Below are 288,358 nucleotides of genomic sequence, written 5' to 3'. Positions count from 1 at the left end.
GTAAACCCTGGTGACACGGCGGTTAAGAGTTTGGCTGCCAACCAAAAGATTGGCAGTTCGAATCCACCAGGTTCTCCTTGGAACCCCTATGGGGCAGTTCTACTCTGTTCTATAGAGTCGCTATGAGTCGGAATCGACTTGCCGGCAGTGGGTTTTGTCTCACAGCTGGAGTCCCTGGGTGGGACAAATGGTTAAGTGCTTGGGTTAGCAGTTCAAGTCCACCTGGAGGTGCTTCAGAAGAAAGGCCTGGCAATCTGCTTCCAAGAGGTCACAGTCATTGAAACCCTATGGAGCACAGCTCTGACACACAGGGGGCTGCCATGAGTCGGAATAAACTCTTCAGCAACTGGTTCAGGTTTTTTTTTTTTTTTTAAACCCAAATCTAGGAGAAGATTAAAGAGTCCCTGGGTGGCGCAAAAGATTAAGCGCTTGACTACCAGCTGAAAGGCTGGCAGTTCCAACCCAAGCAGAGGCTCCTCGGGAGACAGACCTGGCAATCTGCTTCTGAGAGGTCACGGCCTTGAAAACCCTATGGAGCAGTTCTACTCTGCACACACGGGGTCACCAAGAGCCGGCATCAACTGGACGACAACCAACAACAAAAACAGGGAAAGACTGCAACAAGATCTAAGCATTTTCCTGCTTCCCTATCACCCTCCCTCTTTCTTTGATGCCAAGGACAGAGTGTACACAATGTAGACATTGACATCTCAAGTTATCCCATCAAAGATACAGTTTCCTAGAATTTGGCAAATGGCTTTCAATCTATAATGTTGCCTGTTTGGGTCATTCGGTAACTCTTCATGAGCGATTTAACTGGAAAGCCAGGAAGGATGAATGAAGTGCTGTTAGTTTGCAACGATTTGGAAATCCCTGTACAGGTAAGCTTTGCTGGTATGCCAGGGATCAGGGGAGGACTGAGGCTTTGGCACTGCAGACGATGGACTGAGGCAGCCAGGAGAATGCATGAAGATCCTGGTGAAAGAAAAGGACTGGGTGGTGCTGGAGACAGTTTCATGACTTTGCCTACAGCCTGCCCTGACTGGCTTAGGCTTGTCAAGTGAAGCATTTTCCTATTCCTTTCTCTTGCCTAGTTTTGAATGATGACAGAAGTATTGACATGATGCATTTACAACTTTAACCACAAATGGCACCAATTAGTCATTTCAGAAAGTTCAGCATGTACCAATACAATCTCGTTGTAGCTTTGAATTGTACTTCTCTAATGGCTAATGAACACAAGCATTTCCTCCTGTGTTAGCCACCTGATTGACGTCTTTGGTGAAGTGTCTTTTCACATCCGTGGTTCATCTTTTGACAATTGGATTATTTGTCTTTTTGTTGTTGAGGTGTTGAAATATTCTATAGATTTTAGAGGTTAGACCCTTGTCAGATATGTCATAGCCAAAAATATTTCCCAGTCTGTAGGTTCTGTTTTTACTCTCTTGGTGAAATCTATTGATGAGCATAAGTGTTTAATTTTTAGGAGCTCCCAGTGTTATCTACTTTATCTTCTGGTGTCCGTGCATTGTAAGTTATGGTTTATACTGTATTTATGCAATGTATTATGGTTTTTTATTATTGTGCCTAGCATTGTCTCTGTTTTCTTTCATGATCTTTATCATTTTAGGTGTTATCTTTAGGTCTTTGATCCATTTTGAGTTAGCTTTTGTGTACGGTGTAAGGTATGAGTCCTGTTTCATTTTTTTACAAATGGAGATCCAGTTATGCCGGCATCATTTGTTAGAGACTGCCTTTTCCCCCACCTTACGGACTTTGGCCTTTCGTCAAGTATCGGCTGCTTATAGGTGGATGGTTTTATATTTGGGTTCTCAATTCTGTTCCATTGGTTTATGTGTCTGTTGTTGTACCAGTATTAGGCTGTTTTGACTACTGTGGCTGTATTGTAGTTTCTAAGATCACATAGAGTGAGGCCTCGTACTTTGATCTTCTTCTTCAATAATGCTTTACTTATCCTGGGCCTCTTTCCTGTCTGTATAAATTTGGTAATTAGTTTCTTCATTTCATTAAATGGTGCTGTTGGAATTTGGGTCAGTATTACATTATATCTGTACATCACTTTGAGTAGCGTCTTAGACATCTAGTGCTGCTACAACAGAAATACCACAAGTGGTTGGCTTTAACAAAGAGAAATTTATTCTCTTTCAGTCTAGGAGGCTAGAAGTCCAAATTCAGGGTGCCAGGGGAAAGCTCTCTGTGGGCTCTGGGGGAAGATCCTTGTCATCAATCTTCCCCTGTTGAGGAACTTCTCAGCACGGGGACCCTGGGTCCAAGGGACACACTATTCTCCTGGTTCTTGTTTCTTGGTCGTATGAGGTCCCCGTCTCTCTGCTCTCTTCTCTCTTTTATATCTTAAAGGGATTGATTTAAGTCAGAACCTAATCTTGTAGATTGAGTTCTGCCTCATTAACATAACTGCCTCTAATCCCGCCTCATTAACATCATCGAAGTAGCATTTACAACACATAGGAAAATCACATCAGATGACAAACTGGTGGACAATCACACAATACTAGGAATCATGGCCTACCCAGATTGACACACATTTTTGGGGGATACAATTCAGTTTATAACACGTGGTATTGACGTTTTCGCAATATGGAGTCTTCCTGTCCATGAGCATCATGTGGTTTCCCATTTATGTAGGTCTCTTTTGGTTTCTTGCAGCAGTGTTCTATAGTTTTCTTTGTATAGGTCTCTTACATCTCTGGTTAGATTTATTCCTAAGTATTTTATCTTTTGGGGGTGGGGGTGCTATTGTAAATGGTATTGCTTTCCTGATTTTGAAATTCTCCTTGTTGGTGTGGAGGAATCCAGCTAATTTTTTGGTATGTTTATCTTGTACCCCGATGGTTTGCTGAAACTTTCTGTTAGTTCCAGTAGCTTTCTTGTGGATTTTTAGGGGTTTTTTATGTATAGGATCATATCATCTGTGAATAGGGATAGTTTTACTTCTTCCTTACCAATTTGGGCACACTTTATTTCTTTTTCTTGCCTTATTGCTCTAGCTACGACTTCCAGCACAATGTTGAATAGGAATGGTGATAAACGGCATTGTAGTCTGGTTAACAATCCCAAACGGAATGCTTTCAGTCTCTCTCCGTTGAGAACGTTCATTTTGTATAAATTCCATTTATTATATCAAGGAATTTCCTTTCTATTCTTATTTTGCTGAGAGTTTTTATCAGTAATGTGTGCTGGACTCTGTGAAATGCTGTTTCTGCATTGATTGAGATGATCAAGTGATTCTTTTGTTTTACTTATCTGGTGGTTACCTTGGCTGATTTTCTAATGTTGAGCCATACTAGCATACTTGGTATGAATTCCATTTGGTCCTGATCTTTTTTTAATTCGCTGTTGAATTCCATTGGCTAGAATTTTTGAGTCTGTATTCATGAGGGATATTGATCTGTAATTTTTATTTTTTGTGGTGTTTTTGCCTGGCTTTGGTATCAGGGTTATGCTGGCTTCATAGGAAGAATTTGGGAATATTCCTCCTTTTCTATGTTCTGAAATAGTTTGAGTAGTGTTGGTGTGAGCTGTTCTCTGAACGTTTGGTAGAATTCTCCAGTAAAGCCCTCCAGGCCAGGGCTTTTGTTGTTGTTGTTGGGAGTTTTTTTTTTTTACCGCTTCAATGTTTTCTTTTGTTATGAGTCTGTGTAGTTTTTCTACCTCAGTTTGTGTTATTTTAGGTAGGTAGTGTGTTTCTAGAAATTTGTCCATTTCCTTTAGATTTTCAAATTTTTTGGAGTACAGTTTTTCACAGTATTGATTATGATCCTTTTTATTTCAATTGATTCTGTTGTGATATCACTCATCTCATTTCTTATTTGGATTATTTGCTTCCTCTTCTGCTTTTCTTTTGTCACTTTGGTCAATGGTTTGTCGATTTCTTAACCTTTTCAAAGAACAAACTTCTGGTCTTGTTGATTCTTCCTGTTCTTTTTCTGTTCTCTATTTCATTTATTTCTGCTCTAATCTTTAGTATTTCTTCTGGTGCTGCTTTTGCTACTCTCTATTTGTTCAAGTTGTCAAATTAATGTCTTAATTTTGGCTCTTTCTTCTTTATTGATGTGTGCATTTATTGCTATAAATTGACCTCTAAGCTCTGCTTTTGCTGTTTCTCAAAAGTTTTGGTAAGATGTATTTCCATTCTCATTTGATTCTATGAATTTTTGTATTCCATTCTTGATTTCTTTTATTCCCCAGAGGTTTTGAAGCAAGGTGTTGTTCAGTTTCCATGTATTTGATTTTTTCCCCTTGGTATTCCTGTTATTCATTTCTACTTTTATGGGATTGTGATTAGAGAAAATGTTTTATATTGTATCGATGTTTTGGATTTTGTTGGGGCTTGCTTGGTGGCCTAAAATGTCGTCTATTCTGGAGAATGTTCCATGTGCATTGGAAAAGAATGCGTACTTTGCTGCTGTTGGGTGGAGTGTTCTGTATATATCTATGAGGTCAGGTTGGTTGATTGTGGTATTTAGATCTTCTGTATCTTTACTGAATTTCTTTCTAGATGTTCTGCCCTTCACCAAAAGTGATGTGTTGAAGTCTCCTATTGTTGTGGAACTGTCTCTTTCTCTTTTCAGTGCTGTTAGAGGTTGTTTTATGTATTTTGGAGACCTGTCACTGGGTGGGTATATATTTATTATGGTTATGTCTTCCTGGTGTATTGACCCTTTAATCATTCCTTATCCTTTATGGTGGGTTTTGCTTTAAAGTCTATTTTATCAGAGATAAATATTGCCAGTCTTACTCTTCTTGGTTACTGTTTGCTTGATATATTTTTTCCATCCACTGAGTTTTAGTTTGTTTATGTCTTTATCTCTAAGGTATGTCTGTTGTAAGCAGCAAATACATTTTTTTTTTTTTTTAAATCCATTCTGCTACTCTCTCTCTCTTTACTGCTACATTTAAGTGTTATAGAAAGGTGTAAGTTTACTGCTGTCATTTTATTGTTTTCTTTTTTTTTTTGGTGTTGACAGTTCCTTTGTTCTGCTTAATTTTCTGTGTTGAGCTCTTTTTGCTGATGGATTTTCTTTTCATGTCTTTCATTATTGTTAATTTTATGTTTGTAAATATGTTTTTCTTTTGATGGGTAGGTTTGTTGGCTTCTTTTGTGGTTACCTTGAAATTTACCTTTATTTTCCTAAGTTTAAACAAGTCTTATTTCTTGATATCGCCTTGACTTTTTCTCCAAATGGAAGTTCTATAACTACACCGTTTACTCCTTTTTTGTTTTGACGTTGTCATTTATGTATTGACATCTCTCATTCCCTGTGTTCATCCTTTTAATTTTATTTTTGAGAGTTCTTCATCTGGGTTGGTATCTGTTTGATCTGTCCTGTATCTTAATCTCAGATTGTTGTCTGATGTTTTTGGTCCTTTAACTTGAGGACTCCCTTTAACATTTCTTGCAAATTTGTCTGGTTTTTGCAAATGTCCTAAATTTCTGTTTATCTGGATACATAATTCTTGGCTGGAAATTTTTTCCTCCAGGGCTTTATATATGTCATTCCATTGACTTCTTGCCTGCATGGTTTCTGCTGAGAGTCTCTTTACAATTTATCTGCTTCTTTGACCAATAATGTTCACCTAATTTTAGAGAATTGTAAGTGAGAGGATAGGAATGAAATGAGGCATTTACAGGAGGGGGGAGGGAGGTAAATTGGTACTCACAGCCTAATTACAGAAGATTTAAGTGTAATGCTTGTCAATAACTGTTAAGAGTTTGAAATTTAACCAACATTCAAGCTAACGATTTGCTTTTCACCTTTCCATGAATGCTGTTAGAAGACATGAGACTCCTGGGGTCAGAGATAAAAGACAATGTATTACTTATAGCAATAGCAGTAGCCAAAGTATCAGCAATTTTGCACTGGTTCCCCATGCCTTACTTCCCACAGGGTGACATGAAGAGGGCCAGGTGACACTTGCACACACAGTGGATTGCATTGTAGGAGGAACCCTGAGCCCAAGAAACCCAAACCTTATATAGTGAGAAGTAATCATACCTGTTCTTTGCTTTGAAGAGAGGCACGATATCTTCCAGGCTGTTCATTAAACAAAAACATAATCCAGAACAAAGGGCATTCAGTGCCTCAAATGCATGACATTTAGATGCACAAGAAAAATCAAAACCAAATCAGTTGGTTTTGAGTCAGTTCTGACTCATGAAAGCCGCATGTGTTTCAGAGTAGACCTGTGCTCCATAGGGTTTTCAAGGGTGTGACCTTTTGGAAACAGATTGCCAGGGCTTTCTTCTGAGGTGCCTGTTGGTAGGTTTGAACTGCCAACCTTTGTGTTAGCATTCCAGCTTTTAACCATTTGTAACACATAAGCACTTCAGATACACAAAAGATACATGAAAAAAATTTTCCCAACAATATTCACCTCTCATTTCAACGCCATTGTAATAGTTTTCACAGGTTGCTGTAACAAATTGTCACAAACTACATGGCTTAAAACAACATTAACTTTTTCTCTAACAATTTAGGCCAAGAGTTTAAAATAAATCTGTCAGTAGGGCTGTGCTCCTTCCAAAGGCTCTTTCAGCTTTCTTACCTCTTCCAGCTTCTGGTGGCTCCAGGCATTCCTTGCCTTGTGGCTGCATAACTCCAATATCTCTTTCTGTCTTCAAATGGCCTTCTCCTCTCTCCTGTGTTTTTCCTCTGTATGTTTCTGTTCCTTTTTTTCCTCTTCTCCTAAACATATTCATTTTGTTGTTGTTGAGAACACACGCAGCAAAACATATACCAATTCAACAGTTTATACATATACAATTTAGTGACATTGATTACACTCTTTGAGTTGTGTGACCATTCTTGTCCCTCTTTTTTAGGTTGTTCCTCCCTCATTAACATACACTTACTGTGCTCTAAGGTTCCTATCTAATCTGTTGTCAATTTGATCCTATATGGACAGTTCTTAAAAGAGCATAATGCTCAAGACAGACTTTTTTTTTTTTTTACTAGTTAAGCTAAACTAATGTCCAGTTTTAAGATGACTTCAGGGGATATTTTTGGTTTAAGGTTTAAAGATTATCTCAGGGCAATAGTTTCAGGGGTTCATTCACCCTCTCTGGCTCCAGAAATTCTGAAGTCCAAGAGAATTTGAAGTTTTGTTCTGCATTTTCCTCCTTTTGATCAGGATTCATCTACGTAATCGTTGATCAAAATGTTCAGTATTGGCAGCTGGACACCATCCAGTTCTGGTCTCACAGAAAAGGAGATAGTTGTTCGTGGAGGCAATCAGCCACACATTACATTTCCTCCTCCTATTCCTGACTCTCCTTCTTCCTCTGTTACTCCAAACCAAGGAACCAATCCCATGAGGTGTTTGGTTGTACATAAGCAGGTTCAGCAGCTACTTTTTTTGTGTGTGTGTCATTGTTGTAAGTATATCTATCACATGACTTTTGCCAATTCAACTTTTTACAAGTATACAACTTACTGACAACAATTATAATATTCGGCTGTCCAACCCTACCCTTAATGCAATTCTTCCATCACCATTAACCCCCCTTATCCCTTCCCTCCTTCCCCTGGTAAACTACCAAAACCTGTTGCTGTTGAGTCGATTCTGACTCATAGCAACCCTGTAGGACAGAGTAGAATTGGCCCATAGAGTTTCCAAGGAGTGCCTGGCAGATTCAAACTGCTGACCCTTTGATTAGCCGCCGTAGCACTTAGCCACTACGCTACCAGGGTTTCTACTAATAAACTTTTTTCTCTATACATTTGCCTTTTCTTGTCTTTTCATATAAGTGAGGTCATACAATACTTGTCTATTTGCAATTGGCCTATTTTTCTCAACATAATGTCTTCCAGCTCCATCCATTCTGTAGCATGTATCAAGGTTCTCTTTCTCCGCTGGCTGTATATATGTATACTCTACGTATGTATCACATTTTGTTTATCCAATCATCCATTGATGTGAATTTCAGTTGTTTTCACAGTTTAGCTATTGTGGATCATGCTGCAATGAACATCGGTGTACACGTTTCTTTTTGAGTCTGCTTTCAAGTTTATATGGTAGTTCTATTTTTAGTTTTTTGAGAAACTGCCACACTTTTCCACAATGGCTGTATCACTTTGCATTCTAACCAGAAAAACCAGCCATGGATAGGGATTCCAATTTCCCCACATCCTTGCCAACATTTATTTTCTTTCTTTCTTTTTTTTCTTTTTAAATCTTAGCCATGCTAGTGGGAGTGAAATGGTATCTCATTGTGTTTTGATTTCCATCTCTCTGATGGCTGATGATGCTGAGAATCTTTTCATGTGTTTGGAGGCCATTTGAATGTTCTCTTTGGTGAAATGTCTATGCAAGTATTTTGCTCATCAAAAGACTTTACCAAAAGAGTAAAAAGAGAAAAGATAGGCTGGGAAAATTTTTTGGCAACAGCATATCTGACAAAGGTCTAATCTCTAAAATATATGCATTTTTAGCTATGTTATAGTACCAGGTTTAACATTTAGGTCTTTGATCCATTTTCAGTCAGTTTTTGCATATGGTGTGAGGTGATCCTGTTTCATTTTTTCTGCAAATGGATATCCAGTTTTGCCAACACCATTTGTTAGAGACTATCTCTTCCCCATTAAATGGACTTGCACCCTTTGTCGAAGATCAGCTGTCCATAGCTGGATAGATTTACTCCTGGGTTCTCAACTCTCTTCCATTGATCTATGTGTCTGTCATTGTAGCAGCACCAGGCTGTTTTGACTACTGTGGCTGTATAGTAAGTTCTGAGATTGGGAAGTCCAAGACCTTATGATTTGTTCTTTTTTTCAACAATACTTTAGCTGTTTGGGGCCTCTTTCCTTTCCGTATAAAGTTGGAGAATAATTTTTCCATGTTGTTAAAAAATGTTGTTGGATCAGGATTGCATTATAGCTATAGATTGCTTTCAGTAGTATTGACATTTTCACAATGTTGAGTCTTTCAATCCATTTGAGCGTGGTATGTTTTTCCATTTATGTAGGTCTGTTTTGGTTTCTTGCAGTAGTGTTTTGTAGTTTTCCTTGTACAAACATTTAACAACCTGGTTAGTTTTTTTCCTAGGTAGTTTATTCTTTTGGGGGCTATTGTAAACCATATTGTTTTCTTGATTTCCTTTTTGGAGTTCTCTTTGTTGGTGTAGAGGAATCAAAATGATTTTTGAATGTTGATCTTGTACCCTGACACTTTGCTGAACCCTTCTGTTAGTTCCAGTAACTTTCTTGTGGAATGTCTTGGATTTTCTATATATACGATCATGTCATCTGCAAACAGGGATAATTTTACTTCTTCATTACAACATCGATTGTCCTTTATTTCCTTCTTGCCTTATTGCTCTGGCTGGACTTTCAATGCAATATTGAATAAGAGTGGTGATAATAGGCCTCCTTGGCTTGCGCCTGTCTACAAGGGGAATGCTTTCAATCTCTCCACGTTGAGAATAATGTTGCCTGTTGCTTTTGCACATGTGCCCTTAACTATATTGAGTAATATCCCTTCTAGTCCTATTTTACTGAGAGTTTTTATGAGGAAATGTGTTGGATTTTATCAAAGGCCTTTTCTGCTGCAGGTGAGATGGTCATGTGATTATTTTCCTTTGTTTTATTTATGTGGTGAATTATGTTGACTGATTTTCTAAAGTTGAACCACCCTTGCATCCTTGGTATGAATCTCACCTGATCATGATGTATTATTTTTTTTTTTGATATGCCGTTAAATTACGTTGGCTAGAATCTCATTGAGAACTTTTACATCTATATTCATGAAGGATATTGGTCTGTAATTTTCTTTTTCTTTTTTTTGGTGGTGTCTTTCCCTTGCTTTGGTATCAGATTATTCTGGTTTCATAGAATAAATTTGGGAGTATTTCTTCCTTTTCTATGTTCTAGAATAATGTGAGTAGAATTGGTGTCAACTCTTCTCTGGATGTTTGGTAGAACTTTCCAGTGAAGCCATCTGGGCCGGGGCTTTTTATTTTTGTTGGGAATTTTTTTTTTTTTAATGACATCTTCAACTTCTTCTTTTGTTATGGGTGTGTTTTACGTTTTCTCCCTGTTTGGAAACCCTGGTGGCGTAGTGGTTAAGTGCTACGGCTGCTAACCGAAGGGTCAGCAGTTTGAATCTGCCAGGTGCTCCTTAGAAACTCTGTGGGACAATTCTCCTCTGTCCTGTAGGGTCGCTATGAGTCAGAATCAACTCGACAGCACTGGGTTTGGTTTGGTTTGGTTTGGCCTGTTTGTGCTAGTTTAGGTTGTCGTTGGTAGGCAGTGTGTTTCTAGAAATTTGTCCATTTCTTCTAGATTTTCAAATTTGTTAGACTATTATTTTTCTTAATATCCTATTATGATCCTTTTTATCTCCATTGGTTCTGTTGTAACACCACCCATCTCATTTCTTATTTTAGTTATTTGCATCTTCACACTTTTTTCCTTCATCAATTTAGCCAGTGATTTGTGAATTTTATTGATCCTCTCAAAGAACCAACTTTAGTCTTATTGACTCTTTCTATTATTTTTCTGTTTTCTCTTTCATTTATTTCTGCTCTGATGTTTATTATTTCTTTTTTTCTGGTAACCTTGGTTTTCTTTTGCTGCTCCTTTTCCTTCACAGGGTTAAGCTAGTGATTTTGGCCCTTCTTTTCTGATGATTGCATTTATTGCTATAAATGCTCCTCTGAGTGCTGCTTTTGCTGTGTCCCAAAGGTTTTGGTATGTTGTATTTTCATATTCATTTGATTCTAAGAATTTTTTAATTTCTTTTTTAATTTCTTCTGTTACACAATAGTTTTTAAGTAAGGTGTTATTCAGTTTCCATGTCCTTAATTTTTTTCTTGTTTTTTCTGTTATTGATTTCTAATTTTATCCTGTTATGATCAGAGAAGATGCTTTGTGTTATTTCTATGTTTTTGAATTTACTGAGGCTTGCTTTGTGGCCTAAAATATGATCTATTCTGAAGAATGACCTATGAGCATTGCAGAAGAATGTGTACTGTGCTGCTGTTGGGTGATGTGTCCTTTATATGTCTGTGAGTTCAAGCTTGTTGATTATGTTGTTTAGATCTTCTGTATCTTTGCTGAGTTTTTTTTGTAATTGTTCTGTCCAGCACTGAAAGTGGTGTGCTAACATCTCCTACTATTATTGTAGAACTATTTCTTTTTTAATTCTGTTAGAGTTTGTTTCATGTATTATGGAGCTGGGTCACTGGGTGTGTAAATATTTATTATGGTTATGTCCTCTTGGTTGATTGAAACTTTAGTCATTATATATGCCCTTCTTGTCTCTTATAATGGATTTTTACTTAAAGCCTATTTTATCAGAGATTATTATTGCCACTCCTGCTCTCTTTTGATTACTATTTGCTTGGTATAATTTTTTCCATCCTTTGATTTTTAACCTATTTATGTCTTTGTGTCTATGGTGTGTCTCTTGTAGGTAACATATTAATAGGTCATTTTTTTTTTTTTAATCCATTCTACCACTCTCTGTCTCTAGACCAGTACATTTAAACCATTTACATTTAGTGTGATTATTGATGGGTATGAATTTACTGCTGCCATTTTGTTAAGTTTTTTGTGTGTGTGTGTATGGTGTTAATGGTTCTTTTGTTTCATGTAATTTTCTGTGCTGAGTTCTTTTTGTTTATGGATTTTATTTTCATATCCTTCAATGTTGTTGATTTTGTGTTTACCATGTCTATTTGATTTTGTTCTTTATTTTGGTAAGTAGATTTGTTAATTTTTGTTATGGTTACTTTGAAATTTACTTTTATCTTCCTAAGTTTAAAATAGTCTGTTAAATCTTGATATCACCTTGACTTCCTCTCCATATAGAAGTTCTATAACTACACTACATATTCCCCCTTTTGTTTTGAAGTTGTTGTCATTTATGGATTGACATCCTTGGTTTCCTAGTTTCCCAGTTTTGCAGATTTATTTTACTTTTGAAAATTTTTTATGTGGGTTTGTATCTGAGTGATGCTGTCATGTATCTTGACCTCAGGTTGTTGTGTGATATCATTTTTCTCTGTTCAAAGGACCCCCTTTAGTATTTCTTGTAAGTTTGGTCTGGTTTTTACAAATTCTTTTAATTTCTGTTTATCTGGGAATATCTAGTTTCACCTTTGTATTTGAAAGACAATTTTGTTAGATATATGATTCTTGATTGGCAAGTCTTTTCTTTCAGGGTGTTATATATGCCATCCCACTGTCTTCTCACCTGCACTGTTTCTTTCAAGAAATCAGTGCTTAGTCTTTTTGGTGTCCCTTTGAAGGTGATATTTTGTTTTCATGAACCGCTCTCAGAATTCTTTTTTTGTATTTGATTTTGGGAAATTCGATTATGATATGTCTTGGCAACTTTCTTTTGGATTCTAACCTGTATAGGGATCGTCGAGGTTCTGGGATGGAAACTTTTGCACCTTTAATGATATGAGGAAAGTTTTCTGTCAGTAAATCTTAAAAAATTGTCTCTGTGCTTTTTTTTTTCCTGTCCTCCTCTTCTGGAATTCCAATTGCACATAAATTCTTCCTCTTGATAGTGTCCCACATAACTCTTAGGTTTTCCTTATTTTTCTACATTCTTTTTTCTGATTGTTCCTCCAACAAATTGGTATCAAGGGATTTGTCCTCTATTTGCTGATTCTTTCTTCTATTGATTTAATACTACTCCTATGCCCTTCCATTGCATTATCTATCTAATATTTTATTGTTATTCTTCTGGATTTCTAATTGTTGTTTATGTATGGGTTCTAATTGTCTATTTATTTTGCCATTTTGCTCTTGTATTTTTTTTCCTGAATTCTACTAGGGTTTTATCTGTGCTTTCCTTAATCTCTTGGAAGATCCTATATATGTCTTTTGAATTCCTTATCAGGTAATTCTATTACCATTTCTTCTCAGGAAGGTTTTCTGCCCATTTATTTTGCTCACTTATTTGAGCCATCTTATCCTGTTTTTTATACGATTTGTTATTTTCTGTTGTCTCTGAGACATTAAGGTGTTATTTATTTATGTATTTATTGATAAATTGTATGTTCATTTGTTTCATCCCAATTTTTCATTTTGTTTTGTTTTTATACGTCAGGGTGTGCAGGGCAGTTATGCTCTGGTGATCTCTTGTCTGGTGACACAGGAGTGCTCACCACCTATCTGGGTGGGTGGAGCAGTGCCAGGCAAGGCAAGCATGTATTGCTGTTCACCAGGTATGCTGGTTGGCTGAGGGCGGGCTGGGCGACCATACGCTGCCACCTGTCTTTGGTCCAGTGGCATGGGAATGCTCCATGCAGCTCACTGCAGGGGCTGGGTGGTGGGAGAGAGTGTGGTGGGCAAGCGGCAGACGGAGAACTGTCTGCCACTTACTGGGTGTGTGGGTGGATGGGCAAGAGGTGTGATGAGTGACTGGGCGCACAGGGCACTCTCTACCGCATGCCAGGTGAGCAGGAGGGACAAAATAACTGGGATTGTGGGGTGCTCACTACCACTTACTGGGTGAGGAGGCAGTGGGTGGGGGATGTGGCAGGTGAACAGAAGCACAGGCACTCTCTGCTCCTCATGGGGTGGGTTGGGCAGCAGACAGGGGTGTGTGGGTGACTGATAGAGTGGGTCTCTGCTGTTCATCAGGTGGCTGGGGCAATGGGCAGGGAGTATGGCAGGTAACCAGGAGTGCAGAGTGGCACTCCTGCTGACACACTGTGTGTGCTACCCACCCTAGTTCTTAGGGACCACAGTTGGTGAGTAATCTTGTCTCTGGATCCCAGATCCCTCCCCACTCTGTGGTTGCCAAGAGCCCTTGAACTTTCTCCCTCCTTCTTGTACTTTCCCTCCTTAGATCTGGTTTATGTTCTGGTCACCTTGCTTCACTCCAGGTATGTCTGCACATTTTCTCTGTCTCCTGTTGGGGATTCCGTGAAGTTGCCTTTCTGTGCTCCTCACCCAGGATTGCTGTTGGCTTTGTCTCAAGATAGTCATGCTGTGCTGGGCCAGCTGGCAGGGCACCTCCACTCTGTATCTCTCCTCACTTGTTTTTTTCCTTCAGTTTCTTTTGCAATGGGTGTTTGATCTAATTCTCTATTCTTCCATTTAGTGCTCAGGATTTCAGGATTGTCAGCTATATCTCTTTCACTTGGCTTCTCAGTCTTTGGTATGTCTAACTAAGTTGCCATCTTGGGCCATCCCCAAAAACAACACACTATTAAGCTGTCAATGGGGCAAGGAATAAATCAAAAGAGAAGTCACAGGTTTCTTAGAGTCAAATGAAAATGAAAGCACGACATACCAAAACTTACGGGATGCAGTGAGGGCAGTACTCAGAGGGAAACTTATAGCAATAAATGCTTACATGAGAAAAAGAAGACCTCAAATTAGCAGCCTAAATTAACAACTCCAGGAACTAGAAAAAGAGCAAACTAAGCTTAAACCTACCAAAAGAAAGGAAATAACAAAAATCAGAGTATAAATAAAATAAAAAACAATAGAATCAATAAAACCAGAAGCTGGTTCTATGAAAAGATCAATAAAATTGACAGACTTTTAACTTGACTGACAAAGAAAAGAAGCGAAAAGATGCAAATCACTAAAATAAAAAATGAAAGAGGGGACATTACAACTGACCTGATAGAAATAAAGAGAATTATGACAAAATATTGTGAATGCCCTGGACATCCTTTTAACTCAGAACTGAAACCACTTCTGGAGTTCACCCTTCAGCCAAAGATTACACAGGTCTATAAAACAATAACACATGTGAATAACAGGCTTCTTATTTCAAGCATGTATGTGAGACCAAAAGGGCAACACTTGTCCAAAAGCAATGAAAAGAAGGCAGGGAGGAACAGGAATAATGGGCGGATAGAAACAGGCAATTGGAGTGTGGAAGGGGAGACTATTGACACATTATGGGGATTTCAACCAATGTCACAAAACAATTTGTGGATAAAGTATTGAATGAGAAACTAATTTGCTCTGTAAAATTTCACCTAAAGGACAAAAAAAAAAAAAAAAATTTGAACAAAAGTGTGACAACACACTGGATAACCTACATGAAATGGACAAATTCTTAGAAGCACAAAACCTACCCCAACTGACTCAAGAGGAAAAAGAAAGTCTTAACAGATCACTAAAAAAGAGAAGAGATCGAATTGGTAATCAAAAACCTCTCAACAACAACAAAAAAGTCCTGGACAAGATGGCTTCACTGGAGAATTCCACCAAACATTTAGGGAAGAATTTACATCAACATTGTTTATACCCTTTCAAAAGATGGAGAAGTAAGGCATATTCTATGAAGCAAACATAACCCTGATACCCAAACTAGACAAAGACACTATAAGAAAAGAAAACTACAGGCCACAATGTCTTATGAATACAGATGCAAAAATTCTCAAGAAAACACTATAAAACAGAATTCAACAGCATATTAAAAGAGTCAAACATCATGACCAAGTAAGATTTATTCCAGGTATTCAGGAATGGTTCAATATTAGTAAAATCAATCAACGTAATACACCACATCAATAGAACAAAGGAAAAGAACTACATGATCATCTCTATGGATGTAGAAAAAGCATTTGATAAAACCCAACATCCTTTCCTGATGAAAATCCTAAAGAAGATTGAAATAGAAGAGAAATTCCTCAATATGATTCAGGGCATATATGAAAAACCAACAGCCAACATAATACTTAAAGGAGAAAGACAGAGCTTGCCCCTGGAAATCAGAAACAAGACAAGGGTGCCCATTCTCACCACTCGTATTCAATATTGTATTAGAAGTCCTAGCCAGAGAAATAAGACAAGAAAAAGAAATAAAATGTATCAAGATTAGAAAAGAAGATGTAAAATTATCTCTATTTGTGGATGATATGATCCTATATATAGAAAATCCCAAAGAGTCCACAAGAAAACATCTAGAGCTAATAGAGGAATTTAGCAAAATTGGAGGGTACAAAGTCAACAAAAAAAAAACAGTTGGGTTTTTATACACCAGCAATAAGAAATCTGAAAGGGAAATTAGGGAAACAATTCCATTTATAATAGCATCTAAGAGAATAAAATACATAGGAATAAATCTAACCAGGGATGTTAAGGAATTATACAATGAAAACTATAAAACACTGCTAAAAGAGATTAAAGACTTAAATAAATGGAAAGATGTTCCATGTTCATGAGTTGGAAGACTTAATATTGTTAAGAAATCAGTATACCCAAAACAATCTATAGATTCAACACAATTCCAATCAAAATCCAACACCCTCCTTTACAGAAATAGAACAAGCAATCCTCAACTTTATATGGTGTGGTAAGAGGCCCCAAACAGCCGAAACAATGTTGAAAGAGAAGAACAAAATAGGAGGACTCACACTTCCTGATTTTAAAACTTACTATACAGTTACAGTAATGCAAACAGCCTGGTACTGGTATAACGATAGACACATTGATCAATGGAGAGTCCAGAAATAAACCCACACACCTATGGTCAACTGATTTTAACTTGGAGGCTAGGTCCATTCAATGGGGAGAGAAAAGTCTCTTCAATAAATGATGCTGGGAAAATTGGATTTCCGAATCCAGGAAAACGAAACAGGACCCATGACTCACACCATACACAAAAACAAATTAAAAAATGGACTAAGGACCTAAATGTGCAAACTAAAAGCACAGAATTCTTAGAACAAGTAGGGGCCATGCTGTTAGGCCTATTTTTCAACAACAGATTATCCAATATGATAACAAAAGCACAAACACCAGAAGACAAAATAAATAAATGAAACCTCATAAAAGTTTAAAATGTTTGTTCATCTAAAGACTACCGAAAACATGAAAAGACAAGGTACCAACTCGGAGAATATCTTCAGAAACCATGTATCCAACAAGAATCTAATAACCAATATATATCACCTTGAAGACTATAAGGTGCGCCTGACCCAAGCCATGGTATTTTCAATCACATCATATGCATGTGAAAGCTGGAGAATGAATAAGGAAGACGGAAGAAGAATTGATGCCTTTGAATTGTGGTGTTGGCGAAGAATGTTGAATATACCATGGACTGCCAGAAGAACAAATAAATCTGCCTTGGAAGAAGTACAACCAGAATGTTCCTTAGAAGCAATGATGGTGAGCCTGCGTCTTACATACTTTGGACGTGTTGTCAGGAGGGATCAGTCCCTGGAGAAGGACATTACACTTGGTAGAGTACAGGGTCAGCAGAAAAGAGGAAGACCCTCAACGAGGTGGATTGACACAGTGGCTGCAACAATGAGCTCAAGCATAACAAGGATTGTAAGGATGGCTCAGGACTGGACAGTATTTCATTCTGTTGTGCATAGGGTCGCTATGAGTCGGAACTGACTCGACAGCACCTAACAACAACAACAAAGTATATATATATATATATGTATGTATGTATGTATATGTATAACCTTGACAATAACAAAAAGATAAATAATCCAGTCAGCATATCTGACAAAGGTCTAATCTCTAAAATATATGAAAACTTCAAAACCTCAACAACAAAAAGGCAGACAATTCAATCAAAAAATGGGCAAAGGACATGAACAGACATTCAGGAAGCTAACAAACACATGAGGAAATGCTCAAGATCATTAGCCATTAGAAAAATGCAAATGAAAACTACAATGAGATACCATCTCACCCCTGCAAGAATGGCATTGATCAAAAACCAGAAAATAACAAATGCTGGTGAGTTTGTGGGTTGATTGAAACTCTTATACATTGCTGGTGGGATTGTAAAATGGTACAACTACTGTGGAAAACAGCATGGCACTTCCTCAAAAGGCTCAAAATAGAAATACCAATGATGCAGCAATTCTACTCCTAAGTATATATCCTAAAGAAAGAGAGCAGTGACATGAAGAGACACATACACACCCATGTTCTTTGCACCATTATTCACAATAGCAAAAAGATGGACACAACCTATCTATCAACAGATATATATTGTGCATATATATATACATATATACAAGGAAATACTATGCAACAACAAAGAATAATGATGAACAAGGATGCCCTTTATCACCACTCTTATTCAACATTGTGCTGGAGGTCCTAGCCAGAGCAATTAGGCTAGATAAAGAAATAAAGGGCACCCAGGTTAGTAAGGAGTAGAAGTATCTCTATTTGCAGATGACATGACCTTATACACACAGAACCCTAAAGAATCTTCAAGAAAACTACTCAAACTAATAGAAGAGTTCAGCAGAGTATCAGGATACAAGACAAACGTACAAAAATCAGTTGGATTCCTCTACATCAACAAAAAGAACATCAAAGAGGAAATCACAAAATCTATATCATTTACAGTAGCCCCCAAGAAGATAAAATACTTAGGAATAAATCTTATCAGAGATGTAAAAGACCTACACAAAGAAAACTACAAGACACTACTGCAAGAAACTGAAAGAGACCTATGTAAGTGGAAAAACATACTTGCTTATAGATAGGAAGACTCAACATTGCAAAAATGTCTATTCTACCAAAAGCGATCTATAGATACAATGCAATACCGATCCAAATTCCAACGGCATAGAGAAACAAATCACCAACTTCATACGGAAAGGAAGAGGCCTCGGATAAGTAAAGCATTACTGAAAAAGAAGAACAAAGTGGGAGGCCTCACACTTTTAGAACCTATTATACCGCCACAGTAGTCAAAACAGACTGGTACAGGTACAACAACAGATACACAGACCAATGGAACTGAATTGAGAATCCAGACAAATCCATCCACATTTGAGCAGCTGATTTTTGACAAAGGCCCAAAGTCAGTTAAATGGGGAAAAGACAGTCTCTTTAACGAAAAGGTGCTGGCATAACTGGATAGCCATCTGCAAAAAAATGAAACAAGACCCATACCTCAAACCATGCACAAAAAATGAAATCAAAATAGATCAAAGACCTAAATATAAAATCTAAAACGATAAAGATCATGTAAGAAAAATAGGGACAATATTAGGAGCCCTAATACATGGCATAAACAGTATACAAAACATTACTAACAATGCACAAACACCAGAAGAGAAACTAGATAACTGGGAGCTCCTAAAATCAAGCACCTATGCTCATCCAAAGACTTCACCAAAAGAGTAAAAAGATTACCTACAGACTGGGAAAAAGTTTTTAGCTGTGACATTTCCGATCAGCATCTAATCTCTAAAATCTACGTGATACTGCAAAAACTCAACAACAAAGGGACAAACAACCCGATTAGAAAATGGACAAAGTATATGAACAAGCACTTCACTAAAGATGACATTCAGGCATCATTAGCCATTAGAGAAATGCAAATCAAAACTACAATGAGATTCCATCTCACACCAACAAGGCTGGCATTAACCCAAAAAACACAGAAGAATAAATGTTGGAGAGGCTATGGAGAGACTGGAACACTTACACTGCTGGTGGGAACGTAAAATGGTAAAACCACTTTGGAAATCAATTTGGTGCTTCCTTAAAAAGCTAGAAATAGAACTACCATACAATCTAGCAATCCCACTCCTTGGACTATATCCTAGAGAAACAAGAGCCTTTACATGAACAGATACATGCACATCCATGTTCACTGTAGCACTGTTTACAATAGCAAAAAGATAGAAGCAACCAAAGTGCCTATCAACGGATGAATGGATAAATTTTGGTATATTCACACAATGAAATACTATGCATCAATAAAGAACAATGATGAATCCTTGAAACATTTCATAACATGGAGGAATCTGGAAGGTATTATACTGAATGAAATTAGTTGCAAAAGGACAAATATTGTATGAGACCACTATTATAAGAACTTAAGAGATAGTCTAAACAGAGAAGAAAATATTCTTTGATGGTTACGAGAGTGAGGAAGGAGGGAGGGAGAGGAGTATTCTCTAATTAGTAGAAAAGAACTATTTTAGGTGAAGAGAAAGACAACACACAATACAGGAGAGGTCAGTACAACTGGACTAAACCAAAAGCAAAAAAGTTTCCTGAATAAACTGAACACTTTGAAGGCCAGTGTAGCAGGGGTGGGCATTTGGGGACCATGGTTTCAGGGAACATCTAGGTCAACTGGCATAATAAAATCTATTAAGAATACATTCTGCATCCTGCTTTGGAGAGTGGTGTCTGGGGTCTTAATCGCTAGCAAGCAGCCATCTAAGATGCATCAATTGATCTCATCCCACCTGGAGCAACGGAGACTGAAGAGCACCAAAGACACAAGGTAATTATGAGCCCAAGAGACAGAGCCCAAGGGCTACATAAATCAGAGACTACATCAGCCTGACCAGAACTACATCTAGACCAAAAGAACTAGATGGTGCCTGACTATAATCAATGACTACCCTGACAGGGAACACAAGAGAGAATCCCTGAACGAGCAGGAGAGCAGTGGGATGCAGACCTCAAATTCTCCTAAAAAGACCAGGTTTAATGGTCTGAGACTAGAAGAGCCCCTTAGGTCATGGTCCCCAGACCTTCTGTTAGCCCAAGACAGGGACCATTCCCAAATCTAACTCTTCAGACAGGGATTGGACTGGACTGTAAGATAGAAAATAATACTGGTGAGGAGTGAGCTTCTTGGATCAAGTAGACACATGAAACTATGTGGGCAGCTCCTGTCTGGAGGGGAGATGAGAAGGCAGAGGGGGACAGAAGCTGGCTGAATGGACAGGGAAATACAGGGTGGAGAAGAGTGTGCTGTCTCATTAGGGAGAGAGCAACTAGGAGTATATTGCAAGGTGTATATAAATTTGTGTATGAGACACTGATTTCATTTGTAAACTTTCACTTAAAGCACAATAAAAATAAAAAATAATAATTATGAGTCCACAAAACATCTTTTAACATAGATGAATCCATAAGACATTATGCTGAGTGAAATAAGTCAATCACAAAAGAACAAATATTGTATGATACCACTTTTATTAAAAGTCAAGAATAGGTTTACATACAGAAAGCAACATTCTTTCATGGTTACCAGGGATAGGAGTAGAAGGGAGGAAAAATTACTTATTAGATAGTACCTGTTGCCTTTAAGCTGATTCTAACTCACAGCGACCCTATAGGACAGGGTAGAATTGCCCCGTGGGAATTCCAAGGAACAGCTGGTAGGTTCAGATTGCTAACATTCTGATTAGCAGCCGTAGCTCACCATAGCTCTTAACCACTGTTCCATCAGGGCTCCTACTAGATAGTAACAAAACAAAACAAAACAACTGTTGCCATTGAGTCTATTCCGACTCATAGCAACCCTATAGGACAGAGTAGAACTGTCCCATAGGGTTTCCAAGGAGCCCTGGTGGATTTGAACTGCTAACCTTTTGGTTAGCAGCCATAGCTCTTAACCACTACACCACATGTTAATTCTGATTAAGGGAAAGGCAGTACACAATATGGCGGAAGTCAGCACAACACGACCAAAGTAAATGAAGACACTGAGAGGTAAGCAAGAATAAAGGACAACTACTGGCACTGGGTCTGGGTTACTGTGGTAAATGCTATAACATATACGATTCTGCAATAATAGTAATACCCGTTGCTGTCGAGTCAATTCCAGCTCATAGTGACCCTGTAGGACAGAGGAGAACTGCCCCATATTGTTTCCAGGGAGTAGCTGGAGGATTTCAACTGCTGACCTTTTGGTTAGCAACGAATCTCTTAATCACTGTGCCATCAGGGCTCCAAAACAGTAAGAGAAACCAAAAATATGTGAGTGGTTACACAGGTGGCTATGCGTGCTCTCTAGGTGTGGGAGGGCACGTAGGAGTACATGCACGTGCGTATATAGGTATAGTTGCAGGCATTTGTAAAACCATATTTGTATGTGCTGCACATCTATTCATATATGTAATAGAGCACATGGAAACCTCATAAACATACTCAAACGTGCCTTGGGACTGTTACTGGCCTTGTAGGTTAAGGACCATAGTCTTGGTGAACATCTGGGCAAATCGACATAACATAGTTCATAAAGACAATGTTTTATATCCTAGTTTGGTGAGTAGTGTCTGGGGTCTTAACAGCTTGTGAGTGGCCATGTAAGATACAACTCTTGGTCTCTTCCCATCTGGAGCAAAGGAGAGCGAAGGAAACCAAAGACTCAAGAAAGGAATTACTTACTCCACAGGACTAATGGCCCACAAGAACCACAGCCTCCTGTAGCCTGAGATCAGAAGAACTAGGTGGTGCTTAGCTACCACAGCTGACTGCTCTCACCAGGGACACAATAGAAGGTCCCGGTTAGAATGGGAGAAAAATGTAGAACAAAAAAATTCATTAAAAAAAAAGACTGAACTGGAGTAGCCCCTGAGACTATCATTTAAAACACTCTTTTAATGTGAAACTGAAGCCACTCCTGGAGGTCACCTTACAGCCAAATAATAGATTGGTTCATAAAATAAACACTAACACCAGTGAGAAATGAGCACCTTGGAACAATCAATTATAGGAGACCATACAGGCAACATTTATCCAAAAGCAAAGATGAGAAGGCAAGGAGGGGCAGGGAAACCGGAGGGATGGAAACGGAGAAGACGGTGAAAATGGGGAAAGTGCTGACACATTGTGCAGATAGCAACCAATGTCATGGAACAAATTGTGTATAAATTGTTCAATGGGGAACTAATTTGCTGTGTAAACTTTCACCTAAAACACAGTAAAATGTTAGGAAAAACAATAGTGTGTTGTTTAATTTCCATATGTTTGTATATTTTCCAGGTTTTTTCTGTTATTGACTCCGTTGCGGTCAGAGAAAATATTTCGTATGATTTCAATCTTTTTTAAATTGATCAAGATTTGCCTAAAATGTGGCCTACCCTGGAGAAGAATCCACATATACTGGAGTAGAATGTATATTGTGCTCTTTCTGTGTGGAGTGTTCTATACATGTCTGTTAAGTCTAGTTGGTTTATAATGTCATTCAGGTCCTCTGTTCCCTTGTTGATCTTCTTTCTAGATGTTCTGTCCGGTATTGAAAGTGGTGTATTGAAGTCTCCAGCTATCATTGTAACCAGTTGCTGTCGAGTGATTCCAACTCATAGTGACCCGGTAGGACAGAGTAGAATTGCCCCAAAGGGTTTCTGAGGAGTGGCCGATGCATTCAAAGTGCTGACTTTTGGTTAGCAACTGTCTTAGTCATCTAGTGTTGCCATAACAGAAATATCACAAGTGGATGGCTTTAACAAAGAGAAATTTATTTTCTCACAGTCTAGTAGGTTTCGAATCCAAATTCAGGATGTCGGCTCCAGGGGAGGGCTTTCTCTCTCTGTTGGCTCAGGAGGAATGTCCTTGTCATCAATCTTCCCCTCGTCGAGGAGCTTCTCAGGCATGGGGAGCCTGTGTCCAAAGGACATGCTCTGCTCCTGGTACTGCTTTCTTGGTGGTACGAGGTCCCCGACTCTCTGCTTCCTTCCCTTTCCTTTATCTCTTGAGAGATAAAAGGTGGTACAGGCCACACCCAGGGAAACTCCCTTTACCTTGGCTCAGGGAGGTAACCTGAGTAATGGTGGTGTTACAATCCTACCCTAATCCTCTCAACATAAAATTACCATCACAAAGTGAAGGAAAGCCACACAATACGGGGAATCATGGCCTAACCAAGTTGACACGTATTTTGGGGGGAACACAATTCAATCCATGACAGCAGCCAAGCTCTTAATCACTGCACCACTGGGGCTCCTTTTCACTCTCATTGTAGTACTATCTATCTCTCTCTTCAATTCTAGCACCATTTGCTTTATATATTTAGGTGACCCAATGTTGGGTGCATATATAGCTATTATTGTTAAATCTTGATTAATCGACCCTTTTATCGACGGCACTGGGTACTGGGTTTATCACTATACAACGTCTATCTTTATCTCTTCTGACAGATTTTGTCTTCAAGTCTACTTCGTGTGTTATTAAGGTTGCCATCCCCAGCTCTCTTTTGGTTAATACTTGCATGGGATATTTTTTTCCAATCTTTCACTTTAAACCTATTTGTGTTCTTGGGTTTAAGGTGTGTCTTTTGTAAATACCATATAGGTGAATCATGTTTTTTTATCCATCCTGCCACTCTCTGCCTTTTGACTGAAGGATTTAGTCCATTTATATTCTCTGTAATTACTGATTAGAAGTGAGTTATCTCTGCCATTTTGTTATTTGTTTTTTGTTGCCTTAAGCCTTCTTTGTCTATGCCCTTTAGTACTCTTGTGTTTTGTTGGCGTATTGTAGTGAGCCTTTTTGGTTCCTTTCTTTTCTTTTGTGTTTTTTTTTTTTTTTTTTACATAGTGCTTTCCAAGAATACTACATTTAAGAGCTTGTATTTACAATATTCTAGGGTAAGTTGGTACCAATTTAACTTTAGTAACACACAAGACATTTTAAATCTACACCATTCCTCTCCCCTTTTATTGTTATCATTAATTATGTGTTTATATTTCATGTGCCCTATAACATAATTTTATCCTTGCCTTCTACATATTTGTTATTAAAAATATGAAGGACAAAACATTTAGAATTATCAAGCATGAACACCTTATTACTAGCCTTTATACTTGTCCATGCATTTCCTTTTATTAAGAATCTTTCTTTTTATGTATAGCTTCGAATTACTTTCCAGTGTCTTATATATTTCCATCTACAGAATTTCCATTAGTATTTTTTATAGGGCTGATCTGGTGGATATGAACTCTCTCAACTTCTGTTTGGGAATGTTTTAATTTCACCCTCATTCATGAAGGATATTTTCGCTAGGTATAGTACTCTTGGTTGACAGTTTTTTTTTTTTTTTCTTTCAGTGCTTTAAATATATCATTCCATTGCCTTCTGGCCTTCAATGTTTCTGAGGAAAAATTGGCATTTAATCTTATTGAGGATACTTTGTATGTGACTATTTGCTTCTCTCTCACTGCTTTCAGGATTCTCTCTTTAATTTTTCAGAGCCTAACTATGATGTGTCTTGGTGTAGATCTCCTCGGGTTTATCCTGCTTGGGGTTCTTTGAAATTCTTGGATTTGTAGCTATTCTTTGTTAGATTGGGGAAATTTTCTGTCATTATTTCTTCAAATATTCTTTATGTCCCTTTCTCTCTCTCATCTCCTTCTGGAATTCCCATGATGTGTATATTAGGTCTCTCGTTGTCCCATAATATCACTAAATTGTGCTCAGGCTTCTTGAGCCTCTGTTCTTGTTGTTCTTCAGCGTCTGTAGTTTTAACTGTCTTATCCTCTAATTCTTCTGCCTGATTAAATCTGTTGGTAAATCCTTCTATGGTGTTTCTCATTTCAATTATTCTTCCTTTCAGTGGCAATATCTCTTTTTTAGACCCTCATTTTGTTCTTGCATTGTTTTCCTTATTTCTCTTAGCCCTTTGTGTTTTCCCTTAATTCTTTAATTTTGTTTAATGTTGTTGTATTACATTCTTCCACTTTTTTCATTATTTGGTCATCCCTAGATTTGCTTTCACTCCTTTGTCATGTACATTTGGATGAGTCATTGTTTCTCTGTTCTTTGTGTGTCTTGTGATTTTTTTGTTGAGGCATTGGAATATTCAAGGGTGTTAACTTTCTCAGTTTTCCCCAGTATTTGGTGTTCTTGCCCATGCTACTTTCTGTAGGAAACTCTTAGGTAGGCAGAGCCTTTGGCCTTAGCTTACTGTTTCCTCTCCCTTTCTGTCATAGTTACTTCTCCCTCCCTGGTTTAATTGGGACTCGAAAGTTCCAGATCTCATTTTTCAACCTTCAATGTCGCCCAAACACACCAGAGAACACACTATGGTCTGTCCGTCCACTGGCGGGCACTGGCACTCAGGTGAGATATCATGTGCTAATCAACCTGTTCACCAGGGGGCACAGTCCCATCTCTCTGGTTATTACTCCCTTCCTTTTCTGTTTTTGCAATCACTTTTTTTGGTCAGAAAACCCATACCCAGCAACCCCTCCCCCCCATTGGGTTTGCATGTTTCCCTGCAGTTTTGCCCAAGGTTTCCTTCCCTGCTCTGTGTGGGCTCCTTATATCTGAGCTGCCATTCAGGGAAGTACAGGCAGCCTCTCTTCCATTTCAGGAGGAGGAGGGGCTGGCACTCCCCCAAAGGACCTCTGAGAGATCTGTTTTGTTGGTTTCAGAGCCCCAGTGCCCCCCGTATGATGGTTGGGGGATCAGTCTCCACTTAGGTGACCCACCTCCTGACTCCACTGTAGGAAACCATCTGTAGGAGTTTGTGTCAGCCCAGCAGCCAACAGTTACCAACTGGGCAAGGGGTAGTTACACTCCAAACAGATCCCCAGGGAGGTCTGCCCACCTCGTAGTATGTTGGCTGTGGGTGTAGCCTCCACTCAAGATGTCTGCTTCCTAGCACACAGCAGCCTCAGTCAGCAGTCTTCAGTGCCAACTGTAAGGGGGAGAAGATGACCCAAACCTACCCCCAGGGAGGCCTGCCCTGTTGGTTTCAGAGGCCTGAGCTATGGGATGTACAGGGAAGCAGGCAGAGTGCTGACTATGGGAACAGACTTCACTGCAGGGCCTTTCCGAAGCAATTCACAGCAGGCTTTCAGGCGACAGTGTCCAAGTGAGAGAGGGACTGTTATGTTCCAAACAAACTTCCAAGGAGGTCTGCCTTGTTGCTATAAGAGCTTGCCTCGTAGTATGTTGTCTGTGGGTGCAGCCTTCTCTAAAGCTGCCTGCTTCTTAGCATAGAGCAGTCTTAGTCAGCAGTCTTCACCACCAAGCCAAAAGGGGAGCAGACAGACCAGAACTGGATGCCCAGGAGGTCTTTCCTGCTGGTTTCAGAGGCCTGAGCTATGGTGTGCATAGGGAGGCCAGTAGAGTGTTTGTCATGGGAGCAGACTCCACTGCGTGGGCCTTCTGCAGCAATTTGAAGTAGGCTTGCAGCCAGCAATGTCCAGGTAGGGGAGGTGCTGGCACACTCCAAATGGGCCTCCAGGGAGGTCTGTCTTGTTGTTATCAGAGCCTCTCCTGGAGTATATTGGTTCCGGACGTGTTGTTGTCGTTGTTAGGTGCCATTGAGTTGGTTCTAACTCATAGTGACCCTATGTACAACAGAATAAAACACTGCCCAGTCCTGGCCATCTTCACAATGATTGTTATGCTTGAGATCCTTGTTGCAGACACTGTGTCAATCCATCTCGTTGAGGATCTTCCTCTTTTTCACTGATCCTCTACTTTACCAAGCATGATGTCCTTCTCCAGGGACTGATTCCTCCTGATAACATGTTCAAATTATGTGAGCCATAATCTCACTATCCTTGCTTCTAAGGAGCATTCTGGTTGACTCTTCCAATACAGATTTGTTCATTCTTTTGGCAGTCCATGGTATATTCAATATTCTTCACCAACACCACAATTCAAAGGTGTCAATTCTTCTTTGGTCTTCCTTATTCATCATCCAGTTTTTGCAAGCATATGAGGAGATTTTAAACACCATGGCTTGGGTCAGGTGACATCTTTTCTTTTTAACATTTTAAAGAGGTCTTTTGAAACAGATTTGCCCAATGCAATGTGTCTTTTGACTTCTTGACTGCTGCTTCCATGGTGTTGATTGTGGATCCAAGTAAAATGAAATCCTTGACGACTTCAACCTTTTCTCCATTTATCATGATATTGCTTATTGGTCCAGTTAATGATGATTTTTGTTTTCTTTATGTTGAGGTGTAATCTATACTGAAGGCTGTGTTCTTTGATCTTCATCTGTGAGTGCTTCAAGTCCTCTTCACTTTCAGCAAGCAAGGTTGTGTCATCTACATAACACAGGTTGAGTCTTCCTCCAATCCTGATGGCACATTCTTCTTCATATAGTCCAGCTTCTTGAATTATTTGCTTAGCATACAGATTGAATAAGTATGGTGAAAGAACACAAAAAACTATGGTGAAATGACACAAAAGGTTATGGGTGTAGCCTCCACTAAAGATGCCTGATTTGTAGCACACAGCAGCCTCAGTCAGCAGTCCTCAGCACTGACAGAAACAGGGAGCAGACAGAATAGAACTGACTCACTAGGAGATCTGTCCTGTTGGTTTCAAAGGCCTGAGCTATGGGGTGTGCAGGGAGGCAGGCAGAGTGTTGACTATGAGAACAGACTCCACTGTACAAGTCTTCTGTAGCAATTTGCAGTAGGCTTGCAACCAACAGTGTCTGGGGGGGAGGTGCTAGCATACACTAAACAGGCCTCCAGGGTGGTCTACTTTGTTGATTTTAGGACAGAACCTTGGGGTTCTGTCTCTTTTTACAGGCAGAAGGTACAGTTGTTAGGAAAGCAGGTTCTTTTTCTGGAGCCACCACCCCAGCTCACAGCAGCCAGGGGCTGGTGTGGCTGGGGGAGGGGCAGGGATGGTGAGATAAGTGATTTTCCTACTGTATGTGACTTGTTGATTTGTTGATGCTTGCCTGTCTGCAGTTTTCCACTGCTTTCCTCTGCTCTTCGATTCAGAGTCTCTCAAAGTTGAGCACAATTTTGTTGTTGTATTTCTTGTTGTATTTGTGAAGCAGGGTTGGAACAATGGTTTGTTTACACCACCATCTTCCCATAATTCCACTCTGTATGTCTTTTATAAGGACATATTTTGGGGGGACACAATTCAATCTGTAATAGTGTATACCTCAGGAACTGTTACTTGAGGGAGGGAAGAACATTTCACCCCTTTCAAGTTGAGAACAAATCTTTTTTTTTCTTTCTTTTTTTTATTGTGCTTTAAGTGAAAGTTTGCAATTCAAGTCAGTTTCTCATACAAAAACTTATACACACATTGTTATGTGACCCCAGTCACTCTCCCTATAATGTGACAGCACACTCTTCCTCTCCGCCCTGTATTTCCCATGTCCATTCAACCAGCTCCCATCCGCCTCTGCTTTCTCATCTCACCTCCAGGCAGGAGCTGCCCACATAGTCTCATATGTCTACCTGAGCCAAAAAGCACACACCTCACCAGTATCATTTTATCTCCTATTGTCCAGTCTAATCTTTGTCTGAAGAGTTGGCTTTGGGAATGGTTTTAGTTTTGGGCTAACAGAGAGTTGAAGGCCATGTCCTCTGGGGTCCCTCCAGTCTCAGTCAGACCATTAAGTCTGGTCTTTTTTTACTAGAATTTGAGTTCTGCATCACACTTTTCTGCTCCATCAGGGATTCTCTGTTGTGTTCCCTGTCAGGGCAGTCATTGGTGGTAGCTGGGCACCATCTAGTTCTTCTGGTCCTAGGCTGATGGAGTCTCTGGTTTATGTGGCCCTTTGTGTCTCTTGGGCTTATATTTTCCTTGTGTCTTTGGTGTTCTTCATTCTTCTTTGCTCCAGGTGGGTTGAGACCAATTGATTCATCTTAGATGGCTGCTTGCTAGCTTTTAAGACCCCAGACGCCACTCACCAAAGTGGGATGCAAAACATCAAGAACAAATCAGTCTAGTTGTTACAGGAGTGTGGACCTGAGGCTGATTTGGCAAGGAAGTCCTCCATTTTGTGGATAGTTAGCAACAACCAGGGCACACACTATTCCAGCAGCTGTCCTTGAGCCTACTTCCTGGTATTTAGCCTGCAACCACCTTCTCAATTTCTCCTCACAACTGGACCGATAAACTACATCAGGATAATGGAGAAAGGATTGAAGTTGTCAGGGATTTCATTTTACTTTATCCACAATCAATGCCCATGGAAGCAGCAGTCAAGAAATCAAGCTACACAATGCATTGGGCAAATCTGCTGCAAAAAGCTTCTTTAAAGTGCTGAAAAGCAAAGATGTCATTTTGAGGGCTAAGGTGTCTCTGACCCAAACCATGTTATTTTCAGTTGCCTCATATGCATGTGAAAGCTGAACATTAAATAAGGCAGACTGAAGAAGAATCAGTACCTTTGAATTATGGTGTTGGCAAAGAATATTGAATATACCATGGACTGACAGAAGAATGGACAAGTCTGTCTTGGAAGAAGTATAGCCAGAGTATTCCTTGGAAGTGAGGATACTGAGACTTCATCTCCCACACTTTGGACTTGTTATCAGTAGGGACCAGTCCCTGAGCAGGACATCATGCTTGGTAAGGTAGAGGGTCAGTGAAAAATAGGAAGACCCTCAAGGAGATGAATTGACATGGTGGCTACAACAATGGGCTCAAACATAGCAATAATTGTGAGGGTGATACAGGACCAGGCAATGTTTCATTCTGTTGTACATAGGGTCCATATGAGTCAGAACCAACTTGAAGGCACCTAACAGCAACAACAACAGGCAATAAAATGGAAGGTAATTTATTGCCCAATGACCATAAAATTTGATTAGCGTGCTTACTACTGATTCCCATGGACTTCTGTCAGATTCCATTAGCTGTGTTATAATGCCCACATCTTTCCTATTCCAGAAATCCACATCTCTGTCAGCCTCCCATCTTCATCACCAAAACTGTCATGAACTGTGAAGGGTCTGAGATTTTATCCTACTTGAAAACTAACAAGTTAGCTTGCTACCGTTCCATAGATGCTGGTAGAAAACATGAGAGTTCTGGGACAGAGACAAAGGATGATTTATTATTCACAGCAATGGCAGTAGGCAAACTATCAGCATTTTAGCACTGGTTCCCTGAGCCCCAATTCCTATAGGGTGACACAAAGAGGGCCAGATGACATCTGCACATACAGTGGGTTGGAAAGGAACCCTGAGCTTAGGAAACCTAAATATTTTATAATGGGCAATAAGCATGTCTTCTCTTTGCTCTGAAGGGTGACACTATATATTTCAAGGCTGTTTGCTAAACAAACATCCTTGAAGAGATAGTCCATGACAAGGGGCAGCCATTGCCTTGCTCTTAAGAGATGCAGGTACACAAGAAACGCATGGAGAATTGCCTAGCAATGATATGCTGTCATCTGACAAAATACTCTTCCAATCATTCACAGTTATTTTGAAGTGTATTTCTGTGACCTAAAGTATTAAAACACAATGCAATTAAAAATTTTTATCATCTAAATCATGAGACGAGAATATTAAGTATTCACCACCAGAATGACTCTGAGATGGGTAATAATGATGAAGCCTTTCTGCCAGTAACCCACGTAAGAAATAGCGAAGCAGTATTTTGGGGGTGCTTTTCTTAAATGGCACTAGTTTTTTTTTTTTTCTTAAATTGGAGCCCTAGTAGGGCAGCACTTAAGAGCTACAGCTGCTAACCAAAAGGTCAGCTGTTTGAATCCACCACCCACTCCTTGGAAACCCTATGGGGCAGTTCTACACTATCCTATAGAATTGCTACAAGTCAGAATCGACTTGATAGCAACAGTTTTTTTTTTTTTTAATTAAAATTTTTTTTATTTTGAGATAACCGCAGATTCACATGCAGTTTTAAGAGATAATGTATCCTTCATCCAGTTTCCTCCAGTGGTAACATCTTGCAAAACTAAAGAATAACCATAATAAAACCAGGATAATTGACAGAGGTACAGTCAAGACACAGAACATTTCCATCACCACCAGGACTTTTATAGCCAGCAATATCTTTTCTCAAGGTAGTGCCAATGGTTAACGTGCTCAGCTATTGACTGAAAGGTTGGTGGTTTGAGTCCAGCCAGAGGTGCCTCAGAAGAAAGGCTTGGCCATTTCCTTCCAAAAAAATCAGCCATTGAAAACCATATGGAGCACAGTTCTACTCTAACACACATAGGGTTGCCATGAGCTGGAGTCGACTCTGTGGTGACTTGTTAAATTTTATCTAAATATACTTTTTCTTACTGATTACATCCTTCATTTTATCTAGGAAGAAATAGGGTCTTAACTCATTTTCTGGGTTTTAGGTAAGTTAGCGCATTAGCTAATGAGACTGTTTGCCACAGACCAAAGGGATAAAATGATTTATACCTACAACAAGAAAATATTTTAGACTTTATTTTTGTAAATATAACGGCTGTTATAGGAAGCACAGTAACAAGTAAACAAGAAGAAAAAATTAGGTATTACGTATAATCCTACCATCCAGAGCAGCCATTATTACCAGTGTGGTGTATATCTTTTCAATATTTTTTCTTAAGAGAGGCAGATTGAGAGGGTGGAGATAAAACCATTATTATTTATAATCTATCCATAAATATTTTTTGTTACATTCTGGATATCTGTATTTGCAGTGTAAGGATCAGAAATTCTTATACCTGAGAGGCTAGAATTCTTCAGAGGGATTCTCTCACCTCTAGTAGAGAAAGACAATGGGAGGGAGAGTCTAAGGGGTTAGTAGCAGGTTTTATGAGCATTTTGTCAAATCACCAAGCCTATAGCTGATTACAATTACCCCATGTACCCACTGGTGGCACAAACGTTTAAACGCTCAGCTGTTAACCAATAGGTTGGCAGTTTGAACTACCCAGCAGTTCCCAGCGAGAAAGACCTGATGATCTGCTCCCATAAAGATTAACGCCTAGAAAACCCTATGGAGCAGTTCTATTCTGTCACATGGGGTCACTATGAGCCTGAATCAACTTGATGACGCACGACGACAACACCCACAGCCATAGGGACAGTCCCACAGCAGGCAGATAGCCAGCAGTTCCTACAGGGGCTGAAAGAACAGCAAACCCACTAGCTCTGGATTTGACCAGCAATTGAAATGATGGTGGAGAGCTGGGGAAGTGGTTGCCCCTGAAGAGTAGTGCATTTTCAATCATCATTTGGTCTATGACAAAAAGATGTTAGAAGCGGCAGCGTGGACTGTGAGACCGACTCATCAGTCACAGCATGAGTCACTGTGGATTAGGCAGTCACCGTTGGCTCTTTCCTACACATCACTACCCCCACCCCCAACCAAGGGCACTGTTCCTCTGTACTCCCCTCCTCTGTTTGATGCCAGGCTTTTCTCACAGCTCTGGTGGCAAAAGGCGAATTCTGCCAGCAGTATTCCAAATATCAGTGGGCTGAGTGGTCAATGCTAACTCAAACAGGCCTTCCTAGTGAAACCATAATTACCTCCCACTCCAGAACGGTGGTTTACAAAGACACTTATCTATGTGTAATCCTTTTACACATGATCTCATGCCTTCTAAAAACTCACGCTTATTCAGTATTTCCCATGAGATTTTATGTTCCTTATGAAATTTTACTATAAGAAAAATTCTCTTATATGAATGGCATTGTAAATAAGTTATTGATATAATAAACCTAGTTAACCACAAGTGTCCATGAGAGTAAAGGTGCTATCTCTTCAAACAGTAATATGTTTCTCTTTTTATTTTAAGAATGCTCTCTTTCATTTAATTCATAAGTGAGACTGGGAAGCAATTAAGTTTCAAGTGCTGAGATAAGGGATAATTTCTAATAACATTGCAAAATAATTTGGATGTACTTTATGAATAATTATAACAGCATTTTATTCTAAAGCTCCCATAGAACCTAATATAACTATGTGACCTTATGAAAATCTGTGTGAAAACCAATTTCATCATCCACAAAATGGGCTTAATTCATGCCAACCTCACAGAGACACTGGATCCAATAATGAGGCGTCTACGGTACGGTATGGTTGCAGAAGCCTCAGGGACAGATGGTTCGTAGTGTTCTGACCTAGTCTAAAGGAGTCATGCTGGTGGAAGTCTCAAGTTCACTCACTGGCCTTGGTCCTTAGGCTGGGAAAAGGCACTAATTGATGTTTTGAACTAAATATCGTTAACCCACTGACTGATTATGAGCAAGGCACATAAACTATACAAGTCAAGCTTTATCTACAAAATGAATGTGGAGAAGCATGAGGGAGGAGCTAGGCTAGATCAGAGGTTCTTAACCTTCACTGCATATTAGAATCATCTGGGAATAATTTTGAAGTCCTAATGCCCAGGCCACACCTCAGACCAATTAAATCAGAATCTAAGGCTTGGGGCCCAGGCATCAGCGATTTTTACAGCTTCACTATGCAGCTAAGTTTAAAACCACTAGAAGAGTTGTCTAAGTCACCATTTGACTAAAAAATTCTGTGATTTTAAATAAAATATTTGGTAATGTTCTGTAAAATAAGACATTATTAATGTTATTTTGGTCATGGATCCATAAAGTTCCAATCCAAGGACCACAGCATCTAATTCCAACTCATTATCCAACATACAACTCAGGACCACAGAGGGTAGGTCCTGAGGAGCCAGAGATGTGGACAGAGGGTCTGTGAGAGGATAGGATTCTTGAGAGGGATCATGCTTCACTAGTCCTCTACCCTACTACAACCATTATCTCTGACAAAGATTTCAAGAGGAATCTATCATAAGAATTGTGAGTAAAAATGGTTGCTATTGCTAGCAGTGTGGTCCTTGGGAAATTAATTTCATCCTATTGACCACTGCTGTCATCTGTAATAAGAGGATATTGGACTAGATTACATATCTCAAAAGTTCCCTCTAGCTTTAACACTTAGGGAATCTAGTGCAGCCTTTTGCTCATAACAGGGAATCAAATGTTTGTGACAATAATACTTTTCTAGGGCAGACATGTCACATGTCTGCTAATTCCAGTATTTTAAAAGAACATCAGAATCCTATCCTATTCAATTTTGGGGAGATGTATGTTTACTATTTTATTCTAAGTAGCCAGACACCTTGAAGATGAGTATTTTACATACACCTGTAAGTATATAAGAGCCCCGGTGGTCCAGTGGTTAAGAGCTTGGCTGCTAACCAAAAGGTTGGCAGTTTGAATCCATGAACTGCTCCTTGGAAACCCTATGCGGGCAGTTCTACTCCATCCTACAGGGTCACTATGAATCGTAATCAATTTGACGGCACGGGTATGTTTGTTTTTTAGTAAGTACATATCTTTTATATTGCAAGAGGTTATTATTTATGTAGCTAAATCACAGCTTTAATGCTGCATTTTGAACCCTTATAATCCTGGAAGTCCTGCTTATTGAAATTTTGTGTGCAAGCCATAGGCAAGACTGTATAATTAAATCATCTACAGGAATAATGAACTCATAAATCCCCAAAACACATAACATTCCATCAAGACCAAACTGCAGCTCAGAATTATGTATCTGTTGATAAATTATAACCATATTTGAAATGAACAGTTTTAAAGTTCGTTTTTATGTGTGTATACCCCTGGTGGCGCAGTGGTTCAGAGCTCAGCTGCTGACCAAAATGTCGGTGGTTCACACCCACCAGCTGCTCCTTGGAAACCCTATGGGGGCAGTTCTACTGTGTCCCATAGGGTTGCTATGAGTCGGAATCAACTTGACAGCAATGTTTTGTTTTTTTTTTTTTAATTTTAATAAGATACCAAGATTCTTATTGATCCAAATTTCTCCAACTTGCTTGGTGTGTTGTGGATAGTGAAGCTTAAATAGGTTCTAGACTAATGGGACAAGGTTGTGCCCAAACTAGAGTGAAAATGTGTGTCCGCCATAGATACTCGGCATGAAGCTGCCCGCAGTGACCGACAAGGATTTGGGTTATATCCAGTCAGGGAGAGGGGAAATGTGGTTTCCTTGTGTGTTTTGGTTAGGTAAGTAGCCATGTTTTAAAACTTAGGTTTGAATTGAAAGGAGTATGTGGATGTTAAATAGGCAAAGGAGTGAACAGAAGTAGACCCTGTCCTTGTTTTCCCTGGCCAGGATCTGAACCTTCTTTCTATGTTTGGGTGGGTAACTCTCCATCGAGTGGGTATGGAAAGGAGCAGAGTCCTCTTTCCACTCTAAAGATTGACGAGGTCAGATACTCACTTTCTCAGTCTCCCTTGCAACTAGAGAATGATCATGTGGCCTAGGCACAGTCCATGAGAGGCTCCCACCCAGGATTTTGAATCAGGAAAGAAAAGGAGGCTGTGGAGAATCCATTCTGTTGGCAGCAATGACAGCAACAAAGAGTCAGTTTCAGGGGCAGCAGGTGGAAGAGATGGGGCTAGCAGAGGTAGCCACAGTTCAGAGCGGCAGCATCCTCTTTGCCCTGGCTCTTGGGCGTGATTTAGGCTGTGGTTTTGCAACACTCCCTGACTTCATGACCTACCCCCATCCTTTAAATAAATTCCTTTTCTATTATGTGTAATTAAAAAAAAAAAACCCAGAATAGTAAAGCTGAGCAACCAATATTGATGAATATGCTTTGAGGTGGAAAATTGCACAGGACATTTTCCATTATTAGGTTTTGGCAAAGGAAATGGACAAAGTGCTTTGGGTTTTTTTTTTTTTTTTGACTTCTTTTTTCAACCTGTTTGTTTCCAGAGAAGATGAGAGATTACTCTCTCTCTCTCTCTCTTTCTTCCTGTCTCCTATTCTCTTCCGAAACCAAAAAACCAAACCTGTTGTGGTCGAGTAGATTCCAACTCATAGTGATCCTATACGACAGAGTAGAACTGCCTCATAGGATGTTCAAGGGCTGGCCAGTGAATTAGAACTGTCAACCTTTTGGTTAGCAGCCAAACACTTAAACCACTGTGCCACCAGGGCTTCTATTCTCTTCCATAAGGATTTAAAACAGCTTATAGAGAAAGAGATGAATACCATATAAATACCACCAAAACTCTGGGCATAGTGGTTAAGAGTTACAGCTGCTAAACAAAAGGTCGGCAGTTCAAATCCACCAGTCACTCCTTGGAAATTCTATGGGGCAAGGCAGTTCTACTCTGAGCTATATGGTCGCTATGAGTTGGAATTGACTCGAAAGCAACAAATTTGGTTTTTTTTTTTTTTTGGTTTATGATCACATTAACTAAATGTAGATAAAAATGTTTTGCAAACGGTCAAAATGATAGAGATATAAAATAGAACCAGCAATGACGTTAATGCAAGAACATATACCACGAAGCCTATATGCTTACAAAAGGTTAAGCAACAACTTTGATTCTAAGGTTTCTGCTGGACAACAGGAAGAGGAAAATGTGATAAATTATGCAATCCATAGTGCAAGAAAAATAAAATCTAGCTGTTTGTGAGAAACATATTTATTTCTAATATTAAGACTGGAACAAATATTTTTCCAAGGGTAATATGAGACAAAGTAATAAAATGAGCACACATCTTAACAAAAAAGGGTTGTAGGGTATTTTTAGTGCTTGAAATAGCCATGTTTGGAGTGCCTGAGTTAGGGAATAGCTTTTACTCTTCTGTTTTGTTCATGGAGCCCTGGTGGTGCAGTGGTTAAGCACTGAGCTCCTAACAAAAAGTCTGCAGTTTGAATCCACCGGCTGGTTCTTGGGAATCCTATGGGGCAGTTTTACTCTGTCCTATAGGGTCGCTATGAATTGGGAGTGAGTCGATGACCATGAGTTTGGTTTGTTTTTGGCATTTTGCTCATAAATCTGCAAAGATGTAAATTGGGGCTGTTCAAGATCAAACTTGAAAGAAAGAAAAAAAAAAATAAACTCTTAGGTATATTGGGTGCTGACTGTGGGCCTGATGCCATGCAAGACATTTTACGTTACCTCATTTAACATCAACAGTCCTTTCAGGTAGTTCCATTTAAAGACGGGCAGGCTGAGAAGTAACTTCAGCTAGGTTAACAGGCTAGAAATGACCTCTCTAGAGCAAATTCCATTACTATGTGATTTCCTCGGAGTAAATTGCTGTTTTATGTAAAATTTTGTGACTCAAAGAGGCCTCTTCTTTGTATTAACTTCCTTAAGAGTAATAATAATAAAATTTATTCAACAAATTTCAGAGGCCCCATGACGGACACCCTGGGGAAACCAAACCAAAAAAAAAACCCACTGCCATCCAGTTGATTCCAACCTATAGTGACTCTATAGGACAGAGTAGAACTGCCCCATACAGCTTCCAAGGAGCACCTGGTGGATTCAAACTGCTGATGTTTTGGTTAATAGCTGTAGCACTTAACCACTACACCACCAGGGTTTCCAGGGAAACAAAGGAAAACTAAATATAGTTCTTTCCCCTATAATGGAACTCGCAATTTCATGAGTTTTTCCTTGTGATGCTTTGATTAGGTGAGTATATATTCCAAATAAGCTTGAGAATTTGGTTACAAATTTCTAAGCCCACTAGTCTTTATTCTGTTTTATTACTTAAAGCCTATGTTGTACTTTGCAATGAGCTTTGGCTAAAATCATGAATTATTTGACTCTTTTTTAATTCTTCAAAACTAAAAGTTATGCATTGGAAATTCATTCCCAGGCAGAGGCATCAAGAAGGGACTAAGACCTAAAATGCTTATGTAATTACTTATATAATTCATGGAGTCCCTTCAAAATTAATTCTCCTTCTTTTCCGACCCCTCCCTTCTAGTCTGCCACAGGGCCTAATATGCTCACAGAGTTGCTTCCTTGATTAACTTTTATCTAAGACAACTTTAAAAAAGATTTTACATAGATATAAATAATAGATTTTAAATTGACTAGGTAAAAAAACACATCATAGTGACCCTATAGGACAGGATCACTATAGGACAGAGTAGAGCTGCCCCACAGGGTTTTCAAGGAGCAGGTGGTGGATTTGAACTGCCTACCTGTTGGCTAGCAGTCATAGCTCTTAAGCACTGTGCCACAACAGAACAAGGTCCTGACAAGTGGAAAACTAACAACCAAGATCTCTTGAGGGTGGGGTGAGGGGTTTGAGCAGACAAGGGGCAGAGTAGAGGTGTTGGCTATTTAGAGAAAAAGGAAGAGAGACACGAGGAGAGGCACCTAGAAAACAAATTTCACTTCTAAGAACCAGTAAGCAGTACATGGAAGAACAGCAGATAAAGTGTTGACAGATGAGACCCAAAGTCATCCTCCATTCAGTCCAGCCAACACCTAGCCGCATTCTAAGAGTATGAAACAAAGTTAAAAATGTGAACTTTAAAAAGAAATCAATATTTATTTAGTATAATAAAAGAGTCATATTGTGCTTTAAAGATCTGAACTTCCATTTCAGCTTTGCTGTTATTTATGTACTATTTTGTGACCTTGAAGTCACTTGATCTACCTCAGCTTTTGCTTCCTCAATCATGCCAAGCTTCCTTCATAGCACAGACAGGAAATTCAAATGAGAGAATAGGTATAAACTGATTTTGTAGTTTGAAAATAGAGTATATAATTGTCAGGGGGTTTTGCCACTGTCATTGTTAATTGTTTTATTTGATTCTCTAAACATTCTGTGGGATAGTCAAGGCAGATTCATTTATTCAAAAATAATTACTGATTACCCACAATGTTTTAGGTTCCAATCATTCAACTGTGATGAAACAGGCTCTGCCCTCCTGAAGCTCCCATTCTACTGCCATGAAATAGACGATACAGAGTTAAACCAATACTAAGTGAAGATCATTTCAGACACCTAGACATGTAATGCTAAGAATAAAAGAAAGTGATGTGTTAATGACTGTACATATAAAAATTCAGAAATTTTCCCTCTTCTGAGTAGGCATTCATTGAGATTAGAGTGATGAGTGGGAAGTGGAATGTTTTAAGAAAGGAGAAAAGGCCCTAAATGTTAATCCTTTAATGATTCACTGCATAATCTAATTATTTGTATAATAAATTCACTATTTTTCACCAAAAAAAAAAAAAAGTAAAATTGGAGAAAAAGAAACTATGACTCGGAATCGACTTGACGGCAATGGGTTTTATGGAATCCGGAGAAAAAGCCAAAAGTTGGCATCCTATCTAAGCAACTTTTTCCTGCTCTTCCGCGTATCTATAGGTCCTCTTTAAACAAATACATTCCATTAGAATTGTCCTAAGTGTCAATGTTCCGAGAAACATTTTTGTGCCATCAGGGGAAAAAAAAAAAACTCATTTTTATTTTTTAAAAAGTCATTATGATTCCACCACATGACACAGCTTGGGGCTGGGAAACAATAAGGATGACCTGCTTATGCAGCTAATTAGCTGATGAACTCTTCAAAACTGTTCGAGGAAGAGGATAGCCAGAGTCACAAAGCCTGCGTTTGGCAGTGCAAGGAGCTGTGACTGCCAAACGGTGCTATTTGCTGAAGTGTGAAATGAAACCAGGGAAAGATAAAAGAAGCTTGGTCCTTATAAAAACAGTATTGTTTTTCATTAATGAGCTCTTTTTAATCAAATGCTCTTAATCAAGAATGCTTTTCCCAGCTAACATTTTAAGTTTCCATTTTCAGGTAAGAACATTTCTGTGCCAAATGTAAAAGTTTATCTGATGAGGCTCAGTAACTTTATTGGTATGCCAGAGGGCCTTTATCATTTTAATTGCTTCTGTCTAATTAATAAAAGTATATAAACTTTATATTGAAGATAAGAGTTATTTTCTAGAATCTCCATAGGCTGCGAAGAATTTATTCATTCATTCAACAAACATCTAGTGAATACGGAGTGTAAGCCAGGCATTGCACCAGAGGCTAGAAATGTGAAGATAAATAAGACACAGTCCTTGCCCTTAGAATCTCACAAAGCCTTTAGGGAAGAAATATGTAAGAAATAATTTTTCTGCAATGTAAAAAGTATAAAAACTGGCAGTGCACATGAAGTGTTGAGGGGTTCACGAGGGAGGAGGAACTAGCACTGTCCTGGGGTAGGTAGTAGAAGAGCATGGAGAAGGTCAAAAAAGATTCAAGTGGCCAGAACCAGATAGAAACAGGTTATCAATGGGTTAACAACCAGCTCATAAAAGTCCTGAATGTCTAATAATCAGATTTCACACGACAGAATGAGCCAGGTCCAATACACCAATGAGATACCACTGATGAAAGAATTAACCTAGTAACGCTTTTTACCTTAAGAAGCCTAAAACTTGCTGCCATCAAGTCAATTCCAACACACAAAGTAGAACTTCCCCATGGGGTTTCCAAGGAGTGGCTGGTGGATTCAAACTGCTGACCTTTTGGTTAGCAGCTGAGCTCTTAATCACTGTACCACTAGGCCTCCTTTTTACCTTAAAGTTCACTAGTTTTCTTTAACTCAAGATACGCTTTTTGCCTTATAGTTCTCGAAAGAAAATTACTATATTATCATAAAAGGTTCAAATTACAAAGAGATATGTACCTCCTAAGAAGGGTTCAAAATATATAAAGCAACAATGGACAAAAATATAAGAAATGGGCAAATCCATCATCATAATAGGATATTTTAACACATCTTTCTCATAATACAGAAAGTCAATAGATTTTGACAATTGAATAACACTAAATTAAAAGCTTTACCTAATACATGTATGAACCTTGATCCCACTTCTGCAGAATGTACATTCTTTTAGGCAAAAGCATATCTCGACAAATTTTGACTAATTGGTGTCATACAGAAAAAAGATTGCAAACTATGGTGTGCCAGCCAAATACAGCCCGCCACCTAGTTTTGTAAATACAGTTGTATTGGAACACGGCTGTTATGGATTGAATTATGTCCCTGTCCCACCATCCCCTTCCCCCCCCACCAAAAATGTTGAAGTTGTAACCCCAGTTACCTGTGAACATTACCTTGCTTGGAAATAGGGTCTTTGAAGATGTTATCAGTTAACATGAGATCATACCAGAGTTGAGTGGGTCCTAATCTAATCTGAGTGACTCCTTCTAAAAGAGAAGAGACACAGAGAGACAGACAAAGACGGCCATGTGACGGCAGATGTATGCTCCAGCTACAAGCCAAGGGACACCTGGTGCTACCAGAAGCTGAGAGAAACAAGAAAGGGTCTTCCCCTGGAGGCTTCAGACAGAACATAGCCCTACTGACACCTTGAATTTTAACTGTTAGCCTCCAGAACTGTGAGACAATAAATTTCTGTTCTGGTAAAGACAAAATCTTAAATGCAGTCACAGAAAAAAAAAAGACTATTATCATAAATTTAGCAGTTTAAAACAATAACCCTTTATTATCTCATAGTTCTGTAGGTCAGTAGTCATGGCATGGCTGGGTTCTTTGTTTAGTGCTTCCCGAGATTGAAATAAAGGTGTTGACCAAGCTGGACTTCTATCTGGGGCACTGGGAATGAATTCACTTGCAAGCTCATTTGGATTTTTGGCAAAATTCAAATCTTTGTGGTTGTAAGACTGAGGTCCCTATTCCCTTGTTTGCTATTAGCTGGGGGCCACTCTCATCTTCTAGAGGCTGTCCATATTCCTCACCACCTGACTCCCACTATCTTCAAGCCAGTAACAGCACATTGATGATCCTCTTTGTACTCTGAATTTTTCTGACTTCCCATTCTGTGACCAAAGAAAACTCTGCTTTCAAAGGCTCATGTGATTAGACGCTTCTGGATAATCTCCCTTTTGCCATATACAACATAATCATGAGGGTGATATTTATTCATATTTACAGGTTCCACTCACACTCAAAAGGAAAGGGATTATACAAGGATGAGGGTTGTTGGAGTTATTCTTAGAAGTCTGCCTACCGCAGTTTGCCCTATGGCCTGAATGATTCACATCCAACCCACACAGAAAACACATTCACCCCTAAAGGAGGGTCTCCAAAAGCCTCATCCCATTATACCATTGGCTCAAATGTACAAAATCTCATCATCTAACATTGTTTTTAAACCATCTTAGTTATATGTGGGTGAAGGTCTGGGTAGAATCTAAGTACAACTCATGGGGAACAATTCTCTATCTGTGGACTTGTGAAACTAGAAACAAGTTATCTGTACCCAACGCTCCCAATATACGATGGTGTGACAGGCGTAAGATAACAGTCACAGATTTTCCAGTTCAAAAAGTGTGTGTGGAGGGGAGGGGAGGAATAAAAAGGAGTCTCCAGTCAAAACACCATTCTGAAATCCAGTTGGGAAAATTCCAGCTGGAGTACCTTGATTAGGTTTTAAGAACTGGGGATAATCATCCATATCTCTTAGCTCTGCCATCTGGGCTCTCAGCTCGTCTCTGTGCTCTTGGTTCCACTCCCTGAGTCATCTTTTTTTTTTTCCTTTTGTTCTTCCAAGTGGTTGTATCAGCCTACTTTCTGCCAGCAGACTCTTGAGGGCCTGACTGACAAATCCTTTCATTTTGTATACTGTCTGTCTCTTTCAGTCCAAGAAAGAAGTGTTTCTGCTGGTATAAAATTCTCAAGAACCATGTGGATCTTGAATAGACTCACTCCTTTAGACAAGAGCTAAACGCACAGATCTTTTTGAGGTAATCCCTCTCTGTATTTGGCTTCTACTGAGATGGCAGAGGGACAATGCTCTTAGGTTTCCTAGAGGCCCTCTAGTTTTGATTGAGATCTTTGAGGCACACTCTTAATCTCTTATGAATGAGTACTCTGACATTTTGATCTAAGGTTTCAGCAAAGGTTTGGAAAGTCAAACCTTCAGCATTTTTTTCCCCCTATGTTATGGTCTCAACAGCCATTTCTGAAGTTTTGCATCTTTGCCATCTGGGTAGGCTGAGAATTTCCCAAATCATCCTTAACAATTCTTAACGACTCTTCCCTAATTCTCTCTTTCCTCTTACTGTTTCCTACATACAGCAAGAAGAAATCAGGCAACACCTTCAGCACTTTGCTTGAAAATCTCCTTAGCTAAATATCCAAGTTCATCACTTATGAGTTCTGCTTTCTACGTAACTATAGGACACAATTTTCAAATATTCTGCCACTACGTAACAAATCTCCATTTAACACAAAAGAAGGCAGTAGTGGAGAAGTTAAGACATAAAACACGAGATGTATAAAAAAACAAATAGCAAACTGGAAGATGTAATTTATTAGTCTGCCATTATGAATTGAATTATATCCTCCCAAAATATGTATTGAAATCGTAGCCCCTATACCTGTAAATATGATCTTGTTTGGAAAGAGGGTTTTTGTTGTTATTGTTGTTATGTTCATTAGGTCATACCTGTGTAGGGAGGGATCTAAATCTAATCACTTCTGAGTTGTAAAGAGAGAAGAATGGACACAGACACACACACACAGAGGATGGAGACAGATGTATCCACAAGGACTGCTGGCAGCTACCAAAGCTGAAATAGGCAAGAAAGGACCTCCCCATAGAGCCACACCCTGAATTTGGACATCTAGGCTAACTCGAGAGAAAATAAACTTCTGTTCTTTAAAAACACACACTCATGGTATTTATGTCACAGCAGCACTAGGTGACTAAGATAGTCTGCCTTCAAGTGATATTATAGCACTTCACATAGAATATAAAATCTGACAAAAGTGTATTTACTTTCCCTTCTTCCAGACTTTGTACTATTATTGTCACGCTTTACTTTTGCTTATATTACAAATTCCACTATTCATTGAGATTATTTTTGCTTTTAAAAGTTAATTATCCTTTAAAGATATTTTAAAATAAAAAATCTTTTATAATTATCCTTATCCTCATATTTATCATTTGCAGAGATTTTCAGTCCTCTGTGTAACCAATATTTCTATCTAGTAATATTTTCTTTCTTCTTGAAAGACTTAACATTTTTCATAGTGCAGGTCTTCCAATAATAAATTCTTTCAGCTTTTGTATGTTTGAAAAATTCTTTACTTTTCATTTATGCTTAATACATGTTTTTTCTGGGCATAGATTTCTAGATGATTTTAAAAATATTGTTCCATTTTCTTCTGGCTTTTATTATTTCTGACAAGAAATCTGCCGTAATTCTTATCTTTGTTTCTCCATAGGTTTTGTGTCACAGTATGACATTACTTATACAATACTCGAACACAAGCAAAACTACACAACACATATTCTAGGTTAAATCCATATGAAGCAAAACACAAAGATGGGAAAATTCAGGAGGATGGTTATCTCTGTGGAAGAGGTAGGGAATGTGATCAGAGAGAGGCACAGTTAGTTTAATGATAATGACAACATTTTGTTTCTTATGTTGGGTATATGTGTGTTTATTTCATTATCATGCTTTATAAATTGCATATATGTATACATATACATATTTTAATACTTATTACACATATATATGTGATGTTGTGTTGTTGTTAGTTGCCATCGAGTCAACTCCAACTCATAGAGACCTTATGTATAACAGAATGAAACATTGCCTAGTCCTGTGCCATCTTCATAATCATTGGTATGTTTGAGTCCATTGTTTTGGCTATTAGGTCAATCCATCTTATTGAGGGTTTCCTTATTTTCAATAACCCTTTACCAACCATGATGTCCTTTTCTAGAGACTGGTCTTTTGTGATTACATGTTCAGAGTAAGAGAGCTGAACTCTCACCATCCTCACTTCTAAGGAGCATTTTGGTTGTATTTCTTCTAAAACTGATTTGTTAATTCTCTGAAAGTCCACAGTATATTCAGTATTCTTTGCCAACACCACAATTTGAATGCATCAATTCTTCCTCTGTCTTTGTTTTTCATTCTCCAGCTTTCTCAGGAATATCAGGTAGCTGAAAAGACCATGACTTGGGTCAGGAGTACTTTATCATCAAAGTGACCTTTTTGCTTTTTAAATATTTAATGAGATTTTTGGCCGGAGATTTGCTCAATGTAGTATGTTGATTGATCTCTCGACTGCTGCTTCCATGGACACTGATTGTTGATCCAAGTAGAATGAAATCATTTACAACTTCGATTTTTTCTTTTTTTATCATGATGTTGTTTATCTGTCCATTTGTGAAGATTTTCATTTTCTTCATGTTCAGGAGTAATACATACCAAAGGCTGTAGTCTTTGATCTTCATCAGTAAGTGCTTCAAGTTGCCTTCATTTTCAGTGAGTAAGGATGTGTCATCTGCATATTGGAGATTGTTAATGAGTCTTCTTTCAATCCTGATGCCATGCTCTTCTTCATATCATCCAGGTTCTCTGATTATTTGTTCAGCATACAGATTGGGTAAGTAAGGCGAAAAGATTCAACCCTGTCACACACCTTTTCCAATTTTAAATCATGCAGTATTCCCTTGTTCTATTTAAGTGACTGTAATATTGCTTTTTAGCTACTATTTTCCTATGTAGATGTACTTCTAGTGGCTTCCACTTGGCCTTCCTACCATAATAGCCCACACTCCACAGTCAGGAGAGCGATGAAGGGATTCTTGCAGTTTCTGGGTATGTCTATTCCAATTATACAATCTGGAATTTGGGAAATAGCCACAGGATGGGTTAGGGGATGCACTGGACCCACTGTGAGATACATCTGAGCTAAAACTCCATTGATCACCTGCCCCTGCTGTGACTGGTGGACTGCAGTGACATTTGGGGTCTCCTGGAGCCAGTGTACAGTAATCCTCCAAAAGTCTGATTATCTTCTTTTCCCCAATGTGCAGTCACCCTAGTAAAATGCTATAGGTGCCTTTGGGGGAGGCTAGGAGAAAGACTAACAGTATAAATTTTTGGCAGTGTAGCAGCATTCTTTCTTAAGGGTATCTAGCTTCCTTGTAATTAAAGGCATTTTGGTCTGTAAACTGGCTCAAGTCTGGGAAGTGATTAGGGGTTGTGACTCTCCATTTTGGTGATTAAATTTCTGACCACTTGACCTAGAAATCGTCCACTCCTACAAATTAAGAATTTAATAGACTGACCATTTGTCTCCCTTCTAGGAACATCATGATCAACTAGCCAACACCATAGGTCTCTTATTTAGAGTATTCTGATTATTATGTTGACTTTGCTGTTCATTACAGTAACGACACTCCCTTCCCTTTGGTGACTAAGTGCAGCCACTTAGCCCTGCCACTCTGGGATCCAATTATCCCCACTGATTTAAGTATCCCATTTCAGTGGCAGCAGTTCCCACTCTAATATCTGACCTAGAGAGAAGAGCAATCACAGAGTTCTTCAAGGATACTGGGGCTCCCTTCACAAATTTGTTCCTTGAAGTCTGAAAAAATATGTCTACTGGACACTCCTGGGTTGGGGGTGGAGATCTTACATGATAAATCTACTTTAACATTTCAATCTCCCTAAGTCTTTGGATATATTCATCTACAGTATACCAAGGTAGTTCTGGCATTTCAATTTCATTTGGTGTGGGCCAACTTTTGGTCCATGTTTCAGCCAACCAACCAACAAACCAAACTGTTAGAGTTCCTTCTAACCCCTTGTCTTAGGCTGGGTTCTGTAGAGAAGCAAAACCAGCCAAGTGTATCTGTATATATAGAGAGAGATAGAGAGTCACAGAGAGCAGGGAGGTTATCTCAAGGAAAAGGCTCATGCAGTTGTAGATGCTGCCAAGTCCCAAATCCTTGGGTCAGGCATTAGTCTGGAGGCTTCTCCTGAATCACGTAGCTGCAGGGGCTGGCAAACCTAAGATTGACAGGTCAGACGGCAGGCCACTGGCTCACAGGCTGCAGAGGCTGATGAATACCAAGATCAACAAGCAATACACAGGCTGCTGGCTCAAGTCTCAAGACCCAGGGGTCAGATGATGACTAGCCAGATTCAGGATCCACAGCAAGCCAGAACACTCATTTAGACATTGAATGCAGACCACACCCCTAAGAAACTCCTTTTTCAACTGATTGGCTGCCAACATCAGATTACAAAATGGGGGATGACTACATCATTACATAACTGCCAAACTACATCATAACTGCCAAATCAACTGAGAATCATGGCCCAGTCAAGATGACACATCAACCTTAACCATCACAGTCCACCCCTTGGCAACCTGGCACCTGTACACATCTCCTTAAACCATACATAATCTCTAAATAAAGACAATTATAAAGTCATACTTGCACCTAACATGATACACTAACACATGTACAACTGAAAAAATGCAAGCCCTATATAAACCTTATATTTTATAAGTGAAGAAAATAAAAATATTTGATCCACACATTCGAGGAAGAAAAACTCATAACAATTACAGTCCTCATTTCGGCAACCAGACTCATAGTCACAGCTGGTATTTAGAACTACCTTCTCCCACCACCCTTTTTGTACTCTCTTTACCCTCAGGGGGTCATGGTTCTTCGTGTGAGGAGGTTAACCCAAACCTTCATTCATTAAGGATTAGTAGTCATGTCAGAGTTGGGTTGTTGCAGTTTTCCACTGACTTTAATCACAGGGTATAGTAGTATTAGGAGATGCCTTAAGAGATCTCCTGTATTCCAAACACATTATTCTTTACCTCCATTATGTAATAGCAATCCAATTTCCCCTTGGTAATCAAGCTTAATCACACCAGCCAATTCAATAACTCCCTTCTTTGTCTGTTGTCCAGAGGCATAAGGAGCCCAAAGCAGCCAGGCATGATACCAGGACAGTGGATAAGGCATTCTTTGAGTACATGAATGCTAGGTGTCTATCCCACTAAGAATGAAACACTGCCCTTGCCATGATGGAAGCAGTCCAAAGTAATCAACCTGCCACTAGGTTGCTGGCTGACTGCCTCAAGGAATGGTGCCATATCGGGGACTCAGCGTTGGTCTCTGCTGCTGGCAGATGGGGCACTCAGCATTGGCTGTAGCCACGTCAGCCTTTGTGAGTGGAGCTCCATGTTGCTGAGCCCATGCATAACCTCCATCCCTACCACCATGGTCACTTTGTTCATGAGACCATTGGACAAAGACAGCAGTGGCTAGGGAAAGAGGATGACTGGTTTCCACAGAACGCATCATCCTATCAACTTGATTGTTAAAGTCCTCACCCTGTGGTGAGTATTCACGTGAGACACAAATATCTTCACTTCTTTGGCCCATTCAGAGAGGTCTATCCACATACCTCTTCCTCATATATCCTTGTCTCCAATTTTCCAATCATGTTCCTCCAAGTCCAGCCAAACCATTAGCCACAGTCCATGAATCAGTATACAATCACACATCTGGCCATTTCGCCTTCCAAACAAAGTGGACAACCAGGCACTACTGATTGAAGTTCTGCCCATGGAGAGGATTTCCCTTCTCCACTGTTATTCAAGGAGATCCCAAAATGTGGCTGCAGTGTTGCTGCTACTTTCGAGGAGTGCCTGCATATCACACAGAACCATCTGTAAACCAGGCACAAGTTTTCTCTTCCTCAGTTAACTGATCATAAGGAACTCCCCAGAAGGCTATAGGTGCAAACTGGGAGGGGGAAGGTAATGTGACAGTAATGGAGACTGTAGGGATTTGGGTCACTTCCTGATGCTACTTTACTGTGAGGAAACAAATTTCTCTTTGTTAAAACCATCCTCCTGTGGTATTTCTGTTATAGCAGCACTAGATGAGTAAGACAATTCTATCCAAGATGCTCATTGAACCCCACATAAGGTAGATCCCAAAATAAAGTCACCAAGACATATTATAATCAAACTTGCCAAAACCAAAGATAAAGAGAGAATTTTAAGAATTTTAAAATGAAAAGTCACTACAAAAGAAAGTCAGTAAGAATAAGCTCAGACTAGTTGGCAGAAACCATGCTGGCAAGAAGGCAATGGGATGACATATATAAAGCACTGAAGGAAAAAATTGCGAGCAAAGAATCATATATCCAGCAAAACTGTCTCTCAAATATGAAGGCAAAATTAAGACATTTCTAGATAAACAGATATTTAGGAAATTTGCAAAAACCAAGCCATAACTACGAGAAATACTAAAGGGAGTCCCCTGGTTAGAAAATCAAAAACATCAGATATCAACCCAGGACTAGAACACAGGACAGAGCAACCAGATATCAAACCAGATAGGGAAATCACAAAAATGAATCAAGATTAAAAAAACACTCAAAACAGGGAAACAGCAATGTCATTATGTAAAAAAAAAAAAATTTTTTTCTTTTTTTTGTAAAAGGTGACATTAAATCAATAAAGAGGGACTAAAAAATGTAGTCATGGATCTTTCATATAGAGAGGAAGTCAAGGTGATATAAAGAAATAAAAGTTTGGCTTAAACTTAGAAAAATAGGGATAAATATTAAAGCAACCACAACGGAGACCAACAATCCTACACCTCAAAATAAATTACAAGAAAAACATTAAAGACTCAGCAAAAAACAAAATCATTAATAAAGAAACCTCTGAACCAATTCAGGAAAGTATCTGTAAAGATTCTGTTTCTCTAGAACTACTCTCGGTACCAAAATCTTTACCAGTTAGTCATTTGGAGAGACAGACCCAACAGGATATATGTGCAGTGATCTTCATTATTCACAAATTCCATATTCGCAAATTCATCTATTTTCTAAAAATATTTGTTGCTTTTGCAGACATTCACAGGCATGCACATGCACAAAGCAATGAAAATTCCCAGCAGAGGCTGAACAAAGCTGGTTTGATAGTCACTAATTCAGTGTTCATTGGGACTTTATAGACTATAACTAGTGGGAATAGCAAGAACCAACTGTGTAGGGTGTGTGTGTGTGTGTGTGTGTGTACAGTGAGAGAGAGGCAGAGAGATTTTTTAAAGGAACTGGCCCACATATTTGTTTATGGGGCTGGCAAATCCAAAATCTGTAGGGCAAGTTGGCAGGCTGGAGAATCAGGTAGGATTTTATATTGCAGTTTTGAAGCAAAATTTCTTCTCTAGGAAACCTCGTTTTTTTCTCTTAAGGCTTCAACTGGTTGGATGAGGTCCACCCATATTATTGAGGGTAATCTCCCTCAGTTAAAGTCAACTGATTGTAAATGTTAACCACATCTACAAAACACTTTCACAAGAACTCCTAGATTCAAAACGAAAAAGCCAAACCCATTGCTGTCGAGTCGATATTGACTCATAGTGACCTTATAGGACAGACTAGAACTGCCCCATAGATTTTCCAGGGCTGTAATCTTTATAGAAGCAGACTGCCATATCTTTCTCCCACGGAGAACTTGGTGAGTTTGAACAGCCGACCGTTTGGTTGGCAGCTGAGCACTTAACCACTGTGCCACCGGGGCTCCTTACACCTAGATTAGTGTTTGGTTAAACAGTCGGGTACTACAGCTTAGCCAAGGAGCCCTGGTGGTGCAACAGGTAATTCCTCGGTTGCTAACAGAAAGGTTGGTAGTTTGAACCCAACAAGTTCTCTGCAGAAGAAAAGACCTGGCAATCTGCTCCCATAGAGATTACAGCCTAGCAAACCCTATGAGGCAGTTCTACTTTGTCATATAGGGTCACTATGAGTTGCAACTGACTTGAGGGCACACAACAACAATAGATAGTCTAGCCAAATTGACACATAAGACTAACCATCACAATCTGGTTCTGATTTCACTTTAGAAAGATGGTAACTGTGAGAAGAGGAAACGACACTTGTCGAATTCTGTGCCATTCTAAGAAAAAGATAAAAATACAATTCTGTGTAGAGACATTGTAGATTGTACAGACAGTTAAAATACTAAATAAGAGACTTAACATCTTGGAGAGGGTCCACATGTAACCTGAGGAAACAGATAGTCCATCTCAGAACTCTCCTGCTGGACATGAGGTAAGAACAACAGACGGTTTTATATTCCCAGGCTACATCTCTGGAATGTGTCATTCTGCAAGTCTAATTCACTTGAAGTTGGTGATGACTGTGCTCTGCTCTGGAGTCACAACTATCAGGTGCACCCTGCTTAGCAACAAAGTTCAATGGTTTACCTTTAAAGGAACACTGATAATGGCCATGAGATTCGAATGTGCAAAGCTATTTGGGAAATGAAAAGAATATGATCTCTCTACGACGTAAAATCAAACCAAACCAAGCCCCTTGCCTTCGAGTCTATTTCGACTCATAGCGACCCTATCGGACAGAGTAGAACTGTCCCATAGGGTGTTCAAGGAGCAGGTGGTGGATTTGAACTGCTGATCTTTTGGTTAGCAGCCATAGCTCTTAACCACTGCTCCACCAGGGCTCCCTACCAAGTAAAATATATATTGAAAGAGTCCTGTATTGCTTTAACATAGGGGAAAAAAGTGTTCCAATGCTAATTGTCAGGTATAGATAAATGCAACCCGGTAATGCTAACTCCATCCCTGGGCAATTTCAAGGCTTAGAATTTCCAGAAGTAAGGAACCAAGTGAAAAAGCAAATTTAACTTCAAAGCTAAGACAGGCCCATAAACTTCTTTTCTAGAGCCATTACTCAGCACATGAAACCAACATTTTAATGTTAACTCTCTAAAATGATTTCTTTTGAATAATTTACAAAATTATTATAATTGTCATAAAAAGCAATCCCATTAGGCTTGATTTCCCTTCTAGTTATTCGGAATTCTGTTTTAAATGCAATTCAACAATTATAATTTGCAAATCTTAATATGTAATATTAGATACAATTTTAAGAAATTATGGCTTGCATGGAAACCTTGGTGGTGTACTGGTTAAGTGCTACAGCTGCTAGCCAAAATGTTGGCAGTTCAAATCCACCAGACGCTCCTTGGAAATTCTATGGGGCAGTTCTACTCTGTCCTCTAGGGTTGCTATGAGTTGGACCCGACTCTACGGCAGCAGGTTTGGTTTGGGTTTGATGGCTTGCGTTAACTTTAATTATGTAAATAGAATCTGCAATTTTTCTCTCTAGAGACCAAATTCGTGTATTTTTAAAAACCACTCGGCATCTGCGTAGGTGCAGTTAATGCTGCAAGGAGACTGCCTTAAAGTGAGGCATCAACTCTGGATTGAAGGTTTTAGATACACCGCACTCCTCATGGTTTCTGGCAAAGAATAATGTTTCTCTAACTTCTCCAAATCTCAGCTTTATACTGAGAAAAGAAAAAAGTTGAAATGGGAACAAAACAAAGGCCGTTAGTGCATTTAAAACAATTTTTTAAAAGAGAGATAAATTTGCTAACGTTTTCAGAGAGCTACAGCTTATGAAACATCCCCACAGATATCTTCTCCTTTGATAAAACCACCCTAGGACTGGCTTTGCAGTTGAATAACAGACTGAGAGAGGTAAAATGAGTTAACCAAGTGGCAGTCAGGCCTGGGATTCAGGTCTTCTCACCACATACCCAGCTAGAAAATTAAATAAGCATATACAACTACTCATTTTGCATTTTGGTGCATTACATTCACAGGCATAAACATGCAGAGCCAAATCTGGTAGCACGAACATGACGAACACTGTTAATTAAAGCAAGTTTTCAGATGCCATCAATTCTGTAACCTTTTGTAACCCTTTGGACAAATCCAAAACCTTGGCTCACATTCAAGGCAGGCTCCCATGTATCTTACTAGCAGGATGATTTCAGCTGGCTGCCCTGAAACTAAACATCTCAAACCTTGAACTTACTGCCCTCCTTCAAAACCAGTTTGCACTCAGAATGTCTTTGTGTGCCTGGGTTATCTGTTCTCTCCCTCCTCTGCCCCAGGACAGAAACGGCCCCCTCCCATTGTCCCTGTAGATGAGGTATGATCACGTTTTTTTCCATACGATGCTGCATCTCCTCGCCAAGGTTAACTGGACCGGGGTGGATGCTTCACCCAAAGCAATAGAATAGTATGCAACATCTTATTTCCCAGCTCAAAGATGAACAAGGGCAATTAGATTCTCCCTTTTTGAGACAGAAAGCAGCAGCAGTTGTTCATGGATGTTGAGGCCGAAGATCACGTACAGTTAAGGTCTAAGGCAGCCTTTTTAGGACTTAAAAATTACAGTTGATGCCAAGGTCTCAGGAGCACCCAGGCCCATCCAGGAAAGCTTTCAGTGATCTTGGGTAGATGCTTCATGTTACCAGAAGCCAGAGCCCATAAGAAGATAACCAGATGAGACTTCGGATGCCAAACATCTGTGACTTGGCAGGTTTACTCGTCTTGTTTTTCTGACACAAGAGAATGGCTTTATCATTTCTCATGGGATATGGGTTGGTACAATGATAGGTATGTCTAAGGGGGTAATGTAGAATCTCAATGGAATGGGATTATGAAAATGCTGCAATGTGAGACGTTTTTAAACCAATATAAAATTTGGTCAATGTGTGCTTTTGAGGGTAGGACTTAAGGCATTACATTGCCCACTTGACCCCATGTGTTTCAGAGTAGAACTGCACTCTGCGGGGTTTTCAAGGCTGTGACCTTTCAGAAGCAGATCTCCAAGCCTTTCTTCCAAGGCACCTCTGGGTAGGTTCAAACTGCCAACCTCTCGGTTAGTAGTCAAGTGCTTAATTGTTTTTGCCAGCCAGGGACTTGATGATGCTTGTGGGAACCCAATCAACTTTTCAGTGTTCTGCAAAGCACACTTTTCTGTGATGCTCTGCAGATCCATAAAGAGCATGGCTTGCAAGGACTAGAATCCCTGAAGTGATAAAGAGCATTTAAGTGTACATAACTACACTAATTTGCATAGTGAGTGGCTTTTGTTAACACTCATTTAAGTATGGCATGAAATAACAGCATAAAACCTCAGAGAGTCACTGCTTAGAAAATCTGTTTTCAAGTACCCTTAAGCTCTTTAGAAATCTATTTATACTTATGCATACTAACTGCCTAGGAAGATCACCTCACAATATTTACTGGTTAACAGTACTTGCCTTCTTTGGCTTCTGGTGTGTATATATACACCATAATATAATATACATTTATATTAAAAAAAAATTGCAGTGGAATTGATTCCAACTCATAGCGACCATACAGGACAGAGTACAACTGCCCTATAGGGTTTCCAAGGCTGTAATTTTTTCAGAAGCAGACTGCCATATCTGTCTCCCTCGGGGAAGCTGGTGGGTTCTAACTGCTGACCTTTCAGTTAGCAGCCAAGCTTAACCACTGTGTTGCCAGGGCTCCTTATATAGTTGAGTGCAAAGCATTTTCAAAAATTCTCTTATGTGATTCTCCTCTTTAGTGTGAATTAGTAATAAACCAACCATTTGCTGTCAAGTTCATTCTGACTCATTCTGACCCAATGTGTTTTAGACTAGAACTGTCTTCCATAGGATTTTCAAGGGTGTGCAACCTTTCTGAAGCAGGTTGCCAGGCCTTTCTTCCACATCACCTCTGGGTGGGTTTGAACTGCCAACTTTTCAGTCAGTAGTCAAGCACTTAACTGTACCACTCAGGAACTCCAAATTAGTAATAGTATAAAATCTTTTTTAAGGTAGTAGAATTGCAACATTTTTTAATATTTCCTAAGGCTATGTTAAGGAGCCCTGGTGGTGCAGTGGTTAAGCACTGGCTGCTAACTGAAAGGTTGGCGGTTCAAGCCCACCAGGGGCACAAAGATGTGGCAATCTGTTTCTGTAAAGATTACAAGCTTGGAAATTATATGGAAACTACTTTGCCCTATAGGGTCGCTATTGAGTTGGAATTGACTCGATGGCAGTGGGTTTGGTTTTTCAAGCCTATATTACCCAAAATAGATTAAAGATTATGAATATTTTAAGGCACTTATATCCTGGCCCAAGCCATGGTTTTTTCCATCGCTTCCTGTACATGTGAAAGCTGGATGATGAATAAAGAACACTGAAGAAGAATTGATGCCTTTGAACTGTGGTATTGGAGAAGAATATCGAATATACCAGGGACTGCCAAAAGAATGAACAAATCTGTCTTGGAAGACGTATAACCAGAATGCTCCTTAGAAGCAAGGATGTGAGACTATGTCTCACATACTTTGGACATGTTGTCAGGAGGAATCGGTCCCTGGAGAAGGACATCATTCTTGGAAAAGTAGAGGGTCAGCAAAAAAGAGGAAGACCCCCAATGAGATGGATTGACACAGTGGCGGCAACAAATGGGCTTAAGCATAACTATGATTGTGAGGATGGCCAAGGACCCGCCAGTGTGTCATTCTGTTGTATATAGGGTCGCTATGAGTCAGAACCAACTCAAAGGCACCTAACAACAACAACAATGCTGACAAATGATTTTCCAGAAATATTGAAACACCTAACAGTATTATCAACAGTACACAGTGTCCTCTTTGTGAAAACCCTTGGGTCTCAATAGCAGGAAATCTATGCTTCTAACAAATAGGATTTTCATTCAACACTAGCAGAATACAAGTTTTTCTTTGCTTTGATTAGGAACCTTAGATTCAAACTTTGTCCTACTTTTAGTATTTTCTCAGGTTAATATAGTAATGGATTTTTCCGAGTGAAATATATTCCTCATTATATTGCCCCTCCAATTTTTTCATTTACCTTAATTTCCTCTTCTCTGTATTCTATAGTCTTTATATACTTTTACTAGCTGCCTCAAAAGCTTTGTGGGATGTAACAAATAAACTAATAAAAAAAAGTTGGAAAAAAAAAAGTAGAATCCCCCTTTTAAAACCATTTAATATCCAAAGTGCACGAAATACACCCGTATAGTTTATCTGATGGTTACAAAGGAAACATCTGTGCAATTACCACCTACGTCACTTGCCTAGAACAGTTCAGGCAAGCCAGGAGCTACCACCTCGCTCCTGGCCCGTGTGTCCCTTCCTGATTACATCCTCTTCTATTATAATTTACTTCCTGTCATTTCTCTATAATTTTACCCCTATGATTGCTTCCTTAAACAATACCTGTTTAAAATTCAGAATAAATGGAATACCACTGGGTGTATTCTTTGTTATCTTGCTTCTTTAAGTTAAAAAAATTTTTTTTAAAAGAAGATTCATGTTTTTGAATGTTATGTAATATTCCTTCATATGAATATACATCAAATTGTTCATTTTAATGCTGATGGACATTTGAGTTGGTTCACTTTGGGGCTCCTAAGAACAATGCTGCAATGAGCATTCTTGTGCATGAATTCTACTGGACCTGTGCACACATTTCTTGGCTGTATACCCAGGAGTGAAATTACTGGGTCATAAGAGATGCATATCTTCAACATCATCAGATAATGTCAAATTGAATTTCAAAAGGATTGTACCAATTTGTACTCCCACCACAAGATACGGAAGTTCCTATTGTCCCAATTGCTGAATTTGTCTGGCTATTTTTTGCCAATCTGATGGGTGTGTAATGGTAACACATTATGGTTTAATTTGCATTCCCTTGTTTACCAATGAGGTTGACCATCTTGTAATATGTTTATTGGCCACTTGGATTTCCTCTATTCTTAAGTGTACATTCAAGTGTTTTGTGCCCATTTTTCTACTGGAATGTGTGTTTTACTTACTGGAATGAAGGAGAGCTTTATAAATTCTGGACAGTAGCCAAAAATCTTCTACTCTGTGGCTTGTTTTTTCACTTTCATTATGGTGTCTTTTAAGGAATGAAAATTCTTAACTTTTATATACTTGAATTTATCAGTCTTTTCCTTTATGGTTAGTGTTTTTTCTAGTCTTATCCAACCAAAACCCACTGCTGTTTATATTTACATTTAAAAGCTCTAGTTTCATTTTTCATACTAACATATTGCCTGGGATTGGTCTTTGCATGGAATGTGAGGTTGGAGTTCAATTTAAAACAAAACAGAACACACATATACCCTATTCTCTAGCACCGGTTAATTGTGCTCATGAGGACTTAGACTAAGAGGCAGTTGTCTGAATACAACAAGGGGATACTGAATGATTTAAAGTCAGGAAAGGTGTGCATCAGGGTAGTATCCCTTCACCATACTTATTCAATCTGTATGCTGAGCAAATAATCCAAGAAGCTGGACTGTATGAAGAAGAACGGGGCATCAGGATTGGAGGAAGACTCACTAACAACCTGCATTATGCAGATGACACAACCTTGCCTGCTGAAAGTGAATAGTACTTGAAGCGCATACTGATGAAGATCAAAGACCACAGCCTTCAGTATGGATTACACCTCAACATAAAGAAAACAAAAATCCTCACAACTGGACCAATAAGCAACATTATGATAAATGGACAGAATATTGAAGTAGTCAAGGATTTCATTTTACTTGGATCCGCAATTAATGTCCATGGAAGCAGCAATCAAACGACGCATTGCATTAGGCAAATCTGCTGCTAAAGAACTCTTTAAAGTGTTAAAGAGCAAAGATGTCACTTTAAGGACTAGGGCTCGCCCAACCGAAGCTATGGTGTTTTCAATTGCCTCACATGCATGCAAGAGCTGGACAATGAATAAGGAAGAACTGACGCCTCTGAGTTATGGTATTGGCAGTGAATACTCAATGTACCATGGACTGCCAAAAGAACAAACAAGTCTGTCTTGGAAGAAGTACAGCTTCTAAGGAGCATTCTGGCTGTACTTCTTCCAAGAGAGATTTGTTTGTTTTCATTTACCCTCTACTTTACCAAGCATGATGTTCTTTTCCATGGACTTTTCCCTCCTGATAACATACTTCGGACATGTTATCAGGAGGGAAAAGTCCGTGGAGGACATCATGCTTGGTAAGGTAGAGGGTAAATGAAAAAGAGGACCCCGAATAAGATGGATTGACACAGTGGCTGCAACAATGGTCTTAAACATAACAATTATGAGAATGGCTCAGGACTGGGCAGTGTTTCCGTCTGTTCTACACAGGGTTGCTAACAAGTCCGAACTGACAGGAGTGCACCTAACAACAACGTGCTGCAATCCTGCTAAACTCACTTATTAGTTATAATAACAATTTTGTAGATTGTTATGTTTTATACATAGACAATCATGCTGCCTATAAATAAGGACAGTTTCGTTTCTTTTCGAATCTGGATGCATTTCATTTTCTTGCTATAGTGCACTGATTTAATCTCTAGTACAGTGTTAAACAGAAGTAGGCATCCTTGCTTTGTTCCTAATCTTAGAGGAGATGCATTGATTTCTCACCATGAAGCATGACCTCTAGTTATAGGTATCTTCACAGGGGTTCTTTATCAAGTTGAGGAAGTGCAAGACGATGGATTTTCTCAAATGTTTTTGTGCAATTATTGAGATGATCATTTAGTATTTCTTTTTAGTTTTATTTGTGTCTTTACATGTGAAGAGTCTTCTAAGTAGCAGTATTGCCTTTTTATCCAATCTGGCAATCTCTGCCTTTAAATGGTGGATATTTAGATCATTTGTATTTAATGTGATCATTAGTATGGTTAGATTTAAACATATCATCTTCGTTATTGTTTTCTATTTATCCTATGCGTTCTTCAATCACTTTTGTCCTTTTTCTAACTTCTTTTGGATTAAGTATCTTTCATGATTTCATTGGTTGGCTGATTAGCTATAAATTACTTTGTTATTTTGGTGACTGCCTTAGCATTTATACTGTATACCTTTATCAGCATCTACTTCAAATGATATTTTATCATTTCATATATAAGACTCTAACGATACTACACCCATTTCTCCCTTCCAAGCCATAGTGCTATTGTCTTTGTCCATTTTCCATTTGCATATGTTATAAACACCACACTACATTGCTGTTATTTTTGTTTAAATAGCTTGTCTTTTAAAGAAATTTAAATAAGGAAAGTGTCTTATACATTTCATGATGAATTTACCAAATCTGGCAATCTTTATTCCTTTACAATGAAATTCCTCTGGCATTTCATATAGTGTGCGTATGCTGGTGATAAATTCTTTCAGCTTTTGTATATCTGAAAATGTCTTCATTTCCCCTTTGTTTTTTGAAGATATTTTCATTAGGTAGAGAATTCTTGATTGATGGTTTTTCTTTAGGTGATTAAAAGAGGTTACTCCACTATCTTCTGGCTAAAATAATTTCTAATTTTTTTTAAAATTGTGCTTTAGATGAAGGTTTACACAGCAAATTAGTTTCTCATTAAACAAGTAATACACATATTGTTTTGTGGCATGGGTTGCGAACCCCACATCAACACTCTCCTCTTCTCAGCCTTGGGTTCCTCATTAGCAGCTTTCCTGTTCCCTTGTTACCAGCTTTCCTGTTCCCTCCTGCTTTCTCCTCCTTGCCCCTGAGCTGGTGTGCCCATTTAGTCTTTTTTGTTTTATGGGCCTGCCTAATCTTTGATTGAAGGGTGACCCTCAGGAGTGACTTCAGTACTGAGTTAAAAGGGTGTCCGGGGGCCATACTCTTGGGTTTTTTCCAGTCTCTGTTAGGCCAGTAAGGCTAGTCTTTTTTTGTGAGTTAGAATTTTGTTCTACATTTTTCTCCAGCTCTGTCCAGGACCCTCTATTGTGATCCCTGTCAGAGCAGTGGGTGGTGGTAGCTGGGCATCATCTAGTTGTGCTGGACTCAGTCTGGTGGAGGCAGAGGTAGTTTTCGTCCATTAGTCCTTTGGGCTAATTTTTCCCTTGTGTCTTTGATTTTCTTCATTTTCTCTTGCTCCATGTGGGGCAGGACCAGTGGAGTCTCTTAGATGACTGCTCACAAGCTTTTAAGACCCCAGACACTACTCATCAAAGTAGGATATAGAATATTTTCTTTGTAAACGTTACGCCAGTTGAGCTAGATGTCCCCCAAGACCATGGTCCCCAGCCTTCAAGCCAGTAATTCGGTCCCTCAGGGAGTTTGGACGTGTCTGTGAAGCTTCCATGACCTTGCCTTGGTCAGGTTGTGCTGACTTCCCCAGTATCATGTACTGTCTTGCCCTTCACCAAAGTTACCACTTATCTGTTGTCCAGTTGGTTTTTCCCTCCCCACCACTCCTCTCCCTAGTAACCATCAAGGATTGTTTCTTTCTGTGTGTAAACTTTTCCTGAGTTTTTGTAATGGTGGTCTCATACAGTATTTCTTTTTGTGATTGACTTATTTCACTCCACATAATGCCCTCCAGATTCATCCATGCTGTGAGGTGTTTCGCATTCATCACTGTTCGTTATTGTTGCATAGTATTCCATTTTGTGTATGTACCATAGTTTATCCATTCATCTCTTGATGGGCACTTAGGTTGTTTCCATCTTTGTGCTATTGTGGATAATGCTGCAATGAACACAGGTGTGCATATGTCTATTCATGTGACAGCTATTATTTCTCTAGGATATATTCTTAGAAGTGGAATTGCTGGATTGTATGGTATTTCTATTTCTAGCTTCTTAAGGAAGTGCCATATCGTTTTCCAAAATGGTTGTATCATTTTACATTCCTACCAGCAGTGCATAAGAGTTCCAAGCTCACCGCAGCCTCTCCAACATGTTATTTTCTGTTTTTTTGATTTGTGCCAGTAATGTTGAGGTGAAATGGTATCTCATTTAGTTTTGATTTGCACTTTTCTAATGGCTAGTGATCTTGAGCAATTCCTCATGTGTCTGTTAGCTGCCTGAATATCTTCTTTGGTGAAGTATCTGCTCATATTCTTTGCCATTTTTTAAGTGGATTATTTGACTTTTTGTTGTAGAGGTGTTGGATTTTCCTATAGATTTTAGAGATTAGACCTTTGTTGGATTTGTCATAGCCAAAAAAATGTTTTTCAGTCTGTAGATTCTTTTTTTACTCTTTTGGTGAAGTCTTTTGACGAGCATAAGTGTTCAATTTTTAGCAGATCCTAGTTATCTAGCTTATCTTCTGGTGTTTGTGTATTGTTAGTTATAGTTTTTATGCTATTTATGCTGCCAACAACTCTTAAGTCATTCTTATTGTTGTTCCTTTGTGTGTAGCACATCTTTTCTTCCTGACTGCTTTAAGATTTTTCTCTTGATGACTAGTTTAAGTAATTTGGTTAAGATATTCCTTGGTGTAGCATTCTTTATGTTTCTTGTGATTGTGGTTCATTGAATTTCTTGAGTCTTTGTATTCAGTTTTCATCAAACTTAGAAAAATTTTAATCATGATTTCTTCAAAAGAAATTTTTTTCCTGTACTCTCCCCATATCCTCTCCTTTGGGAACATATATTAGACATACATTAGGCAACGTGAATTTCTTCCAAAACTCACTGATGCTTTTTTCTATTGTTATTATAATTTTTTGTATGGTTTATACTCTAATGTCTTCAGATTAACTAATCTTCTCTTCTACTATGTCTAAACCAAACTTGTTGCCGTTGATTCCGACTCATAGCTACCCTATAGGATAGTGTAGAACTGCCCCATAGTGTTTACAGAAACAGATTGTCACATCTTTCTCCGATGGAGTGACTGGCAGGTTCGAACCACTGAACCTGCAGTTAGCAGCCAAGAGCTTAACTACTGTGCCACCAGGGCTCCTTCTGCAATGCCTAATCTGTTATTAATCCTATCTAGTGTATTTTTAAAAGAGTATTTTATTGTGTTTTTGGTGAAAGTTTACCCAGCAGTTTAGGTTCATATTCAACAATTTCTCCACAAACTGTTCAGTGACATTGGTTACGTTCTTTACAATGCATGAACATTCTCATTATTTCCATTCTGGTTGTTCTGTTTCCATTAACCTAGTTTCCCTGCTCCCTTACCCTTTCTTCTTTGTTTTAAAGTAATTGTGGACCATTTGCTTTCATATAGATGATTTTTTAAAGGAGCACAGTACTCACAGGTGATATTCTTTATTTTGTGAGCCAGTCTGTCGTGTGTCTAAAAAGTGACGTCAAGGGCAAGTTTCAGTTCAAAGTTTAAAAAGTATGTCAGGGCAATAGTCTCAGGGAACCCTTCAGTCTCTACCAGTTCAGTAAGTTGTTTCATTTATTTATTTAAGAATTTTAGGTTCTATTCCACATTTCTCTCCTTTTTCTCCCATTCTATCAGGATCCATTTATTGTGAAGCTGATCTGAATGGTCAGTAGTGGCAGCCAGGCACCATCTAGCTCTTCTGGTCTCAGGGTAGATGAGGCTGTGGTTCGTGTAGGCTATTAGTCCTGTAGACTAGTTTCTTCTTCGTGTAGGTTATTAGTCCTGTAGACTAGTTTCTTCTTCATGTAGGCTATTAGTCCTGTAGACTAGTTTCTGCTTTCAATTTTGCTCCAGAACAGTAGAGACTAGTAGTTATACCTTAGATGGCTGCTCACAAGCTTTTAAGACCCCAGACACTACTCACCAGACTAGGATGAAGAACATAACTTTACAAATTATATTATGCCAATTGGCTGAAATGTCCCATGAGACTATGATTCTAAACCTTCAAGCTCAGAAAAACCATCCTGCGAGGTGTTTGGTTCTGTCAGTTTGTCACACCGTGGCAGCTTCTGTATTGCTGTGATGCTGGAAGCTATGCCACTGGTACTTCAAATACCAGCAGGGTCGCCCATGGGGGACAGGTTTCAGCAGAGTTACCAGACTAAGACAGATTAGGAAGAAGGACAGGGCGATCTACTTCCAAAATAATTAGCCAGGGAAAATCTTATGGATATCAGCAGATCATTGTCTGATTAGTGCTGGAAGATGAGCTCCTTAAGTTGGAGGGCACTCAAAATATGACTGGGGAAGAGCTGCCTCCTCAAAGTGGAGTTGACCTTAAACACATGGATGGAATAAAGCTTTCAGGACCTCACTTTGCTGATTTGCCACAAATCAAAATGAAAAGAAACAGTTGCAAACATTCAATAGTAACTGGAACTTGGAATGTATGAAGTATAAGTCAAGGAAAATTGTAAGTTGTCAAATATGAAATAGAACGCCTGAAGATCAATATCCTAGGCATTAGTGGGCTGAAAAGGATGGGTACTGTCCATTTTGAAACAATCATATAGTCTTCTATGCTGGGAATGACAAATTGAAGAGGAATGGTGTCACATTCACCATCAAAAAGGACATTTCAAGATCCACACTGAAGTAAAACACTGTCAGCAATAGGAAAATATCCATATGCCTACAAGAAAGACCAGTTAACAGAACTATTATTTAAATTTATACACCAAGTACTAACACCAAAGATGAAGACATTAAAGATTTTTACCAACTTGAATGGTCTGAAATTGACCACATGCAATCAAGATGCACTGAAAATTACTGGTGATTAGAATGCAAAAGTTGGAAACAAGAAGGATCAGTAGTTGGAAAATATGGCCTTGGAGACAGAAATGACATTGGAGATCACATGATAGAATTTTGCAAGACCAATGACTCATTGAGCAGAAATACCTTTTTTCAACAACAACTATACACATGGACCTTGCCAGGCAGAATAAACAGCAATCAAATTGACTACACTTGTGGAAAGAGATGATGGAGAAGCTCAATAGCATCAGTCAGAAACAGGCCAGGCGCTGGCTGCAAGTTCAAGTTGAAGCTGAAGAAAATTTAAACAAATCCTGGTGGCACAGTAAGAGCTACAGCTGCTGACCAAAAGGTCAGTAGTTTGAATCCATGAGGCACTCCTTGGAAACCCTATGGGGCAGTTCCACTCTGTTCTACAGTGTCGCTATGAGTTGGAATCAACTTGACGGCAACGGGCTTTTGGTTTTTGGATTATGAGAACCAAGGTACAACCTTAAAAAATATCCCACCTGAATTTAGGGACCATCTCAAGAATAGATCTGAAGCACTGAGCTATAATGACTGAGGGCCAGACAAGTTGTGGGATGACATCAAGGACATCATACATTAAGAAAGTGAAAGGTCATTAAAAAGACAGGAAAGAAAGAAAAGACTAAAATGGATGTCAGAAAAGACTCTGGAACTTGCTCTTGAACGTAGAGTAGTAGCTAAAGCGAATGGAGGAAAAGATGGAGTAAAAGAGCTGAACAGAAAGATTTCAAAGGGCAGCTCAAGTAAAATATTATAATGAAATGTGTGAAGACCCGGAGCTGGAAAAACAAAAAGGAAGAACATGCTCAGGATTTCTCAAGCTGAAAGAACTAAAGAAAAAATTTAAGCCACAAGTGGCAATACTGAAGGATTCTGTGGGCAAAAAATTGAACACAGAAAGCATCAAAAGAAGATGGAAGGAATACACAGAGTCATTGTACCAAAAAGAACTGGTCAACACTGTACCAAAAAGAATTGGTCAATGATTTCAGGATGAAGCATATAATCAAGAACTGATGGTACTCAAGGAAGAAGTACAAGCTGCACCAAAGTCACTGGCAAAAAACAAGGCTCCAGGAATTGACAGAGTGCCACTTGAAATGTTTCAACAAATGGCTGCAATGCTGGAAGCACTCACTTGTCTGTCTGTGCCAAGAAATTTGTAAAAAATCTACCTGGCCAACTGATTGGAAGAGATCCATATTCGTGCCCATTCCAAAGAAAGGTGATCCAACACAATGAGGAAGTTATCAAACAGTATCATTAATATCACACACATTGAAATGTGTTGCAGCACTACATCAACAGGAAAGTGCCAGAAATTCAAGCCAGATTCATCAAAGGCTGTGGGAGGAGGGATATTATTGCTGATGTCAGATGGATCTTGGTTGAAAGCAGAGAATACCAGAAGGATGTTTACCTGTGTTTTATCAACTATACAAAGGCATTTGACTGTGTGGATCATAACAAATTATGGACAACAATGCAACAAATGGGAATTCCAGAACACTTAATTGTGCTCAAGTGGAACCTGTATATAGACTAAGAAACAGCTATTTGAACAGAACTAGGGGGTACTGCATGCTTAAAATCAGGAAAGGTGTGTGGCAGTGTTGTAATATTTCACCATATGTATTCAGTACACGTTTAACAAATAATCCAAGAAACTGGACTATGTGAAGAAGAACACAGCATCAGGATTGGAGGAAGACTCATTAACAACCTGCGATATATAGATGACACAAGCTTGCTTGCTGAAAGGGAAGAGGACTTGAAGCACTTACTGATGACGACCAAAGGCTACAGCCTTTCATGTAGATTACATCTCAACATACAGAAAATAAAAATCCCCACAACTGGACCATTAAGCACATCATGACAAACGGAGAAAAGACTAAAGTCAGGAATTTCATTTTACTTGGATCCACAATCAGTGCCCATGGAAGCAGCAGTGAAGAAACTAAACAACATATTGCACTGGGCAAATCTGCTGCAAAAGACTTTAAAGTGTTGAAAAGCAAAGATGTCACTTTGAGGACTAAGGTGTGCCTGACCAAGCCATGGTATTTTCATTCATCTCATATACATGCAAAAGCTGCACAATGAATAAGGAAGTCTGGAGAACTGCTGTCTTTGAATAATGGTGCTGGTGAAGAATATTAAATATACCACGGACTGCCACTTCTGTCATGGAAGAAGTACAGCCAGAGTACTCCTTGGAAATAAGGACGGTGAGACTCGCCTCACATACTCCGAAACTTACTCTCGAATGTTGAGCAGTAAAGCAAAAGGAAAAATTGATGAAGTAAAAGAGCTAACTAGAAGATTTCAAAGGGCATCTCGAGGAGACAAAGTATTATAATGTCATGTGCAAAGAGCTGGAGATGGAAAACCAAAAGGAAAGAACATGCTTGGCATTTCTCAAGCCGAAAGAACTGAAGAAAAAATTCAAACCTTGAGTTGCAATAGTGAAGGATTCCATGGGGAAAATATTAAACGACGCAGGAAGCATCAAAAGAAGATGGAAGGGATACACAGAGTCATTACACCAAAAAGAATTAGTCGATGTGCAACCATTTCAAGAGGTGGCATATGATCAGGAACCGATGGCACTGAAGGAAGAAGTCCAAGCTGCTCTGAAGGCATTAGTGAAAAATAAGGCTCCAGGAATTGAAGGGATATCAATTGAGATGTTTCAGCAAACAGATGCAGCGCTGGAGGTGCTCGCTTGTCTATGCCAAGAAATATGGAAGACAGCTTCCTGGCCAACCGACTGGAAGAGATCTATATTTATGCCTATTCCCAAGAAAGGTGATCCAACCGAACGCGGAAATTATAGAACAATATCATTAATACCATGAGGAAGCAAAATTTTGCCGAAGATCATTCAAAAACAGCTGCAGTAGTGTATTGATGGGGAACTGCCAGAAATTCAGGCCGGTTTCAGAAGAGGACATGGAACCAGGGATATCATTGCTGTTGTCAGATGGATCCTGGCTGAAAGCAGAGAATACCAGAAGGATGTTTACCTGTGTTTTATTGACTATGCAAAGGCATTCGACTGTGTGGATCAGAACAAATTATGGATAACATTGCGAAGAATGGGAATTCCAGAACACTTAATTGTGCTCATGAGGAACCTTTACATAGATCAAGAGGCCGTTGTTCGGACAGAACAAGGGGACACTGATTGTCTTAAAGTCAGGGAAGGTGTGCATCAGGGTTGTATTCTTTCACCATACCTATTCAATCTGTATGCTGAACAAATAATATGAGAAGCTGGACTATATGAAGAATGGGGCATCAGGATTGGAGGAAGACTCATTAACAACCTGCGTTATGCAGGTGACACAACCTTGCTTGCTGAAAGTGAAGAGGACTTGAAGCACTTACTAATGAAGATCAAAGACCACAGCCTTCAGTATGGATTACACCTCAACATAAAGAAAACAAAAATCCTCACAACTGGACCAATCAGCAACGTCATGATAAACAGAGAAAAGATTGAAGTTGTCAAGGATTTCATTTTACTTGGTTCCACAATCAACAGCCATGGAAGCAGCAGTCAAGAAATCAAAAGACGCGTTGCATTGGGTAAATCTGCTGCAAAGGACCTCTTTAAAGTGTTGAAGAGCAAAAATGTCACCTTGAAGACTAAGGTGCACCTGACCCAAGCCATGGTATTTTCAATCGCATCATATGGATGTGAGAGCTGGACAATGAATAAGGAAGACCGAAGAAGAATTGACACCTTTGAATTGCAGTGTTGGCGAAGAATATTGAATATACCTTGGACTGCCGAAAGAATGAACAAGTCTGTCTTAGAAGAAATACAGCCAGAATGCTTCTTAGAGGCAAGGATGGCAAGACTGCATCTTACATACTTTGGACATGTTACCAGGAGGGATCAGTCCCTGGAGAAGAACATCATGCTTGGCAGAGTACAGGGTCAGCAGAAAAGAGGAAGACCCTCAACGAGGTGGATTGACACAGTGGCTGCAACAATGAGCTCAAGCATAACCAGGATTGTAAGGATGGCTCAAGACTGGGCAGTGTTTCGTTCTGTTGTGTATAGGGTCGCTATGAGTCTGAATCAACTGAACAGCACGTAACAACAACATATACTCCTAATTGCTTTCTCCCCAATGAGACAGCACATTTCTTCCCTCCACTCTTGGCCATCTTCTGATCCCGTCTACCCTCTCATCTCCCCTCCAGACTGGAGATGCTCACATAGTCTCATGTGTCTACTTGATCCAAGAAGCTCATTCTTCACCAGTATCATTTTCTATCCCATAGTCCAGTCCAATCTCTGTCTGAAGAGCTGACTTTGGGAATGGTTCCTGTCTCGGGCTAACAGAAGGGCTGGGGACCATGATCTCCGGGGTCCTTCTAGTCTCAGTCAGACCATTAAGTCTGGTCTTTTTACGAGAATTTGGGGTCTGCATCCCACTGCTCTCCTGCTCCCTCAGGGGTTCTCTGTTGTGTTCCCTGTCAGGGCAGTCATCGGTTATAGCCAGGTACCATCTAGTTCTTCTAGTCTCAGGCTGATGTAGTCTCTGGTTTATGTGGCCCTTTCTGTCTCTTGGGCTCATAAAATTACCTTGTGTCTTTGCTATTCTTCATTCTTCTTTGTTCCAGGTGTGTTGAGATCCACTGATGCTTCATAGATGGCCGCTTGCTAGCGTTTAAGACCCCAGATGCCACTCTTCAAAGTGGGATGCAGAATGTTTTCTTAATAGATTTTATTATGCCAGTCGACTTAGAAGTTCCCTGAAACCATGGTCCCCAAACCCCTGCCCCTGCTACGCTGGCGTTCGAAGCGTTCAGTTTATTCAGGAAACTTCTTTGCTTTTTGGTTTAGTCCAGTTGCGCTGACCTCTCCTGTATTGTGTTGTCTTTCCCTTCACCTAATATAGTTCTTGTCTACTATCTAATTAGTGGAAACTCCTCTCCCTCTCTCCCTTGCTCCCCCCTCTCGTAACCATCAAAGAATTTTTTTTTTCTCTGTTTAAACTACTTCTCCAGTTCTTACAATAGTGGTCTTATACAATGTTTGTCCTTTTGCAAATGACTAATTTCACTCACCTTTATGCCTTCCAGATTTCTCCATGTTATGAAATGTTTCATGGATTCATTATTGTTCTTTATCTATGCATAGTATTCCATTGTGTGAATGAATATACCATAATTTATTTATCCATTCATCCGTTGATGTGCATCTTGGTTGCTTCCATCTTTTTGCTATTGTAAACAGTGCTGCAATAAACATGGGTGTGCATATATCTGTTCGTGTAAAGCCTCTTATTTCTCTAGGATATATTCTGAGGAGTGGGATTGCTGGATCGTATGGTACTTCTATTTCTAGCTTTTCAAGGAAGTGCCAAATCAATTTCCAAAGTGGCTGTACCATTTTACATTCCCACCAGCAGTGTATTAGTGTTCCAGTCTCTCCACAATCTCTCCAACATTTATTATTTTGTGTTTTTTGGATTAATGCCAGCCTTGCTGGCGTGAGATGGAATCTCATTGTAGTTTTGTTTTGCATTTCTCTAATGGCTAATGATCCTGAGCATTTCCTCATGTATCTGTTAGCTACCTGAAAGTCTTTAGTGAAGTGCCTTGTTCATATCTTTTGCCCATTTTTTAATTGGGCTGTCTTTTTGTAGTTGAGTTTTTGCAGTATCATGTAGATTTTAGAGATCAAGCGCTGATCAGAAATGTCATAGCTAAAAACTTTTTCGCTGTCTGTAGTTAATTTTTTTTTACTCTTTTGGCAAAGTCTTTGGATGAGCATAGGTGTTTGATTTTTAGGAGCTCCCAGTTATCTGGTTACTCTTCTGCATTGTTAGTAATGTTTTGTATACTGTTTATGCCATGTATTAGGGCTCCTAGGGTTGTGAGTCGAAATTGACTCGCCGGCACCGGGCACTGGGTTTAGGGTTGTTCCTATTTTTTTCCTCCATGATCTTTATTGTTTTAGATTTCATATTTAGGTCTCTGATCCACTTTGTGTTAGTTTTTGTGCATGGTGCGGGGTATAGGTCTTGTTCCATTTTTTTACAGATGGATAACCAGTTATGCCAGCACCATTTGTTAAAAAGAGTGTCTTTTCCCCATTTAACTGTTTTGGGGCCTTTGTCAAAAATTGGCTGCTCATAGGTGGATGGATTTATGTCTGGATTCTCAATTCTGTTCCATTGGTCGCTATGTGTCTGTTGTACCAGTACCAGGCTGTATTGACTACTGTGGCCGTTATAACAGGTTCTAAAAGCAGGTAGACTGAGGCCTCCCACTTTGTTCTTCTTTTTCAGTAATACTTTACTTATCTGGGGCCTCTTTTCCTTCCACATGAAGTTGGTGATTTGTTTCTCCATCTCATTAAAAAATGTCATTGGATTTTAGGTCGGAATTGCATTGTATGTATAGATGGCTTTTGGTAGAGTAGACATTTTTACAATGGTAAATCTTCCTATCCTTGAGCAAGGTATGTTTTTCCACTCATGTAGGTCTCTTTTGGTTTCTTGCAGTAGTGTCTTGTAGTTTTCTTTGTATAGGTCTTTTACATCTCTGGTAAGATTCGTCCCTATTTCATCTTTTGGGGGGGCTACTGTAAATGGTATTGATTTGGTGATATCCTCCTCGATGTTCTTTTTGTTAGTGTAGAGGAACACAACTGATTTTTGTATGTTTATCTTGTATCGCAATACTCTGCTGAACTCTTCTATTAGTTTCAGTAGTTTTGTGGAGGATTCCTTAGGGTTTTCTGTGCATAAGACTGTGTCATCTGCAAATAGAGATACTTTGACTTCTTCCTTACCAATCTGGATGCCCTTTATTTTTTTATCTAGCCTAACTGCTGTCTAGGACCTCCAGCACTATGTTGGATAAGAGTGGTGATAAATGGCATCCTTGTCTGGTTCCAGATCTCATGGGGAATGCTTTCAGACTCTCTCCATTTAGGATGATGCTGGCTGTTGGCTTTGTATAAATGCCCTTCATTATGTCGAGGAATTTTTTTTCTATTCCTATTTTGCTGAGCGTTTTTATCATGAATGGGTGTTGAACTTTGTCGAATGCCTTTTCTGCCTGCATCAATTGATAAAATCATGTGGCTCTTGTCTTTTATTTATATGGTGGATTACATTAATTGTTTTTCTAATGTTGAACCATCCCTGCATACCTGGTATGAATCCCACTTGGTCATGGTGAATTATTTTTTTTGATATGTTGTTGAATTCTACTGGCTAGAATTTTGTTGAGGATTTTTGCATCTAAGTTCATGAGGGATATAGGTCTGTAATTTTCTTTTTTTGTGGTGTCTTTAGCTGGTTTTGGTATCAGGGATATGGTGGCTTCATAGAATGAGTTTGGGAGTATTCTGTCCTTTTCTATGCTCTGAAATAGCTTTAGTAGTAGTGGTGTTAACTCTCCTCTGAAAGTCTGGTAGAACTCTGCAGTGAAGCCATTTGGGCCAGGGCTTTTTTTTTGTTGGGAGTTTCTTGATTATCTTTTCAATCTCTTCTTTTGTTATGGGTCTATTTAATTGTTCTACCTCTCTTTGTGTTAGTTTGGGTAAGTAATGTGTTTCTAGGAGTTCATCCATTTCTTCTGGTTTTCAAATTTGTTAGAGTACAATGTGTTGTAGTAGTATGATAAGATTGTTTTAATTTCAGTGGGGCCCGTTGTAATATCAGTCATCTTATTTCTCATTCAGTTTATTTGCTTCCTCTCCTGTTTTTCTTTTGTCAGTTTGGCCAGTGGTTTAACAACTTTGTTAATTTTTTCAAAGAGCCAGCTTTTGGTCTTGTTAACTCTCAATTGTTTTTCTGTTTTCCATTTCATTTAATTCTGCTCTAACTTTACTTGCTTCTGGTGCCTCAGAGTTTCTCTTGTTGCTCTCTTTCTATTTGTTCAAGTTGTAGGGATAATGCTTTGATTTTGGCCCTTTCTTCTCTTTGGGTGTGTGCATTTATTGCTATAAATTGACCTCTGAGCACTGCTTTTGCTGTGTCCCAAAGGTTCTGATAGGAACTGTTTTCATTCTCATTGAATTCTATGAATTTCTTTATTCCATCCTTAATGTTTTCTATAACCCAGTCTTTTTTGAGCAGGGTATTGTTCAGTTCTAAGTGTTTGATTTGTTTTCCTTGCTTTTTCTGTTACTGATTTCTACCTTTATGGCCTTATGGTCAGAGAAGATGCTTTGTAATATTTTAATGTTTTGGGCTCTGCTAAGGCTTGCTTTATGACCTAATATGTGGTCTATTCTAGAGAATGTTCCATGTGCACTAGAAAAGAAAGTATACTTGGCTGCTGTTGGGTGGAGTGTTCTGTATATGTCTATGAGGTCAAGTTGGTTGACTGTGACATTTAGCTGTGTCTTTATTAAGCTTCTTTCTGGATGTCCTTCCTTCACCGAAAGTGGTGTGTTGATGTCTCCTACTATATTTGTGCAGCCGTCTATCTCACTTTTCAACGCTGTTAGAGTTTGTTTTATGGGTCTTGCAGCCCTGTTACTGGGCACATATTTGGCAAGTTTGATTATAATATGTCTTGGTGACTTTCTTTTAAAATCTACCTTATGTGGAGTTTGATGAACATCTTGGGTATATCTTCTCATCTTTCACAATAATAGGGAAGTTTTCTGCCAACAAATCTTCAGCAATTCTCTCTGTATTTTCTGTTATCCCTCCCTGTTCTAGTACTCCAATTACTCATAGGTTATTTCTCTTGATAGAGTCTCACATGATGCTTAAGGCTTCTTCATTTTTTAAAAAATTCTTTTATCTGACTTTTCTTCAAATATATCAGTGCCAAGTGCTTTATCTTCAAGTTCAGAAATTCTGCCTTCCATTGCTCAATTCTGGCCCTCTGACATTCTATTGAGTTGTTTAATTCTGTAATTTTATTGTTAATCTTCTGAATTTCTGATTGCTGTCTATGGATTCTTGCAGTTAATTAAAATTTTCACTATGTTCTTGAATAACTTGAGCTGTGAACCTTTTGGTTAGCAGCTGTAGCACTTAACCACTATGCCACCAGGGTTTCCATGTTCTTGAATATTCAATGTTCCTGAATAACCTTTTTAATTTCTTCAACTGCCTTATCTGTTTCCTGGCTTGTTCTGCATATTGTCTGATCTCCTTCCTGATGTCTTGAAGAGTTCTGTATATTAACCTTTTATATTCTGCATCTGGTAATTCCAGAAAGGCACCTTCATCCAGAGGATCTCTGGATTCTTTGTTTTGAGAGCTTGTTGAGGTGATCATTGTCTGCTTCTTTACGTGGTTTGATATTGACTGTTGACTCCATGCCATCTATAAGTTATTGTATTAGTTTATGTTTGCTTACTATATCCTAGCTTCTTCTTTTGTGTTGTTTTGATATGTCCAAATAAGTTGCTTGAATGAGCTAGCTTATTTTTGCCTTTGAAGCTCTAACACCTTGTCACCAGATGGCTAGAGCTGTTACCAGGTATATGAGCCTAGGAGTTTATTTACTTGTCTTGTATGGCTTTAGCACAGGTGTCCAGGTAGTTAGTCATCAAGTGTGTCATACAGGCTCTGTCCTACAGTCTTAGAGGGGCAACGGTGATTGCTGTAGGCACAGGTATCTGGCTGCAGCAGAGGCCACTCTCTGAAGAAGGCAGGGGGCTGACAACCATCCCGAGTGCCTGTGAGGAAAGCGTGTCCCTGTTCCCTAGAGCACACAGGTGGGTGAGTTCTTCAGATGGACCTTGGGCCCCCAATGCTTTTGCTTGTAAGGACTGGGAGTTACCAGTTATCCTTGTACCCCTATTACGGGTGGGTGGGTGACCTGAGTGGAGCCACCCGTTCTTAGGCCCCTGATGTGGGAAGGTGAGGACCTTGTTTAATAGGCAAAGGAGCGTCAAACATCAAACACCCACCTCTCCAACACACAACTGAAATAGTTACAGTCTGCCAACAAGGGCCCATTCTCCTGATAATAGGCCCATACAGGTCCATGCAGAGGGGAAAGGTATTCAAAGTCCGTGGACCATTTATGCCGAGACAGGAGCCTCTTCTGTTCTGAGCTCCCCAGGTTAGTGGAGCTGGCAGATTATCTTTTCCCCAGTTGTGAATGTATTCCTTTTCCAAGGCCAGGACAATGGCTCAGGGCATGCAACCAGGCCTATCTCAGGCCCAGAGAAATCGACAGCCGCTGAAGCCGGCTTTGGGGCTGAGGGGATGGTAAAACACACGCAAGTACTTAGCTTTTGGTGAGAGCGCTGTTCTTCTCCAGTTCTGGATGTGTGAGTAGGCTGTGCAGTGGGCTGTTTCTCCCCGAGGAAACTGCAGCCGAACGCTATTACCAGCCTACCACCCCCGCTCCCGGTAATAGTGCCTGAGAGATCCTGGCGATTCAGGTCCGCTAACTCCTCTCTGCTTCTGAAGAGTCTCTCCCTCCCCCTGCTGCTCAGTCTGTTTTCTAACTTTGCCTTTGATGTTCAAGGCTTCTGGCTTGTCATAAATCTAATTGTTTCCACTTGTTTTTTCGGGTCTGTGTTGTAAGGGGGTTCGCTGGAAGCGTCTGAGTACTCTGCCATCTTGACACCACCTTCTTAACTTCTTTTATGTTTCAAAAGGGACTGACTTGAGATACACCCTAAACCAATACTGTCTCATTAACATAAGAAAACCCACTCCCAAATGGGATTATAACCACAGGTACAGAGGTTAGGATTTACAACAAATTTTGGGGGAGGGACATGACAATCTGTAACAAAACTGTAGGTGTATTTATTCCTTTTGTTGCATTACTACAATGGCTAGGACCTCCAGTTCAAAGTAACACAAGCAGTGAGAGCAGAAATCTTTGTTTCCCAATTTTAAGGTGAAGACTTTGTTTTCATCATTATGTTAGATATAGGTTTTTCCTAAATGACTTTTATCACATTGATGCAATCCCTTCTATTTCTAGTTTGCTAAATGTTTTTTCCTTGGAAAAAATTTTTCTGCATTGAGATGATTATATAGTTTCTATTTGAATAAAAAAATTAAAAAAAATTTTTTTTTTTTTTTTTTTATTGTTCAGACTGCTAATGTGGTGAATTAGGGAGCCTTGGTAGCGCAATGCTTAAGCACTCGGCCGTTAACTGAAAAGTCGGCAGTTCAAACTCATCAGCTGCTCTGTGGGAGAAAGATGTGGCAGTCTGCTTCTGTAACAGTTAAAACCTTGGGAACCCTACGGGGCAGTTCTGCCCTGTCTTATAAGGTTGCTATAAAGCAGAATCATTTCAATGATGACAGGTTTCAGGTTTTAATGTGGTGAATTAAATTTTCAAATGTTAAGACAATCTTGCATTCACGGCATATACTCTACTTTGTTAATGTTACCCTTTTTCATATTGTTGGGTTTGAATGGCTAAAATTTGTTAAGAATTTTTAATTAATATTCATAAGGTACATGAGTCTGTAGTTCACTTTCCTTAAAACCCTGTTCTTGGTTTGGGGAACAATAGTACTGTACTTACAGAATAAGTTGGAAAATGCCCCCTCCACTGTCTATTTTGGAACAGCCTGTGTAGAATTGCTATTATTTCTCCCAGAAATGTTTGGTAGAATTCATCATTAAAGCCATCTCGGCCCAAAAGTTTGTCTATGAATGGTTTTTAACTATAAGTTCAATTTCTAGACTATATATAGAGCTATTCAGATTTTTCTTTCTTCTTGAGTGAGCTTTGGTAGTTTTTGTCTCACAAGAAATTTGTCCAATTTTCCTAAGTTGTCAAATATATTGACATATTTGCTCATAATATTCCTTATTATTCATCTAATGTGCCCTAATTCATGATATTTCTAACTTATGCCTTCCCTATTTTTCAGTCTAAGGAATTCAGAGTTTTCTTGAACTTCTCAAAAAAACAGGTTTTGATTTTGGTTTTTTTTTTACTGTTTTATTGATATCTGTGCCTATTTTATCATTTCCTCTTTTCTTACTCTGGGCTTAATTTCCTCATCTTTTTTCCAGGTATTTGTAAGGCAGATGTTTAAATCATTGGATTGCTTCCTTTATAGGACTTTAATGGTATAAATTTCATTCTAAGCTCTAAGCCACATCCCACAATGTAGATATATCGTTTTCATTTTCATTCGGTTCAAAATATTTTCTAATTTTGGCTGTGATTTGTTCTTTGATCCATAAGTTATTCTGTGTCGAAGTTTCCAAATATTTGTGGATAGTCTAGAATTCCTTTTTTAAAAAAATTTTGATTTCTTATTTAACTCCATTGTGGTCAGAAAACACACTCCATATGATTTGAATCCTTTAACATTTGATATATTCCTATCATTCAAAATATGGCCTATCCTGGTAAATGAAGCATTTGTGCACCTGAAAACAATGTATTCTGTTGTTTTCACTGGGGTGTTTTATAAATGTCAACCGGCTCTCATTCACTACTGTTTTCTTCTGTGTAGCTAATCCACTGTTACAGATGTAGTTTTTCATCCTTAGAATTTCTATTATCTCTATCTATCTGGAGTCCCTGGGTAGTGCAAGCAGTTAAGTGCTCAACTACTAGCTGAAAGATTGGCAGTTTGAACCCATTCAGAGGTGCCTTGGAAGACAGTCCTGGTGATTTGCTTTGGAAAAGTCACAGCCATGAAAACCCTATGGAACAGTTCTACTCTGCACACAAGGGGTTGCCGTAAGTCACGATTGATTGGACAGCAACGTCTGCGTGTGTGTGTATAAAACTGCCATGCCTCTTCTCTTCTTCATACTCACACTTTCTTCTTCCTTTTTAAATGTATGAAGTATATTTATAATAGCTGTTTTGATATCCTTGACTACTAATTACATTATTTCTATAATTTCTGCATTGTTAATAGATTTCCTGTCAAATATAAATCACATTTCCCTGCTTCTCTGAATGCCTAGTCTTTTTGACTGGGTGCCAGGTATTGTGAATTTTACTTGGTTGAGTGCTGACATTTTGGGAATTTCTTTAAGTATTTTTGAGCTTTGTTAAGTTCTTAGAAAAGACAGTGATCCTTTCAAGGCTTGTTTTTAAGCTTTGTTAAGCAGGGTCACAATAACCTTTATCTACGGATAATTTGGCTCCACTACTTAGGCAAAGCCTTTATGTACTCTATGCCCTAGATGCTAGATCTTTCCACTCAGGCTGGTGAAAATACAAGCTATTCCTGGCCATGTGCTATATTCAGGGATTATTGCACCTGCTCTTTTCTAGTTGTTCTTTCCCCAATGCTTGGGTAGTTTTCTCACATGATGCACTGCCCATTATTTGGCTGAAGAAGACACGAGAGATCTACAGATCTCTGAAGCTGTCTTGTACAGATCTCTCCTTTCTGGTACTCTGCTCTGTGAATTCTAGCTGCTTTCACCTCCTTGTGCTATTTCTGTGCAGTAAGTTTGGACAGTTGAAACACATTTTTGGTAGGCATATAACCCTGGGATGATAGTTATTTTCTTTCTGCCCATTGAGGCTATGATTACAATGGCTTCTGGCTTCCATTACCACTGCTAAAAGCCAGCTGTTAGTCCTTCTCACATCCCCTTTGAAGATAACATGCCTTTTTATCTTTGACTCTTTTAAGATTTTTTTTTTTTTGTCTTTGATTGCCCACAGTTACACTTTGAAGAAAGTAGGTGTGCATTTCTTTTATTTTTCTTGAGGTTCATTAGGCTTCTTCAATCTTGTGTTTTCTAAAAGTTTTGAAAAATTCTCATCCTTTATCCCCTCAAGTGACTTTACCCCATTCTTTCTTTTCCTTCTGGAACTCCAATGAAACACACGTTAGACCTTCTAACTGATTCTATGCCTCTTACCTTCTCTTCAGTATTTCCCGTCTATTTCTCTCTCTGTGCTACATTATGGACGATTTCTTCAGTTCTTTAATTCTCTCTTTTACTGCATGCGATTTGCTGCCAAGCATGTCCACTGAGTTTAAAAAATTGAGTTATTGTGTTTTTCATGTATATGGATGCTACTGGTTCTTCTTCATATCTACCATATCACTTTTCAGATTTTTTCTCTCTACAAATATTTCCAAGTTTGCTGATCATTTTTTAACACAGTAAACATAATTGTTTTCTCTCTCTGAGAATTCCAGTATCTAAAGCCTGTGTGGGTCCTGTCACTGCTATCTTCTAATCATATTGTCTTGATTTCTTGTGTACTATTTATCTTTGACTCCATGTCCAGCATTTCTCTTGAAAATTTATGTATGGGTGATTTTCAAGACACAGAATAAATGTGCCCTCCTTTAGCAAGGCAGTGACATGGCTTCTGCTAAGTTCATGGAGCACTACCAGTTGAAGTTCACCTCAAATTATGTTCAGTCCTAAAGTTCCCTGGCCCACGGCGGTTACGGGTGCTCAAGGTACAAAACCACTTGAGGGTTTGTCTGTGGCCACAACTTCTCAGGGATTTGTTTTACCCTTCTTTTCAACAGTTTGAGTTGGAGCTCAGTTTTAGTTCTGGTTCTCCTTTATTGTGAGGATGTAACCTTTTGAGTTCTCACCTTAATATAGGTTTTCCTCAACTTCAATAGGCCCTTGGCCTGCACTCTAACTCCATTTGTCCTATGAGCACAAATGTGAGGTATTGGAAATGCTCTCAGGTCAAAAGTGGCTTTCTTCCTCTTCAATATTCCACTTATCTCTCTAGGCTGAGGCCTTCTCCACAGTTTTGGCATTGTAGTTAATGATCTTTTTACCTCTTCAGTGTTTTTAACATTTATGTATATATAAGTATATATATAAAACACACAGTCTTGAAAGATCCCTCATCAATGTGATAAAGGGTAGAGTATGTGTTAATTTATGAGGGGAAAATAACTTTATGCAGCATTTTTAGATTATTTTCAACTGGGAGTCTAATTAGACTAATTAGAGTTAAGCAGAATAGTCCCAGAAATAGAAAACAGGTAATTAAAATAGTCCCAGAAATAGAAAAATCTCTCTAGAATTCTTAATGCATGAATGCAAAATGTACTTTTTCCTGCTGAATCTACTCTTTCACTCTCTAGAAGAGAAAAATTCTAAAAAGTATATGTAACTAATAGCACTGTATAAATACCTGGAAACTGGTCTAACCCTGGCCCTTTACACAAGTGACTTAGTTCATGTTACAACTCACTGTTCTTGTCTGTTAAATGGGGGATAAGACTACATTATTCCGATAGCTCTTTCTAGCTCTAACTTTCTATGACTCTATAGTTGTTTCCATACTTCATCTCCAACATTTATAACAGACCTTGTTGAATGATAATAGCCCTTTCCCTCACTGGCATAGACAACTTTTCTATAACGACACTCCAGAACCACTCACTACAAATTGACTGGAAATGGCACAAATCCTATTTGTCATCCCTATTACAGTATATATGACATTTTTGGAAATACGGCTAAAATATTCTTCTACTGTGTTATACCTTTATCTGCTTTTCTAATGGCTGTAATTTTTAAAATGGAAATTAGGACTCCATTTTAATTTATAAATTAACATAAAAAAAGATCATTCCCAGCATTCAGGATTGTAGAGAGCTAAAGTGCAGAATTCAAATATTTTTCCATTAGGAAAAAAACACTAAAATAATCAGCTATAGAACAACATTGTATTAGGAGGACAGAAAGAGGGTCTTAATCAATATACTACAGAATAGGCAAAAAAAGATTTCCAGCTCTGTAAAAGCACTGAGGCAAGCATCTACTGAGAATAGTGCCAATAAATAAAAGACAATCAATAGTTATACTTCAGATAGATAATAAAAATTTTAATAGTAATATCATAAAATAAACAAATATATAAAAATCAAGTATTTAGTTTTGGTTGTTAGAAATAATATATGTAACCACTTCAACATAGTACTGATAATGCTGCAAGGTATGATTTTATTTTTTCAAATTCGAGATTGTGCCAACCTGGCTGCTTGGTGCTTGGAGGTTCAGAAATTCAGCTCTCATCACTAAAATCATCTGGACTTGAGACGTGTCTAATGAAACCACGTACTACTTGGACTACTGCGACGGAAGCTGCGTGGCCATCATCTTCACGACCTAGCTCCTCTCACCATACGTAAACGAGGCAAACATTCTCCCTTTTGGGATACTACTTACTAAAACTGTCACCGTTGTCAAAATAAAAATGATTTCTTTCTCCTTTTTAACTTCATAGTGTCCTTGAAGCACATGCATGAAATGAAGTTAAAAACCAAAGGGGCAACTTTATGCCACATGCTTGGTCAATGTTAAAATTAAAGGACTAATTTTTGGATATAATATTCCTGGTTCTGGTCCTTAAAGAGAAAGAGAAGTAATTTACCAACTTTTTAAATATCAGGATATATAGTTTTATGATTCTTTCATAAACAAATCTTTCAATGATTTCTAAGGCTGTTTCCATAGCCTGTTTGCACTGAGCTAGTTTAGGAGATACGCTGGTTTAAAAAGGACTGACTGTATAAATTTTAAGACTTAAAATTCCATCCTCAAAATTGTAAAGATTTAAATAGAGCCCTTGACAAGGTTATTTAATGCAGACTTGCTGGCCAGGATGAAAACACGGACTAGACGGAAAAAAGGTCATGGTTAAATCCTTAAATGAAAATCATTGAGGCAGGTCTTTTATGACACAGGCAACTCTTTCAACTTAAAGACATTTGCTGAAAGTCAAGATGACCTTACAGCATGATAAATCTTCTTTAAAATCATTAAGTCCATTTCTGGGTCAGCGTTTCTTAAGCTTTGGTTGGATGATTTAACAAAGCGCATATTCTATAGGAGGTAACTATAGAGCTCACTGAACAAAATAAAACATAAAATACTACATTCTTAATTGAAAAAGGCATGTTTCTCCATCTTTTTCATGCAAACAGCATGCCTGTGTTAAATCTGAATATACCTTAGATATAAATAATTGCTACATTTCCCAGTGAAGCTTGTTATTGTGGTAAGTTGAATTCGAATGCTTTCATACAGGTGAGGCTTAAGGAGTATTTTCTGAGAGAGCATTATTCATCATTATCTGCAGAAAAAAAAGGAAAAAAGTTAAATCGTTTCATTTCAAATCAAATTGTATTTTTTCATTCTTTTTCACACTAAAGGAAAAGAGTTTTAATGTAGTTGTTTTATAGTTTATTGTTGCCATTATGAATATACATAGCAAAACACACGCCAATTCAACAGTTTCTACATGTACAATTCAGTGACACTGATTACGTTCTTTGAGTTGTGTAACCATTCTCTCCCTCCTTTTCCGAGTTTGTCCTCCCCATTAACATAAAATCACTGCTTCCTAAGGTTCATGTTTAATCTGTCAAGTTGCTTTTGTCAATTTGATCCCACATAGTTCTTAAAAGAGCATAATGCTCTAGGCAGACATTCTTTAAGTTAAACTATTGTTTGGTTTTAAGAAGACTTCAGGAGATTTTTTTGGTTTCAGTTTAATGTAGTTTTAAATGTAGATTATACAACAATAATACATGATCATTGTAAAAGATTTAGACAATACAAAAATGTATAAAGAAAAATAAAAACCACCCATAAGCTAAACGCCAGTACCCAGTTGCTGTTGAGTTGAATCTGACTCATGGTGACCCGAAGTGTGTCAGAACAGAACCGTGTTCCAAAGGGTTTTCAGTGGCTGAATTTTTTGAAGTAGACTGCCAGGACTTTCTTCCGAGGCACCTCTGGGTAGACTTGAAACTCCAGCTGTAGCAGCCAAGCATATTAACCATTTGCACCACCCAGGCACTCTAAACCAAGTATAACCAATGTTGATTTTATATAAATCTTCTCAGATGGCTTTTCCATGTATACACAAATACACACATAGTCTTAAAAATCAAACCAAAATGCTGCTTTGAGACATGGGTAATTTCCCTTTAAAAAACATAATGGAAAAATGGATAGATAAGTGATAAAGCAAGATTATAAAATGTAAATGGCAGAATCCCAGTTGTGGGTATATGGGTAACTGTAAGAATTCTTTAGAATTTTATATATGATAAAAATTTTAAAACAAGTTGAAAAAAATAGATCATGGATATATTCCATGCCAGAGCTCTGGTGATGTAGCGGTTAAGAGCTCGGCTGCTAACCAAAAGGCTGGCAGTCCACATCCATCAGCTGCTCTACAGGAAACTCTATGGGGCAGTTCTACTCTGTACTATAAGGTTGCTATGAGTCGAAATCAACTTGATGACAATGGATTTGGTTTTTTGTTTTATATTCCATGCCAATTTCAATGGGTGCATAGTATTCTATTATATGGTATGGCATAATTAAATTAAATTTACCATTCTCCTGTTCATAGGCAATTTGATTATTTCTAATTTTTTTTACTCTAGAAAACACTGAATGAATTAAATAGCCTGCTTAATTTCATCTTATATAACAAGCCCTCTCTTCCATACTCTAGCAAAAGTGATCTTTCATTAAAATTCAAGTGTCACCTCAAATCACTGTACTGCTTCAACTCCTTCACTAGCTCTCCAAACGCAGGATAGAGCCCGTGCTCCTTAATATGAACTGCAGAGCCCTTTATCATCTGCCTTTAAATATTTCAGCATTATGTACTTTCATTCCCTGTCTTCCCCAACTGCCCCCATCATTTATGCTTTAGGAACACCAAACTGCTTATAGTTCCCCTACGGCAACATTTTGCTTCCCTCTATGTTTAAGTAGGGGCCCTGGTGGCGCAGTGGTTAAGAGGTTGGCTGCTAACCAAAAGGTCGGCAGTTCAAATCCACCAGCTGCTCCTTGGAAACCCTATGGGGTAGTTCTACTCTGTCCTGTAGGGTCACTATGAGTTGGAATCGACTCGACAGTGAGGTTTTTTTTTTTTTTTTTTTTTATGTGTAAGTAGATACATTGAGTTTGGGCAAATTTCCATTCATCTTTCAAAATTCAGCTCAGGTGTCCTCTCCCCTAGGAAGACTTTCACGCCCAGCTTTCCTTTTCCAATATAGCGGGATCATTACTTTATGTGATTTACATATATTTTATTGCTTCCACTGCTACACTTACCAGATTGTGCTATAATTTACCGATTTTTTACAATTACAAAATGTTTCAAATATTCAGGAAAATACAGAGAATAATATAATAAACATATATATACCTAATACCTAGAATTAATAAAAATAAAATTTTACTATATTGTTTTAAAACTACAGCTAGAAATAACTCTTCACAACCTTATTGTGCTTTCTTCATCCCTGGGGGCACTTTCAGTATCTTGAAATTGATGTGTATCCTACCCTCCCATGACTTTTTACTTTTACTATCTATATACATATATAAACAAACCTTTTGTTTTAGACATTATACAAATGGTATCACATAATACTTATTCAACTCATCATATTTGTGGGGCTGACCCATATTGAAAGTAGGAAATTTAGTTCATTCATTTGAACTGCCATACAAAGTGTATCTACATAAACACAGCACAATATTCTATCTCAGATGAATGTGGAGGGAAAAGCATGTCTTTCCTTCTAAAGACTGCAATCTTGGGCTGGCAAGGTCAGGTTCTCCATGAGGACCTGCTGGTCTCTGCCATTTGACCACTGACCACTGTTACACCCACAGCCTCCTGGTGGAGGAATCTGTTCTAAACAATATGAAAGAGGTTATAGACTTTACAGGCCCCACTTGACTTCTGACTCTGCGTAGCGCCTAGCCACGGAGTAAGCTGCATTAACTTCACCAGCAGCGGCACTTACTGATGCTTCTACCCAGCATGCACTGTAGCAGTATCAGGAGGGGGAGCAGCTGAGACAGTCTTTTGAGAACTCAAAGAGTTCGAATGAAGTAAACCAGAAATGAGTTTTAGATAACCTTCTTTTTAACTTGTACCTTACTGACTTGATACCTCTTCTAGGTGAATCAGATAGAATTGTACCCACCTTCTCCCTTTATTACACCCCGCATCCTGCCAACATGGAGAATAAAAGGATGTAACCATCATATGCAGATGACACGGTTTTATTACTACCTCCTAGATGTGAACTTAGCTCTGGGGTCTAATTACTTCCGACAAGGACTTCAAAACAGTTATTCTAAATTTAGTCATTGTCCAGCATTTAACTGTCTTATGATTAACAACTGCAAGAAAGTAAGCTAACTTATTCAGATAAGCCAATACACATTTTAAAACCAGTTTACTTAGTGGGTGTAATATTAAGTTATAAAGTTTTAGAGGCTTTACAAAAAATTTTTTTTAAAAAGGTTGCCAGGGTGGAAATTTTTTACTTGCTTTTTTTTTTTTTTACATTATTTCTAAGTTACAGGAATTAGTGCCAGGCTCTATGATACAGAACTTTGTGGCCCTCATCTCCTTTTCATTTGCATGCCAGAGAAAATTTGATATTGCTTCTTGAGGGGTATATTAGCCTAGCCTGATCCCTGGCCCTGTGGAGGGGGAATGCTTTCTATGCAGGCATGCGTCTTTTTGAAGCCACTCAGCTGTCAAAAGAGGGTATCAACTCTACCTTGTGGCTCAGCTGATTGTTATAGTTTTCCATTTAGGGGTGATACATTATAAAAGCTCTCCAGATACTTGTCAAGCAAAACTGGACCTCAAACACAGTGTTGCTTAATACTTATGAAAAGCTCAACTGAAACAATCCTAATGGAGAACTGCCTGAAGGATTAACGGTCGAACAGAATTGGTTTGATACTCTCCACAGATTTACTTCAATGCAGCCATTCTCTGGCCCCGTGCCAACAGCTTACACTGTGCTATATTATGAGAAACAGCTCCATGGAACCCAAATACTACAAAAATTACTGGGGATATTTTTCATTCCATTACATACTGCTTTGTAAAACAGTCCAAAATCTCACTGAAATCAGGAATCCATAAATTCTAGATAATGTTTAACTTTTATATTTTCATTTTGATAATAATTTAATCTTTTAATATTTATAAAAATAAAACATGGTTTACAGTAATAATTCACAACCAAGGCTTTAGTTTCTCAGTGGAGTCTATGGGCACCTGGATTGTTAGGGTCTGAAAAAAACCTCCCCCTTAAAAGGATCCATATGTTATTCAAGTGTAAGGTATATTTTATTATAGCGCCTTCTTTGTAAGGATCATGAGAAATTCTGCCCTTTGATTTCAATATCAAAATAGTTATCCTTCTGAACAACTAATATGTTTCATCTCGTGAACAGTATGATTCATGTAATTAATTAGGTTTCCTGCTTTGCTAGAAGGACCAGTGCCAAATCTGTGACCTACTTTGCGCAGTTGTAGAAACCCTTTGAACAAGAACTTTGTATTCTTACTCCATTCCTGGCTTCGTATTACGTTGCTTGTTCACATTTGCCCAATATATTGACTTCTCCCAAACACATGCTTTTAACTTACAAGGTAGAATGTAAATAAATCTCGAGAAAATTTATATTGCTAAAATTAAGCACCAGCATATTTTATAGTCTATGAATCCTACCTCTAAAGTAACAGGATTATTTGACAAATGTTCCAGAAATAAATTCTTGTTCAATATATTCAGTAGCAGTTTATAAATTCATTTAAAAAATTAGGCTTATTACTTCACTGTGAGATACTTTAAAACAAAAAGACCACATATGATTTATCCTGATTATCTGTTAAACTTGGTTTCAAGTAACTTTAAGCTATAGAAAGAAATATTACACCCCCCTAAAATTAAATGCTTTCAGAGCAAAGACCTGTATCAAAAAGGGCAAACAAAAGAGCATGTGAGGACAACTCCAAAAGAGAAGCTTCCAAATATTTTGTTTAATGGATCATTTTCATTACATTAAACCTATAGCTCTACTTTGAAGACGCTAATACCTATTTGGATATATAAGTCCTGACATTTTTTTCCCCCAATGTGGGGGTATTTTATACTCCTTAACACTTTTTCTACAGAAAAGAGTGACCTTAAGTTTCTATTAACAGTAACCACCATACGGATGAAATACTATTCTGTTTTCACCTGTTTATTTGTGATAACCTTAAGTACTAACGGGGATAAAGAAAACCACAAAGAAGAACGCAGAACTAATTAATATGAAGGAGGACTGGCTTATCATCAATCAAATCTTTACTAATGACTAACTCTTTCTTGATAGTTAGTGCTCTGCTAAGGTAAGAATAGTGATAAAAGTGCAGTGGTGTTTGAATCTATGAGACAAAAATACTTTCTATTCCTGAAGATTTATTTTTGATTTAACAATAACTATTAGATTTTTTAAACAAGACTTTTACTGTCATTAAAGCAATTCACGAAATTTTTTTTGCTGAGCTTTATGACCAATGTAATTAAGTCTATATAACGATGAAGTTACTCCCAAAACAAAAAATTTAAATGTGATTTTAGCACACTTACTTTTTCATGAGTCAAAATTATCAGACATTTTTGTAAAAAGCCTGGCTCTGAAATAGCGGCACTAAATAACAACTTTCTATTCCCGTGGACGCTAAACCCCGGTACTTGTCGTTTCGTGCCTACACGCATCTATAGTTTCACAACCAATCTTCTTATTTCCAGTCTCTCTACTCTCCGAACCCGAAAATTGCTGCCAGATTCAACTTGATAAAGCACCTCTTTCACCACATCAGTTTTTTCAGTTCAATAAAACTCTTACTGATTTTCTCTCTGCACTTCCAGCACTTTGCAGTGCCTAATCCCACAAACGAACTCACAACAAGAAGCTTCGATGTGGTCAATTTAATCCTCCTAATACACACTGGAGGAGCCCTGGTGGCGCAGTGGTTAAAGAGCTTGGCTGCTAACTGAAAGGTCAGCGGTTCGAACTCGCCAGCCAGTATGAACCCACCAGCCACCCTGTGGGAGAAAGATGTGGCCGTCTGCTTCCTAAATATTACAGCTTGGAAACCCTGGGGGGCGATTCTACTCTGTCCTCTGAGGTCACTATGAGTCAGAATCGACTCGACGGCAACAGGTTTGGTTTCCTTTTTTTTAAATACACATTGGTTACCGGTTCATTCTGTTTTTCCCATACAGTTATGCCCCCTACATTTCTTTCTATTTTTTCATGGGTCAACATCCCCTTCTCTAGTTCCTACCATATTTAAACTATTTTAGGATGAGCACTTTTATATAGTTTTACCCTTTAATTGTTTCATATATTTATGTCTCATTTCCCCAAGGAAACTGTCAACAACATGTAAGCTAAGACTGTCTTTTAATGCCCATAGTAATGAAGTGCTAGGCGCCCAAGAGGTTCTGAATAAATACTTTAAGGAACAATCACAGTACATGACATGGGGGATCAGTACTTTATTTTGTAGCAAAGGAAACTGAAACTTAAAGAGAAAACAAGTCACTAATGTCACGTAACTAGTTTGTTGCAGAGTCAGGGCTGTAACTGGCCTCTTGATTCTGTGTTTAGTGCTCCTGACTAAATTTAAGAAGAAAAACAATTTTTAATTTCAGTAACTTAATAAAACCCAAACATATTTTGGGTGATTCTATAGGTAAATATTTTCCCAATATAAAAAAAAGTTCACATTCAAACTCACTATAGATGAATCCCACTCACCCTGAATGGAAGAGACACACATTTAGGAGAGGTTTTACACATTGCTGCAGGGTACGTGTCTAAAAAGTATAATGCTGCATCCTTGGTAAGAATTATTCAAATTTCTAAAATTGTTCTAATTTCTGTCCAATAAGGATTCTTTAAAAAAAAAATCTTATTTGTTATTTATAAATTAAATAAAAAACGTTGACTTAAAGGATTTAAGCAATGCTAGTAAAAATGTATGACAGAGTTAATGTTATATCCCTTCGAAGTGCTAGATACGGTTCCAATACAGGTTTTACCACAATTCACGTTTTGTCACCTTGCTTTTCTCACATTTATTTAAAATATAAAGGTATCTGAGGAATTCCTACCTTCCTGATAGGCTCCATCTGCCATGACTAAATGAAGAATCTTGGCATAGAGATGCTGATGTTCATTTCCCAGAAGGTTTTGTACTATTGTTGAACAAATTTCAATGTTTTCATCTTCGTCTTCATGAATAGCCTATACCAAATTTCCAAATACAAATATTTGAATTTTAACTTTTCTAATTGGCAACTTGACTTATTATTTATATATAAGTTTACTGACCAGTAAAGATCAACATCTCACTAGACCTCAAGGAGAGTGCATTTTAAAAGTAAATGTTTTAACTGACATTTACTTACCTTTACTTTCTCATAAACCTCAAAGAACTTTTCAAAGCCTATTTCCTGCTCCAGGTGAAGTCTCAGCTCCTCCAAATGATTAAAGACACTATCATATTCACATTCACTAGTAATCTCACCATCGCTGTTATCTAAAAACATAAAAATAAATGAAACGGAGATATTTTACGATTAAAAAATAAGACTGGCTAAAATAATTTTACCCGAATAGGTTAAAATTCTCTGGTAAATGAATAAATGCCAATAAAGGAGACTACTTTCAATATAAACAGTTTTTTGTTTCTATAAATATTTCATTTATTTCAAAGTATATATAAATCTGTCTTAAGGAGAATGTTACTTTGGAAGTCTTATAGACAGAAACAGTAAATCAAGTTAGAATAGAAAACATTCCTGGCTATGTCGTCTAATTTAATAAAAACATGGATCTATGTTTGGCTCTGAAGCAATCCATCCTAAGTACTATTTTTAAAAGTTGATATTGCACATGGGCCATAACCTAAAAAGCATGCAGAAGGCCGACCACCTAGGATATATATCATAAAATTTTAGGGAAGTACCTATAAAGGTATCATCAATGCCAAATATGTCTTATGTCATGCACACACCCAAGATACTTTGAAAAACTCTAGTCAAAGACAAAACTACTGAGGAATTTTTTTCTTTTCACATTAGCCTTTCTTTCCAAATAAAACTAATACTGTTATTGAAATATTAAAAATTTCTATGCATCTTAGGAGTAATGTTATGAAGAAAAAATTACTTCTAAACCAAGAAAAAATGTCAAGGTGCTGAAAACTACTTTCACTATTAATCTTGCTGATTAACCATGGCATGTGGAAGCTCTTTGTCAAAGAGAGAGTGCTAAGAAAACTAAGTTATAGTATTCCCTACTGGAAAACAAAGACAAGAACGGAAGACAGCTAACAACATAAAAACAATCCAAAAAATAATTTAATGGGAAAGGAATGGAAAAACTGTGTTTACACATTTGTATAAAAAGTATCTCTGAATAAAAGGCAGAGACACAGAAGTGTGCCTTGGTTTTTATTAAAAGCTGGAAATGGTTCAGGTTAGATGTCAGAAGAATATACTCTACTTAAAAAATTTGTACAGACTGAAAAGTAAAAAGGTCCACAACTCTAATCACGCACCCGAGTGCCACTCTTCATTCAGGGCACTTTCACTGCTGGGATTGTCATCCTCGTCTGCCAGGTCTGTCCCGTTCGCGGTCTGCTCTACATCACTGGTCTTTAAGACCGACTCTTCCTCCTCACTGTACTCTTCACCAGGCTGTTCCCTAAGTAACTGTTCCATCGAGGCCTGAAGCTCTTGTAAGTCTGTGTCCGTTTCTTCAAACACTCTGGAATTTTAAAAAGTAAACGTCAAGTAAAGTTTTACCTTGATTCTAAAATTTTATTTCAATTCAATATGCATATGTACTCCCTGCTACTGAAAAAAATACTAATAGTTGATAAAAAGAAATCTGAAACAAAACAAAACAAAACAAAAAACCCGTACATAGCTGTAAACGAAGGAAATGAGGATGAATACAATCAATAAACACAGTCTATGGTACACATTCTGGAACACATAAACCAGAAGATGACTTGCTTAAAATGATCCTGATCTACCAAAGAGAACCACATTATTACTTAATGCTTAAATTTTAAAATGATGGGTCAATATTCTAAGAAGCCAGGCTTAAGAAGTTTTTTCATTTGCTTTCTAAAAACAAATACTCAAAAATTTTTCTCTTACGTAATTTTGAAAGTTCAGCAAAACACTGGTATGGATGTATAATAGTTGTACACTATACAAAGGATTTTCTCTACCTTTCTGAGAAATGAAAATACACAGGGAATTACATGCTCAGGTTAATGGGAAGATGTAATGAATAAAATGGTCACCAGAAACTTCATTAGCTGCTTATTCCTGAAAATGTCTCTAAAATAGAAAATAAGTAGAATTGCCTGTATAAGCAGAGTATTCTGACCATAATAATCTTAATTGAAGAATCCTGTTTTCAAGGCGTTACTCAAGACATTACAATGTTGGAATGGTCTTATTTACACAAATTATATGTTACACATTTATACAGTACTTTATTAAGCAGTTTTATACTATTATTTAAATTTTATCTATACCAAACTAAACTTACCTTAGAGACACGGAAACTATAAATCAAGTACTTAAAAGATCTGTTCAAGGTTACATGGTCAATACATTGCAAATGCTGGACTGAAATCTAGGTCTTGTAACCAATTATGTAGTTATCCCAAAAAACACAGTCATCAACTTTTTTTCTCTCGTAATTTGTTTCTTTCTCCTAAAGTGGCATGTAAACGGAAAAGCCTGTAGACTAAAAGTTAATAGTTGAGGTTTTAGATGTATGAAGAGTTCTGAAAGAGATTACGTGCCCTAATTGAGAATTTCATCCCCCAGAAAAGTGGTGCTAAACAGGACAAAAGAGCTGATTAAGTGTATAAGTGATTAAGTTAAAATATAAGTCATACAAATTCTATTATCTTGCAACTTATTCTCCTGACTCTGAATTTTGCCTTCTCAAAAAAAGACTCTCTGCCTTCTCCGTTTATTGCAGAGTATTCTACTCTTATTTCCCCCCAAAGTTTATAAACATTTATCTGAGGGGCTGACGTTGTCAGAGAAAGCAAAGGAGTATTAATATCTAAGGGGGGCATCACTCCCCACAGCTCTCAGAAGCGTTGTTTAAATTTTCTTCCTGGATTCCCCATGAACACAAGAAAGGAATTTTGTGAGAATAATCAAGTGACATGCTGTTATGGTTAAATTGTGTCCCTTCAAAATACGTGTCTTAAATCCTAATCTCTATACCTGTGGTTAAAATCCCATTTAGGTATGGATTGTCTTTGTAATGTTAACGAGGCAGGATTAGTGTAGTACGTACCTTGAGTCAATCTCTTTCGAGCTATTAAAGAGATTGAACAAGTGAGCAGAGCAGAGACGGGAAAAGACTGATGCCAAGCCACATGGAGATCTCCAAAGAGCCAGGTAACAAGGTGAAGAGACAAACACCTTCCCCAGAACCAACAGAGACAGAAAGCCTTCCGTTGGAGCCAGCACCCTGAATTTGGTCTTCCAGCCTCCTAAACTGTGAGAAAATCAACTTCTGTTTGTTAAAGCCACCCACTGTGGATTTCTGATATAGCAGGAGTAGATAACTAAGACACATACAAAACACACACATACGTAAACAAATAAAACAACTGGTCTACCTGCTAACCCCCCAGTGCCATGGCTTTGAAATCATATATTGCAGGAAACAGATGTGGAGCTTTCAGGTCATTGTCCTGGGGGAAATGTGAAGTATTAAGTATTAAGTACTTCACAATTCCCCATTGCATCAAGTGGTGCTTCACTATTAAATAATATTATCCTGCCAGAAGAACAAGTTAGTCTTAAAAAAATACAACCAGAATGCTCCTTCGAAGTGAGGATGGCAGGACTTCATCTTGGTTAGTCTGGGCACTTGTGCTGACACTTGGACATTTCTATTTCTTCTGCTGAGTCTCCCACTGTCAGCAGAATTAACATTTTATTTGTGTGTTATTTTAATGGTCCAAACCATATGTCTTAGTCATCTAGTGCTGCTGTAACAGAAATGCCGCAACTGGATGACTTTAACAAGACAGATTTATTCTCTCACAGTCTAGTAGGCTAGAAGTCCAAATTCAGGGCATCAGCGCCAGGGGAAGGTTTTCTCTCTCTGTTGGCTCTGGAGGAAGGTCCTTCCCATCAATCTTCGCGGGAACCGCAGGTCCAAAGGACATGCCTTGCTCCTGGTGCTCCTGTCTTGGTGGTATAAGGTCCCCCTGTCTCTCTGCTTACTTCTCTCTCAGGACAGAGATTGGCTTAAAATACAATCTAATTTTGTAGATCTCATCAACATAACTGCCGCTAATCCATCTCACTAACATCATAGTGATAGAATTTACAACACACAGGAAAATCACATCGGATGATAAAATGGTGAACAATCACACATCACCAGGAATCATGGACCAGCCAAATCGATACACATATTTTGGGGGGACACAATTCAATCCATGACACCACATATACTGTAAATCAGCAGTATCAGGAAAGACCAGTCCCTAGAAAAGGATACCATGTTTACTAAAGTAGAGGGTCAGTGAAAATAAGGAAAATTCTCAATGAGATGGAGTGACAAACTAGCCTTAACAACGGATTAAAATATATCAAAGATTATGGAGATGGTGCAGGGTTGGGCAGTGTTTCATTCTGTTATACACAGGTTGCCATGAATTGAAACCCACTTGATGGCAACTGACAACAACATTCTGCTAACATTCATCCATGTAACCAATATTTATTATGTACCTTCCACGTGCAAGACAATGTGCTGGACACTCAGTGATGAACAAGACAGAGAAGATAAATAGGAACTATTTTCTTATATTCCTCAAGGAGTTTAAGCTAATATGATAGAGGCAAATATACTTATCACAATTTGCATGACTGCACTTTAAATAAGTTTTAAGAAGTTAAAAGAGTAAAAAAGTCAGCCACAGATCATTTTTTAAAACTGTCTAGGTAAGTCACCATGTCTAAAACTTATATACGAATTCAGAAATTTTTTAAGTGCATTTATTAATAACATTATGCTCACATGTCTTCAGAATCAGAAGGCTCTTCTTTAATGTGTTCATCTTCAATTTCATCTATTTCAAGATTGTCTTGTCGCATGTCTCCTACAGTGGGAACATCTATCAGTGTTCTGAACAGCTTTGAGAGATCTGGAAGTGAACATGTCCTCAACATCTAAAAAAAAAAAAAAAAAAAGCAGACTTTTTATTAGCAGTAAACCCACTGCCATCAAGTCTATTCCGACTCATAGTAACTCCATAGGGCACAGTAGAACTGCACCATAGTTTCCAAGTAGTGCCCGGTGAATTCAAACTGCCGACCTCTTGGTTAGCAGCCGTGGCACTTAACCACTATATCACCAGAGTTTCCGTTACGAGTAAAGGAATTAGAAAATAAAAATGAGGAGAAAATTATAAAATTAAGGCTAATAATAATTTATATTTTATATATAAAAATCATATACTTAGAACTAGAAGCTTCAGAGGTGACCTGCCCAACGTTAGAACATTAATTCTTCTGAATTTCAGTTATTTTTTCACCAAGAAAACTAAACTTGTGAGTTGGTTATATGCTTGGGTTACAACACACAGAGATTCATTTAAATGGCCTTTAAAAGATGCAGAGAGGTGTTTATTTTAAGAAAACACATGGAATGGAATTTTGAAATCTGTTAGGAATTAGGCCTTGCTAAAAAACCATCCATTCCTTACTTCTCATTACTCATGGCATATACTGTCCTTCTTTCATAATATCTGTTAAGTGTTCCTCTCATTTGCTATGGCCAGCCCTCTCCATATTTTCTTGCCCAAATCCTAGAGTGAGTGAGTTAGAAGTTGGCTAAGCACCATCACATGAAACTGGTGGGCCTTTGTATCCTTTAATCCTAGGAGTTGTGGTCAACATTGTTCAAATCAGAGGCCTGAAATCATTACAAAGAAAAGCCTAGCATTGCTTCCCAGAGCATGGGGCTGTAAGTGGGGTCTTTTCTACTACGACAGAAGGCTGCAAAGACAGGCATTTTGATGTCCGCGCTGAGGATCATTTACAGCAGTGGGGTGAGAAGGAACTCCGCAAACTGAGATGAGAAAAGACAGTGTACGACTGAGTTGTTGACAATGTGAATTTGTGTTGAGTAAGACCAAGAATAATAGGAATAGCCTCTGTCCGACCACTTTTCAACAACTAGAATATTATCAGTAGACAGGGCTATGAAAAAAATGTCTATACATGTAAGTCTCTGGGCAGGGTTAACTCTAAAAGGAATCCTTGAGATTTGGAACATGAATACTAAGGCCTGGATAAGAACCCAACACCAGATGGGGGGACTATGAGGAAAACAATGCTTAGCATATTAATGAAAATTTATATACTTGGCCTTTTTATTGGTACAATCTGTTTTTAAGAATAAAAAAGTATAGGTTTCCATCATTTGAACATAATTTACATATTATAGCACTTGAGAAAAAATGCTTATGAACTACAAGTTGGTGAAGATATACTGCTTGTTAAAGCACTACATAATGGTACTGAAAGTATCTCCTTCTGCTTAATCTCCCACTGTCAGCAGAATTTACCCGTGGCTTATCTAATATTTAAATGGTTCAAACCATGTATATCTTAAACCATTAGTATGCAAAATAAGCACCATGTAACGCCTCTGTCAGTTTGTCGTATTGTGGTGGCTTGCGTATTGCTTTGATGCTGGAAGTGATGCCACTGGTGTTTCAAATACAAGCAGGGTCAGCCATGGGGGAGAGTTTCAGTGAAGCTTCCAGGCTAAGACAGACTAGGAAGAAGGACCTGGTGGCCTACTTCTGAAAAAACTGGCCAGTGAAAACCTTCTGATTAACAGCAGAACGCTGTCTGATGTAGTGCTGGAAGGTGAACCCCTCAGGCTGGAAGGCACTCAAAACATGACTGGGAAAGAGCTGCCTCCTCAAAGTACAGTCACCTTTAATGATGTGGATGGAGTCAAGCTTGCATAATCTTCATTTGCTGATGTGGTACAGCTCAGAGTAAGAAACACCTGCAATTATCCATTAATAATAGGAATGTGCAATGTACGAAGTATGAATCAAAGAAAATGGGAAGTTGTCAAAAATGAAATGGAATACTTCAAGATTGATATCCTAGGCATTAGTAAGCTGAAGTGGACTGGTATTGGCCATTTGGAATCAGATAATCATATGGTCTACTATGCTGGGAATGGACAAATTGAAGATAATGGCTAAGCAGAGATTCTGCATTCAAACGTTTCAGCTCAATGGGTTTGGTTGGGTGGTTGGCTAAAACAGGAACCAAAAGGTGGCCTACACTAACTGAAGTTTAAATGCCAGGACTGCCTTCGTATACTGTAGAAGCAGTTATCCAAAGGCTTAGGGAGACTGAAACATTAAGAGCAGGTTTATCATGTTAGACCCATCCCCTATCCCAGCGAGTGCCCAGAGCACACACCTTTCACCACAACTGTGAGAAATAAATTTGTGAGGGGAGCCCCACCATCCTTGAAAAGTGCTGTGATTGCTCTTCTCTGTAGGTCAGATATAAAAGTGGGAGCTGCTACCACTGAACTAGTAATACTAAATGCAATGAGGATGATTAGATTCTGGACTGGCAGTGGCCAACTGTTAGTGCTTAATTGTCAAGAACAAGGGTGTAGTCACCATAATGACCAGCAGAGTCAAAGCAGTAATCAAAATAGCCTGACTTGCAGAGACCTATGTCTCTATATCTCTAGGAGTGAAATAAATGGGAAGTCTACTAAATTTTCACTTCAATATAAACAGAAAAGTCCTAGATTAAAAGAAGTTTAACTTGAATCACAAAAACAGAGGATCATGCCTCCTCAATCAATTCCCAGACTTGAGCCAGCTTACAGACCCACACCATTTGAATGAAGGGAGGGCAGGTCCCCTTGAGGAATGACTCCACTACACTGCCAAAGATTTATACTGTTAATCTTTCTTCCAGTCTTCCTGAAAGGGACCTACAGCCTTTACCAGCGTGACTATGCACTAGGGAAAAGAAAATAAACTTTCCAAAGATTACTGAACACTGTCTCTGAAATGACACTAATCCCAGGAGACCCAAAACATCACTATTGCCCACCACTTAGAGTAAGCGTAAATGGAGATCAGGTGATCAATGGAGTTTTAGCTCAAGTGTATCTCACAGTGGGTCCAGTAAGTTCCCTAACCCATTCTGTGGTGATTTCCCCAGTTCCAGAACACATAATTGGAAGAGACATACTTAGAAACTGGTAGAATCCCCACATTTGTTCCCTGACCTCTGGAGTGAGGGCTATTGTGGTAGGAAAAACCAAGTGGAAGTCACTAGAACTGCCCCTACCTAGTAAACTAAAATCAATACTGCAATCTTGGAGGGACTGCAGAGACTAGTGCTACTATCGAGGACTTAAGGCTACAGAGGTGGTGATTTCCACCACATGCCGATTCAACTCACCTATTTGGGCTGTGCAGAAAACACGTGGGTTCTTGGAGAATGACAGTGAATTATCGTAAACTTAATCAGGTAATTCCAACTGCAGCTGCTATTCCAGATATAGTATCATTGCTTGAGCAAATTAATACCATCTCTTGGTACATGGTACATATCTACCCATCTCACAAATGCGTTTTTTTCAATTCCTGTTAGCAAAGACCACCAAGAGCAGTTCATTTTCAGCTGGCAAGGCCAGCAATATACCTTCCCTGGCACACCTCATAGGCATATTAACTCTCCAGCCCTATGCAACAATTTAATCCACAGGGACCCTGACTACCTTTCATTTCCATAAGACATCATACTGGTTCACTACATTGATGACATCATGCTGATTGGACCTAATGAGCAAGAAGTAGCAAGTAGCCTAGACTTATCAGAAGATATTTGCATGCCAGAGAGTGATAAATACACCTGACAAAATTCAGGAGCCTCCCACCTCAGAGAAATTTCTAGGGGTCCAGTAGTGTAGGGCATGTTGTTGAGAAGAAGGGTTGATGAAAACTAATAGGTCTGAGAACGTGAGTGAACCCCAAGCAGGACAAATATGTACACATATCCAAAAGCCTTACCAAAACATATCCTAACTGCATAAAATTGTTAAAAAAAAAAAAAAGGTGATAAGGTTTTAAAAGCAGCCAAATGATGATAAAAATGCCCACAAATTTCTTCTCAGAAACAATGCAACCCAAAAGACAAAATAATTCTTTATGTAGTGAAAACACCCTTCTAAAATAAAGATGCAACAAAAACTTTTTCATACGAACAAAAGTTGAAAAAATTAACCACCAGCAGGGTTACATTACAAGAAGTGTTAAAGGAAGTTCTTAAAGTGGAGGGAAAATAATACCAGATGGAAACTTGAATTCTACACAAAGGAATGAAGAATGTCAGAAATGGTAAACATGTAAATATAAAATATATTCTTAATTTTAAGACCAAAGAAGAACTGATGTCTTTGAATTGTGGTGATGGGGAATACCAAATATACCATGGATTGCCAAAACAACGAACAAGTCTGTCCTGGAAGAAGTATGACCAGAATGCTCCTTAGAAGCAAAGATGGTGAGACTACATCTCACATACTTTGGACATGTTATCAGGAGGGATCAGCCCCTGGAGGAGGACATCACGCTTGGTAAAGTAGAGGGTCAGCAAGAAAGAGGAAGACCCTCAATGAGATGGCTGACACAGTGGGTGCAACAACGGGCTTCAGCATAACAACGATTGTGAGGATGGCGCAGGACCAGGCAGTGTTTTGTTCTGTTGTACATAGGGTTACTATGAGTCAGAACTGACTTGACAGCACCTACCAACAACCACAAAAGGTAACTGAATGTTTAAAGCAAAAACAACAAATATGTATTTTGAATTTTATAACATATGTGAAAGTAAACTATAGGACAATAATACCATAAAGAATAGGCAGAAGGGTGGAAATGATTATACTCTTTAAAGTTCTGATGTTACATGTTCAGTGGTATATTATTTGAGGAAAGTCTGTGAGAAGCTAAAGATGTTTCTTGAAAACCAAGAATGACCACTAAATATTTTTTTAAAAAGAGGTACAGCTTATGTCAGGGATTGAATTATATCCCCCCAAAAATGTGTGCATCAATTTGGTTAGGCCACGATTCCCAGTTCTGTGTGGTTGTCCTCCATTTTCTGATTGTAATTTTATGTTGAGAGGTCTAGGGTGGGATTGTAACACCACCCTTACTCAGGTCATCTCCCTGATCCAAGGTAAAGGGAGTTTCCCTGGGTTGTTGCCTGCACCACCTTTTACCTCTCAAGAGATAAAAGGAAAGGGAAGGAAGCAGAGGTTGGGGACCTCATACCACCAAGAAACAGCACCGGGAACAGAGCGTGTCCTTTCGACATAGGGTCCCTGTGCCTGAAAAGCTCCTCAACCAGGGGAAGATTGAGGACAAGGACCTCCCTCCAGAGCCAACAGAGAGAGACAGCCTTCCCCTAGAGCCGACGCCCTGAATTTGGACTTGTAACCTACTAGACTGTAAGAAAATAAATTTCTCTTTGTTAAAGCCATCCACATGTGGTATTTCTTTTATGACAGAACTAGATGACTAAGACAGCTTATAAGCAAATAGAAATAAAACCCAGTGCTAAAAGATACTCAATTCAAATGAAGGAAGAATAAGAGTTTAAAAAAAAAAGGAAAAAGTGATGAAACAAATGGCAAAAGGGTAGATTTAAATGAAATCATATTGATAATTACATTAAACGTAATGGTCTAACTATTTCAATTAAAAGGCAGAGATTGTCAGACTAGGTAAAAAAAAAAGGCAAGATCCAATTATATGTTCACTACAAGAAATCTACTTTAAAGTTATAGTTTCAATAAAAGTAAAAGGATATAAAAATACACACAAACACTAAGCATAAGAAAGCTAGAATGACTATATTAAAATCAGACAAAGTAAATTTCAGAACAGTGATAAACAGGTCATTTCATAATGATAAAGAGGTCAATTCACCAAGAAAATATAACTAATCTTAATTAAAAAAAAAAAAATTTTTTTTTTTTTTTTAGTAAAAGAGCTTCAAAATACATAAAACAAAGCTGACTGAAAGTAAAAGTAGATAAATTTACAATTATGGCTGGAAATTTTGACACCCCTTTCTTAGTAATTGATAAACAAGTGGTTAAGTGCTCAGCTGCTAACTGAAAGGTTGGCAGTTTGAACCCACTAGCTGCTCCGCTGGCAGTCGGCTTCTATAAAGATTAGTCCTGGAAACCCTATGGAGCAGTTCCACTCTGTCCTGTAGGGTCACTATGAGTCATAACTGACTTGATGTCAATGGGTTTGGTTTGGTTTTAAACACTATCAAACAAAGAGGGACAGATGATTGTGAGAAATGGATCAATTCACCCAGCAGACATAATAATCCTAAATTTGTATTCGCCCAATAACAGAGCTCCAAAATACATGAAACAATAACTGATAGAATTAAAAGAAGGAATAGACAACTCCACAATTAAATCTAAAGATTTCAATCTTTCTCAGGAATTGATAGGACAAGTATGCCAAAACAAACAAAAAACAGTAAAGACATAGCATACGTGTAAAACAGTATCAACCAGTTTGACTTAACTAACATTTATAGAACACATCACTCAACAAAAGAATACACATCCTTTTCAAAAAAGCTGTCGGAGTAGAACCCAGCAGCCAAGGAGACTAAGGAGTGACTGATGAATTCAGAGAAAAACTAGGAGAGTATGATACAAAGGAAACCAACAGATAGAATGATTTAAAGAGAAAGGTGTCTATCAACTCTGAAGATTAAAAAAGCAAGTAAGGTGACAGAGCAATGGTACAGGTAATTGATGATTCTGATTCTCACAGGAGCGGGTTTAGTGAAGCAGAATGAAGGCCATATTGGAATGTACTGGGAAGTGAATGGAAATGGACCTTGCAAAGACACGTTAAAGATGTTTGCTTGTGAAAGGGAGCAGAGAAATGAGTGGTAGAAGAGAGAAGGGCATGTGCTCAAGGGAAGTTTGCTGTTTACAGTGCGGTTTATGAGAATATATATGCTGAGTAAATGATCCACTATAAAGGAGGAAGTTGATGGTACAGATTAGAGTGACGAAAGTAAAGGAGTGAATTTTTTGAGAAGGTGGAAGAGCTGAGATCCAGAGCACAAAAAGAATTTCCTTTAATAGAAAAAAAAGACACGATACGGAAGTTTTTCAAGAACTTTTAGTAAAAAATTCTGTAAGAGGTTCAGTTATTCTGTCTCAGTATAGAATTTACAAATATTTATGAATAATTTTTACTATTTCTTCATGATTCACAACCACCATTACGAGAATTGATTATTTACTATTCTGGCCTGGTGATGAATTCTAATGATCTCAGAGAATCATGGCATAGGCAGGGATGGATTTCCGTTTTGCCTTAAACGGATACACATTGCTGTGATTTTCCTGTGGCGTTTTTTTGTTTTGTTTTTTGGCTTCTTCCCTCAAAGTCCTGTACATGAAACCTGTATCGTTACCTCCAATTTGCTGTGCTAATCTACAGGAAAGAAGTACAGCCACAGAAGGATTAAGGCTGAACTGAGGACATGAAGGGAAATCAAATAACCCAATGTATTATGCAAGTAATATTAATCTTATATACAGCACAAAAAAAAGCTCTGGGCTAAAGACAGCTATACTTCTTACCTATAAAAGAAAGTAGATGAATGACACCATAGTCCTATCTGTCCCACCAATAGGTCTTTTTATCTAACTCCCAAGATCATAAATTTCTTTTGGCAGGTTATATCTTCCAAAATCTGGCTGCTACTAGATAAGCGAAGAACTTTAACAATTTCTACATTTAAGATAAATATAAGAAAGTATTCCATAAAATAAAAAGCACACCCACTTAGAAAACTGAAACTGAAAATCAAAATGACATTTTAAAAAGAGTCAAGGATGAAAGAATTCGGGCAAATAACTCATATATACAGCTCAAATATATGAAAACATGCTCAATCTCACTGGTAAATACATATTTAAAAAAATTAATACCATTACTCATCCATTAAAAGACAATTTCAAAATAATTAATAATTGTTACTGCTAGTTAGGGTATAGAGAAACAGATGCACTCTCACATTCTAGCAGTATAAACAGTTTGCTAGAGAGGAATTAGGAAACATTAAATAGAACTTTTTTGAATTCTACCTACAGAAATTCATTTTATGGAAATAATTGGGGATATGCACAAAGACAGCCGTGAGTACCAAAAAAAATCTGTTGCCTTTCAGCTGATTCCAACTCATAGCTACCCTATAGGACAGAGAAGAACGAGAGAGTAGAACCGTCCCATAGGGTTTCGAAGGAGTGGCTGATGAATATGAACTGCTGACCTTTTTGGTTAGTAACCGAATGCTTAACCACAGAGCCACCATGGCTCCAGAGCTGTGGGTAGGTGGTTACAATAATAAAAATTGAAACCTAAAGGCCCAACAATAGAAAAGGATTAACTAAAAAGAATTATGATATAGCAGCACAATGAAATATACAGACATTAAAAGTTATGTGAGAGAATATTTAACAAAATGACAAAATGCTTGTAATATTATAATATATATTAAATATAAAAGCAGGTTACAAAAAGAGTTTGTATAATATGCTATTTTGGTAAAAAGTTATTTATTGGTACATATATGAAAAGTAATGCAACAAAAGAGTATGTTATTTTTACTAGTATTTTAAAATTTTCTACAGAGGATAATGTTCTAATTGGTTATATATTTTTAAAAATAACAAGTGAGAAGAAGTAAGAGGTCTGAAAGCTGGAAAGTGCATATAAACATCTACTAATCTTTTTACATACAAACCAGGCAATGTGGCGCTTCTGCCCATTTAAGATATATTGCTTTAGCTTAATCTCATATTAAAAGTAGGAGTTGGGTAGGGTATGGCCAAGGGAGAGGGTAGTGTAAGGAAGACCTTTTATGCAAGTAGAAGTATGAAAAGCATCCCAAGGTGAGACAGTCTCTGTCCTAGCCGCACTCTCCACGGCAATTTCTTTTCAGTGTCTCGGAAAAGGAGATGGAGAATTTTTGGTGTTTTTGTTCATTTTGACGTATGTGTGTTTGTATGTGTTTACATTTTTAAGGAATTACAACTCAACACTATGGTTTTTCAATGAAAAACAATCAATAAAAATATCAAATGGAAAAATTCTCCATTTGAGTAACATACTTGCCTTTGGGTTGTTTGCATCAAATAGACCAGTTGAAAGACCAATCAACAATGAATTCTTGCTTTTGTTTTTTGGTGGTGAATCAGAGCGAGAACGAAGTGGAAAGGACTCTTCTGGTGAACACTGAATTGACTGAACTTCAGAGGCTATTTTCAAGTCTTCAGATTGAACCACTTTATGGAAAAATGGTTCTGGTGGCATAGGTTTATCTACATCACATTTGAAGTGCGACGAATCATCGATTTCAGGCTCTGTGGTATAAGGAAGAAACGATGTTGAATCTATATGATATACTTCTAAGTGACAGTGATAATGCGTGTATTTAACATGAATTCTAGCAAATAAGTCTATCCAGAAAGTTAAAAGGTGTGTAATTCTATTACTTTATAAAATAACCATTAACATGATAGACTATCTTCAGAAAGTAGATTTAATATATTAAATACTTTTATTATATTAGAAGTTTTAAAATGTAGGCATGAATCCAAGGAAATATGAAAAAATACACTGTTTATCCACTCATAATTAGTTCTGGTTATCCCTTGGTGGTACAACTGGTTAAGTGCTCGACTAATCGCTGAAAGGTTGGCAGTTTGAACCCACTCAGAGGTGCCTCGGAAGACAGGCCTGGTAATCCGCTTCGGAAAGGTCCCAGCCACGAAAACCCTATGGAGCGGTTCTACTCTGCACACGTGAAGCCACCCTAAGCTGGAATCAACCTGACAGCTACTAATAACATTAGTTAGGGAAAAAAAATGTACATTTCCTAGTACTATTAAAAACGAGATGGCAACTTAATGTCTTAAGTACACTGACTGAATTTTGGCAGTCAATTATTTTTAACTTGAATATTCATTAAAATAATTGACAAAAAAAATTTTACTGTCAAAGTTGCCATACAATCCAGGCTTATTAACCAATGCATTCAGTGCTCTATGCCTATTAAATTTTCTAAATGATTGAGGTGACTGATAAGGGATTTTCAGTATTTATATGTTGCACAAATAAAACAGGTTGGTACTAACAACCTTCTAGAAAGTAACTAGAGTTATACAATGATGTTTACCTATCTGAACTGCACTAAGTTGGTCCGCATTCCTCAGGATTTCATCTTCAGAAACCTCATTTTGCTGAATGGTGATCCTATCTTCCAACCTGCCAAAAATGAGTACACCAGAAAAAAAAAAAAAAAAAGTTTACTGGAAATAAAAACATTCTAAAATATACAAAATGGAACATAAGTTCCCTAGCATCCTGAGATTCCTCTTCCAGATACCTTTCTCACCTGTATACATACTTTCTCTCCTAAGCATGTTGTATTTTTTATCCTGTTCAAACCCTCATCAATCATTAATCATTCACAAAAATCATGTCTTATGATAAACCAAACCAAACTTGTTGCCGTTGAGTCGATTCCGACTCATAGCGACCCTATAAGACAGAGTAGAGCTGCCCCATAGAGTTTTCAAGGAGCACCTGGTGGATTCGAACTGCCAACCTTTTGGTTAGCAGCCATAGCTCTTAACCACTATGCCACCAGGGTTTACGCCTTATGATAGTGGTCCTCAAAGTGTGGTCCCCAGACAGCAGCAATACATGGAAACATGTTAGAAATGCAAATTCTGGGAACCCATTCTGAATCAATGAATCAGAAACTCTAGGCGGTAAGACCCAGAAATTTGTGTTTTAATAAACTCCGAAGTGATTCTGATGCATGCTAATGTTTGAGAATCACTGCTTTATGAGAACTGAAATAAACAGTGGAAAATATAAAACAATTATGATATACTAATACTACAGAAAATCATGTATTAAATGTTAAAGAGAATGAAGCAGAGATCTATATGAATCTGATGTTGAACAACAGCCAAGACATATTACAATGTGAACAAAGTAATTTGCAGAACAATGTGTATCATATGGTATTTGTTTTTGAAAAAAATGGTGTGTAGCACAGAAAAAGAAATAGAATGATATGCACAAAAATGTTTAAGCCCCACACGGAGGGAATTAAGATTGAGGACAAAAAGTAAAGAAGAACCCATACTTTTTTACTCAATACAGTTTGAAATTATTAAATTTAGGTATTCCAAGTTTTAACAAGAATTTTTAATATGGGAAGAATATATTCTAAAAGGTACCAATAATTTATCTCGGGGAAGGGGGTGTTGTTGGCTTATAGGTGGTTTTTATTTTCTTAATACTTTTCAATCAATTTCAAATTCTCTACTTTTTCAATCAGTTTCAAATTTTGAACAATTTTATATTTTTAAGTTTTCATGAACTTTTAATTACACAAGTAATACATGACTTTATTCAAAATGTAATGTTCCTTGGTTCCTAAAAAGTAAACATAAGATCACCATAACAAAAAAAAAAACCAAACCCACTGCTGTGGAGTCAATTCTGACTCATAGCGACCCTATAGGTCAGCGTAGAACTTTCCCACAGGGTTTCCAAGGAGAGGCTGGTGGATTTGAACTGCTAACTTTTTGGTTAGCAGCCAAGCTCTTAACCACTGCGTCATCAGGGCTCCAAGATTATCACATGACCCAGCAATTCCACTCCTGTGTATAAAGCCAAACAGTATTGAAAACAGGTTTTCGAAGAGAAGAGTCTACAGAAATGTTTATAACAGCAGTACTCAAAATAGCCAAAAGGTGGAAAAACCCAAATATTTATCAACTAATGAACAGTTAAACAAAATCTAGTATATCCATATAATGGAATATTACTCATCCATGAAAAGGAAAGATTAACCTTGAAAACATGCTAGGTGAAAGAGGCCAGATATGAAAAGGCCACACATTATATGATTTCATTTACATGAAATGTCTAGAACAGGCAAATCCATAGAGAGAGAAAGCAGATTAGTGGTTGCCAGGGGCTGGGGTATAATTACTATAACCCCTTCTTTTTTTTTTTTTTAACATTTAGGTCTTTAATCCACTGGGTATTGTTTTGTTGAATGGTCTCAAAATTAGAACTTCATTTTTTTTCCAAATTGTTCCTGATTTCTTTCAATGGTGTGTATTGTGTAGATAATTTTTTCCAACTGATCAGAAATACCCTCCTTATCATGTATCAAATTTTCATACATACATGGATCAAATTCTGATTTTATATTACTTTCATAATAAAAAAGTTAAAAAAAAAAAGACTAAAGTCTTTATCTTCAAAGAATTTAAGGGAGGTTAATAAACATATAGGTAATGGTTTTAAGGGATATTACAAGATTTCTGGTAAGAATTTTGCTGCATATTATCACCACCTCGTCTTTGTGTCCTGAAAATCATTCAAAAGCAACAAAGAGCTGGGGAGTGGGAAGATGGCAGGGAGGAGGGGGGGAAGGGAGCCCAAACACCATTTTTGGCAAAATTAGGAGATTAGATGTATAATCTCCAGACTTCAAAGTATATGTGACATCAAGCAGGAATTACATGGAAGAAAGTAGAGACACAAAGCTCTGGAGAGAGGGACGAGCAGTGATAGATCTCAAAAAGAGTCAGCAAGAAGACATTTTCCGGAATGTAAGAGCACTCCCTGGTATGACAGGCGTCTATCCAACCTATACTTGGTTTGGAACCTTGGTGGTGTAGTGGTTAAGAGCTATGGCTGTTAACCAAAAGGTTGGCAGTTCAAAACCACCAGCAGCTCCTTGGATACCCTATGGGGCAGTTCTACTCTGTCCTATAGGGTCACTATGAGTCGCAATTGACTCAATGGCAACCGGTTTGGTTTTGGTTATTGCTGGAAAACTTAATAGTTTTCTGTTAAACAAGTATTGGGTCAAAAGAAACAGAAACTGAAATCAGAAATCATTAGAAAGTAGTAACAATTAAAACAATACATATGAGAATCTATGGGATACTACTAAGGGATTGCCCATAGAAAAATGTGAGACCTAAAGCATAAATAATAAAGAATAAAAACAAATAAGCATCTCATCAACAAGTAGGAAAAAAACGAAATAAATTGAAGAAAAGCAGAAGAAAGGTGTTAAGAGAAATTAAAGAGTTAAAAAGCAGAGGGACACTAAAACTAAGGAAATTAAAAACCAAAATCAACTCACTGAAAAATAAAGTAAATAAACTATAGTTAGCCTAGTCAAGAAAATAAATAATGGGAGAAAGCATAATAAAAAATGTTTCAAGGGAAATAACAGAAATAAAAAGAAATATTTTGCTTAATTTCAGGCAAATTTGAAAACGTGGATAAGTTATCTATTTTCTAGGAAAGTATTATTTAAAAACTGATCCCAGAAGAATTAGGATCTCTAAACAGACCCTTTTTTTTTTTTTTAAAGAGAGAAAGTTATCAATGAACAACCACTTCACCCAACAAAACAAACAAAAAAATCACCAGGCCCAGCTGTTTCCAGATGAGATAATGCCATTGATACTTCAACAATTCTAACTCAGGGGTCAGTAAACTATGGCCCAAAAGTCAAGTCCCACTCTCCTCCTGTTTTTGTAAATAAAGTCTTATCAGAACAGGCATGCTCATTTGTTTATGTATTATCTATGGCTGCTTTGCGGTACAATGTCAGAGCTGAATAGCTGTGACTCGGAGTATATGGTCTGCAAACTTGAAATATTTACTATCTGGCCCTTTACAGAAAATATTTGCCAACCCCTGCTATAGAGCATCACAAAGGAATAAACTTCTAGTGATTTTTTGTGAAGAGTGTGTATAACAAGAATACCAAACTCTAACAATGATTTCCACAACAAAAGGAAGCTACAGGTAAATCTCACAAGGATTAACAAAAAAATCCTAAATAAAGTATCATCAAACATCAAACATTAGTACATTGAACTGGTAACGTATCATAACCAAGGAGGGCTCACTGAAGGAATGCCAGACAGCTCAGTATTACATTACCTAGTAATATAATTCATTATAATATTAGATAAGGGAAAACATTTATATGAGCAATTCCACAGGTAGGGGGGTACAAAATCAATGTAAAGAAATGCATAGCTTTGACACATACAAAGCCCAGTTACGAGATCTCACAGAAAAACAGGCACCACCTAGAAGAGCAAACAAAAAGGACATACTATACCTAGAAATTAGCTTACTAATAAAAGTATGAAATCTCAATGAAAGGCACTACAAAACTCCAAAGCCTGATCAAAGAGAGAGGCTTGCACGTTCTTCTTGAACAGGAAAAACATAGTATGTTGATTTTCCTTACGGTAATGTACGAATTTAATAATCCAATAAAATGCCAACAGATTTTTTTTGTGGGGGAAGGTGGAATAAATTTAATAAATTGTAAACTCATGCAACAATTCATGTAACAACCAGGGCCAATACCTAAAATATTTAAAGAGTTCTTTTATAAAAGACCAAAACCAACTAAAAAAAAAAAAAAAAGGTAAAAAATATGGACAGAAAATTCAGAAAAGGAAATACAAATGACACAAGCATTTGAAAAAATGTACTCAACTTCACCTATGATAAGAGATAGATGAACTATGAACCCAAATGGATATATATCTTTTACCTATCGGATTGGCAAAAATCAGAAAGTCTGATAATGAAAGTTTAGCAAGGCTATGGGGAAAATGCAATTGACCCAGCAATTCCGCTCCTATGTCTGTAACCTACAGATATACTTCTGTATCTGCAAAATTACCTTGTGTAAAAGGTTATTTATTGCACCATCATTGTCACATCAATAAATGTCCATCAAATAGTCACCGTGCATTCATACAATGGAAATAACGTGTAGCCATAACACAGATGGATCAATATGAAAAAATTTCCTAGATTTATTATTATATGAGTAAAAATAAACCAGATGGAGAATACTGCATACATTATGCTAACAACTGTATTTAGAAAGGGAGGGTGACTATTCGTGTTTGCTTATGTATGTATTAAAAATATTTACATTTTTATGTATAAATATCGGTCAAAGCAATCACAATGCTAACTGGGATCACAACATCAATACCTGGAAGGAGAAAGTGGAAACTGGCAGGACAAAGACTTCTTACTTCACATTTTTATATATTTGTTGGTTTCCAGACCGTGTGAATGTAATACCTTCTAAAAAATCAACTTATAAGCTAATATTATAATATAATATTGCAATATTAGGGTCCTGCATTATTTTTTAAATGCTATTACGAAAAGGAACCTCAGTTTTGAAATGGAAAAACAGGTACCGTACTCAGTCTCCTTTGCTTCCTTTTCCTCAGCCCACACATCAGTAACAGGACAGGGCAAGCTACCATCTTTTTTTAATCCAGTTAGCTCGTGTAGAACTTCTGTTTCCAAATCATCAGGTTCTGCAAAGCAAAAACAGAACAAGAAACATGTCTGAAAGCAAAACTAGTGTTGGGAAAACCAAATGAGCTTTCTATAAATTGTCGCTACCTAATTTTAGGCTCATACATTAGTTATAACAGAAAAACTAAACATTTTATCTGTAGGCCTCTCATCCTGTTCTTGTGCTCGACACTCTAAGGCAACTGTTTTCTGAAATAACAGGATCTTCCTTCTGTTTCATCACTACAATAGAAACTGCGTTACAGAGGAAATACTGCGTACTCTGGGTTTTTTATTACTACATAAATTTTTCTCTTTACTAAAACTTCAGGATAATGTGAAATGGTTTAAAGAAGATATAAAAACCAGCTTAAAGGATAAAAGTATATGTGGATAGAAATGTGGGAGAATAGGCTGTGGTAACATTGAATAGTGACTAAAAGGACCATTCAAATCTATCTTCAGCAACCATAAAAGAAAACAAACAAAAGAATATTACCTGGACTTATTTTGAAAACATAATTGAGGTACACTAAGCCTATTTTCCCAGGCCCTCAAAATAGTAATATTTATTAATAATAAATAAAATCTCTTTTCTAGCAGAAGCTCATTTTTTACCTAGTTGATATTTTTTTAAAGAAAAGCAGTGATAAAAACACGAGCTTTTCTTTCTTTAAATGCTTAGCTTCTCTTTTCCTCTCCAGTTAATACTATCAATACCATTTTGTTCACCACCACCTCCTCTTTTTTTCTGAAATCCAGTCTTTCCTTCTCCTTTTCCAAATACGTGCTCTAATCAGAAAAATAATTGATATTGTACCAATCCTTAAAGGTTTTCTCCTTTATTCAATTTTTTTTTTGGAGGGGTGTCACTCATACAAGGTAAGTAAGTACTCTGGGAGCATATCCTCTTTTACTTTATTTTATGAATAATTCTGTCCTCCAGTACCTTAATCATAGAAATGTGACTTTTTCTCATTTTACAAGCTAGATATATGATCATATGGACCACAAAGCCTAAAATATTTACTACCAAACCAAGCATACTGCCGTCCGTCAAGTTGATTCTGGCTCATAGCCACCCGACAGGACAGAGAAGAACCGCCCCATAGGGGTTCCAAGGCTGCAGACTGCTACCTCTTTCTCCTGCGGAGTGGCTGGTGGGTTCGAACCACCAACCTTTCAATTAGCAGCCAAGCACTTTAACCACTCATCACCAGGGCTCCTTAGAGCCTGGAACAAACCACAAAAACCAAACCCACTGCTTTCGATACCTATTCAGAGCAACTCTATAGGACAAAGAACGGCCCCATAGGGTTTTCAAGGCTATGAATCTTTATGGAAGCAGACTGCCACATCTTTCTCCAGCAGAGCGGCTGGTGAGTTCAAACTGCTGAGCTTTCATTTAGCAGCCAAGCACTTTAACCACTGCACCACCAGGGCTCCTATAGCTTGGACAGAGGGTGTTGAATTTACTCTCTAGTCCTTTATAGAAAAAGTTTGCTGACCCCTTGCATTAGGCTATACAGTCTCCATTAAATGTCCAACTTTTTTTTAAGAAAAAGTAGCTAGTAACTATGCTTTTAAGATACCTACTTTAAGACACCTAATAACCATGATTTTAATAAGGCAATTTAACTTATTGTGGTGAATTAAACATGGTCACACATGTCACAAGGTCTCTGATGGTCCTCTCATCTAGAGGTGGGCTCTGTTTCCCTCGCTTGAGTTTAGGCGGGCATTGTGATTGCCCTGACCAATGCAGTGTGGCAGAAGTGATCTATGCCAGTTGCAAGCCCAGTTTTTAAGAGGACTAGCAGCTTCCACCTTGGTAGCTAGAAGCCTGCGCCACCATGAGAAGAAGTTTAACTATCCTAGAAAGACCAGGTGGCAAGGCCCTGACACTAAAATGAAGAAGGAGAGGGACCTAGCTAAGCAGGCCCACCTGAGCCCTGCCAAGATGCCAAACATGGGAGTAAAGCCATCTTGGATCCTTCAGACTAGCCTAGCTGCCAGCTGAATATCAATCACCAAGTGACCCCAGACTAAAGCACATGATTACAAAAATCATATTAGCTATGCCCTGACTCAATTCTTGACATACAAAATGAGGTATAATAAATTAACTAGTTGTTGTTTTAACAGTAAGTTTTTGGGGGTGATTTTTCATGTAGCAATAGAAAACAAGAACACTTATTGAAAACATGCAGATTTGAGATGGATCACCCAGACGTATATACAATTTTGACGATTTGTTTATAGAGGCCTGTTTATAAAGAAGAAATTTAAGCACTTTTAAGTCAAATACAGCTCATTTTGATCCATTAAAACATACCATCCAAATTTCCTTCTGGTATCAGTAACATCTGTGGAGATGACTCCCTAACCTGTGGACTTTTTATCTCAATAGGAGGAGAATCAACAGTAGCTGAGGGGTGTATTTCAAGAGAAATACATTGTACTTTTTCTTCTCCAGCAATTAAGGGTTTGTATTTTTCCCCTTCAGGAGAAATCTCTGTAGAAACAAAAGATGAAAAATTATGCTAGGTTCTCAAAATGGCTTGAATTTTACCTATGACAGCATTTAGAGCAAACTTCAAAAATTACATCCTGAAGAGACAACCTACAGATTAGGAGAAAAATTTTGGGAACCATAAATTGGATAAGGGTTTAATACCCAGAATATATAAAGAACACTACAATTTAACAGTAAAAAGACAAATATCCGAATCAAAAAACAGCAAAAGAAACAGACATTTCATTAAAGAGGACACAGAAATGGCCGACAAGCACATGAAAGTATATTCGACACCGTTAAACCAAAAAACCAAACCAGTTGTTGTTGAGTTGACTCTGACTTGTGGTGATCCCACGTGTTTCAGAGTAAAACTGTGCTCCACAGAGTCTTCAATGGCTGTGATCTTTTGGAAGCAGACTTCCAAGCCTGTCTTCCAAGGCACCTCTGGGTGGTTTCAAACTGCCAACCTTTTTGTTAGTAGCCCAGCACTTAACCATTTGTGCCACCCTGGGACTTGTAAAAAGAAAACCAAACTCGATGCCGTCGAGTTGATTCCAACTAATAGCAATCCTACAAGACAAAGTGGAACTGCCCCACACGGTTTCCAAGGAGCACCAGGTGGCTTCGAACTGCCAACCTTTTGGTAACCACCCGTAGCGCTTAACCACTATGCCACCAGGGTTTCCCATTAGTCATTAGGGAAGATGCAAATCAAAACCGCCCCCACTGGAATGGCTATGATCAAAACACCAGAAAATAACATGTCAGCGAGAATGTGGAGAAATCAGAAGCTTGTCCTTTACTGGAGGGAATGCGAAATGGCACAGCACTATGGAAAACAATTTAAAGGCACCTCCAAAGGCTAAACACAGAACTACCATATGACCCAACAATCCCAATCCTAGGTATATACCTGAAAGAATTAAAAGCAGGAACAGAAACACATATGTCAATGTTCACCGTAGCACTGTTCACAAGAGCCAAAAGCTGGAAACTACCTATATGTCCATCGACAGGTGAACGGATAAACAAAATGTAGTACATCCATAAAATGAAGTATTAGCTTGGAAAATGAACAAAACCCTCCTGAAAAAAGACTGGGTTATAGAAGACATCAAGGAGGGAATAAGAAAATTCTTAGAAAGCAACGAGAATGAAAATACTTCCTATCAAAACCTCTGGGACACAGCAAAAGCAGTGCTCAGAGGCCAATTTATATCGATAAATGCACACATACAAAAAGAAGAAAGAGCCAAAATCAGAGAACCGTCCCTACACCTTGAACAAATAGAAACTGAGCAACAAAAGAATCCATCAGGCACCAGAAGAAAACAAATAATAAAAATTAGAGCTGAACTAAATGAATTAGAGAACAGAAAAACAATTGAAAGAATTAACAAAGCCAAAAGCTGGTTCTTTGAAAAAATTAACAAAATTGATAAACCATTGGCTAGACTGACTAAAGAAATACAGGAAAGGAAACAAATAACCTGAATAAGAAACGAGAAGGACCACATCACAACAGAACCAAATGAAATTAAAAGAATCATTTCAGATTATTATGAAAAATTGTACTCTAGCAAATTTGAAAACCTAGAAGAAATGGATGAATTCCTGGAAAAACACTACCTACCTCAACTAACACATTCACAAGTAGAACAACTAAATAGACCCATAACAAAAAAAGAGATTGAAACGGTAATCAAAAAACTCCCAACAAAAAAAAAGCCCTGGCCCGGACGGCTTCACTGCAGAGTTCTACCAAACTTTCAGAGAAGAGTTAACACCACTACTACTGAAGGTATTTCAAAGCATAGAAAATGACGGAATACTACCCAACTCATTCTATGAAGCCACCATCTCCCTGATACCAAAACCAGGTAAAGACATTACAAAAAAAGAAAATTATAGACCTATATCCCTCATGAACATTGATGCAAAAATCCTCAACAAAATTCTAGCCAATAGAATCCAACAACACATCAAAAAAATAATTCACCCTGATCAAGTGGGATTTATACCAGGTATGCAAGGCTGGTTTAATATCAGAAAAACCATTAATATAATCCATCACATAAATAAAACAAAAGACAAAAACCACATGATATCAATTGATGCAGAAAAGGCATTTGACAAAGTCCAACACCCATTTATGATAAAAACTCTTACCAAAATAGGAATTGAAGGAAAAATTCCTCAACATAATAAAGGGCATCTATGCAAAGCCAACAGCCAATATCACTCTAAATGGAGAGAATCTGAAAGCATTTCCCTTGAGAACGGGAACCAGACAAGGATGCCCTTTATCACCACTCTTATTCAACATCGTGCTGGAAGTCCTAGCCAGGGCAATTAGGCTAGACAAAGAAATAAAAGGTATCTGGATTGGCAAGGAAGAAGTAAAGTTATCACTATTTGCAGATGACATGATTATATATACAGAAAACCCTAAGGAATCCTCCAGAAAACTACTGAAACTAATAGAAGAGTTTGGCAGAGTCTCAGGTTATAAAATAAACATACAAAAACCACTTGGATTCCTCTACATCAACAAAAAGAACACCGAAGAGGAAATCACCAAATCAATACCATTCACGGTAGCCCCCCAGAAGATAAGATACTTAGGAATAAATCTTACCAAGGATGTAAAAGACCCATACAAAGAAAACTACAAAGCTCTACTACAAGAAATTCAAAAGGACATACTTAAGTGGAAAAACATACCTTGCTCATGGATAGGAAGACTTAACATAGTAAAAATGTCTATTCTACCAAAAGCCATCTATACATTTAACGCACTTCCGATGCAAATTCCAATGTCATATTTTAAGGGGATAGAGAAACAAATCACCAGTTTCATATGGAAGGGAAAGAAGCCCCGGATAAGCAAAGCACTACTGAAAAAGAAGAAGAAAGTGGGAGGCCTCACTCTACCTGATTTCAGAACCTATTATACAGCCACAGTAGTCAAAACAGCCTGGTACTGGTACAACAACAGGCACATAGACCAATGGAACAGAACTGAGAACCCAGACATAGATCCATCCACGTATGAGCAGCTGATATTTGACAAAGGACCAGTGTCAATTAATTGGGCAAAAGAAAGCCTTTTTAACAAATGGTGCTGGCATAACTGGATATTCATTTGCAAAAAAATGAAACAGGACCCATACCTTACACCATGCACAAAAACTAAGTCCAAGTGGATCAAAGACCTAAACATAAAGACTAAAACGATAAAGATCATGGAAGAAAAAATTGGGACAACCCTAGGAGCCCTAATACAAGGCATAAACAGAATACAAAACATTACCAAAAATGATGAAAAGAAACCCGATAACTGGGAGCTCCTAAAAATCAAACACCTATGCTCATCTAAAGACTTCTCCAAAAGAGTAAAAAGACCACCTACAGATTGGGAAAGAATTTTCAGCTCTGACATCTCTGACCAGCGCCTGATCTCTAAAATCTACATGATTCTGTCAAAACTCAACCACAAAAAGACAAACAACCCAATCAAGAAGTGGGCAAAGGATATGAACACACATTTCACTAAAGAAGATATTCAGGCAGCCAACAGATACATGAGAAAATGCTCTCGATCATTAGCCATTAGAGAAATGCAAATTAAAACTACCATGAGATTCCATCTCACACCAGCAAGGCTGGCATTAATCCAAAAAACACAAAATAATAAATGTTGGAGAGGCTGCGGAGAGATTGGAACTCTCATACACTGCTGGTGGGAATGTAAAATGGTACAACCACTTTGGAAATCTATCTGGCGTTATCTTAAACAGTTAGAAATAGAACTACCATACAACCCAGAAATCCCACTCCTGGGAATATACCCTAGAGATACAAGAGCCTTCATACAAACAGATATATGCACACCCATGTTTATTGCAGCTCTGTTTACAACAGCAAAAAGTTGGAAGCAACCAAGGTGTCCATCAACAGATGAATGGATAAATAAATTGTGGTATATTCACACAATGGAATACTACGCATCGATAAACAACAGTGACGAATCTCTGAAACATTTCATAACATGGAGGAACCTGGAAGGCATTATGCTGAGCGAAATTAGTCAGAGGCAAAAGGACAAATATTGTATAAGACCACTAGTATAAGATCTTGAGAAATAGTAAACCTGAGAAGAACACATACTTTTGTGGTTACGAGGCGGGGAGGGAGGGAGGGTGGGAGAGGGTTTTTTATTGATTAATCAGTAGATAAGAACTGCTTTAGGTGAAGGGAAAGACAACACTCAATACATGGAAGGTCAGCTCAATTGGACTGGACCAAAAGCAGTTTCCGGGATAAAATGAATGCTTCAAAGGTCAGCGGAGCAAGCGCGGGGGTCTGGGGAACATGGTTTGCCGGAACTTCTAAGTCAATTGGCAAAATAATTCTATTATGAAATCATTCTGCATCCCACTTTGAAATGTGGCGTCTGGGGTCTTAAATGCTAACAAGCGGCCATCTAAGATGCATCAATTGGTCTCAACCCACCTGGAGCAAAGGAGAATGAAGAACTCCAAGGTCACACGATAACTATGAGCCCAAGAGACAGAAAGGGCCACATGAACCAGAGACCTACATCATCCTGAGACCAGAAGAACTAGTTGGTGCCCGGCCACAATCGATGACTGCCCTGACAGGGAGCACAGCAGAGGACCCCTGAGGGAGCAGGAGATCAGTGGGATACAGACCCCAAATTCTCATAAAAAGACCAAACTTAATGGTCTGACTGCGACTAGAGGAATCCCAGCGGCCATGGTCCCCAGACCTTCTGTTGGCACAGGACAGGAACCATCCCCAAAGGCAACTCATCAGACATGAAAGGGACTGGTCAGCGGGTGGGAGAGAGACACTGATGAAGAGTGAGCTAATTATATCAGGTGGACACTTGAGATTGTGTTGGCAACTCTTGTCTGGAGGGGGGATGGGAGGATAGAGAGAGAGGGAAGCCGGCAAAATTGACAAGAAAGGAGAGACTGAAAGGGCTGACTCAAGAGGGGGAGAGCAAGTGGGAGTAGGGAGTGAGATGTATGTAAACTTATATGTGACAGACTGATTGGATTTGTTAACGTTCACTTGAAGCTTAATAAAAGTTATTAAAAAAAAAAAAGATCATGGAAGAAAAAATAGGGACAACCTTAGGAGCCCTAATACAAGGCATAAACAGAATACAAAACATTACCAAAAATGACAAAGAGAAACCAGATAACTGGGAGCTCCTAAAAATCAAACACCTATGCTCATCTAAAGACTTCACCAAAAGAGTAAAAAGACCACCTACAGATTGGGAAAGAATTTTCAGCTATGACATCTCTGACCAGCGCCTGATCTCTAAAATCTACATGATTCTGTCAAAACTCAACCACAAAAAGACAAACAACCCAATCAAGAAGTGGGGAAAGGATATCAACAGGCACTTCACTAAAGAAGATATTCAGGCAGCTAACAGATACATGAGAAAATGCTCTCGATCATTAGCCATTAGAGAAATGCAAATTAAAACTACCATGAGATTCCATCTCACACCAGCAAGGCTGGCATTAATCCAAAAAACACAAAATAATAAATGTTGGAGAGGCTGCGGAGAGATTGGAACTCTCATACACTGCTGGTGGGAATGTAAAATGGTACAACCACTTTGGAAATCTATCTGGCGTTATCTTAAACAGTTAGAAATAGAACTACCATACAACCCAGAAATCCCACTCTTTGGAATACACCCTAGAGAAATAAGAGCCTTCACACAAACAGATATATGCACACCCATGTTTATTGCAGCTCTGTTTACAATAGCAAAAAGCTAGAAGCAACCAAGGTGTCCATCAACGGATGAATGGATAAATAAATTGTGGTATATTCACACAATGGAATACTATGCATCGATAAAGAACAGTGACGAATCTGTGAAACATTTCATAACATGGAGGAACCTGGAAGGCATTATGCTGAGCGAAATTAGTCAGAGGCAAAAGGACAAATATTGTATAAGACCACTAGTATAAGATCTTGAGAAATAGTATAAACTGAGAAGAACACATACTTCTGTGGTTACGAGGCGGGGAGGGAGGGAGGGGGGAGAGGGTTTTTTACTGATTAATTAGTAGATAAGAACTGCTTTAGGTGAAGGGAAGGACAATACTCAATACATGGAAGGTCAGTTCAACTGGACTGAACCAAAAGCAAAGAAGTTTCCAGGATAAAATGAATGCTTCAAAGGTCAGCGGAGCAAGGGCAGGGGTTTGGGGACCATGGTTTAAGGGGACTTCTAAGTCAATTGGCAAAATAATTCTATTATGAAAACATTCTGCATCCCACTTTGAAATGTGGCGTCTGGGGTCTTAAATGCTAACAAGCGGCCATCTAAGATGCATCAATTGGTCTCAACCCACCTGGAGCAAAGGAGAATGAAGAACTCCAAGGTCACATGACAACTAAGAGCCCAAGAGACAGAAAGGGTCACATGAACCAGAGACCTACATCATCCTGAGACCAGAAGAACTAGTTGGTGCCCGGCCACAATCGACGACAGCCCTGACAGGGAGCGCAACAGAGAACCCCTGAGGGAGCAGGACAGCAGTGGGATGCAGACCCCAAATTCTCACAAAAAGACCATACTTAATGGTCTGACTGAGATTAGAGGAATTCCGGCGGTCATGGTCCCCAAACCTTCTGTTGGCACAGGACAGGAACCATCCCCAAAGGCAACTCATCAGACATGAAAGGGACTGGTCAGCGGGTGGGAGAGAGACGCTGATGAAGAGTGAGCTAATTATATCAGGTGGACACTTGAGATTGTGTTGGCAACTCTTGTCTGGAGGGGGAATGGGAGGATAGAGAGAGAGGGAAGCCGGCAAAATTGTCACGAAAGGAGAGACTGAAAGGGCTGACTCAAGAAGGGGAGAGCAAGTGGGAGTAGGGAGTGAGATGTATGTAAACTTGTATGTGACAGACTGACTGGGTTTGTAAACGTTCACTTGAAGCTTAATAAAAAAAAAAGAAAAAAATGAAGTATTAGTCATAAAGAGAAATGAAGTCCTGATACATGGTACAATAAGGGTAAGTCTTAAAAACATTATGTTGATTGAATTAATCAGTAACGAAAGAATAAATATTATATGATCCCGCTTATATGAAATGGGCGAATAAATGCACAGAGACCAAAGCTTATTATTGGTTACCAGGAGTGAGGGAAGGGGCACTCAGTGTCTGTTAACAGTGGTGAAATAATCTGGAAACGGATAGTGGCCAAGTTGCACAACAAGAGGAATGTAACCAATGTCACTGAATTGTACATGTAAAATATGTTGAATTGGCAAATGTTTTGATACATATATATTTACCACAATAAAACAATTAAAAAAATGCAGCCCTACAAGTAATTACTCATTAACCTCTGTCAGATAATAAAAAATAACAAGTGATTGAGGTATATCATAGTCGAATTTCATTTGTATACAGTAATTGTTTCCAGGGTGGATAATATATGGTTTGCTTCTTTTTCCCTTTCAAAATCAATATATATGTATCAAAACAGTATTTTTAAAATTATTAACTAATTTTTTTTTGTTTGTTCGTAGTAATTTCTACTTCTAATTGCTCTACAAGTCTCCATATTTTAATCAATGCCAGGAGAGAGTGGATTTACCTCATACCGAATTCTTGCAGTTATCTACAACTCACCCAAATCACTCCCGTTTATTCCTTGAAGGTTTTGCTTTCTATTTCTAGCTCACTGTCAGCAAATCTCTCCAACGCTAATTCTGTCATAACCCTTAGGAAAAGAAAGGCCTTTTAAATTAATGAGCAGAGTTAACTAGCTATCCAGACCAGGAGGAAGAAAAAAAAATGAATTGTCTCCTTTTTCATACTTCACAGAAAAACTTACATGAGTAGAACCGCAGCTCCAAATTAGAAAGCAAACCATAAGGCTTCTAGAAGATAACACAGGAGTGTATCATCATGGTTGCTTGGGATTTTTAAAAGAGAATACAAAAAATGCTAATTATGAAGAAAAAGACTGAATAAATTGGACTATAATAAAATTAACTATTTTTGTTCTTTAAAAAAAATGCTATTCATAACTGGATAACCATTTGCAAAAAAAATGAAACAGGACCGATACCTCACACCATGCACAAAAACTAACTCCAAGTGGATCAAAGACCTAAACATAAAGACTAAAACGATAAAGATCATGGAAGAAAAAATTGGGACAACCCTAGGAGCCCTAATACAAGGCATAAACAGAATACAAAACATTACCAAAAATGATGAAGAGAAACCCGATAACTGGGAGCTCCTAAAAATCAAACACCTATGCTCATCTAAAGACTTCTCCAAAAGAGTAAAAAGACCACCTACAGATTGGGAAAGAATTTTCAGCTCTGACATCTCCGACCAGCGCCTGATCTCTAAAATCTACATGATTCTGTCAAAACTCAACCACAAAAAGACAAACAACCCAATCAAGAAGTGGGGAAAGGATATGAACACACATTTCACTAAAGAAGATATTCAGGCAGCCAACAGATACATGAGAAAATGCTCTCGATCATTAGCCATTAGAGAAATGCAAATTAAAACTACCATGAGATTCCATCTCACACCAGCAAGGCTGGCATTAATCCAAAAAACACAAAATAATAAATGTTGGAGAGGCTGCGGAGAGATTGGAACTCTCATACACTGCTGGTGGGAATGTAAAATGGTACAACCACTTTGGAAATCTATCTGGCGTTATCTTAAACAGTTAGAAATAGAACTACCATACAACCCAGAAATCCCACTCCTGGGAATATACCCTAGAGATACAAGAGCCTTCATACAAACAGATATATGCACACCCATGTTTATTGCAGCTCTGTTTACAACAGCAAAAAGTTGGAAGCAACCAAGGTGTCCATCAACAGATGAATGGATAAATAAATTGTGGTATATTCACACAATGGAATACTACGCATCGATAAACAACAGTGACGAATCTCTGAAACATTTCATAACATGGAGGAACCTGGAAGGCATTATGCTGAGCGAAATTAGTCAGAGGCAAAAGGACAAATATTGTATAAGACCACTAGTATAAGATCTTGAGAAATAGTAAACCTGAGAAGAACACATACTTTTGTGGTTACGAGGCGGGGAGGGAGGGAGGGTGGGAGAGGGTTTTTTATTGATTAATCAGTAGATAAGAACTGCTTTAGGTGAAGGGAAAGACAACACTCAATACATGGAAGGTCAGCTCAATTGGACTGGACCAAAAGCAGTTTCCGGGATAAAATGAATGCTTCAAAGGTCAGCGGAGCAAGCGCGGGGGTCTGGGGAACATGGTTTGCCGGAACTTCTAAGTCAATTGGCAAAATAATTCTATTATGAAATCATTCTGCATCCCACTTTGAAATGTGGCGTCTGGGGTCTTAAATGCTAACAAGCGGCCATCTAAGATGCATCAATTGGTCTCAACCCACCTGGAGCAAAGGAGAATGAAGAACTCCAAGGTCACACGATAACTATGAGCCCAAGTGACAGAAAGGGCCACATGAACCAGAGACCTACATCATCCTGAGACCAGAAGAACTAGTTGGTGCCCGGCCACAATCGATGACTGCCCTGACAGGGAGCACAGCAGAGGACCCCTGAGGGAGCAGGAGATCAGTGGGATACAGACCCCAAATTCTCATAAAAAGACCAAACTTAATGGTCTGACTGCGACTAGAGGAATCCCAGCGGCCATGGTCCCCAGACCTTCTGTTGGCACAGGACAGGAACCATCCCCAAAGGCAACTCATCAGACATGAAAGGGACTGGTCAGCGGGTGGGAGAGAGACGCTGATGAAGAGTGAGCTAATTATATCAGGTGGACACTTGAGATTGTGTTGGCAACTCTTGTCTGGAGGGGGGATGGGAGGATAGAGAGAGAGGGAAGCCGGCAAAATTGACAAGAAAGGAGAGACTGAAAGGGCTGACTCAAGAGGGGGAGAGCAAGTGGGAGTAGGGAGTGAGATGTATGTAAACTTATATGTGACAGACTGATTGGATTTGTTAACGTTCACTTGAAGCTTAATAAAAGTTATTAAAAAAAAAAAAAGATCATGGAAGAAAAAATAGGGACAACCTTAGGAGCCCTAATACAAGGCATAAACAGAATACAAAACATTACCAAAAATGACAAAGAGAAACCAGATAACTGGGAGCTCCTAAAAATCAAACACCTATGCTCATCTAAAGACTTCACCAAAAGAGTAAAAAGACCACCTACAGATTGGGAAAGAATTTTCAGCTATGACATCTCTGACCAGCGCCTGATCTCTAAAATCTATATGATTCTGTCAAAACTCAACCACAAAAAGACAAACAACCCAATCAAGAAGTGGGGAAAGGATATCAACAGGCACTTCACTAAAGAAGATATTCAGGCAGCTAACAGATACATGAGAAAATGCTCTCGATCATTAGCCATTAGAGAAATGCAAATTAAAACTACCATGAGATTCCATCTCACACCAGCAAGGCTGGCATTAATCCAAAAAACACAAAATAATAAATGTTGGAGAGGCTGCGGAGAGATTGGAACTCTCATACACTGCTGGTGGGAATGTAAAATGGTACAACCACTTTGGAAATCTATCTGGCGTTATCTTAAACAGTTAGAAATAGAACTACCATACAACCCAGAAATCCCACTCCTTGGAATACACCCTAGAGAAATAAGAGCCTTCACACAAACAGATATATGCACACCCATGTTTATTGCAGCTCTGTTTACAATAGCAAAAAGCTAGAAGCAACCAAGGTGTCCATCAACGGATGAATGGATAAATAAATTGTGGTATATTCACACAATGGAATACTATGCATCGATAAAGAACAGTGACGAATCTGTGAAACATTTCATAACATGGAGGAACCTGGAAGGCATTATGCTGAGCGAAATTAGTCAGAGGCAAAAGGACAAATATTGTATAAGACCACTAGTATAAGATCTTGAGAAATAGTATAAACTGAGAAGAACACATACTTCTGTGGTTACGAGGCGGGGAGGGAGGGAGGGGGGAGAGGGTTTTTTACTGATTAATTAGTAGATAAGAACTGCTTTAGGTGAAGGGAAGGACAATACTCAATACATGGAAGGTCAGCTCAACTGGACTGAACCAAAAGCAAAGAAGTTTCCAGGATAAAATGAATGCTTCAAAGGTCAGCGGAGCAAGGGCAGGGGTTTGGGGACCATGGTTTAAGGGGACTTCTAAGTCAATTGGCAAAATAATTCTATTATGAAAACATTCTGCATCCCACTTTGAAATGTGGCGTCTGGGGTCTTAAATGCTAACAAGCGGCCATCTAAGATGCATCAATTGGTCTCAACCCACCTGGAGCAAAGGAGAATGAAGAACTCCAAGGTCACATGACAACTAAGAGCCCAAGAGACAGAAAGGGTCACATGAACCAGAGACCTACATCATCCTGAGACCAGAAGAACTAGTTGGTGCCCGGCCACAATCGACGACAGCCCTGACAGGGAGCGCAACAGAGAACCCCTGAGGGAGCAGGACAGCAGTGGGATGCAGACCCCAAATTCTCACAAAAAGACCATACTTAATGGTCTGACTGAGATTAGAGGAATTCCGGCGGTCATGGTCCCCAAACCTTCTGTTGGCACAGGACAGGAACCATTTCCGAAGACAACTCATCAGACATGAAAGGGACTGGACAGTGGGTAGGAGAGAGATGCTGATGAAGAGTGAGCTATTTGTATCAGGTGGACACTTGAGACTGTGTTGGCATCTCCTGTCTGGAGGGGGGATGGGAGGATAGAGAGAGTTGGAAGCTGGCAAAATTGTCACGAAAGGAGAGACTGGAAGGGCTGACTCATTAGGGGGAGAGCAAGCGGGAGTACAGAGTAAGGTGTATATAAACTTATATGTGACAGTTTGACTTGATTTGTAAACGTTCACTTGAAGCTCAATAAAAGTTAATTAAAAAAAAAAATGCTATTCCATAAAAAGCCAGTGAAAGACAAAATGTATTTCTAAGATATACAACTAACAAAGGACATTTATCCAGAATATACAAAGAACTCCTAAAAGTACAAGAAAAACACAATGGAAAAATGGGCAAGAAACATGAAACCCCACTGCCATCAAGCCAATTTTGCCATCAAGCAAACCTATAGCGACCCTATAAAACCAAAAACCAAACGCACTGCCATTGAGTCGATTCTGACTCATAGTGACCCTTTAGGACAGAACAGAACTGCCCCACAGTTTTCAAGGAGTGCCTGGTGGGTTCAAGCTGCCGACCTCTTGGTTAGCTGCTGTAGCACTTAACGACTACACCACCAGAGTTTCCAGTGACCCTTAAGGCATTTCAAAAAGAGGATATCTATACAGTGCCTTGTGATGGTTAAGACTGTGTGTCTACTTGGCTGGGCCATGATTCTCAGTGTTTATATGTGATCACCTCCTTGATGGGATCTGCTCTGAGCAGCCAATCAGTTGAAAGGGAGTTTCCTTGGGCATGTGGCCTGCATCCAAATATAAGTGGACATTCTGGCTTTTGCCTGCTCTGGATCCTGCAGCTGCCTCCTGTTTGTCTGATCTCCGTTATTTGGGACTTGAGCTCGCAGCTTATCTGTCGATCTTGGGATTTGTCAATCTTCATAGCCTGTGAGCAAGAGCCCTGCTCTCCAACCTGATCTTGGGTTCGCCAGCCCCTGCAGCTACATGAATCAGGAGAAGCCTTGCGGTCTTGCCTGCTGATCTTGGGATTCCTGATCTTCACAGCCTGTGAATAAGAGCCCTGCTTTCTGACCTGGTGATCTTGGGTTTGCCAGCTCCTGCAACTACGTGAATCAGGAGAAGCCTCTATCCTGATCCATGGACTTGGGACATTCCAGCCTCTACAATCATGCGAGCCATTTCCTTGATATAAATCTATCTGTTATATTTATACGCTTTACTGGTTTTGCTTCTCTACAGAATCCAGCCTAAGATGTGCCTAATGGTTATTTTTTTATATTTAGCCTTTATACATGGGCATACCTAACTGCAAAGGAAGCAGAAAATGTAGTCTGTGGCTAAGCAAGCATGTGGCCAGCAAAAACCCATGGCAGGGGGAGAGCGTATTACTAAGAGGGGAAAACTGGATACTGCAGGACAACAGCAATCCTCACCACACATGGTTACATACACACAAAAATCACATTCAATGGATGTAAGCAAAATGCAGAGATATATCAAGAAAAAGGAAACCATGTGCTCCAGGCAAGAAGAGATCTAATAAGGGGAAGGTAAGGATGACATCTTTATAGCAGTCCAAGTAAAAACCCTGTCTGGTTTGGAGCAGGTCAGAAGGCAATCCAAAGAAATGCATCAAGGAAGGCTGTTTTGATAAAATAGCTAAGGTATCTGGATGGTCTGAGAAAAGATTAACATATCTACGGGACAGTGTGGCAATACGCTAGAAATAAAGAAATACTTGTGGCCATTGAGTGAATTCCGACTCATAGTGATCCTTTAGGGCAGAGCAGAACTGCTCCATAGGTTTCCCAGGGGCAGCTGGTAGATTCGAACTGCTGACCTTTTGATTAGCAGCCGTAGCTCTTAACTACTGCATCACCACGGCTCCATAGAAAACAAAGTAAATAAAAAATAAATCATTATTTAAGAAAACAAAAAAAAATACGTGCTTAGCCTTGATTAGCATATATATGGTCATAACACTCCTAACACTGAATCCTGATTTAACCAAAGTTATAATTATATCTGGAAGATGTAGGGATGGGAAGTGTACATGTATACAATGATATCGGCAAAGAACAGAAAAGGAAGCTAAATCCTTATTTTTCAAAGTAAGAAGTCAACATTGTCAGCTGCCGTTGAGTTGGCCCCCAACTCACGGCAACCTTGTGCACAGTGAAACGAAGTGCTGCCAGGTCTGAAGCCACGCCATTGATGTGGCTCGTGCCTTTGAAATCCACAGGGAGTTCACTGGCTGATTTTCAGAAGTAGATCACCAGACCTTTCTTTCCAGTCCATCTTAGTCTAGAAGCCTTCACTGATAGACGGGAGGTGGCTGCCTCTGAGATACTCAGATTAAAAAAATGCTTAAAAATATCAGGGAGTAGTGGCATAGGTATTTGATTTAGAACTATGTTAACGATTAAGAAAGCAAGTAGTTTCTAGAAGAGCTGAAAGTAGTTGACTCTGGCAGCAGGAAATAAATAGGGTGGGGACTGGGGTCAGGGACTACGGTTTTTGGTAATGGACTTCCAGGGCTACTGGGCATTTTGAATTACATGTACAGATAATTTTTTTTTTAAACAATAATACTGAGTTTTAAATTAAGAATAAGATCCATCTGAATAGCAGAAATTCAGTCTTCAGATAGCAGAGTTTGGGGGTAATTTCACTTTTCGACAGCATAGTTTTCTGTACTTTCTAAATGTTTTACAATGAATATCTACTATTACAGTGAAGAAAGGAGCCTGGTGGTGCAATGGATAAGTGCTTGGCTGCTAATTGAAAGGTTTGTACTTCGAACCCACCAGCCGCTCCACGTGAGAAAAGACCTGGCAATCTGCTCCCATAAAGACTATGGCCTAAGAAACCCTACAGGAGCAGTTCTACACTGTTCTATAGCATTGTTACGAGTTGGAATCGACTCCATGACACACAACATAGTCAAGAAAAAAACAAATAATGTGGCGGAGGGACTTTTGTTTCTGGCCATGATAGCATAAATCATACTGGATTAATCTCTCACCAAAAATAGGTACAAATGATGGACAAAAAAACATAAAAAAACTGTTTGAAGTCTTGGGAAAACAATCTGTGCAGGCAGGGCCTGATGGGCTACAGTCCTGAAGAGAGCAGGCAAGCACATGAGATGAGCTCAAGGATCATCTTCTGCTTTTTCCTTGAATGCATTTTTCTAAATAGCAGCATAGGAGACTAGATTACAAGTAGTAGATGATGGAAAGGCTCAATTTCATCAGTCAGAACAAGGCCAGGGGCAAACTACAGAACAGACCATCAACTGTTGTTAGGTGCCGTCGAGTCGGTTCCGACTCATAGCAACCCTATGCACAACAGAACAAAACACTGCCCGCTCCTGAGCCATCCTCAAAATCATTGTAATGCCACTGTGTCAATCCACCTCGTTGAGGGTCTTCCTCTCTTCCGCGGACCCTGTACTCTGCCAAGCATGATGTCTTTCTCCAGGGACTGATCCCTCCTGACAACATGTCCAAAATACGTAAGATGCAGTCTCTCCATCCTTGCCTCTAAGCAGCTTTCTGGTTGTACTTCTTTTAAGACAGATTTGTTTGTTCTTTTCTCAGTCCACGCTATATTCAGTATTCTTCAACAACACGGCAATTCAAAGGCATCAATTCTTCTTCGGTCTTCCTTATTCATTGTCCAGCTTTCATATGCATATGATGTGATTGAAAAAACCATGGCTTGGGGCAGGTGCACCTTTAGTCTTCAAAGTGGTATCTTTGCTCTTCAACACTTCAAAGACGTCCTTTGCAGCAGATTTGCCCAATGCAATGTGTCTTTTGATTTCTTGACTGCTGCTTCCATGGCTATTGATTGTGGATCTAAGCAAAACGAAATCTTGACATCTTCAGTCTTTTCTCCATTTATCATGATGTTGCTCATTGGTCCAGTTGTGAGGATTTTTGTTTTCTTTATGTTGAGGTGCAATCCATACTGAAGGCTGTGGTCTTTATCTTCATCAGTAAGTGCTTCAAGTCCTCTTCACTTTCAGCAAGCAAGGTTGTGTCATCTGCATAACACAGGTTGTTAATGAGTCTTCCTCTGATCTTGACGCCCCATTCTTCTTCATATAGTCCAGCTTCTCATATTATTTGCTCAGCATACAGATTGAATAGGTATGGTGAAAGAATACAAGCCTGACGCGCACCTTTCCTGACTTTAAACCAGTCAGTATTTTCTTGTTCTGTCCGAACAACGGCCTTTTGATCTATGTAAAGGTTCCTCATGAGCACAATTAAGTGTTCTGGAATTGCCATTCTTTACAATGTTATCCATAATTTATTATGATCCACACAGTTGAATGCCTTTGCATAGTCAATAAAACACAGGTAAACATTCTTCTGGTATTCTCTGCTTTCAGCCAGGATCCATCTGACATCAGCAATGATATCCCTGGTTCCATGTCCTCTTCTGAAACTGGCCTGAATTTCTGGCAGTTCCCTGTCAATATACTACTGCAGGTGTTTTTGAATGATCTTCAGCAAAAGTTTGCTTGCATGTGATATTAATGATATTGCTCTATAATTTCCACATTCGGTTGGATCACCTTTCTTGGGAATAGGCATAAATATGGATCTCTTCCAGTCAGCTGGCCAGGAAGCTGTCTTCCATATTTCTTGGCATAGATGAGTGAGCACCTCCACCGCTGCATCTCTTTGTTGAAATATCTCAATTGATATTCCATCGATTCCTGGAGCCTTGTTTTTCGCCAATGCCTTCAGAGCAGCTTGAACTCCTTCCTTCAGTACCATCGGTTGCTGATCATATGCCACCTCTTGAAATGGTTGAACACCGACTAATTCTTTTTGGTATGACTCTGTGTATTCCTTCCACCTTCTTTTGATGCTTCCTGCGTTGTTTAATATTTTCCCCATAGAATCCTTCACTATTGCAACTCAAGGCTTGAATTTTTTCTTCAGTTCTTTCAGCTTGAGAAACGCTGGGCGTGTTCCTTCCTTTTGGCTTTCCATCTCTAGCTCTTTACACATGTCATTATAAAACTCTGTCTTCTTGAGACGCCCTTTGAAATCTTTGGTTCAGCTCTTGTACTTCATCAGTTCTTCCTTTTGCTTTAGCTGCTCGAGGTTCGAGAGCTAGTTTCAGAGTCTCCTCTCACATCCATCTTGGTCTTTTCTTTCTTTCCTGTCTTTTCAATGACCTCTTGCTTTCTTCATGGATGATGTCCCTGATGTTATTCCACAACTCGTTTGGCCTTCAGTCACTAGTGTTCAACGCGTCAAATCTATTCTTCAGATGGTCTGTAAATTCAGGTGGAATATACTCAAGGTCATATTTTGGCTCTCGTGGACTTGCTCTGATTTTCTTCAGTTTCAGCTTGAACTTGCATATGAGCAATTAATGGTCTGTTCTACAGTTGGCCCCTGGCCTTGTTCTGACTGATGATATTGAGCTTTTCCATCGTCTCTTTCCACAGATGTAGTCAATTTGATTTCTGTGTGTTCGATCCGGCAAGGTCCATGTATATCGTTGCCGTTTATGTTGGTGAAAGAAGGTATTTGGAATGAAAAAGTCGTTGGTCTTGCAAAATTCCATCATTCAATCTCTAGCATCGTTTCTATCACCAAGGCCATATTTTCCAACTACTGATCCTTCTTCTTTGTTTCCAACTTTCGCATTCCAGTCACCAGTAATTATCAATGCATCTTGATTGCATGTTCAATCAATTTCAGACTGCAGCAGCTGATAAAAATCTTCTATTCATCTTTGGCCTTAGTGGTTGGTGTGTAAATTTGAATAACAGTCGTATTAACTGCCCTTCCTTATAGGTGTATGGATATTATCCTATCACTGACAGTGTCGTACTTCAGGATAGATGTTGAAATATTCTTTTTGATGATGAATGCAACACCATTTCTCTTCAAGTTGTCATTCTCAGCATAGGTGACTGTATGATTGTCCGATTCAAAATGGCCAATACCAGTCCATTTCAGCTCACTAATGCCTAGGATATTGATGTTTATGCATTCCATTTCATTTTTGATGATTTCCAATTTTCCTAGATTCGGACTTCGTACATTCCAAGTTCCGATTATTAATGGATGTTTGCAGCTGTTTCTTCTCATTTTGAGTTGCTCCACATTAGCAAATGAAGGTCCCGAAAGCTTTTCTCCATCCACGTCATTAAGGTTAACTCTACTTTGAGGAGGCAGCTCTTCCCCAGTCATCTTTTGAGTGCCTTCCAACCTGGGGGGCTCATCTTCCAGCAGTATATCAGACAATGTTCTGCTGCTATTCATAAGGTTTTCACTGGCTAATGCTTTTCAGAAGTAGACTGCCGGGTCCTTCTTCCTAGTCTTAGTCTGGAAGCTCAGCTGAAACCTGTCCTCCATGGGCGACCCTGTCGGTATCTGAATACTGGTGGCATAGCTTCCAGCATCACAGCAACACACAAGCTCCCACAGTAGAACAAACTGACAGACACGTGGAGGACCATCAACTGCTCAAATGCAAATTCAAGTGGAAGCTGAAAAAAATTAAAACAAGTCCAAGAGAGCCAAAGTATGACCTTGAGTATATTTCACCTGAATTTAGAGGCCATCTCAAGAATAGATTTCATGCGTTGAACAGTAATGACCGAAGACCAGACGAGTTGTAGAATGACATCAAGGACATCATACATGAGAAAAGCAAGAGGTCATTAAAAAAAAAGACAAGAAAGCAAGAAAATACCAACATGGATGTCAGAAGAGACTCTGAAACCTACTCTTGAACGTGGAGTAGCTAAAACGAAAGGAAGAAATGATGAAGTAAAACAGCTGAACAGAAGATTTCAAAGGGTGGCTCAAGAAGACAAAGTATTATAATAAAATGCAGTGTATGTTCTGCGTGTATATTCTCAACAACAATTTAAAAAAAGATACAGCATGTATAGAAAAAGAAACACAACACTGAGATATATTTTTAGAAAACTATTGGACTTTAAGGAAAAAGAAAAATATTCTTTGAGTATTTAAGCAAAGACCAAGTCACTCTTAAGGGAAAGAAAATACGATTACCATTGGACATTCTGAGAACAATCATTTATTCCAGAGCCAACAGAGTTATCTATTAAAGACGTTCAAGAAAGAAAAATGTAAGCCAAGAATTTTTTTTTCTCTCTTTTTTAAATTTTATTGTGTTTTAGGTAAAAGTTTATAGCACAAATTAGTTTTTCATTCAAACATTTTATACACAAATTGTTCTTGTGACATTAGGTGCAATCCCTACAATGTGTCAGAACTCTCCCAAGAATTTTATATGAAACCAAGCTGACCTTCAAGAAGAAAGTCTTCAGACAAACTGTTATAAACGTGCAAAATCTTTGAGAGTACTGTTCACATGAACCCTTACTAAGGAATTGATCAGAAAATGAGCATCAGACAACCAAAATGACTAAAAGACTAATGGATTGGAAAACTAAAAATCATCACAGGTCCTTTATATTTAATTATTTAATACACTCACCAATCCTTGATAAGTGTGTTTCCATTCTACAGACAGAGAAACCAAATATCAAAGTCAGAGGAACTTGCCCTTGGTTGCTGAAGAAGTGGTGGAGCCAGAATTTGAATCAAAGCCTACTCCCCCTTCCATGGCATTAAGCTGGTCCCACAAATACATTAACTAAACCTTTGTCTTTGCATATATTATACGTATTGCTTGAAATTTCTTTTTTTCCTGTACCTACCCAATGAGGTCTTTTTTATCTTTGGCCTACCTCAAAAGTCACTTGCTCTCTCTGTGGCTTTCCAGAGTAAAGCTCCTTCATCTGTGGCCCCAAAGCAATTCAGATACAATACCTCTAACATGGACTTTGCCATACGTGATTTCCTTGATGGTAAGAAGTGTGAATTGTCTTAAAATCCATGTATAGCGCATATTCTTTTAAAGTAAGTATAAAAACCCATTGCTGTCCAGTTGTTTCCAACTCAGCAACCCACTGGACAGAGTAGAACTGCCCCCTTGGGTTTCCAAGGAGCAGCTGGTGGATTCGCACTGCCAACCTTTTGGTTAGCAACCAAGCTCTTAATCACTGTGCCATTAGGGCTCCAAGTAAATATAGTTCAGGAAAATTTTTAAAAGAGGACAGATGTTAATTCTGGGAAGCCTTTCTTGACTATCCAAGAAAAATTTAATTACTTAAACCTCTCTGCCCTATCTCTGAACTTGTGCATATTTTTATTCTTGTCCTTTTCATACAATGTTATCATTTGGTTTCATTTTTGTTTATGTTCTGAGAGCAAGAATGACGTTTTTCTTTTTCTCTGTAACCTTACAACCAAATATACAATAGAGGCTACACCTGATAAACAGTTGGTAAATTTAATTTAAAAAAGGAAGACAGGTTATAAGATATATTACTTCTTACTTCCAATTCTATTCAGATAGATTATTACTGGAGAATGAAAAAGCTTTGCTTTCATACTGCTTAAATATTATTGTACATCAAATTACAAACATTTAATCAATAAAAATTTTACATAAGAGAAATCAGAATGTGATGTTTTAAAAATAATACTTCTAATGGGCATGAACATGCGTTGGACTTTTTTTTCTTGATTACAAAATAATCTGAAATTTCATTATGTTTTAAAATGATTTTGGCCTCAAGACGTTTTTGTCCTAAATAAATAAATAAAGCCCTGGGGCATTATGAGAACAGGCTCAGACTGACTGTTAAGAATATTAAGTTACTAATTTTTTTTTTTTTAGTCCTTCACATACAATTGCACAATTTACTGACACAAGAGTGTGAACGAATTAATTACAAATACACACACTTCGTGCTTCTGTCCTTTTTCCAAACAACTGATTATATATATGTATGCTTAATTCAAATTGTTTTTTTTTTTCCTTTGATATCAAAGAAAATACTAGAGTGATTAATGCCTAGGAGATTTACCCTTGGTAAGGAACTAGCAACCTACTTTTTTAAGTTCAGTAACATACACATAGGTTCACTTTGTTGACTCGTTATAAACACCTGGCTGCTTTCTGCATCTCGCTAATTCCAGCACAGAACAGGTTATTTTTCCTCCAGCTTTGGATAGGAGTTTGGAGATGAGTTTCGCTTTACGCTTTAAGGACAGACAGAGATAAACAGATATATATATACAGAGAGAGAGAGAGAGAGTATGCAAAAGTGACATATATACACTTTCATGTTTAGGCACAACTTCCAAAAAGACAAAAACTACACTCTGCTTCCTCATCACTTGAATAAACTGTTGAGTCTGAAAATGCCTGTTTGATATGTGGACCCTCTTCTTTATGCATAGCTGCAATAACCAAACCAAAATCAAACCCATTGCTGTCAAGCTGATTCCAACTCATAGTGACACTATAGGACAGAGTAGAACTGCCCCACGGGGTTTCCAAGGCTGTAAATCTTTATGGAAGCTGACTGCCACCTCTTTCTCTTGTGGTAATTGCAATACCCGGATACAAAACACTCATGGATCATGAATATTTTCCTCCTGCTTCACCACAACTCACCCTCTCCAATCAAGGATAATGTCTGTCATACCAACTACAGATATCTTTTAGTCAGTCTAAATTCCTGAATCCACATTAACATAATCTGGCGGGATTGCTCCTATGTCCTTCTTCATTTATTACATCTTCCTAATTGTTCTGCTTTTCAGACACCACTCATACACATTTTCTTTGCCTTTTATTTTTAGATTCCATCCAGGTCATCTGAGGTCAAAACTCAAGACTACCCATTAGGGACAACTCACAAGAAAATGCTTTCATTCTCCATTTAAGTAGAAAATTATGATAACAAAAAGATTATCTATTACAAATAATTCCTTAAAGTGAAAACATTTTTTAAAAATTTCTATTTTTAATAACATTGACTGCTAGTATAGAAAAACAACTAGTCTCTGCTTACCACTTCTAATAGTCGTGTTTTCCAATAGTTCTGTCTGAAGTTGTAGTTCAGCTTCTCCAAGTATCTTCAGAACAGAATCAACAGGACTTTTTCCCCAGAGTCTTCTTGGAGATTCACCAGGATCTAATTTAATAACCTCTCCCACTGTGTGTTCTATAAGAAAATGATACAAAAAAATAATTTTCAACGATAGAACATAATAACAACATTGTATTGAAAGGCAGATCTTGGATTTTCTATCCAAATAAATGCTTCATGAGAAAAAAAAAATCATATTACAAAAAGCATATGATGATGATGCTTTAAAAAAAGAGAGATGGAGAATGACTGATGGCAAGAATGGAACCAATCGTAACCAGCCATAAAAAAAATAAATCTGTAATTGCCTTCAGGGTACTTATGAATTAAATCCTAATTTGGGAGAATATAAAAATAGGAAAAAAATTATGTTTTTATAAATTTAATTGAAAAGAATAGGACATAAATCTTAAGATAAAAAGCATAAGGATTCAAAAGCAGAGAAAAGTATTTCTAAGAAAATGTCTTATAAGTAGGCAACTGACATTTAACCAAAATAACAATTTTGGTTAAAATATTTTAATAAAATTTAGCAAACCAAAAACAGAAAATTCTCATGGAACTTTGAAATGTTGATATCTTTAGAACAGTCAGTAATAATACCTGCAGCATATAGCCACCTAGCAGGAATAGAGAGAACATCAAATGTTATGGGGTATGTTACATAGACTTTCAATGGTAACAGCATACACATTAATAAAAAAAGTATGTACCAGTTCCCTGAAAATAAGTATATGTGATTCAGCAGGTAATACTCAGCTTTGAACATGCTAAATGATTACCATTAGGGAACTACTTTAAAAAAATATGGTTAAAATAGAGTAGAGAACTCAGAAATAAACCCACGCTTTACAGTCACTTGATGTTTGACAAAGACATCAAAATGATCCAATGAGGAAAAAGTCTCTTTAACAAATGAAATGGAAATAACTGAATATCTATATAGCTATATCATCCCTCCCTCCCTCCCTCCCTCCATCCATCCACCCATCCACCCATCCACCCATCCACCCATCCACCCATCCACCCATCCATCCATCTAAATGAGCTTAGACTTCTTTGATGCTGGGAGGGCAAAGTCACGTGAGGAGACAGAACTGGCAGTCTGGGAAGGCCCCCAGCTAGTGCTTGTAGTATGGACTACTGAAGAGTACAAAGCTACACAGAGAGAGAACTCAAGGAGAACTGTACACTGCTCCCTTGAGTCTTCAGCTGAGTATGGATCAGCACACGCATGTGAGGAAATTACTGTAGTCTAGAGAAAGAAAAAAAAAAAAAAAACACTCAAAAGCAGTGGAAGGAACAACAAAGTTCACACAGGATCAAAAATAGTGGCTCTTCCCACCAGACATAAAAGAAAATCTTATAATGCACAAGGCATCAGAGAAGATTCTGATTCATTAAAGAGGGAAGATTAGCTGTCTTACCTACCAATGCTTAAACGCAAGACCTAAAAGGATCAAACCAATTCCAAGTAAATAAACTGTGTCCCAGAACAGGGCTCAAGAATATTTATACGAATACAAAAGTATACAGCATCCAACAAGGTAAAATTGACAATGTCGGGCCTCCAAACTAAAATTATCAACCATGCAAAGAAGCAGAATACAACTTATAATAAAGAAGAAGGAAAAAAATCAAGCAATCAAAACCAACCCCAAAATGACAGAGATAATGAAATTAGTAGATAAGGACATATTTATAACTGTCATTACAACTGAATCCCAAGCTCGACAAGCTAGAACAAAGATCGAGCATGATAAGTAGAGACAAGGAGGTTATTAACAAAACCCATATCAAACTCCTAAAAGGGAAGGCAGAAAATGCAAAGAAAACTAGACCAAAAAGAGACAAGGAGGCTATTAACAAAACCCATATCAAACTCCTAAAAGGGAAGGCAGAAAATGCAAAGAAAACTAGACCAAGGCACATCCTAATCAAATTCACTAAAACCAAAGCTAAAAGGAAAAATCTTTAATGCCATTAGAGGGAAAAAACACGTTACATACAGAAGGATAAAAACAAGAATAAGAACAACAGAAGATGTCAATAAGCAACACAAACTAGAAAATAGTAGGGCAACATCTGTAAAGTACTAAAAGAATAAAATGACAACTTAGAATTCTGCATCTAGAAAAAATATCTTTGCAAAAGGAAGGCAAGATAAAAACTTTGACAGACTTGTAAATGCTGAAAGAATTCATCACCAACAGAACTGTACTACCAGAAATGTTAATGGAAGTCCTTCAGGCAGAAAAAATACGACACCAGAGCTTTTTCCCCCTCTAGGAGAAGCCTTGTAGAGTTCCAGCCCAAGCAGTGGGAAATGGAACTCCTAATGGTTAGAGAGACTGTGGAAATCCCCCAGAATTTTTTTCTTTCTTTTCTCCCTCCTCTTGTTTTCCAGTCCCCACAAAAAAAGCATGGTGGTGGGAGCAGCATTTGGTAATGGGAACCCACAGGAGACAAAACTGAGGGAGAGGAAGGTTCCTTCCTTTGTTTGGTGGAGATGTGGTAACAAGAGACTGTTGCCAATCCCCATTGCTATTTTCCCCCATCTCCCGGCTGCTTGGCCAAGTGCACAGTACAGTGAGGTAACTAAAGCCTCAGCTTTCTGGTTAGACGACCAAAAAGAGGAACAAAAACACCAGAGAGATAGACAAGACAAAGAAACTTAGGAAAGTGACCTGCTAGTTATTAATGATTACCTGGGCTCATCCGCCATCTGTGCATGCATGGATCTGATCCTATTCAGGATATCAAAAACTTTGAGAGCTGATCTAACAAATACACCACCACCTAGGTCCCAGACTAGTTACTGGTGTTGCACATACTAAAACCCACTGCATTTGAGTCGATTCCAACTTATAGTGACCCTCTAGGACAGAGGAGAACTGCCCCAGAGGGTGTCCAAGGAGTGGCGGGTGAATTCAAACAGCCAGCCCCTTGGTTAGCAGCCAAGCTCTTAACCACTGTGCCACCAGGGCTCGTATCTATTACTCTTGCACATTCTAGATAGATCCAATGGCACTGACTGGCTTTGAAAACGGAACCCATCAATTGGAACCACAGCCCACACAAATCAGGTAGGAACTGTGGCCTAAATCTACGTAGGTCAGCTGCCTGCTAAAACAAAAATATCAACATTCTCCATAGGATTTCAACAAGACCCACAGTCTCCTAAGGTAATATTCAAGATGTCCAGTATACAGTTCAAGATTACTCAGCATAACGTGTCTGCTTCCCACTCTTGCGTTTTTGAATATATGCCAAACAAAACTTTCTTTTTGCTTTAAGAAATATATATATATTACTTAGCATAAGAACCTGGAAAATCTTAACTTTCATGGAAGAGCACAATCCATAGACAATGTCAATATTAACACAGATGTTGAAATTATCTGACAAAGGTTTTAAACAGCTATTATAAAATGCTCCAGGAAACAATCATGAGTACTCTTGACAGCTATGCAAAAACAAAAAGTCTGAAAAAAGAAACAAAATATAAAAGTACATGAAATTTAAATTTCAATGCTATAAACATACAACCTTTTTTGGAAACACAGCCATACTCATGCATTTATATATTATCTACTGCTGCTTCTGTGTTACTGGCAGAGATGGAAGACTAAAATATTTACTATCTGGCCATTGACAAAAAACATTTGTTGATTCTTGTTTTAAAGACTCCCCTCTGCACTGAGAATAAGTCCACACTGTTTAGCAAAGCCAGTGCTGAGGAACCTTCATGATTTGGCCTTCCTCAGTGTCCTCTCTGTCTCTCTCGATTCTGAATTTTAGCCATGCTGAATTACACAGAGCTCCCTGTTCTGGAAGTGCTCTCTCAAATCTGGGCCCTTGCCATTCTCGACAGGAAACTCTTCGCTTGCCTTTTCATTTAGCTAACTACTATTTATTTTTCCAGCCATCAATTTTTCTAGAATTTTTTTTCCTTGGTTCTTAGAAGAATGACGTACGTCCTCCTATGTACAGGGTCACTATGAGGTGGAATTCTTCTCGAGGACAATGTGTTTTTTTTTTTTTTTTGGTTTTATGTATTCTTTATTCTAAGAGTAGCCAATGCTTATTTCTGGCATATTACTTATGAACTGAAATTGCCTGTTTACTTGCCTTCTTTCCTACTAGACCCTAGGCTCCTTACAGGGACAGACTGTAATATATTAACCACTACTGTATACCCACTGTTTTAAGAATTGCTGAATAAATAAGCGATCAAGTCTTTGGCGTGGGACCAGGCAGTGTTTCATTCTGTTGTACACAGGGTCGCTATGAGTCAGAACAGACTCCTCAACTCCTAATAACAACAACAACATCAAGTCTTTGGGCTTTTCTCCAATGCAAGAAGAAATTCTACAAAAAACAGTTCATCAAAAAAATTACTTAGAATCTTATTTATTTCTGATGGTCAGACTTGCCATTTTAGAATGTAAACTCCACGAGAGCATTTATATTTTTGTTCTGTTCACTGCTGTATCTCCAGTACCTAGAGCAATACATGAAATATAGTGGGTGTTCAATAACTATCTGTTAAATGAATGAATCAGTAAGTCAGATCTTCTCAATACCCCTGCTAAATAAATGCCTAAAGGATTTTCTGAGACTTTATCAAAGTTCACTACTCTGGTTCTCATCAATAATCATTCCTATTAAGAGATTAATCTGATTTGGTATAAAGGGTTAAAGGAATACAATTTAAACATCTATCAGCAGTTTCCTCTCTCACAATACATACTTTTGCAATAAAAATCTTTGCAATTCTTATGGTTGAATAGTTTCCTCCACTCTTCACACATTTCTAGGTGGGGAGGTACTTCTACCACCCCCATATCAATTCCTCTAAGTGTTCCTCTTTCGAGTGGTTTACACGTGGGCTAGACCAAAACAGGGTTATCGAATTTTCATACACACTTTCAGCCGCAGAGAAGGATGCATCCAGCGTTAACTCATCCAGAGGAATCACAAGTTGACCACCTGCGCCCCACTTCTTACGATCAGATGAAACTGGCTTTTCTTCGTTCTCTTTGGCATCTTCAGCGTCGGAGCAATGCTGCTGTCCTTTTTCATCCTCCTGAGCTTTAAGATTTTGATTCAATCGACGTAGTATTTCTCGTTTACTCTGAAACAGGTACAATCTTCTATTTTACTATGTATATGGATAAAGTAAAATGATTGACAGAGAAACTTAGAAAACTACACTTACTGAAATAGCATTGTTGGTCTTTTGCATTTCTTCTGAGGTACCCCGGGTATCATCAGCTAAGCTGTCCTTTAAATACAGAGTTACGCAGTTAGAAACAATGTTATTTTAAAAGTCTACTTTAAAAAATATGATACTGTTGTTATGTTTTACTTTTCATTAAATTGCTTCTTGTGAATGTTTTTAATTCCTGTAAAATGTTAACACAGCTTCCTTTGTTATCAGCAATGAGGAGTATTTAAATATTATCAACTGATAGACATATCATATAGTAGAAGGGCCAATTCTCAATTATTTGTCGTATTTTTTGATTACAGGTTTAACTATCTCCTCTTTCTCATTGGTACCTGATTTTTGGTAATCTTTAATCAGTGGTAGAAAAAAAATTAATTCATGTACTGTCTTAATTAGAGCTAGGGAAAGTTTTGATGGACAAGGTAATTCAAGGTGGAATCTGTTCTTCTGAAGTTCTCTTTCTGTTTCAGAGATACATATATATATATATACACACACACACACACATAAAACCAACACCAAACCCACTGTCGTCGAGTCGGTTCCGACTCATAGCAACCTTACATATACACATACATATATCTTCTTGCTAATCCATACGACTAAATATAATTGAGAATAGGCCTTTCTCTCTAAGCAAAGGAGGTAATGAGAATGAGTTCTGAGTCATTTGTACCACTACAAATAAACATTTTGTCTTCTCATTAGTCTAATCAGAGTAATCTAGGCCACATACAACTTAAAAATACATAAAAACAAGAAATTAGTAGTGACAAAAGCTGTGAAAGCAAAGGTATCTAGAAGTCTCGGAGTCAAAGTAAGAGCACTTTTCCAAGTTTTAAGTAAGCGATCTTTACTAAGAAAACACAGAAAGAAAAACCATTTGGTTACACGGAATATCTCAAAATTTTAATATTTGAGAAAAATACAAAAGAGTATAGTGGTCAGTTGTAAAGTGATGCGTGTAAATGAGACAAAGAACATTTTACCCAGTAAAGTAGTCAGGAATTAGCAGCACTACAACCAGAGAGACGAACAGCTACTTGAGATGTGAGACTGGGTACCAGGAAGGGCACCACACAGTGGTATCTAAAGTCGAAGTGAACACGTAGCACATGCAAAGTCATTGTCAGAAAGAAAAAGAGACCAAACCTACTTGAAGAACGAGAGTTTCTTGTATGAAGTTCTTGAGAATGATCAAGAAACTTACATTTTACCACTTAGTCTTACTACTCAAGATGAGCATAAAGGCTGCAAACAATTAAAGTCTACCAACAACTTCAGTGTTGTTTCCAAAAACTTGGTGATAGTCCACAGATAAAAGACAGACATCAATTGTCAAGAAGGGGGAAAATTTGGTTAATGTGTTACACGACTCAGCATGGTTTTCTCCTTCTGTCTGTTGAACTCTAGGCTGCAACTCCACATTATGAGCCTATTTCTCTTGACCCTAAAACACAGCCTTCACACTTTAGATGGATACCTGACACATATTCCAAGTTTAAACTTTTTCTTGCCCACATTTCTTTGCTTTACTATCCATATGGCATGATTGAAATTCAGAAGCAGAGGGTAAAAGAAACTATTAATGAATTAAATGTAATTATAGTAAAAAAATATTTTTTTTTATAATGGGTCTTCACTCTCAAATTTGCTATCTCACAAAATTTCAAATAAAGCTAAACATGTCTGAGACTTCATTCCTAGAGTTAGTTACTTAAGTACCAAAGAGAAGGTATTTTTTAAAAAGTGAACATTTGTTACATGTGACAGGTGGGATATAAGAATGTTCCATTATTTTCAGTACATTCCTATTTATATTTATTCAACATATATTCCTATGTCTCAGGTAGTCCTAGATACAGAACCTCTGAGGGGCAAAGCTCCTATGTTCCGAGTAACCCACACATAAAAATCTTAAGAGGTAGCTTTTTTCCTAGGGAAAAAAAAAACTAAGAAAACATTAGGAAATAATGTGATTTCATTAAATTTAATTGACTTTGAGGAGTTCTGAATTTTAGAAAACTTACCATACCCACTTCTTTCAAGGCTGAAGTCATAGAAATAACAGGTCTTATCTGCTGCTTTGATGGAGAGCCACCTGATTCACGCTGTCCCAAAGGCGGAGACACATCAGAATTCCTTACTCCTTTAGCCACCAACTATAATAAAAAATTTTAATTATATGGGAAAGTTTATATTTGCATAAAGAAATAAAATGGCATATATAAGATCACTGTTTGTATCTACTCAGTCCACATGTAATTTTTTCATTCTTCTTCAATTATTTATTTAGCAAAGCACTGTGCTAGGTGCTAGGAACAGAGCAGTGAATACAGAGAAATGCCCCTGGCCTCAGACGTAAACATATGCAAGTGTCATATAGTCCTAAATCACTCCCTTCCCCTGCACTATCAATGTTTCATAAAATGATCCTGTTTTCTGAAAAATTCAGTATTAGTCCTCTCCCTTTAATTTCAATCCATTACAACATTTGATATGAAGAAAAAACAGTTTATTAATTTTCACCTCAAAAAGAAATTCTTCCACCGTTTCTGGAAGCCTTGGCCTAATCTCCTTAAAGTTTGAATGTCAATCTCCCAACATAAGAGCCCTTATTATAAAAATGTCAACATAAATGAGAATAAAAAGAGTGACAGATACATGGAATAGAAAGATTTACTTCACTAAAAACATCATGTACTGTCTTCATGGAGTCCTGGTGGTGCAGTGGTTAAGAGCTACAGCCGCTAAAGCAAAAGGTCAGCAGTTTGAATCTACCAGCCACTCCTTGGAAACCCTACACGGCAGTTCTACTCTACCCTATAGGGTCGCTATGAGTCGCAATCAACTCAACGGCAGTGGGTATGGGTAAGGTAAGGTATTAACTTCATACATGTTTGTTTCTATCTTGCTATTTGAACTCTAAACAACATGAAGATTCTGAACCTATAAGGAACGGGCATTTATATTATGGTAACAGCAACATGGCAGGAATTTCACTCCCTACTTCTACCTTTTCCTCAAAGGAGCGAACAAGAATTTCTTGTGAGTATACATTTCATATGCAATATTTCTTGAGTAATTGAGTATCTTCTAAGAAATAAAGTACTAAATACACTTCTAATATTTAGTCTTCCCAAGTTTCATTTTACAAACATGAAAACTCTGCTTTAATCCCATACCTTAGCATTTTTTAAAAGATATATTGATGTTTAATATGTGACTACAAGTAACTATTTAAATATCTAGAGCTTCCACAACCAAGTATTATCACCTTCAAAGATTATACAGAAATATTTTGAAACTCTTCTATGATGGTTCTTCTACCACAGAGCATATCCAAACGAAAGTATCATAGATTCTGAGGAAATAAAAGCAAGCTCTAAATTTGTTCGAAACAGCAGTACATTTAGAACAAGTATATTATTTACCTAGATGATTATTTTGAAGGAACAAAATTAATTTGGATGTACACATTCTGCTATTTTTATTTAAATCAGTCATTAGTTTTCTGCCACTGTGCAAATACCATATTTATCAGTTGTATTATACTAATTCACTTAGAGAAATTATTTCTATCTTAATAAACAAATCTGACATGATTTTGTGAGAAAACAAATACACAATATCTGATAAAAATTAATTCATCAACTTATTTAAAGATGTATTGAGTACCTATTAAGTGCCATGCACAGTGCCAGATAATGGATAACCAAAATGAACAGAACACAAAGCCTTTTCTCAAAGGATATAAACTGAGAAGGAAAGGGACACATATAAATCAACCATTATGTTACAGACAAATAAAAGTAGAGATGTGCTACACAATCTGGGGAAACAAAACAAAAACCAGAGAAAGCCAGGAGGAAGGATGGTCAAAGCAGCCTTTATAGAGTAGCCAGTGTTAGAAGGGCTGTTCATTTTGTTCGAGGAGGCCGTAAAACAGTAGGACAGTTCTACGCTTTAATCCCAAAGCTCTCACGTACTAATCCTGTGGTTTTTCGTCAAGTGTCTTACCATCTCTGAACCTCAACATTTTCTCCCTCTAAAATGGGAATGGTGCACCCATTGTCTCCCTGCCATAGAGATTAAATGAGACAGTTTATGTAAAGTGCGCAGCTGTGTGCCTAATATTTGGTGGCAATTATTACAGCTCCACCCAGTGACCCAGTGCCCTCGAGTCGAATTCCAACTCATAGCGACCCTACAGGACGGAGAAGAACTGCCCCATAGAGTTTCCAAGGAGGCCCTGGTGGATTCAAACTGCTGTTATAGCTCAGCAAACATTTAATTTAGATTCTACTATAAATAAGGCTACTTTGCTTAAATGCCAAAAGTCTGGTTTTAGTCCCTGACAAAACCAAAATGAAGGAACTTGTCCAAAGCCCAGTGTTTCATTTCCAGAAGGCATGCAAAGCCAGTAACCTTCCATCTATGCATGATCAAGGGTTTAAAATTCGGCATCGTAAAAGGAGGTTTTACGACACAGACGTCATCAAGAAGCAGAAACCTGAAAGACAAGAGCTTTACATCACATACTCAAAACTAAGACTTAAAGAAAATGTAATCAAGAGTAATTTAATTCTGTAAATAACTAAATAGAAAAGATAATATGGATTTAACTACTTTGGCTGAAATAAGCACAGCATCAGCTTCACTTTTCAGCCCACAATACAATTTACATTTATGCTCATAAAGATTATCTCAAAGGTATTTCCAAAATGATTAGGCAGGTACCTATAGTAGGGACATTAAAGAAATTCATAATAAAAGAAAAAAAATCACCTATGCACCCACTGTTCCAACTAATTGCACTTCCTTCACCTATGCTCCTTTTTCACTTCTTTCTTATCCATATGGGTACATAGTTCTTAAAAAAAAAAAAAAAGTTCTTAGCCAACTTAAATAGGGCATTGCCACAAATATCTGAAACTGTAGGCACATGGCCTAAGAAAGGAGCCCTGGTGGCACAGTGGTTAAGAGCTCCGCTGCGAACTAAAGGTCGGCAGTTCAAATCCACCAGCCGCTCCTTGGAAACCCTCTGGGGCAGTTCTACTCTGTCCTTTAGGGTTGCTACTCGTTGGAATCGACTCACTGGCAACCGGTTTTTGGGGCCTAAGAAAAATTTAAAAGCCTCTAGGGAATATCTGAAGGAGCCCTGGTGGCGCAATGAGTAAGCATTCAGTTGCCAACTGAAATGTTGGCAGTTCAAATCCACCAGCAGCTCTGCGGCAGAGAAGACCTGGTGATCTGTTCCCACAAAGATTACAGCATACGAGATCCTACGGGGCAGTTCTACTTCGTCGTATAGGGTCGCTGTGAGTCAGAATCGACTCAACAGCACACAACAACAGGGAATACTTGGCAGATCTGATCTCAGCTAAAGAACGGCAGAAGTTAAAAACAGGGATGGAAAACCCTTCATCTGAACTTTATATTAAGTGACTTATAAGGTATATTGAATAGAGGAATTTCTATATTAATCTAAACCTTAAGAGAAATCCAAAGTAAAAGAGAACCTATTTATTGACAAGATATGCATTGAACCAGATATGAGACCAAAGGTGATCAAATTCAGTACTAATTTGGTTATGCTAAGATTAGATAAAGCTTTATTAAATTATCTTCACACTACATCTTAGCACCACTAGAAGCAATTTTTTAAAAAAACTAACAGGAGACTCTTAATGAAGGAAATGAAATTGTCATGTCATATATTATTATTAAAAATTTACATTATATTTAATTAAAATCTTTCTGGCCAAACTGGTATACAGTCTATGATCCAAGGTGTCTGACACATAGATTTTCTTAAGACAAATTTATCGGCACCTTTATAAAAACAATCTTCAGTAGCCTTCACTAAAAGCTTATCCTCTATAATCCAAATGTAATGCTACTCTTATCTCCTGGGTCGCCTAAACTAAACATATCAGAAGAATCTGAAATAATAAGCAGGGAAAGAAATTCAGATGTGTGAAATCTCCACCAAAGAACAAAGGAGAACAGACCATCCTACTAACTCTTACAATTATTTCCTAACCAAGCTAAGTCACAGTTATTGGAAATTTAAAGGTAGTTATACTGAGATGACACCATTACAAGGCAAGGGTAATACATACCTCTAACTTACTAGAATAGCAGAACTTGGGCGTTCTGTGTAAACATCACAGATATATTTTTTATAATTAGACCTTGAAGTTGTTCAACATTAAATAGAACCAAGATTGAAAATTTATTTTTAACTGTCTAAAGAGAAAAGATTAGACTGAGCCCTTAATTTAGAGAGTTGATCAAATATGACAAAAGAACACAAAAATTAAATTAGCTAAGAAACAAAGTTCCTAGAAAACAAAAACATATAACCTCAAACCCGAACACTGACCCAACTTTATTAAATCTAGAATACATATTTCATTCTAAGCACAAGTTTTTCAAAATTCGATCGCAGTTGTAAACAAACAAAATCTGCAACAGGAATAAAAGATCAAAGTTTGATAAGTCAGGTTAAAAAATTGCTTTAGAAGCTTGTTTTTTATTTTCTGTAGCCATTTTCTCACAAGGTTCCTAAATCTAAACTTTTCCACACTGCTTACATCTCCACAAAAGGTTTTCAATTATCATTGCAAAACTGCTTCTATTTCATTTTTACGATTTGCTGAAACACTTATCAGCACTGCCACCAAATGACAAAACTCAAAATTTCACTAATTAGTGAGGTTAGGTTTATAAACATATGAAACCATCAGTTTACCTACTGTTGAGGTAAAAAAAAAAAAAAAAAACCGAACTCATAGCGACCCTACAGGACTGAGTAGAACTGCCCGATAGAGTTTCCAAGGAGCGCCTGGCGGATTCGAACTGCTGACCTCTTGGTTAGCAGCCATAGCACTTAACCACTATGCCACCAGGGTTTCCTGTTGAGGTAAAGATCAATACAAATACTATTTCATCTCTATATGCTGAATTATTAGTAAGGATTTAATGCAAGTTAGCAAAATTACTCAATGGCCTGATTTCTTATCCAGAATACACAGTACAATTTCACACACAATTTTAAATAGTCTAACGTACATCATGACCACATTTTATCAAATTCATGTTACCTTCTCAAAACCCTGCTTTAGAAGAACCAATAGATATAAATGTATTTGCATTTGAATAGTTTTTCCAAACTAAAATGCTTTTACTGGAATGTGTAAAGATAGACAACAATGTCAGAACAATAAAAGGGGGAATACATCGTATAGAATAGAACTTTCCAATGGAGAGGAAGTCAAGGTGACGTCAAACTTGATAAGATAAGGGGAAATTTCAAGGTAACCACAGGAAAGTTAACACATCTACTCATCAAAATAAAGAAGAAAAACAAACAGTCTCAGTAAACACAAAATCTACAATAACAAAAGAAAGGAAAAGAAATTCCACAAACAAAAGAAACTCAGCATAGAAGAGTAAGAGGAACAAAGAAAACCTCAGCACCATGAAAAACAGCACTATAAAATGACAGCAATAAACCCATACCTATCGATTATCACACTGAATGTAAATGGCTTAATGCACCTGTAAAGAAACAGAGTGACAGAACAGATAAAAAAATGACTCATCAATATGCTGTCTACAAGACACATACCGCAGACACAAAGACATAAATATATTAAAAATCAAAGAATGGAAAACAATATATCAAGCAAACAGCAACCAAAAAGGAGCAGGACTGGCAATATTAATCTCAGATAAAACAGACTTTAAGGCAAAATCCACCTAAAAGACATGGAAGGATATTATATAATGATTAAAAGGACAATCCACCATGATGACATAACCATAATAAATATCTATGCACCCAATGAAGCACTCCAAATACATAAAACAAACTCTAACAGCACTGAAAAGAAACTGACAGTTACATAATAATGGTAGGAGACTTCAACACACAACTTTTGGTGAAGGACAAAACATCTAAAAAGAAACTCAGCAAAGATACAGAACATCTAAAGGCCACAATCAACCATCTTGACCTCAAGATGGTATATATTAAACACTGCATCCAGCAGCAGCAAAGTACAGATTCTTTTCCAATGCACATGGACCATTTTCCAAAACAGACCACATCTTAGGCCACAAAGCAACCCTCAACAAAATCCAAAACAGTGAGATAATACACAGCATCTTCTCTGATCACAAAGCCATAAAAGCAGAAATTAATAACAGGACGAGCAAGAGGAGGAAAAAAAAACATGGAAAATGAGTAACACTTTGCTTGAAAACCGCTGGATAACAGAAGAAATCAGAGACGGAATCAAAAAATTTCTAGAATCAAATAAGAATGAAAACACATCATACCAAAAGCTTTGGGACACAGCAAAGGCAATGCTCAGAGATCAATTTATAGCAATAGCACACATCAAAAAAAGAAGTGACAAAATAAAAACATTAGACCTACGACTAGAACAGACAGAGAACAGCAAAAGAAGCACACAGCCACCAAAAGAAAGAAAATAATAAAGATCAGAGCAGAAATAAACAAAACAGAGAATAGAAAAATGAAAAGAATCAACAAAACTAAAAGTTGGTTCTTTGAAAAGTTCAACAAAATTGACAAATCACTGACTAAACTGACAAAAGAAAAACAGGAAAGGAGGCAAATAACCCAAATAAGAAATGAAATGGGGGACATTACAACAGACTCAACTGAAATAAAAATGACTATATCAAGGACTATGATAAATTGTACTCCAACAAATTTGAAAACCTAGAGGAAATGGACAAATGACTAGAAACACACTACCTACTTAAACTAACACAAACCGAAGTCGAAAATCTGAACAGACCCATAACCAGAGAAGAAATTGAAAATGTAATTAAAAAAAATTCCAAACAAAATAGTCCTGGCCAGATGGCTTTGCTGGAGAATTCTACCAAGCATTCAGAGAGAAGTACTACTTCAACTATTTCAGAACATAGAAAAGGAATGGATACTTCCAAATTCATTCTAGAAAGTTAGCATAACCCTGATACTAAAACCAGGCAAAGACAACACACACACACAAAGATAATTACAGAGCAATATAGCTCAAGAATATAGATGCAAAAATTCTCAACAAAATTCTAGGCAATAGAATTCAGCATGATATAAACAAAAAATAATAATATACCACGACCAAGTGGGATTCATACCAGGTACACAAGGATGGTTCAACGTTAGAAAATCAATCAACATAATTCAGCCATAAACGAAACAAAAGAATCATATGATCGTCTCCAATGAGGTAGAAAAGGCATTTGGTAAAGCCCAATACCCATTTCTGATAAATACTCTCAATAAAATAGGAATAGAAGGGAAATTCCTCAACATAATAAAGGGCATCTATACATTTATTTTTACACAAAATAAACAGCCAGAATTGTTCTCAAAGGAAGAGGCTGAAAACATTCCCTCCAAGAATGGAAACAAGACAAGGATTCACTTCATCACCACTCCTATTTAACACTGTACGGAAGTCCTAGCTAGAGCAATAAGGCAAGAAAAATAAATAAAGGGCATCCAAAATGGTAAGGAAGAAGTAAAACTATCCCTATTCACGGATGATATGATACTACCCATAGGCAACCCTAAAGACTCAACAAGAAAACTACTAGAATTAATAGAAAGATTCAGCAGAGTAGCAGAATACACGATAAACATATGAAAATCACTTTGATTCCTATACACCAATAAAGAGAAATATGAAAAGGAAATCAGGAAAGCAATACCATTTATAATAGCCCCTGAAAAAAAAAAAAAAATACTTAGGAATAAATCTAACCAAGGATATAAAAGACCTATACAAAGAAAACTGTAAAACACTACTGCAAGAAACCAAAAGAGACTTACATAAATGGAAAAACATAGCATGCTCGTGGATAGGCAGATGCAACATTGTGAAAATGTCAATTCTACCAAAAGCAATCTATAAATACCAGGCGACCTCAATCCAAATATCAACAGCATACTTAAACAAGATGGAAAACTAATCATTGACTTTATACAGAAAGGAAAGAGGCCCTGGATAAGTAAAGCATTGCTGAAGAAGAAGGACGAAGTATGAGGCCTTGCACTACCTGACCTCAGAATCTACTATATAGCTACAGTAGTCAAAACAGCCTGGTGCTGGTACAACGACAGACACCTTGACCAATGGAACAGAATTGAGAACCCAGATGTAAATCCATCTACCTACAGTAACCTGATCTTTGACAAAGTCCCAAGGTCCATTAAACGGGAAAAGACTGTCTTTTTAACAAATGGTGCTGGCAAAACTGGATGTCCATCTGTAAAAAAAAAAAAAAAAAAAAACAGGACCCACGCCTTACACCACACACAAAAACTAATTCAAAATGGATCAAAGACCTAAATATAAAACCTAAAACAATAAAGATCAAAGAAGAAAAATAGTGTCAATGCTAGGGGTCCTAATACACAGCAGAAATAGAATATAAACTATAACTAACAATATACAAACACCAGAAGATAAGCCAGATAACTGGCATCTTCTAAAAATTAAACACTTGTGCTCACAAAAAGGCTTCAGCAAAAGAGGAAAAAGAGAACCTATGGACTGGGAAAAAAAAATTTGGATATGACATATCTAATAAAGGTCTAATCTCTAAAATTCACAGGAAAATCCAATACCTCTACAATAAAAAGACAAATAATCCAGTTAAAAAATGGGCAAAGGATATGAACAGACCACCAAAGATGACATTCAAACAGCTAACAGACACATGAGGAAATTCTTGTGATTGCTAGCCATTAGAGAAACACAAATCAAAACTACAATTAGATACCATCTCACCCGAACATTACTGGCATAAATCAAAAGAAAGAAAACAGAAAATAACAAATATTGGACAGGCTGCAGGGAGATTGGAACTTCTATGCATTGCTGGTAAGAATGCAATACAGTACAAACATTTTGGAAAACAATACGGCGCTTCCTTAAAAAGCTAGAAATAGAAATACCATATGATCCAGCAATCCCACTCCTAGGAATATATCCTAGAGAAATAAGTGTCATCACACTAATAGTCACATGCACACCCATGTTCACTGTAGCATTATTCACAATTCCAAAAAGATGGAAACTACCTAAGTGCCCTTCGACAGATGAGTGGATAAACAAACTATGGTACATACACTCAGTGGAACACAACACAATGATAAAGAACAATGACATATCAGTGAAACATCTTACCACTTGGATCAATCTAGAGAGCATTATGCTGAGTGAAATAAGTCAATCACAAAAGGACAAATTCAGTAAGAGAGCATTATTATAAAAACTCATGAAAAAGTTTACACACAAAAAGAAACAAACTTTGATGGTTAATAAGGAGGGCAAGGATGGGGAGGGAAAAACACTAGACAACAGATAAGTGGTAATTTTGGTGAAGGATAAGACACTAAACAATACTGGGGAACTAAGCATAATTTGACCGAGGCAAAGTCATAGAAGCTTCACGGTTGTATTCAAACTTCCGGAGGGACTGAGTTACTGGGCTGGGGGCTGGGGGCCATGGTCTTGGAGGACATCCAGCTCAATCGGCATAACATAGTTTATAAAGAAAACATTCTACACCTGCCTGTGGTGAGTAGCGACTGGGGTCTTAAAAGCCTGCGAGTGGCCAGCTAAGATATATCTACTGGTCCCATCCTGGCTGGAGCAAAGGAGAATGAAGAAAACCAAAGACACAAGGGAAAGATTAGTTCAAAGGACTAATGGACCACAACTACCACAACCTCTACCAGACTGATCCCAGAAATACTAGATGGTGCCCGGCTACCAACACCAACTACTCTGACAAAAATCACAATACAGGGTGGTCCTGGACAGAGTGGGAGAAAAATGTAGAACACAATTCAAATTCACAGACACAAAAGAGGCTAGACTGTTGGTTTGACAGAGACTGGAGAAACCTCAAGAGTATGGCCCCTGGACACTCTTCTAACTCAGTACTGAAGTCACTCCCAAGGTTCACCCATCAGCCAAAGATTAGACAGGTCTATAGGTCAAACAATAACACATGTGAGGAATATGCTTCATAGTTCAATCAAATATATGAGACCGAATGGGCACATCAACTCAAAAGCAAAGATGAGAAGGCAGGAAGGGACAGGAAAACCACACAAATGGAAACAGGGAACCTAAGGTAGAGAAGGACAGAGTGTTGACACATCGCAGGGTTGGCAACCAATGTCACAAAACAATTTGTCCATTAATTGTTTAATGAGAAGCTAATTTGCTATGTAAGCTTTCACCTAAAGCACAATTAAACAACAACAACAAAAAAAGTGTAAGGATAAGAACATTCCAAAGTAGCCAGAAGGGGAAAGTGTATCTACCCAGCGAGGTCCAAAGAATGGGACAAACACAGAAATGGAAATGGAATACACAAGAAAAAGTTTAACAAAATAAAGAACCCACTGTATTCAAAATATAATCTTTGATAACCAAGACAGAGTTTCCCTAGTTGTATTTTTCATATTTAATTTTTTTTTTTATTTAACTTTTATTAAGCTTCAAGTGAACGTTTACAAATCCAATCAGTCTGTCACATATAAGTTTACATACATCTCACTCCCTACTCCCACTTGCTCTCCCCCTCGAGTCAGCCCTTTCAGTCTCTCCTTTCTTGACAATTTTGCCGGCTTCCCTCTCTCTCTATCCTCCCATCCCCGCTCCAGACAAGAGTTGCCAACACAATCTCAAGTGTCCACCTGATATAATTAGTTCACTCTTCATCAGCATCTCTCTCCCCGCCGCTGACCAGTCCCTTTCATGTCTGATGAGTTGTCTTCGGGAATGGTTCCTGTCCTGTGCCAACAGAAGGTCTGGGGACCATGGCTGCCGGGATTCCTCTAGTCTCAGTCAGACCATTAAGTTTGGTCTTTTTATGAGAATTTGGGGTCTGTATCCCACTGATCTCCTGCTCCCTCAGGGGTCCTCTGCTGTCCTCCCTGTCAGGGCAGTCATCGATTGTGGCCGGGCACCAACTAGTTCTTCTGGTCTCAGGATGATGTAGGTCTCTGGTTCATGTGGCCCTTTCTGTCTCTTGGGCTCTTAGTTGTCGTGTGGCCTTGGTGTTCTTCATTCTCCTTTGATCCAGGTGGGTTGAGACCAACTGAGGCATCTTAGATGGCCGCTTGTTGGCATTTAAGACCCCAGACGCCACATTTCAAAGTGGGATGCAGAATGATTTCATAATAGAATTATTTTGCCAATTGACTTAGAAGTCCCGGCAAACCATGTTCCCCAGACCCCTGCGCTTGCTCCGCTGACCTTTGAAGCATTCATTTTATCCCGGAAACTTCTTTGCTTTTGGTCCAGTCCAATTGAGCTGACCTTCCATGTATTGAGTGTTGTCCTTCCCCTTCACCTAAAGCAGTTCTTATCTACTGATTAATCAATAAAAAACCCTCTCCCACCCTCCCTCCCTCCCCCCCTTGTAACCACAAAAGTATGTGTTCTTCTCAGGTTTACTATTTCTCAAGATCTTATAATAGTGGTCTTATACAATATTTGTCCTTTTGCCTCTGACTAATTTCGCTCAGCATAATGCCTTCCAGGTTCCTCCATGTTATGAAATGTTTCAGAGATTCATCACTGTTCTTTATCGATGCATAGTATTCCATTGTGTGAATATACCACAATTTATTTACCCATTCATCCGTTGATGGACACCTTGGTTGCTTCCAACTTTTTGCTATTGTATACAGAGCTGCAATAAACATGGGTGTGCATATATCTGTTTGTATGAAGACTCTTGTATCTCTAGGGTATATTCCCAGGAGTGGGATTTCTGAGTTGTATGGTAGTTCTATTTCTAACTGTTTAAGATAACACCAGATAGATTTCCAAAGTGGTTGTACCATGTTACATTCCCACCAGCAGTGTATGAGAGTTCCAATCTCTCCGCAGCCTCTCCAACATTTATTATTTTGTGATTTTTGGATTAATGCCAGCCTTGCTGGTGTGAGATGGAATCTCATGGTAGTTTTAATTTGCATTTCTCTAATGGCTAATGATCGAGAGCATTTTCTCATGTATCTGTTGGCTGCCTGAATATCTTCTTTAGTGAAATGTGTGTTCATATCCTTTGACCACTTCTTGATTGGGTTGTTTGTCTTTTTGTGGTTGAGTTTTGACAGAATCATGTAGATTTTAGAGATCAGGCGCTGGTCGGAGATGTCATAGCTGAAAATTCTTTCCCAATCTGTAGGTGGTCTTTTTACTCTTTTGGAGAAGTCTTTAGATGAGCATAGGTGTTTGATTTTTAGGAGCTCCCAGTTATCGGGTTTCTCTTCATCATTTTTGGTAATGTTTTGTATTCTGTTTATGCCTTGTATTAGGGCTCCTAGGGTTCTCCCAATTTTTTCTTCCATGATCTTTATCGTTTTAGTCTTTATGTTTAGGTCTTTGATCCACTTGGAGTTAGTTTTTGTGCATGGTGTGAGGTATGGGTCCTGTTTCATTTTTTTGCAAATGGATATCCAGTTATGCCAGCACCATTTGTTAAAAAGGCTATCTTTTCCCCAATTAATTGACACTGGTCCTTTGTCAAATATCAGCTGCTCATACATGGATGGATCTATGTCTGGGTTCTCAATTCTGTTCCATTGGTCTATGTGCCTGTTGTTGTACCAGTACCAGGCTGTTTTGACTACTGTGGCTGTATAATAGGTTCTGAAGTCAGGTAAAGTGAGGCCTCCCACTTTCTTCTTCTTTTTCAGTAGTGCTTTTTTTGCTTATCCGGGGCTTCTTTCCCTTCCTTATGAAATTGATTTGTTTCTCTATCCCCTTAAAATATGACATTGGAATTTGGATCAGAAGTGCGTTAAATGTATAGATGGCTTTTGGTAGAATAGACATTTTTACTATGTTAAGTCTTCCTATCCATGAGTAAGGTATGTTTTTCCACTTAAGTATGTCCTTTTGAATTTCTTGTAGTAGAGCTTTGTAGTTTTCTTTGTATGGGTCTTTTACATCCTTGGTAAGATTTATTCCTAAGTATCTTATCTTCTTGGGGGCTACTGTGAATGGTATTGATTTGGTGATTTCCTCTTCGGTGTTCTTTTTGTTGATGTAGAGGAATCCAAGTGATTTTTGTATGTTTATTTTATAACCTGAGACTCTGCCAAACTCTTCTATTAGTTTCAGTAGTTTTCTGGAGGATTCTTTAGGGTTTTCATGTCATCTGCAAATAGTGATAACTTTACTTCTTCCTTGCCAATCCGGATACCTTTTATTTCTTTGTCTAGCCTAATTGCCCTGGCTAGGACTTCCAGCACGATGTTGAATAAGAGTGGTGATAAAGGGCATCCTTGTCTGGTTCCCGTTCTCAAGGGAAATGCTTTCAGGTTCTCTCCATTTAGAGTGATATTGGCTGTTGGCTTTGCATAGATGCCCTTTATTATGTTGAGGAATTTTCCTTCAATTCCTATTTTGGTAAGAGTTTTTATCATAAATGGGTGTTGGACTTTGTCAAATGCCTTTTCTGCATCAATTGATAAGATCATGTGGTTTTTGTCTTTTGTTTTATTTATGTGATGGATTACATTAATGGTTTTTCTGATATTAAACCAGCCTTGCATACCTGGTATAAATCCCACTTGATCAGGGTGAATTATTTTTTTGATGTGTTGTTGGATTCTATTGGCTAGAATTTTGTTGAGGATTTTTGCATCAATGTTCATGAGGGATATAGGTCTATAATTTTCTTTTTTTGTAATGTCTTTACCTGGTTTTGGTATCAGGGAGATGGTGGCTTCATAGAATGAGTTGGGTAGTATTCCGTCATTTTCTATGCTTTGGAATACCTTCAGAAGTAGTGGTGTTAACTCTTCTCTGAAAGTTTGGTAGAACTCTGCAGTGAAGCCGTCCGGGCCAGGGCTTTTTTTTTGTTGGGAGTTTTTTGATTACCGTTTCAATCTCTTTTTTTGTTATGGGTCTATTTAGTTGTTCTACTTGTGAATGTGTTAGTTTAGGTAGGTAGTGTTTTTCCAGGAATTCATCCATTTCTTCTAGGTTTTCAAATTTGTTAGAGTACAATTTTTCATAATAATCTGAAATGATTCTTTTAATTTCATTTGGTTCTGTTGTGATGTGGTCCTTCTCGTTTCTTATTCGGGTTACTTGTTTCCTTTCCTGTATTTCTTTAGTCAGTCTAGCCAATGGTTTATCAATTTTGTTAATTTTTTCAAAGAACCAGCTTTTGGCTTTGTTAATTCTTTCAATTGTTTTTCTGTTCTCTAATTCATTTAGTTCAGCTCTAATTTTTATTATTTGTTTTCTTCTGGTGCCTGATGGATTCTTTTGTTGCTCACTTTCTATTTGTTCAAGTTGTAGGCACAGTTCTCTGATTTTGGCTCTTTCTTCTTTTTGTATGTGTGCATTTATCGATATAAATTGGCCTCTGAGCACTGCTTTTGCTGTGTCCCAGAGGTTTTGATAGGAAGTATTTTCATTCTCGTTGCTTTCTATGAATTTCCTTATTCCCTCCTTGATGTCTTCTATAACCCAGTCTTTTTTTCAGGAGGGTATTGTTCATTTTCCAAGTATTTGATTTCTTTTCCCTAGTTTTTCTGTTATTGATCTCCAGTTTTATTGCCTTGTGGTCTGAGAAGATGCTTTGTAATATTTCGATGTTTTGGACTCTGCAAAGGTTTGTTTTATGACCTAATATGTGGTTTATTCTAGAGAATGTTCCATGTGCGCTAGAAAAAAAAAGTATATTTTGCAGCAGTTTGGTGGAGAGTTCTGTATAAATCAATGAGGTCAAGTTGGTTGATTGTTGTAATTAGATCTTCCGTGTCTCTATTGAGCTTCTTACTGGATGTCCTGTCCTTCTCCGAAAGCGGTGTGTTGAAGTCGCCTACTATAATTGTGGAGGTATCTATCTCACTTTTCAATTCTGTTAAAATTTGATTTATGTATCTTGCAGCCCTGTCATTGGGTGCATAAATATTTAATATGGTTATGTCTTCCTGATCAATTGTCCCTTTTATCATTATATAGTGTCCTTCTTTATCCTTTGTGGTGGATTTAAGTCTAAAGTCTATTTTGTCAGAAATTAATATTGCTACTCCTCTTCTTTTTTGCTTATTGTTTGCTTGATATACTTTTTTCCATCCTTTGAGTTTTAGTTTGTTTGTGTCTCTAAGTCTAAGATGTGTCTCTGGTAGGCAGCATATAGAAGGATCGTGTTTCTTTATCCAGTCTGTGACTCTCTGTCTCTTTATTGGTGCATTTAGTCCATTTACATTCAGGGTAATTATAGATAAATAAGTTTTTAGTGCTGTCATTTTGATGCCTTTTTATGTGTGTTGTTGACAATTTCATTTTTCCACATACTTTTTTGTGCTGAGGCGTTTTTCTTAGTAAATTGTGAGATCCTTATTTTCATAGTGCTTGACTTTATGCTAGTTGAGTCGTTATGTTTTTCTTGGCTTTTATCTTGAGTTATAGAGTTGTTATACCTTTTTGTGGTTACCTTATTATTTACCCCTATTTTTCTAAGTAAAAACCTAACTTGTATTGTTCTATATCGCCTTGTATCACTCTCCATATGGCAGTTCAATGCCTCCTGTATTTAGTCCCTCTTTTTGATTATTGTGATCTTTTACCTATTGACTTCCAGGATTCCCTGTTATGTGTATTTTTTTTTTTTTAATTAATCTTAATTTTTTTGTTTTTGTGATTTCCCTATTTGAGTTGATATCAGGACGTTCTGTTTTGTGACCTTGTGTTGTGCTGATATCTGATATTATTGGTTCTCTGACCAAACAATATCCTTCAGTATTTCTTGTAGCTTTGGTTTGGTTTTTGAAAATTCTCTAAACTTGTGTTTGTCTGTAAATATCTTAATTTCGCCTTCATATTTCAGAGAGAGTTTTGCTGGATATATGATCCTTGGCTGGCAGTTTTTCTCCTTCAGTGTTCTGTATATGTCGTCCCATTCCCTTCTTGCCTGCATGGTTTCTGCTGAGTAGTCTGAACTTATTCTTATTGATTCTCCCTTGAAGGAAACCTTTCTTTTCTCCCTGGCTGCTTTTAAAATTTTCTGTTTATCTTTGGTTTTGGTGAGTCTGATGATAATATGTCTTGGTGTTTTTCTTTTTGGATCAATCTTAAATGGGGTTCGATGAGCATCTTGGATAGATATCCTTTCGTCTTTCATGATGTCAGGGAAGTTTTGTGTCAGGAGTTCTTCAACTATTTTCTCTGTGTTTTCTGTCCCCCCTCCCTGTTCTGGGACTCCAATCACCCGCAGGTTATCCTTCTTGATAGAGTCCCACATAATTCTTAGGGTTTCTTCATTTTTTTTAATTCTTTTATCTGATTTTTTTTCAGCTATGTTGGTATTGATTCCCTGGTCCTCCAGATATCCCAGTCTGCATTCTAATTGCTCGAGTCTGCTCCTCTGACTTCCTATTGCGTTGTCTAATTCTGTAATTTTATTGGTAATCTTTTGGATTTCTACATGTTGTCTCTCTATGGATTCTTGCAACTTATTAATTTTTCCACTATGTTCTTGAATAATCTTTTTGAGTTCTTCAACAGTTTTATCGGTGTGTTCCTTGGCTTTTTCTGCAGTTATCCTAATTTCATTTGTGATATCTTTAAGCATTCTGTAAATTAGTTTTTTATATTCTGTATCTGATAATTCCAGGATTGTATCTTCATTTGGGAAAGATTTTGATTCTTTTGTTTGGGGGGTTGGAGAAGCTGTCATGGTCTGCTTCTTTAAGTGGTTTGATATGGATTGTTGTCTCCGAGCCATCACTGGGAAACTAGTTTTTCCAGAAAATCCGCTAAAAAAAAAATGCAGTCAGATCCCTATCAGAGTTCTCCCTCTGGCTCAGGCTATTCGGATGTTAATGAAGCCGCCCGGGGAGGGTGGGGGAGGGAACAGAGAGATAGGAGAGTAGCACCTCAGAATATAGCCAGAGTTGCTTGTCTTGCTTGGAATGACTATTATATCTGAGATTCCCGCGGGCGCGTCGCCTATGTGTGCTGGCTGCGTGGAGATTGCCCCTGGGGGGTCTGGCCCGCTGGAGTCAAGGTCAGATCCTCCGCTTCCAGCCGCAAGCCCAGCGTCAAGGCTCCCCTACTGGGACGGTGCACTCTCGACTCCAAAATCAGTCGCTGCCTCCAGGGGACTTCTCGTCCCTCCAGCCGCGTGGCCGTGCCGCTCCCGTGAACCAGTTGGGCCGCCTCCCAGGGTTAGTTCAGATGGGTGGAGCAGCTCCCCGTGCTTGTGCCATGACCGAGTGTCCCGGCTGGGACGCTGATCTCCCCGCTCCAATACCAGTCGCTGCCTCCCAGGGACTTCTCCTATCGGCTGCGTCCCACGCCGCCCGCGCGACCCGGCTGGGCCCCTTCCCGGGGTTAGTTCAGGGGGGTGGAGCAGTTCTCCGTGTTTATGCCGTACCTGCGTCCAGTCCAAATCCCGGCGGGACAGTTGCCCGGCTGGGACACTGCTCTTCCTGCTCCGAGACCAGTCACTGCCTCCTGGGGACTTCTCCTACCGGCTGCGTCCCACGCCGCCCGCGGAACCGGCTGGTCCCCCTCCCGGGGTTAGTTCATGGGGGTGGAGCAGCTCTCTGTGCTCGTGCCGTACCTGACTGGTGCGCTGGCTCCAGGCTTTGGAAACAATCACTGCTTCCCCGTATTAGTTCGTTCTCCGTCTCTAAATCTGTGTTTGTTGTTCAGGGTTCGTAGATTGTTATGTATGTGATCGATTCACTTGTTTTTCCGTGTCTTTGTTGTAAGAGGGATCCGAGGTAGCGTCTGCCTAGTCCGCCATCTTGGCTCCGCCCCCCCATATTTAATTTTTAAATACACTGCTACCTTTTTTTTTTAATTGAATCTGTCTTTCTTACATGTTTTATTCACAATTTGTGCATACACACTGGTTAAGAAAGGCAGCACTACGTTATTTGGAAAAACAAAAATCCTCTCACATGAAAACCATTCTCCATGTTTTAGTCCTACTTAGTACATTATTTTAAGATTAAATGTGGCAAAGAGGAAACTTGGATCTATACTGTCAGAGAATCAGAAAAACGAAAGCAGTGATTTTTGCCCTTTGTTACATCAAAGGTACTTTTGAGGATCCAATGAAAGAGATGTGTCTTACTGAAAAAAATGCACCAACTTATGTACAAGCAAACTTTTAATTTCAGGAAGTTTAATAGTCTTATCTCCAGCTCTGAATACCATGTTAACCATTCCTGTGTTAGAGTGATGGTCAATGAGAAAATAGAGGCATATGAAACCTCTATACTACATGTGGATTTTGCTATATTAGACTTTCTGCTGAAATAACTACTTGGTAAAATAACTTTAATCCATTTTCTATAGATTAAGCTGGACGTAGGTACTTACATTATAAAAACTATTTTTCTAGCCAGTTTAGACAGAGCAACATTAGAGATCAAGCCTTTCACCTAGGAGGTGAGAAAACAAAACCTTACAAACATTAAGCCAATTCTAGAAGGAGGCTAATTAATTGGCAGAGCTGAGACTAAAAATCAGGTATTCTGATTCCTAGCTTAATTTTTTGTCATTACACCAGGTATATCCAATAAACGAATGTTTACTAAATACTTCTCTATGCATAGCTCTGAAATATGATCCGCAGAATTCCCAAAGAACTTACTTATTAATGTTATTCACAAGGCACCATGCTAACCATTTTAGAGGGTAAATCTGCTAAGGTTCCTTGGTTGAAAGAGGAAGAAACTAACTCTGGAGAAAAAAACAAGAGGAGGGGGCTGGACTGGAGATGATGAGAGAGAAGAGGAAAGGAAGGGGAGAAGGGAAGGGAAGCGAGAAAGGAAAGGTGAAGGGAAAGGAGAGAAGGAGGGAGGGAGAGACAAAGGGAAAGATGGAAGGAGGGAGGGGGGAAGATCAGTAAGGTTACAGAAGCAAACGAAAGCCCTCCAAAAGAAGAAGAATGAGGATAGCTATATGGATCTAGACAGCAGAAACTAATTTATGTTCTCATCAGGTTCTCTTATTAAATTAAATAAACTCCAACTTCCAATCTTCTGATATTCTGCTCAAGCTTCAAGTCTTGGGAGAGAATTCAACAGGCGTATTACAAATCCACCAGCTGCTCCTTGGAAACTCTATGGGACAATTCTACTCTGTCTTACACGGTCACTATGAGTCAGAATTGACTCGATGGCAATAGGTTTGGTTTTTTGAAGAGATGTAAGAACATTAATACAACCAAGATTAAGAATATGTGCTAACCAACTAGAAAGAAGACATGTTAATACTGGTTAAGGGAAAGACATTACACAACAGGCGGGAAGTCAGGACAACAGGACCCAGGCAAAGGCAGGCACTGAGAAAAACGCAAGAACAAAGGGCAATCACAGTAATTACTGTAACATAGACAACCCTATAACAATATTAACAAATAATAATCTACAAATGGATATATAGGTAGAAAGGTATGCTAAACAGGAGAGGGAGGGTGCAAGAGAGCACTCCCACCTGCAGATAGAGGTTGGGTTGTGAATATTACTACGTATACATTCGTAGATGCTGCATGTATATTAATATAGACAAAAGAACACACAAGGGGCATAGTCATGGAAAACTCCGAGACATAACCAAACAATCACAGGGCAAAGTTACTAGGTTTGAAGCCTGAGGACCACAGACATGGGGGACATCTTTGTCAACTGGCATAACATAGCTCATAAAGAAAATATTCTACATCTCACTTTATGAATACCATCTGGGGTCTTAAAAGCTTGTGAGCAGATAAGACACAACTACTGGTCTCGTCCCGGCTGGAGCAAAGTGGAGTGAAGAAAACCAAAGGCTCAAGGGTACAATTAGTCCAAAGGACTAATAGACCACATAAACCACAGCCTAAATGACCCCAAGACCAGAAGAACTAGATGGTGCCTGACTACCACTACCATCTGCTCTGACTGGGATCACAGCAGAGGGTCCCAGGCAGAGTGGGAGAAAAATGTAGAACAAAAATCAAATTCATAAAAAAAACCAGACTTAATGGTCTGATAGAGACTGGTGAAGCCTCCAAGACTATGGCCCTGAGACTCCCTTCTAACATGGAATTAAAGCCATTCTTGGAGACCATCTTTCAGCCAAACAATAGGCAGGCCTACAAAATTAACAGTAACACCCGAGGGGAACAAGCTCCTTAGAACAGCTAATTATATGAGACCAAAAGGGCAAAATCTCCCCAAAAGCAAGGATGAGACAGCAGGAAGGGGTAGAAAAACTGGATGAAAGGTAACAGGGAGCCCAGAGCAGAAATGGGGCAAGTGCTGACACACTGAGGGGACGCAACCAACGTCTTGGAACATTTTGCGTACAAATCGTTGGATGGGAAGCTATTTTGTTCTGTAAACCTCCATCTAAAAAGCAATACTTAAAAAAAAAAAAAATGTGCTAAACCTTACATGCTCTTCCCACACTTTCTTTTCTCTCTCATACGCTTCCTTTCTCTTCCGCTCCAGTTGTTCTTTTAGTACAGCTGCACGTGCATTTGCTTGGGACTGAAAACACAATCGAAAAATCAACACAGTTAGTTATCAGAGGGAAGCGTTTAGGACTTTTTCAGGTCTACAAAGATAATACATAGTTTTTAGCCAAAAAAGAAGTGTGCAGTGAGGTGGGGGGATGGGGGTGGGTCAAATGTTTCCAGAGTAAGAATGTAAGCTCACTCTCATAGCAAGTGCTCGATAAATATTTACTGAATAAAAATAAATAACAGGTGCATTCTGATGGAAAATTTAAAACAATGATTATTATACCTGGGCTTCATTTTATTTATCTCCAAGAAGTGGACAATGGTATATTTTTCATCTACTGTTTTTCTTTTTAAAGGTTACCTATGTGACAGTTTCATGTACTTATGCCGTGGTTTCATCTAACTGCTGTTCATAAGTATGTAATATAAAAAAGTGAAAAATGCTATTTTTCAGAAACCAAAAAGTGAGGAATAGAGGGGAAAGAAAAGTTAGGGTAAGAGAGTAAGGTGACTTAACTATGCAACAACATAAATCTGTATCTCAAGTTTTAATTTTTTTCTAAAACATAACAAAAACACCTGTATCATTTCTAGTCATACCTTAAGTGCTTCAATCTTTTTGCGCCTCATGTCAGCCTCTTCGCTTCCTTTTTGTCCTTCGAAGTTATCAGCTTCTTTCTAAAAAATAAGTAGATAAGCAAACCATTCAGGAAAGGATGGTCACATCCAGTGCAGAGCTCTATAGCGGATAATATGAATAAACTGACATCTAAAAATGGGAAATCATTCAATGCTGTTCATTTTTTCTCCCACAGCTACAAGTGAACTCTCTACAACTATCAACCCTTAGGGACAATGGGACAAAAAGATTAAAAAAAGAGGATGGTATAAAACATACTTCCCTTCTTCCTTGAGCAGTAATTACAACTTCCACTCAGAATTCCTCAAGAACAAATGGTCTTATTAATTCCAAATCATATCAATAACATTTACTTTAACTGTATGTACAGTTTTCTGCTCTCTCACTTTCACTTCTTCATTGCTTTTTATTTTTGTGTTAGTGGCACAAACATGTTTAATCTTAATATATTATAATGTTATCCGATTACTTTTTAAAATATTGATTTTCAACCTGCCTTTTCACCACGAAGTTTGGCTCTGATCTGTTGGCGCTCATTGAAATTCTGTAGTCTTATTTGTTTTAGCCTTGCTAGATAAACCTGTAAGGAGAAAAAAAAAAAGCAACATATTAATTTAATACAAAACCTATCAACATTTTTAACTGCTAAAAAAAAAATTTCTTTTCATTTAAGGAAAAATGTTAATCTGAAAACAAGAAATCATAATTTTGAAATTTGGTTAATGAAAAATGTTATATTAGCTTTCGAGTGTTTAATTTAGATCAACTTATTTCTGAAAAGAAGGACATTATACTTTTAAAATTTTATCAAAAGAAAAGAAATTCAACTGAGAATACTGAAGAGCAGTTACGGGGCAAAATTATGAAACAGTATGTCAATAAAATATATTAAGAGGTCCCTACAGACCCACAAAATCTTCAAACAGTTGTTAAGAATTTAAACCATGCAAGAAAAGAAGGTAATAAACTCAAAAATGGCTATGTGACGGAGGTAGAGAACATGCAGGAAGCATACCTCTTCCTCATTGTCTCTCGGCTTCCCTCCTCTCGAAGAGCTGGACCTGCCTCCATACATAGCTGCCAGGTTTTGCAGGAGTCCCTGTTCATCATTTAATGTACTAAGTTTAAGAACGACTAAGGCTACATCATCATCCTATCTGGGAATATCCAGGTGCCACTTTATTGCTTTTGGCAAATACTGATTATTTCTAGCACATAAACTCTCATAACAAACCCTAGCATTTTTCTCTCTCCATTTAACAAATGCATACAGTGAGAACAGAAGGAAGCAATTAAACTCAAAACATAATTATTGAAAACACAGACCAGCTATGTTTTTATTAGGCATTTAAGTAAACAGGTTTTTAAAACTGCTTCAGAGGTTAGCTAAACCTCAAATCAAATATTTCCTCCACAAGGCGCCAATCCACTTACACAGACGTTTATATACTAAATACACACACAATAATATATCTGAGCTCACTGCTTCTGAATTAACAAATGTGTTGTACATTAATTATGAGATCTAACTCAAACTCTTTGCACTCAGGCAGATCCTGGTGCTGTACTATGAATGATCATAGCACATCACCAACTGACTCATTTTTTAACACAGTTTATCATAAACATAGAACTACAGTTGATCCTCATTTGGGGATTTGCCTAGTTGCTTAAATTTATTTGTAACCCTGACATCAATACTTGTGACGCTTTCACAGCCACATACCGACACACACAGAGCAGCAAAATACGTGAGTCACCTGCTGGGTATGCTCCCAGCTGGGGCCGAACAAGGTGATGTGATGCTCTGCCTTGTTTCAACTTTCACACTGTAAACAAGTGACCTTTTCGTGGTGTAGCTGATGCCATGTTTTCTGCACTTTTTTGTACTTTTTTTGGCCATTTCGCTATTTAAAATGGCACCCCAGCATAGCACTGAAGCGCTGACTAGTGTTCCTAAGCACAAGAAGGCCGTGATATACCTTAAGGACAAGATCTGTGTGTTGAATGAGCCTCCCTCAGGCATGAGTTACAGAGCTGCTGGCCAAGAGTTCAATGTTAATGAATAAGCAAATATTTAAATAAGGACTCTTTAAAGAGAAACACACATAAAATAAGGTTATGTATCGATTGGTTAATGAAAGTGTTGTGAACAGGGGCTTGCAGGAAACTAACTCCATATTTCCCCAGAAGCAATGGTGCCATATTCACTAATTCAGTGTTTGGGGCAACTCTATAAAACATAACTACATGAATAATGAGAATCGATTGTACCTCCTTATTAGAAATTATTAATATCCTTCAATAAAACTATCACATTGTGAAATTATCTTGCTCTTCCTTCATCAGAAAAGCATGCTTCAAGTTCAATTTAAAAAAATTATCTCAACCCCACTTCCCTGTCTATTGCCCACAAATACTACATTTTTACCAGCTTGTTAAAAGCCTAGTACTTTTTATGTTTATTGTCTCCATTTTCCTGCTTTCCCTTTATTTTTTTAAGCCACTGCAAACTGGTTTCTGATCCCACTATGCCTATGAAACTTTTCTCTCTAAGGTCAACAATGTCCTTCTAGTTCAAAATTCAGATGGGCCCTTTTCAGAAATTTTGGCACTTAATATTTCAACTGCAAATTAGTTTTGACTAAGTCCATTTAATTTATATATACTTTCCGTCATAACAGAAATAAACTTACTGTGGAAAACTTATAAGGGAAATAGAAATCAATCATAATTCTACCATCTGAAAAACTTAAAGTTTAAGGGTATCCCTTCCAAATTTCCTTCTATGCATACATATGAATACCCATATGTTTACTTTTACAAAGTATTCTACTATAGCTACCCTGATTTTCACTTAATATCATATCCTGAGTGTCTTCCCATATCCACTTAATATTCCATAAAAACATTACTCTTAACTCACAATATAAATGAAAATATCCATAATATTCTATAAGTGTGCTATATTTCAACACACAAAAAAAAATAAAAACAAAAAGTCTCTCTTCTTTACCAGTGTTCATAACAGCACTCTGTCCTGGCTTCTTCCAATAGTTCAGTATTTTTCACAGGCTCCTCTCCTCCTTGGCTCATCACTAAATGTTCTCGAGAGTTTCATTCTCAGTCCTCCTTCTCTTATCGTCCTCCAGCTTTAACATATGTTGCTAATCCCTAAAATTAAACCAACCTCACAGGCCTTTCTTTTGAGCTAGAGAATTCTGGATATATTTAATTGACATCTAGAAAACGCCACTCTGTTATACAGCAAACCTACCCCAAACAATTCAGAACCCTGACTTCGTCACTCCTTTTACTACATGACCTTATTCCTGTGTCACTTATTGGTCATGATCAGCCGCCAAAGTTGGCAACCTCAGAGCTATCTTTGCCTCCTCTCTCTTATCCGCTATGTAAAATTTACTGCAAAAGTACCAACTCTACCTTCTAATAAAGGAACCCCAGAAGCACAACTGTTAAGTGCTTCACTGCTAACCAAATGGTTTGCAGTTCAAATTTACCCAGCAGCTCCACAGGAGAAAGGCCTGGCTATCAGTTCCTGGAAAGACTACAGCCTAGAAAACCCTATGGGGCAGTTCTACTTTGTCACATGGGGTTGCTATCAGCTGAAATTGACTCAACAGCACCTACCAATGATAACCTTCTAGTAACTCTATAACTTAACCCTTTAGTTTCTATTTTGGACCCCTGGTGCCTCAGTAATTAAGTGTTCAGCTGCTAACCAAAAGGTCAGCAGTTCCAGTCCACTAGCCATACCGCAGAAGGACGTGGCAGCCTTTTTCCATAGAAAGATTACAGCCTTAGAAATTCCATGGGGGCAGTTCTCCTCCATCCTATAGGGTCACTATGAGTCAGAACTGACTCAGTGGCAATGGGGTGGGTGTGTACTGGAGAACTGAGTATTTTAAGAAGTATTACTATAGTCTGTATCTTCCCATTACGGTCTTAGAAAAATATAAGTATTACAGTCACTCTGAAGGTTTTTTTTTTTTAAACTTTTTAGTATGAAATAATTTTAGGTTCACAGGAAGGTGAACAGGAATGTACAGGGAAGTCCCATGCACCCTTTACCTAGCCTCTCCCAATTTTATCATCTTACATAACTACAAACCAAAAAACCCACTGCCATCGAGTCAATTCCAATTTATAGTGACCCTACAGGACAGTCTAGAGCTGCCCCATTGGGTTTCCAAGGAGCGGCTGGTGGGTTCACACTGTGACCTGTTGGTTAGCAGTTGAGCTCTTAACCACTATGCCACCAAAACCAACACTAGTACAAACCACAGAGATTTCACTATTATACATGCCATATATGCATCTGTGTGTATTAATGAAATTTTATCATTATGTATAGCTTCATGTAACCACCATCGTAATCAAGATACTTAACTGTACCAGCACCATAAGCATTCATAGCCACAGTGACACCCCCAATGACTAACCTCTGTCAACCACTAATCTGTTCTCCATTTATACAATTATTTCGGTAATGTTTTACACATGCATTTATGTGTCCATGTACGTGTGTATGATATATTTGAACTTTTGTGATACAGTCAGAGAGCAGGGGAGATAAAGGAAGAAGAAATAGGCAGGGCCAGGCAAAGAGACGTGAGATGAATTATGAAAAGACAAGCGGGAATAGCTAGAGTTACATGAGAGTAGGTGGTGTTGGTGAAGAACACTGAATATACATACCACAGACTGCCAAAAGAACAGGAGCCCTGGTGGTGCAGTGGCTAAGAGCTTGGCGGCAAACCAAAATGGTGGCAGTTCAAATCCACCAGCTGCTCCTTGGAAACTCTTTGCGGGTAACTCTACTCTGTCCTATGGGGTCACTATGAGTTAGAACTGACTTGACAGCAACGGGTTTAGATTTTTTTTTTTTGCCAAAAGAACGAACAAATCTGTCTTAGAAGTATAGCCAGAATGCTCCTTAGAAGTAAGGATGGCGAGATTTCCTCTTGCTTACTTTGGACATGTTATCAGGTGGGACTGATCCCTGGAAAAGAATATCATGCTTGGTAAAGTAGAGGATCAGTGAAAAAGTGGAAGACCCTCAACAAATTGGATTGACATAGTGGCTGCAACAAAGGGCTCAACATAGCAACAATTTTAAGGCTGGAACAGGACCAGGTAATGTTTTGTTCTGCTATATATAGGATTGCTATGAGTTGGAACCGACTCAATGGTACCTAACAACAACGTGTAGAATCATACATTATGTATTTTTTTTGAGGCCATTTTCACTCTGTATAATTTCCTCGAGGTCCACCCAAGTTGTTGCATCCATCAATAGTTAATTCTTTTTTATTCCTGAATAGTTTTCCATTGTATGGATATGCCACAGTTGCTCATCCATTTCCCCACTGAGACATCTGGGTGCTTTCAAGTTCTTGGCTATTATGAATGAGGCTGCTGCAAACATTCATGTACAAGTTTGAGTGAAAATAAGTTTTCATTTGCAATTGTTGCAAAGCATGGTAATACAGTTTCAGTTTTTAAAAGGAACTGCCAAATGATTTTACAGTGACTGTACAGTTTTAGATTCCCATCAGCAATGTAGTGGTGATCAAGTTTCTCCACATCCACGTCAGCATTTGGTGTTATCACTATTTTTTATTTTAGCCATTCCGATAGGTGTGTAGTGATAAGCTCATTGTGGTTTCAGTTTGCATTTCTCCAATGGCTAATGACGCTGCACATCTTTTCATGTGCTTATCTGCCACCAGTACATCCTCTTCAGTGAAACGTCTGTCAAGTTTTTTCCCAGTTTTCTAGCTGGATTCTTTGCTTTCTCGAGTTTACTCGGCTCTTTATATGTTCTAAATACAAGTCCTTTACTTAACATGTGTTTTGCAAATATTTTCTCCCAGTCTGTAATTTGTATTTTCTTCCTCTTGCAAATATTTTCTCCCAGTCTGTAATTTGTATTTTCTTCCTCTTAACAGGGTCTTTCACAGAGCAAAAACTTTTAATTTTGATCAAGTCCAGTTTATCAACTTTTCCTTTTAAGGATAGTGCTGTTTGTGTCAAGTCTAAGAACTCTTTGCCTTGTCTTAGGTCTCAAAATTTTCTCTTTTTTTTTCCCTAGAAGTTTTGTATTTAAGTCCATAATCTGTTTTGTTTTGTAAGATGTGAGGTTCGGTTGAGATTCACTTTTTGCCTACGGACGTCCAATTCCCCCAGTACTATTTACTGAAAAGGCTTTCCCTCCATTGAACTGCTTCTTTGTCAAAAATCAATTGAGCAACTTTGTGTGGTTCTAATTTGGGTTTCTCCATACTGTTCCATTTTTCTGTCAGTCTATCCATTTGCCAGTACTATACTGTCTTGATTACTGTAGTAAGTCTTAATAATAGGAAAAGTCTTTCCTCCGCTTTATTCTACTTTTTCAAAATTGTTTTGTTTGTTTTAAGGCCTTTTTTTTCCATATGAATTTTAGTACAAGCTTATCTATACCTATAAAAAAAAAACTGTGCCAAGATTCTGGTAGAAACTGTGTTAAACTTATATGTCAATTTAAGAACTGTCTTCTTCATGGAGTCTCTCAATCCATGAATATGGTATTTCTTTCCAAGTACTTCGGTATTCTATGATTTATTTCATAGGTACTTTGACATACAGAGCCTGCACGTGTTTTGTTATATTTCCCCCCATATGGAACACTTGTAAATGGTATCGCATTTTTTGGTATCGTTTTTTACTTGTTGTCAATTCATAAAAATGCAAGTGACTTTTGAGCGTTGATCTTGTATCCTGTGAATATGCTAAATTCGCTTTTTAGTTCTAGTTTTTTTTTTCTTTGTATATTCCTAGGGATTTTCTATGCAGATAATCATATCAACTGGGAACAGAAATAGTTTTATTTCTTTTCAAGCCTGTACAGTCAGCCCTCCGTATCCACAGGTTCCACATCTGCAGATTCGACCAATTGAAGACCGAAAATATTCAAAAGAAAAAAATAAAAACACTTCTTTCCTTGTCATGTCATTATTCCCGAAACAATGCAACAACTATTTACATAACATTCACATTGTATTAGGCATTATAAGTAACCTAGAGATGACTTAAAGCATACAGGAGGATGCGCATAGGTTATATGAAGATACTGTGCGATTTATATAAGGGACTTGAGCATCTTCGGATTTTGGTATCCACGGGGGGCCTGGACCTAATTCCCTATGGATACTGAGGAACAGGTGTGTGTGTGTGTGTGTGTATTTTTTTAATTTCTTTTTCTTACCTTATTGCAGTGGTTAGAACTTCCAGTACTATGTTCTGTAAGAGTGATGACAGAAAACATCCTTGCCTTTTCCCCTGATTGTAGAGGAAAAATATTGCTTTCCACCTATAAGTATAATGTTACTTTTACCTGTAAGTATAAAGTTTTATTGGAGATGAGGAAGTTACCCTTCAATTTCTAGTGTACTGATAGCTTGTCTCATGAATGAGTACTGAATTTTGTGAAATGATTTTTTGGCATCAACTCATATGATCATGATTTTTCTTTTTTAGTCAACATGGTAGATGGCATTGATTTTCAAATATTCAAAGAGCCTTGCATTGTTAGACTAAATTCCACTTGGTTGTGGTTGGATTCACTTTGCTGAAATTTTGCTGAGGATTTTTACATCAAAATTTATGAGAGATATTTATGGGTCTACAGTTTTCCTTTTTGTACTTTTTTCTGGTTTTGGTATCAGAGTAATACTGGCTTCATAAAATGAGTTGGGAAGTTGTCCCTTCTATTTTCTAGAAGACATTATATAAATTCTTCTTTGAATGTTTGGTAAAATTCTCCAGTGAAACCACTGAGGCCTGGAGATTTCTTTTTCAACAGCTTTTCAGTTACAAATTTAATTTCTCTAATAGTTATAGGGATGTTCAGGTCATCTACTTCATCTTGGCTAAGTTTTAGTGGTTTATGGTTTTGGAAGAACTGGTCATTTTCCTGTAAGTTGTTGAATTTATGAGTGTCACATTATTCGTATTTTCCCTTATTATCCTTTTAATAGCTACAAGTAATATCCTGTTTCATTCCTGATATTGATGGCTTGTGTCTTTTTTTTTTTTATCTTTGTCAATACTACCAGAGATTCATCCATTTTTTTCATTGTTTGCTAAGAACCAAATTTTTGTTTCATTAATTTTTCAGTAGTTTCCCTGTTTCAAATTTCATTTTTAATTTCTGTTCTTGATTATTTTTGTTCTCTTGCTTTAGGTTTATTTTACTTTTCTTTTTCTAGTTCCTCAGGTAGAAACTTATAGATTTGAGACCACTCTTCCTTACTGCTACAAATTTCCCTCACAGCACTTCTTTAGCTGCATACCAGAAATTTTGGTATGTTGTGTGTTTATTTTCAGTCAGTTCTCTGTGTGAGTGTGTGTGTTTTTCCCCTTTGAGATTTCCTCTTTGATCCACGGATTATTTAGAAGTATGCTGTTTAAATCCCAAGTATTTGGAGATTTTCATGTTATCTTTCTGTAAAAGATTTCTAGCTTCATTCTGTTATGTTCTGAGAATGTGCTCTGTATAATTTTAGTTCTAAATTTGTTAAGGTTTGTTTTATGACCCAGTATATGGTCTACGCCGGTAAATTTTCCTTTGATGCTCAGAAAAAAAATTTATATTCTGCTACTGTTGGGTGTTCGTTATATTAAATTAGATCTTGATGGTTGATAGTGATGTTGAGTCCTTCTGTATCTTTTCTGATTTTCTGTCTAGCAGCTCTATCACATGCTAAAGTGGGGTGTTGAAGTCTCCAACTATACTATGGATTTATTTCTCCTTCTAGCTCTATTAGTTTTTTGTTTCACATATTTTGAAGCTCAGGTACTTGGTGCATAGAGATTTGGAGTTATAATATCTTGTTGGTGGGCTGATCCTTTTGTTATTATGTAATATAATATCTTTGTCTGGCTCCTTGTCTCTAGTAATTTTATTTGCTCTCCTAACAACACATTCTCTTAGTTTTCCTTTGTTTGAGAATGTCTATTTCCCCCTTATCCATATACAGGACTCAGGGTTGACTGTATTTCTTCAGCATTTGAAAAATGTTATGCCACTTCTTTCTGGACTCCATGGTTTCAGGTGAGAAATCTGCTGTCACCGAAATTGGTATTTCTTTACAGGTAATACGTCATTTCTCTCTGGCTTTTAAGATTTTTCTTTTTTGTCTTTTGTTTTCAGAAGTTTAATTATGATATTTCTTAATACGCATTTCTTTGAGTTTTTCCTATTTTGGAGTTTTTCAGCTTTGAGTCCATAGATAAACCTTTGTCTTCCACCCAATTTGGGGAGTTTTCAACTGTTATTTCTTCATATACCTTTTTTTTTTTTAAGTCACACACTCTTTCTCTTTTCCTTTGGGGCTCCAGTGATTACAAATGGTAAATCTTTTGTTACTTTCCCATAGGTCCCTTAGGCTCTGATTTTTTTTTTTTTTTTAAGTCTTTTCTCTCTCTCTGTTGTTCAGATTAAGTAAATACATTTGATCTGTTCTCACGTTCACTGACTATCTTGTGTCATCTTTACTACTGAATCCATCCAGTTAGTTTTTTAAATTTCATTTCTTGTATTTTTCAGTTCTATAAACTCCATTTAGTTTTTATAACTTCTACTTCTTGGCTGAGACTGTCCTTGATTTTTTTTTTCATTCATTTAAAGAAAATTTATAATTGATTGTTGAAGCATTTTTATGACAGCAGCTTTAAAATCCTCATCAGATAATTCCAACATCTGATTCATTTTGGAAGTGGTGGCGTTAGCTCAAAGTCCTTTCTCATTCAAACTGTGTTTTTTCTGGCTCTTGGTATAATGAGCAATGTCTTATTAACCCACTGCCGTTGAGTCGATCCCAACTCATAGTGACCCTATAGGGCAGAGGAGAACTGCCACATAGGGTTTCTAAGGCTGTACATCTTTACGGAAGCAGATTGCTATGTAAAGTGACTATCTACTGTGGAGTGACTGGTAGGTGTGACCTGCCAACCTTTTGATCAGCAACCGAGGGCCTTAACCACTGTGCCATGAGGACTAATTTATTATTATATTCTGAAATTTGGCTATTATGTCAGAAAACTCTTGAACCTATGTATATCTCCTATGTATCCTATGTGTATTTTAGCAGGCAGTTGCTGTGTTTAGGTTTAACACAGCTTCTAGCCTACTTTTTTTTTATTGGAGCCCTGGTGGCACTACTAACCAAAAGGCTGGTAGTTGAAATTCACCAGCTGCTCCTTGGAAACCCTATGGGGCAGTTCTGCTCTGTCCTATAGGGTCGTTATGAGTTGGAATCGACTTGATGGCAACAGGTTTGGTTTTTCTCTTGGTATAACAATGATAAGTAAACTGCTGTTCAAAGGCCAAATCTAAAATTGTAAATAAAGTTTTACTAAAACACAGATACGCCCATTTGTTTAGACTTTTGCTACCACCGCAGAGTTGAGTAGTTGTGTAAGACACCATATAGCCTGTAAAACCTAAACTATTTACTATCTGGTCGTTTACAGAAGAAGTTTGCCTACCTCTACCCTGTAATATTGTCATGTCTACAAATTTTACCTAAAAGCAAATACTAATATGAAAATTTAAAAGGAAAAATTAGCATAGTAAAATAGTTAAAAGTATAACTTTAAAAGCCAAACATGCTGGGCCTGCATCCTGCCTGTAGACATACTTTGTGATCTTGGACAAAATACTAATGACTCTAAGCCAGTTTTAAAACCTATAAAATTAGAACGATAATATCCACCCCAGAGGGGTATTGTCAGGATTAGACTCTCAGTAAATTCAGTTAATGTGGATCAATACTGGTCAGATTTTTTAAAAAGCAAACATTTGGCTTGAACTCTTCCTTTTCCTTGTTAGAGTTTCTCCAACCTACATTTTTTAAAGATTTCAGTTACTTGAACAGGAAAATTTTGAATTCACATGAAATTATTTTGAATTCAATACTTCTTTAAATTACAATTCAACCTAAAAACTGTTTATATTCCAAATGCCTGTTCATAGGCCAGGGACTCGATTTTACTTTGCTATAAAAACAATGTTACAATTCACAGTGGCTTCCCAAGGCAGATGATAAAAATGTACTGACCAAAATGCCACTGAAATATATATGCAGAAATAGTTGAACTAACAAATGTTTTGTTGGGCATATTTTCACAGAAAAAAAAAAGTATTGGTCAAATATTTAACTTCAGAAGTTTTCCATTTCCATGGTGTTAATCCTTAAGGCTCAGAACTTAATCTTAGTTGTTGGGGTTTTGCTTTTTATAATGTGATTTTTCAAAAGTATTAGAAAGCAAATGGTACATTTAAGACCTGGTTCTATCATAATCTCTTTAAAACTGCATCTCAAACCTTATGACAGAACATTTTCCAACTTGCTTGCTTTGGCCATGTCATCAGGAGGGATCAGTTACTGGAGGAACTCATGTTTGGTGTGTAGAGGACCAGTGAGGACAAAGGAGAACCTCAATGAGATGCACTGGAGCAACAGTCATAAGGAGGGACTTGAACATGCCAGCAATCCTGGGGATGACACAGAACCTGGCAATATTTTATTCTGTTGTACATAAAGTTCTCATGAGTTGGAATAGACTCAAAGACAGCTATCTATTTATCTATCTACCTACCTAGTATACTTAAGATTGTCCAATAAGTAATCAATTCACAACACTTCTGATTATCTCTCCTAAGCACTGGAACCAGTTGTGTGTGCATGTGTAAAACTTTCTTATTTCAAGACAGTTTAGTCAATAACAGGTCCATATTCACTCAGAGACTTAACTATTGCAAACAAAGAGTACCCATGATCTAATCAACTGAACCAGTGTTCACACACAGGTACAGAAATACCACTACAGTCTGCAAGGGTCGTGCATAAACATTCACACAAGCACACACACACTCAGTCATGCACTCTCTTCGATAAAGATTTTTCTAGCGCAGCATGTCACAAAACTGCAGGCATATCACTGCTCCTGTAACTGAAAAGCACAACAGGACAAGATGACATTGTGTTTTATCTTTTTAGTATGAATGCATAGTTTATAAAATTCACATGGCAGTGATTCAATACAAAGAGAAAATGTGAAGGCACTAACTTCTTGTGTATTTCACAGTAAAATGGTCAAATTTTGAGTCAGCTCTAGATAAGAAAGCTGACAAATTAAAAAAAAAAAAAGGTTCCATCTCTTCATCTTTTACAAATGGATATTTTATGAGGTGTTATAAGAGTTATAAAAGTAAACCACACTGCAAATATGTGTTTTAAATTGTACAAATTGTAGATATTAATATTTATCAATGAAAAAACTACAGGGTCACCGTGAGTCAGAATCAACTCGATGGCAATGGGTTTTTTTTTTTTTTTTTGTCTTAAATCACTGATATTGATATTTTTCCTGAAAGATTCAGGGTCATTATTAAAAAACATCCATTACTGTAGGGTGCTGTATAAGTGCAGCTGTTACATGAAAGTCTCAGCAGCTACAATGTTAAAATGAGAAGCAAAAGTTGTCATAACCCAAAATTATGCATTAATGAACTGACCACTAAAAAACTAGTCCCCAAATATCCCTCAATCCTCGCTTAACACCAGCTTCTCTTCATACTCATTGGATCAGTGTGCCTATTGGTAAATCTTTCCCAGATTGTTGGATCTTGTAAATACTTGACAATATAATGCAAATCTAATAAAGTTGATTGCCAGCTGAAACAGTAAATCTTGCCAAAGATGAAGGATTTCATAAAGAAAATTGTTGAAATCCCATGCAAAGCCATTTACAAATATGACAGGGTTAGATAAGTTAATAACAGAGTAAGAGAAAACTGCAAAGAATGATAATGTTGGTGCTTCGGAGTCATCTGGGTATCAAAAATTAAGGAATGGTCTTGGAAAACTGACAAAGCCTTGGTCAGTTTTGCAAAAATGGCTCTTTTATAACATAGGTGTAAGAGTAATACGTCAAGAGTGGAGGGTATACAATCTTTCATCAATTCTATCATGCATATTTGTTACATTTTAACAACTCTGAAATGCATCTTATAATCAATGGCATCTTATAATCACTGTTGGCCAGGCAGTGGTTCCAATGTAAATGTTATCACCTGAATAATATATGAATTTTGTTTTTTTTTTCTCAGTGTCCTTATTGGACAACTTCAACCCCTCAAAGTCTCAATCAAAAATCACTTAATGGCTCTTTCAAGGAGAATTATGGGTCCCATTTTTTGTTAAAAAGCTTCCAGGATGCCTTCTGGTAAGAGCAAGAAAGTGCTAGCTAGCATCAAAACTTACAGACTGGGTGCTGACTCCTTAAGAGAAAACCTTAGAGACAAAATTGGAATACTTTTAAGAAATGCTGAAATTTCAATACAATTGATGGCAGAGAGGACACTGTTATGTGAGAAAGCATGAGGAATTTTTTTTTTTAAATGACTCATGGGATGTTAAGTTTTCAATGTGAAGTAGATTTAAGAATAAATACCTTTACCAATTTTCATTCATATTTTCCTTCTTATGTATGCACAGAATAATACAATAAAAATCTCTAAGTCTAAAACAGGCATTTCATCAAGTATAAAATTACAAAGATTAAGTAATAAAAAAAGATTGTATCAGTTAAATTGGCAGCATTTTTCTCTTTTAGTTATATATAAAATAATGAGTTTTACACTCAGTTGTATCTTTAGTTCAGTAACACACAGGTAGTATTTCACATATAATACCATCAAAAAAAATTATCAGCCTTTCCAAATCGATTGCTTTCAGAATTAACATAGTTACAAATATAACCAAAATTCTGATAAATACAAAGTAACTTTTAAATTGCATTTTTCAAGGTAAAAATTCAATCAAACCTTTCTAAAACTCTGTACTAAAATACGTGACTCTCTATTTTAGCTGCATTTACTTTAAGTGGCCTTTACCCAGTATCAACAATGCTGAGTTAAAGAGGGTCTCCTACACATGCCATAGGATTGAACGGCTTAGCACACTGGTAAGTAACTCGACCCGTAGACTTCTGATGTTCTCAGAGCAGACTCTAAGCACTCTGTAAGTTCTCTACCAAACTCCTCTCCCTCTCTCCTCCCTAAGCCTCTCAAATTAATAAATTAACTAATTAATTACTTAATTAATAAAAGGAGAGTTTCCTTAAGCTACAGCTAGACTTTTAAGAATACTTTGCCATTTAATCTTCTTCTTTTCCAGTCATCAGATATATCTTTGTTGTTAGTGTGTAGCCGTAGCTTCTCACCACCTCATGTTTCTCTTTCCCTTTCTGATCATTTTATTTCCTGGTGAATGCTATCTGGTATTTCTCCTGTGCCATTTTTATACAGAATGACTGGCCTCACAAACAAAGGGAGTTGCTCAGAATTTTCCTTTATTTCTGTACGATAAACAAACCAATCATAAGTCATCATATCAGGGCAGCTCCTTCACTACAACAGCAGTATTATTCTTTACTCCACAATAAGTCATTTTCTTCACATTTGGAGCACTTATAAAAGCCCGATGGTTCAAAAATTATGGACTATATTCAACATCACTCTATTCAACATCCAGACTCTACGTAATTGATAAGAAATGCATTCATTTCTTATCTATCTCCCAACTGTCTATAAGCCAATAAACTCTTGGAAAGGCTCATGTCTTATTGCTGTATCTCTACCAAACCAAAATCCGTTACCATCAAGTCAATTCTGACTTCTAACGGCCCTACAGGGGAGAGCAGAACTGCCCCACAGGGTTTCCAAGGCTATAAATCTTTACAGAAGCATACTGCCACATCTTTCTCCAGTGAAGCAGCTGGTGGGTTCAAACTGCTGACCTTTCAGTTAGCAGCTGAGCGCTTTAATCACTGCACCACCAGGGGTCCTTACACTATATATAAATATATAAACCCAGTGCCATCGAGTTGATTCCGTATATATATATATATGTATATATATATATATATACATATATATAATACTCCACCCAACAACAGAATACACATTCTTTTCAAGTGCATAAGGAACATTCACGAAGATAAACTATATCCTAAAGCAAAAGACAAACCCTAACAAATGTAAAAGAATTACATCATACCAAGCATTGAAATCTTGACCATAATGAATTTAAACTAGAAAACAAAAGAAAAATGCCTAAACACTTGAAAATTAAACAACACACTTCTTAGTAATCCATAAGTCAGAGAGAACTTCTCAAGGGAAATTAGAACTTATTCTGAACCAAATGAAGATACAACATATTAAAACCTGTTAGTGTTCACTTCAGTAGCACATAAACAAAATTTGTGGGATGCAGCTAAAGCAGTACATAGAGGGAAATTTATAGCATGAGATGTTGCTGCTAGGTGTCATAGAGTCAAAAGGTCTTAATTCAACAATCTAAGCTTCTATCTTAAACTAGAAAAGAGCAAAACAAATAGAAATCAAACAGAAGACAATAGTATAGAAAAAAGTTGATATTGATGAAACTATAGTAAGAAAATCAGTGAAATATCAATTAAAAATGGCTCTTTGAAAAGATTAATAAAATTAATAAATTGCTAGCAAGTCTAATTAAGGGCAAAAAGATGAAAAAAAAAAAATGACCAATATCAGGAATGAAAGCAGAGGTATCACTACCTGAAAGATATTAAAAGAATAAAGGAGATGAAATGGAACAACTTCTTGAAAACTGCAAAGTACCACAATAAATGGAAGAAGAAATAGACAGCCTAAATAGTCCTACAGCTATAAAAGAAACTGAATTCATAGTTAAACATTTTATACAAACACACACAAACATATATCTTAGGCTCCGATGGTTTCAATGGCAAACTATACTAAACATTTAAAGAAGAACTACACAATTAGGGAATACTTCCTAGCTCATCTGATGGGTCCAGGATCACCCTGATATCAAAAGCAGAAAAAGGTAAGTGAAATTCAGCAACATATAAAAAGAATAATACACCACAAGTAGGTACAGTTTATCCAGGAACGTAATACTTGTTCAATATTTGAAAATCAATCCAAGTTACCATATTAATAGAAAAAATAAGAAAAACCTTATGATAGTCTCAACAGATTTTATATGGAGAAAATATAGTATCTATTCATTGTAAAAACTCTCAGTAAATTCGAAATAGAAAGAAAGTTCATCAATATGATAAAGGGAAACTATAACCACCACTAGCTAACATCATAATTATCTGGTGAAAGGCAGAATGTTTTCTCTCTAGAGCAAAGGTGTCCACTTTCATCACTCCTATTTAACATCATACTGGAAGTCATAGCTAGTGAAATAAGGCAAGAAAAAAGAAATAAAGGCCATACAGATTGAAAAGGAAGAAATTGAGTACATAGAAAATCACAGAAAAGACACGCAACAACTCCTAATAAATTTAGTCAGGTCACAAGATACAAAGTCAACACAGCAAAGGCAATCATATTTCTACATACTAGCAATATGAAATTAGAAAACAAAATACTTTTAGAAAATACTGTTTATAACTACATCAAAAGAAATTAAATGCAAAACATGCACAGAATCTCATGCTGAAAATTATAAGACAACAATGAACAAAACAAAGAAGACATACACAAGTGGAGAGACATACTGTTATCACGGAATGAAGACTCAAAAAAGCAAAGACATCAATTCTCCCTAAATTGATCTATAGATTAATAACCATCAAATTGCCACAAGAATTTTTTTTTTCAGATTATTCTAAAATTTACATGGAAAGGTAAAGAGACTAGAAGAGCCAAAATACTGAATAAGAATAAAGTTGAAAGAATCACAGTATCAGGTTTTTTAGACTTATTATGAAGTTATTTTTTTTTTATTATGAAGCTATGAGTCAGAATTGATTCTACAGCAACAAGTTTGGTTTTTAGTTATAGCAATCAAGACAGTGTGGTACTGGCAAAGAAACAGATACATAGATCAATGTAAGAGATACACAAACATGACCTTTGCCTGGCAAAGAAAGATACATATACCAATGCAATAGATACACAAACATAGCCTTTGATTTTAGACAAAAGCACAAAAGTATTTCAATGGAAAAGGCACAGTCTTTTTTAAAAAATGATGTTGGGATAACTGGTCATCCATATGTAAAAAAAAAATGAACTTCAACCTATACTTCATATCTTATACAAAAATAAACTCAAAAAGGATCATACTTGTACATGAATGCTCATAGCAACACTGCTCACAATAGCCAAAAGGAGGAAACAACCCAAATATCCCTCAAGAGATGAATGAATAAGCAAAATGTGGCATATGGATACAATGGAAGATTATTCAGACATAAAAAGGAATGAGGTACTGATACATCCTACAACATGGATTAGCCTTGAAGCATTAAGTGAAAGAAGCTAGACACAAAAAGCCACATATTGTATGATTTCATTTATACGAAATGTCCAGAATAGCAAAATCCATATAGAGAGAAAGTATGAGACAATGGTGGCCAGGAGTTAGGGAAAGGGGAAAGTGGGGAGTGACTATTAAATGGTACAGGATTTCCATTTGGGGTGACAAAAAGGTCTGCAACCAGAGAGTTGTGATGGTTGCAGAACATTATGAATGTATTTAATGACGCTGAATTGTACATTTTACATTTTATGTTACATGTATTTTACCACTATAATTTTTTTAAAATGGTTCATAAATCTAAATGTGAAGAGTAAATCTATAAACATTTTCAAAGAAAAAAATAGGAGAAAATCTTTACCTTTGGTTAGGTGAAGAATTCTTAGACATTACACCAAAGCATGATCTTTAAACAAAAGAATTGACAAATTGTATATCATCAAAATTAAAATCTTTTGCTCTGTGAAAGATATAGTTAAGAGACTAAAAAGACAAGCTAGGGACTAGGGAAAATATATTGGCAAATCACTTATCTGACAAAAGACTTGTATTTTGGAATATATAAAGAATTCTTAAAACGAAGCAATAAGAATACCTGGATTAAAAAGGGAACAAGCGCTTAAACAGACAACACTTCTTTAAAGAGGATATAAAGATGGCAATAGCACAAGAAAAGATATTAACAGCATTAACATTTAGAGAAATACAAATAAAAACCACAATGAGTGACTACTCCATGGATAAGAATGGGTTAAAAAAAATACTGACAGTACCAAGTGCTGACAAGGATGTGGAGCAAATATGACTCTTGCACATTGCTGGTGGGAATGTAAAATGGCACAACCACTTAAAAAAATAATTTGTCAGTTTTTCATCTGGTAAAACACACTTACCATATGACCCAGCAATCCTACTCCTGGGTATTTATCCTAGAGAAATAAAAACTTATGTTCACATGAAAACTTGTAAACAAACGATCATAGTAGACCTGCTCATAATTGCCAAAGGAAGAAGCTCTATTCGTAATTACCAAAAATTGGAAACAATCCAAATGTCCCTGAATGAGTGAATGGATAAACTGTGGTATATCTATACAGTGTAATACTACTCACCAATAAAAAGGAATGAACTATTAATATATCCAACAACTTAGATGAATCTCATTATGGTGTATAAAAGAAGTCAGTCTCAAAAGGTTACATACTGTATGACTCAATTTATAAGACTTTTTGAAAAGACAAAACTATAGCTCTGAAGCCAGATCAGTGGTTGCTCAGGTATCAAGGATTGGGGAAGGGTATGACTACAGAGGGATAACACAAGAGAGTTTTTGGGGTAATGGAACTGTCCCGCATCCTGTTTGTCATGGTAGCTACATGCATACATAAAGCTCTTAAAATTCACAGAACTGGAAAAGAAAAATAAAGTCAATATTCCTGTATGATAATTTAAAAAGTTAAAAGAAACTTTAAAAAGGAAGATGTCAATGCAAAAATAGGAAAAAATGTCCAGAAGGCAGCTAGCTAGACAGGACAGATTAGGAGAGCAGTCTGAGTTACTGGTAAACATTTTGAAGTCATTAGTCCCCAGATAGAATAATAAATGAGATCACCCAAGGAGAGTACAGGGAGAAGGTAACCAAGGATAGAGTGCAGAAAATATCAGAATTAAAGACTGAGATAAAAAGAATTCTGTAGAAGACACTAAGAAAGAGTGGTCAGAGAAGTAAAGGGTAAGTCAAGGGAGCACTGTATCAGAAGGCGAGTGAGAAATTTTAAAGTAGTAGCCCATGGGATCAAATGTCACGGAAAGATTAAGGAAAGGATCAAAAATACTCTATTAGAATTGGTAAAAGGGACAATGGAGACTTCTGTTTCAATATAGTGGTGTAGTGATGTTTACAACGAAATGAAAATTGAACACCAGTTAAGTAACTAGACACAGTGGGTGCTTCCTTCATTTGTGGAATCTAGCTATAAAGAGGGAAAAAGAGAAAGAATGGTGAATACAGAGAAATGCAGAGTTAATAATGTGAGAAGCATGAATATATTTATAGGCTATAAAAGTGTACCATCAAGAAGTAATGTTCAGAAGAGAGAAGAAATAATTGATGGAATAAAGTCTTAAGAAAAGAGACACTATGGCATAGAAAATAAGGCAATTAAGGCAGAGGCTCTAAAGGCAGACTGTAGGAACTTGAATACTTGCTCTACCACTCGTAGTTGTAAAACTTAAGCAGATTACTTTTAATTTTTTATGCTTCAATAAGATGTAAGATGGAATAATAACAGGACCTCCCTCCAAGCACTGCTGTGAGAACTGAGTTACCATAGGAAAAAAAAAAAGGCTGACAACTCTGCCTAACAAATAGTAAGCACGCAATAAATGACAAATGTTAACAATTTTTATTGGCATTAAATAGGAAGGAATGGAAGAGGTTAACTTTTGAACAGGGGAAGTTACACACCCTTCTCTGAGAACGGAAAAAACAAAGATTGGGTACAGCTGTGGGTAAGTTCATAGTCATGGAGGCAGAAAATTGAGGGAATTTGGGGCTCATAACCCCAACTTTCTCTGTAAAATAATGCTCATCTCCAGAAAGAAGGATGAAGGACAAAACCATCAAGGAGTATTCCCACTGTGGGTAATGGGAGAAGCCGCTGACGAAGAAGATAAAAAAAGGTGCCGAATAGAACGGACAGCTTGGCTGAAACTGAGGACCAGGAAGTGATACCGGTATTAATCATCACAGCTTTACTTTTCTACAGCAGCGCTGATTAAGCCTGAGTGTAAAAACAGTGGCTAGTTCAGTAATACTTAATAAGAAGGGCTACGTCAACTCGGAAAACAGGGCTCTAGAGGGAGCATGTAGTTGTCATTGTTAGGTGCCACCACTGTTAGGTGCCCAAGAGTCGGTTCCAAGTGATAGCAAACCTAAGTACAACAGAACGAAACACTACCTGGTCCTGCAACATCCTCACAATCACTGTTACACTTCAGCCCATCGTTGCAGCCACTGTGCCAATCCATCTCATGAGGGTCTTCCTCTTTTTTGCTGACCCTTTACTTGACCAAACACAATGTCCTTTTCCAGGGGCTGATCCCTTCTGATCTAACATGTCCAAAGCATGTGAAACGAAGTGTCATCATCCTTGTTTATGAGAAGCATTCTGGCTGCACTTCTTCCAAGACACATTTGTTTGCTCTTCAATATTCTTACTATTATTCAATATTCTTCTCCAACACCATAATTCAAAGGCATCAATTCTTCTTTGGTCTTCCTTATTTATTGACCAGATGCCAAGTAAAGACGCGTCTAAAAGCTACAGAATGCCAAAACACGCCCGGGGCTACCAGTTGACGAGACAGACAAGGAAGGATCTTACCCTAGGACTAACAGAGAGAGCACGGTCCTGCCAACACCCTGAATTTGGACTTCTAGCCTCCAAAGCTATCAGACAATAAATTTCTGTTCTTTAAAGTCACCCACTTTGTGGTATTTTGTTATGGCTGCCTGCGAAAACTAAGACAACAGGCATGTTTACAAACAGTGAATTTAATGATCACGTTACTCAGTGAGCTTTAAAGGCATCTCTTCTGGAAACAACACAAATGTCAATCAACTGAGGAATAAATTTAAAAATTGTGGCAAATCCATACAATGCACTGTAACTCAGGAATTAAAAAAAATAAACTACTGATACATACGCACCAGCCTCAAAAAACTATACACTGTATGGTTACATTTGTATGAAATTCTAGAAAAGACAAAATGATAGTAACATGAAGCAGATCAGTGGTTGTCTAAGGCCAGTGGTAGGTGGAGAGGAGACTGACTGCAAAGGGGTATGAGGGAACTTCTATGGGTGTTGGAATAGTTCTATATCATGATCGTGGCAGTGATTTACATGACAGCATATATTTGTCAATACTCATATTGAGATACACATTTAGAAATAGCGTATTTTACTGTATTTTAATTTTTGCTGTATTTAAAATGGAGCCTTTGTGACATAGTGGTTAAGAGTTACAGCTGTCAACCAAAAGGTCACCTGCTAACCAAAAGGTCAGCAGTTCAAATCCATCAGCTGCTCCTTGGAAACCCTATGGGGTGAATCTACTCTGTCCTATAGGGTCGCTGTGAGCTGGAATCAACTCAATAGCAATGGGTTTGTTTTTTGGTTTGGTATTTAAAATATATCTCATTAAACTTTTATTTAAAAAAAAAAAACAGCTCTTATCTGGAGAAACTCTGGAGGTAGTATGTTCTATCAAGCATGTTGCTAAAGACAGATTTAACAGTAGCTCCCTCCACCTAGCCTGGTTCTCAGAGATAGTCTCTAACATTGTAAAAGTAGGCAGAATTCTAAGTTGGTCTCCAAGATTTCTCACCATCTCTTAGTCCTGGGTGTACAAGCTCTGCATAATACCCAGGGCTGTGAAAATGATGGATTTCACTCCCACGATTAGGTTATGTTATACGGCAGCACTGATGTTAAAGTAGAAATCATCCTGGAGGTCTGACCTAATGACATGGGACCTTTAAAAGTAGAATTTTCTATGGCTGGTTGTAGAAGCGGAAGTCAGAGAGGTTTGAAGCATAAAGGAATTCAATGCAAAGGAGGGGTCCATATGGCAAGGACCTGAGCGTGGTCTCTTAATGTTGAGAGCAGTCCCTGGAAGAGAGCCAACGAAATAATTGAGACCTCAGTCCTGCAGCAGTGAAGAACTGAATTCTGGCAACAACCTGAGGTAGCTGGGAAGAAGATCTTTCTTCCAAGCCTCCAGAAGGGGACGCAGCCAGCCAGCACTGTGACTTCACCCTTATGAGACCCTGAGCAGAGATCCAGCTAAAATGTGCCAGATTCCTAACCCACAGAAACCATGTATAATAAATTTGTGTTGTTTTAAGCCACTAGGTTTTGTTTTTTTTGTTGTTACACAGCAATAGAAAACTAATACATATAATACACACTGCCTACTAGAAACACAAACATACTATCAAGAGTATCAAACATTTGAAGAGTACTAACACTACAAAATAAATAACAAACTTAAAAGTCGAAGAAACTGAGGTAAAGATAGCCATCAGATACTACAAACATTTCACAGTAACTGTAATTAATATCACAGAAATGGGAACACAAACAAGAAGTTTCAGAGAAAAACTAATCACAGTTGGACATGAAATGAACAAACTTTTGAAATAAAAAGAAACCGATTGGATGGGACCAACAGCAGAGCAGACAAAAATAAAGGATATGCTTTAGTGAGCTGGAATATCAGGCCTAGAATCCTTCCAGAGCAGAGTAAAAAGGGATAAAGAGATTAAAAAAAAAAAGGATGAAAGAAAAGTACACAAAAAAGGACATTAGATACACTACTCACAATAGCCAAAATGTGGCAACAACCCAAATATCCATCAACAGATGAATGGATAAACAAAATGTAGTATATATAAACAATGGAATATTAAACCCGTTGCTGTCAAGTCCATTCCAACTCATAGCGACCCTACAGGACAAGGCAGAACTGCCCTACTGGGTTTCCAAAGTTGTAAATCTTTACAGAAGCAGACTGCTATGTCTTTCTCCCACAGAGCGGCTGGTGGATTTGACCTTTCAGTGGCAGCTGAGTCCTTAACCCCTGCACCCCCGTGGCCCCTAAGAGAATATTACTCAGCCATAAGGAGAAATGAAGTCCTAATACATGCCACAACATGGATGAACCTTGAGAACATTACGCTGAATGAAATAAGCCAATCACAAAAAGACAACTATTGCATGATTTCACTAATACAAAATACAGAGAAAGGGTAAATACACAGAGATCAGAGCTCAATAGTGATGACGGGCAGAAGCAAGAAGAACTTGGGGGAATTAGCGTTCAGCAAGCACTGAGCTTTGTTTATGTGGATGGAAAATTTAGCAAAGGAAACTGGTGATGGTTGCACAACATGATTAATGTAATTAATCTCACTAGCTGTGTATGTGAAAAATGTTGCCAAATTGGCAAATGTGGTGCTATTTGTATTCTTACAATAATAATTTTAAAAAAGAGGGATAGGGGATGAATGGTTACGAAATTAATAAATGCCTGGCTAAAGTCTGTAAGAAGTCTTTGACACAAAATAAACATCCAAAGTCCAGGCCTTAAAAAAAAAAAAAAAAGGATATTAGATGCAAAGGTTCCAAAACGCCAGTCTAAGAGGAGTTCTCTTAAGGAGAAAAAAGAGAGGAAGCGATATTTAAAGAAATGAAAACTGAGAATGTCCCAGATTGAAGATAAATACTCAGATTAGCCAGGTCAATTAAAAAAAAAAAAAAACTGAGAAATACTGAAGTGAAATTTCAGAACATCAATTATTAGAGATAATAGTCATGAATGAGAGTAAAGAAAGAAAATTCTTTAAAAAGAAACAGAAACCAGAAAAACATCAGATGCCTCATTAGAAAAATAAAGGAAGAAGATGAGGAGGCAATACCTTCAAAAAAAGAACCTTAAACTTAGATTTCTTTATCCAGCTAAATTATCATTCTAGTCTTTTACTTTCAGCCATCATGGAGTAACGGCAGCCAGATATACGCCTTGCACCTTAAACGACTAAAAAAACTGGAAAAAAAATATATAAAACAATGGTTTTCCAACACTGGATTACAGGCAGCACAGGACAGTAACCCTTAGGAGAAGGGAAACAGATGAAGTAAGAGGAATAATTACCCCAAGTTATTGCGCGGAGAAAGTTTCCAGGGAGAGGATACCGAACAGAATGTGGCAGTCTCCCTGAGCTGAGCAGACAGCTTTCAGAGTTTGAAAAGCTGAAGACCACTGGTCTGTGGGGCAGAGTACCAAAGAGGAGAGAGATGCACAGAGAGTGCTGGAGATCTGCAGAGGGTTCCTTCAAGTCTCCTGCTGAGTGTCAATATATACGCCCACACACATGAAAATGACCCAAGGCCAGGGGAAGTAGAACAACGCCTGAAGCTTACTCAGGGCTGAAGATACTTCATGTTGCAAATAGGCAGAGTGAAAAGGCCTCCAGTTTGATGGAGACTGGTTATTCAGAAGAGTATCGCCTTAGCAGTGGAGCCAAAATTAGCCCTAAAGACTGTCCTGACCAAGAAAAAAGGAAGCTTCGAAAGAATCAAATGGTTTCCAATTAACATCTTTGAAGTACTGAAAGAAAAAAACCCTTCAAACTAGAATAATATACTCTGTGAAAATGCCTTTCGAAACCAAAGGTAAAATACAGACTTACTCAGATATACAAACATTGCACAAATTCACCAGCAGACCACCATTACAAATTGTCATTTAAGAATGAGGACAAAATAAGAGAATTTTCCAACAAATCTTGGAAAGCTTCTCCCCAAAGGAATTACCAGAGGATATTCTCTCTTTTTTTTTTTTATTCTCTAGCACATGCGGTCACCATGAATCAGAATTGACTGACTCAAAGGCAACTAACAACAACAACATTATCCAACACAAAGAAAAATAAACTGAGGGAAAACAGTGGGATGTCAGGAACACTGTTGAGGAAAGAAACTAGTAAGTCTTGATTAAGTCTATTAATTTTTAAAAACGTATTTTTACTAAAAATCTGTTTCCTAATAAAAATGCTCAGCAAAATAGTGGCAACTTTGGTGAAAGGTAAGATAGTACACAATACCGGGGAAACCAGCACAACTTGACCAAAGCAAAGTCATAGAAGCTTTATAGATACATCCAAACTACCATAAGGATCGAGTTACCGGACTGAGGGCAGGGGACCACGGTCTCAGGAGACATCTAGCTCAATTGGCATAACATAGTTTATAAAGAAAATGTTCTACAACCTACTTTGGTGAGTAGCGTCTGGGGTCTTAGAAGCTTTAAGCGACCATCTAAGAAACAAAACTCCACTGGCTCTACCTCATCTGGAGTAAGTGAGAATGAAGAAAACCAAAGACACAAGGGAAAAATTAGTCCAAAGGACTAATGGACCACAACTATCACAGCCTCTACCAGACTGAGTCCGGCACAACTAGATGGTGCCCAGCTACAACCACTGACTGCTCTGACAGGGATCACAGTAGAAGGTCCCGGACAGAGCTAGAGAAAAATGTAGAACAAAATGCTAACTTGCAAAAAAGAGACCATACTTACTGGTCTGGCAGAAGTGGGGGAAACCCCGAGAGTATGGCCCCCGGATACCCTTTAACAGAGTACTGAAGTCACTCCTGAGGTTCACCCTTCAGCCAAAGATTAGACAGGCCCATAAAACAAATGGAAACCCTGGTGGAGTAGTGGTTAAGTGCTATAGCTGCTAACCAAAGGGTCGGCAGTTCGAATCCACCAGGCGCTCCTTGGAAACTCTATGGGGCAGTTCTACTCTGTCCTATAAGATCGCTATGAGTTGGAATCGACTTGACGGCACTGGGTTTGGTTTGGTTTGGGTATAAAACAAATAATAATACATGTAGCTCAACCACGTATACAAGACTAAATGGGCACACCAGCCCAGAGGCAAGAACAAGAAGGCAAGAGCGAACAGAAATGCTAGACAAATGGAAATACGGAACTGAAGGTTGAGAAGTGAAGAGTATTGACATGTCACAGGGTTAGCAATCAATGTTACAAAACAATATGTGCATTAATTTTTGAATAAGAAACTAGTTTGCTCTCTAAACCTTCATCTAAAAGCAAATACAGTAAAAAAAAAAAATGTTGGCAAGGCTGTGGGAAGATTGGGGCTTTTACACACTATTGCTGGGAATACAAAATGGTACAACCACTTTGGAAAACAGTATAGCACTTCCTCAAAAAGCTAGAAATAGAAATAACTTATGATCCAGCAATCCCACTCCTAGGTATATATCCTAAAGAATAGAGCCATGACCACAAAGAGAAATATGCACACCCGTGTTCACTGCAGCATTATTCACAATAACAAATAGAAACAACCTAAGTGCCCATCAACAGATGAATGGATTAACAAACTGTGGTACATACACACAATGCAATAGTACGCAACAATGAACGCTAATGACAAATCTGTGAAACATCTCACAACACGGACGAATCTGGAGGACATTTTGCTGAGTGATGTACTGTATTGGGAAAATATGCTGTCAAAGGTCTCTTTAATGTGTTAAAAGGCAAAGATGTCATATGAGGACTAAGGTGAGCCTGACCCAAGCCATGGTATTTTCAATCATCTCATATATATCCAAAAGCTCGACAATGAATAAGGAAGACCAAAGAAGAATTGATGTCTCTGAATTATGGTGTTGGCAAAGGATACTGAATATATCATGGACTGTCAGAAGAACGAACAAGTCTGTTTTGGAAGAAATGCAGCCAGAGTGCTGCTTGGAAGCAAGGATGGCGAAACTTCATCTCACGTACTTTGGATATGCTATTAGAAGGAGAACCAGTCCTAGGAGAAGGACATCATGCTTGGTAAAGAAGGGGGTCAGATAACAAGAGGAAGCTCCTTGATGAGATGGATTGACACAGTGGCATCAACAATGGGCTCAAACATGGCAACGATTGTGAGGACAGCATGAGATGGGGAAGTGTTTCATTCTGTTGTACATGGGGCTGCTTTGAGTCGGAACTGACTCAACGGCACCTAACAACAACACAACATGTTGAGTGAAATAAGTCAGTTACAAAAGGACAAATATTGTATGAGACCACTATTATAAAGTAAAAACAAAAGGTTTACACACAGGAACAAAAAAGAAAAGAAAAAACATTCTTTGATGGTTACCAGGGACTAGAAAAAAAAAAAAAAGAGGGAGAGGGGAGGAAAATTACTAATGAGATAGAAGATATGAGTTAATACTGGTGAAGAGAAAGGCAATACATAGTATGGTGGAAGTTAGCAAAACATGACCAAGACAACAGTAGTATTAACAAATAATTCACAAATAGATAAACAGGCAGATAGATGCGTCAAGAAGTGTGGGAGAATGTAAGGGAACACGCACACCAGCAAATATAGGTTAGTTGGTGGATACTTCTACATACATGACTGTAGGTGCAGTTCATATAAAGCACACAAGGTGTACAGTTTGGGAAGCCTCTGAGACATAACCAAACACCTTGCAGGATGAAGTTCCTAGGCTAGAAGACAAATGGCCACAGACTCAGGAGACATTTATATCAACTGGCACAACACAGTTCATCCAGACAACGTTCTGCATCCTCCTTTGGTGAGTAGCATCTAGGGTCTTAAAAGCTTGCAAGTGGCCCCCAAAGATGCAACCATTAGTCTCTTTCCACCTAGCACAAAGGAGAGTGAAGAAAACCAAAGATTTTGTAGAACAAAAATTAAATTCACAAAAAAGACCAGACTTATTGATCTGACAGAGAATGGGAGGAACCTCTGAGACTATGGCCCTAAGACACCCTTCTGACCTGTAAATGGAGCCATTCCCAGAGACAACCTCGAAGCCAAACAACAGACAAGCACATAAGTTAAACAATAACACCCGAGAGGAATGTACTCCTCAGAACAATCAATTACACAAGATCAAAAGGGCACTATCTGCCCAAAAGCAAAGATGAGAAGGCAAGAAGGGGCAGAAAATGAAAATGAAAGGACTGGGAACCAAGAGCAGAAACAGGGAGAGTACTGACACATTGCGGGGAATGAAACCAAGGTCATGAAACAGACTATCAAATGGGAAACTAATTTGCTCTGTAAAATTTCACCTAGTGCACAATTAAAAAAAAATATGTAACTAAAATTCCAGATGCTATTATCATGGGAGATGTCAGGCAAGGGAGAATGCAAGGCATTCTCTTCTACTATTTATGGGAAGAATACAAATACAGGTAAATTTGAGATATTAGAAAAACATAAATGGGAGTGCGTATTAAAAATATAAAAGGTCACCATTAAAAAAATTCAACTACAGTGGCAGTTTTCTATGACATTATTTCAAAGAAAAAATATTCTACATTGGAATGACCACATTAAATTAACTCACAAAGATATCACTTATGAACTCGGATTATAACTATAGAAATATTACAAGCCTAACCAAATATACTACCATATAACTGACTTATTTCCTTTGTGAGCATGATGCTTCATGGGGTGCTGAGCTGAAAGAAACAATCATCAGATGTTCTATGAACTAAGGGTCAAAAAGTATTTGTGTACCACTACAAGTCAAAACTATTAAGGGTTTTAACTACTATAATGATTATCTACACACACTTGATAATGTCAGGTGTATCCTGGCTGAAAGCAGAGAATACCAGAATGATATTTGCACATGTTTCATTGACTATGCAAAGGTATTTGACTGTGTGGATCATAACAAATTGTGGACAACATTGCAAAGAATGGGAATTCCAGAACACTTAATTGTGCTCATGAGGAACCTGTAAATAGACCAAGAAGCAGTCGTTCAAACAGAACAAGGTGATACTGTGTGGTTTAAAATCAGGAAAGGTGTGTGTCGGGGTTGTATTCTTTCACCATACACTATTCAGTCTATATGCTGAGCAAATTATCCAAGAAGCTGGACTACATGAAGAAGAACACGGTATCAGGATTGGAGGAAAACTCATTAACAACCTGTGATATGCAGATGACACAACCTTGATTGCTGAAAGTGAAGAAGACTCGAAGCACTTACTGATGAAGATCAAAGACTGAAGCCTTCAGTATGGTTTACACTTCTCCATAAAGAAAACAAAAATCCTCACAACTGGACCAATAAGCAATATCATGATAAACAGAGAAAAGACTGAAGTTGTCAAGTATTTCATTTTACTTGGATCTACAAACAAAACACCCATGGAAGCAGCAGTCAAGAAATGATGTATTGCACTGGGCACATTTGTTGCAAAAGACCTCTTTAAAGTGAGGACCAAGGTGTGCCTGATCCAAGCCATGGTATTTTCAATTGCCTCACATGCATGCAAAAGCTGGACAATGAATAAGGAAGACAGAAAAAAGAATTGATGCCTTTAAATTATGGTGTTGGCAAAAAATATTGAATACTTCATGGGCTGCCAGAAGAATGAACAAATCTGTCTTGGAGGAAGTACAGCCAGAATGCTCCTTAGAAGAGAAGATGGCGAGACTTAGTCTCATGTCTTTGGATATGTTATTAGGAGGAATCAGTCCCTGGAGAAGGGCATAATGCTTGGTAAAGTAGACGGTAAAAGAAAAAGAGGAAGGCTCTCAACAAGAGGGACTGACACAGTGGCTGCAACAACGGGCTCAAGCATGGCAACGATCGTGAGGATGGCGCAGGGCCGGGCAGTGTTTCGTTCTGTTGTATACAGAGTTGCTATGAGTCGGAACCTACCTGACGGCACCAACAGCAATGATTACCTAGAAATTTAATATTTTCTTGAATAAATGACTTAATTAGTGATCTAGTTAATTGGCATAGGTAGATGTTTGAATATAATTATGTTTCTAATCTGCTTTTGAACAAATGCATAACTACACATATATTTTACCCAAATATTTATTTCCCATTTTTTTAAAAATGCTTTGCTACTTAAAAGCATTTAAAACCAAAAAAGCATATGGGGGGGTGGGGTGAAACAGTGTAAGAATTTATTTAATATAAATATCTGGGTTACTACACCCATTTCTAAGGTCCCTGAGTAAAGCAAATGATTTGTACTCAACTACTAACCGAAAAGTTTGGTGGTTCAAATCCACCCAGCAGTGCTGCAGAAGAAAAGGCCTGGTAATCTGCTTCCATAAAAGATTACAGTGAAGACAACCCTATGGAGCAGCTCTACTCTGTAACACATGGGTCACCATGAGTCTGAATCAACCTGACGGCGATAGGTTTTGTTTTGTTTTTTAACATCCATTTCTACTCTTCTTATAGAAAGAATACAGCTATGAACTTACTCTCAATTAACCAAAGCAAAAAGAGAATCTCACCTTTGGCAGGGAAGATGTGGCAGAAGAGAGGTTAAATAACATAAAATATATCAAAACTGTATACTCTACTTTTGAGTATATTTCTTATTCTAATGCATAGATTATAGATTTTTTTTTTTTTGATTTATACTTACCTTACTCCAAACCTTCACTTTAAAATACCAACATCTTCAAAATCTCAAAAACAAACAAACAAAAAACATACCATATGTCCTTCGGCTCGAGCTTTATTCTGCATAGCTTCCCATTTTCGCTGCAGAAATTCTTCTACTTGTTTAGCTCTTTCCACAGATAATTGTCCTTTTTGCCTAAGTAATTTGGACAAACAACAAAGTCAGCCATTCTGAACATTTAAAATTCCAAAAAGTTAAAAGCTATACTTAATCTAAATACTTTTTTTTTGGTTGCAGAACATGAAGAAAGTTGTTATGAAATAAAACCTTAATCTGTAATGAAGAAATGGCTACGTATTTACTGGCATCTACTACCTAATTTTTTTTTTTTTCGCATTCTTTACTATTAATTAAAAGTAAAATCTATAGTACTACTCTAAATCTTGACAGGAAGGTTTCTCTCATACGTATTAGATCTGTTCTAGTTACAGACACAGAACTTATTTTAGACTGTACTTAACTATAGAAGAATCTCCACAGTTCCTAAGCCATTAAACTTATTTCAGAATTCTGTATCAAATATATCTAAGATGCTTCTTTAATCAATATTACAGTTAACTGGAAGTGGTACAGTAGTAGTACCAAAAATGAATAAAAAGAATGAAAAGTTCATTTGCTGGGTGTGAGTTTTTAAAAATATAGTAAGAAGTTCTGTCTGAATTCCTTAAACATCACAATTATGAAAAACTGAAATGGATAGGTTAGAAAAAATTAAAAGCACAGTTATTTGTTCTAATCTTTTCCAGTTGTATTTCTGTTATCTTTATTTGACAATTATAAAAGAATTTAAACATGTTGATCTTAGATTGCAAATAAAAATATCAATAACAAACATATATTGAACATCTACTACATATGTGTGTCAGTTACCATGTTAATTATTAAAGGCACAAAAATAAATAAAATCCAGTCCCACTAATCAGAGAACTCACAGTGTAAATCACCTCTAGCTAAATTTGGCCATGAGGAAGAAAGATGAACAAGATTTTGGGCTCTGCTTCCACTGGGATTTTGGCTGCTAAGGTACACAAACTTCCTACAGCCTAGCCTCTCTTTGGGGCTATCACACTGAGTTATGCTGTGAAAAAATAACGTGAAATAAAACCTTCTCCATCTTCCAGTTAAGATTTAAACACTTCTGACTCTCAAACCCCAAATAATCATCTCCCTTACATTTTATGTCAAGTACTACTAACTGGAACAAAAAATATTTTAAATATGAAAGTAAGCTTTAAAAACTTAAAATATGTTCCACCAAAAAGCTATGAATGATAGTGGTCTAGGGGCATTAAACTTACAGGGTACTTAAATTCTCATGAAACTTCCATCATTGGCATCTTCTAGGATTAGATCATCTCCACAGGTGGTTTAAGGGCCTACTATTTTGATTTTCAGATACGTCTGAGTAAGTAACTCTTAATCACATTCCACATCATCAAGCCGCGTTAGCTTGAGCAGGCTGAGAGCAATGACTGAGAAATCTATTCATGCCTCTGTACCACACATGCGGTGCCCCCAGCAATCACATCACATCATGTACTGTGTAACTCTGAGGTGAATAAAGATGCAATGTATCTCCTGCATATATCCAGGCAAGGAGCATCCTGGTCTGCTATGGCCCCATTTATACCATGCAGAGCATGAGGAGGGCAGGTGAGCCTTCAGAGGTATGATGAGACCCTCCAACATATCATCTGAAACTATCACGTCTACTGGTAAGTCTCTTTTTTTGGGAGGTCCCAGAGGTTCATACCTCCATTTGCAACTGGATAAAATTGCTGGATAAGATGTATCCTGGCTGCATTAGACTTCCTTTTCTAACCTTTGTAGAAATAAAACTTGTTTGACTTTTCATCCAAATATATTGTCTGTGTCCAGTGCTTGACATATGTTAGTAAAGCCACGGTATAGAATTATTTTACTAAGAACCTGGTCATATATATAACAGCTTTGATTTACAGATTTTCATACATGCTTTCACACCACTTATGTATAAAATAGTACCATCTGCCCTGTCTATTTATATGATTTACAGTATAAGTTTTGCTTCATTTCACAGTCATTTCCTAAGCCAGTTTAAATCAGTAGGTTTACAAAACTGACTACTTTCACTAATTAAAAACCTGCAGTAATTTATGTTTAGTATCTTTCTTTTTTCCCCTCATTTACTAAACAAATATGTACTAGGTGCCAACTATCTGCCAACATTATATCCATCTCTCAAGTTATAAAGATAAATGAAACAGAGTTCCTACTTGGCCTAGTAGCTGACACAGATTACTAAATTAACAATTACAAGGATATATGGTAAGAGTATATGTATCCGTATAACACAACAGTATTCAGCAACAAAAAGAAACATACTATAGATACATGCTACAATATGGATAAGCTTCAAAAACATTATGTACAGTAAAAGCCGCCAGACATAACAGACCACATATTGTATGACTCCATTTACGTGAAATGTCAATAGTAAATATACAGACAGAAAGTAGATTAGCAGTTGTCTAGGGCAGAAGCTAAGAGTAGATGTTCATGAGGTATCTTACTTTAGTGATGAAAATGTTTTCAAACTGATTTATGATGCTTGGAAAATTCACTATAACAGCACTGAAGTTTACACTTGGAATAGGTGAAGTATATGATATATGAAAATAGGCTCCAATAAAATTATTTTTTAAAATGGGGACAAAAAGTGTATGTGATAAACACAGTGGTATAGATATGTAAAAGGTAATAATGAAGTAGGGTAAACGAAGACTCCCTGGACAATGCTGCAAGAAACCATAAAGGACAAATACACATTAACTAGATGAAGAGAGAGAGGGCTAACTGCAAGAATAAAGACATCAAAGTAAGAAATAGTGTGATTTGGGGAACTATAAGCAGTTCAGTGACTTGGAATAATAAAACAAAAGGCAGGGACTATCAAGAAAAGAAACTAGAGAGACAGCTAAGATCTACTGTAAGCAGTGGGAAGCCATTGTAGAGTTTCAAACTCACCCACCAAACCCATGCCGTCGAGTCGATTCTGACTCATAGTCATAGCAACAGGAGATACAAATGATTAAATATTTGCATTTTAGATAATTCCATTAAAAAGATCATTTTAAAAAAGAAAATTTAAGTCAGCGAGGAGGTAACATGGATGAAAAATGAAGAAGGCCTAAAGCTGGTAATGGTGGTAGAACTGGGGAAAAAAAAGAGACAGTCAAGAAATACGTGGGAGGTACAATAAGCAGGATAAAATGGTTTATGTATGATTAGAAAGCAATGAGAATACTGAGGAAAAACTTCAGCAGGTGATGGGATTATGTTTTGGCAGTATCAGAAGGTAAAATAAACCTTTCTAAAGTGGACCAGCGTATATGAGAGAATTTTTTAAAAATTAAATACCACTGCCTATGAAATCAGGCGTCAAGAAGCTTATATGATTCTATTTACAAAAGAACCATTTGTCACATTCAGCAATTAAAACATGTGCTTCTAAAGTAAAAGACACGATGCTGACCAACCCATCTTGTAATTTATATATAAATCTGTTATCTTAGTATAAATATTTTTATCATGGTATCTTAGGAAATCATTCATTAAAACACGGAGGGAGAATTACATCCTAAAATTCCTTTTAGGTCAAAAATTCCAAGTCTATGAATTTGGATACCTGCAAGCAGTTATTCCAGATTTAATATTAAATAAGACACTTCGAATATTTCATTTTTACAGTTTATAAGGTAGCAAAAATTTAAGCCTCATAATTCCTGGACATCTTGAAGTTCAGTGTTTTAAGTTGTATTACTAACGTTTTCCTAGAACTTCTGACCTATGTATTTTAATTTCTGAATCAGGAAAAAGCAAAACTCTTTCTGTAAAGGGTAGAGAGCCAATATTTTAGGCTTTGCAAGTCATACTCAACTCTGCCGCTATAGCATGAAAGCAGCCACAGACAATACATAAATGAATGAGTGTGGCTGTATTCCAATAAAATTTTATTTATGGACACTGAAACTTAAATTTCATAAAATTTTTATGTCACAAAATATCATTCTTTAGATTTTTCAACCATTTAAAACCAATTATTAGATAATGGGGCATACCAAAACAGGTGGCTGGCTAGATTTGGCCAGTGGGCCATAGTTTGCCAAGCTTGACTTTATATCTGGCTACAACAGAAAAAAAAAAGCAGCAAAAAGGCTAATGATATGATTGTTATGGTTAATATTTTAATAGCTTAATCACAAAATTTTAAATAATCACCTTATACTTGGGTTACAATTAAAAACTAAATACCAATGAATGCCGGTGACAGATGAATAACAACCAAAATTAACAGTTTACCTGTCTGCTTAGCTTTGGCTCCCGAAATTAACAATTTGTAAGAAAGTTTACTGACTTACGTAGAGTTTTAATGAATGCAAGAACAATGGTTGAAAATAGGTCTTTTTAAAGTATTAAAATGCAAATATACATTATTTGCTATTTAATCTAATGTTGTTGTTAGCTGCTGTCAAATTTTCCCCTAAATCAATGCAAAATGGGATTGGACCATTGTGACCCATACAGTTTTTCCTGGCTGATTTTTTTGGAACAGATCACCACGTCTTTCCATCTAGTCTGTCTTTAATCAAATAAAAGCCCTTAAATAATATAAAATACCATTTCCCACAATCTCCAGTGCCACTAGGAAAGCCCTGCTGCCTGATACGCACCTCTGTCCCCGTACCACCCTCCATGAAAGAGAATGGAAACAACTACACCTCTTTTTCTTTGGCAACAAATTAACAAATTCTAAAGATTACACCAAATACACTGCAATTTAATAACTCAGTTCAGAGCAGGGAAAGAATGTTCTGGCTATGTCTAGAAAAAGCAATTAAAAAAAAAAAATGGGCAAAAAGTGTGAAATAATTTGTGCCAATAACAGAGGGATGGAGAAAGATGCAGTAAGTATTTCGATGTGAAAAAAAGAACTAAGAATAAAAATAAAATTGCTTTACAAGCTAAGGAAGCAAAGAGCTTACTACCCACACTTTGAACTAGTGATCTTAATTGTCTACAACCATATATACGTAGAAGTTTCCGGGTGATGCAAACGGTTAATGCGCTCAGCTGCTAACCAAAAGGCTGGAGGTTTGAGTTCACCCATTGGTGCCTCGGAAGAAAGGCCTGGTGATTTACTTCCAAAATCTCTGCCATTAAAAACCCTTGGGAACACAGTTCTACTCTGACATACATGGAATTGTCATGAGTCTGAGTCAACTCGATGGCAACTTTTTTTTTTTTTAAACTGGCATTGTCAGTAACAACTTGAGTGTAAGATTTAAAAAAAAAAAGTATAGTATGCTTAAGTATTGCTAAGCACACTAGAGTTGATTCAAATGAAATGCTAAATGATCTCACAACTACATACTGTTTAAAAACAGAAAATCAAAATAGTGGAGATTATATCTGATGCTCAAACTTTTCATGGAAGGTGTGCAACGCTAGAAGAAGTAACTGAGATATACAGCCCTTAAAAACAATTTAAAACTCAACTATGAACACATACAAATATTTCAAGTTTATTCAGGAGTTTGATGCAAATGACCTAATGTAGTCAGTTATCTGTAACTGCAACTATGAAAAACCAAGCAGCATTCTGGAAGATGAGCAGAGTGAAGAAGCATAAAACAGTTCTCCCTATTTTCTTTACACAATTGCACTGCCAAAGTCGGCTCTAGCAAATCCTGCTTACAGTGCCAGTTGTGCAGACCAGTCCAGGAGAATAAGATCACCCACTTCTGATGCCAAACTGTGTGGTAGATAACAAATCCCACCCCACATGCCAGCTATGTCCTATGGAAATTTGAGTTTCCCTTCCCTGTTCAGTTTAGATCCCAGCTGCCCATACAGCTCACCCAGCCACCAAGGGCTGGGTCGGCAGCTCCCTCCACCTCAGGCCAGCAGGCTCCAAACCTGGGGTTTTCCTCTACCCCTTCAGGATCAGCTGCAGGCCTGGGAGTCCACATGACTGTTTCCACTTCAGACCAGCAGGCTCCAAACCTGGGGTTTTCCTCTACCCCTTCAGGATCAGCTGCAGGCCTAGGAGTCCACATGACTCCTTCCACTTCAGGCCAGCCGGCTCGCCCTGCTACTTTAGGTACAAAAATTCAATGTAATAAAGCACAGAGCTTGTGGGAAACACCATACCTGCAATAACAGTTTTAATATAACAAAAAAGGGTACAACTGAAGAAAAGTATAGGGGGAGGTCTGGGAGAGGTCACAGCACGGAGCTTCCACGTGCTAAAGAAGGATGTACTACTCCCTCCGGTGTACGGTCACCAACCAGGAAGCTCTCTAAGCTTCCATCTTCCAAGGCCTTTACTGGCCTCACAACACGGCCATGACTGTATCATGCCCCTGAGGCTTAGTCAGTATCAGGCCCCAGGTGAGCCTCTGACCTTGGGGCCCACAGGAACAAGACTAAAGGCCAAATGGCTTTCTGCAAGGTGATTCTACACCTCACAACTACATTTATTTTATAAGATTCTGATTAAAATAAAAACAAATAAAGCCAATCAAAATATATACTAGAAAGCTCAATAATAAAAGAGGATAAAAGCCTCACATAGAATTTGCTTCCCCACCTCATCAAAAACACGCATATGTGTGACTCTGTAGCCTTGTAAAATCTACAATTAGCTTAACATTCAGGCTATTGTAAATAATTCATAATTTTAACTTATGTTTACCTCACTTATATACCTCTGCTCAACTATATCTTAATCACCTTTTATAATCAAGAGGCATCATAAAGATTTTTGTAACATTCAAAGGCACTGTCCTTAAAATCACAAGGAAAAGGCAATGTATCTAAATTTTCACAAAATGTTATCTGTTCTTCCTTAACTTACCAGAATGTTTTATAGAGGAAGTTCAAATGCCTAAGAAGACATACATGCACACTTGAAAAAAAAGGAACTATGCAAATTAAAACCACTGACGATTACCATTATTAAATTAATTCAATGGTGAAGAGGGAAAATCTGATGAATAGGATCATAGAGATACACATCAAAGATGAATGTGAAGAGAAGATGTACTAAGACAACAAACAGAAAAGTGGGGTTCTAAGTGATAAGGAAAAGGAAGACAAAAAAAAACGTCTGAAGTTTTGTATGAAGTGTGACTCAATTTAAATTTATATTCTGATTTATTTAAAGCAAGTAGGTGAAATTATTACAACCATATGTTGGCTGTCAGTTACCAAATGTTCCTATAAATAGTATATTTAGCCTATAATACATAAATAAGCCACAAAAATTAGACTGAACTGAAGAGCTACATGCTTGCCACAATGTAATCAAGTGCCAGATTTACACCTGAGAAAATTATTGCATCCAGAAGGCAAAAAATATTCTATGTAATAATGCAGAAAACATCTAGACAGTGTAGGTACTAAGCTACACGTAAGACAAAAGTAGACACGAGGATGAGTTCACAGACCATCACAGTCCGACCTGCTTGCACTGGCTTGTTTAGACATGGCCTTCAATCTTTTCAAAGTTTTTCTAATAGCATCAGCATCAGGGGAACGGTGATGACCTGCAGCCCCGTTAGGAAATCCTGGACGTACTCCAGGTGAAATTCCTCTGTAGATAAATATGCACAGTGACTTTCAGGACTTTCTCTGAAGCAAAGCATAAGCAACTTCTGCAGAACGTAAGCCATACCTTTCCTGAAGCCCTCGGCCATGTTTTTCTTCTTTCCACTTAGATGCGTTATCCTCTGCTCTTTGCTGCTGCATTTGATCAAAGATAGCATGGTAATGTTCATACTGCCCACGAGGAGAAAAAGATGGAGCCACTGCCCCTCCACTGACAAAAAAGGGAGCCTAGGAATTAAACAAAGAGCTCTCGTATGTTTATCTCATAAGGCCTAAGAGGCCTGCACTATCCTCAAAAGAAAAAAGTAAGTTTCAACACGTGACTTTAAAACAGCAATTATCTAACTTAACATAGTAATACATACACAACCCAAAGCAAAATGTTTTTCTACTAGATTTTAACCATTAACAATCCAAAAGTAGTACACTTTGTCACTAATAATAATGCATAATTTAATGTGACAGACGAAAACAGTAAAATGTCACTAAATCATTTAAATATGGGAAAATACTCTCAAGTTTTGAAACAAGCTTCTAATATGCATTTCGTATGATTCTGTTCTATTAAGCTTAAATATGTATGGTTTCTAACTAAAGCAGAGCCTGTTTTTACAACCCTCAAAATTATATTTAACCTAAGCATTCGGATATGGCATTTAATATACCCCAAATCCTTCAGTTCAGCAAGCAGATATTAAGGTTAAAATGCCATGAAAACATACCTCATGAATCGATGAAAGCAGCAAAACATATCTATGCTTAAGGAATTTACAATCCAGTTGAGAAAGAAAACACAAAACTAGAAAAACATCTCAAGCCTGTGGTAAATGAATGATAATGAGGGATACTCTAAGTAGTAAGCACTGAACAAATTCACAAAGCAGAAAAAAATGATAAGTAAAATCCATAAAAATACTTTTAAAGTACCTAAAAACCAAAAACCAAACCCATTGCGTTGAGTCGATTGCCACTCAGAGCGACTCTACAGGACACAGTAGAACTGCCCCATAGGGTTTCCAAGGAGCACCTGGTGGATTCAAATTGCCGACCTTTTGGTTAGTAGCTGTCGTGCTTGACCACTACACCCCCAGTGTTTCCTTAAAATACCTAGAGAAAGATAAATGTTGAGCCTAGCCTTGAAAGCAATGTAACAAAGAGAGAGTAAATATGAGCCGAGGTATTAATGCAAAAATAAGCAATGTATATATGTATTTGGATGTTGGCAGTGGGGCAGGGGAAGGAAATACGAAGGATAGCGTCAACAAAAACATGATTACAAAGAAGGCAAATGGGGAGTGTTAAGCTTGGCAGTAAAAGGTTGGTAGAGCTAGCCGCTATCAGGCCTGGGTATTTTGAGTTCACATAATAAACAACAGAAAGCATTTATAAACTTTCTTGCAGTAGTATACCAAAACAGCTTTTAAAAAGGTCAAAAAGTGAATATTAAGCATGATAAGCAGGAATAAACGAGAGACTAAGACAGAATGACTAATTAGGCTGATGCTGCGCTGACCCCAAGTCAGGAAGCCTAGAAATAAAGGCGACCATTGAAAAAGTAAAAGTTGGAGGGAGTTGTTGATTCTTTCCTGGAATGACAAAGGATAAAGACAAAGACATAAGGGCTCAACTACAGAGATATAACAATCAGCCACTTGGAAAACCCGTAGTTAGAAAATAAAACTGTCGGAAAAGGATAAAAACAGTAAATAAAAGTGTATAACGCTACAATGGGCTTAACAATGGGCTCAAGCATAACAATTGTGAAGATGGCGCAGGACCGGGCAGTGTTCATTCTGTTGTACGTAGGGTCGCTGTGAGCCAGAAATTGACTCAATGGCACCTAAGAACAACAACAAACTCTACAGAAGAAATGGTAACGTAAGAGAGGAAACCAATAACCTCAAATGCAGGTCAAATGGCACTGAATAAGCAGGTTGATACGTCTAAAGTTGTGTAGCAGCCTTTAAAAAATCAGTTTTTTATAAAATGATGAGTGCAAATACCAGAATACTGAGAATAAAGAAGGAGGAACTTCCAGGTGATAACACCTTAAGGAAGAATTCTGGCTAAGAAAAGATACAAAGAGATATATTAGCATCTAATAAAAGAAATTTGAGTGTAAGCCAATGAGATAACAATTGTTTTAACACCCTGACATAGTAAGTTGCATATAATTTTATAAGAAACCATGATTTAAAAAAAAATCATCTCAAGATAAATTCAGATAACTGATGAGATGTTCAAACAACAAGAGATTCAAGTTGCTGGAAACAGGGGTGATGAGTAACTAGACAGAAGGCTCCATCAAGGGGGTCCTCACACATATCCTCAAAACGTGCATCTCAAGCCAAGACCAGGATCAGAATTCTGATAAAACCTGGTCAAATCTCCCATTACACTGTGACTCTTTAAGTTTAATCCGGTGCTAATATGATCTTAACTTGAATTTCAGTGTTTTAATGTCTTTATCAAAAAGTATGTAAACGTTTTATGTAAACATCTCTGAAGATGCCTATACTCAAAAGAACTGAAAATATTGTGTTAGAATACCGAAGAAATATGATCTTTTTAAAATCAACTTGATTGAAGTATAATTCATACGCAATAAAATTCACCAATTATAAACAAGTTGATGAGTTCTGACAAATATATACACTCATGTAACCACTACCACAATCAAAAGCATTTCCATCGCCCCAGAAAGTTCCCTCATGTCCCTCCACAGTGAATGCCTGTCACCCGAGCAACCAGTGATCTGCTTTCTGTCACCACAGATTAGATTTGCCTTGCCTGTAATTTCATATAAATGCAATCATACAATACGTACTCTTGTGTTAGCTTCCTTTAATCAGTATAATGTTGAGCCTGACCCATGTTACTGTATGTATAAACAGGTTATTCCTTTTCATCGCTGGATAGTATTCCAGTGTATTTTCAAACGGCAGGTACACCTCTTATATATAACAATCACCATGTGTTCAAACTATATCTGGAATGCAACATCATTTTTATGAAAATACATACTTATAAAAGACACGCCAAAGAATGGATTACACAAAAGAGTTGGTTATTTATTATCGCAAATAATAACAACATCTGCTGCTTCAAAAACCCAAACCCACCGCCGTTGAGTCGATTCTGACTCATGGCGACCCTGTAGGACAGAGCAGAACTGCACCATAGGACAGAGTTCCCAAGGAGCACCTGGCAGATTCGAACTGCCAACCTCTTGGTTAGCAGCCACAGCACTTAACCACTACGCCACAAGGGTTTCCATCTGTTGCTTAGAGGCATATAATAATGCTATTAAATTTGAAATACTGCCCTTAATATTGTGATACTTAATTTTTGTTTTACCTAAATTTGGGAGATCTCCTCAATTTGCTTCACATTACACTGGCCCTCAGGTCCTTACCAACTGTACAGAAATCAAATAGCCTAACAAGTTTAATATTTAAAACTATGAGGAGTAAGTATAGGGGAAAAACAGAATTTTCTTTAAATTGTTGAAAACAAAATTGTTTCAGTAACCCTCAACAAAAGAATTACAAAAGCTTGTAAAGTGAAGCAGAAATATACTAAGCACATACGATCTAACAATGGTGAAAAAAGTGTCTCAAGTGGTTATCAAACAACATTGGTAAAACTAGACTTTCAGGATTACAATACTACTTTATATATCATAGAAAAGGGATATGATTTTATTGCATATAAGGAGATATAAGCAAAGGAGAAGATAAAATAATCAAATTTTCAACAATTATCACACATCTGAAACAAAATGTCTGGTAAGTTTTCACTGTCCAGTCAGGTAAGACATGGGGTTAGTTATTTTAGAAAGGGCCAAATTCTGAGTCCATATTGGTCTATCATTCGAGAGGTAATAAGTTCTACTGAATGCTGCTGTTAGTTACCGTCTAGCTGATTCTGACTCGTGGTGACCCCGTGTGTGCAGAGTACAATGTGCTCCTTAGGGCTTTCAAGGCTTTGACCTTTCAGAAGCGATCTCCAGGCCTGTCTTCCAAGGTGCCTCTGGGCAGTTTTAGCGTTCCAGTGCTTAACTGTTTGCCCTACCCAGGGACTCCTCTACTTAATATGAGGATAAAATTAGATTATTAAAAACTGTATAACCCTCAGACACCCGTTCAGCTTAGTAATGAAGTCACTCCTGAGGTTCACCCTTCAGCCAAAGTTTGGACGGACCCGTAAAACAGAAGGAGACTAAAGGGGGCACACCAAATGAGGGGCAAGGACTATAAGGCAGGAGGGAACAGGAAAGCTGGTAACAGGGAACCCAAGGTTGAGAAGGGACAATGTTGACATGTCATGAGGTTGTTAACTAATGTCATAAAACAATATGTTTACTGTTTAATGAGAAACTAGTCTGTTCTGTAAACCTTCATCTAAAGTATAATAAAAAAAGAGAGAAAAAAAAAGCTGTATAAGTCTACCTTAATACAGAATTGGAAAAAGTGACTTTTACCCAATTACTGATACGTAATATGAAAAACTTCTTTATCTCAAGAGACTTGAGAGCCAGGACACAATAGATATGTCTAGATGAAAACAAAACAAAGAAACAAAAACCAAACCCATTGCTGTCAAGTCAATTCTGACTCATGGCAACCCCATGTGTTATAGAGTACAACTGCTCCATAGGGTTTTCTTGGTTGTACTCTTTTCTGGAAGCAAATCACCAGGCCTTTCTTCCTTGGTACTGCTTAGTGGGTTGGAACTACCAACCTTTAGGTTAGGAGTTGAGTTCAAACCCTTTGTGCCACAAGCAAGCTCTTTTACAAACTACAGCTTTTGGGGAAAAGAAATGAGCAAAAACGGTAATCAATTCAGCTTCACAAATGTCTATTTCGTACCTAAATAAAAAACATTCATGAGATGGGTAAAGGGAATTCACAGTTTAACGACATGTTGATTAACAGTTAATTCAATGATACAAATTAAAATTATAATACAGAGGTCGCAGAATTATATTCCTATTGCTGCATAAGAATTTACCACAAGCTTAAAAAAAAAAAAAAAAGAAAACCCATTGCCATCGACCCAGTTCCAACTCACAGCAACCTTACAGGACACAGCAGAACTACCCCAAAGGGTTTCCAAGGAGTGGCTGGTAGATTTGAACTGCTGACCTTTTGGTTGGAAGTCTGAGCCCTTAACCACTGCGCCATCAGGGCTTCATCACAAACTCAGAAGCTTAAAATAATACCCACTTATTATCTCAGTTTCGTTGGCCCAGGAGTCTGAGTACGAGTTACCTGGGTCCTCTGCATAGAATCCCACCAGGCAGAAACCAAAGTATCAGCTGAAGCTGCAATTCTCAACTGAGGCTGAGGATTTTCTTCTAGGCTGGCTAGTTGTTGGCAGAATTCGTTTCCTTGCAGCTGCGTGACTGAGATCCCCATTTCTCACTAGTTCCTGGCCACAGGACATGACCAGCTCCTAGAGGCCACCTACAGTTCCCTCCATGAGGCCCCCACAGGCAGTTTACAACATGGATGTTTGCCTTCCCCTAGACCACGAAGCACACTTCTGTGACTTCTCCCCTTCCAGTCTGAGTCTTATATAAAGCAACATAGTTACGAGAGTGGCCATTCCATCACCACGTGCCATGTTACATAACCTAATCAAAGAGGCTACTATAGGATCACACCTACAGGACGCACCCACATTCAAGGGGAGGGAATAATATAAGGTGGTGTGTACACTGGGTATCCAGAATCTTGTGGACCATCTTAGAATTCTGCCTTCCACAGGCAGAGATATACAGGATACTACAGAAGCAAAAGAAGAAGTATATAACAGACTGGCAAAATAAATAAAAGGAAATTAACATAAGTTCTTATTAGTCAAACTCTTAGAACTTTTCATATGTTCTTTTTAAGATGAAGAAACTGAAGCTCAGAAAAATTAAGTAACTTGTCCCAGGTTACATAGTCTGAATCCATCAAAAAGGGACATTTGAATTAACATACCTAGGTAAAGGAGAAAATATCAGAAAACTGTTTACCTGTGTTTTATTGACTATGCTAAGACATTTAGCTGTCTGGATCATAACAAATTATGGATAACATTGCAAAGAATGGGAATTCCAGAACACTTAATTGTGCTCATGAAGAATCTGTACATGGATCAAGAGGCAGTCGTTCAAATAGAATGCAGGGATACTGCATGGTTAAAAGTCAGGAAAGGTGTGCTTCAGGATGGTATCCTTTCACCATACGTATTCAAGCTGTATGCTGAGCAAATAATCCGAGAAGCTGGACTATATGAAGAAGAATGGGGCATCAGGATTGGAGAAAGACTCATTAACATCCTGAGACATGCAGATGACACAACCTTGTTTGCTGAAAGTGAAGAGGACTTGAAGCACTTAATGATGAAGATCAAAGACCACAGCCTTCGGTATGGATTACACCTCAACATAAAGACAACAAAAATCCTCACAACTGGACCAATTAGCAACATCATAATAAATGGAGAGGCGACTGAGAATGTCAAGGATTTCATTTTACATGGATCCACAGGCAACAGCCATGGAAGCAGCAGTCAAGAAATCAAAAGATACATTGCATTGGGCAAATCTGCTGCAAAAGACCTTTTTGAAGTGTTGAAAAGCAGAGATGTCACCTTGAGGACTAAGGTGTGCCTGACCCAAGTCATGGTGTTTTCAGTCGCTTCCTATGCATGTGAAAGCTGGACAGTGAATAAGGAAGACTTGATGCCTTTGAATTGTGCTGTTGGAGAAGAACACTGAATATACCACGGACTGCCAGAAGAATGAACAAACCTATCTTGGAAGAAGTACAACCAGAATGCTCCTTAGAAGCAAGGATGGCAAGACTACGCCTCCCATACTCAGACATGCTGTCAGGAAGGATCAGTCCCCAGAGTAGTACATCATGCTTAGTAAAAAAGCAAAAAAGAGGAAAGATCCTCAACAAGATGGATTGACACAGTGGCTGCAACAATGGGTTCAAGCATAGCAACAATTGTGAGGATGGCGCAGGACTGGGCAGTGTTTCATTCTGTCGCACACAGGGTCACTATGAGTCGGAACCAATTTGACAGCACCTAACAACAACAACATCTAGGCAAAGGGTTATCTAGGAAACCAGTCCGAGATGGGGGTAAGGATGGAAGGGAGGAAGGGAATTTCAAACAAAGAGAAATGCAGGTGTGAAAACAGACCCGGCAGGCTATACACAGTACAGAAACTGTAAGTACCGTCTTTAGTTCACCATGACTAGAACATACCGTATGGGGTAGGGAATGGATAGAGATGAATTTGGAGAGACTAGCAGAGGCCAGATTATGAAGTCTTCTCTACTGGACCTGCTAAGGCTGGAGGAGTCCCTGAGGCTATGGCTCTGAGTTGCTCTTCAAACCATGAATTAAAACTAACCCCTGAAGTCATCTTTAAACTACGTACCAGTAACAGTTTGGCCCAAAGAGTAAAGATTGTCACCCTTGAATACTGTGTTACTTAAAAAAAATTACATAAGACCAAACGGGCAACAGTTTTTTTTTTTTTTTTAATTGTGTTTTAGGTGAAAGTTTACAGTGCAAATTAGTTTCTCATTCAAAAATTTATACACAAATTGTTTTGTGACATTGATTGCAATCCCTGCAATGTGTCAGCACTCTCCCCCTTTCCCTTTATACCCCGGGTTCCCCATGTCCATTCATCTGGTTTCCTATCCCTTCCCGTGTTCTCCTCTTTGTTTCTGGGCAGGTGTTGCCCATTTGGCCTCATATACTTAACTGAACTAAGAAGCATGTTCCTCATTTGTGTTATCGTTTTATGTTGTTGTTAGGTGTGGTCGAGTCAGTTCCAACTCATAGCAACCCTATGTACAACAGAACGAAATACTGCCTGGTCCTGTGACATCCTTACAATCGTTATGCTTACGCCCATTGCTGCAGCCACTGTGTCAATCCATCTCATTGAAGGTCTTCTGCTCTTTCACTTTTTTACCAAGCATGATGTCCTACTCCAGGGACTGATCCCTTCTGACAACATGTCCAAAGTATGTGAGATGTAGTCTCGCCATCCTTGCTTCTAAGAAGCTTTCTGGTTGTACTTCTTCCAAGACAGATTTGTTGGTTCTTTTGGCAGTTCATGGTACATTCAATATTCTTCTCCAACACTACAATTCAAAAGCATCAATTCTTCTTCAATCTTCTTTATCCGTCATTGAGTTTTTACATGCATAGGAAGTGACTGATAACACCGTGGCTTGGTTCACGTGCACCTTAGTCCTCAAGGTGACATCTTTGCTTTTCAACACTTCAAAAAGGTCTTTTGAAGCAGATTTGCCCAATGCAATGTATCTTTTGATTTCTCGACTGCTGCTTCCATGGCTGTTGCCTGTGGATCCATGTAAAATGAAATCCTTGACATTCTCAGTCATCTCTCCATTTATCATGATGTTCCTAATTGGTCCACTTGTGAGGATTTTTGTTGTCTTTATGTTGAGGTGTAATCCATATTGAAGGCTGTGGTCTTTGATCTTCATCATTAAGTGCTTCAAGTCCTCTTCACTTTCAGCAAGCAAGGTTGTGTCATCTGCATGTCTCAGGATGTTAATGAGTCTTTCTCCAATCCTGATGCCCCATCTTTCTTCATATAGTCATATAGTCATATGTGCTCAGCTTCATATAGTCATATGTGCTCAGCTTCATATAGTCATATGTGCTCAGCATACAGACTGAATAAGTATGGTGAAAGGGTACAACCCTGACACACACCTTTCCTGACTTTAAACCACAAAGTGTCTCCTTGTTCTGTTCAAACCACTGCCTCTTGATCTATGTACGGGTTCCTCATGAGCACAATTAAGTGCTCCGGAATTCCCATTCTTTGCAATGTTATCCATAATTTGTTATAATTCACACAGTGGAATGCCTTAGCATAGTCAGTAAAACACAGGTAAGCAGCTTTCTGGTATTCTCTGCTTTCAGCCAGGATCCATTTGCCATCAGCAATGAAATCCCTGGTTCCATGTCTTCTGAATCCAGCTTGAACTTCTGGCAGTTTCCTGTTGATAGACTGTTGCAGCTGCTTTTGAATGATCTTCAGCAAAATTTTACTTGTGTGTGGTATTAATGATATTGTTGGATAATTTCCATATTCAGCAGGATAACCTTTCTAGAGAATAGGCATGAATACAGATCTCTTCCAGTCGGCTGGCCAGGTAGCTGTCTTCTATTTCTTGGCATAGACAGGCAAGTACTTCCAGCGCTGCATATGTTTGTTGAAACATCTCAATTGGTATTCCGTCAATTCCTGGAGCCATGTTTTATAGGCCTGTCTAATCTTTGGGGCAACAGCTATTTTAAGGCATAGATGAGAATGTTGAGGACAGGGAGATTAAGTAAATAGGAATGAAACAACTAGAACAGAAATAAGGAGAATGTTGACACAATGTGAAGAATGTAAACAATGTCACTGAGCATTATGTCTGGAAACTGTAAGGAGCAAGTTTTGCTGTGTATGTTTTTACCAAAAAAAAAAAATTAAATAAAAAAAAGGGTCTTCTGAAAACTTCATTTCTAAGGCAGTATGGAAGGATATTAGGCAGAGGTGTGACATATTGTATTTGATTTTAAAAAGATTCCTCTAGCAGGAACAGTGTATCACAGCCTTCATTCACATCAAGCCTTCTACGCAGCTGCAACAGTGTCACATATTAGTTATCAATACAAGTAAAATAACACACACAGAAAAGATAAAAATTTATAATAGATGCTGAAGGATTCTAAATAAAAATTAACTGTGAACCAAAAAAAAAAAAAAAAAAAACAGTTACATAGATTTTAAACAGCAAGGTGAAACTAGAATAAAAAAATCATAGTAGTGTAACTCTATTGTTTCAGGTGCCTACCTTCACTTCGCCACCTCCACCAGCGCTCAGCACATCTCTCCATCCTTGTTCCCTGGCCCTATTTATCCTCTCCAACTTTTGGAAAAGAAACAAAACACTGTGTCAAGTATTTAATATAAAATTCATGAAATACATCTACAATGAAACGGAAATCAAAGTATGCCTTTTTATTTAAAAAAAAAAATGTATGTGACATTTTGCTGAGTAAAAAAAGTCAACCACAAAAGGACAAATACTCTATGACTGCACTTATATAAAAAGACAAGAAAAGGCAAATGCATAGAGAAAAAAATATATTAGTGGTTACCAAGGTCCAGAGTGAGGGGGAAAGAGGAGGCTAGTGGTGACAGAAATATCGTGTTGATTAAGGGTAGGGGTGCACAGCTGATTATTGTAATTGTTAATAAGTTGTATACCTGTAAAAAGTTGAATTGAAAAAGTTGTGTGACAGATAGATTTGCAACAATGACCAAAGAAAGAGCAACTGCTAAAGCTGCTTAAAAAATCCACCCAGTAACCAAATACCTTGTGGGATCTGGTTTCTTCGTTTGGAGGTTTGGGTTCCTAGTTTCATGGGAATCCCAGTTAAATGACCTAATAATGTGTTTAATGCTTCTGTTCTACCTCCTCGTTTGATCTGTGGTGCCTGGGGTCTTAGAAGCTTGCAAGCAACCCTCCAAGTACAACTGGTCTCTGTCTACTTGGAACAACAGAGGAAAAAGGAGAGTCAGAACAGGAGGATGACATGGAATGTGTGGCTAATTGTCTCCATGAATAACCGTCTCCTTTGCCAGGAGACGAGAAGAACTGGATGGTGCCTGGCTAGCATTACTGAACATTTTGATCAAAGATTCCATAGAAGAATCCTGATCAAAAGGGGGAAAACGAAGAACAGAATTTCAAATTCTCATGGACTCCACATTTCCTGAAGCCATGAAGGTTGGATGAACCCCTGAAATTACTGACCTGAGATAATCCTTAAACCTTAAACCAAAAATATTCCCTGAAGTCTTCTTAAAACCAAACAACAATTTAGCTTAACTTGTAAAAAAAGTCTGCCTTGAGCATGATGCTCTTTTAAGAATTACCTATATGGGATCAAATTGGTAACAGCAACTGGAAAGACTATATAGGAACCTTATCGGGCAGTGAGTTTATGTTAGTAGCGTTAGGACAACTCAGAAAAGGAGGGTGAGAATGATTACACAACTTGAAGAATGTAATCAATGTCACTAAATGGTACACGCAACAACTGTGTAATTGGTGTATGTTTAGCTGTGTATATTCTCAACAATACAAATAAAATAATATTTTTAAAACGAGAGAGTGTGTGCATGTGTGTGGAGGAAAAATGTGCCAAGGAAAAACAGATTATCCTCTTACCCTTTCCTTTTCTTGCCTTTTCATCTGTTCAGCCTTCATTAAACTAATCTGTAATAATTTTAAAGACAAACTTCTTAGAACTCTTAAAATTATGAAAATCTACGTCTTGGCAAAGGAACAACAACAAAAAAAAAACTACCTGATCCTTTTGTTTCTTTTCTTTTTCAGTAAATTCCAACTTTCTCTTTCTTGCTGCTTCCTTAAATAAAAAAAAAAAAAAAAAGAGAGAGAGAGAATATTTTCATCAATAATAATTCCTAGTTTTTCTATTTTATCAGGAAAGTTAGTATACCAATGGCAGAGGAATGTCCAGGGAAGTTTTAAAAAAAAAAAAGTTAGAGGTATTTGATTGAAAGAAATAAGGAGGAAAGGTTTGGAGGTTTTACACTGTTTAAGATTTTGTTTCCTTTTTTTTAAATAATTGTTTTTTGCAATGCTTTAAAAAAGCTGATGGATATCTTTATACCTCAAACATTTTCCTCCTTTCTTTTCCAGGATTCACCTTCTTCACTGCAGTTTGATGGGCCTGGACAAAAAGTAAAACTAAAAATTAGAGATTCTGAGGCACCATGTGAACATTCCAAATTTATGGAAATTTAAAGAAGGAAAAGGAAAAAGCCAATATTGCTACAACTCTCCTTCAAAATATATCTCCAAAAATGAAGATCCACCATGTCTGATAAAAAAAAAAAACACTGCCATCGAGTCGATTCCGACTCAAAGAGACCCTACAGGACAGAGTAGAACTGCCCCGTAGAGTTTCCAGAGAGCACCTGGCGGATTTGAACTGCCGACCTTTTGGTCTGATATGCTTCTGTTAAACACAAAAAGAAATTCATTAAACTCAGTAGACTATGGAAAGCGTTCTTCCCCAGTTGTCAATCACAAAGTTTTGTGCTCAGATATGGCTGTTAATTTTAATAGTTTTCTAATACTATAAAAATAGAATGCTGTTTCAAAAGCCCAAAAATAAAGAACATTTTCTTAAAAAAAAATTTTGCAATACATATGTTTACTATATATAATTCAGACAAGAGTAATTAAGTAAAAAGTCTACTTCACTTCTCACCTCCAGAAGTAACTACTGGTAATGTTTTCATGAATACATTTCCAGACACTGTTTTACGCACTTAAGTACATGTGTAAATATATACATACATAGAACTTTATATGCTTTTCACATAAACGTATGACAATGTGCTATTCAATGGGAATTTTTTTTTTTTAATTAACATTGTCTTTTGACATTTATACAACATGGTAAGCAAATTAATAACTCCAACTGTTATGGGTATTATGAATACAATTAATTTATTGAATCATTCCCCTAGGATAGACATGAGATGGTTCCAATTTTTCCCACTCTTTAGAAGGACCTTCCTTATACATATATCTTTGTGCCATATGCAAGTCTTTCAGAAAGGCAATTTCTAGACATGGAATTATAGGGTACAAATATAATTTAAATGTTGAGAGAAACTGCTCTCCCAAGAAAGAGGCTGTACCAATTTATACTCCCACCAAAGAGTCCATTTCCCTATAGTGTCACAAATATTGATTCTTATCAATCCATCTCAAATTTCTGCTTCTTGGAAAGGCTGAGAATATTTTCCAGATTGTATATTTACGTTTCTTCTTCTATATGCTAATTGTTCACCTAATTTTGGAGTTATTAAATTTCACAAGCTGTTCATATACTGTGGAAAATAAGACTAATAAAGATTTGGCAAATATTTTTCCGTCTGTCTTCTATGTTTAATTGTTGTTTACAGTATCTTTCACTGCACAGGAATTTGTAATTAATATGTAGTTAAATCTGCCTGTCTTTTCTTTTATGATATCTGTATAAACTGTCTTGCTTAGGAAGACCTTCTAGACGTCAGTATATTTTTTTAAATTATACCCGAGATGAAGGTTTACAGAACAAACTAGCTTCTCATTAACCAGTACACATATTGTTTTACGACACTGGTTAACAACCCCACGACATGTAAAAAATCTCCCTTCTCGACTTTGGATTCCCTATTACCAGCTTTCCCGACGGACCTCAATATTTGCTTCTGACACATAGTTTCATTTTTACATTTAGATCTTTAATCTATCTGGAATAAATTTTTAAGATATGAGCTAGGAATCCAATTTAATTTTTTTTTCTCTAGAAAAATATATCTTGTAACCATTTATCAGCTGATACATCTTTTTTCCCATTGGTTTAAAATGCCTCATTCATCATATAATAAATTCCCCCACAGAGATGGTCAGATTCTGGACTCTATATTCTGTTCCACTTATGCATCTCCTCTCTTTCCTTTTTGTATCTTTTTACTGTGATACAAAGTCACCTACAGAAAAGCAGATAAAACATATGCACAGAGTTTAGTAAATTTAAAGGAAACATCCACGTAATCACCAACCGGGGAAAGAAATAGTAAATTGTCAACACTTAGGAGCCCTCCACGTGCCTTCCCACAATCATGAACCCTTACCTCTCCCGCAGAGGAACCACCATCTTAACTTTTGTGAAAACCATTCTTTTGCTTTTTTTTTTTTTAATGGTTTTACCACATATATATATTTCTTTCTAAACAATGTAGTTAGGGCATTTTTCTGTGGATGAGCTTTATATTAATGAAATCATACAATATACATTCTTCTGTATCTTGCTTCTTTTGCTCAACACCAGGTTTTTAAGATTTATCCATGTTGTTTATAGTTTTATCTGTTTTCTTCATTTATATACAGCATTGCACTGATGTTGGAACCATCCTTTCACAATTATCTTGTATTTTTCCCATTCGTTCTATTCGAGAATATTTTGGGACTTTGTTGCTACTTTTTTCCATTTTATTTTCTAGCTGATTATTCCTTTTTGTATGCTGACCTGCTATCAAGCCACTCTACTGAATTAATTAATAATTTTCTGCTCCTTCAGTAGGATACTCTCATAGGTAATCATATCATCCATAAATAATGTTTATGCTTTCTCTTCTCTTCTAATATTTGTCTCTTGTTTCTTTCTCCTTTGAATTGAATTGGTGAGGACCTCCGGCATAATATTAAACAACAGCACTAACAGCAAACATCCTTGTCTTGTTCTTGGCTTTAGTGGTCATGCTTCTAGTTTCTCATCATTGTGTATAATGCTTGGCACTCATTTCTGGTACGTATACTATATCAAGTTAACCTCCCCTTCTATTTCTTGAATTAAAGGAGACTTTAAAACAAGAATTAGTGTTAAATTTTACTATTTCAGCATTTATTGAGAGGATTTATATATGGTTTTCTCCTTTAATCTGTTAACACAATAAAATTACACTAATTGATTTCCTACTGCTGAATCACCCCTGTATTCCTGGAATGAATCCTATTTGATAAATTATTAGATTATTCTTTTGATGCATACGTAATATGATTTGCTTTTATTATTATTATTTTTAATCCTTTTTTAGGGTTTCTGCATGCATGTTCATAGTAATATTGATGTACGGCTTTCATTTATTTTGTTTTGTGTGCTAATCAATTTTGTAGTCCGGGTTAAGCCTAATACATGATAAATTTTTTAGGAAATTCCGTGTGTAATTCTATATACAAAATAAAAAGATAATTCTTCATAGGTTATCTATCATGTACCTGTTTTTACATTTTCAGCTAACTTAGAAAAGATATTTTAAAGAAATACTGTATAAAATTATTCACCTGTGTTGGGTTTCAATAAAAAGGGAAGCATGCTACATTAAAAAATCACTTCAGTGATCATTTACATTATTACCAAAATAATTCAGCATTTCATTAAGTGATTAAAAATTGTCTCTACTAAGAACTCCATTTCAACAGTAGTTATATTTTAGCAAACATCAATGTTATGAAACTACCTTTATGTATTACCCATTGCTTCAATTTTCTAAGTCTTGTAAAGTGGCCATAACATATAAAAAATAGGCACCAAAATTCTAACTCTCAAGAACAAATTCAGATTATTATAAAATAAACAGGATCCTCAAAGAATACAAAATTAGTTAAAATTCATTTAAGAAATAGTGACTGTTAAAATATTATATTGCTCATTATATATATATAAAGAGGAAACCCTGGTGACGTAGTGGTTAAGTGCTACGGCTGCTAACCGAGAGGTCAGCAGTTCGAATCCACCAGGTGCTCCTTGGAAACCCTATGGGGTAGTTCTACTCCGTCCTGTACGGTCACTATGAGTCAGAATCGACTCGACGGCAATGGGTTTGGTTTGGTTTGGGTTTATATAAAAAGAACTAGAAAGGAACAGAAATGTCAGTACTTTCACTGAAAAGAATTCAAAAAGATATTTAAAGTTTCTGGCTACTTTAAGGAGTAACATAATATATAATAACTATATATTTCCTTTCTATGAAATCCAAATATGTCACTTTAAAACATATATCATTTAATATGAGCTCAGTAAAACTGAGATATTCAGAATATGTAATAAGACCAACTGGGTGATAAACTTATAAAATGAGAATAATTATTCTCTTATAATGCATTTTGGGCATTTTATTAAATGACCGTTACGAACCAAGTCAATTTTATTGATACAGTATAATTTAACTCAAGCCTACACCAACAATGTGATGCTGTTGTCATAAGGTGCGTCAAGTCGGCTCCGACTCATAGCCACCCTATGTAGAAGAGAACGAAACGCTGCCCAGTCCAGCACCATCCTCACAATCATTGCCACGTTTGAGCTCCATTGTTGTCCTGTGTCGATCCTTCTCGTTGAGGGTCTTCCTTTTTTTCTCCGACCCTCTACTTTACCAAGCATGATGTCCTTCTCCAGGGACTGATCCCTCCTGATAACATGTCCAAAGTGTGTGAGGCCAAGTCTCACCATCCTTGCTTCTCAAGAGCATTCTGGCTGTACTTCTTCCAAGACAGATTTGTTCGTTCTTCTGATAGTCCATGGTATATTCAGTATTCTTCACCAATGCCATTAGCAGTGCTAATTCTCACACCTGTTTCCTCTCTCATGGAGGAGTAACTAAATATTTAGTTCCCTGACAAAAGGACCTGCTAAGCAGTGTTACTCTCCAGAGCCCAGAACCATCCCACACCCTCACTGCCTTATTATTCCTGACACCTAATCTCTGACCTTGGCTTGTTCTTTCAATTCATCTCTCACTTAAGCTAACCATCTATCACCACCCAACCCCCCAGAAAACACACTAGGGTTGATGAGACGAAGATAATACTAAAATATTTTAAGGTCAGTAGCTTTCAAACTTTTTTTAAAACCCACCCCCCAGTAAGAAATACATTTCACATGTAGACCCAGTAAAGACACACACATATATACATATCTAGTGTCCACACCATTCGCCTGTGTAAGACACAGTAAGCTCTGGCGGTGAGATGGTTAAGCACTCGGCTGCGAACCAAAAGGCCAGCAGTTCAAAGCCAGCAGTGGCTCTGTGGGAGAAAAGAGCTGGCAATCTGCTCCCGTAAAGATCTGCAGCCTTAGAAGCCCTATGGAGCAGCTCTAGTCTGACGTATACGGTCACCATGAGCTGGAATTGACTCGACGGCATACAACCACAGCAACATGTGCAGTAAGTCTGCTATTTTCTAGTCTATTAAAAAAAAAAAAAAAAGAAAGAAAATCCCTGGTTTTCACTCACTAAAATAACTTTGCCACCACTAACCAACAGCAACGCCCAGTTTTAAAACAGTCAAGCGAAAGTTCTGGGGCACTACTGTTGAACCATAAGGACAAAAACGCAATCATATATAACGCTCTCCACAGTATTGCCAACGCACAGTTAATATTTTAAGGCATGTTCTATGCATAAAGAATTTAAACTAGTGGGGAATGTTACCCAGGAGCTTTGTAAAAATAAATACTCCTTCCATACAAACGAATATTGTTTGGCAATAAAAAGGAATGGACTACTGATGCATGCTACCAACATGACTGAACCTTGAAAACATTATGTTAAGTGAAGGAAGCTGACTCCACTTAGATGAAACGTCCAGAACAGGCACATCTATAGAGGCGCACAATAGATTAGAGGCTGCACGTTGGCGTCAAGGGTACAGAATAAAGACTGAATGCTAATGGGAATGGAATTTCTTTTTGGGGTGATGAAAATGTTCTAAAATTATGGCAATGGTTGTACAATTCCGTGAATACACTAAAAAAATTAAATTGTACACTTTAAATGGGTGAACTATACTTTTTTTTAAATGGGTGAACTGTACTTTCTAAAAAGCTATTTAAAAAACACATATTTCCAAGAGTCGCAGAATCACAACCTCAGGACATAGAGTCCTGCATTCCACATTTTGACAAGTTCCACAGATGACTCTTAGGGGACATTACAACTGACCCGATAGAAATAAAGAGAATTATAACAGAATATTATGAACAACTGTATGACAACAAAGTAGATAACCTAGATGAAATGGACAAATTCTTAGCAGCTCCCAACCTATCCAAGCTGACTCAAGAGGAAATAGAAAGTCTCAGCAGACCCATAACAAGTGAAGACCCATAACAAGTGAAGAAATCCAATCAGTGATCAAAAACCTCCCAACAACAAAAAGTCTGGACCAGATGGCTTCACTGGGGAATCCTACCAAACATTTAGAGAAGAATTAACACCAATACCATTTAACCTCTTCCAAAAGATGGAGGAGGAAGGAAAATTCCCTAATTCATTCTATGACATAAATGTAACTCTGATATTCAAACTGGAAATCCTGGTAGTGTAGTGGTTAAATGCTATGGCTGCTTACCAAAAGGTCAGCAGTTTGAATCCGCCAGGTACTCCTTGGAAACTGTATAGGGCAGTTCTATTCTGTCCTATAGGGTCGCTATGAGTCGGAATCCACTCAAGGGCAGTGGGTTTTTTTTTGTTTTTTTTTTTTTTTGATACTCAAACCAGACAAAGACACAAGAAAACAAAATTACAGGCCAATATCTCTTATAAACATAGATGCAAAAATCCTCAACAAAATACTAGCAAATAGAATCAAACTGCATAATAAGAATCAAACCACGACTAAGGGAGATTTATTCCAGGAATGCAGAGATGTTTCAACACTAGAAAAATCAATAAAAGTAATACGCCACATCAATAGAACAAAGGAAAAGAACCACATGGTCATCTCTATGGATGCAGAAAAAGCATTTAATAAAATCCAACATCCTTTCCTGGTGAAACCATAAATAAAATTGGAATAGAAGGGAAATTCCTCAATATGATTCAGAGTACATCTGAAAAGCCAACAGCCAACACTATACTTAATGGAGAAAGGCTGAGAGCTTTCCCCCTTGAAACCGGGAATAAGACACGGCTACCCACTCTTAAAAAAAATATATATATCTTTTTTCTCACCCACTCTTACCACTTCTAGTCAACATTATATTAGAAGTCCTAGCTGGAGCAATAAGACAAGAAAAATAAAACGTATCCAGATTGGAAAAGAAGAAGGAAAATTATCTCTATTCATGAATGATATGATCCTATCTATAGAAAATCCCAAAGAGTCCACAGAAAACTCCTAGAGGTAATAGAGCAATTTAACAAAGTTGTACAACAACAAACAAAAATCACTTGCGTTTCTACACACCAGCACTGAGGAATCTGAAAGAGAAATTAGGGGAACAATTCTGTTTATAATAGCATCTAAGAGAATAAAATACCTAGGAATAAATCTACATACCTAGGATGTAAAGAACTTAAACAATGAAAACTATAAAGCACTGCTGAAAGAGATTAAAGAAGACTTCATTAAATGGAAAGATGTTCCATGTTCATGGATTGGAAGACTTAATATGGTTAAGATGTCAACACTACCCAAAACAATCTGTAGATTCAACACAATCCTGATCAAAATTTCAACAGCCCTCTTTAAAGAAATACAAAAACCAATCCTCAACTTTATATAAAATCGCAAGAAGCCCTGAATAGCTCAATGTTGAAAGAAAACAACGAAGTAGGAGGACTCACACTTCCTGATTTTAAAACATACCATACAGCTACAGTAATGAAAATAGCCTGGTGCTGGTTTAACGATACTCACATTAGACCAATGGAATAGAACTGAGAGTCCAGAAATAAACCCACACATCTATGGCCAACTGATTTTGACAAGGATGCTAAGTGCATTTGATGCAGACAGAAGAGACTCTTCAATAAACGGTATTGAGAAAACTGGATTTCTGTATGCAGAAAAGTCAAACAGGATTCACATCGCACACCATACACAAAAACAAACCCAAAATGGATTAAGGACCTAAATGTGCAAACTTTAGCTAAGAGGTGATACGTATATTCACAACAATGACCAAAAAAAAAAAAAGAGTAGCTGCTGAAGCTGCTTATGTACAACCAAATACCTCACGGGATCCGGTTTCTTGGTTGGTGGTTTAGGGTCAGGGTTTCATGGGACATTCCATTTAATTGGCCTAATAACACATTAAGTGCTTCTGTTCTACCTCTTAGTTTGATGTGTAGTGCCCTAGCGTCTTAAAAGCTTGCAAGCAGCCTTCTAACACACAACAATTGGTCTCTATTTGCCTGGAACAACAGAGAAAGAAGAAGAGTCAAGAACAGGAGGAGGATGTGGAATGTGTGGCTAATTGCCTCCATGAACAACTGCCTCCTTTGCCATGAGACCAGAACTGGATGGCGCCCGGCTACCATTACTGAGCATTTTAATCCAAGATTCCACAAAAGAATCCTGATCAAAAGGGGGAAAATTAGAACAGAATTTCAAATTCTCATGGACTCTAGACCTTCTGGAGCCGTAGAGGGTGGATGAACCCCTGAAACTACTGCCCAGAGATAATCTTTAAACCTTAAACCAAAAATATCCCTTGAAGTCATCTTAAAACCAAATAATAGTTTAGCTTAACTAGTAAAAAAAGGTCTGTCTTGAGCATTATGCTCTTTTAAGAACGACCTATACGGGATCAAAGTGACAACAGCAACTCGAAAGATTAGATAGGAACCTTAAGAGGGAATGAGTTTACACTAATGAGGGGGGCATGACTCAGAAAAGGAGGGTGAGAATGGTTGCACAACTTGAAGAACGTAATCAATGTCACTAAATTGCACATGTAGAAATTGTTTAATTGGTGTATGTTTCACTGTGTACATTCTCAACAACAAAATAAATAAAATTTAGAAAAAAATTAATGGGAATATAGCATCTCCACAAATGGCTAACTTTTAAGGAGATTACACAATAGTGTGGAGCAAGAACAGAGTGTTTAGCTAGGGCACCTACATACTCAGGTAAGTTACAGGAAGGCAAAGACTGTATTTATCTTTTGATGATCCATATTGCCTTACACAAAAGATTCTCAATTATTTGTGAAATAAAAACATCAAGCTGTTCCTCTGAGATTATGCCACTATTTTTAGAAGGTAATTTATATATAGTAGAACAGAAAATTATGGTAACATTAAATCATTATTCATGTTAAGAACTACTTTGCTTTGTATTTATTTAATATTGGAATCAAAATACTGAAATATATTCAAAGAGCTCCCTCTGGTGGCTTAATAAACCCACTCCTTTAATTTGAATGGAAGCCTTCAAAAAATAACTGTAATTAATTACAGAAACTGGAGCAAAAAAAGTTTTTATGATATGCAAACATTTTTATGGTATGTGAGTAATAACAACTTAATACAAATTAACTTAAAATTGTGCTATTTAAAAAATGATAGATAGTACCATTAAGTGGTTATGGTTTTCCTTACAAAGCTCTTATTTTCAAGATTGACAGAATGTTAAAAATTCCAAAAAGCAATTGTGAATTTGAATAGAAAAAATGCTTTAGGGTTTCCAGGGGGAAGAAAAACTCTTTAAAAATATAAGTCATATAAAGATTAAGGGAAAAGTTTAAGAAGATCACATTTAAAATAATTTAGTAACTGAGTTTTAAGTTAATGTTTTAAAAGAAGCTATATGAAACTCTAAGTGCTGATCAGTAATTAGTTCTGGATTGTTCTGGCTTAGAAAATCACATTTATCTGTCTTAAACAGTTTAAGGGCAAGAGCCTGGCCTGAAATTCCGAACATTTATAACATCATCTGAATCATTTATCGTTCATAATATTTGACAGAATGGCATATATTATTCAGTATATTAGTAACTAAAAACCAAACCAAACCCACTGCCATTGAGTCGATTCCCACTTATAGCGACCCTATAGGACAAAGTAGAACTGCCCCATAGGGCTTCCAAGGAGCTTGGATTTGAACTGCCAACTTTTTGGTTAGCAGCTGTAGCTCTTACCCACTACGCCACCAGGGTTTCCATATTAGTAACTAGAATCTCAAAATTCCACACTGTGTGCCATGCTGCTCTTGGGTACAAAAGAAATATTAATTAAAAATGAGGGAAGCATTAAACAAAAAATATATATTATATATAACATATATGCACGTATGGAAACCCTGGTGGCGTAGTGGTTAAGTGCTACGGCTGCTAACCAAAGGGTAGGCAGTTCAAATCCGCCAGGTGCTCCTTGGAAACTCTGTGGGGCAGCTCTACTCTGTCCTATAGGGTCGCTATGAGTCGGAATGGACTCGACGGCACTGGGTTTGGTTTGGTTTTCGTATATGTATGTATACGTACATATGTGTATATAAATATATGCATACATATACACATACACGTATATGTATAAATACATATATATATATGATCCTATAAGCAATGTGAAAGAACAGATATGCTCTTGGCTACAATCCTGCCCAAAGGTTAGTGAACTTCTGTTTCACCAGGAGTTCTGATCTCTCCATTTGGTCAGGATAAAACCTGGCCAAGAGATAAGACAACACTGTTTTCACAAGTTCACCTGAGTGTGCATTCCTTAATGATCTAACGACGTAAGGATAAATACACCCCTGCCCCCCATACCACTTTCATTCCCTGGTAGAACTGGAGATTCTGCAGATGTACATGAATGTTAAAATGGACTGCATTTATAAAAACAATTTTGGAATAAATAGGCATCTCAAAAGTAGTCTAGGAAATATCATTACTTTGAATCCATATTTCACTGACCTCCATTATAAGAAACAAGATATTTCCAAAAAAATTTTTCATTTATGATTCTTCTTAAAAGAATATTATTAATAACTCTATGCCCAAAAATTAGATAACTCAGATTAAATGGACCAACTCCTGGAAAGACACAATCTATTAAAACTCACAAGGAAAAATCTGTAATCTGAACAGGCCTATGTCTATTAAAGAAATTCAATCAATAATTAATAGCCTTCCAAAACAGAAAGCATCAGGCCCAGATGGTTTCATTGGTGAAGTCTATCAAAACATTTAAGGAAGAAATTATAACAATTCCCTACAATCTCTTCAGAAAACAGAAGCAGAGGGAGCACTTCCTAACTCATTCTATGAGGCTAGCATTATCCTAATACCAAAACCAGATAAAGACATTACAAAAAAGAAAAACTACAGACCAGTGTCTCTCAGGAACAGAGATGCAAAAAGTCCTCAACAAAATATTAGCACACCGAAACCAACAAAGTATAAAAAGAATTACACACCATGACCAGGTAGGACTTATTCCAGATATGCAATGCTGGTTCAACATTCGAAAACCAATTAATGTAATCCATCACATCAATAGGCTGCAGAAGAGAGCGAGTGCAGGTACAAGAGGGAAGATGTCCGAGGACTGAGTTCTTGAGCACTTCAGCACTCAGAGGTCAGGGAGATGGGGAGGAACTTGTAAAGGAGGCTGAGAAGCAGCAGCCAAAGAGGCAGGAGGAGAACCAAAAGAATAATACTTTGGACTCAACTGAAGAAGATGTTTAAAGAAGGAGGGTGTAATCAAGTGAATAAAAAACCAAGAAAGAAGAGAACTGATCCCTGCATTTGGCAAGATAGAGATCAGTGACATCCTTAACAAGACCTTAACATTGTACCATCACGGTTCCTCTTTTGCAGGAGCTGTTCGAAACCCTGTGGGGGCAGTTCTACTCTGTCCAATAGGGTCGCCGTGAGTTGGAATCGACTTGACAGCAATGGATTTGATCTGGTTTGGTGGGAAAGAAAGCCCTGAGTGGACAGAGTTCAAGAGAAAATGGGAAGAAGAGGAACTGGAGACAGTATGACAATGTTTTGGGAAGTCCTGTTGTTGAAGGGAGAAGAGAAATTGGAAAGTAGCTATAGGACATGTGGGAAATAAGGGAAGGTGTTCTTGTAAGAATAAAGATGCAACATATCTGCTTGCTAACAGGAATGATTCAGTAGAGAGGGAAAGATACAGGGATGCAGGAGCGAAAAAGTAAAGTTCTTTACGGGCAAAAGAGAACAGTACATAGCATACAAGTGGTGGAGATGACCCTAGAGGGGAATAAAGACAGTTCATTTAAAGTAAAAGAAAAAACGGTAAGATATTTGCAAACAGATATGACTCATTGACAGACGTGGTGGTGGGGAAGTATTCGTCCATGTGCTTCTATTTTCTTAGTAAAACAGGAAGCATGGTCATTATCCTAAAGAAAGTTGTCATGGATTGAATTGTGTCCCCCAAAATTATCTGTCAACTTGGCTAGGTCATGATTCCCAGTGTTGTCTGGCTGTCTACCACTCTGTTATCTGATGTGATTTCCCTATGTGTTGTAAATTGGATCACTATGATGTAATAAGATGGATTAGTGGCAGTTATATTGATGAGATCTACAAGATTAGATTGTGTCTTAAGTCTTTTGAGATATAAAAGAGAGAAGTGAGCAGAGAGACGAGGGGACCTCATACCACCAAGAAATCAGCACTGGGAGCAGAGCACATCCTTTGGACCTGAGGTTACTGCGCTGAGATGCTCCCAGACCAAGGGAAGACTGATGACACAGACTTTCCTCCAGAGCCAATAGAGAAAGCCTTCCCCTGGAGTTGATACCCTGAATCTTGACTCTAAGCCTAGTAGTATATGAGAAAATAAATTTCTCTTTGTTAAAGCCATCCACTTGTGGTCTTTCTGTTATAGCAGAACTACGTGACTAAGACAGAAGGTAAGAATTAATCATCTACAAAGTGGTAGAAGGCTAATGAAATGTAATAAGTGGCCAGAAGGTGCTCACTTGACATCGCTGGTTATGAATTTAAAGTGAGACCAGTCAGAATTGCTGCCTGCTTTCTCCAGCCACATTCCACGGCCTAGGTTCAGCTACAAAAGAAGTGAAGAGCTGGACTTCACCAGCTTAGGTTTTTGCCAGATGATATGTAATAATGGAAGAGAGGGGCAAGAGACGTGAGGTTTTGGAAATTACAATGAGAGAACATGGAAATAAAGTCAGGTAAGGAAAATAAAAAGAAGGAGATGAGGGACAATGCAAAAAGTGGTAGGATCGATGGATCCAAATGAAGCAAAGAAGTTTTGGGAGCACAGACCTGGAGGAATGAGCTGGAAGTGTAGGAATAGTGCTCCGAAAGCAGGATGCTTACAATTGAGACTCTGAAAAGCTGCTGTTATTAATAATGACAAATTCAGTGGCATGACTATGGTTGAGGGTTCTATGATGAAAGACAAGTTCATTGAAAGAATGATCAAGAAAAAAAGGCCACATACTATCAGAAGGATCGTCCTTTTGATACCAAAATCACCAAGAGCTTTGACAGTGTTGGGAAGAGTGACGGTTTGTCAGGTATATCATGAAGGGATATCAGGTGAAATAGACAGGTAGCAAAAGCTCAAAGCTGGGGGTTTAAAAAGCACAGACAGTCTGGCAACGAGAAGCAAGGAAAACATCTCCTTCACCTCTAGACTCAGTGGTATAAGGGGATCAGAGAGAAAACAGTCACCACTGTAGAGAACTGCAGGATAGTGTGTTCAGGAATGAGTCAATATTTAGAGTAAAAACGTGAAGACAATCTTTAGAAGTTTGTTGGTGTGTGCCATCAAGTTGATTCCGACTCATAGTAACCCTATAGGACAGAGCAGAACTGCCCCATAGAGTTTCTTGGGCTGTAATCTTTACAGGAGCAGATCACCAGGTCTTTTCTCCCCTGCAGCAGCTGGTGGGTTCGAACCACTGACCTTTTGGTTAGCAACCAAGTGCTTAACCATTGTGCCACCGGGACTCCTCTTTAGAAATTCAGAACACGGGAATTTTGTTGATAATGTACTAAGAAGGTCTAGTGGAAGAGTTTAGGGAGCTATGCAGGAAAATGCAGGCCAGACTAGGAGATGGCCTGAGCCTTGTGGAGATGAGAGTCTAGGTTAAGAAGTAACACCTGCAGTCTCTGGCCTCTTGTAGTGAATAAATAGGAATAAAGGGAATGCTGGAAATGGTCTGTTTAGGCCTGAAAGAACATAACTGCTCACTCAAAAAAAGGGATAAAACAGTGTTACAGACTGAATTGTGTCCCCCCAAAAATGTATGTCAACTCGACTAGGTCATCATTTCCAGTATTGTGTGGCTGTCCTCCATTTTGCGATCTGATCTGATTATCCTGTGTGTTGGAAATCCTGACCTCTATGATGTTAATGAGGCAGGATCAGAGATAGTTATGTTAATGAGGCAGGACATAGTCTACAGGATCAGGTTGTATCTTAAGTCAATCTCTTCTGAGATATAAAAGGAACAAGCAGAGAGGAGAGAGACCACCAAGAAAGAAGAGCCAGGAGTGGAGCACATCCTTTGGATCCAGGGTTCCTGCACTGAGATGCTCCTACACTACGGGGGGTTGATGACAAGGACCTTCCCCCAGAACCGACAGAAAGAGAAGGCCTTCCCCTGGAGTTGGCACCTTGAATTCAAACTTCTAGCCTCCTAGGCTGTGACAGAATAAATCTGAGTTTGTTAAAGCCATTCACTTGTGGTACTTCTGCTATAGCAGTCCTGGATGACTAAGGCAAACAGGTTATCGAGGTATTACCCCTCAGCTCCAAAACCACCCTTCACTGTCCTGCTTGTGATACTGGAGCTGGATGAGCCAGGTCCCTGACTAAGACAACCCCATGCACAATGGAACAAAATGCTGCCTGGCACTCATGATCGGTTACAGACTGGATTGTTGTGATCCATGGGATTTTCACTGGCTGATTTTTCAAAAGTAGATCACACCAGGCTTTTCTTCCTAGTCTAGCTTAGTCTGTAAGCTCCACCAAAATCTGTTCAGCATCATACAGTAACACACGAGCCTCCACTGACAGACAGGTGGTAGCTGCGCTTGAGGTGCCCTGACCAGGAATTGAACTCGGATCTCCCACGTGGAAGGTGACAATTCTACCACTGAACCACCAATGCCCCCAACGTGATGTTAAGCTTTGTTAATAGATGATATTGGAGGAACACTGTAATAGGAAAGGGCTTCTCTTCCTGATTATGGTGTGCTTTCCTCTCTTCCTCCTGCAACATGCAGGACACACGGTGCACCCACTCCCGCAGGCAGCTTCCAGGAGGGTTCTGCCAGTGTCTCTGCCAGCTTTCCAGGGAGTTCAGTGGCACTCCTGGGCATGACTTCCCAGGGAGTTCTGCTTGTGTTCCAGTCAGGTGCTTTGCGAGTTTCAGCAACACTACCACAGCCTGTTTCCCAGCGAGCTCAGCAGTATCTCCAAAGTCCACGTCGCAGCCAGTTCTACTGACACCCCAGCAGCCTTCCCAGTAAATTCAACGGCCCCCCAACTGGCTTCGTGGTACATTTCACCAGCATTCCACACAACTGCCCAGAGAGTTTCAGCAATATCCCGCATGGCTTCCTGGTGCGTTTCATCAGCAATGTAGTAGTCATTTCCAGTCTGCCTACAGCACCTCAGTGAGCTCCATCATCCAGTGGGCTACAGCCATACCTTCTCCAATAAGGTCTAAATCACAGCCTTAAGGGTGGGGTTGTGGGGGTCTTCCAAAACCTTTCCCCCTCTTTGGGTACTCTGGTTCAGCACTAGGAATAGTGGCTGGTTCCTGTATCTGCTATTCCTGTATTCCTTAGAGTTCTCTGTATCTCTTAAAAGATTAATCCCCCCAAAATAATCATTATTTATATCAAAATTTCCCTATACAAATTATTGTTTACATTAAGTTTCCTGATTAGATGCTGACTGACACTTACCTGAAGACCAATTTACAGCAATCATTTTGAATTGTTCTTTGATAAATTTTAACCAAAGTGACTGATCATTCCTATTGTAAAATTCATCCAACAGCAGTATGAAGCTTATCTAACAGTATCTAAGTATGTGTGTGTATATATATATATGGGTGTGTGTGCATATATGTATATTTTCTATATAAATACAAAACAGGCCCCATACACCAACATATGCAGACACTGACAAGAAAAAAAATCTTAAATTCCTGCAACTAACACTCTGTGTATTCTTGGGCATGTCCCATAAATGCTAAGGTCTTAATTTTTTCATCTGAAATATGACAGAATAGGCTACATGATCATGTGCCTTACAGCTCTATGATTTTGACTTATTTATCTGATTGTGAATTCTCAAATACAAAATGTCCCCAGATTTTTATCATGTATGTCTTTTACACACAAAAACAAACGGTTTTGCTTAGATTGTCCAAAATTATTTCACTTTGTCATTTTCTTCTTACTAAACCAATTACTTATGTTTCTACTACTTATCTACCTAATGTTTATGACTTTTATAAGGCTTCTCACTTTTAGAACCCTGGTGAAGCAGTGAATAGCAATGTCGTTTGGTAACATAATATAAACAATCCTATGGACACAAGATAACTGAACTGAGCTGCAATGAAGTGAGGTCAAATTGATTTGTTACTGACATACAGTGTGTAACATGATCATACCTGTTTATATTTTTGAAGTGGTTTCTTTTCATATAATTTTTTAGGTACATCTCCATATTTCTTAGATGTTAAAGGTACTCCATACTTGGCAGCAGGCTTTGTAATTTTCTGAGCAGGTACAACAGAAGCTAAGCTTTTTCCTGAAGCTGGTCTTTTGGCTATATAAAAAGACATAAATAATTTTTTTTCAGAAGTTCCTAATATTAAATCTTTAATCTGAAGATTCAAGAAAACACTTTTTTTATTTTCACAATCATTGGCAGCATTTAAGTTCAAGCTTCTCATCAAAAACCTTATTCATTCCTTAAACCAAAAAAAGACCAAACCCAGTGCCGTCGAGTCAATTCCGACTCAAAGCGACCCTACAGGACAGAGTAGAACTGCCCCATAGAGCTTCCAAGGAGCGCCTGGCGGATTTGAACTGCCGACCCTTTGGTTAGCAGCCGTAGCACTTAACCACTACGCCACCAGGGTTTCCAACCCATGCCTTCATTCCTTAGCACATGTAAATGCCTTCATTGTAACTATTTTACATTGAAGTCACATTTTGAAAGAAGCAAAAAGCCACATTTTTCTAAAACGTTGAAATTTCTCACACATTAAAAAAAATGCCTAAAATTGACTGTGGTGACGATTACGCATTTAGTACATTCCCAACTTTGGGAATGTACTAAAACCACCGAATTGTATACTTTAAATGGGTCAATTATACAGTATGTGAATTACGTCTCAATAAACTTGCTAAATAATTATTTTTTAAAAAGAACATTTATTGTTTTAGAAAAATGCTTTCAAAATCAGAATATAAACTTCAACACCACTACTACATTAAATATTCATCCCATTACTATGAGCAATTTTAATGTTTTTTTCCTATATACTCTGAATATAGTCTATATCTACACACATGTTGAAGAATATTTAACACGATCATTATAAGAGTCCCATGAAATGGGCACCTCTATACACTGCTGGTGGGAATACAGTCAAATTTTTTGAAGGTCAATCTACATCGAAAACTGATTCTAAAGAACCAGAGAAACACAAAAACTTATAAAACAAGGACAAACCCTGCAGCATTACTTATTTAATCCTACTGATTCTTAGACATGGCTCAGTTTTAAAGCAATGATAAGTTCAAGAATAACAAACTGATTAAAAGGAGCCTGGTGGCACACGTGATTTATGACTGGCTGCCAACAGAAAGGTTGGCAGCTGAATCCCACCTAATAGTTCCTCGGAATGAATACCTGGAGATCTGCTTCCATAAAGATTACAGCCAAGAAAACCCTACAGAGCAGTTCTATTCTGTACCACAGGGAGTTGTCCTGAGTCAGGGGCCAAATAGATGCCAGCAAACAACAACAATTAAAAGGAATTGCTACTATTTATTCACATTTGTCAAAGGACATTAAACCAAACCCAAACCAAACCCATTGCCATCAAGTCAAATCCAACTTATAGCAACCCTAGAAGACAGAGTAGAACTGCCCCATAGAATTTCCAAGGAGCACCTGCTGGATTCGAACTGCTAATCTTCTTTGGTTAGCAGATATAGCTCTTAACCACTATGCCACCAGGGTTTTCTCAACAGACATTAAAGGAGTTCAAATAGTAGAGTCTACATCAACCTGTACCAAAATCCTCGTTCCTCTCCTATTTCCCACAGCTGCTAAGGTACCTCTGCTTAAACTCCCTCACAGCCTAAGTAGCAGCTTTCTTCCTCTTCCAGCCTGCTCTCTATCTTAGGATTTTATTATGTGCAAAATCAATTTAAATCAATTTTTTTTCTCCAGTAGGCACTCTTTCGCTTAGGTCAAAGGAGAGGAAAATTTTAATTCGTAGCCCACTATGAGATGCCACCATTAAACTCAGTTCTTTAAAGAATATTTAACTGTATTAGAAAATATTTGCTACACACTATTTTAAGTTAAAAGAAACAAAACAGAAATTATCTGTTTTGATAATTTAGTTAAAAGAAACAATAAAAAATTATCCCCAATCCCACTTTTCATACGTCATCACACAAAAAAATACACCGAATATAACAGTGAGTGTTGAGATTGGGGATAATTTTTATTTTCTCCTTTTTAGTTTTAAAAATGAACACATATTATTCATATAGCTTAGTAAATTCTTATAAACACAAGAATAATATCAGCCATTTTGCTGGCACTTTTAGAGATTCATAAGTAATTTGTGTTGACGACATGTAAGACAATACAGTGGAGTAGGTAAGGTTTTCCAAACAGATATTCTTACATGTCCTGACCAGGAAGTAGGAAATATGAAAGAAAAAAAGATTTCCCCTTAAGAGTTCAACTATAAGATGAAATCAAAGCATAGACATACAAAGTAACAATACTGTAACCTGGCTAAATGTATTAACATAGCTAAAGAAACACTGTGCATGCCAGAAAAGGAGCTGATGGCACAAAACAAGAGAAAATAAAGGGCCTAAGGGTCTTTAAATGGAGTCCTTGGGTTGCTCAAATGGTTATGTGCTCAACTGCTACAAGTAAGGTTGTTACTTCAAACCCACCCAGATGTGTCTTAGAAGACAGGCCTGGTAGTCTGCTTCTGAAAGGTTACAAACTTGAAAACCCTATGAAGCAGCAGTTCTACTCTGCACACCTGGGGTTGAATCGACTTGACAGCAACTAGTTAACGACAACAACAAAGTGCCTTTAAGAAGGGCCAGGTGCAGCTTACCTTCCTGAGGACACACTGTCACATCACTTCCAGTTAATATGGCTTCATGGTTATGGAGGGGTACTTATTTTTATTAACTGACTCAAACTCAAAATACACTAGAACATGCAAAGCATTTTATGTGAAAAATATTACACTCCTTAAATCTTCAATAACTTCCACTGATTTTAGAAATTCATTATGAAATCATACGTAGAAAAAATATCATTTCTGACAGAGGTATATATACACTACACAGAGTATATAACCACACCCACAAGTCTACAAATATTCTAATACAATTGGTCACATTAAAAGAAAATCTAGCCTTAGTAAGGTGCCTGACTTCACATTCATTTACTTTTTTAAAATTTTAAAATATAAATTATCTCTCAAAGGAAAATATTCTACCTGAAGATTTTATACCTAACTAGGATATTTTATAACATCCTGTAACAAGATTCTCAGAATATCAGCTAAGCATCTGATAAAGATATAAGACCAATTTCATTTATATAAGACAGACAGGAAATGGAAATTTTGTTATTAATTCATCAAAGAATGTTGTTTATAGCCATATATCAAATACTTTAAAGGTACTTTTCCTCTGACTTAAATTTATCCTGCCAAATCCAAACCAAATCCACTGTCATTGAGTCGATTCTGATTCATAGAGACCCTATGGCGACCCTATAGGACAGAGCAGAACTGCCCCATAGGATTTCCAAGGCTGTAAATCTTTATGGAAGCAGACTGCCACACCTTTCTCCTGCAGAGCTGCTGCTGGTTTTGAACTGCTTACCTTTTGTTTAGCAGCACAGCGCTTTAACCACTATACCATCAGGGCTCCAAATTTATCCTACAATTATCCCAAATTATTATATCTACAAATATCTCCAGTATAATTAGCTCTGCTTGTTGCAAACAGGTAAAAGGTCTCAAATTAAATTTCATTTACCTGGTACAGGCTGTGCTCCAAGCTTTTGAAATGTTTTTAGACAAAATTCCTCTGCGATAAGCTTACATTGAAAGGGAAGGGGAAAAAAAAGGTTACAAAACGTGTCAGATTTCCAAAATAAAAAACCACCCCATTAATCAGAACACATTTTTATCCTTTTTAGTCAGCTATGTCGTCTAATGAACTGTACTAATTAAAACCAATTCATCCATTCAACAAATTCCCCTCACGATACTCCCTCCCAAACTTAGCAATGTATTTTTATTACTTTCCTAGACAAGTTTTCTTCTTAAATTAATCTAACACACCACATAGTCCCCCATACACTGCTTATCTGCTCCACCTCTCAGCAACTTACCACAACTACCTCCTATTCCATGCATAACCATACCCCTCATTAACGTCACAACTGCTAGTTACTTCTTCATCAAAAGCTACTGACTCTCCAGAGTATAATGACACGGTGCTTTTGAGTGGCATTTGCTGCTTTAATGAGGAAGGTATGGTAACTTGCAAAGGCATCTATTTCATCTGTGGAACACCTGCTAACCCATGGCTGCCATGTGACTGGTCTGATTCTTTCTGTGTAAGAGTATATCACCCCTGCCTGGCATCACCTCTCAGCTCTTTCTAGGAGAGACGTTCGTAACACCTATGATAATCCAGGAACAACAGCTAAGGGGAAAGACATTTCCATCATATGGTATTTTCATGTCCTATTAGAGAGACGGAACTGAAAATAATGAAATAACCACATCTCTAAACCTACTCACTACTGAGACAGTGGACATTAAGGTTATGAGCCTGTAGAATCACATGGTTCTAGATACCACATCAGTCCCAAGAAAAGAAGGATCTGTACCCTAAACAACAAGACATACTGCACCCATATTCCTCATGAATAAGACCTTGTCCATGATTTGTCGTGCCACATCCAAGAAGGTGCCAGGTTGTACAAAACTGAGAAGTAGGCCATGATTCTTGGCTAATGGAAATGAGTGAATTTAGGGGTGAAAACAATGTACAAGGGGAAAACACTGTACAGAGTATTATAGTGGACATGATAGTTCATGGTTCACATGCTGCAGTAAAGCTCATAAATTGTTTTAAAACTGTAGCCTTAAGAAATGTATCACAGAGAGGTGGAGCCAAGACGGCAGAATAGACAGACTCTTCCGGTGAGCCCTCTTTACAACAAAGACCCGAAAAAACAAGTGAAACGAGTATATTTATGACAAGCTGGGAGCCCTGAGCATCAAAGGCAAGCTTAGAAAACAAACAGAGGGTCAGGGAAGGAAGAGACAGTTCAGAAGTGGAGAGGAGTTACTGGACCTGAATCGCAGGGAGCCCTCAGGCACCATTCCTGAGCAGCGGCAGCAGACTGGTACTAGTGTTCGGCCGCAGTTTCCTGAGGGAAAAGCAGCCAGCCACACAGCCTACTCATACCTCTGGAACCAGAGAAGAATGGTGCTCTCGGCAAAAGCTAAGTACTTGCATATATTTTGCCACGTCCGCCCACCCCCACCCCCAAGTCGATTTCAGCGGCTGAATTTCCTGGGCCTGAGATAGACACTGTTGACTGCCTAGAGCCATCCTCCCGGTCTTGGAGAGGAATAAATTTGCAATTGTGGGAAAAGATAATTTGCCAGCTCCACTAACCAGGGGAGCTCAGGACAGAAGCAGCTCCTGTCCAGGCATAAACGGTCCATGGACTTTGATACTTTTTCCCTCTGCATGGATCTGTGTGGGTCTCTTTCAGGAGAACAGGCCCTTGTTGGAAGACTCCAACCGTTTCAGCTGTGTGGCAAAGAGGTGGGTGTTTGATGTTTAACATTGCTTTGCCTATTAAACAGAGTCCTCACCTACCCACATCAGGGGCCTAAGGACTGATAGCTCCACTCAGGTCACCCAGCCACCCGCAACAAGGGTCCAAGGATAACTGGTAGCTCCCAGTCCTTACAATCAAAAACACTGGGTGCCCATGTTCTGTCTGCAGAACCCACCCACCAGCCCACCCTCGGGAACAGGGACGTGCTTTCCTCAGAGACACTCGGGGGTCAGTTCTCAGCCACCTGCCTTGTTCAGAGCGTGACCCTGTGCTGCAATCAGATACCGGTACAGACACCAATCACCCCTTCCCCTCTAAGACTGTCGGACAGGGCTTGTACCACACACTTGATGATCAGCTACCTGGACACCTGAGCTGAATTTGTACAAGAAAAGTGAATGGACTCCTAGACTGATATACCTGATAACAGCTCTAGCCATCTGGGGACAGAACGTCAGAGCTCCAAAGGCAAAAATAATCAAGCTAGCTCACTCAAGCAAACCGTGTGGGCATATCAAAACAAAGCAAGAAGCTATGACACAGTAAGCAAGCATAAACTAATACACTAACTTATAGATGGTTTGGAGAAAATAGTCAATATCAAGTCACATAAAGAAACAGACCATGGTCACCTCAACAAGCTATCAAAACAAAGAACCCAGGGATCTTCTAGATGAAAGTGCATTCCTGGAATTACCAGAGGTAGAATACAGAAGTTTAATACACAGAGCCCTTCAAGACATCAGGAAAGAAATGGGGCAATAAGGAGAACAAGCCAAGGAACACACAGATAAAGCAAATGAAGAAATTAGAAACATTATTCAGGAACATAATGAAAAATTTAATAAGCTGGAAAAATTCATAGACAGCAATCAGAAATTCAGAAGATTAACAATAAAATTACAGAAGCAGACAACTCAATAAAAAGTCAGAGAAGCAGAATTGAGCAAGTAGAAGCTAGAATTTCTGAACTCGAAGATAAATCACTTGGCACTAATATATTTGAAGAAAAATCAGATAAAAGAATTAAAAAAAATGAAGAAACCTTAAGAATCAAGTGGGACTCTATCAACAGAAATAACCTATGTGTGACTGGAGTACCAGAACAGGGAGGGATAAGAGAAAATACAGAGAGAATTGTGGAAGATTTGTTGGCAGAAAACTTCCCTGCTATCGTGAAAGATGAGAAGATACCTATCCAAGATGCTCATCAAACTCCACATAAGGTAGATGTTAAAAGAAGGTCACCAAGACATATTATAATCAAACTTGCCAAAACCGAAGATAAAGAGAGAATTTTAAGAGCAGCTAGGGATAAACGAAAAGTCACCTACAAAGGAGAGCCAATAAGAATAAGCTCAGACTACTCGGCAGAAACCATACAGGCAAGGAGGCAATGGGATGACTTCTTTAAAAAATTGAAGGAAAAAACTTGCCAGCCAAGAATCATATATACAGCAAAACTGTCTCTTAAAAATGAAGGTGAAATCAGGACATTTCCAGATAAAGAGAAGTTTAGGGAATTCATAAAAATCAAACCAAAATTACAAGAAATACTAACAGGAGTTGTTTGGTTAAAAAATCAATAATATCAGGTATCAACCCAAGACTAGAACAATGGGCAGAGCCATCAGAAGTCAACCCAGACAGGGAAATCAAAAAAACAAAGCAAGATTAAAAAAAAAAAAAAGCTCAAAACAGGGTAACAGCGATGTTATTACATAAAAGAAAACAACATTAAAATGAAATAAAGAGAGACTAAGAAATGTAATCATAGGTCTTCTATACGGAGAGGAAGATACGGCAATACAAAGAAATAAAAGTTAGGTTTAAATTTTGAAAAACAAGGGTAAATAATACGGTAACCACAAAGGAGACAAACTATCCTACTCATCAAAATAAAATGTAAGAAAAAAATAGAGACTCAGCAGAAACAAAATCAACAACAATGAATATGAGGAAAGGACAATATACAAAGATAATCTACCCAGCACATAAAATTAAGTAGGAAAAACTGTCAACAAAACACAAAAAAAAGACATCAAAATGATAGCAGTAAATTCATACCTATCCATAATTATGCTGAATGTAAATGAACTAAACGCACCAATAAAGAGACAAAGAATGGCAGAATGGATTAAAAAACACAATCCATCTATATGCTGCCTACAGGAGACACACCTTAGAGACCCAAACAAGCTACAACTCAAAGGATGGAAAAATATATATCAAGCAAACAACAATCAAAAAAGAGCAGCAGTGGCTATATTAACTTCTGACAAAATAGGCTTTAAAGTTAAATCCACCATAAAGGATAAGGAAAGACACCATATAATGATTAAAGGGACAATATACCGAGAAGATATAAACATATTAAATATTTATGCACCCAATGACAGCGCTGCAAGATACATAAAACAAACTCTAACAGCATTGAAAAGTGAGATACACAGCTCCACAATAATAGCAGGAGACTTCAACACACCACTTTCAGTGAAGGACAGGATATCCAGAAAGAAGCTCAATAAAGACACGGAAGATCTAAATGCCACAATCAACCAACTTGACCTCATAGACCTATATAGAGCACTCCACCCAAGAGGAGACAAGTATACTTTCTTTTCCAATGCACATGGAACAATCTCCAGATTCGGCCACATATTAGGTCATAAAGCAAGCCTTAGCAGAATCCAAAACACTGAAATATTACAAAGCATCTTCTCTGACCATAAGGCCATAAAAGTAGAAATCAGTAACAGAAAAAGCAGGGAAAAGAAATCTAACACTTGGAAACTGAACAATACCCTGCTCAAAAAACACTGGATTATAGAAGACATTAAGGATGGAATAAAGAAATTCATAGAATCCTGAGAATGAAAACACTTCCTATCAGAACCTTTGGGACACAGAGAAAGCACCGCTCAGAGGTCAATTTATATCAATAAGTGCACACACCCAAAAAAGAAGAAAGGGCCAAAATCAAAGAATTATCCCTACAACTTGAACAAATAGAGAGCAATAAAAGAAACCCACAGACACCAGAAGAAAACAAATCATAAAAATTAGAGCTGAACTAAATGAAATAGAAAGCAGAAAAACAATTGAAAGAATTAACAAGACCAAAAGTTGGTTCTTTGAAAAAATCAAACAAAATTGATAAACCACTGGCCAAACTGACAAAACAAAAACAAGAGAGGAAGCAAATAACCCAAATAAGAAATGAGATGACTGATATTACAACAGACTCAACTGAAATTCAAAGAGTCATATCAGAGTACTATGAAAAACTGTAGTCTAACGAATCTGAAAACCCAGAAGAAACGGATGAATTCCTAGAAACATACTACCTACCTAAACTTAACACAAACAGAGGTAGAACAACTAAATAGACCCATAATAAAAGAAGAGATTGAAAGGTAATCAAAAAACTCCCAACAAAAAAAAGCCCTGGTCCGGACGGTTTCACTGCAGAGTTCTACCGAACTTTCAGAGAAGAGTTAACACCACTACTACTAAAGGTATTTCTGAGCATAGAAAAGGACGGAATACTCCCAAACTCATTCTATGAAGTCACGACATCCCTGATACCAAAACCAGGTAAAGACACCACAATTAAGGAAAATTACAGACCTATATCTCTCATGAACTGAGATGCAAAAATCCTGAACAAAATTCTAGCCAATAGAATTCAACAACATATCAAAAAAATAATTCACCATGACCAAGTGGAATTCATAGCAGGTATGCATGATTCAACACTAGAAAAACAATTAATGTAATTCATCACATAAATAAAACAAAAGAATCACATGATTTTATCCAATAATGCAGAAAAGGCATTTGACAAAGTTCAACACCCATTCATGATAAAAACGCTCATTAAAATAGGAATAGAAGGAAAATTCCTCAACATAATAAAGGGCGTTTATACAAAGCCAACAGCCAACATCATCCTAAATGGAGAGAGCCTGAAAGCATTCCCCTTCAGATCAGGAACCAGACAAAGATGCCCTTTATCACTGCTCTTATTCAACATTGTGTTGGAGGTCCTAGCCAGAACAATTAGGCTAGATAAAGAAATTAAGAGCATCCAGATTGGTAAGGAAGAAGTAAAAGTATCTCTGCAGATAACATGATCTTATACACAGAAAACCCTAAGGAACCCTCAAGAAAACTACTGAAACTTAATAGAAGAGTTCAGCAGAGTATCGGGATACAAGATAAACATACAAAAATCATCTGGATTCCTCTACACCAACAAAAAGAACATCGAAGAGGAAATCACCAAATCAATATCATTTACAGTAGTCCCCAAGAAGATAAAATACTTAGGAATAAATCTTACCAGAGATGGAAAAGACTTATACAAAGAAAACTACAATACACTTCTGCAAGAAACCAAAAGAGACCTACATAAGTGGAAAAACATACCTTGCTCATGGATAGGAATACTTAACATTATAAAAATGTCTATTCTACCAAAAGTGCTCTATACCTTTATAATGCAATTCTGATCCAAATTCCAATGACATTTTTTAAAGAGATGGAGAAACAAATCACCAACTTCATATGAAGGGAAAGAGGCCCTGGATAAGTAAAGCATTACTGAAAAAGAACAAAATGGGAGGCCTTACTCTACCTTATTTTAGAACCTATTATACCACCACAGTAGTCAAAACAGCTTGGTACTGGTACAACAAGAGATACACAGACCAATGGAAGAGAACTGAGAATCCAGACATAAATCCATCCACATAGGAGCAGCTGATATTTAACAAAGGCCCAATGTCAGTTAAATGGGGAAAAGGCAGTCTTTTTAACAAATGGTGCTGGCATAACTGGATATCCATTTGCAAAAAAATGAAACAAGACCCATACCTCACATCATACACAAAAACTAACTCAAAATGGATCAAAGACCTAAATATAAAAACTGAAACGATAAAGATCATGGAAAAAAAAATAGGAACAATGTTAGGAGCCCTAATACATGACATAAACAGTATACAAAACATTACTAACAATGCAGAAGAAAAACTAGATAACTGGGAGCTCCTAAAAATCAAACACCTATGCTCATCCAAAGACTTCACCAAAAGAGTAAAAAGATTACCTACAGACTGGGAAAAAGGTTTTAGGTATGATATGTCCGATCAGCACCTGATCTCTAAAATCTACATGATACTGCAAAAACTCAACTGCAAAAAGACAAATAACCCAACTAAAAAATGGGCACAAGTTATGAACAGACACTTCACTAAAGAAGACATTCAGGTAGCTAACAGATACATGAGGAAACGTTCACAATCATTAGCCATTAGAGAAATGCAAATCAAAACTACAACGAGATTCCATCTCACTCTAACAAGGCTCACATTAATCAAAAAAACACACAATAATAAATGTTGGAGAGCTGTTGGAGTGGTTGTGGAGAGAACAGAACACTTATACACTGTTGGTGGGAATGTAAAATGGTACAACCACTTTGGAAATTGATTTGGCGCTTTCTTAAAATCTAGAAATAAAACTACCAAACGATCCAACAATCCCACTCCTTGGAATATATCCTAGAGAAATAAGAGCCTTTACACGAACAGATATATGCACACCCATGTTTACTGCAGCACTGTTTACAATAGCAAAAAGATGGAAGCAACCAAGGTGCCCATCAACAGATGAATGGATAAATAAATTATGGTATATTCACACAATGGAATACTACACATTGATAAGGAACAGCGATCAATCTGTGAAACAGTTCATAACATAGAGGAATCTGGAAGGCATTATGCTGAGTAAATTAGTCAGCTGTAAAAGGACAAATATTGTATAAGACCGCTATCGTAAGAGCTTGAAACAGTTTAAACAGAGAAGAAATTATTCTTTGATGGTTATGAGATGGGGTAGGGAAGGAAGGTGGGAGAGGGGTGTTCTCTAACTAGATAGTAAATAAGAACTATTTTAGGTTACGGGAAAGAGAACATACAATACAGGCGAGGTCAGTACAACTGGGCTAAACCAAAAGCAAAGAAGTTTCCTGAATAAACTGAATGTTTCAAAAGCCAGTGTAGGAGGGGCGGGGGTTTGGAAACCATGGTTTCAGGGGACATCTAAGTCAACTGGTATAATAAAATCTATTAAGAAAACATTCTGCATCCCACCTTGGAGAGAGGCGTCTGGGGTCTTAAATGCTAGCAAGCAGCCATCTAAGATGCATCAATTGGTCTCAACCCACCTGGATCAAAGGAGAATGAAGAACACCAAGGACAGAAGGTAATTACAAGCCCAAGAGACAGAAAGGGCCACATGAACCAGAGACTACATCATCCTGAGACCAGAAGAGCTAGATGGTGCCCAGCTACAACCGATGACTGCCCTGACAGGGAACACAACAGAGAACTCCTGAGGGAGCAGGTGAGCAGTGGGATGCGGACCCAAAAATTCTCATAAAAAGACCAGACTTAATGGTCTGACTGAGACTAGAATGACCCTGGTGGTCATGACCCCCAGACCTTCTGTTGGCCCAAGACAGGAACCATTCCCAAAGCCAACTCTTCAGAGAGGAATTGGACTAGACAATGGGTTGGAGATGGATTCTGGTGAGGAGTGAGCTTCTTGGATCAGGTGAACACTTGAGACTATGTTGGCATCTCCTCCCTGGAGGGGAGATGAGAAGGTAGAGGGAGTTAGAAGCTGGCAAAATGGACAGGAAAAGAGAGAGTGGAGGGAGGGAGCGGGCTGTCTTATTAGGGGGAGAGCAATTGAGAGTATGTAGCAAGGTGTATATAAGTTTTTGTGTGAAAGACTGACTTGATCTGTAAACTTTTACTTAAAGCACAATAAAAATTAAAAAAAAAAAAAATGTATCACAAACTTTCTCACCTGGATACTAAATACATATTATACATAGTAGAAAATAAATCTTAAGAAGATAAAAAAGTTTTCATTAAAAAGTAAACCATCTGTTGGCACAGGACAGGAACCATCCCCAAAGACAACTCATCAGACATGAAGGGGACTGGTCAGTGGGTGGGAGAGAGATGCTGATGAAGAGTAAGCTAATTGTACCAGGTGGACACTTGAGATTGTGTTGGCATCTCTTGTCTGGAGGGGGGATGGGAGGATAGAGAGAGAGGGAAGCTGGCAGGATTGTCACGAAAGGAGAGACTGAAAGGGCTGACTCAGTGGGGGAGAGCAAGTGGGAGTACGGAGTAAGATGTATGTAAACTTGTATGTGACAGACTGATTGGATTTGTAAACGTTCACTTGAAGCTTAATAAAAGTTAATAAAAAAAAAAAAGTAAATCTAAGTGGTGTTATAATAATGAGGGAACATGTATATACTAAACATCTAATGTGAAATACACCATTGTTAATAATCACAATCTGCTCTTTTTCTCCCCCATACTTTAAGTTTTGAGTATGTCAGACTTTAATTGTTTCTCTTTCTTTGCTAGCTAGTTGAATTCTAATGCTTCAGCCTTGAAACTGTATGTCCTAACAGCTTGTATTGGGGAGAGAGGGTTCAGCAAGATAAAAAGAAGCCATTCTTTGTTCTCTGGTAGCTGCCAAAAAGCAAGAGTGTACTGCACCATAAAGCTGTCCTTGCAAATGTTATTTACAATAAGAAGTCTTGTGAAGCACCCACGTTTCAGAGGCTGTTGCCATGTCCTACACAAGTAACTTTTAACCTTCAAATTCTGACTGGCTGTTTTACTAATAACTGGTAGTAACAGTTAAATCCACATCTCTGTGTTCCAAAGAGCAATTGTTTAGATGAATTTTCTGTTAAGTCAGGATATGACGCGTCGTTCTTCTCCCACAACATATGAAAGTAACAAGACTATGATTTTACTAGATATCGTATTTACGGAAGCATTTCATAGTGATCAGTTAAATCAGCAAAGGCCACACTAAACAGAAACATGAAATAATTTGAATCTCAGTTGATCACATTTGTATGAATAACTTACACTTTAAAGGTTTGATATAGATTTCTTATAAATCCTGTTCAAATTAAAATTCAATTTAACTCAACAAGTATTTATTATGTACCTCTATGCAAGTTCTAGAGAAAAAATATGAGCCAGTCATCTACAATATGTATATATAAAAGCTTGCAGAACAACGGTTTCCAAATATTTTCTTATTAAATAGATTACTATAGTTATACCTATAATAGGATATGTTGATATATTGATATTGAATATCTTGAACACTTATTATATATTAGGGATTACATACATTATCACTTAATTTTCATAACAACCTTATGATATAAATATATTTATAATACCCATTGTTCAGATGTACAGAAAGTGAGACACAGAAAGATTTCATAATTTTACAGTCAGAAACCCAAGAGACAGAGGAATGATTCACAACTGGAAAGCAAATAGGTAGGGGAAGGGTTTATCAGAAAGGAAAGTAACCCCAGTGTTGTCTGAAAAAGGCAGTCTATCCCTCCAAGGTTCTGATGTTCTGCCCTTCAAAAGGGTTAGCATCTCCTAAACAGCATACCCTAAAGTTAAATTCTAATTAAAAAAAAAAAAAAAAGCATACCTGAGGTGAGAGAAACTTTTCAATGCGCTTGGCTATAAAACCTTTCTCCAATATGGAGTTGACTGATGGTCTATCCCTAGGATTTCTTTTAAATAACTGAGACAGCAAATTGCGGAGATCATAAGAGTAATTCAAAGATACAGGTGGAAAAGATCCAGATATTATCTTCAGTACCAGGTTTTTCATATTGCCAGCTTCAAACTAAAATCCAGAAAATAAATTAACATACATGAAACATACATAAATTGAGAGCAAAGAGAACTAGTTCTTTTCCTGTCAATATAATCCTCTTCCAATATTTTAATCACAATATGTTCTCTAGAGCAAGGTTCACTTGGTTATCTATTAACATATTCCAAAGAGAGTATCAGTCTTCATAAAATAAAATGCCCCTGGTGTAATAACTAAAACAAGAAATTAACTACAGAACTAAAAGTACTGGGGGAAATACAATACATAAAAACAGTAATTCTCTGTATTACTTTCCTCTGTTCGTTATTATTATCTTGTGTGTGTTATGCTCCTAAAAGCCATGTAATCAGCAAGGTGGCAAATATCCTGAGGGGGAATACAAGCTACATCTACTGGAATATGTATTTTAGGATGAAACCCAATATAAACTATAACTGAAATCAAAAGAAAACAGAGGTGAGGCAGTTTAAAATCTAATGATTTCATTTTGAAAGAAAGTAAAATTAAGTTTTTGACTGTTTTGCTAAAACGGTTTAAACAGTTGAGTACTACATTAAGAAGGCAAAGCATGCTTTAAATTAGATCGATTATAAAAGTGGTTATATAGATTATAAGAGTTCTGTTAAGTGGTAAGCTCTTCCTAGCACATTTTAATTATGTAACTACAATTTATAAAAATCTGTGTACAATTCGATCTTCTAGAAGTATCTAGGCAGCTAAAAAGGAATTCTAAATGCAAAAACATCTGGTTCTTTATTCTTTGACTCCAGTGAATTTTCATTTATCTCTCAGTGGACAAGCTCTTATAAATAAAGAGTGCTGAAGTATATCATTTAACCTGACCATTTAAGTAAGAGTAGACAATTCCAAAACACAGAAGCAATGGTGACAGAACAATGTAGGTCAGAAGATGGGGGAAAAAACAAAAAGGGTACGCTGGTTTAGACCTAAAACAACCGTCACAGAAAACCTGACCAAGTCCTTCAAAGACATTTCTAATAACCACCACCCCACATCACTTTGGCAGTCTGTATGTTTTTTTATACTTAAGGAAGAAAAATAAAATCCAAGGAATACGGTAGAAGAGTATACAACCATTAACAAGCATGACAAGAAAAAATACTTATAAAAAACACTCCAATAATTTGGATGTTGTCACAGAATTTGCCAAAATGAAACTAATAAAATTTCCAAACTAAAACTTAAAAATTCACAGTAGATGAATTTAACTTTAAGGAGACAGCAATAAAAGAAAGGCTATATAACTGTTTATACGGTCTAATCAAACTTTTGGAAAAAAAAATATTCTATAAACAAGCCTAAATAAAGCCTAGAAGAAAACAACAAAATATTGCAAGGAGTCATTTGGTTAGAAGAACTGTTCAGCTTTTATTCACTTCTTCATATTTTTATGTATTTTCTAAAATTTTCTGTAATGAAAATATTGTTTTAACCAGCGGAGAAGCACATTTTTAAGCAGAATTTAGACTCAACTTACTGAGAACAAAAATTCTCACTCCTTGATGTGTTAATATGCTACCTCAAATAACTTCAAAAGTGAAAATTTTAATTCCTCTGAATTAGAGAGTGTTTAAAATGACAAAATCCCTCAGTGAATATGTTGGACGAACTTACTTAAATAATTTCAATTCCAAACTCAAATAATTTGGATGTTTTCACAGAATTTGCCAAAATGAAACTAATAAAATTTCCAAACTAAAACTTAAAAATTCATAGTAGATGAATTTAACTTTAAGGAGATTTAACTTTCTAAACCTGCCTTTAGAAATAATTTTATGGAAAAAATATGAAATATGCATAATAATAACAAACATAACATGTATATATGACACATGCACATATGTTAACGGAAAATCATTTTAAGTTCAGGCTTTAGAAAAGAAAGGAGAAATTTAAAAGCTACCTTAGAAGAATTTATCATACTAGAGGGTTATCTGAAAGATGACATATAATTAAAAATAATAAAAATATTATAGATACTTTTGGATATAAGTAATTTTCTAATACTTCAGAAACTTATACTTACTGCATGTTTAAGTGTACACATCTCATAAAGGACACACCCCAAAGCCCAAATGTCACTAAAGAAGAGAAAAACGAGAAATTTCCTAAGTATCAGAATTTACTTTTTAATGTTTTTTTAATTTAAAAGAAACTAAAAGCAACACGAAAATGCTTGGGAAAAAATACGCATTCTATATAACATTTCCTTTAAAACTCAAAATCTGGACCACAACCAAATAACAAAAGCAGCTGTTCCACATTAGAAAAATGATGGTTGGTCAAGCAATTATTTTAAAGTTTCATTAAAGAAGCTTAATTTTTATTTAGCAAAAGTCAAACAGCTTTATTCAATTTTCATAATGCCATATATTTAAAAAATCATATTAGAAAAATATGCTTTAAGGTACATGAACAGCAATTTACTAAAACTGGCATGAAATAAACCTGTGATAGCAACTGAAATATTATGAAAGAGTAAATATATTAATTTAACCCTACTTTAAAAACTTATTTACTTTACCTTCTTTATACAAGGTCTCTTCTCCTCTCCCTTATATTTTAAAATAAGTATTTTTATAATCAGAAAAAATAATAAAGCTACTTCTATTTTAAGGAAAAAAAAGACTCATCAGAGTTCAGAGCTATGGTTCCTCAGAAGTCAAAGAAAGCAAGCACTACGACTCCTCAAAGTCAAACTTTTTGAAAAGACTAAAACCCATTCTTGAAATCCTAAGGTTCCTTTCATCTAAACTCTTACGATCTAAACATATAAACTTTGTAACCCCAAAAATATAACTTTGAAGTTCAACTGGAAAAATTTTTTTAAATATAATTAAGCTACTCAGTAACTGGAAACCCTGGTGGCACCGTGGTTAAGAGCTGTGGCTGCTAACCAAAAGGTCAGCAGTTCAAATCCACCAGGTGCTCCCTGGAAACTCTACGGGGTAGTTCTACTCTGTCCTGCAGGGTTGCTGTGAGTTGGAATTGACTCAGCGGCAAGGGGTTTGGTTTTATTGGTTTTTTCAGTAATCTGTACGTGTTACAAACTACATAGGATAACATAAACATTAAACTAATGACCCTAATAACATTTTAAAATCTTGCATTTGGAAAATATGCATTTTAATCAGTATAATCAGTGATGCTCACCCATTACATTTTTTCCCCCATTTCCTTTTTCAAAACACTTTACCCCCAAATTAATTGTATCTAAAATTCCCCAAAGGATAAATAAACCTTAAAGCCTGATATTTTTAAAGTTGACTTATCCATAAGAGACACAAAAATATCATTAAAATGTAAAATTACACTAGCTCAAAGGAAATGCTGCTATCCTTTAGGATATTCACTAGTGATAAATCCCATGAACTACACTGATCTTTGCACTGTAATCAAAATTGATTAAAACAATACATTGCTAGAATCATATCCTCGGCCTGTGCTTCTCAGGTTTGAAATACACCTCTTCCTCCACCCTCAAAAAAAGAAGAGGAGGAGGCAGCAACCACGAATATATGCACTACTGACATTACTGCTTTCTTCCTTTCCGCTTATGTGAGTTCCTTCAAAATTAAGACCAATTTTTTTTGGATTTTTCAATTCGAGTGAGATAAAGGATAACTGGAATTCAATGGCAAGATCCCTCTTACTACTCCCATATTACAATCTGTTAGCCACAGCATACTTGAATGATTAGGAATATGGGACTGGGGGTCAGACTGCTTAGTTTGGACACTGATTCCACCACTTACTAGGCTTAGGGACTTCAAGAAAGTTAACTCTACCTCTTTCCACACATGGCTTCCTTATAAGGAAAGGAGGAATGGTTAATACCTGCATCTCACAAGGTTAATGTAAGGTTTAAAACAGAGCATTCAAAACAGTGCCTTGAATATACTGAGCATACAATAAATGCTAGCTTTTATATAGTCACAATTACAAAGAGAAAAACTAAAGAAAGTGCTTTAATTTCCAATAACGACTTACAAAAACAAACCCATTGCTATCGAATCAATTCTGACTCATAGCAATCCCATAGGACAGAGTAGAACTGTCTCACAGGGTTTCCAAAGAGTGGCTGGTGGATTAGAATAGCTAAGCTTTTGGTTAGCAGCCGAGCTCTTAACCACTACACCACCAGGGCTTAATTATGACTTAAATAATAACACAATTCTATGGTTCCTTCTTTCCCCTGCCATATACTAAAACATATACACACACACATATTTACATGTGTTATACATTCACATGGAAACCCTGGTAGCATAGTGGTTAAAACCTACAGCTGCTAACCAAAAGGTCGGCAGTTCGACTCCACCAGGCACTCCTTGGAAACCATATGGGGCAGTTCTACTCTGTCATACAGGGTCACTAGGAGTTGGAATCGACTTGATGGCAACGGGTTTGGTTTTTGGTTTTTTATACATTTACATATGTACTTACATATGCATAAACATTATATATAGTATATATAGTTACATTTACATATTTATTTATACATAGTAATATGCATATGTATATTATTGATGCTACAATACTATTCTGAAGGTTAATAAATACAGTATAATAGAGAATGCTTTAAAGACAAACACATCATACAATGAATATCATTTTAAATACCTTTTATTATTATAAGGTTTATTTTCACAGATTTCAGGTGACAGGTAGTATGGAGTCCCTATGCAAGTGCGAGCCAGCTCAACAGTGCTAGAAGAAAAAGAGAATTATTATAAAAGCTTCAGAAGCTGAGGAGATATTATAAAATGATCGGATATGCATTATCATGAATTAAAATTTAACTGAAGCCATTACATCTATGCAAAGTTTATAATAGATATATTACCTATTAAGAACTCTAGCAATTCCAAAATCGCCAAGTTGTACTGTCCCATCTTTGGTTAGAAATATGTTCTGTAAAAGACAGAACAAAACAGAAGTATGTTACAGTTCAGTTTTGAGTCAACAACTTTTTTCATAAAAATGAATCCAGTTCAAAAGATACCCACACACAAGTAACAAATTTAAACCCCTATCTCGTACCACACAGAAAACTTAACTCAAAATGGATCAGACCTAAATGTAGGAATTAAGCTTAGAAAACTTCTAGAAAATAACACAGGAGTAAATCTTTGTGCCCTCAGATTAGGCAATGCTTCTAAGATATGTCACCAAAAGCATAAATGACAAAATAAAAAGAAACTGGACTTCATTAAAATTAAAAACTGCGCAACAACGCCACCACTGAGAAAATGAAAAGAAAAAAAAAAACTCACAGAATGGGAGAAAATATTTGCAAATTACATATCTGACAAGAGACTTGCATCCAGAATATACAAAGAACTCTTACAATTCAACAACAGAAAGACAAAGAACCCAATTTAAAAATGGACAAAGGCACATTTACTTACAGAAAATGTCCAGAATATGCTAATTCATAGAGATAAAAAGTTGAGTAGCGGTTACCAAGGTCTCAGGGTGGGGAAAATGGGACGGTTACGGCTACTGGATACAGGTTTTCTTTTTGGAATCACGAAAATGTTCTGGAATTCAACAGTGGTGATGGTTTCTCAGCTCCAGGGATATACTAAAAATTACTAACCTGCACTTTTTAAATGAGTGAATTTTATGGTATGTGAACTATATCTGCATATAGCTTTTTAAAAAAATGAAATTAGATCTCCTCCCCCTAAAAATAAAACTGTATAAATTCCTGACTAGCCTAAATGTAACAAATTAGTCTTAAATTTTTCCAATAATTTATCCAACTATTTTCCATTCAAAATATAAAACTCCAAAGCTCTATGATACAGTAGAAGCCAGGGGTTTGCGAAGGAACAAGAACTAAACGAAACCCCATATCACTGAGGAGACTTAAGCCAGGAATTAGATGAGATGGAATTAGATGCAGTAAAATAGGATTAGATGGCGTGTACTGTTCAGGGCAGGAAAGACGGGGGTATAGAGTTAGCAATCATAGTTCCTTTCCTTCCCACTCCTCATCCTGGGCTCACGGCTTTGTAGAAAGCTGCAAGCCTAGGGAGGTAAATAAACAAACAGACACATAGTGCTGACACCAGAAACTAACCCCCCTCTGCAGTCCCCACTGTAGGAACCCAGAGGGCCCAAGTGAGGCAGCCATGAAACCTCTAAGGGTGAACCTGTGTTTAAAAAAAAAAAAAAAACCCTAACACAGGAGGAAATTTAATGTGAACAAAAACAGCCAATAAAATCAATAATCTGAACAATTCACTCCAGATAGAATTAGTTTTACAAAAAGCCCAACAAAAACTTTAAAATTACAGAAAGAGATAAATGAAGGAATAGCCATTTAAAAAGAACAAGAAATTATGAAGCAAAAACCAAGCATAAATAAGAACATAAGCAATATGTAAAAAAATTTTCTCTTGGAGAGAAAAAGTAGTCATTACAATAAAAGGGTAAACAGATGGGATAAACACTAATTTACACAAAGTTGAAAAGGGATTTTGTATATGAGAAGTCAGGTTGAGGAATTCACCTACAATGCAACAGAGAGACAAAGAGATAAAATATGAAAGAACAAATGAGATCCTTGAAGGAATAGGTCAAGAAGTTCTAATATGTCTAAAAGGAGATCCAGAAAAAGACCATGAAGGTAGACACAGAGAAGCAACATTTGATAAAATACAGCTGAACTTTTTCCAGAAATGAGGAAACATACATCCTCAGATCAAAAGTACACAGTACAATGATAACTGAACCTCACCAAGTCAACACTAGAGACAAAAATAAGAAATCATAATGGCTTTAAATTCCTAAAAAAGGAAGAAAAGAATCCAGAAGACAAATGAGCCAACATCTTCAAAATCCTGTAGAAAAGCAATGTCTAACCTACAAGTTTATATCCAAATTATCATTAAAGTGAAAAAATGGAAAAAAGACACCTTCAGACATGCAAAACCCCCCAAAAATATATCTTGGACACACCCATGTTTATTGCAGCATTATTCACAATAGCTAAAAAATGGAAACAACCTAAGTGCCCATCAACAGATGAATGGATAAACAAATTATGGTACATATACACAATGGAACACTATGCAATGATAAAGAACAATGATGAAACCGAGAAAAATCTCACAACATGGATGAATCTGGAGGGCATTATGCTAAATAAAATAAGTCAATCACAAAAGGAAATACTGTATGAGACCTCTGTTACAAAAACTTAAGAAAAGATTTACACGCAGAAAAAAAACAATCTTTGATGGTTATCGGGGAGGAGAGAGGAAATCACTAACTAGATAGTAGATGAGTGTTAACTTTGGTGAAGGGAAAGACAACACATAACGTAGGGGAAGTCAGAACAATTCAACCAACGCAAAGTCATCGAAGATTCTCAGAAACATCCAAACACCTTGAGAGAACGAATTACTGGGGCTGAGGGCTGGGGACCATGGTCTCGAGGGACATGTAGGTCAACTGGCATAACTTGGCTCAAAGAAAATGTTCTACATCCTACTTTGGTGAGTAGTGTCTGGGGTCTTAAAAGCCTATGAGCAGCCAAGATAGATACATCTACTGGTACCATCCCGTATAGAACAAAGGTGAATGCAAACAACCAAAGACACAAGGAAAGTATCAGTCTAAAGGATGGAAAGACCACCTGAACCGCAGCCTCCACCAGCCTGAGCACAGAAGATGGTGCCTGGCTACTGGGACCAACTGCTCTGACAGGGATCACAATTAAGGGTCCTAGACACAGTGGGAGAAAAATGTAGAGCAAAATCCAAATTTACAAAAAAGGCCAGACATATTGGTCTGACAGAGACTGGAGGAATCCCCAAGACTATGGCCCTCGGACACCCTGCTAACTCAGAGCTGAAGCCACTGCTGAAGTCCACGAAGGCCTATAAAACAGACTATAATACACGTGAGGAATGTGCTTCTTAGTTCAATCCAGTATACGAGACCAAATGGGCAACACCTGCCCAAAAGCAAAGACAAGAGGGCAGGAAGGGACAGAAAAGTTGGATGAACAGACATGGGGAACCCAGGGTGGAAAGTGGGAGAGTGTTGACAACCGTGGGGATTGCAACCAATATCACAAAACGATTTGTGTATAAATTTCTGAATGAGAAACTAATTTGTGCTGTAAACTTCCCCCTAAAGCATAATAAAATTAAAAAAGAAAAAAAAAATGCATCTTGGAGTATATTCCACGCACCCATTTTTTGGGTTTGTTCCATCATAACGGGGCAGTAAACCAAGAAAGAAGACGACACGGGAAGTAATCAGAAGGCCTACCACAGGATGTGGCTGCAGAGGGTTTCCAGAATTACAGTGAAGGTGGCAAAGTAAAGAAAGAACAAAACTTCACAGCCCAAGGCAATGCAGACCCCATGTCCTTAGACATTTATTAGTAATTAGTGATAAAATAAGCATACCTGTGATTTTATGTCTCGATGAAGAATTTTTCTATCGTGTACATGTTTCAGGGCCAAACATATCTGTACAAACCAGTCCAAAATCTGGGGGGGAGGTAAAAAATCACAGTTGTCATTTCTTTTAAAATGTACATTTCTTAGCAAAGCAGTCTTTCTTTGATCATTAAAAGGTTGCAGGAATATCTGGGTTTCAGGGGAATAAGTTCTTTAAAATATTTTTTTTTTATTTACTTTTATTAAGCTTCAAGTGAACGTTTACAAATCCAATCAGTCTGTCACATATAAGTTTACATACATCTTACTCCGTACTCCCACTTGCTCTCCCCTATTGAGTCAGCCCTTTCAGTCTCTCCTTTCGTGACAATTTTGCCAGCTTCCCTCTCTCTCTATCCTCCCATCCCCCCTCCAGACAAGAGATGCCAACACAATCTCAAGTGTCCACCTGATATAATTAGCTCACTCTTTATCAGCATCTCTCTCCCACCCACTGACCAGTCCCTTTCATGTCTGATGAGTTGTCTTCGGGGATGGTTCCTGCCCTGGGCCAACAGAAGGTTTGGGGACCATGGCCACCGGGATTCCTCTAGTCTCAGTCAGACCATTAAGTATGGTCTTTTTATGAGAATTTGGGGTCTGCATCCCACTGATCTCCTGCTCCCTCAGGAGTTCTCTGTTGTGCTCCCTGTCAGGGCAGTCATCGGTTGTGGCTGGGCACCAACTAGTTCTTCTGGTCTCAGGATGATGTAGGTCTCTGGTTCATGTGGCCCTTTCTGTCTCTTGGGCTCTTAGTTGTTGCGTGACCTTGGTGTTCTTCATTTTCCTTTGCTCCAGGTGGGTTGAGACCAATTGATGCATCTTAGATGGCCGCTTGTTAGCATTTAAGACCCCAGACGCCACATTTCAAAGTGGGATGCAGAATGTTTTCATAATAGAATTATTTTGCCAATTGACTTAGAAGTCCCCGCAAACCATGGTCCCCAGAGCCCCGCCCTTGCTCCGCTGACCTTTGAAGCATTCATTTTATCCCGGAAACTTCTTTGCTTTTGGCCCAGTCCAACTGAGCTGACCTTCCATGTATTGAGTGTTGTCCTTCCCTTCACCTAAAGCAGTTCTTATCCACTGATTAATCAATAAAAAACCCTCTCCCTCCCTCCCTCCCCCCCCCCCCCCGTAACCACAAAAGTATGTGTTCTTCTCAGTTTTTACTATTTCTCAAGATCTTATAATAGTGGTCTTATACAATATTTGTCCTTTTGCCTCTGACTAATTTCACTCAGCATAATGCCTTCCAGGTTCCTCCATGTTATGAAATTCTTTAAAATATTTTTAGGTTATAATTTATTTTTAATGTATAGCACTAACATAAATAGAAGGAGCTCTGGTGGTGCAGTGGTTAAAGCGTTCACCTGCTAACCGGAAGGTTGGCGGTTCAAATCCACCAGCCACTCTGAGGGAAAAAGATGTGGCAGTCTGCTTCTGTAAAGATTACAGCCTTGGAAACCCTGTGGGGCAAGGCTGCTACTCTGTCTCATAGGGTCACCATGAATTGGAATCAGGTTTGGTTTTCTGGTAGACATGACTAACATAGGTTGGTGGGAGTTTCAAATTTTGGCAGGCACAGGCAATTTTAATTTTGGTGGACAATTAGAACTGCCAATCATTTCCCAGTTTAATAATATTATTTTTGGTCAAATATTGTGTTAGGTGCTGAAGATACAGAAATGAGTGAGACATGTTTCTACTTCAAGCAATTGTAATTTAGAAAGGAGACATGTACACATGTCCTACAGGGTTGCTGAGTGGGGACAGACTTGATGACAATGGTTTTTTCAGGTTTTTAACATGAAACAGAGACTCAAGACAAATGGCACTCAATATATGCAGGGCAAATTCTAACTCTAAAGTATAAGAGAATGCTACTGAAGCATCTCTTATAAATCAGAATAAATATGGAAGGAAACTTCAAGACAAGAGAAGAAAACGGCAATAATTTATATTTAATAGTAGCATGGCTGTGAATGACTTTCTTTGTTATTTTACATATACTTTTTTCTACAATTATTTAAAAATATAATTTATAATATGAATATAAATAAAAATCACAAGAGGAAAAAAATCAGCCTGGCAATTTGGAATGTATCTGTGGCTTTTTTTCTCTCCCCACATCCACCATACACAGACACACTTTGGAGTTGGCCATGTGGAAGTAAAAAGGCTCAATCTCTACCTCACTCCTATCTTGGAAATAAGGTAAAAATAGTCCATGGACCATCTTTTCAATAACACATGAGGGCAAAGGCCACTGAAGAATTGTCTAGGGGAATGGACTTAGTTTATCTCATTGTTGTCTACTGACTGGAAGTCACCGATTTAGTCAAGTTCCTTACTAACTTGCAGATTTTTGTCCAAACGAGGAAGTATCACTGAAAAGAACACCCTGAGCATTTAGATAATGACCTGGTTTCGTGGGTCTTCCTGTTCCCCACTTCCCTTCTAGAAATGGACAAAACCATCTCAACTGATCTTAACTTACAGCCTAAAACGGAGTTAGGCTCTATCCTCTAAGTTTTTCTGTTTCAAAGCCCAGTAGTAGGATTTTTTTTTTAAAGGCCTTGTCTCATTTCAAGTATATTAAATAATGTCCTTATTTGTGCTAATAAAACTTGTTATTGAAAACAGTAGGAAAAAATGCTGTTAACTTAAAAAAAAAAGAGAACCAAATTTTTATAGTTACTATGGATAATCTCAAAGATGGATAAAATTATATAATATAGATCTTCACAACAATTTCTAGGATGACAAGATATATACACATACATGCACACACACACCCACACACACAATTACTATATACGAGGATATTCTGTCCTACAGTAGAACCAGTATCATGTATTTTACAGTGGAAGGTCACTGCATTTAATAGCAAATGAAGTGAAAATAAGCACAAGCAATGACAAGATGCTAACAAAAATAGCACTTTATACACTAACATACATTACTATTTGACCTTCACCACAACAGTGAAGCAGGCCACATGGTAGGTACATCCCTATCAATGAACGAGGAAACAGTCTCCGGACAGTTAAGTATCTTGTTAACAATCACTAAGCTCCTAAGCAGTAGAGCAAGGACTCAATCCAAGTCTTCTTACTTTAAGTTCTGCATGCCTTCCGGTGGGCTTCACCGTAGAAACACGAGGCGAGTAAAGCTTAAGAAATTTGACTTTACGCTCAGGAGTACTTAATTAAAACATAACTCGAGATCTCACTTTATCATATTTATGAGTTATTGCCAAGAACCTGAAAGTTCCCATCTGTACAGTATCATCAACCAACTGATAAGCTGTGCCAACATGGTACCTAACACAGACTTAGCTTTTGCTAAACAGCCTGATGGGACATAATTAAAAACTGTGATGCCTGCTTTATGGTAAATTATAATCTAGTTGGGGAAACAATTCTAATGTGAAATTATTCAGAACAATTAAGGGTGCATGATGTAGCAACGCTAAGTGTAGGCTTGGATGACAACTATGAAGCATTACAGAGCAGTCAGAAGCAACACATGCACACAAAAGAGATGGATCAGGAAGCACAGTACTTAAGGAAAAAGTAAAATGAATGAAATACAGTACAACATACAGGCGTTTAGAAGTATACAAAACAACCATAGCCATTCTGCAAAAACGCATATATGTATTCATTAAACACATTGCTATGACTGCTATTTAGGGAGGGGAGGGGAAGGGAAATGAGGTATGAGGATACATAAAGTACAGGTTTCCCTGAAATGGAATTTAATGCAGCTATTAATTGAAAAAAACACAAATTGATCTATACAGACTAACAATGCGAAGAAGGTCAAGATACATTTTTAAGTGAGAAAAGCAAGATACATTATGATATATATACCTTTTTTTTAACGCATGTGTCTGGATTCTCTATAGGTACATGTGAAACTGTGCAAAAGAAGTGCTGGAAGAATACACCAAACTAAAACAGTTTGTTGGAATGGGCTGGTGGGGAAAGAAGATTTTCATTTCTAAACTTTTTATTTTATGTTTGCAAAAAGAAAATTTTAAGAACTTTGTAGTTAGACAAAAGCAGGTTCAAACACTTTGTGATTTGGGGCAAGTTACTTAACCTCTTTTAGATTTATCTTTTAAATAGAGAAACTACACCACTTATAGGGTTATGAAAATTAAAGGAGACAAACAAATCCAACACTTCCAGCCACAGTACCGCCCCGCCTCCCATTTCTCTATGTAAAGGCATGCAATTAAAATTAAGAATGACTGGCAGTGAGAAATAAAACAGGAATTTGGAGAAGGAAAAGGTCCAGAAGACTGGAGTAGTTACAGAAAATTTAAAGAGAGGTTGGGACTTGAACCATGTTTTTAAAAAACAACAAAAAGGCAGAATATTAATAGCAGAGAGCTGGGGGAACACATTATCAAAATAAAATAAATAATTAGAATAAATATGCATGAAAGAGAGTGAGATATACAAAGGTACATGTGCCCAGTGTCTAACACAAAGTACAAGCTCAATAAACAGCTGCTAAATAAACGGAAAAAGGAGTGTACATTAGAGAATAACAGAAAAAAATAAGGATGCTTAGGTAGAGTAGGCCATATTTTAGAGATCCTTGAAATCAAGCAGAGAAGACTAAATTTAATGCAGTTGCCAATGCAAGGCTTCTAGAGCTGGAGTTGCCTGGCAAAAGTCACATTTTAGGAAGATATGGCCTGGCTGCAGTGGTGTAGTGGTTAAAGTACTTGGGTGCCAACCAAAAGGTCAGCAGTTCCAACCCACCAGCCACTCTAAGAGAAAGATGCAGCAGTCTGCTTCCGTAAAGATTTACAGTCTTGGAAACCCTATAGGGTCACTATGAGTCGGACGCAACTCGACTCGACAGCCAACAGGTTAAAGTAGTAATTAGGCTATAGATACAGATATACGACATATGAAACCCTTTCCCTCTAGTCAATTCCAACTCATAACAACCCTGTTGGACAGGGTAGAACTGCCCCATAGTGTTTCCAAGGCTGAAAATTTTTGCATAAGCAGACTGCCACATCTTTCTCCCAAGGAGCAGATGGTGGGTTCAAACCACTGACCTTACAGTTAACACCTGAGTGCTTAACCACTGTTCAACCAGGGCTCCTCACACAACATATTAAGACATAATGCATATTACACATAAAACAGAATTATTACAGACTGGAAATGAGATGGGAAACTGAACTAAGGTGAAAGTTAATGTGACTAATAAAATATTGGGTATGATACTAATAACCAAAACCAAACCAAACCTGTCGCCGTTGAGTCGATTCCAACTCATGGCGACCCTACAGGACAGAGTAGAACTGCCCCATAAGAGTTTCCAAGAAGCAGCTGGTAGATTCAAACTGCCAACCTTTTGGTTAGCAGCTGTAGCTCTTTACCACTATGCCACCAGGGTATCCATGATGCTGATTTAAGAAAAAAACTCGCTTGAGTCGATTCTGACTCACAGCGACCCTATAGGACAGAGTAGAACTGCCCCGTAGAGTTTCCAAGGAGCGCATGATGGATATGAACTGCTGACCTTTTGGTTAGCAGCCACAGCACTTCACCACTACACCACCAGACTTTCCATGATACTGAGAAGCCCTCATAATTACAATTAATTACAATTAGCATTTGTGCTTAAAAATAAAATCTTACATAAATTCGGACGAGTTTCATTTTGAACTCCTCAATATTATTATAAAGTAAAAGTCAATCTACATGATAACTTACTTGATCCTCTTGAAACAAAATGCCTTTCTGTGCATTTATTCGTTTAAACAGATCCCCTCCTTCACAGTAATCCATTACTATGTAGAGAGAGCCATTCTCTATAAAATATAAAAATTACATTCCACTTTTAAAAATGTATATCAAGAGGATAGCTAAATTAAAAGTAATTAAACATTTACTAAAAAGTAGCCATTAAACAAACAAACAAATAAAACCATACTCAAAAGAATTAGGTTGCAAAGTCAAGATATACTGGTCATACAGACTGCACAACGGCTTACGTTAACAGGCCACTCCATCACTAATAATTTTTCTACCAAGAATATACCATTCAATTGGATAGCTATGTGTTCCACACTGACCTAAACATCCCTGGAGCACAGAAATGCAAACAGATATATTTGATTTCATTCGATAGATACATTTGTTTAAAAGATGTGTAGAAAATCATGTTTTCCTACCTATTTTTCAGAGATGGGTTATTTTCAGCTTTTTTCATCCTCTTAATTACTTTTTAATTACTTATCACAAAAGTGCAATAATAGGTGTTATGATGAACTCTAGATTCAACAGTGAGTAAGACACAGTTTCTACTCTCTTAGGGCAGTCTTTAATTTTACTCCCTTTTTACAGCTGTATATAATGCATGAACAACCATTAATATGTGACGCTGCCCTATTCGCCTTTATCTTTCAGTCCACTGAGAAGAGTACTTCCATACCTCTTCCCATGAGCAGACAGGACTAGAACACTTCTCTCTCCACCCCCTCAAGAAAGGAAAAGTAGCCGATATCACACCCAACATCTGCTGAATCACTATTGACTCGTGGGACTATTGAAACGAAAAGGCCAGTCTTCCGACTTCTCATTTCTTTTACTACCTGCATTCATGGCCTTTATTTCCTTCCTTATTTTTAGCAGTACAAATTTCTTGCACCTGTGGTAGTGGTCTTGTCATTCATACTCCTCATTATCCCCTTTAGATACACTGCTTCTAACGTGCCATGGATTAGGAACCTACATGATCAGGCTAATTGAGAATCTGTGTGACTCCGTATGACTGTTACGAAAAGATTATCCAAATATATTATGACATGAGAAAAACAATGCACAAAAGAAAAGCAGAAAAAGTACAACCCACTATAAAAAATATGTGACCATTTACATAGTATAAAAAGCAGAAATTACGTACAGTATGCTATCATTTACGTATGCTTTTTAATGCTTAGAGTATTTCTAGAGGAAAACACAAGATAGTGGTAACAGTGGTTAACTGCAGGAAAGGAAAATGGGTGGCTTGAAGGTAGGCATAAAATACAAACTTTTTACTGTTTATTGTTTGCCACTTTAGAATTTTGTACTCTGTGCATGTATCAAAAGAAAACAAAAGTATTAAGAGATAAAAACAAAAATTAAATGCATGTGTGTGTATGTGTGAGCGAGGGAGAGAGAGAGATTAAACAGGACCTGAAAACGGGATGGAGAAGCAATCCTAGAAGTAAAACGTCTGAGTTTTAGTACATGAACTCTATAATGTTTTCTTAGGAAACAAAAAACATTTACCCTCTGGGACAAATCCTTACCTAAAATAAAAAGTTAACAGAAAAGTCTCTTCTCCATGAGGGAATTATTCATCTCTTCTGCCTTCCTTCACTTATTTAAACATCTGAGTACCAACTTTCTGCCAAGCACGTTGCACAAGATGTTAGGGATACAGAAATATAAGACATCAGGCCTATCACCAAAGGACTCACACGCTAACGCAGAAAGACTCTCCGAAAAAACAAAAACCACCAACAACAACCTAGAAACTGCTTGAGGTTGGGGCAGAAAGGCTAAGCCAAGAGATGACGCCTCAACGTGTGTTAGGGAATGACCCAGAGTTTAACAGACAACTGTAATGAGTATGTGGCATACAACCACATGGGAATGCGTGAACTACTGATGACTAACTGAACAGCCATTCCCAACACTCTCTTCCCTTTACCGTCTCTAATTTTAGACACTGAAGAAAAGCCAGATTTTCTACTTTTAAGTCTCCTACAGTTAGAGCTGGTCATCTGCTCTGTTTTGGACAGTGAGACACAGAAGAAATCTGAAGAGTGGTTTCTGAGAAACTATTTGCCTTTTCAACTAAAGGGACAGATTCAAGAGAAGAGCTGCTAGTGCCACCACTTCCTCCTTCTTTCTGCAGACATCTGAAAGCCATCTTGGAATAAGGGGCAAAGTGTTAGGATGAGAAACACACGAAGGATGGCAGAGTAGAAAGAGCCAGGATCTTAACACTGCTGAGCTATCACATGTCCTGAATTGTTACAGGGATGCTTATTCTTAGAATTCTTGTTAGGTGAAGTAAATATCTCAATTAGGTCAATATTGGTAAGATTTTTGTTACCTACAGCCAAAAGCAATCTGAACTTAGCCTCAAAGAAAAGCTTTCTTCAGGAGGATAGAGAAGTTAGATTTTGACAGCAGCAATGGGAACAAATAGTACGCCAATAGGATGGCATCAAAAAGAAAAAAAAAAACTAAGTCTGTTGGCACTGAGTTGAATCCGACTCATAGGAACCCTATAGGACAGAGCGGAACTGCCCCATAGGGTTTCCATGGCGTACCTGGTGGATTCAAACTGCTGAGCTTCTGGTTAGCAGTCTGAGCTCTTAACCACTGTGCCACCAGGGCTCCAATGAGATGGTGAAGTTTTCATTAAAGATATAAAATCATTTTAGAAGCAGTAAGAAAATAAAACTCAAACTTAAGAGAAAAAAAAACACAGAATAGAGGAAAATAAAGCCAAAAAATTAAAGTAATTAGAAGATGAAATTACAGACTGGAAATAGAGAAAATAAAAACATATACCACATATACACATACGTCCAAATATTTTCCCAATAAGATATAGTTTTTGCCTATTTTAACTTATACAGATGAAACAGACAAGTACCTAATTATAACACTCAGAATTTTGATCTAATTATATATACATTTTTAATCATCTATATAGAGAAATATTATTTTCTCCCACTGTCATGTTATGAAACAATTTTATCTAAACTCTCCACATATATCTTTAATATCAACGTCATTTATTGATTCATTAGTTTTTCCAGTATACTTGATCTTCATTTTCTTTTAAGTTATCTGAGAGTATTTTTCAATCTATCCTGTCACTGTAATTTTTTCCCATGCCACAAATGCTCATATGCATAATATTGAGACTTTAAAAAAAATCATCATATGAGATCATATGCATGACTGTCATAACATAATCATACTGCCTTTTCGGTGACTTTAAGAAGGCTTAGTTAAAATGGCATCTAGTATCTGCAATTATGACACTGATATCAAACTCCTTTGATGCCCCTTTTTTAAACTGATTCTGCCTGGGGACTCTATAAGTATCCAGAAGTAACACTCACTGAAGCCTTCTCCCTCAAAACATTTTGCTACTTAATGTATTAAAAAAATTTTAAAAGCATACTCTGTAATATAAGACAACTTATAAGGAAGAATTAATTTATAAGGTAAGACAAATCTCTGGCAAATCATTTTTGAAAAGCTTTGCCTTATATTAAGGTATAAATGGATTTAAAAAATTATAACAAAGTGAAAACTTTCCTACAACAAAGAAAAATCAGAATCTGCAGAGAGAAAGAATACAAAACATTCCAAGAGAAGCAGATTCAGAATTACTAATACTAAGTCACATTCTGGTAAATTTCAGTTGTGAAGAGCCCTTGACATCACGGAGAGAGAAAGCAAATTACCTGCAAGAAGAGGAAAACCATCACAGTCCCAGTTTTCTATAGAAACATCCAATGCCAGATGACAAAATGGGCTTCTAATGGGAAACTGATTATCAAAGATACTTATTCACATATAAAAGCATTGGTTAAATACTCCCAGAAATGCAAATATTATTGATTGAGAAGGTAAAGCATACATAAGCTCTTCATGATAAAAAAAAAATTGATAAAATACAGCTAACCAAGAGATGAATTCAGATAACTCATCTGAATGGGGGGATGATAAGGTATAAAAGAACTAAAACAGGAATTAAATCTGTTTAAATATAGAACCAGGGAGTCCTGGTAACACATCGGCTAAGTACCTGGCTACTAAACAAAAGGTTAGTGCTCCAAAAACGCTCAGCCCTCTGTGGGAGAAAGTTCTGGCTCTGCTCCCATAAAGATTACACCCAAGCAGAGGAGAATGAAGAAAGCCAAAGACACAAGGAAGATATTCGCCCAAAGAACTAAAGGGCAACATGAACCACCGCCTCCACCAGCCTGAGCCCAGAACTAGACCACGGTGCCTGCTACCACCATGGACTACTATAACAGGGACCTCAACAGAGAGTCCCAGACAGAACAGGAGAAAAACACAGAACATAATACAAAGTCACACACACAAAAAAAGGCCAGACTTACTGGTCTGACGAAGACTGGAGGAATCCCTAAGACTATGGCTTCCCCCAGACACCCTGCTAACTCAGAAGTGAAGCCACTCCCAGTGCCCCCTTTTCAAACAAAGATTAGACAGGCCTATAAAAAAAATAACACATGTGAGGAACATGCTTCTTAGTTCAAAGAAACATAGGAGACCAAATGGGCAACTCCTGCCCAAAAGCAAGACGAGAGGGTAGGAAGGGACAGGAAAACTGGACGAATGGACATGGGGAACCCAGGGTGGAAAGTGGGAGAGTCCTGTCACATTGAGTGGACTGCAATCAATGTCACAAAAAATCTGTATATAAGTTTTTGAATGAGAAACTAACTTGTGCTGTAAGCTTTCACCTAAAGCACAATTATAAAAAATAAAGATTACACCCTAGAAAATCCTATGGGGCAGTTCTACTCTGTCACATGGGGCCACTATGAGTAGGAAATCGACTCAAGGGCACCCAACAACAACAAATACAGGGCTAAATGACTGTAAAATTTATGGTTTCAGAACAAAATAAACAGATATTATTTTTGCCATATAAACAAAAATCAGTGAGGAGGAAGTGGAAATAATTCCCTCATCTTTTACAGAAGACATGGAAAGTACTGTCAAAGTATTTTTTTTTTAACCAATGTACTTATTTTTAAAAATTGACAGATTTAAAAATTTTATCTATGTAAATTATTTTAAATCATTCCAGGAAATAATAATTAAATATTTGTGTTTCGGAGTTCCCAAAAGCTCTGTGGGAAACTAAAGAGAAATCCAAAGGGCTACATGGAATGCGATTATTCAGGTAAGGCAGAAATAGGGACTATGACCAAAGATACAGAATCACTAAATAAAGTTACACTATGGAAACTGTAGAATAAATTTATAAACCAGGGTTAGAAGCTTGTGAGACATAGGAACTCTCATTCATTTTAACCTAACTATTCCACTCCTATGGAGATACCGCTGGAATACACAAAGACACCTGTATGAGGGCATTCAATAAAACGTTATCTGTAATAGTAGAAAATTAAAACAACTTAAGTGTCCGTAACAGAAAACTGGCTATTAACAAATGGTAATAAAGCCATATAATGCATACTACGGGATACAACTCAGCTACAAAACTGTCATAAAAAATAATGTGCAGAATACATAAGGCACAGGAAGATTCCATGAGATGTAAGAGAAAAGAACAAAACATAAAAATATACACAAATGATCCCATCTGCTTTTAAATTTAAATAGTTAAACGTACACGTTTGTTTCATAAAGGCATAGAAAACACAGTAACAGATAAACACCAAACTGCTAACAGTGCTTATCCCTAGGGAGTGGGAATGAGTGTGTAATAGGAGGGAATGGAAAAATTTTAGTTCATGATGTCTGTACTTAAAATGTTTATCATTTAAAATTAAGTAGCAGTAATATTAAAATCGTATTAAAAGAATGTGTCATTCCTTTTGAATCATTCAGATGTTTCCATGTTCAGTTTTAAGTGCAGCCAAAAATACCAAACCTGCTGCTGTCAAGTCCATTCCGACTTATAGCGACCCTATAGGATAGAGTAGAACTGCCCCACAGTTTCCCAGGAGCGCCTGGCGGATTCAAACTGCCGACCTCTTGGTTAGCAGCTGTAGCTCTTAACCACTACGCCACCAAGATTTCATTTAAGGACAGCACAGAATGTAAATTCAGATATTTGTCAATGTGCATCCAAAACCTTTTAACTTCAAAAATGAAAGAAAAAAGAAACTAAAGAATAGATGCTAGGGGAAAAACAATGGAAAGTCAAAGTCCTGGGATGGATGAGTTGTTTAAAATTGTACTCCATTACATGAGGTATAAATCCTCACTTCACTACCAACATAAAAATATAACAATAAACTGAGTACCTTATAATACAATTCTTTAATTGAAATACGGGGGGCATAGGGTGTTTGTTTCTTTTTTTTTTTTTTAAGTGTTTCCTACTTTACCCATTTTCTACTTTAGTAGATACTGAATTCATCTGGAAACGAAGATACTTTAGCTCTAATTCAGACTCTGAAACTGATCTGCGATGTGACCCTGAAACAGTTATTTAAACTATCTCCTACTTTCAATCTAGATTATCTTCGTTTTGTAAGTTACAGAAATTTAGATGACTATTGCATTGATGGAAACCATGGTGGCACAGTGGTTAAGTGCTACAGCTGCTAACCAAAAGGTCGGCAGTTCGAATCTACCAGGCACTCCCTGGTAACTTTATGGAGCAGTTCTACTCTGTCCTATAGGGTTGCTATGAGTCGGAATCGACTTGACGGCGCTGGGTTTGTTTTTTTTTTATTGGATTGATACTTGGATAAGACCTCAAGAAACCACTCTGGCCTGCCTTTAAAGAAGCCAGGTTCATCTTAGTCCCTACATTACCTAATACAATGGTATCTACTTCCCAAAAAAGCACTTATAACATTTTAAGAACTTGACAACATTTTTAATACACCTTGTAATGTAATAATGAGGTACAGCGGCACACTAATGGGTAGGATAATTTCTGAAGGTCAGAACATTTTCTTAGTGTGGCAGCACTTGGCATTTAAAAAGATGTAAACTACTTTTCTTGCTTTGTCCCCAATTCTTTTACTTCCCACACTGCGTCTTCTTAAGCAATCACAACAACATACACAGGGATAGTGTGGTGTCGGTATTATCCTAGAATCAAGTTGATGCCCATAGCATATGATATTGAAACAAAAATGATATTCTTCTCTTCCTGAGAATATATTCATATCATATGGCTTAAGGGCTTAAGACTTCTTTTGAACTCTCTTGTAAAACGTATCTGACCTCCCTGAGGATATGGCCCCCAGTCACCCTTTTATCTCAGTACTGAAGTAACTCCTGAGGTTCACCCTTCACCCCAACATCAGATAGGCCCATAAAACAAGCAACAATAGACATAGCTCCATCATGTACACCAGACTAAATGGGCACACCAGCCCAGCGGCAAGGACGAGAAAGCTGGACGAATGGAAATGGAACCCAAGAACAAGAAGGGGAGAGTGTTAACACGTCACAGGGTTGGCAACCCATGTCACAAGACAGTATGTGTATTGTTTAATGAGAAATTAATTTGCTCTGTAAACCTTTACCTAAAGCACATAAAAAAAATAAATAAAAAATTTATCTGACCTTCAAATGATTCTCTATACTGAACAACATTTGGATGCTTCATGTTTGCCAACACTGCAACTTCTCTCCTTGATTCTTCCCTTTCTTTACTGGACATCTTAAATGGGAGGAAAAAAGATGTTAAATTAATCAATCAACAAACAACTTAAAAGTCTGTCAAGAAAGGAGTGGTTAAGTAAATAAGGATACCATCGAATACAATCCAGACAACAAAATAAAACAAGAAGTTAAAAACAATGAGTTGAATCTATAAATATTTTAAGATCCCCAAACTAGCTTAAGTTACAGAGTAGGTGTTATATTTCCGTAAACACATACAAACAAGCACACATCATAGAAAAAATCTGAAAGGATATACAGACTAATCTGAAATCAGTGTTCTCTCTGGGATTATGGTGATCTTTCACTTTACGTTACACACTGCTATGATTTTTTTTTTCCCACAATGAGTTCTAATTGTACTTGCATAATCACACTAAAAATATGAACCAAAACATCTTAGTGTGATGACAAGGAAAAAAAAAAAACAAAATCAAAGAGAGAAAGCGCATATTAAAAAAGAATGAAAACTTACTCTTGAGATGTTAATTTCTTTGATAACGTATTGTCTACCATCTTCTTTAGATTTAACAAGAATGGCTTTTCCAAAGGAACCTTCTCCAATCTTTTGTACTCTGACATACTTCTCCATGGTTCTTATTCTAAGGCATTCTTACAGATGTGCTAGATATAAAAAGACAACAGTTAAATAAAGTGTCTCTTCTATGACAATGTCATGACAGAATATTATGTTTAATTCAAATTCTAATTCCTTAGTGATTTGCTAACTTTAAAAAAAATTTTTAAGGATATTTAACTCTTTACTGAAAGGTAAGCTTTATCAGTTTTACTCACGCAACCTAGTTATAGCTAAAAAGAGAAAACCAAAGAGTGACAATTCAATATTATAAGAACACTTTGGAAAGCCAAAATACTGTGTACTCGATGAATATATTAGAAAGAAGCAAACTTTTTCTCACATGAATTAAACTTTTTCTCACATGAATTAAACTTTTTCTTACATGAATTAATTAATAGTTAGCAGAGTTTACCACCTCCAGGAAGAATGCAAGCTTCATAAGACACTGTTTCTCAAACTTGTTTAACTAATTCTCTAGTAGATATTCAAATTGCTTACAATGTTTGCTACTACAGAACAACTTCAGATAAAAATTTCTGTACATATATTTTTTTGGATTTTTTAAAATAATTTTTATTGAGGTTTAAGTGAACATTTACAAATCAAGTCGGTCTGTCACATATAAGTTTATATACATCTTACTCCATACTCCCACTTACTCTCCCCCTAATAAGTCAGCCTGCTCCCTCCTTCCAGTCTCTCCTTTCGTGACAATTTTGCCAGTTTCTAACCCTCTCTACCCTCCTATCTCCCCTCCAGACAGGAGATGCCAACACAGTCTCAAGTGTCCACCTGATACAAGTAGCTCACTCTTCGTCAGCATCTCTCTCCAACCCATTGTCCAATCCCTTCCATGTCTGATGAGTTGTCTTTCGGAATGGTTCCTGCCCTGGGCCAACAGAAGGTTTGGGGACCATGACCGCCGGGATTCCTCTAGTCTCAGTCAGACCATTAAGTATGGTGTTTTTATGAGAATTTGGGGTCTGCATCCCACTGATCTCCTACTCCCTCAGGGGTTCTCTGTTGTGCTCCGTGCCAGGGCAGTCATCAGTTGTGGCCAGGCACCATCTAGTTCTTCTGGTCTCAGGAGGATGTAAGTCTCTGGTTCATGTGGCCCCTTCTGTCTCTTGGGCTCATAATTATCATGTGACCTTGGTGTTCTTCATTCTCCTTTGATCCAGGTGGGTTGAGACCCACTGATGCATCTTAGATGGCCACTTGTTAGCATTTAAGACCCCAGACGCCGCATTTCAAAGTGGGATGCAGAATGTATTCATAACAGAATTATTTTGCCAATTGACTTAGAAGTCCCCTTAAGCCATAGTCCCCAAACCTCCTCCCTTGCTCCGCTGACCTTTGAAGCATTCAGTTTATCCTGGAAACTTCTTTGCTTTTGGTCCAGTCCAGTTGAGCTGACCGTCCGTGTATTGAGTATTTTCCTTCCCTTCACCTAAAGTAGTTCTTATCTACTAACTAATCAGTAAATAACCCTTTCCCACCCTCCCTCCCTCCCCGCCTCATAACCACAAAAGTATGTATTCTTCTCAGTTTATACTATTTCTCAAGATCTTATAATAGTGGTCTTATACAATATTTGTCCTTTTGCCTCTGACTCATTTCACTCAGCATAAGCCTTACAGGTTCCTCCATGTTATGAAATGTTTCACGCATTTGTCACTGTTCTTTATCGATGCGTAATATTCCATTGTGTGAATATACCACAATTTATTTAACCATTCATCTATTGATGGACACCTTGGTTGCTTCCAGCTTTTTGCTATTGTAAACAGAGCTGCAATAAACATGGGTGTGCATATATCTGTTCGTGTAAAGGCTCTTATTTCTCTAGGGTATATTCCGAGGATTGGGATTTCTGGGTTGTATAGTAGTTCTATTTCTAACTTTTTAAGAAAATGCCAGATAGATTTCCAAAGTGGTTGTACCATTTTACATTCCCACCAGCAGTGTATAAGAGTTCCAATCTCTCCGCAGCCTCTCCAACATTTATTATTTTGTGTTTTTTGGATTAATGCCAGCCTTGTTGGAGTGAGATGGAATCTCATCGTAGTTTTAATTTGCATTTCTCTAATGGCTAATGATCGAGAGCATTTTCTCATGTATCCGTTAGCTGCCTGAGTATCTTCTTTAGTGAAGTGTGTGTTCATTTCCTTTGCCCACTTCTTGATTGGGCTGTTTGTCTTTTTGTGGTTGAGTTTTAACAGAATCATATAGATTTTAGAGATCAGGTGCTGGTCGGAGATGTCATAGCTGAAAATTCTTTCCCAGTCTGTAGGTGGTCTTTTTACTCTTTTGGTGAAGTCTTTAGATGAGCATAGGTGTTTGATTTTTAGGAGCTCCCAGTTATCTGGTTTCTCTTCCATCATTTTTGGTAATGTTTTGTATTCTGTTTATGCCTTGTATTAGGGCTCCTAACGTTGTCCCTATTTTTTCTTCTAAGATCTTTATCATTTTAATCTTTATGTTTAGGTCTTCGATCCACTTGGAGTTAGTTTTTGTGCATGGTGTGAGGTATGGGTCCTGTTTCATTTTTTTGCAAATGGATATCCAGTTATGCCAGCACCATTTGTTAAAAAGACTATCTTTTCCCCAATTAACTGACACTGGGCCTTTGTGAAATATCAGCTGCTCATATGTGGATGGATTTATATCTGGGTTCTCAATTCTGTTCCATTGGTCTATGTGCCTGTTGTTGTACCAATACCAGGCTGTTTTGACTACTGTGGCTGTATAATATGTTCTAAAATCAGGTAGAGTGAGGCCTCTCACTTTCTTCTTCTTTTTCAGTAATGCTTTACTTATCCAGGGCTTCTTTCCCTTCCATACGAAATTCTGTACATATATTTTTAATGTACTTATTATAAGGATTTCCTTAAGATTAATTCCAAGTTCAAAACATATACACTTGGTAAAGCTTTTCAAACATATTGCTTAACTGTTCTACAGAAATGTCTATATTCTTACCAGTAGTGTAAAAAAGTGCCTGCTCCTAGGTACCCTTATTAACACTGCTTATACTTTATTAAAATCTCTGACAGGTAATAAAGGGTAGTAGTTAAAGGGCACTGAAATCTAAAAGTCAAAGACCCTGGGCTTCAATCCTGGCTTCACGCCTTATTTGTAATGTGATCTTGGGCACATTACTCATCACTTTGTGCTTCACTTTGTCAAAACTGACTCGACTGCAACGGGTTTGGTTTGGTTTTGGGTTTTGTTAATCTGTAAAATAATGGTAACAATAGCACATTCTTACATAACTGTTGAGTTAGTTAATTTAAGTAATGTACTACAAACAGTGCTGGTGCATAGCGAGTTCTGTGTCACTATTCATTTTTCTTGTTACTACATTTCATGGGAGAGAATGTCTTATTTTGATTTCAATTTCTTTTCTTTTCCAGTGACCTTGAAATTTTTTTTTTCATATTTACTGAACATTTGTATTTCTTCTCTTTTGAATGACTCACCCATGTTCTTTGCCCATTTTCTACTGGGAGAGTCTTCTTAATACTTTGTAAAAGCTCCTTATGCGATAAAGGTATTAGCCCTTATTTGCCAAAAATACTGTATTTTTCCACACATGCCATTTGCCTTTTAATTTTGTTTCAAGATAAAAGTTTATTTTGATGTGAACAAATTTATCAATCTTTTTCTTTGTATTTCTGCCTTTGGTATCATAGTTATGTTTTTCCAGTATCAAAATAATTAAGGTAATTAGTCTCTTTAGCAATAGCAATTTCAGGAGAGAAGCCAGAGTACAATAGGCTAGGTAATGAAAGCTAAAAAAAACCAAAGGAGGAAGGGAGATTAAGGAGGGAGGAATCACAAAGGCAAGTCACAACTCTTAGCAAGATTACCCACGTCATTCATTAAACTGTGGTCCCCCAAAATATGTGTCAACTTGGTTAGGTCATGATTCCCAGTATTGTGTGACTGTCCTCCATTTTGGGATTGATATAATTTTCCTAAATGTTGTAAATCCTAATCTCTGCCTATAGTTAATGAGGCAAGATTGTATAATGTTGAAGAGGATTAGGGTGGGATGTAACACCCCTGCTCAGGTCACATCCCTGATCCAATGTAAAGAGAGTTTCCCTTGGGTGTGGCCTGTACCACCCTTTTTATCTTACAAGAGATAAAAGGAAAGGGAAGCAAGCTGAGAGGGGGACCTCATACCACTAAGAGAAGCGCCAGCAATATATATAGCCCATCCTTTGGACCAGAGTCTCTGCACAGAGAAGCTCCTAGTCCAGGTGAAGACTGACAATAAGGACCTTCCTCCAGAGCCAACACAGAGACAAAGACTTCTCCTGGAGCTGATGCCCTGACTTTAGACTTCTAGCCTACTAACTGTGAGAAAATAAATTTCTCTTTGTTAAAGCCATCCACTTGTGATATTTCTGTTACAGAAGTACTAGGTAACTAAGACAATCCTTATTGTGGAGATGCATGAATTCACTATATTAGTCTAAAGTAAATACTAAATTCACCAAACCCCTTGTTTTCTATTTACATTCACAGCAAGCTGACTTTCAATGTTTGATTCTTTTCTAGGAAAACAGGGGTTTGTCGTAAAGACTATATATTAAAATTCCTGTGACAGTTTACCATATTTCTCATTGTAAATTAATAAATCTATTTTTCATTTCACCCATCAGTACTTAATTTATGAAGACGTTGACTCTAACAAAGGATGTAATTTCCTTAAATGACAAAATTCAAATTCTGGGCAGCTCCTGTCTGGAGGTGAGATGAGACAGCAGAAAGGAGGACAGGAGGTGGTTGAATGGACCAGGAAACGCAGGGTGGGAAGATGGTATATGCTGACATATTATAGAGACAGCAACTGGGGTCACATAACAATGTATGTATAAATTTTTGTATGTGAAACTAACTTGATCTGCAAACTTTCACTTAAAGCACAATAAAAAAAAAAAAAATTCAAATTCCAGGCCTGAAAGAAGGAAGGCCAAAGCCCAGCCTGGGTTGGGGTAATGACTGGATAATGAGATCTTGAGATTATGGTGCCTTATAAAATATTTTTGGAAAGAGTTTTCCTCACATGGAAAATATTATAACCAATTTCCACTTCAAAATTTCTGTAGGAAATGAGAATGCTCCCAGTAACTTTAAGAGAATACAAGAAATGAACTATTACCATAGCACTCGTCAGGAGTTAAAGGAGAAAAGTCATTCTAAACACATTTACAAGGCCAGGTTTTGTCATCTGGCATAAGCATACTACCTAACTGGGCACCAGCCAGAATTTAATGATTTCTCCAGGACATGAAAGTACAGTATATTATATTACTATGCTACACAGGAAAAAAAAAATAGGATAAAATCATCTCAGAAAACTAAATTTCATAAATGTAATTACATTATATAATAACCCATAATGACGTTATTTCACAATCATCATTATTTTGTGACTTTCTGCCAAGAGAGAAAAACAAAATTAGTCAATATGGCCCTGTCACTAAATTTAGTTGCCAATTCCGTTCTAGAAACTACTCTAACAAGATGGAAGCTCCAAGAGTATTCATTCTACTGCCTACCACATCACTGAGCACTGTTGTTCTAACTCCGTAAAGTAGGTGAACACCTGCCCATTGGCTAAGAAAGATGAGTCTAAATGCCATCAAGCTATGACAACTGCAGACATCTTTTTGAACAATGAAAGACACGGGATGGGTGAGTTTCAGAAAAACTGACAATCCTGCCTTTTCTGTAGAGTCAATATACACTAGAAGAAGTGAATGGAAAATATGAAAAGATGGATTAGTTTCAGTGTCTCACAACATATTTAACAGAGCTACTTATTTCCTAGTTGTGAGACTTCTCAACTGAGCTGTATCTTAGATTTTCTTAAGCCAAATAAAATATAATAGCAAAATGTACTACAGGTTTACATATCCAAAATCACTGTAATATGTAACTGAACGAACATAAGTATCTCATTATGATAATAAACTCGTTATAAATAAATTTTTGCCTTTTCTATGCTTCAGCTTCCAACATCAAATGAAAATCACAATACCAACTTGACACACTCCACAGTATTCTTAAAGTCTCTAACAATTATATTAATTTCATCTCTATAACACATACCTGATGTTGAAGGTACTCAAACATAAAATCAAAGATGTTTTTGATATTTGGGCTTTGCAAAGAGTTATGTAATATAACAAAGCAATGGATTGAGAATCAGGAGAAGAGACCAGCTGTGTGACAAAAAGTAAACCTCCTGATATCTCTGGGCTTCAATTTCTTCTTCTGAAAACACTGAAGAGTTAAACATAATGATATCTTAAGACCCCTACCAACTCTTAATAGTCTATGGCTCAAACAGAAGGAAGTAAAAAATTAAGGAGATCAGAAAATAAGAAACTTCAGCACCATTTAGAGTTCTACAATTGCCACAGAAAGTGAGAATAACAGAAATGCAGCCAAAGTCTTTTCATCAGAAAAATCAAAAGAATTTGGAAAGAATTTTGATATTTAGCCTAATTCTTTAAAAACTAAAAAAAATAACCTACAACTTACAGTTAAATATAGCGGATTTAACACACATATTTAACTGCACTCTCTCTCCAAATCTAATATAACTTTAAAGAGGGGCAACAGCAGCAAAATTGTGGAAGATGGCAAACACAAGAACGAGCAGCAACTGGCTTAGAAGACTAGAGAAAGCTGTAGCCTAGGTCAGCAGTAGGGGGAAAAAAAAAGTCAATTTTCATGGCAAAATTGTTCAATAATTGGGAGTACTAGGTGCTGCCGAAAGTGGAAATAATATTCAGGCTAAAAACAGGAGAATTGGTTGAAAATCTGTGTAAGAAGAAGTTAAACCCATAGTTTGCTTTATCTACTCCTCCTAGTCACGTGACCATCCCTCTTCCATCTTAGAAGACTAGAGAAGCCTCTAGATTGGGGACACGAGGTGAGATGGGAATTCTATATGATACCTGGGAAATTAAGTGAAAATCTATATAACAAATGGTGGGATTCTCCATTTCAACCACGATGGTGTAGCTCATATGAGACCAATGGACCTCCAAAAACAATTACAAAAATTAAAAAATAAAAAAAACAGGAGTGGAGGGGCTATAATTATTGAAAGGAGAGAAAACATTGAGTTCCACATTCACTCTAGCTTTTTTCCTGAACACATTTTCCAAACTGCGGCACAGCAAAATGGAACTCAAGCAGAAAGTAGCAGTCTTACCGGGCTGAGGAGAGAGAGGTCAGCGCTCAGGGTTGACAATATCCCGGAAAAGAGAAAACAGAATAGAAAGAGTCCAAAAGTCAACATATAAGTTCCACTCCTGTCAATTAGCCCATTTCTAAGCTGTACATACACAAGGCAAGACTGAGACAGACTAGCCCTAACAAAGCCTAAAACCAACCGTTGACGGGATCAAAGCTATCCACTTGTACTCCATCAGACTAACAGAACAAAACTTAACCATTTTTGGAAGACAGACATTTGAGTCTCTATGACTTTTAATTCACAATGTGTAGCATCCAATCAAAAATTACAAGGCACGTTAAAAACCAAACAACAACAACAAAAAAAAACAGGAACCACCAAAATCCAAAAGAAAAACCTCAACAGAAAAAGATTCAAATGCCTCAGATGTGTAGTTATCAGTAAAGGGCTTTTATGGGTTGACGTGTGTCCGCTAGAAAGATATGTTGATGTTTTAACTCCCAGTACTTGTAAACGTGACTTCATTTGAAGATAGAGTCTTTGTAGATGTAATTAGTTAATATGAGGTCATACTGGAGTTGGCGGGCCCTGGTTAAAATATAGCGGAAATATAACATTGTACAAATGCCATGGAAAATAATTTGGTACCGTTGCCATGAGTCAGAATCGACTTGATAGCACCTAACACCACCACCAAAATTATAAACGTATATACACTCTGATACATCAATTCCATTTCTAAGAATTTATCCAATAAATACTTTCAAATGTATAAAAACTATTCTTGAACAAGGCTATCCTCTACAATACTGCAACAACAAAACTTTTATGTTCATAAACAAGAGAAAAGAGGAAATTTTTATACTGATACGGATTAATTTCTAAGACATGGTGTTGGATGATTAAAAAAAAAAAAGACCAGAATAATAAATATGGCATACCACCATTTATGTATTAATGGAAAAAATGCTTAATTTTTTACATATATTCACGTATGTATATGTATGTACGCTACTAAATGGAGTCCCTGGGCGGCATAAACAGTTAACGCACTCAGTTAAGCCTACCCAGAGACATCTCCAAAGAAAGGCCTGATATCTACTTCCGAAAAATTTGCCACTGAAAACACTATGGAGTACAGTTCTTCTCTGATACACATGGGGTCTCTATGACTGGGAATCGACTTGACGACAACTGATTCGGTAATAAACTACCAGTGACTTACTATATAAAAACCTGCTTTCACACACATACACATACACGCAATTCCTTGTAAATATCATTTCTGGAGGGATACACAATAAAGTGGTAATATTGACTGCTTTCAGGGAAGGGTATTAAGTAGATGGGGCAAAGATTTTTTTCAATCTTTTGTACCTTCTCAATATTGAACCATATGAATGTATTATCTATTGAAAACAACAAATTAAATGTCAAAAAGAGTAATAAATACTGATAGAAAGAAGTAGAGAGAACCCTAGCTAAATTAATTTGGTTAAAATCCTTGAACAGTTCATTTCCAAACTCTTCACCTTGACATTCAAGGCTTTTCTACACGGTATCACTCTACTTTTCAAGTATGTCGACTATGGTCTAGAAAAGATATCCTAGGCAAATTAAAGACATTTTCTGTCACATTCTACTAAGAATTTCTTTAAAGCCATAAGCAAGCAATGTTTGACATAATAAAAATTTTGTGTACCAGACATGAAAAATGTCAGATTATATGAATCAAAAACTATATCCGCACAAATCTGACAGTATGATGCCCTCATCAGCTGTTTCACATATTTGATGGACAGGCTGTCCTGAAGAAAAACATTGATAAAGGAAGGTCAAGAGATTGAAGAAGTCCTTATGGTACTATCTGTAGCTACAATCAATACATACAGTTCTCTCTAAACTATAAATACCATTATAAATTGTGACACAGTGTGAATTTATCCTCTCAGTGAGGAAAGTTGCTGCATTACATCTTATCGTTGTTGTTGTTAGGTGCCATCCAGGCAATTCTGACTCCTAGTGATGCTATGTACAACAGAACGAAACACTGCCCAGTCCTATACCATTGTCACAATTGTTGCTATGTTTGAACCCAATTTGCAGCCACTGTGTCAATCCATCTTGTTGAGGGTCTTTCTCTTTTTCACTGACCTTCTACTTTACAAAGCATGACATCCTTCTCCAGGGACTGGTCTCTCCCGAAAACACGTCCGAAGTACATGAGACGAAGTCTCACCATCCTCACTTCTAAGGATCATTCTGGCTGTACTTCTTCCAAGACAGATTAGTTTTGTTCTTCTGGCAGTCCACAGTATATTCAATATTCTTCATGAACACTATAATTCAAATGCATCAATTCTTCTTCATTCTTCCTTATTCATTGTCCAACTTTCACATGCATATGAGGTGACTAAAAATACCAATCGCTTGGGTTGGGTGCACCTTAGTCCTCAAAGTGGTATCTCCGATTTTGAACACTTCAAAGAGGTCTTTTGCAGCACATCTGCCCAATGCAATACATTTGATTTCCTGACTGCTGCTTCCATGGGTGTTGACAGCAGACCCAAAGTAAAATGAAATCCTTGACAACTTCAATCTTTTCTCCGTTTGTCATGATGTTGCTTATTGGTCCAGTCGTGAGGGTTTTTGTTTTCTTTATACTGAGGTGTAATCATTACTTATTATGGAAAAACATAGAAAGCAAAAATGGGATGCTATTAGACTTTTTTGAAACTGTTTTTTCCTCTTTCTAAGTTCATTCGGACAACAATTAACAGCTTCTGTAGTGGAAACTACCGACACGTAAATAAAAAATGTATATTCAGGAGAAGGTGTCATGTTCACTACTTAGATCAGAAGACAGAAGATGAGAAAGAGTAAAATACACTTGGAATACAATGTCGACGTATTATTAACTTGACCTCAAAAGAACTCCTGAAGCCAAGTTTCATGATCTTTACTAAACTCCAAACAGTGACACTTACTGTATAAAAACCTGTTTTCCCACAAAACAGGCTCCTTACATTTCACCTAGAACAATGGGCAATTTTAAATGAAACAGATCTGCAGACAGACAAATCCATACTGGAAACAGAAGGCTATTTCTCTCTACATTTGGCTCCTCTCCATCATCTCTACAACAGTGCTGTGCGATATAACATATTAACTTATACCGAATATTACTTTTAATCCTTCACAAACATTTCTAATGTAACTTACCAAGGCAATAAAAAATTCTGCTTCTGGAGACAAATTTTACATTCGAGAATAAAAAACAGGCCTATAAGCAAAAAGAAATAAGAAATGAGTTATGATACATACTGAAAGTAGTAGAACTTTTAATGTCTTACATACAGAAATTGTGTCAAACCATGAAAACTGAAATGTAAGATTTTAGAGTAACATGTTACTTGCTACCTCATTTTTTCCCACTCCTAATTAAAATCAGAGGCCACTACTTTAAGATCAGAGTCAACCAGCATTTAAGCAATTTAAATGATACCTTATCCATAACAAAATTTCTATTATTACTTTAATTTCATTATCAGTACGGCTTCTTAAATAATGTCAAATGATTGCTTTTAAATACATACTTTTCCTTAGAGAATTAAATTGTAATGACATGAAGGTGTTTCCTATGTAAACACTCCGTTCCATCTCTATGTAAGCAAGTCTAAGCACGGTCTTTCTTCTCATTTTCATTATCATTTCACTATTCTGCATGCCATTGCTTCCCCCAAGTGCAACTCACCTCAATGACACAGGGCTTTAGTAGGAATAACGGTGATGATCGATAAGCATTAGTCTAGGTGTAGCAGTCTTCTCAAAGGACCTACTAAGGCAGAGGTATCATCCCGCATTTTGAAAATGACATCCTGAAAGGGATCTACCCAGCAGCAGCTCACAGCCCAGAAAGGGGGGACTGGGAGAGTCCCACAGCTGACACCACCCTTTGGCTGACACCTCGGGCTTGACTACGTCCCGCCTCGGGCAACGCCCTGTGAGGCAGCTCCACACTATCCCGATAAAACAAACTGGTTTCGGAGCCCCTTGGAAACGGGAGGCGGCAGCGGGGGGAGTGACTCCGTTACCGCATCTCCAACTTCAGAGGTGGTTGCTAGCGGCCTCAGCGAAGTGGGAGGGAGGGCAGCGTTTGGTCCGGGGAGGCTACCTGCCTGCGGCGTCCTGCGGCCTCGCAACGCCGGCTCTACACTCCCGGCTACGCGGAGGACCAACGCGGGGAAAGTGCTTGGGACTCCGAGCGGGGGACTCCTCACGCCAGCGCAACAGAACCCGGGAGCCGGGAGGCAGGGGGAGCGGTCAGTACGTCACTGGCGCCGGCGTGTGACGTCTACGCACGAAGGGGGCGTGTCTGTGGAGTGGCCCGGAGCGAGCGGCGAGGCGGGGCGGAGCCTCCGGTGAACGGGGCGGAGCCTCTGGGGAACGGGGCGGGGCCTCGGGGCGGGGCGGGGCGGAAGCCGGCGGAGTCCGTGCGAGACGTTGTCAGGGCTCTGCTGACCTGAGAAGCCACCAGGGAAGGAAAGTAAATGTGGAAGAAGGTGGAAAAGTAGGAGTGTAAAGATGGAAGAAGTAAGATAGAGATAAGGGCGAAAGCTCCCAAATAGAAGCTAACTTGGAATACAGCGTATCATAAAATTGTCCCACACACACTACTCAAAGGAATTTTATCAAGCAAAAAAAAAGTACTTAATAGTATACAACTTAGGGTGCCACATTTTTAAAAAATAATTTTGCCTAAAAAGCTAGTTTTTTTTTTTTTCTAGTATAGTTTGGATGATCAAAGCAAGGGAGTATTCTTAAACCTTGAAATTTTAAAAAGTTGAAAGGCGTAATGTTGTTTCCTACGCTTTGACATCTAGTGTGTGTACATATAAATTACCTGCCTGTATGTTGAACCGCTTGGCAGTGTATAGTATTCTAAGTACCTTTCTTCACTGCAAGTTCTCTGGAGATAGGACCAGATTCCCCTGAAGCTGTAACAAGGGATCAAGTCGGGTGTTGTCCCGAGTAGCCCTACAGCTAGGTTGCCTTACACGGAGTAACTCCGAGGCACTCCGAGGGAATCCAGGTGTCAAACCGAAGGATGGCAACGGCTTTGTATGCTACTTTAGTTGTTGCACTCTGTATTGTACAAGTTGTCCGTGTGTTGTATACAGCCACGTTGGAAAGACCACAGATTGTGCCGGAGACCTCAGAGGTGAAATGATTCAGATTTTTGCTTCAAAAAAATCCACCCCTTCTCCCCCACCTCCTTTCCTCAATACTCTACACACCCGAGGCCATCCTTGGGTTCTTGTGTCTAGGTCTTTGATTTAGCATGCAAATTGAAAGACTTGGCTTTTTTTTTTTTTTTGCCAGAAGATGGCACTGCAAGTTATCCAACCTGGCAAGCTGGAGAAAATCTGCCTTGGTTTATGTCCTCTTCGGTCTCCATGCTGCTACACAAGGTCTGTTTTCCTCATTCGTCTAACTTCTGGGCTAACCTTCTGTGACCTTTCCCACCCGCAGTTAGTCAATAGGAATTCTGCTGTGTGCACAATAACTCTAGCTCTACCCACTTCCCTCTGTAAGCGAAGCAGCATGAAAACATTCCCAATTGCTAATCTGAGCAAATTCTTTTTTGCTGCTTGCATGAAGAACTAGTCAGAAACCTCCTTAGATAATTCTTTAGGTGCCTGTCGTAACTGTTAACGAGTATAGAAACTGCTACAGCCTTTCTAGAAGACATGCGTATGCTTTGACTCAGTAATTTGAGTTTTAGAACAACTGATAAAAGATGTGTATACAAGGATAACCATTGTTGTTTATAGCCAGAAAAATTACAATGTGAATGTCTAAGAATAAGAAGTCAATTAAAGAAATTACAGCCTTTCCAAACAGTGGAATAATCTGGAACCATTTCAAAGGGTGATGGGGACCTATTTTGTTGACACAGGTGCCTTTGATGTATTGTTGAATATACAAAGCAGGTCACTCTAACCTGGGTTAAGAGGATTAATTGATGCTTTCATTTTCTGGCTTATATACTTCCATACTTTTCCTTTAACAGGAATGGTTTTCTATCTCTTTCATTCTTTCCGTTTAAAAAATGTATTGCATTTTTCTTTTAAACAACTATGCTAGTCTTTGTTCCCTGCAGCAAAACAGTAGCATAGGTGTACAAAGATAAGGCCTAGAGTTTTTGTTCTCTGAACTCAACCTGGCACTGAACTCCTCCGTGAAACCCAGTGTTAACAGTTTCATGAATATCCATCTACATTTTTCTCTAAGTGCATAAAATCATAACTAAGCCTCTATTCATATATATTACTTTTAATTTTTTTAATGGGATTATAGAACATACATTATTTTACAAACTGGACTTTTAAATTTAATAATATATTATGAAAATCTATCCAGGGATCAACTAATTGTTCCAAATGATATTAATGTTCCATGGTGTGGATGTACCCAAATCTATTCAACCATACCCCGCCCCTCCAAAAGACATAGCGAACGTTCCCAGTTGGTGTTATTTCTGAAAGATAGGTTCCTAAAAGTGGGTTTGCTGGGTCATGATGTTTTTTGTTTTTGTTTTTCTTTTTCACTTTAATAGATAACCCTACTTTAGTTATGTATTGTATGTGACAAACCACCCTAAAACTTCGTGACCTAAAACAACAATGATTATTATTTCTTATAATTTTGTGGTTAGGAAATCAGGCAGGGTTCTGTTGGGTGGTTCTTTTGCTCCATACGGCATTGGCTGGGATCACTCACCTAGCTTTATTCAGCTAGCAACCGTACTGGACTGGATGATCCAAGAAGCTTCACTCACGTATCTAGTGTCTTGGTGCTTCGCCATATGACGTTTCTCTCTCCATATTACCGTCTTGGGCTTGATCACAACATCGTAGTCATATCCTTTACATGCAGCTGGCTTTGAATAGAGAAGAAGTAGAAGCCGCCAGTCCTTTCAAAGGGTAGGCCCAGAATAGGTATCACTTCTGCCACATTCTTGGTCAAAACAAGTCACAAGGCCAAGCAAGATTCATGGAGAGGGGAGGAATCATGATAGCCATCTTTGGAGTCTATCTACTACCCACTGAATCGCTTTTCATAATAAAATTCACACTGTCAGCAGCTTTATACAAAAAGTACCTGTTTCCACTACACTAAAAGTTTTTCTCTTAATTTTGTCAATCTGCTGTTGCACTTTTCACATTAGTCATTTGAATGTCCTCCACTGTGACTTGCCTGCCTTTCATATGCTTTGCCTTTTTTTTTTTAAATCAATTTATAGGAATTATTTGTAAGATACAAAACTTAATCCTTTGTCATATTGTGGGACAAATGTTTTCTGCCAGTTTCTGACTCAAATTTTGACTTGTTTTATGATGTCTTTGGCCATACAGAAAATTGTAAATTTTTATGTGGTATTGCCTTTGTCATTTAGGTTTCTAGCCTTGCAGATACTCCTTCAGCCCCAAGTTAACCAGATAACCTAAATGTTTTTATATTTTTTCGTTAAATATATTTAATGTATTTGAAATATACTTTTGTATAAGATTAAATAGGGAGATTAGCTTTCTATTCTTCTGCAGGAAAGCCAATTATGCCAGGACCATTAATTAAATGTAAGCTTTATCATATATTAAGACTACCATTTGTACTTGTATCTATTTCTGCATTTCTGTTCCATTTACCAATTCCCTGTTTGTCTCTTCATTATTTTGAAAAAAAAAAAGTTTGTTTTTATAATCAGGAATACTGTAACAATATTTCCATTTTCAAAAAAATTGCCAACATTAAATTAACTTTTAAAAATGTGACGATTATATAAAGGGCACTTATACAAAGCCAACAGCCAACATCATCCTAAACGGAGAGAGTCTGAAAGCATTTCCCTTGAGAACGGGAACTAGACAAGGATGCGTTTATCACCACTCTTATTCAACATTGTGCTGGAGGTCCTAGCCAGAGCAATTAGGCTGGATAAAGAAATAAAGGGCATCCAGATTGGTAAGGAAGAAGTAAAAGTATCTCTATTTGCAGATGACTTGATCTTATACACAGAAAAACCTAAGGAATCCTCAAGAAAACTACTGAAGGTAATAGAAGAGTTCAGCAGAACGTCAGGATACAAGATAAACATACAAAAATCAGTTGGATTCCTCTACATCAACAAAAAGAACATCAAAGAGGAAATCACAAAATCAATACCATTCACAGTAGCCCCCAAGAAGATAAAATACTTAGGAATAAATCTTACCAGAGACATAAAAGACCTATACAAAGAAAACTACAAGACACTAGTGCAAGAATCCAAAAAAGACCTACATAAGTGGAAAAACATACCTCGCTCATGGATAGAAAGACTTAACATTGCAAAAATGTCTATTCTACCAAAAGCGATCTACAGATACAATGCAATTCCAATCCAAATTCCAAAACAACATTTTTTAATGAGATGGAGAAACAAATTACCAACTTCATAGGGAAGGGAAAGAGGCCCCAGATAAGTAATGCATTACTGAAAAGGAAGAACAAAGTGGGAGGCCTCACACTAACTGATTTTAGAACCTATTATGCCACCACAGTAGCCAAAACAGCCTGGTACTGGTACAACAAGAGATACATAGACCAATGGAAGAGAATTGAGAATCCAGACATAAATCCATCCACATATGAGCAGCTGTTATTTGACAAACGCCCAAAGTCTGTTAAATGGGGAAAAGACAGTCTTTTCAACAAATGGTGCTGGCATAACTGGATATCCATCTGCAAAAAAATGAAACAAGACCCATACCTCACACCATGCACAAAAACCAACTGAAAATGGATCAAAGACCTAAATATAAAATCTAAAACGATGAAGATCATGGAAGAAAAAATAGGGACAACACTAGGAGTCCTAATACATGGCATAAACAGTATACGGAACATTACTAACAATGCACAAACACCAGAAGAGAAACTAGATAACTGGGAGCTCCTAAAAACCAAACACCTTTGCTCATCCAAAGACTTCACCAAAAGAGTAAAAAGATTACCTACAGACTGGGAAAAAGTTTTTAGCTAAGACATTTCTGATCAGCATCTGATCTCTAAAATCTGTATGATGCTGAAAAAATTCAACAACAAAAAGACAAATAACCCAATTAAAAAATGGGCAAAGGATATGAACAGGCACTTCACTAAAGAAGGCATTCAGGTAGCTAACAGATACATGAGGATATGCTCACTATCATTAGCCATTAGAGAAATGCAGATCAAAACTACAATGAGATTTCATCTCACTCCAACAAGGCTGGCATCAATCCAAAAAACACAAAATAATAAATGTTGGAGAGGCTGTGGAGAGATTGGAACACTTATACACTGCTGGTGGGAATGTCAAATGGTACAACCACTTTGGAAATCGATTTGGCGCTTCCTTCAAAAGCTAGAAAAAGAAGTACCATAGGATCCAGCAATCCCACTCCTTGGAATATATCCTAGAGAAATAAGAGCCTTTATATGAACAAATATATGCACACCCATGTTCATTGCCGCACTGTTTACAACAGCAAAAAGATGGAAGTAACCAAGGTGCCTATCAACGGATAAATGGGTAAATAAATTATGGTATGGTCACAGAATGGAATACTTCCAATCAATAAAGAACAATGATGAATCCGTGAAACATTTCATAACGTGGAGGAATCTGGAAGCATTATGCTGAGTGAAATTAGTCAAAAGGGCAAATACAATATGAGACCACTATTATAAGAACTCAATAAACAGTTTAAATAGAGAAGAAAATATTCTTTGATGGTTACAAGAGTGGGGAGGGAGGGAGGAAGAGGGTATTCGCTAAGTAGATAGTCGACAAGAATTACTTTAGGTGAAAGGAAAGACAACACACAGTATAAGAGAGGTTAGCACAACTGGACTAAACCAAAAGCAAAGAAGTTTCCTGAATAAATCGAATGCTTCGAAGGCCAGCATAGTAGGGGCAGGAGTTTGGGGGCCATGGTTTCAGGGGACATCTAGATCGATTGACATAATAAAATCAATTAAGAAAACATTCTGCATCCCACTTTGGAGAGTGGTGTCTGGGGTCTTAAATGCTAGCAAGCAGCCATCTAAGATGCATCAATTGGTCTCATCCCACCTGGAGTAATGGAGAATGAAGAACATCAAAGACACAAGGTAATTATGAGCCCAAGTGACAGAAAGGGCCACATAAACCAGAGACTACATCAGCCTGAGACCAGAAGAACTAGATGGTACGTGGCTGCAAGCAATGGCTGCCCTGATAAGGAACACAACAAATAACCTCTGAGGGAGCAGGAGAGCAGTGGGCTGCAGACCTCAAATTCTCATAAAAAGACCAGACTTATTTGACTGAGACTAGAGGGATCCTGGAGGTCATGGTCTCCAGACCTTCTGTTAGCCCAAGACAGGAACCATTCCCAAAGACAGCTCTTCAGACAGGGATTGGACTGAACTATAAGATAAAAAAGGATACTGATGAGTAGTGAGCTTCTTGGATCAAGTACACACAAGACTGTGGGCAGCTCCTGTCTGGAAGGGAGATGAGAGGGCAGAGGGGGTCAGAGGCTGGCCAAATGGACATGAAGATAGAGAGTTGAGGGAAGGAGTGTGCTGTCTCATTAGGGGGAGAGCAACTATGAGTATATATCAAAATGTATATAAATTTTTGTATGAGAGACTGACTTGATTTGTAAACTTTCACTTAAAGTGAAGTAGTGAAAATGCTTTTTCTTTAGTATTTTAATATTAGGCAGAATATATTTTCTCATTTCTTTTAATATAGCTGTATAAACTGTCATTAATCTCTAGTCCTTGGAAAATGGTGCAGGCTCTGTTCAAAATATAGCTGAGCAGCCTGTTCCACTCGTAAACATAACAAACACCCTAATACCTTACAACATATTTTCCCCTATTCGCAATAGGCGATTGACAGCTTGACATGACTAACGCCATAATGATGCTCTAAGTAATCCCTGAACATTTTTTTAATTGCACCAGCTGCACCAGTCTCTTCCAAAGGGGCGTGGAGCTATCTCAGCTCCTGTGGCCTTGGTGTCTCTTCTCCTTTCTTTGTTTTCTTGAGAAATGGCCTTCAGCCTGCAAACCGACAGGAAGGCTTTCTTTCTTGCTCCCTATCTCAGCCACAGTGGACTTGGCAAAACAGCCCCACTAGCTGAGAGATTCTTATGAGAGTTTTTCAGCCTGTTATAAATATACTGATTAGAATCCAAGGTGCCTGACATGTTTATCTTTAGTTTAATAAAGAGTTTTTGTAGTTGTTTTGTGATGCATAAGACAATCTGTGGACTACATACTCAAAACATTAGGTAACCGTGATATTTCCTGTATAAAACCCTCCCATCAACCCTTTAGGGCAGACAGAATTTGGGAGAAATTTAACCCCCTCTGTCTCTTGAATACTGGTATTCAATAAAGCCTTCTTATTGCTTACCTCCTCCTGTCTCAGTATTGGCTTTGCTGCAGGCGGCTCGAACCCACAATTTGCGGTAACAGAAGCACAGTAAAACAAATCAAACAGTTGATAGTACAGTTACTGAATATTTTCCCTTTGTGAAGTTATTATGTAAATGATCGTTTTATTCTAAGACCAGTGTCCATATAGGTGTATGTATTTGATCAAACTGTCTTGACATATAAGCAATCCTTTGTGATTTGAGGAAAGAAGTGCCTAAAACCTTAAATGTGAGGAAAAGCGTTCTCTTAGAATTTCTCTATAATCCAGATATCTTGCAGACATGTAATATTTAAATCCAGGGGGGAAAACTGACAAGTCGGTCTCCTTGTATTTAGGGCTCCATTTTGCTAGATTATAAGAGAATTTTAGTTCTAAGAGTTTGTAGTTTTAAGCCACACTTCTGGAAATCTGCTCTATCTAGTCTTACATAGCTTCAACTAACCATTAGCTGTATGTAACTTGCACTTAAATAACATTGTAGCAGCCTGATACATTTCTGTATCTTAACCTGGTAGGCCCAGCTCAATATGCAAAGATAAAACATACCTAGCCAGTTCTTAAATTTCTGGATTGGGTTTCCTGCAAGGGCTCATAAAAGAGTCAGCTATCTGAAGAGGGTGGTTATCATCTATTTCTAGAAGAGTGAAATAGAGCATTGAGCCCTTAGCTGTGCAAAGCCTGAGAAAGGAGTACTAGCACGACACTGAATTGAGGATTTGATTGGTTGAAATACCTTAGTGTATTAAGTTCCACTGACAGATAAGAGTTTGGTAGGAGAGAATTGCATGAAACTGTAAACTGGAAGATTGTTTGCCGTTTCAAAGTCTTCAAAAACATAATCTATTCAAGATAATTTCATTTTTTTTTTTTATGGAAAAGACAAAGGACAAGAAAATGTCATCTTCAGCTACATTGCTGATAGTGGTGGAATCAGGAGAAATCCTAGTCTAGACCTATGCCACTATTTCCCTATTAGAACATATTTTAATCTCTTTCACATTTTCTTTTCAATGTGTCTGAGACACAGGGATAAAATCAAAGTTCTTTTTCTGAAACAGCTCACAAAAACGTAAAGCATATCTGTACAGCCTTGTTTCTCTGTTTTTTTCTTTGGAACGGTTTTAAATGTATTTTTTGTTGTGGAAAATAATCCCACCTCTGGGTGTTTTACTTCAAGGAAGGCTTAGAGCAGCTTCACTGGTACTGGGAGCAAGAATCTAGGAGAAACCAAGGTCTGATTCCCAGTGCTCTGTTTGACTTGTTTTGCTGGTTCTAAAAATGACATTACACAACCTGCCACTCCTAGAGTGGTGGAATTGCTGGCAGATGGTAAAGGCTTACAGCACATGCACTCACTGGCAGTGTCCACCCTTTCTGTCTGTTTAAGTTGGCTGGGGTACCAGCAAGACTAGTCAACAAGCTCTCCTAGACATAGTTGAAACAGGTGTACTCTTATCACTATAGGTTAATTACCTTTGCCTTTTTATTCTTTTTTCCCTTTCCTTGAGAGCTTTTTTTTTTTTTTTTTAGAAGTTGGTTGGTTGGTTGGTTTGTGGAAGAGGAAGTAAATTTGAATGTTGATTGTGAGAGGTTTTGTTATTACAGCTTCAGCTCAGTACTAAGCCCCCACCCCCCAAAAAAATTGATTTAAAGTAGAAGAATCTGACCCTATTCATATAATTTATTTTTCTCTGCCTCCAAATACCCTGTATATCCAAACCAAACCCATTGCCATCAAGTTGATTCTGACCCATAGTGACCCTATAGGATAAAGTAGAACTGCCCATAGGGTTTCCAAGTCTGTAATCTTGGATTGGGTTTTTTTAATCTTATGGAAGCAAACTGCCACATCTTTCTTCCGCGGAGCAGCTGGTGGGTTTGAATCATCGCCTTTTTGGTTAGCAGCTGAGCTCTTAACCACTGCAGGGCTCCTTAACTGAATTAAAAAATTAACTTTTATTGTCCACCCACAGTATACTATACAGTCACTATGTCAAGTGCTGAGAATATAGAGATGCTTTCAAGGAACTCTCAAAATTTTGCCCTTTCCAGAGTGGACTTTAAATAGGAAATTTATATAATCTGTCAAGAGAATAGTTATATTGAGGGCATTAAAAAAATGGATTCTAAAACTTGTGGTCAAAAGATGAATTAAGCACGCTGTGCCTCGAAGATACGAAGATATGTTGTGTATGATTTTCCTTGATGGCCAGTGATCCTTAGGTTGTAGATTCATTCCTCCAAATCTCTGTGACCTCACATGACCATTTTACCCTCTGTGTCTCTGTGTCTATTCTCTTCTTTTATAAGGACGTCACTCGTATTGATTAGAATCCACCCTACTCCAGTATGACCTCATGTTAACTTTAGTGATAGTAACTTCAAAGACTATTTTCAAACGAGGTCAGGCTTACAGGTACTGGGGGTTAGGACTTCAACATATTGTTTTGGAGGGCACAATTCAATCCATAATATGTAAATCAGATATTCATTACTCATTTTAGTTTTATTGTGGTGAAATATATGTAACATTTCCATTTCAACCATTTTTATATGTACAATTCATGACATTAATTTTGTTTACTAGGTTATGCAACTATTGCCACTATGTATTCCAAATTTATTTATCACCCTTAACATATACTCAGAACCCCTTAAGCATTATCATCCCCTCTTCCCTCTCCCACTCAACCTTGGAACCCAAGATAAACTTTGGACTCTACACATTTATGAATTCTAGGTATTTCATATAAGAGGGATCATAAATATTTGTCCTTTGTATCTGACTTATTTTCCTCGGTATAATGTCTCTGTGGTTTATCCAATTTGTAGCATGTATTGGAAGTTCATTTCACTTTATGGCTGAATAATGTTCCATTGTGTGTATATACCACATTTTGCTTAATCCACTCATCTGTTGATGAACATTTAGGTTGTTTCTACCTTTCGGCTACTGTGAATAGTGTTACAGTGAGCAAGGATGTACAAGTATCTGTTTTAGTCCTTGTTTTCAATTGTTTCGGCTATATGCCTAGGAGTGAAGTTGTTGAGTCATATCATACGTTAACTCTATGTTTAACTTTTTGAAGACCTGGCAAATTATTTTCCACAGGGGCTGCACTATTTTACAATCCAATGGATAAGGGTTCTATTTCTCTAAATCCTTTTCAACACTTACTTCCATTTTCCTGATCATCAGTATCCTAGTGGAGGTTAAATGGTATCTTATTGGAATTCTGAGTCTTATTTCCCTAGCAACTAATGGAGCAGTGGTTAAGACCTTGGTTGCTAACCAAAAAGGTCAGCAGTTCAAATTCACCAGTGCTCCTTGGAAACCCTATGTGGCAGTTCTCCTGTGTCCTATAGGTTACGAGTCAGAATCAGTTTGATGGAAACAGGTTTGGTTTTGGGTTTTGGTTAATAACTAATGATGCTGAGCATCTTTTCATGTGCTTATTGGTCACTTGTATATCCTCTTTGGAGAAATGTCTGTTCAAGTTCTTGCCTATTTTTTAATTGGGTAGTCTTTTGTTATTAAATTGTAGGAGTTCTTTATATGTTCTGGATACTACACCTTTATCAGATAGATGGTTCCTAAATTATTTCTCCCATTTTCTTGCTTGTCTCTTCGTTGTCATTACTCTCTTATGCTCTTACTGGAGGGCCCAAAAGAATGTACATAGTCAAAAAGCATTAGCGCGCAACATAGAGTTTAACGAAAATTTGGTAGGGAAGCAAAGAAATTTCCATTGCCCACCCCACTGCAAAACACATGACAACAAACTCTTCTCCAACACTTTAGCACCAACCTTTCTCCCAGGGTCTATGTCCCCTTTCTCTCCCTTGTCTCTCTCAAAAGGGAAGCCAATTCCACTCTTCATGCAAAACAGCTTCACATGCCTCCTTGAATTCTAGGAAACAGCTGATACACATTTAGGCTATTTACCCCTAACACTTAGCAAAATGTTTGGTCAAGCCAAGGCAAGTATCTTTATGAGAAATACTGGTGAATAGTTTCCTCCATCTTTTTACATGAGTATAATATCTTTATATATGCATAGAAAGTTCCTGGAAAGATACCCAAGACATAATTAGTTTTTAAGAGTAGTTTTTTTTTGTATAAAGTGGCACTAATGTGGTCAGAACGTGCAAAACAACTTCAACTTTCATTTTGTACTGTTCGTGCTGTTTCAAAATGTTTTAAGGAAGGCTTTGAGATGGTTCATTTTAGTTCAACCCCCTGCTGAGAATTTGCATTTCCACCCCAAGCCAGAAAACCAAACCAGTTGCCACCAAGTTGATTTGACTCGTAACAACCCTATAGGACAGAGTAGAACTGCACTATAGGGTTTCCAATGCTGTAAATCTTTACAGAAGCAGACTGCCACGTCTTTCTCCCACGGAGCGGCTGGTGGGTTTGAACCACTGATGGTCGCAACTGGGCGCTTAACCACTGTGCCACCAGGGCTCCTATTTCCATTTCAAATATAACACAATGTAAAACATTTAATTGAATTTAACAGATTAATTACCTGGGCATCTTGTTAAAATGTAGATTCTGATTCAGTATATCTGGGGTAGGAATGCAAATTTTCAGTATGGGGTCAAACCAAAATGAACCAGTTCTGAAGCCCTGGGTTAAGCCAAGTCTTATGCTTGTAATTTAAAAAGAAACCATTCAAAGTGGGGCATTCTACAACTTGCCTGATCTCTTAAAAAAGTCAATGTTATAAAAAAATTAGAAACATCATAACCAAATGCAGTGCTTGAAATTTGATTGGATACTGGTTTAAGACAAAAAAGCTGCAAAAGGCATCCTGAGGGGATAGATAATTCATAAAATTTAAATATGGACTGGTTATAGTTAGATGTTAGGGAGTTATTAGTAATTTTTTTAGCTGTGATAGTGGTATTGTGATTGTGTTGGCTCACAGTGAGCCTATAGGACAGAGCAGAACTGCCCCCTAGAGTTTTCAAGGAGTGCCTGGTGGATTTGAACTGCTGACTTTTTGGTTAGCAGCTGTAGCTCTTAACCACACCGCCACCAGGATTTCCAGTTGTGTTGGAGAAGGTTGTAATTCTTAGGAGATGCATGTTGAAGTATCTAGGAATAAGTGCCACGATGTCTTCATTCCATCTTCAAATGCTTCAGGAAAAAAAAAAATGCAAATATAGATAAAATAAATACTGCAGAATTTTTGAATCTATGTGATTCTGATGTCATATCCATGATTAAAACCCTTCAGTCTTATATGTATAGTTATTATAAAAGTTGAATTTAGAATTAAAAAAATAAATTTTTAGAGCATTTACCATATAAACTTAAGGAGATGAAAACCCAAGTATGAGTATAAATGTATTATCCTTTCAAATTTTCTGGATGTTTGAACATTTTCATAATAGAGAGTTGGGGACAAAACTACTTACCAACAAAACTTTTCAATGGCTCCCTATGACATACATTATCCTAGAGAATAATCTTTTTATCTGGGATAAGATACAGACTCTTTAGTATAGCTGCTAATTTCTGCATCTACATCTCACCTCATTATCACCCTAAATCTTGCACATTATATTCAAGTAATACCAGGACAACATATAATTTTACATTTTTTCCTCTCTGGACTGGAATTATTGCCAGGGACAGTCTGCCATCATCCCTACACTCCCCAAACTTTTTTCAACTTCAAAATTCAGATGTGACATCAATTTCTCTCTAAACTTTCCCTCCCACTCTATTCTCTCAAAAGGCGTGTTTCTTTTTTGAGCATTCATTTACTACTGCATTGGAATACAGCTCTTTTAAGGAGACCAGATTCAGTGAAATCTGTGACTAGCACACACATTAGGAGGTCCATAAATGTCTGCTAAACTGAAATACACTCAATTCAGACCGTATCAAAACCTCAGATTATTTTTTTCCAAAATATTTAATTTCCAAGATTTGTTTTTGAAAACGCGTGACGGCTAAATTCAAGTTATCAGTTTCCTTTACATGTACGTTAAGCACAAATGAGGCGCGGTGACACCTGCGTTCCCAGGCCGCGACCATGTGGTGCTGGGTTAAAATCGAAGAGTCACATTTCTCTCGATGTAAGTTTTAGAAACTCTTGCTCGTCGCCGGCTGCCTTCGCTGTTCACTTTCGAAGCCGAGGCACGCGGGTGTTTCACGCGCCGCTC

At 37.8% G+C, this 288,358-nt stretch overlaps 1 protein-coding gene across 13 annotated transcripts; it reads right to left on the bottom strand.

Annotated features, from left to right (window-relative positions):
* Nucleotides 1–74,466: 74,466 nt before the first annotated feature.
* On the bottom strand, nucleotides 74,467–274,994 carry NEK1 (NIMA related kinase 1). Of its 13 annotated transcripts, XM_064273582.1 has the most exons (36): nucleotides 274,415–274,994; nucleotides 273,883–273,943; nucleotides 263,331–263,479; nucleotides 262,757–262,853; nucleotides 255,146–255,243; nucleotides 249,363–249,446; nucleotides 245,780–245,847; nucleotides 245,557–245,643; nucleotides 242,960–243,014; nucleotides 240,721–240,921; nucleotides 230,331–230,391; nucleotides 226,682–226,839; nucleotides 210,363–210,422; nucleotides 210,036–210,095; nucleotides 209,897–209,944; nucleotides 208,514–208,588; nucleotides 198,679–198,839; nucleotides 198,466–198,597; nucleotides 190,994–191,096; nucleotides 161,480–161,563; nucleotides 160,961–161,044; nucleotides 160,425–160,502; nucleotides 159,754–159,849; nucleotides 139,292–139,423; nucleotides 137,250–137,315; nucleotides 136,958–137,165; nucleotides 131,951–132,103; nucleotides 110,075–110,254; nucleotides 107,642–107,759; nucleotides 102,524–102,612; nucleotides 101,461–101,708; nucleotides 92,253–92,404; nucleotides 88,735–88,943; nucleotides 87,581–87,711; nucleotides 87,284–87,416; nucleotides 74,467–80,406 (listed from the first exon to the last, which is right to left on the bottom strand). In XM_064273582.1, exons 3-36 carry the CDS (start codon nucleotides 263,445–263,447, stop codon nucleotides 80,393–80,395), a joined length of 3,840 nt encoding a protein of 1,279 aa, XP_064129652.1. In that variant the 5' UTR covers nucleotides 263,448–263,479; nucleotides 273,883–273,943; nucleotides 274,415–274,994; the 3' UTR covers nucleotides 74,467–80,392. The 13 variants fall into 13 exon arrangements, 5 of the variants coding, with proteins under 5 accessions (XP_064129652.1, XP_064129648.1, XP_064129649.1 ...); XM_064273578.1 differs by lacking the exons at nucleotides 74,467–80,406; nucleotides 87,284–87,416; nucleotides 87,581–87,711; ... (11 more) ...; nucleotides 160,425–160,502; nucleotides 161,480–161,563 and adding an exon at nucleotides 178,769–178,804 and having other exon boundaries at nucleotides 160,937–161,044; XR_010318794.1 differs by lacking the exons at nucleotides 74,467–80,406; nucleotides 87,284–87,416; nucleotides 87,581–87,711; ... (11 more) ...; nucleotides 160,425–160,502; nucleotides 161,480–161,563 and adding an exon at nucleotides 192,715–192,778.
* Between the last annotated feature and the right edge of the window lie 13,364 nt (nucleotides 274,995–288,358).

The sequence above is a fragment of the Loxodonta africana genome, chromosome 21 (assembly GCF_030014295.1).
Source record: "Loxodonta africana isolate mLoxAfr1 chromosome 21, mLoxAfr1.hap2, whole genome shotgun sequence".
Lineage (NCBI taxonomy): Eukaryota > Metazoa > Chordata > Mammalia > Proboscidea > Elephantidae > Loxodonta > Loxodonta africana.
Note: the sequence above shows the minus strand (reverse complement) of the source record. Positions and strands in the feature narration are given on the sequence as shown.

What these genes read in the sequence shown, in the direction of transcription:
- NEK1 (XM_064273582.1), bottom strand. Translation starts at nt 263,447, where the DNA reads ATGGAGAAGTATGTCAGAGTACAAAAGATTGGAGAAGGTTCCTTTGGA. An exon ending in AAGAAATTAACATCTCAAGA is followed by an intron (nt 262,854 to 263,330) that starts GTAAGTTTTCAT and finishes CTCCCATTTAAG; the next exon opens with ATGTCCAGTAAAGAAAGGGA. An exon ending in TTGATGCAAACAACCCAAAG is followed by an intron (nt 92,405 to 101,460) that starts GCAAGTATGTTA and finishes TTTTTTTTTTAG; the next exon opens with ATGTTGAGGACATGTTCACT.